A 288,346-nucleotide genomic window follows, 5' to 3' on the forward strand; every position below is an offset into this window, starting at 1 on the left:
TCCCTCCAGGAAATGCACATTATGCGGCACAGGCAGCGTAAGTGAAAGCTATTCAAGCTATGCTTTTGATGCATGTATGTTGCTCAGCTCTCACTACCATAAAGAAGAGTGCTCATAACACAGGCATTGTATATTTTGGTTGCAGCAGAAGCCTTTCCTATTTTTTTTTGTCAGTTCAGTGTCTAGATCTAGGTTGATGACGATTGTTGTTCCCAAGTAGGGGAATTGCTGCATCACAGTAAGCGTGTGATTTCCAATATGCATCGCTGGTAATCCTGTGCCAGGATATTGGTCTTGGAAAGACTTATTTTAAGGCTAAATTTTTGACAAGCAGTTGCCAAAGCATTCACATGCATTTGTAATCCTTCTTGTGAATGAGATGTGAGTGCCGCGTCATCGACGAATAGCTGTTCCCTAATCAAGATACGCCGTCCATTCTTTTTGTCTTTAAGGTGTACCAGGTTAAAAAGCTTTCCATCGGATCTGCTGTGGATATGTACTTTCGGGGATTTAAAAGGGCTGGTGAGTACAACTGAAAAGAAGATGCTGAATAGTGTTGGAGCCAGAATACACCCTTGTTTTACTCCGTTCTTGATGCAGAATGGCATAGAGGCGAAACTGTCAAACTGTACGGCAGAGGCGTCTCTAGGGTCGGAGTCACCCGGTGCGGTAAGCTCGGGGTGTCCCTCCCCCCCCCAGGAAAAATAATCTTCCCCTCAAAAACAAACAACTTTCTTTATTTTGAACACTAAAACTGTCAGCTAATTAATAAATTGTTTACACCCAGAAAATGGTTTTCGATTCTATTTTAAAATGTCGTTGTTTTTCACATTTTATCAAATGTTATTGTATAAATTAGAAATGTACTATCATAGAATTGACAAACCTTGAGTTGAACATATTTTTACTAGAGATTATTTAAGAGCTCCTTATGGAAAAGGTCTTAAATTATACCAGTCTTTCTCAAATCATGCACTGAACAGGTTTACGTCCTGCGAAACTTCGTCAAAAAAAAAAAAAAGCCTAGAATACCAACGAAGGACCGAAATTTAGTTTAGTAGATTTGTAAAAAAAAAAGTTTTATAGCGTCCATTGGAATCACTCTGGAAAATAGCAAGAGAGTAAGGCATCTTGCAACAATGTGTCCAGATTCAGTGAGATGTCTAAAGCAAATCAAGCTTTTGTCTCACAACAGACGGTGGAATTCTTCAACATCGATACGGACATGAGATTAGGGTGTATCTTATCCCCATTTCTCTTTCTTGTAGCCATTGACGATTTCATTAAACAGGCTACATTCGGATTCCCATGGCGTAAACCAAACCGAGTTGAATTTTGCAGGCGACATAGCATTACTTTGAAATACAATTAAATGTATACACGAGATGCCCAATAAAGACGTCCTCAAAGTTATACATATAGGGTGCAGGTTATCCAGTTCCCGATCAACATTGGTCATACAGATCTTGAACAAATAGTAGAGTTAACCTATTTAGGCAGTGTTATCTCAAGTGATGGAGAATAATGGAGATATATATCATGGTGTTGCATGTCGGAGTGGAAAGCAGGGGCCGTCTTTCAATAAGTACGGCCTATCTGAACAAACAAATCAGTTAGCCTAAAGATTAAAATCCACTTACTCCATACAATGATTGTCCCAACGGCAATCTACAATTCAAGGCGTGGAAGTTTGAAAAGAGGCTGATTAGTCAAGGCTGAGAAGGATCCTACGAATCCTTCCGAGATAATTTTACCAATAGAGAAATCTTTTCGCACACAGGCATTCGCTGTCTAAGGGAAGAGGCGACTGAAAGTCAATTGACATTTGTGAGACATATAAGACAAGACAAAACACGTTTACCAAAGTCAGCCTTAACATGAAAGCCGAAAAGAGGAAATAAAAAACATGGCCGTCCAATGGTCCACGTCTAACCTGGCGTCCTGAATTTCTTGGTTACCTGCTGAGAAGTGGCTGTGAAAGTCACCTTAGACTGATTTCAGTGGAGAAAGCTTGCAGCCTTATGCGTCAAATGTTTTTCAACACATTGCAACAAAAAATGTTACGTTCACCACTCAATTGGTCAGATAAGATGTTTGGGGGCTTACCTTAAATTCACTCAAATTTGTCCGGGGTAAAGCCCCCTGCGCCAAGCGTTTTTCTACATTTCTGAGCTTCAGAAACTCTTTCTCCTGGGGTCTACAACACATAACAAAGTCAAATAGAATGAAATTAAAAAGTGTTGGGACATGTTGATACTAAATTGTGAGAGAAATTCGAGGCAGTAATTTTTTTTTTTAAAGTTGCATTTTGGAAAAGTGCATTTTTTCTACTTGCGTATCACCCCTTGGTGGGTGTCGCCGGTGCGGCCCGCACCCCCTCCCCCCGTACCTGCCTAGTGACGACACTGCTGTACGGTACCATGCATATTTTTATGAAAAGCTGATACTTGTTTCCATAGCTTGTTTGTACAGCCGATCTTTTTTTATACGACAAACAGACCGGCTCTGCTGCCATTGTCAAAAGCCTTGGTCAAGTCAATAAAAGCTATAAAGGGTGACTGCTTTTGTTCTCAGCTCTTCCTGTAATTGCCGCAGGGAGAAAATCATATCTTTTGTGGATCTACCCGCCCTAAAGCCACATTACGATTGTGAGTAAACTCGTTGCGCCAAGATCTGCAGTCGGTTCAGTATTGGATAAGCATTTCCAATTATGCTAAGAAGTGAAATACCTCTTTAGCTGTTACAAATATACAGAGTTTATGTTTGTAATATATAAGATCACTTGGACGGGGGGGTAGTGAGCAACAATGGCTCTCCTTTTTATTCGATTGCCTCCTTTAGTATTCATTCCAACCAACTCAATGGGATCTTAAAATATGAAGCAAAATTGTATTAATTGCATAATAAAACATTCAAACATTCCCGGCTATACAGAACATGAATATTTACCAACTTCTTTAAACTGAACTCAAGCAATCATTCACTGCATTCTTTGTTTTATAAGTTTTATTTTCTAGCTTCTGCACCATTTCTTTGTGTTTGCTAATCTATAATCAAATCACCGCTAAGTCACTGCTGGCATTTCAGTTGACAAACGACCTTAGTGTCTAAAAGTAATGATTTTACTTGGGCGCTATTCAGTGAAGAAATAGGCTATAGTCTTGTAGGCCTGTAACCTGAATTCTTTCAAGGGCTTAACTTATATAATAGCAGCACGCGTTCGATGTGATATCAGTGTTCATAAATAGAGTGGATTTTTTTTTGTTGAGAATACCTATTTAGGAATCGCATTCTTAAATACAAAAAAAAAACAAAAAAAAAAAAAAACAGCCCAATAACATGTATCTTCCATAAATAAAGTTTTCTGTAATGAATGACAGCAATTAATCAGATTATTTGGTAGATTATGAGCTGGATTTTATTTTACGAAAGGAATAGTAATTGAAATAAGTATAATAATTGCGTGAAGGAGACACAGAACTAATTCTTTAAGTTTCTTTCGGACGTTGGGAGTCAGAGCAATGGAAGTATTGATCGTTGTATTGACACTAATTGCACTCTCCAATGCACAAGGTAATAATGATGGAGCATCTTTATTTCTTAATCATTCATGATAAAACTCTAAAGACAATCCTATTTCTTTATCACTTTATATTAAAATTATTATATTTTAAATTATTATTGTAATAAAATTCTAAGTCTCGTTTTTATGTAATGTTCTCATAGCAGTCATAACGCCCTAGCTTATATAATTTTAACATCGCTATATATAATTCCATTATTATTAAGCTATTAATTATTTAGTGCCTAAAGTGAACTATTCTTTTGGAGTGAGTTAGAATTGTGGTAATTGGTAGCTTGTAGTTCGTAGATTCTGAAATTCGTATTGAAAATGTTGAAGCCTCTCTGTAGACCTGTATTTCGGACCCGTCGGGGGTCTCATGAGTTTTGAGACTATCTAATAAGCCAATTCTAAGCTTAGACAATTACCCCTCTTTAAAGAAGACTTTTTTTTTAAAAAAAAGGGGGGATATAATCTGAAATAAAAACAATGTTCGTTAGAAATTAGACTTTTAAAAATGCTTCAGTAAAAAGAAAATATATTTCAAACTTAAAACAAAATTGACATGCTGGCATATTTCAACTTTGAAAGAGAAGAGTTTAACATAAAATCATTATCAATGTAATCAAAGCCCTTCACCAAAAAAGGCGAAAGGCCTGGTACTTCTGAACAACCATATTGGAGAAAGTTTTAGCACATGCATATGAGTGCAGCTAAGATGCTTTCTCTCATCCGCTTATTGTAACATATTTCTGCAGCACATTATAATGAAAACTCTTTATGTTTGACCCTAGGTATTTTAATGTCAACTACTTCAAATGTTTGGCCATTCAATCGTATACAAAATCTTGCATTATCTCCACCACAAACTAGTACTTTGCTCTTTTCAGAACTAATTCCCATGCCAATTGGTCTAGCTATACCACTTAGTTTTAAAGTAAGATATTGTACATAATCTACATTTTCTTCAATGATATCACGCTAGAAGTAAATCCTTCTAGAGTTTTCATCATAATATGATCTTCTCTAAAAAAATAAGATGAATGCAAGGGCATTAGCTATGCTCGGAAAGATGTTGCCTCCACTCAGCTGATGTATCCAAAAGAACAGCAAGTGCCAATACAGTTTGGGATTGCTGCAAGGCAGCAAAGATTTGAATTTAGTTTTCCTTCTTCTATTTGGGTAGCCAGCCAATGTAAACGAGCCTCTTCTGCCCGAACCTTACTGCAAAATCCATTCTCTTGTTAGTAAAAATAGCTCCACCGGACCCAATATCTGAGTCACAAGTGAAGGCCACTAATATGTTGGAGAGAAAATGCATCCTTACCACACTCCTAAAACTTTCTCTAATTTAGTTGTTCAGAAGTACTGAGCTGTTTTTATCTATGTTTACTCCCTCATAACTTGCAACATGTCATAATGCCACACACAGTCAAAAGCTTTCTTGAAATCTATGAAGTTTTGTACCAGTTTCTTTTGGTGTTAAGGGCATTTTCCATTTAACAGTCGGATGTTAAATATTTGTTCAAAATTGCGTCTGCCTGCAATGAAGCTTGCCTGTCTCTTCGGAAAAAAGCTTCCTAGGCTTTTCTCTTGAGTCTAGAACTATTCTAGGCCTTATCTTGCTCGGACGACTCAACAGCATATAGTTTGGCATTGTCTCAACTTTTCTTTTTTGGATCCATTCATTTTGTCTTTTTTTTTTGTAACATATTTTATGGCAGATTGTCTTAAGACATCTATTTATACGTGAGCCTTCTTGTTTTTGGTTTATTTCGTCTAAAAATGAAAAACAAAAGATATTATTAAAAATGGGCCTGCTTCTAGTTTAATTTTTTTTTATGACCACAGTTATATATGTCTGTGAATAAGGGGTAATTAATATCAGCAGGGAAAAAAGGATAAGTACCTTCGCCTATTTAGACCAGTGATGTGCACATTTTTTTTTTTTTTTTTTTTTGCGAACAGGCCAAAAACCTAAAGAAAAAGTTTGGGCGGGCCATAATATTCATCACCATCAGTAGAGGTGCTGTGATAGTTCGCGTAAACATATTCCTCCACTTTTCCCTGTCAGCAGCTTTTCATAGCAGGATATTGAGAGAGAGGCCGGTCCATTTTTTATGTTTTCCAGCCAGCTTTTCTTTGGACGTCCCTTTCTTCGTGCTCCCTCCACTGGACCTTGAAAAATGTCTTTTGACAGTGACTCATGTCTTACAACATGACCAAACCAGCTCAGCTCTCGTCTCTTCACAGTATTGAGGAGCTCTTTCTTTTTGACAGCCAAAACATGGGGATGGCCGGATTAAATCACTCAGCGGGCCGTAGTTTGCCCATCACTTATTTAAATCTAAATGTTTATTTCATAGATTTCTAAGTGTATCTTCAGTATACGCCACAGTCTTGTGCATAACAGCAGAAGACAAAAGTCATAATATTTCGACTTTGGGACGACATTCCAAAAGGCATACTATCCAACCAGGCAACCGAGTCGACCACGCAGCCAACCGTCTTGAGTCCTTTAAAAAGTCATAGGTAGGCCCATGTTTATGTTCCTTGTTAAACTTCCTGCTTCCATATGTGCGTTATGACTGATACTCTTAACGTTAAATCTTTTGCATGCTTTACGACTCCTTTTATCACTATGAAAATATACTGCCATGAATTGAGTAATAAAATAAAATGAAGTTTGATGTTTTGGCGGGTCACATAAATAGCACAGCAGAAATGCTCGTGAGTAGCTATAGTGTTGTCAGTGCGCTAAGGGTTAACTATATTGTCTAATATTACAGAAATTGGCATGCTTCCAAAAATTAGTTTTTTTATTTTTACATTTAAACTTAATGCTACAAATACAGTGGTGATCTGGTAACTAAGCTTTACATTTTTATTGTACTGTTTTGCATTTCTGTTTTGCCAAGAAGGCCTGTTTCTAGTCTGTAAACCTTCACGCTACGCTAGCAGTGGAATGGTCTATTTTGTTTTCCATCTCTATAATGCAAAAATCGATTTTGTTTTTTGTGTTTCCGGAGCACAGATTATGGAATGATTGTTTTCAAAACAGTAGTCTGTTTGCACATTTATATTGCTAATATTAGCTTACACTTTCAAAAGAAGTTGGTCAAAAGACACAAGTCAAAACTCAAGTAAAAACTTAAACGATAGGACTATATTTCAAAATTGTACTGAAGCATTCATTCTCTCTGTAGCAGGCAACTATTTAACAAACAAAACATCATATGTACTCATTTTTAGCGGCCGTCGAAAGGGGAAAAGACGCTATTAGTTTTGTGTGGAATGTCTGTCTGTCCGTCCGTCCCGTTTAGATCTCGTAAACTAGAAAATCCGACATCATAATATTTTAGTCCATTCAATGTTCTGATGCAACGGCTACTTTTTTTCTTTCCTGAAAGTGAAAAATCTAATTTTTTAAATCAATTATGCAAGCAGTTTTTTTTTTCAAAAAAAATACACTACTTTTACAACTATTCACTATTAATAGTAACAAACAAGAGAGGCTCTTTAGTAGGTGTGATAGCCATTTACCATATTTTTAACACATTTATGAAAATGGTTTTAGATTTTTTGTCAAAAAATATTTTTTTTACATTTGTATTGTTATTTTCTTTTTGTCTTACTAACTACTACATTTACGCACACACACACACACAAGTTTATTTTTTTAAGTGAAAAAATCTTTTTAGTATGCATATAAGTTGGACTTCATTTAAAACAACAATTAATAAGTAGTTTTTCATATTATCGCGTGAACTGTAGTATTATCATGTACCTATAGAACAATGAACTAAAGAAAAAAATTCTTTTTTTCGGAAATGTTTTTTTCTTGAGGATTTGAATAAGAGATTGACCCTTAACAAAACAATTAGATCAATCAGATATTCATTATAAGACATCGGTTAGGCCAGGTTCACATCTAACTTCACATTCACTTTCACCTATCCTTTGATCTGCTGGGACACCACACAAGATCTGTCAACCTTCTTTCTTCATTCTTCTCTGTCATTTGCCTTTGATAGAATTTCATTCTGATGTTCTTTCTGAAGATACTGAAACCTGCCTTTTTACCTACCTGGGTTGACCATTTCGGGGTTGATTTTGAGTTTGTGTTTCCACACAAACTGTCTTTGTAACCTTGTTTTTTTTTAGTGTTTTACATTTATTCGGTCGTTCGGGTGATCGTGCAACGGCGGCGCGAGGGTGGCCATGTTATAATTGCATGACTAAAGAGGGACTTTTGAAAGTATTATCACTAAAAGAACAAATGTTATAATTGTTATTTGTTTTATAATAGAAAATGTTATACTTGATTGATTCGAAAAACATTCAACTCCATTAGAAAAATTGTCTTGATTTGAACAGATAAAATCTAAAGTCAGACATGTGCAAGTAATGAGTTTGTCGTTATATTGAAAGAAAACATTAATATCGAGAAACTCTCCAACAATTGTATTTGTCACCTGGAAGCAGACATTTTCTGAGCTAATTTGCAAAGTAATGGAAGATTATAAATTCCGATGTAGTTACAGTTCTTTGCCATCGCTAGTTTAAAGAATGTCTAATTTAAGTATTTTCAATTCCTGGATATTTAGGGCGACCATGAATCCACTTAACTCAAATGGATACCTGACTTTAGTTGAGGAAAGTAAAGACGGTTGGTTGTTGGCAGTATCTTCTTACTTTTTACATTCTATTAACTATTAGTGACTTTTTTTGTCTGGATGACTCCTATTGACCTCTGTTGTGAATGACTTTTCAATGTTCTGATCTATGAGAATGACCAATGTGTAATTTGTAAGTATAGGGCAAGTAGACCTGTTGCTTCTAACAGAGGGTCATGTTGTAGAGGATATTGATATTGTTTAATCGTTCAAAATTAGTCAATACCAAGTTGACCCAAGTATTGAAGTGCCAGTACTAGAAGCTGTTGATGGGTTGATATTTGTGTAGCTGTAGCCAATGTTGATAAAAGACTCTTTGAGTTGCTTCACCACTAAAGACAAGTTTTTGATTGTAACCTCTGAGTAAAGCCTGAATTAACACTAGACTCTATATTTATTTCGTTCCATCTCAATTTGAATTTGTTCATGGTTCATATTGTAATAAAAATTACATTTAGTTTTGTTCACAAAGAAGTTCTTCAAGTTTTATAAGGTAAAATATAATACGCTCTACATCGGTTTAGGATGACCTGACAAAATAGCGCCGACAAAGTAGCGCGAATTTTCGACAAAGTCATGGGCCTCCTTCAGTCGTGAAACGACTATGATTCATCTCGAACACTTTATCACATTGCTGTGAAGTCCTATTTCGGAGACACACTCCCGTCCAAATATATTGCATGTCAAGGTAACTTTCGCTTAGGTGGTAGAGGAGCTGGCCATTTTCCGTCTGGCACGCTTTTCTTCAAGAGTCGAGGCCCATGTTTTCTCGTTGTCTATAGCCTTCTTGGTCACCGTCTCTCTCCCACTAGTGCGGTCTAAGGCTATGTCTTCCCAATGGTCAGTATCAATGTTTACTGATTTAAAGTCACTTTTTATCACATCAACATAACGGAGGTGGGGGCGACCAGTTTTTCTTGAGCGAGACGCAAGTTGCCCTTACAGAATGATTTTCGGGATGCGATTGTCCTCAATTCGGCGAACATGTCCGAGCCAGAGCAGGCGGCGTTGCCTGAGGACCGTAAAGATGCTGGGAAGGCCTGTTCTCGTGAGGATCTCAGTATTACACTCTTTCTTTCCATGTTATTTTCAAGATCCTTCGAAGGTAGCGCAAATGGAATGAGTTTAGTTTTCTCTCTTGTTTTGTGCAAGTTGTCCATGACTCGCTGTCGTATAGTAGCGTGCTAAGAACGCATGCTTTGTAGACCACCATTTTGGTCGCTGTGGTGAGCTTCTGGTTTTCCCAAACTCTTGGTCGGAGTCAGCGAAGGTTGATGCGGCCTTCCCTATGCGTTTTTTTTATCTCCTCTTCTAGTGACAGTTCACCTTGAATTGTAGATCCGAGGTAGCAGAATTCGTTTACGGCATCTAGCTTGTTATCGTCAATGAGGATGGAGGGTGGTGCTGTAGCAGGTGGTCCCATAACATTAGTTTTCTTTGTGCTAATGGTTAGGCCATACTCTTTGCAAGCCTTAGAGAAGCAGGACATTAGTGACTGAAGCTCCTCTTGTGAGTGTGCCACTACCGCTGCGTCGTCCGCGAAGAGCATATCTCTTATGAGGGTGGTTCTGGTTTTAGTTTTGGCCCTCAGTCTAGAAGTTTGCCATCGAATCTGGAATGCAGATATATGCCTTCGGTGGATTTGTCAAACGCGTGGTGAATTAGCATTGAAAAGAGTATTCCAAAGAGGGTTGGGGTCAGGACACATCCTTGTTTGACTCCGCTGTTTATATTGAAACTTTCGGAGCAGGCGCCGTTGAACTGCACTGTACCCATCATATTTTGGTGGAAAGAGACAATAATATTTAGCAGCTTGGGTGGACAGCCTATTAACTGTAATATTTTAAAGAGACCTTCTCTGCTGACTAGATCGAAGGCCTTTGTCAGGTCGATGAATGCAATGTACAAAGGCATTCTTTGCTCTCTGCACTTTTCCTGAAGTTGACGGATAGAGAAAATCATGTCAATTGTGGATCTCCCTGAGCGAAAGCCGCATTGTTCTGGATAGACTCGATCAGCAAGTTTTTGTAGCCTGGGAAGTATCACTCGAGCAAAGACTTTGCCTACAATGCTTAGGAGAAAGATTCCCCTGTAGTTGTTGCAGTCGCTTTTGTCACCTTTGTTCTTATACAGGGTGATGATCTTTGCATCTCGCAGATCCTGTGGCAGAGCAGTTCATGTAAAGGTTGGCTTAGTGTAGTTTTGCATTGTTTCAGAAGATGTAAAAAAATGTTTGTAAAATGTTTTACATGTTTCGGATGTTCCTTCAGAGTTGAAGATAATTACTTCCTAGTCCAAACCTCCCGCAGGACGACGGGGGATGGGAGCGGGCATGGTTTGAACCCTGGACCATCGATAAATCTGAACGACAGTCCAGCGCGCAAACCGCACGACCAGGTAGCCATCCTATCTGGGGAATTACAGTCACATCCAGGCGCTTTGCCGGCAGCCATGCTGTCTATGGCTTAGTTGGGTTCTAATAGGGTGGGTACTTCGTCTAGTTCATTCATTGTGGGTAATTGGTTAATAGCGTTAAGTGCTGAGGCAGAGACTGAGCTTGTTGTGGCTTAGAGTTCGGAGTAATGTTTGACCCATCTGTGCATTTGTTCGCTCTTGTCTGTGATAGTTTCCCCAGTGATTGATTTGAGAAGTGCTGACTTGTTTTGGGAGGGTCCGAAAGCCTCTTTGATTCCTTTATACATGTTGCCTGCTTGAGCAGCGAGCTGAATATTTTCACTGAGGTCTATCCAGTATTCATTGGCACAGATCCCGACATAGAAACGCAAGACAAAGTAGCGCGGACTAATATACGATGTCTATACAGGTACCGGATTTTAGTAAGTGAAGGTTCTGGGCAGCATTTTTCGTTGAGGCCTCTATCTTCTTCTTTATTAATAGATAAAAAGTATGCCACATTTGCTGAGAAAGAGAGTACTTAAATTTTTTTAATCTCATTTTCATTTTTCACCAATGTTTAAAATACATAACTTGCTAAAAATTATTTTGAAATGTGGTAAACCCATTTGAGGGTTAGGTATATAATGATGTGTGTGTAACACATGTGTGTTATAGTATAATAAAAAAAATCTTGATTATCTGCGGCATCTCTCTTTGATCAAACCATGGCGTCTCTTGCCGCATATTTAGGTGTGTCACGATTAGTTAAGCTAGCCATCACATTTTTCATCTGTAAATACTGCCTTTGAAGATCTAAATAAAGTTCGGCTAGATGTTGTATATAATTAGTATGATAATTGGGAAGATAACTACATTGGTCGCCACATACGAAACCGTAGAGTGACTCCAAGATTTCCGATAGCATTATGGAATGTTAGGGATCGAGTACAGGACAATCTACCACGAGCAAATAATTCAGTGGAGGGATGGCACCAGCTGTCTATTGACCGTCATTGCAAAATGTCTACAAGTTAATCTCTCACCTCCTCTGAGAACAGGAGAATATTGAGAACAAGTTTTATAGGTACAATGCTGGAGAACGAAGTACAGCTCCAACTTAACAGACATCTTGCAACTATATTGCCGATGTATGGAAACAAGCCACTGAATGAGTTTCTATGTGACATTGCTTAAAATTTAACTTTGTGAAAAGTGTGTGTGTGTGTGTGTGTGTGTGTGTGTGTGTATACGTCTGACAAGTATGAAAGTATCTTTACGTGTCTTTGAAGTGCACTTTTGAAAAGTAAATCAATGATATATTTAGAAATTATTTATTTTAGCTTATTATAATTCGTGCATAATGTTTGCGTATTTATATTTTAAAATATCTAATGTGTTTCCTGCAACATAGAAGTGTGTTTGTGTTTGCGTTACAATAAAAAAAAATATTGACTCTATTAATATTTTACGATATCTAAATTAGTTCTTGCAAAATGACTGAAAATATTTTTCCGCACTATTTTGTCGGCGCTATTTTGTTCGCGCTATTTTGTCGTGAAACCGCGGTCTAGTTGTCTACCAGCAGCTTTACAAGACTTCTTTGACAAAACTTATATTCACTCACTCTGTCTGGGTAGATATTGTACACGTTATTTCACCCACTTTATTTTCTCGGATCAAGCGGAAACATTGCACTATTATTCATTCTTGATGACAACACATGAATGAATAAAAAAAATTGTTTAATCAAAGCATCGTCTCATCATCTGTCCCCTGACTTTCGTCTGTGAGAGTTTGCGTGACCAAATCCTCTCCACTTTTCTCGGTCAGCAGCTGTTTTTAACACAATCTAGAGAGAGGTCGGCCCATTCTTTTAAGTTATCATGCCAGCTTTTCGTTGAACAACCCTTTTTGAAAGTGAGTTATGTCATACAATATGACCGAACCAGCTCAGCTTTCGTTTCTTCACAGTACTGTGGACTTTTTCCTCTTTGCCAGACAGAGTGTTGACTTGTAACAAACTCATTCGTCTTCTTTTCCCATCAGGCTCTCTGATACTCAACAATTTTCTGTAGCATTTCCTCTCAGAGACGAATTCTTCTTTCAGCCTCAGCGTTCAGTGTCCAACTTTCACAACCAAATAGAAGTGCAGAGACCACTAGCGAAGAATACAAGCTGAGCTGATGTTACTCTTCCAGATTTCTTACAGTTAGCTCCTGACCCTAAGTATTTAAACGAGTCAACTTCTTCTAATGTTTGACCATTCAACTGTATGAGACATATCGTATCTCATATACAAACTATATAGTAATTTGGTGGGTTTTTTTCAGCACTAATTTCCATTTTAACTGCTCTAGCTGCAGCATGCAGTTTTGAAGTAAGATCTTGTACCTTGTCCGAATATTTTCCAATGAGGTTTAGATCATCTGAGATAGGAAATAGGACACCCATTTATGGTCAAGCTCGAGTAAATCCTTCTAGAGTTTTCATCATAATATACTCCAGAAAAAATGTTAAAACGAGCTGAAGAGAGAATCAGTTAGTCGTAATGAATATTTTTTTTGTGTGAAATGTACTAACCAAAGGGAGACAAGTCTAAAATGTTATGTAAAATGTTTAACATGTTTCGGATGTTCCTTCAGAGTTAAAGATAATTTATTTCCTAGTCCAAACCTCCCGCAGGACGACGGGGGATGGGAGCGGGCAGGGTTTGAACACGGAATAAGTCCGAAGACAGTCCAGTGCAAACCTAATAGGCAGCCATCCAGTCAGTTGAGAGAGAGAGAGAGAGAGAGAATAGAGAATAATAATAATAATCTTTATTGTTCGTAAGGAAATTTGTCTTTTAATTTGTGCATTACATCATTTGTTATACTGTAACTATAAAAAAAAATATATATTCACACCACACTCACTCATAATTTACATGTGAAAAGTTTATATCAGATTGTTTCTATTTAACGATTTGATTGCCATGGGAACAAAAGATAGATAGATAGATATGTAATAGTAGGCTAGTAGAGACTAACAAACACTTTCTTGTCTGTGTAAATGCTAACTTTATTCATGTTAGATCGTCTATATTCTATGTATATAGGCCTAAAAGGAATTTAATTATACCCCTTATCACATTCTTCCGACATGCCAGCAATGTGGGTTACTGGGTTACAATAACGAGACGGGCCTGACAAAACAATAACATTTTTTATCTAGATCTAGCCTAAACTACACACATTTCTCTATTCTCCTCAGCTAAATTCTCCAACGTAAATGACAGCTCTGTGTTCAATGTGAAAGAAGATGAGCCCGTTGGATTCGTGATTGTACAACTGGAGTACACCAACCCAGACAATAAATCTGTAACTCTGAAACTAGAAAACAACGGCGGTGGGCCATTTGTAATATCAAGTAACAATTTACAATTGTCGGGATCGTTGGATTATGAGACTTCCAAAGGCTATAGGTTAACAATCTCCCTAAAGTAAGTTCAAATTTTAAGTTTGTTTTTTTGTTGTTTTTTTTTTTGGGCTATGTTTGTATTGATTCATTTCAAATACTACCATACACACATGATGCCGAATCCCAGAAACATTTTGTAATATTGACATTTATTTACTGGTTAAAAACTCTTTATTTTCATACAGTGATGGTGCAAGTATTAAGGACCTTGTAACTTTAAACGTTAACGTATTAAATTTTGTTGACATCACTGTCTACAACGGAAATGCCACTTTGAATGAAGAGAGTCCAGTTGGGACTATTGTACCTTTCAATTACACTTTAGAGAACATGACTAACCGGACAGCTGTTTATACTTTAGTAGGTGAGTAAACTATACAGTAGACATACGATTTGGGGAATTCCTTTTCTCATTTATATACATATATATATAAAGAAAAGAATTTCTCGGAGCATAGGATAATTCTCCTTCTCCTTTGCCAACGCACGCGAAAAGAAAAGTAAAAGGCAAATTTAAGCATTTAAGAGGCTGGGAATTTGAAATGTTGAGAACCTGATCAAATTGTCAATGAAGGTCTTTTTATTACGAGTAAAGAGGGCCTTACCCATTAACGTATCGCAATAGACCTTGCAGGCACTATAGACATGCATTACTTCATTATCAGGCAGAAGAGTGTCCAAACAGGTATTCTGACGGGCAAGTTTAACTGGCGTCTGGTTGCATCTTTATACCCAATAAAAATTAATATGTATGTATAAACAAGCGAAATATAAAAAAGCTAAAGCTTATCTAATGGGAATAACTGAACATTTACAATCATACATCTAAATACTGTAAGATTTATATCCACTTTTCGATATCAAACAAACTAATTAATTGCCTGTGTTGCTGCACATAAAAATTATATATATATATATATATATATATATATATATATATATATATATATATATATATATATATATATATATGTCAGACGCGAATAGCTACGTCAGGTCGTCGCGAAGTGGGCGAATGCTGTCAATCAAAACAAGAACAGAGCGGTACAAAAACTCGTTCGTACCTCACTCGGCCAGACTATATCAACGCCACTCGTTGACCAAGAAACATGAAAAGGACCAAGATGCCTATGTGAAATCGATGAATGAACTTTTTATGTTGTGTCTGTTGTATTTATGTATATGTTTCTGTTGTGTTGTTTTTATATGAGAAAAGAGTCTTTGTAATCACAACAAATTTCCATAAAGATCAATAAAGCAGTCTTAGTCTTAGTCTTGGCCATAGACATAAATAAATATAGACTGGCCGATAAAAGAGTTTTATGAAACGAAAATGTGTGACTTGCAATTTTGTGTACTTTATTATACAGCAGTGTAGTTTTGTTTAATCTCTAAGACTGAAGATCATGCAACTTTTCAGAATTCGGAAATCCGACAACAATAGATTATATTATTCGTGCTATATTAGATACAATGAATAGTTATGCGAAGTTTCATATTGATCCGAGAATGAGATGTGAGAGAAATATCATGTACAAATATTGTACCAGACAGAAGGAATTGATATAGTCTTTGTAACAAAAAAATATTTAAATTCTAGAATGTAATTGACCCTAACTTATTGTTGTAACCCTGCCTTGCACCAGTGCTTGAGGTGCGCACTAGCGCACTAGTGAACGTAAACAGGAAGACACTAGGAGAGAGAGAAGCACAGTGCATCAGGGATTGTGAAGAGTCTGAATGCTTGGAAACTAAGAAGCCAGCTTTTGTGCTGCCTGAAGGTTGTAGAAGGGACCTGGAGTGAAGCGGGGAAGGCTGTCGTTGGTCCACATTCGGGTTGCTGTCTAAAGGACTGGTAAATTAGTAGAAAGACTCTGAGGAAGCTGAAAGATGCTATGTGTTTGTCCTAGTGAATAAACACCTATCTTTATTTCCTGTTACACTGTGTTAAATTGCCTGCCTTTACGTTGAGTGCCTACCCAAGAGTTACAACATTATTGTTTAAATTTCAGATGATTATACCGTAAAACATGTTTAATGTATTTATATGTTTTCTTAAACAATTGTATGATTTTAAATATATCTAGATCCCACGTCAGTTTTCACAATAGACCACCAAACCGGGAAGATAACTCTCAACAGAAAAATCGATGCAGATGCCACACCAACACCGAAACTCATGTACACGACTGTGTTAGAAGGTATGATACGAAAAAAAGAATATTTGCCGGCAATTGTTGAACCGAGATAGCCTACATTGAGCTGATTATCTACCTTCAATGATGGTTAGACAGCTATAAAATGATTGTCCATTTTATTTTAGAAGTTCCTTGTAATGAAAATATATCAATAATTATGACATGAAATCAAATGTAAGCTAATAACTTAAAAACATTTTTTACATCCACTGCACCGCATGGGTTCTTTATTAGATGTTAAAAGGCTTCTGATGGAAACTGTATTACTCATGTTTATATCGAGGAATGAGACTATTCAAACTTTGCAAAAATACAACAAAAGGTGCCAAAACTATATATGTCTATTATTTCGCTTTCAATAGATTGCATTGCGACATATGAAATTCGTATTTGTCACTTTGTCGATCTCAAATAGTTGTTAATGAGATTCAATTTTTAAAAACGCATTTTTCACATGACGTCACAGAGACGCAGATGGTAAAAAACAGTTGAAGACGTGTGAAAAGATTAGTAGAGATTCTTTGAAGTCCTAACGGCATTAATTGGAAAATAAACTTTTGCTGACTAAAGATGTCTTCTCAGTCTTGGTATTTCTTTTCAAATATCAAACTTTGGTAAGTCATCATATGCAGCTACTAATTTTGAAACATAAACAATATTTGATCAGTCGCTGAATACCACTTTTTTATACTTGAATTTGTTCAAATGTTTCTCCTATTTCAATCATATATTTTAGTTTAAGTTGAAGCTCAGCATAAAAAAAAACTATCTAGTTAGGCCTATGCACTTAAGTATCGACATCTGTTTTTTAATAGGAGTTCCACGTTCTTCATTTAATTTTTTTTTTTTGAAATATGTTTTTTTTAGCGGCCACCAAAAGGGGGAAAGACACTATTAGTTTTGTGTGGAATGTCTGTCTGTCAGTCCGTCCGTCCCATTTAGATCTCGTAAACTAAAAAAGATAGTGAAAATCTGACACCATACTATTTTAGACCATTCAAAGTTCTGATGCAGCGGCTACTTTTTTCTTTTCTGAAACTATTCAGTATTAATAGTAACAAACGCGGGTGTCTCTTTAGAAGGTGGATACTTCCACATAACATATTTATGCAAATGGGTTTAGATTTTTTTGCCAAACATTCTTTTATTACATTTGTATTGCTAAGTTATGTAAGTTATGTCATACTAACTACTACATTTACACACAAAAAAAGTTTTCTTTTTTTTTTAAAGAGCAAAAATCTATTTAGTATGCATATAAGTTGGCCATAATTTAAAACAATAATTAATAAGTAGTTTTTCATACTATCGCGTGAACTGTACACCAAACATACTTTTTTTTTTTTTTTTTTTTTTTACAGAAATGTTCTTTTTCTTGAGGATTTCAATAAGAGATTGGCCCTTGACAAAACAATTAGATCAATAAGATATTCTGCCTGGGTGGACCACTTCGGGGACCGATTTAGAGTATGTGTTTCACACACAAACTGTCTTTGTAACCTTGTTTTATTTGAGAATAACCCTCTAAATAACATTTTGCGTTAACGTGTCATGTTTTGGTAGTTTGATGGTTTTCTTGTTTATCGTTGTACTTCCAGTATATCTACTCAAAAGAAAGTAAAAAAAAAATCACAGACAACTGGCAATAGTTCTTGAACTGCACCTGTAGAAGATTTTTTTTTTTTCATAGCGAAAAAAAATAATCTTTAGTTGTACCAAAAAATACAATGTTATTCTGAAAATAATGTTAACCACATAGATTAAGTGAAAGATCTACACATCAATTAAAAAAAGATTTTTCTGATGTTTCAAAAATTACATGTACTTAGATAGGCATATTTCTGAGCTCGTCAAACCCTTAAGTCAAGCACATTACTATCAAGTCATTTTAAGATGTTAAAACTGATCTTATCAACTTGTTTTGCCTTTTAAAATCTATTCATTTATAAATTCGGACATCAGATCATTGTGTAATATGTCAGATATGCTGTGAAACAAGATACCAAAGTACCTTGCAGCCATTAAGTCTGATAAGTACATCGATTAGGTGGTTTGCTTAACATTTATAGTTATAAAATCTTTTTGAGTTTTTTGTGTGCATCGCTGCTACTCAACTTTATAGATTTGATTTCATCACTGGATCATCTTAAGTCAACATTTCCATTATCACAAGTAAATTTCTTTTTTTTTTCTATTAAGACTCTGTGTCAATATCGCCAGGAAATGCGAAATTCAGCATTGCTAGAAACAATCGAGAAACCTGTTCAAGGTGTTCCTCTTTTTTTTTTTCTTACGTCTCTCTTTATCCTAAGTGCTACATCCAATGTTTTCCATTTTTCAAAGGTTAATGAATATTCTTCATATGCCTCGTGATATTTTGGGACTGAAGACTGTCGTCATTTGATAAACACTCTCCTGATAAAATGGCAATGTGTTCGATTATGAAGACAAATCCGTGCGACGAAGTTTTTTTTTTAAAGTTTTCTTTACGTCTTCTACAATAGCTTTTATCTGGGCCTCAAATGTGTGCCTCGCGGCCTTTGTGAGAGCTCTTCGACTGATATAAAGGTGCTTTTTTAAAAAGTTGAGATGAAACTGTTTTTTAAAAATCAAAGCAGTGTTAATTTACATGAAGTTGTACATACAGTTTTTCTGATGATGGAAAGTATAGTGTGATATTTTGGACATTTTGATGGAGCTTCAACCAAAATTATTTCAAGCAGAAAACAGTTTAAGGTTTAAGTAATATATATCTATTCATCTATTGTGCATAATCACTTTCGGGTATCTCGCTACTGAAAAAACAACAAATGTCTACTATTGCAAAAGTGCAGTTTTTCTCACTTGGGTGTCACCCCCTTTTTTGGTGTCAAGAGTTCGGCCCGCACCCCTAGTGACGCCACTGATCTAGATGTCTACTGCTTTTAGATAACGTGTGCTGCAACTTTGTCACCTTATTTCATTTCGCACTTTTACTTTTGTATTTTTTTCTCTATGTGTTTTATGTTTGTAAAATTGTAGCCTTCATTGTATGGGTTAGTAGTGTTTTAAGTATAGCACTTTTAAATATCCACATTAACAAAGCCTATGATTGCGTTTCTCTTGCCTCATCACAACATCATTAAGACGCTTTAGTTTTATGAATACAAAAAAAACAAACATAAAAAAGCAAGAAAATAAACAATAATAATAATTAAAATAAATCAAAGCATATATTAAGCGTAGTTGTATCATTTAGTTTGGATCAGTGATGTAATTAAATTTTTAATAGATCTAGGGGTACTAAATCTGCGGTTAGAAATATTTTTACCAATTGTTTTTGTTTAGCGCAATCTCATACTTTCAGTTTTCTCAATACGCTATGATCCTATCACGTGTCTGGACCAGCTGGGAAAGGGAGCAGATAGAATTGGTCAGTGTTACCGTGATCGTTTTTTTTTTAAATATAGTTGGCACCCTTCAACGACTAGGGATCATCTCGTAGAACAATTTTTTTTATATGACTCTGGAGCCCGACTTTGGAGAGACACTCCCATCCACATATAGGCAGGTTATAGTGGCTTTCGCTCTGGTTTTAAGGAGCCAGCCATTTTTTATTTGCACGCATTCTTCCAGAGCTGGCTGAGGCCATGTTTTTTCACTGTCAATAGCTTTTTAACAGACAGACAGAGTTGATATAAGCTTTGTAAAAAAAAAAGTAACGTTGAATTGACCTGAAATGAACAATTTATAAATTTTTATGAACAAGAACTCCCTAGGCAAGTTGTCTCCATAAAGATCTTTCAGTCATGATAGTCATATACTTAGGTCGAATTAATGTGTTTTGTTTCTGTAAAGATGATCTGTATAGATGTCTTTGTCAATATAGATGATGTGTCCTTCTCTCTCTCTCTCTCTTTCTCTCTCTCTGCCCTTCTATATATTTTCTTAACATTTAATTTAAGTTAACACCAGTGATACGAGATCGTCGTCTGTGACCTTCACCTTAACTGTATTAGACATCAATGACAACCCGCCTGAATGTAAAGAACAGGTCCACTACACTAGTATTACAGAAAAGACAACAGGTAATTAGTGTACTTAGAGTCTCCAATTCCTTCAACTAACTCACACTTTTGCCATTTTTCGCACTTTGCAGGTAAAGCACACACATATAAACATATATATATATATATATAAAGGGCGTAGTCAGGGGGGTGTCGGAATTAAGGGACCGATTATTTTGCTTGATTCTGTTTATTTTAGGTGAGATTTTAATACTAAACCATCATTTGTCCCAGCACAGCCAAGGGGGTTTTGATTTAAAAACCCCCCTACCAGGGGGTTTCGCAGTTAAATCCACCTCTTCTATAAAACAATACAAACGACAATCCCCAAATTCCAAGAACACAGCTAAGGAAGATTTTGATTTTGAAACCCCCTCCATAATTTACGATAAACCTCCTCTTCAATATAAAAAATGGCTGCCTGGTCTTGCGGTTTGCGCGCTGGACTGTCGTTTTGATTTATCGATGGTCCCGGGTTCAAACCCTGCCCGCTTCCATCCCCCGTCGTCCTGAGGCAGGTTTGGACTAGGAAATAAACTATCTTCAACTCTGAAGGAACATCCGAAACATGTAAAATATTTTAAAAAACAAAAAAGTAAATTACAAACTCAAAAATTCTATCAGCGTAGCCAAAGGGGGTTTGAGTTTAAACCCTCATTCAGCGGGGTTTGAAGCTAAAAAATACCTCTTCAATATAAAAAAAGCAAATTACACACTTTAAAATTTATGAGCGTAGCCAAAGGGGTTTGAAGCGAAAAAATACCTCTTCAATATAAAAAAAAGCAAATTACGCACTAAAAATGCTATGAGAGTTTAATCTCCTCTTCTGAGGGGTTTGATGCTAAAAAAACAACTCTTCAAAATAAAAAAAAAAAAGCAAATTACACACTAAAATTCTTTGAGCGCAGCCAAGCCAATGATGGGTTTTGAGTTTAAACCCCCCACCTCCAGATGGCTTTTTTAAAAGTTTAAAACCCCTTCAGATGGTTTTGAGTTTTAAATACCCCTACCGAGAGTTTTGAGGTTGAAAACCTCTCTCTTCATTATTATTCTAAAGCAAACTACAGTTACCAAATTCTATGACCGTAGAATTTAAAGAGATTATTTAGTTTAAACCCCCCCAACAGATGATTTTGACGATAAAACTTCCCTTTTCGATATAAAATCTAAAGCAAACTACAGTCACCTAATTCCAAGAGCGTAGTCAAGAGAGGTTACACCTTTCTACCAGTGGCTGGGCTCCATTAATAAAGTGCAGTGAATAGTCATCTGCTGAAATTGAAAAACACTAAATATGGCTCATCAAAGATGGCTAAGACAGATTTTAGGAGTCAGTTATAGAGATCGGGTCTAAATCAAGGAAATCCTTTGCCGAACTGGGAATCGACCCCTTAGTAAGATTGTGACACTGCGTCGCATGAGATTTGCGGACATGTTCTCCAACAAAATGAATTACACTTAAGAAGAGTTGCGATGACATCCTAGTACAACTTGACTCCACACATTCATGGAGGTCCTCAGGGCATGTGGGAAGAGGCTTCAGACATTGCCAGTGGCAGATTTTTGTGGAAGCCGCTTGCCGCCAAATACGCCGAACAGTGCGGGAGGGTCTAAGTCAGTACGAATAGCAGATTAGTTTTTTAAAATAAAACTTTTTAATAGCAGGATAATGCACTGTAGATACCCCAGAATATGCATTGTGTTGGCTTTCAATGCCGGAAATAGTGCTTGGCGGCGGGGCTCCGCTTCGCGCTGGGGATCTCCCAGTGCTCCCCCAGACCCCCTTGCTGGCAAGAACGAGGAGTCTACAATTTTTCCACTAACTGCAAGAAGAACCTATTCTAGAGTACAATAAACGTCTTCCGAAAGAATGAAGGGTCAGAATGTAATAAAGATTAATTATGTATATATATGGATGGCTGGATGTGACTGTAATTCCCCAGATAGGATGGCTACCTGGTCGTGCGGTTTGCGCGCTGGACTGTCGTTCAGATTTATCGATGGTCCAGGGTTCAAACCATGCCCGCTCCCATCCCCCGTCGTCCTGCGGGAGGTTTGGACTAGGAAGTAATTATCTTCAACTCTGAAGGAACATCCGAAACATGTAAAACATTTTACAAACATTTTACAATATATATATATACACACATACACATATATATATATATTACCGAGGGAGGGGGGATGAGCGGGGTGGGTAGAAAAAAATCCCCCCCCCCAAAAAAAATTCTTGCTACGCCCATATATATATATAATGGAGTCTAATGTCTGTTTCACTCTGAAAACAGCTCTGACTCAGGTCTACAGCCTGAACTGTACTGATGCTGACTACAGCCCAAGCTTTCGCAATATCTCTTACACAATAGTACAAGGGAACACAACTCTTTTCAGGTAAGAACAAGCAACCTATTTAATCACCTTACCTTTCCTCCCCCATTCATACAAAATATCATAGTGGATGATTCTATGCATAAGCTAAGCTAGAGTGGGAGAGTTTAGACGTTAAAAATCACGTATGAATCCTCTCTATTCATTTTGTAAACAATTATTCTTTAATCTTGAACTGATCTGCTCGAAGACAAGCGTTATTTATTCTCATTATTCTCATTCATTTACTTTTCAGTGTGAACAGCTCAGGAGCAATAGAAACGCTCGATGTCTTAGATTACAAACTCATTGAAAAAGAGACATTGTTTATCAAAGTTTCAGATGATGGACCGCATGCTGTGCCTACAGTGACTGTCATTATAGAGGTCAGTATTACAGTTATGATAATGAGGATAATGTTATATTGGACTATGGCTCTAAAACAACGAAATTACATGTTATCAATCTAAGCCTCATCCGATTATTAACCTCACTCTTTTTTGTGGGGTTGAAAATCGGAAAAAAACAAAGAAGTGTAGTCCAAGGCGCGGCTATCGCGGCTATCGTGAAATGAAACGAAGGCCAATGACGCAACACCAGGGAAGAGAGGACGACTAGGACATATTAAAACAAGCAGTTTCCTTTCAAACATTCTCACGGTATCCTTTCCTTTCAAACATTCTCACGGTATCCTTCCTTTCAAACATTCTCACGGTATCCTTTCCTTTCAAACATTCTCACGGTATCCTTTCCTTTCAAACATTCTCACGGTATCCTTTCCTTTCAAACATTCTCACGGTATCCTTTCCTTTCAAACATTCTCACGGTATCCTTTCCTTTCAAACATTCTTACGGTATCCTTTCCTTTCAAACATTCTCACGGTATCCTTTCCTTTCAAACATTCTTGTCAGGTTCTTGTATTCTTGTATTTATCAAATTATTATTATATATTTCCAATGCAAATATTTATTAATATTAAATATTATTTCAATTTGTATTATTGTTATTATTTTCTGAACTTATAATATTTTGGCTCAAGTTCAGCCTGACAAGCACATCATACACATATAGTTGTAGATAAACTAATAAACTAAGTGTATGATGTAAATAACAATAAAATTTATTCTTGTGATATATTTACAAATGACTGATTCATGATGACTAATAATAATAGTATGAAATATCAATATGTAATAATATGTAATCTACAATGATCCAGTTAGTCTCCTTAGATATAGAACATTCATATAATTATGAAACACATAGTATATTACCTTAACTATAATAAGTAGTTCAATGGATCACATAGTCCTTCAATCTCAAAAACAACAACTGGTAATATATGTAGATCTAGCCTCTAGATCAGGTACTGTCCACTGACGACAATTCCAAAAAGTAGAAGTTCATAGTTGACACTACACCATCAGGTCTGACCACTGCAACCCGCAGTCTGGAATCTTGAACCTCAGACTCATGTACAAATCAACGTGCACACCAGACGACCAACTGAGAGAAAGACCTCAGTCCTGTAGACTGTAGACCTAAAGTTGTACTCTCAATATAGAACTGAGACTGAATAAACAAGTCTTGACACTGAGACTTGACACAGAGTCTAACATATAGACTTGACACTAATACTTGAAATAGAGTCTTCAACTGAGACTACGACTAAAACTTAGTCTTGACGCTAAAACCCTATAGAAGATAAAAGAAAGGATTCTTCTAATCATCTATATCTAGTCTAATTATAGACTTACAAATACGAACGAATTCAAATAGAAAAACTATACAATGAAAAATAAAACTCACCCTAAACAGGGGTCAAGATAATCCAACAAGAAAATGTCCAAGGCAAATGCTAAGGCTATCCAATAACAAAAACCAAGGAGAAATTCCAGAGCTCTCAAAACACGTCTATCTGTACCAACGTACAAAACAATGGAGAGACTGTACTAGACGATAAATGACGCAAATCACACACACACTAAATTTACGTCACTAGAAGTTGTGACAAGCAACAAAAGCTCAGTCCTCTAGTCTACACAGAAAATATTAATAATGTAATGACGTCATCAATATAGTGATCAACGCCGCACTATCAATTAGAGAACTAATTCTACTATACAGTTACATAGATAACTGCGACAATTCTCACGGTATCCTTTCCTTTCAAACATTCTCACGGTATCCTTTCCTTTCAAACATTCTCACTGTATCCTTTCCTTTCAAACATTCTCACGGTATCCTTTCCTTTCAAACATTCTCACTGTATCCTTTCCTTTCAAACATTCTCACGGTATCCTTTCCTTTCAAACATTCTCACGGTATCCTTTCCTTTCAAACATTCTCACGGTATCCTTTCCTTTCAAACATTCTCACGGTATCCTTTCCTTTCAAACATTCTCACTGTATCCTTTCCTTTCAAACATTCTCACGGTATCCTTTCCTTTCAAACATTCCCACGGTATCCTTTCCTTTCAAACATTCTCACGGTATCCTTTCCTTTCAAACATTCTCACGGTATCCTTTTCTTTCAAAAAATTCTCACGGTATCCTTTCCTTTCAAAACATTCTCACGGTATCCTTTCCTTTCAAACATTCTCACGGTATCCTTTCCTTTCAAACATTCTCACGGTATCCTTTCCTTTCAAACATTCTCACGGTATCCTTTCCTTTCAAACATTCTCACGGTATCCTTTCCTTTCAAACATTCTCACGGTATCCTTTCCTTTCAAATATTCTCACGGTATCCTTTCCTTTCAAACATTCTCACGGTATCCTTTCCTTTCAAACATTCTCACGATATCCTTTCCTTTCAAACATTCTCACGGTATCCTTTCCTTTCAAACTTTCTCACGGTATCCTTTCCTTTCAAACATTCTCACGGTATCCTTTCCTTTTAAACATTCTTACGGTATCCTTTCCTTACGTAACTATTAAACTAATGGTCACAAGATGTCACTGTTACTGGCAACATGGAATAAGGTTAACGACATGGAAACCACACTACAAAATTCAAAAGGTAAGGAATATTGCCGACCAAAAAAGGAAGGTAACAGAAAAGCAAACAATGTCATTTAGTTGTTGATGACTCCTGTATCGGACTGTCTTGGAAATACAAGACAGTTTTATTTCTGTTAGCTTCTCAATTACACACAACTTATGTTGGGCTACGTTATCTTATAGTTATAATTATTACATATCTCAAACCAATGGCTCTTGAGTAGAGGTAAGAAAGCCCCCAGCAAAACCCTCATTATGTAAGGGTGGAGGTAGAACTGTGATTGTTGGCCTGCTGTTGTTCAAAACGTCTGATATAAGTGCTGAAAATATCGGATCCATGGACGGACCAGTTTTAGGCCTTTAGCTGAGATTGTGTTAGATACAAACTCTAATTTCTTCATCTAATTTCTTCATTATTTGAAAAAAACAAACTTATGCTTATGTTGAACATTTTATTTGTATCTGAAATTATGCTAAATTCGTTCCTTCAGTAGAGACATATTGATGGCTGCCTAGTCGTGTGGTATGCACTCTGGACTGTCGTTTGGTGGACTCGATGGTCACGGACTCAAACCATGCCCATCGCCATCCCCCGCCGTACTGCGGGAGGCTTGGGTTTAGACTTAGACTTAGATCCTCCCGCGCCGTACAGAGCATTGGACGGCAAGCTATCTACACAAAGATCTGTCTAAAGCCTCTTCTAACTAGTGTCTACTGCTCTGAAGTCCTCTATGAATGTGCAGCGCCAGCCTGTACTAGGACGTCCCTGTTTGCGCTTTCCTCGTATTGGCCTCCCTGTCAGGTTCTAATAACAGCAAATGAGAGGCACAAAAGACGTATGGTTATTGACTATAGTCAGACGATCAACAGATTTACGCTGCTAGACGCCTATCCCATGCCAAGAATGGATGAATTAGCAGAGAAGAGAGCACAATTTTCTGTCTTTAGCACTCTGGACCTCAAGTATGCCTATCATCAGATCTCGATTGAAGAAGAAGAAAGGACATTTACAGCTTTCGAGGCTGGGGGTAGACGTTACTAGTTTAAAGTTACAAATGGAGTGGCTTGTTTCCAACGAACTGTAGATAAAATAATCGAAGACGAGCAACTAGAAAATACGCTTATGTGGACAATGTGGACATGATGCCGAGTCTCATGATAGAAACCTGCAGAGGTTCTTCAAAGTAGCTCAGAAGTATGGTATTATTTTTAACGAAGCTAAAAGTGAGATCGGAACACATAGTGTCACACTGCTGGGGTACGAAATATCTAAAGGTCATCTCAAGCCTGACCCAGAAAGATTCAGAGCCTTAAATGCTCCGTCAAACCTGCGAGAACAGAAACGAATAGTTGGCCTGCTGGCTTTTTATTCTCTATGGATTCCTAACTTCTCAGACAAAATCAGCTTGTTAACTAGAAATAAACGATTTCCTGTCCCTGAGGAGGTCAAACAAGCATTCCAGAACCTAAAGGACGAGCTTGAGGAATCGGCTGTTTACACTATAGATTACAATCGCCCGCTAACAGTGGAGACAGATGCTTCTGACACTTAACCAAGATGGCCGGCCTGTGGCCTACTGTATTTCGTGTTGTGATTTCTACTATGTGTGAATTTGTTTGTCATTCAAAGTAATAAAGCTTTGAATGTAACATGGTTTTAATTGTTGAAGCTACTTTATTGACTAGTCCAGTTAGAAATAAATATAAATATACTGATAGGGCCTATTAAACTAGGATACGTTTATTATTAACGTTAGTTTTCAATTTGATTAAAAGTTTATTCCTCATCTTCACATTATCATAAACGCATTAAAAGATCTTAGGAAAAAATGAAAGTGTGATTTTTGGATACTTTGCTTATCTACAATTTACATGTTATCAGTTTTTAGCGCCCCCTTAAAAAGGAAAAGCCACTTTTAGTTTTGCTTTGCTCTCTGTCCGCCCGCTTGTTCGAGCGTCACATTTAGACCTCAAAAACTACTACAGCTAGCCAACTTAAAAAAAAATAATATATATTTTTTTTTCACCATTTACTATTTATTATTAATAGTGAAAAAAAAAGAGGTTATATTTTATGAAAAGGAGGGGTGAAACACAAGCTCTCTATGTAATATTGTATTAATTTTTTTTACTTGTCTTAACAAATTTCTTTGACTGGAATTAGATTTAACTATGTATTAAATACTAATTTAGGGCATTTAAAAACTGGAAATGCTTGCTTGTTGTAAGATATTGCCTTTCTGATGACCTATTCATAAAGACTTATGCTATTTTAGATTAGCGATTTTAATACATGGGTCACTTTCCTAGGTGACTGGAATAAATGACAAGTCTTCATCCTCTCCTCGGCAACCTGCAATCCCGACTGACAGTAGGCCTACATACTATTTGGCTGAGAACAGCAGTGTGGGGATCACTTTGTTCACAGTGAACGCCAATGACAACGATAAGAGGAATGGCACTACTAGTAAGTCAATGGAACGGCTATTCTGAGTACATAACTGTTTGGGAATGAAACATAGATCATATACGCGATACAAAAAAAAAGTGTAAATTAGTCAGAAGTAACAATCTACGCTGAGATACTTGCTCGTACGGGTCTCCCCACCCAACTCATCTCCCTGGAACTGCTTTGGCTTGGTCAGATCCATTGTATAGAGAACGAAGGAATCCTCAAAGTCATCCTCAATGAATACTTGCCAATTGCACAATTAGTCGCCCTCAGGTGCATTATGTGAATAGACATCTCTCTGAGTCTAGGCCTCACAAGGTTTCAAGAAATGATCGAAAGACATTCCATTAAAAACGAACCGAACGAAAAAAAAAAAAAACTGGCTCCTCCAACAAACTGTCGGGTTCTACATTCACGTGTAGTATGCAGTATGCGGACGAAAATTCCTCTCCGAAATAGGTCATTATAGCAAAAACAAGAAATGCTCCTCGAAATGAACCATAGTATAATTACTACTGAAAACTGCCAATTCACCTTCACTTATCCCTTAGTCTGTTATACCGTTGGGGCACCATACAAGAACTGTTAACCGTCTTTCTCCATTCCTCACTGTCCTTTTACTTGGATAGAATTTCATTAACTGACAGGCCTGTCTATTCTTTTATATTTTCTTCCCATGGTCTAATACAATATTCTATTAATGAATATTGATTAAAGTTTAGGTGGGCATAAGACGAAATAAAAATGTACTATGGACCACGAGAAGGGAAAGAATACCGGGAGAGGGAGGGAAGAATTTGAAAAGATGAAGAAAGGTAATCTATAATAAAAAATTGCGTTTCACTCACCATAATAGTGTCGCAAATAGAAAAAAAAACAACACTTATATAGACAAAGGGCTAAAAGTGAACTGAGTATATATATATATATCTAACTTATCTTATAAATCATAGACGTTCCTTCCAGAAAAATTTGTCATTTGTGCTAAATAATAATAATAATTTTAACTTTTATATAGTGCTACTTTTATGCCTATACCATGCCTAGAGCTCTATGGTTCAATCTCATTTGTGGACCAGTGGGGGGAGAGGGTATCTGGGAGAAGGTTTTCCGTGCTGCCTGTAGGCGCTCAGTAAACTCTGCTCGAGTCGGGTGTCGAACCTTGAGCCCCCTTCATGCCAAGCCAAGTTTAAACGTCTTTAGCCACGCTTCCCACTAAGCTTAAACTCTAGTATCACATTGGATTTGGTGACTAATTCAGGCAGCCCGTTCTACACTGTTAGAGCATTTTAAAAGGAAGAGTTTATAGAAGAATTAGTTCTGACACATAGAGTTAAAAACAGTGCGTCCATCTGTGTGTTTTTCAAAGTATTTTCTTAGGGTATGTTTTTTTTTTATTTCATAAATTATAATTAAGTTTTATAGATCATTATCTTCAGTGCTAGAATATTTATTTTTATAAATATACTAATGTTTTTATTATTGTTAAATGTGTGTGTATTTACTTGTGATTGTGACAAATTTTACACGCTTGCTTACAATGTCTCAGCTGAGTTATATCTTACCCGTCATTTCTTTTTTATTAACATCGGCCGCAATCCCTCTCTAGGAACGCCCATACTGACTATACAAACAGGGTCCGATTTAAGGGAGAATCCCCCGCCCTGCGGGACCCACAAGAAAGGGGCCTCCACAAGAAAGGGGCCTCCACAAGAAAGGGGCCTCCACAAGAAAGGGGCCTCCACAAGAAAGGGGCCTCCACAAGAAAGGGGCCTCCACAAGAAAGGGGCCTCCACAAGAAAGGGGCCTCCACAAGAAATACTTTTACGTTGTTGTTTTTTTCTCTAACATTTTTTTCGGAAAATATACACTTTCTAAAAACTTAAATATACACTTTCTAAAAACTTAAATATACACTTTCTAAAAACTTAAATATACACTTTCTAAAAACTTAAATATACACTTTCTAAAAACTTAAATATGCACTTTCTAAAAACTTAAATATACACTTTCTAAAAACTTAAATATGCACTTTCTAAAAACTTAAATATACACTTTCTAAAAACTTAAATATGCACTTTCTAAAAACTTAAATATACACTTTCTAAAAACTTAAATATGCACTTTCTAAAAACTTAAATATACACTTTCTAAAAACTAAAATATACACTTTCTAAAAACTTAAATATACACTTTCTAAAAACTTAAATATACATTTTCTAAAAACTTAAATATGCACTTTCTAAAAACTTAAATATACACTTTCTAAAAACTTAAATATACACTTTCTAAAAACTTAAATATACACTTTCTAAAAACTTAAATATGCACTTTCTAAAAACTTAAATATACACTTTCTAAAAACTTAAATATGCACTTTCTAAAAACTTAAATATACACTTTCTAAAAACTTAAATATACACTTTCTAAAAACTTAAATATACACTTTCTAAAAACTTAAATATACACTTTCTAAAAACTTAAATATACACTTTCTAAAAACTTAAATATACACTTTCTAAAAACTTATATATACACTTTCTAAAAACTTAAATATACACTTTCTAAAAACTTAAATATACACTTTCTAAAAACTTAAATATGCACTTTCTAAAAACTTAAATATACACTTTCTAAAAACTTAAATATGCACTTTCTAAAAACTTAAATATACACTTTCTAAAAACTTAAATATGCACTTTCTAAAAACTTAAATATACACTTTCTAAAAACTTAAATATGCACTTTCTAAAAACTTAAATATACACTTTCTAAAAACTTAAATATACACTTTCTAAAAACTTAAATATACACTTTCTAAAAACTTAAATATACATTTTCTAAAAACTTAAATATGCACTTTCTAAAAACTTAAATATACACTTTCTAAAAACTTAAATATACACTTTCTAAAAACTTAAATATACACTTTCTAAAAACTTAAATATGCACTTTCTAAAAACTTAAATATACACTTTCTAAAAACTTAAATATGCACTTTCTAAAAACTTAAATATACACTTTCTAAAAACTTAAATATACACTTTCTAAAAACTTAAATATACACTTTCTAAAAACTTAAATATACACTTTCTAAAAACTTAAATATACACTTTCTAAAAACTTAAATATACACTTTCTAAAAACTTAAATATACACTTTCTAAAAACTTAAATATACACTTTCTAAAAACTTAAATATACACTTTCTAAAAACTTAAATATACACTTTCTAAAAACTTAAATATACACTTTCTAAAAACTTAAATATACACTTTCTAAAAACTTAAATATACACTTTCTAAAAACTTAAATATGCACTTTCTAAAAATTTAAATATACACTTTCTAAAAACTTAAATATACACTTTCTAAAAACTTAAATATACACTTTCTAAAAACTTAAATATACACTTTCTAAAAACTTAAATATACACTTTCTAAAAACTTAAATATACACTTTCTAAAAACTTAAATATACACTTTCTAAAAACTTAAATATACACTTTCTAAAAACTTAAATATACACTTTCTAAAAACTAAAATATACACTTTCTAAAAACTAAAATATACACTTTCTAAAAACTTAAATATACACTTTCTAAAAACTTAAATATGCACTTTCTAAAAACTTAAATATACACTTTCTAAAAACTTAAATATACACTTTCTAAAAACTTAAATATACACTTTCTAAAAACTTAAATATGCACTTTCTAAAAACTTAAATATACACTTTCTAAAAACTTAAATATGCACTTTCTAAAAACTTAAATATGCACTTTCTAAAAACTTAAATATACACTTTCTAAAAACTTAAATATGCACTTTCTAAAAACTTAAATATACACTTTCTAAAAACTTAAATATGCACTTTCTAAAAACTTAAATATACACTTTCTAAAAACTTAAATATACACTTTCTAAAAACTTAAATATACACTTTCTAAAAACTTAAATATACACTTTCTAAAAACTTAAATATACACTTTCTAAAAACTTAAAAATACACTTTCTAAAAACTTAAATATACACTTTCTAAAAACTTAAATATACACTTTCTAAAAACTTAAATATACACTTTCTAAAAACTTAAATATACACTTTCTAAAAACTTAAATATACACTTTCTAAAAACTTAAATATACACTTTCTAAAAACTTAAATATACACTTTCTAAAAACTTAAATATACACTTTCTAAAAACTTAAATATGCACTTTCTAAAAATTTAAATATACACTTTCTAAAAACTTAAATATACACTTTCTAAAAACTTAAATATACACTTTCAAAAAACTTAAATATACACTTTCCTAAAACTTAAATATGCACTTTCTAAAAACTTAAATATACACTTTCTAAAAACTTAAATATACACTTTCTAAAAACTAAAATATACACTTTCTAAAAACTTAAATATACACTTTCTAAAAACTTAAATATGCACTTTCTAAAAACTTAAATATACACTTTCTAAAAACTAAAATATACACTTTCTAAAAACTTAAATATACACTTTCTAAAAACTTAAATATACACTTTCTAAAAACTTAAATATACACTTTCTAAAAACTTAAATATACACTTTCTAAAAACTTAAATATACACTTTCTAAAAACTTAAATATACACTTTCTAAAAACCTAAATATACACTTTCTAAAAACTTAAATATACACTTTCTAAAAACTTAAATATGCACTTTCTAAAAACTTAAATATACACTTTCTAAAAACTTAAATATACACTTTCTAAAAACTTAAATATACACTTTCTAAAAACTTAAATATACACTTTCTAAAAATTTAAATATGCACTTTCTAAAAACTTAAATATACACTTTCTAAAAACTTAAATATACACTTTCTAAAAACTTAAATATGCACTTTCTAAAAACTTAAATATACACTTTCTAAAAACTTAAATATGCACTTTCTAAAAATTTAAATATGCACTTTCTAAAAACTTAAATATACACTTTCTAAAAACTTAAATATGCACTTTCTAAAAACTTAAATATACACTTTCTAAAAACTTAAATATGCACTTTCTAAAAACTTAAATATACACTTTCTAAAAACTTAAATATACACTTTCTAAAAACTTAAATATACACTTTCTAAAAACTTAAATATACACTTTCTAAAAACTTAAATATACACTTTCTAAAAACTTAAAAATACACTTTCTAAAAACTTAAATATACACTTTCTAAAAACTTAAATATACACTTTCTAAAAACTTAAATATACACTTTCTAAAAACTTAAATATACACTTTCTAAAAACTTAAATATACACTTTCTAAAAACTTAAATATACACTTTCTAAAAACTTAAATATACACTTTCTAAAAACTTAAATATACACTTTCTAAAAACTTAAATATACACTTTCTAAAAACTTAAATATGCACTTTCTAAAAATTTAAATATACACTTTCTAAAAACTTAAATATACACTTTCTAAAAACTTAAATATACACTTTCAAAAAACTTAAATATACACTTTCCTAAAACTTAAATATGCACTTTCTAAAAACTTAAATATACACTTTCTAAAAACTAAAATATTCACTTTCTAAAAACTTAAATATACACTTTCTAAAAACTTAAATATGCACTTTCTAAAAACTTAAATATACACTTTCTAAAAACTAAAATATACACTTTCTAAAAACTTAAATATACACTTTCTAAAAACTTAAATATACACTTTCTAAAAACTTAAATATACACTTTCTAAAAACTTAAATATACACTTTCTAAAAACTTAAATATACACTTTCTAAAAACTTAAATATACACTTTCTAAAAACCTAAATATACACTTTCTAAAAACTTAAATATACACTTTCTAAAAACTTAAATATGCACTTTCTAAAAACTTAAATATACACTTTCTAAAAACTTAAATATACACTTTCTAAAAACTTAAATATACACTTTCTAAAAACTTAAATATACACTTTCTAAAAATTTAAATATGCACTTTCTAAAAATTTAAATATACACTTTCTAAAAACTTAAATATGCACTTTCTAAAAACTTAAATATACACTTTCTAAAAACTTAAATATACACTTTCTAAAAACTTAAATATACACTTTCTAAAAACTTAAATATACACTTTCTAAAAACTTAAATATACACTTTCTAAAAACTTAAATATACACTTTCTAAAAACTTAAATATACACTTTCTAAAAACTTAAATATACACTTTCTAAAAACTTAAATATACACTTTCTAAAAACTTAAATATACACTTTCTAAAAACTTAAATATACACTTTCTAAAAACTTAAATATACACTTTCTAAAAACTTAAATATACACTTTCTAAAAACTTAAATATGCACTTTCTAAAAATTTAAATATACACTTTCTAAAAACTTAAATATACACTTTCTAAAAACTTAAATATACACTTTCTAAAAACTTAAATATACACTTTCTAAAAACTTAAATATACACTTTCTAAAAACTTAAATATACACTTTCTAAAAACTTAAATATACACTTTCTAAAAACTTAAATATACACTTTCTAAAAACTTAAATATACACTTTCTAAAAACTAAAATATACACTTTCTAAAAACTAAAATATACACTTTCTAAAAACTTAAATATACACTTTCTAAAAACTTAAATATGCACTTTCTAAAAACTTAAATATACACTTTCTAAAAACTTAAATATACACTTTCTAAAAACTTAAATATACACTTTCTAAAAACTTAAATATGCACTTTCTAAAAACTTAAATATACACTTTCTAAAAACTTAAATATGCACTTTCTAAAAACTTAAATATGCACTTTCTAAAAACTTAAATATACACTTTCTAAAAACTTAAATATGCACTTTCTAAAAACTTAAATATACACTTTCTAAAAACTTAAATATGCACTTTCTAAAAACTTAAATATACACTTTCTAAAAACTTAAATATACACTTTCTAAAAACTTAAATATACACTTTCTAAAAACTTAAATATACACTTTCTAAAAACTTAAATATACACTTTCTAAAAACTTAAATATACACTTTCTAAAAACTTAAATATACACTTTCTAAAAACTTAAATATACACTTTCTAAAAACTTAAATATACACTTTCTAAAAACCTAAATATACACTTTCTAAAAACTTAAATATACACTTTCTAAAAACTTAAATATGCACTTTCTAAAAACTTAAATATACACTTTCTAAAAACTTAAATATACACTTTCTAAAAACTTAAATATACACTTTCTAAAAACTTAAATATACACTTTCTAAAAATTTAAATATGCACTTTCTAAAAATTTAAATATACACTTTCTAAAAACTTAAATATGCACTTTCTAAAACTTAAATATACACTTTCTAAAAACTTAAATATACACTTTCTAAAAACTTAAATATACACTTTCTAAAAACTTAAATATATACTTTCTAAAAACTTAAATATACACTTTCTAAAAACTTAAATATACACTTTCTAAAAACTTAAATATACACTTTCTAAAAACTTAAATATACACTTTCTAAAAACTTAAATATACACTTTCTAAAAACTTAAATATACACTTTCTAAAAACTTAAATATACACTTTCTAAAAACTTAAATATACACTTTCTAAAAACTTAAATATACACTTTCTAAAAACTTAAATATACACTTTCTAAAAACTTAAATATGCACTTTCTAAAAATTTAAATATACACTTTCTAAAAACTTAAATATACACTTTCTAAAAACTTAAATATACACTTTCTAAAAACTTAAATATACACTTTCTAAAAACTTAAATATACACTTTCTAAAAACTTAAATATACACTTTCTAAAAACTTAAATATACACTTTCTAAAAACTTAAATATACACTTTCTAAAAACTTAAATATACACTTTCTAAAAACTAAAATATACACTTTCTAAAAACTAAAATATACACTTTCTAAAAACTTAAATATACACTTTCTAAAAACTTAAATATGCACTTTCTAAAAACTTAAATATACACTTTCTAAAAACTTAAATATACACTTTCTAAAAACTTAAATATACACTTTCTAAAAACTTAAATATGCACTTTCTAAAAACTTAAATATACACTTTCTAAAAACTTAAATATGCACTTTCTAAAAACTTAAATATGCACTTTCTAAAAACTTAAATATACACTTTCTAAAAACTTAAATATGCACTTTCTAAAAACTTAAATATACACTTTCTAAAAACTTAAATATGCACTTTCTAAAAACTTAAATATACACTTTCTAAAAACTTAAATATACACTTTCTAAAAACTTAAATATACACTTTCTAAAAACTTAAATATACACTTTCTAAAAACTTAAATATACACTTTCTAAAAACTTAAAAATACACTTTCTAAAAACTTAAATATACACTTTCTAAAAACTTAAATATACACTTTCTAAAAACTTAAATATACACTTTCTAAAAACTTAAATATACACTTTCTAAAAACTTAAATATACACTTTCTAAAAACTTAAATATACACTTTCTAAAAACTTAAATATACACTTTCTAAAAACTTAAATATACACTTTCTAAAAACTTAAATATGCACTTTCTAAAAATTTAAATATACACTTTCTAAAAACTTAAATATACACTTTCTAAAAACTTAAATATACACTTTCTAAAAACTTAAATATACACTTTCTAAAAACTTAAATATGCACTTTCTAAAAACTTAAATATACACTTTCTAAAAACTTAAATATACACTTTCTAAAAACTAAAATATACACTTTCTAAAAACTTAAATATACACTTTCTAAAAACTTAAATATGCACTTTCTAAAAACTTAAATATACACTTTCTAAAAACTAAAATATACACTTTCTAAAAACTTAAATATACACTTTCTAAAAACTTAAATATACACTTTCTAAAAACTTAAATATACACTTTCTAAAAACTTAAATATACACTTTCTAAAAACTTAAATATACACTTTCTAAAAACTTAAATATACACTTTCTAAAAACCTAAATATACACTTTCTAAAAACTTAAATATACACTTTCTAAAAACTTAAATATGCACTTTCTAAAAACTTAAATATACACTTTCTAAAAACTTAAATATACACTTTCTAAAAACTTAAATATACACTTTCTAAAAACTTAAATATACACTTTCTAAAAACTTAAATATGCACTTTCTAAAAATTTAAATATACACTTTCTAAAAACTTAAATATGCACTTTCTAAAAACTTAAATATACACTTTCTAAAAACTTAAATATACACTTTCTAAAAACTTAAATATACACTTTCTAAAAACTTAAATATACACTTTCTAAAAACTTAAATATGCACTTTCTAAAAACTTAAATATACACTTTCTAAAAACTTAAATATACACTTTCTAAAAACTTAAATATACACTTTCTAAAAACTTAAATATGCACTTTCTAAAAACTTAAATATACACTTTCTAAAAACTTAAATATGCACTTTCTAAAAACTTAAATATACACTTTCTAAAAACTTAAATATACACTTTCTAAAAACTTAAATATACACTTTCTAAAAACTTAAATATACACTTTCTAAAAACTTAAATATACACTTTCTAAAAACTTAAATATACACTTTCTAAAAACTTAAATATACACTTTCTAAAAACTTAAATATACACTTTCTAAAAACTTAAATATACACTTTCTAAAAACTTAAATATACACTTTCTAAAAACTTAAATATACACTTTCTAAAAACTTAAATATACACTTTCTAAAAACTTAAATATACACTTTCTAAAAACTTAAATATGCACTTTCTAAAAACTTAAATATGCACTTTCTAAAAATTTAAATATAAACTTTCTAAAAACTTAAATATACACTTTCTAAAAACTTAAATATACACTTTCTAAAAACTTAAATATACACTTTCTAAAAACTTAAATATACACTTTCTAAAAACTAAAATATACACTTTCTAAAAACTTAAATATACACTTTCTAAAAACTTAAATATACACTTTCTAAAAACTTAAATATACACTTTCTAAAAACTTAAATATACACTTTCTAAAAACTAAAATATACACTTTCTAAAAACTAAAATATACACTTTCTAAAAACTTAAATATACACTTTCTAAAAACTTAAATATGCACTTTCTAAAAACTTAAATATACACTTTCTAAAAACTAAAATATACACTTTCTAAAAACTTAAATATACACCTTCTAAAAACTTAAATATGCACTTTCTAAAAACTTAAATATGCACTTTCTAAAAACTTAAATATACACTTTCTAAAAACTTAAATATACACTTTCTAAAAACTTAAATATACACTTTCTAAAAACTTAAATATACACTTTCTAAAAACTAAAATATACACTTTCTAAAAACTTAAATATACACTTTCTAAAAACTTAAATATACACTTTCTAAAAACTTAAATATGCAGATTGATATTCATAATACCGGTATTCATTTCGTTATTATTAAAACTTAGCAAAAAGTGTAGGTGTAGAGGCATCAACAAAAATCCTGTCCCGGGGCCTCCACTTGCTTAAATCGGGCCCTGAATACTCATCAAGGAAATCGTTTTCTTTGAGGGAAATCTTTGATCTCATTATCTCGGTCGAATCTATTTTCAATTAGTGAACATAAGCGAACCATTTGCACTAGTGAAGTGAAAAGAGACAAGTTGCTGGCGCCCTACTTATATCGCCCATATGTTTGTTGGCTAGGGAACAATTCCAGCATCAATGTTAACACTTCCTGTCTTTTACAAAGCTTATATTAACTCAGCTTATATTAACTCATTCTGTCTAGGTAGAATATATTTGCACGCCACTTCTCCCACTACCCATTCTCGGACCAAGTTGAAACTTAACACAATTCTTCATTGTCGATGACATCACACGAACTAAAAAAAAAAATAAGCTCTTAGTTAATCAATTAGTTGTAATTAATTAATTTTGTTTTATTTCGAAAATGCATTAAGATAAGGGGAAATTAGCCTTGCTTAGAAAATAAGGTCATTCGCCGAAAAGTTTAAACTAACAATAGATTATAAAACCTTCTATTGTATAAGTACTTAAATAGCTCAATTGCTAACACGACACACGTCGGCCTTCCATCGTTGAGGCCACAGACCTCGAGTTAGAATTCTGACTAGCTTTCGAAACCTTGTCCCAGTCCTAGACACCTCTACGCCCAAACTGGTCCACAAAAGTGATAGCACCATAGCGCACTGAACAAACTAAAAGCATGAAAGTTGGTTGTGCAAAACAAAAACAATTAATAAAAATATTCCCAGTCGAAAAATGTATTATTTTTAGTCTAGATGTATTAAAAAGGAATTACATGGTTGATTCAAAATAACTGATGCAATTTCAGTAAACATAAGCGAGGTTGTTTTTTTTAAGTATATTTTTCAATATATTGTAATAACTTAAGTGAGGCAACTCAACGAGAACATAGACGTTTATTTACATAGAGACATGACAAACACAAAGGGCATCTGCCTTGAGCACAGCATCTCCATATTGACTCTCTCTCTTGGGCGGAAATCGTTTGTCTACTCTGTCAACATCCGACTTGTCTGGTCACTGATAGTGCGCACCTTCTTTCTGCACTATCTTGGATGGCGGTGCGCATGGCAAAGTCATAACATTGCCCCCGTCTTAGCACTTTTCGTCCCGAAAAGAAACACTGCAGCCGAGGTTTGACAGTTCAGGTGGAGGTCGATCAGTGGGAGCCACAGGCGGCAGGGAGCGTGTTCCCCACGAGGCCATCAGCATTGTTTTCCTCCAGTGCCGCTTTCTCTTTCTCCAGTTGACCAGGCTGTTGTTGCGATAATGACGTGGCCGTTTGCCACACAAAGAGATAGGGTCGAGCACTGTTTTCTTCAGCACAGCCGTTGATCGGACACGCTGTCTCAGCAGACCTTCCCGACAGACGCCTCTCAAGAGAGCTGCAGGTTCGCTTGCAGCCACGTTGCAAGCAAAGTCCAATGCACCGCAGTCATCCTCAGACAACAGCCTTACGTCCAGAAGATAGGTCTCTTCAGGTTCAAGTGGAAAATGTCTTCCTCTTGACAGCTCAGATTTAGAGTGGTTTGATTGACATTCATCTATGCCAATGTCGATGATGATGGTAGAAGTACATATGCCCTGTTGGTGGTTTTCTTGGCATCTAAATTCTATGTGTGATGCGCCGCACTTACAGTTCATGCTAAACTTCTGGATGCAGTTGTCAAGCTTCGAATTTCCCTCGTGAGCACTGTCAGATAGGCAGAGGTCTTTAAGGTCCATAGCAACAGGCTTGAACGCAGACCCAACGTTGTCTTGCTCCGTCAGGCTCATTGAGGTACTGGTAACAGGTACAACAGGAACAAACGCTTCAGGCACATAACAGACTTCAGTTAAGGTACTGGTAACAGGTACAACAGGAACAAACGCTTCAGGCACGTAACAGTCTTCAGTTTCTTCATTTGTCTCTTTCCGTTCGATTCGGTACATCTCGTTGAGATCATCACAGCAATCATTGTCACGTTTCTCGTCTTGAAAGTCACAACCACAAGACTTGCCCACAACACAGACACAGACGGCGCTCCAATTCCCAGCGTCTCTGTCACCACTGTTTGTGCAGCCACAGTCTTGACCATGCAACTTCTTTACCAACGAGTCTACAGGCAACTGCTCCTTTACCAACGAGTCTACTCGAGACACCATTTTATCTACCTTTTTCCCCATACTGTTAATTTGTTCACACATTGCATCAATACCTTCATTTATCTTGCCAATAAGCTCATGAATCTCCGATTTAATTTCAAATAAGTAGGTATCTGGATCTTCGTCTTCATCTATCAAGGCTGTCAACATCCGACTTGTCTGGTCACTGGTCTGGTCACTGATAGTGTGCACCTTCTTTCTGCACTATCTTGGATGGCGGTGCGCATGGCAAAGTCATAACAATATTTTACTTTTTCATCTATCTTATCGCTTGGGCGCGTATCTCGTGAAAAACTTTTCTAATTAAAGAAAAAAAAACAAGAAAAACATTTTTAAAAAATAGTTTAAAAAATCAAAGCTTATACGAAGTGTAATTATATCAATTAGTTTGGATCAGTCACGTAATTAAATTAGTAATAGATCTTGACCAACAACATTTCAATCTGTGCGTTTATAAATATTATTACCAATTGTTTTTGTCTAGCACTATTTCATGTTTTTAGCTTTCTCAATACACTATGATTCTATCACTTGTCTGCACCAGTTGGAAAGAGGTAGGGGAAGAAATAGGGGGTATCCAGGTGATCGCTTTTAAAAGTATTTATTTTAAAAAAAAAATAGAAGCGACCTAAATTCGAACCAATAGTTAATCAACTAAGTGGTTAATTTTTTAATTGAACCTTGTTTTGTCAGGTAAAAATTGTGCAAAATTTCAGCTTGATCTTAGAATGGGTGACGGAGAAATAACGTTTACAAACTTTTTACCAGACAGTTAGAGTGAGTTCATGTAAGCTTTGTAAAAACGTCGTCTCTTTTCGTCCTTGAACTTCTTACTTCCCGAGTTTTCAAAGTGCCGCCATCCGTCTCCTTCACATTATAGGGCTTTTATTTCTCGTTAGTTTCGAAAGGCTTGTCAATCACAGAATTTATATTTCTTTATTACTTCTTTTTATGGACTTAATGGTAAGTGTGACATAAGTTGGATCACCGCAAGTTCTCCGAGTGTTTATATTTGTCATGTGCATTATATTTCTCGTGTATGTAAGTATGTTATTTTATTTTATTTATAAAATTTACATTATTATAATGCATATAATATAATATAATTCCTCAATCATATTAAAGCAACATTTTACTACATTCATTATATTATCTCGTATCTCGGTTGAATGCCACTTAAGGCATTTGTTTTGAATATATTGACACTAAATTCAAATTGCACATAAATTTACATATTCATCTGCCACTTTGTACATAATATTGCATCTCTTCCATCTATACTATGTAGGCCTAATTTTATTATGAGAAGTATCACCGCATTTGTTTTTTTATGCCAGATAATAATAATAATGATAATATTAATTATAGCTTTTATATAGCGCTACTTTCATGCTTATAGCATGCTTAGAGCGCTATGGTCCAATGTCATTTGGAGTTGTGGACCATTTGGGGGTGGGGGGGGGAGAGGGTAAAGGTTTTCCGTGAACAGAAAACACAAGCCCCCTTGGTAGCCAAGCCAAGCCAAGTTCAAGCGCACTTAGCCTTTCGACCACGCTTCCCACACACTTAAGGGTTAACACTTATATACAGTAACTTTCCCTTCGCATTGTGTTACATAATGTAAACAATAATGTTTCGCTAGACTTTAGTTTAACTATTTTTGTATTGCACGACTACCTCCGTTGTTACATTGTTATAACCCCGTGTAACTTTATTAGTAATCTCATGTACACCCTTAGCTGTAGTTAATAATATATTGTTAATGAATAATTGTGCAAAGTTTCAACTTGATCGTAGAATGGTGTGTGAGAAATAACGTGTACAAACAGAGTGAGTTGATAATAAAATAATAAAAAATAAATCGTTGTATATAACGAATACCCAGCTGCCGTTGTAATTTAATAGATTTCCTAGATTGGTAATCACATGAGTGATTGGAATTAGGTCATACGATTTCGTAGGGAGATGGCGAGAGATGGTGGCGGGCAAGATTCGATGTCCAGTCCAGAGCGCATACCATACGCTATAGTAATCACTTGCCTCTGTTCCTGTTGCCCACAGTTAACAAGGGTGGCATATGGCCAGCACAACTACCAACTACCTTTACTTTTCAGGTACCCATTAGAGCTGTGTGGAGGCGCCTTAAAGATCCCGAAATAAAAAAAAAACAGTATTCACCAGGATTCAAACCCAGGACACACTGTTTCGAAGCCAAGCGCAATACCACTCAGCTAACGAGCTTTCCTTTAAAGAAAAAAAAATTAAATTGTCGTCAAGTTGTAAGAAAAAAAAATTAAAATAGACAACAATCAGTCAATTAATTACTAGTAATTCATTCAGTAATTGATATCAAGAGGGGAAATTAATCCTTCAGTGTTCACAGCTTTGGATAAATTTCTAAGGGTTTTGTCCCCTTAAATAATTTTTAACGCTAATTCTCCCTCATCATAATCGGATTATGATTATACTTTAAGCAATTATTTATTGTACCAAAGAAAACATGAATAAATTAACTAATTAATTATAGGTAATTAAATATTTTGTTTGATATTGAATAAGGGAAACAACTTTTTAAAAATTAATTATTGAGAGATATAGTTGTAAGAGAGGAGTCCTTTCTCTTAGATAAGTTTTTTTTTAGTATTTTTTTATACTGCTTGTTTAGGAATGCTAAAAAATGATTTTAAAAAAATAACAAATTTATATACAAAATAACAAAGCCCACCAACATTTTACACTTGGAAAGATGTTTATGGAACTTATTCTAGTTAGTAGACAGTTATTCATGTAATTATTTTGTTCAAATGAAAAAAAAAAAAAAAAAATTTTTCTTATTTCTGACATTCTTTTTTCTTAGTCATTCATATTCTTAAAAACCAACTCTAGAAAAAGTGTGGGTTACTGTTAACAGCAATACTGTACTAGAGGATTAAGCCTTATCCCATTGGTAGACAAGGAACAATAGTTTAATAATAATAATAATAATAATAATAATCTTTATTATCCGTAAGGAAATTTGTCTTACAATTTGTGCATTACACCAAACAAAAAACATTATAACTATAAGAAACCAAAGTGTACATTCACACCAGACTCACTCATAATTTACATGTGACAAAGTTTATACCAGATTGTTCTTATTTAATGATTTGATTGCCAGGGGAACAAAAGAGTGTTTGTGTCTGTTTGTCTTTGCTATCGGTGTCTTCTATCTCTTTTGTGATGGTAAAATCACAAAATCCTGACACAAAGGGTGATTCTTTATTTCGAGGATCTTGTTAGCTTTTTTATAGATGTTTGTCTCAAACAACTGCCCAAATGGGGTTTGTTTTTTGCCAATGATTTTGCCAGCAGCATTTAGGATTCTATTAAGTTTATTTTTATTTTTAATGCTCAGATTGCCATACCAGGCAGTGATATTGAAACTTAAAATATTGCAGATGTGAGCGTGATAAAACATAGCCAAGGCCTTTTCGCTAACATTAAACGAGGACAGTTTTCTTAGTAGTCGTAATCTTTGCTGCCCTTTTTTGCTGATATAATCAGTATTTGCAGTAAAATTTAGTTTATTGTCTAGGATAGTACCAAGGTATTTAAAGGTTTGCACAATTTCAATAGTCTCTCCAGCTACAGAAACAATATCATTTTCCTTCTTGTCCCTACGAAAATCGATTATCATTTCTTTGGTTTTTTTTACATTTAAAAATAAAAAATTATCTTTACAGTATTCCTCAATGTGTTCTAATTCTTTGAAATACTCATTTACGTCTGAGCTCTCTGAGAGCAGGGCAAGAAGAGCCGCATCATCAGCGAATTTTGTGAAGGAGCAACAAGAACTATCGGATTGAAAATCATTGGTGTACAAAATGAACCACAATGGCGATGTCACAGCCCCCTGGGGCGCCCATGTGTTAACTATGCGTTCATTAGATATAACATTGTTTACCCTAACCCTCTGAGCTCTCTGGGTCAAAAAGTCATTAGCCCATAGTATTATGTATGGACTAATCTGCAACGCTTTCATCTTTTCAATGAGTAAATGAAGTTGTATAGTGTTAAAAGCTGATGAGAAATCCATAAAGAGCAATCTTACATAAGTGTTCGGTAAGTCCAAATAGTTCATTTAATTTTATTTTTTTTTTTACTTTAATATAGGTCTTGTTAAAACAAATGGTTAAAAATAAATTATACATCATCATTGTTTTGCTATTGGGAAGTACATAAAAACACTTTATTTTCTATTTTCTTTCTGCATTACAGGTGAAAATAATAGTGGTGCATTTGACATTGATTCTATTGGATAAGGCGCATCTAGAGCTTTACAACCTAACAATTGAAGTGAGAGACTCAGCGGTAGATCAAAAGTGAGTCTGTCTGACTGAAATTCATTCGTTTTAGTGTTAGTGTTGACTTGTTTTGGGTTTTACCAATAACTCCTAAAACAGTGAAGAATCATGGCCAACCATCCCTGGCTACCTTTATTTATTTAATGTCGTGCTTTACTGAAAATTAAAAAAAAAAAAACTTTTGCTCTACGCTATTGCTCTTTTATTTTGCAGATGGAGTTCTGAGCTCATTTTACTACTGGGATGTTTAAGAAAGGAGTCTTTGTTATTAGCTCATTTTTAGCGAAAAGAGTCATTATTTTAACATCATTAAACTATTTTTTTTTCTTTAACTGTAACAGTTTTTGTTTTAAATGCCAGGAGAGATGTCCCGAATTATAGTCACCGTAGAACAGGTGGTGTCAGAGTAAGTGGAGGGATTGGACTAGGCAAAGTGTCACAGCAACCATTCGACAAAAGTCAAGGAACATATGAAAGTTGAGAGAGTAGCTCATGTTAATGTAACTCCTAGTATGTTCAGCATTTTGTTTTACTTTTTCCAATAACTTTTAGTAGTTAGAATATAAATTAACTGGAAACACAACAGTATTGAAATAAGAACTATATAAATCATGAACAACTAAAAGCATAAATCTAAAATATAGTATTGAACAATTTTTTTTTTTATAGTTGATAATTCTAATGTTAGATTTCAATGCTGTATTATAACAGTTAAGTTCATGTGTGAGCTCTTGGAGGAAGAAGAATTACTAACTTGCGCTTCGCAGATGACATTGACGGCCTAGCAGGGACAGAAGAAGAACTAGCTGACCTGGTGATGCGCATTGACAAGACTTCCGCAGCATATGACATGCAAATAAATGCCGAAAAAACTCAAATTATGACCAATAGCCATCAGGGCTTTAAAAGAGGCATCAGTATTGGAGGTGAAAAGCTAACTAGTGTTAACAGCTTCAAATACCTCGGAGCTATTGTCTCAGATGAGGGAACAAAACCCGAATTATTGGCCCGAATAGCACAGTCCACAGCAGCCCTTTCAAAACTTAAAATAATATGGAAAGATAAGGGCTTAGCCCTCGGCACCAAAATCAGACTGATGCGCTCTCTGTTCATGGCATCATTTTTATATGCTTGCGAGTCGTGGACGTTGAATGCAGAGCTTGAGAGGAGGATCCTAGCAATGGAATTGAGATGCTACAGAAGGATTCTAGATATTACGTTCAAAGACCGCATCACAAACCAAAACAGGGTTACTGTAGCGATCGGAGCCCATGACGACCTGCTAACTATTGTGAAAAGACGAAAGCTTAAAACCTTTGGCCACATTACAAGATCTACGGGGCTCGCAAAGACCTTCCTTCAGGGAACAGTGCCAGGAAAAGAAGAAGAGGCAGACAGAAAAAGCGATGGGAGGACAACATTAAAGAATGGACAGGCCTGCCACTGAGAGAGGTTCTAAACAAGGCAAAAAAAAAGAGAGGAATGGAGAAAGACGGTCGACAAATCTTGCCTGGTGCCCCAACGGTCCAACAGACTAAGGGATAGGTAAAGGTAAAAGGTAATTCTAACAGATTGTTCTCATTGCTTGTTTCTTACAAGCAAATTCTGTGAGGTTTTGTTAGGCAAGACATATCTTAACTGTTTGACTTTGTCATTTTTGTTTAGTTTCACTTCTTATCATTTCATGTTTTTAGCTGGAAGTGGCCCCTATGACTTGATATCATCTCTGGACTGTAAAGATGTTGAAGATGGGAACCATGTGAATTTTTCAGTGGTTCAAACACCAGGATCACACTTTAGTCTAAATAATCAAACACTCCAACTCATAAACAGTAAGCTGCCATAATCTAGGATTATATAATGTGCTAATATTGATTTCACCAAAAAAAAACATGAAGAAAATTATTGAGTCTGACGTTTTGGAACAATTGAAGAGTGGCGTTCTTTGACCTGCCTGGTTACTGTTAGGAGGCGTGGGCCTGAAACACTATGAAGTGTGAAGTTGGTGCTGAACGGCGGGGAGTGTATGCAAAGTGGATAAATAGAAGGGACAAGTGAACCTAGCAACTCGATTCTATGTTTGTTGACCTTATCTAAAAACCATGCATCTAACTTGCTCCTTTGTTGAGTTTATTTATTATTCATTTCAATATGTCTAAAAGTCAGTATTCTGTATGTGAATGTAATATTTAGTTAATTACAGAAAGTCATACACAAATAGGGATTATAATTAAGCCTTTGCTTTAACCTTCCAGATATATTATATGCACACATTTGCACATAATGCTTACTTGGAAGATATTTAAAATTTATATATATATAATAAATTTAAGACGATTACGAATATACAAAATAATGAAGAATAAAAAAAAGATATAGATGTCTAATTGTAGTAAATCTCAAATGATCACTCATCTATTGTGACTAGTATCTATAAATTTTCATAACAATTGAATACTATTAATGTGATTAAAGAAAGCTAATAAAAGGAAAGAGAGGAGGGATTTTGGTAACGTGACCTGTCACAGTAGGTGTTTCATCAAGAGTGGTTTGTAGTTGATTATAGAAATGATCTTTGATGGTATCTTCTGCATCCTCTATAGGGGCATAAGCTTGGATGGTAGTGATTTTGATTTGCTTTGTTTGGAGTCGAGCTGTAATGATGCGGTCACTGACCGGCTTCCAAGCAATTAGCGCTGAAGCTGCTATTTTAGACATGATGATTCCTACACCACCAATGTGCTCCTTGTCATGTCCTGAATATATTATAGTCTTGCCATCATTGATTATTTGTCCACTTGATGTCCACCGCATCTCGCAGATCCCAAGGATGTCCAGCCGGTAAGAGTCAAACTCTCTTAAAAGTTGGGCCAGTTTACCGCATTGATTCAGGGTTCTTACATTCCACGTGCCTATAAGAGTCGTTTCCTTGCGTTGAAAGGCTTGCCATGTATCGGGTATTGGACTTCCAGTTGGCTTTGATCCAACACCGTCATCAGGGTTTGGCCGCCCTCGCCGCATGTATAGTTTTCATTATGTGTCGAGTTTGCTGTTTCTGTAGCAATATTGGTTTTACAGGGTGGGGTCGCTAGCCCCACGCCAAACCCTCCTCCTTTCTCACCCGGGCTTGGGACCGGCATATGGCGGAGTTAACAGCTATCGGCTCAGACCACTACCTTGTCAGTGGCAAATGTAAGCTCCGATTGAAACGCCAACCAAAACGAGCCACACGACCCCGCCCATTTAATGTAGAGAAGCTTAAAGACGGCAATACTGCAGCACAGTTCCGATTGAAACTAACGAACCGCTTTGAGGCTCTTGCAGATATATTGACCCTTGAAGAAGAGTGGGCCAACTTCAAAGATACCACTATTGGGTGCGCGGAAGAAGTTATCGGAAGGAGGCGAGGTTCATACAAGGAACGGTGGATACAAGACAGAACATGGAAATTGATAGATGAGAGGAAAGAGGCCAAACGTAGACGAGATCAGAAAAATGAAACACAGGATCGCAGCCTAGCGGAAGAAGCCTATAGGGAAGCAGATCTGAAAGTAAAGAGAAGCTGTCGGCGAGATAAACGGGACTGGATTGAGCAGAAGGGACAAGAGGCACAAGCAGCTGCAAGCAGAAATGACACAAAAACCCTCCATCGTATTGTCCGAGATCTCACTGGAGCAAAGAGTGGACATGGGGCACCAATAAAAGACAAGCAAGGCAAAACTTTGTTAACGAAAGAAGAACAGGATGCAAGATGGGTAGAGCACTTTAAAGAGACCCTTAACCAACTGTCACCAGACCTAACTTACATATTCAAGGACCCCTCTCCAGACAATGATCTCAAGGTCAAGACAGACCCAATAACTGCTGAGGAGGTTACCATGGCCATTGCAGTTCTAAAGAATAACAAAGCACCAGGACTAGACATGATATCAGCAGAAATGCTAAAATATGGGGGACAGTGCATTGTTAACAGAATGTCTGATCTCTTAAATCTCTGTTGGCGAACTTCAAAAGTCCCAGAGGACTGGCAAAAGGGAGTTATTGTAAAGCTTCCAAAAAAGGGCAACTTGGCAGACTGCAAAAACTGGAGGGGCATTACTCTCCTCTCTGTCCCAGGCAAAGTTTTCAGCACTGTTTTGTTGAGACGGCTTCAACAATCTGTAGATGAAAGGCTCAGAGAAGAACAAGCAGGTTTCCGAAGAGGCAGATCATGTACAGAGCAGATTTTCGTTTTACGAAATATCATAGAACAAAGTCTTGAGTACCAACAACGGCTAACAATCAGTTTTGTGGACTTCAAAAAAGCGTTTGATAGTGTCCACCGAGAATCACTATGGAAAATAGTTAGAGAATACGGTATCCCAGAAAAATTCGTCCAGATCCTACGACACCTTTACAGTCAGTCTAGTTGCTGCATTAAAACAGAAGAGGGAACAACAGAGTTTTTTACAATCGAGACAGGTGTGAGACAGGGGTGCATCTTATCTCCCTTCCTTTTCGTCCTAGCCATCGACTACATAATGAGGAGAGCAATGAACCAGACTGCCTTTGGTATTCCATGGCATGAACAACTCCGATTGACGGACTTGGACTTTGCTGATGATGTTGCACTACTCGGGGCTACAAATAAATGCATTCAAGAAATGACGGAGAGCCTAGACAGAGAGGCACCCAAAATTGGCCTCCGCATTAACTTGGATAAGACTAAAATTATGCGAGTGGGATATAAGGCAAAGGGTGTCCCCGTCAGACTTGGCGAGTTAAAGCTTGAAGAGCTGGACAAGTTCACGTACCTTGGCAGCATCATAACAAATGATGGAGATGCTTACCATGATGTAGCGTGCCGAATAGGAAAGGCAGGGAGCATTTTCCAAAGGCTGCAGCCTATTTGGACTAGCCAAGCCATTGGACTCGAGACAAAAATACATCTTCTCAACACAATCGTAATTCCAACTGCTACATATGCATGTGAGACGTGGAAGTCATCTGTCAAAATTGAGAAAAGACTAAATGTGGCTCAACAGAGATGGCTGAGACGGATTTTGGGAGTCAGTTACACAGACCGGATCTCAAACAAGGAAATCATATGCCGAACTGGAAGTCGAACACTTAGTGAGGTTGTGACTGAGCGTCGCATGAGGTTTGCGGGACATGTTCTACGTCAAAATGAATTACGCACACCAAGAGTTGCGATAACATGGAAGCCAAAACGAGGAAAGCGCAAACAGGGACGTCCTCGTATTACCTGGCGACACACCTTCATGGAGGACCTCAGAACAGTGGACACCAGGTGGGAGGAGGCTTCAGACATTGCCAGTGACAGATCATTCTGGAGACAGCTTGCCGCCCAATGCGCCGAACGGCGCGGGAGGACCTAAGTCTAAGTCTAAGTAAGAACTGTCACAGCACTCCTTCGACGAAAGTCAAGGGGCAGAAGATGAGCTGATGAATTGTCTTGAAGTCGTCTCAATACAGCGTCCACTTCATCGTCAGTTACCTTTTTTTTTCTTCATTGTACAAGCGAAGTTGGTCAGCATCTAAAAATTACACCAGTCTTTAATTTAGAGAGCAATCTAGCGCAAATGATTCTCATCAGAACATCAACTGAGCTACAATTCCACAATACCGGCTTCAATACAATCACGTTATCTTCTATACTAAAACGTCAAACACATCACTAACAATTACATGTCATCCGCTGTACAAGCAATAGCAACAACACTAGAACCTTATGAAAAAAACACAAATTAAGATAATATATTTAAATTAGTAAGTAGGAATCAACCCAAAACACAGTGGGACTTATAAATAAACTGTTCTAACCTTGCAAGCATTCCCAAAGTAAGGATAGATGCCCAGCGCGTCATTTGCCAAGTACTATTCAAGGTGAGAGTTTTCACGCGTAAATAGGATTTGCCAAAAAAAAATCAGCAAGGGCATGATGCTAATATTAATTATCAAAATGACGTAATGTGTCTAGAATAGGCTTCTCAAACAAATACGTCATGAAGAACATACATTTACGAATTCTCTCGAAAGACCTGCGAATAAGGTTTGATTGCAGCTTTTGGTGCGATTAATTTTGGTGCTAAATTGTTTACACACAATAATAGCCTATATGTTCATTTTATTATGTCTTTAAAAAGAATGATTCGTGTGTACAGATTATACCTCAGTATAGACAAAAAAAAAAGTTTATTATACAAAATTCTTTGGGGGGAGGGTAATTATCGCCAGAACATCTAGCGACAAAATAGCTTGCGTCAGAACCGTCCGCGGCGAAACATTGAGAAAAGGCTCGCTTAATGTTTGGTCCTCTATTGCTGCTAGATGTTGGAGTGTTTGTGGTTCGCGTCTTGGTCTAGACTGTACATTATGACGCTACATATCATTCATCTTTTTCTCATTAGTATAACTATAATTAGTGCTGTTATTATATATATATTACGGAAAATGGCCAGCTCCTCTACCACCAAAGTGAAAGCCACCTTGACATGCAATATATGTAGATGGGAGTGTCTCTCCAAAATAGGACTCCACAGCCATATGAAAATAGCAGTTTCACGACTGAAGGAGGCCAATCAAGGAATATATATATATATATATATATATATATATATATATATATATATATATATATATATATATATATATATATATCTTATACTATAAAGTAGAAAGTAAGGCGTATGTATGTTTGTATGTATTGTTAGACACCTTATTTATAGTTTAGTTATTTAGCGACGCACCATAGAAGACGCATATTGAACGGGACTAGTGACGTTTGGGATATGTTGGGTTAGAGACCGGAAAATCAGTTAGCGATAGAACATTCCAGGGTAACGACGTGTTTAGTGACAGAGACTTTTACTGTGGCCTTTTCTTAGAATAAATACATGGTACATTGTTCTTCAGCGTTGACTACATCTCTTTACTAGTTAAAACCGATGTGTTTGTTTTGTCTGGATTGTTGATCAACTACACGGAATACACCCGAACAATAACACCCAAACGCTTGCAGAGTAATTGGTTGAATTCAACAGTCATCCATAGTTGACCTCAAGACAGCCTGAACAAGCAACATCACAGTATGTAAGTCTGGAATAGAAATAAAAACCGCTTGACCAATCTTGATAAAACTTAGGAGAAATGTTCCTTGGGTACTAAATTAGACCGTAGTGTATGTATTGTAGCCCTAAAACAAACTTAAGACCCTCAAAAAAAAAAAAAGTTGTCCGACTCTATTAAAGCTAAAGTATTTATGGATCTAGGCTTTGTTTACAATGTTGACATAAGAAAAGATCGTAATAAGAAAAGATCGAAAAGATTTAGATCTAGATATAATTTTAAGAAATACAATTTGCGCAGATAGTTTTTTACTTTGACACATGAAAATACAAAAGAAGGTCCATTGATTTCATTATATAATAAAATTAACCTTCAAATTTGTGTTTCAAAACCATTTTTTACCTAAATTAGTTCCTTATATATGTGATTACAAATTTCCTGACGAACATTCTTTCATTAGACAATACCGTAATGTTACACATCTTTCCATTTCTAGATCTAAAACTCTAATTCAACTCTAAGATGATATAACTTCTCTTCGCACAGATAGTTTTATACTTTAACACATGAAAATACTAATTATAGTCCATTCATTTAATATTTTGATCAAATAAACATTCAAATTTGGTTTTTTAAAGCATTTTTAATACATTTGTTTACGAAAGCTGCGAAGCCGTGATTAGATAGGCCTATATTCATTCATGAATCGCATTTTAAAAATTATTTTGTTTAATTGTTTACAAAACACTCTCAATGACTATATCGTCAGTGATATGCAAATAAAGACCCGCGGATCGCGGGTAAAATATGTCTAGTATACTATAAGATTAGGGTAGAAAGTAAGGCGTTTGTATGTATTTGTGTATGAATATATGTGACGAATATAAATCAAAACCGTTTGACCAATCTTTGATAAAACTTGGCAGAAATGTTTCTTGGGTACTAACTTAGACCGTAGTGTATGTATTGTGGCCCTAAAACAAACTTAAGACCCTCAAAAAAAAAGGTTGCCAAACTCTATTAAACTATTAGTATTTAATTATATCTAGGCCATGTTTATCATGGTTACATGAGAGAAGATCGAAAGGATCTAGATCTAGATCTAATTTTTAAAACTACACTTTGCACAGATAGTTTTTTGTTTTACACACAAAAATTACAAAATATAATATATTGATTTCATTATTTAATAAACTTAAGATTCAAATTTGTCTTTCAAAAGCATTTCCACATAAATTTGTTCCTTATATCTGCTAAGTTAGGGGTTCTTTCTATTGGTGAGCTCCCGGCCACATTTTAAAATATTGTGATTTGATAAATTATTACAAATTGTTTTAAATTATGTTCCACTTATATGCATATTAAATAGATTTTTTCTCTTTAAAAAAAAAGTTAATTTTTTTTTAAAATGTAGTACTTAGTACTTAGTATCACAGAACTTACTTAACTTACCAATGCGTTTGTATAAAAATTTTTAACAAAAATCTAAAACCGTTTACATGAATGTGTTAAAAATATGGTAAATAGTCATCTCCCTTTCTAAATAGCCTCTCGTGTTTGTTAGCCTACTATTAATAGTGAATGCTTGTAAAAATGGTATTTTTTTAATGAAAAAAAAAACTGATTGCATAGTTGATTTTAAAAATTAAAATTTTCGCTTTCAGAAAAGAAAAAAAAATAGCCGTTGCATCAGAACTTTGAAAGGTCTAAAATATCATGATGTCGAATTTTCAATATCGTTTCTAGTTTACGAGATCTATACAGGACGGACGGACAGACAGACCACACCGCTAAAAATAAGAATGATTAAGATATCAAATAAAGCATTCGGGTTTACAAAACAATTTTACAAATCAGACAAAAGCATATGCAAATGATATTTATCCCTGGTTAGACCAATATTTGATAATACGTTCTCTATTTTAGACCCCTCAACTCAAAGATAATAAAGTAAAAGGAGTAGATGCAAAATAGAGCCGTAGGACTTATAACTAATGAATATTGACATGTAACTAGATTAACACCGCTAGTAAAATCACTAAATTTAGAGACACCAGAAAACTAAATAGTAAAGTAGCAATAATGCAGAGAATATACCATAACTTACAAACACAGACAGTACTTAATAAAATAGGCCTACTTAGAAAAACATACACATGCTGGAATAAATGTCGGGACGATTTCGTATAAGTGTCATTTCTTTCCATTAAAGTATGGAATGGGTTGTCTTAATCAGCCAAGAAAATCAATGACCTAGTAGAGTTTAAGTCTATAATTAACACGCACGGTTATATTAGCACTTGGATAATCATAGGACTTTTTTTGTGAAGAAACACCTGTAATAGAAAAGGTTTATAATTTATAAGAATTTTATTTAACTTATTTCCTGTTCGCGGTTTAGAATAGGCAGAGGGGTCCAGGGGATACGCTTTAAAAAAAAGCACCTCCTTTCTCCAAATCCATTTTGTTTTGAATCTACTTTTGATTTCTAGTCTTATGTTGACTTGTTCCATACACTGACATGCTAAACTAGGGGAACGGGGTGCAACACAATATTATGGTATTAAAATAGCAATCAGTAGGAAATAGTATTTATACATATGATTGTTTTCTTTTATACTAACTATGTATTTAGCCACAAAATCGCCAGAGGAATAGAAGAATGTCAGTCAAGTTGGAGGGAGGGGGGTTAAGTCGCCTTTACTGCTCCCATCCCCTGTATCCACTACTGGAGAGGGAATTAGTGTGACACTAAGATTAAGTGAAGTTGATCTGTTTCATGGACAGCTCCATCAGAAAAAAGCGTGTTCTGTTTACCTTGTAGAGTGAAGCGTCATTATAAAAAAAAAAGCAAAGCGTTTCTTATTATATCTTATTAAATCGAAAGCAGGAAGTGCGTGCATTCTGAAAAATATAAAGTAAAAAATAGGACTTTAAGAATAATTCACTATAGAAAAAAAATCTACATACAAAGAAAAATTCTTTCAAACAGAAATAGCCTAAAGGGGAAGAACGTTCCGGAACGAACGACACAAGTCATTCATTCAATGGCGTCCTTGTCACTGTTTGGTTCACGCACCAAATACTTAAGCACTGAACCATATAAAAATATTCTGCAAGCGTGACCAAAAGGGCGTGATCTAGATATTTAAGATGCCACCAATTGTATTAATAAAGTTCTTGCATTGCTTTCTCTCTTTCTCTCTCTCTCTTCCTTCCTCTCTCTCTCGCTATCTCTTTCTCTCTCTGCTATTTACTTCACCCGCCCAAGTTTAGGAGGTTGTGGGCTACGACTTGATAGTCATCATTTGTCTAGGATCATTTAAAAAAATTGATGTAAAAAAAATTATTTTAATTAATAAGATCAAGTCCTCGCGATTAGTATCATCAGGTTCCTGAAAACTTGACTGCAAAATTGCTTGCTCCTAAAACAGAGGCGAATCCAAAGTATATCAAGCCTTTTGGTGCATACTGTGTACAGAATACGTGAATGGATAAATTATATATTTTTTAAATTGTATAATAATTTATGTGCACTTTTTAAAATTAAATTAATTATCAAAATGAAACAAAGTGTAGATTACTGTGAATAAATTAAAAAAAAGTGAATTAGTTTGGCAACATCCAACTTCTTTACTTCAGCGATCACGTGACAACAATTGTATGTATTCGTCTGATTCTGTCTGATCTTTTTCGAAAGATTGTCGGCGTAAACCCCCCCCCCCCCCCGAAAACGTACTTAAGACAAGCTTATGCGTCTACTTGCTTTAACCCACATAGAACAGAGCGCCTGGCAGCAGGCGGCTTCCGAACGAGACAGCTGGAGATTTCTATTTTTCAACAAAGGCCGCGGGATACACATTTATACCAAAAAGAAATATACTGCGGATGGCAGGCTTAGTCGGAGAAATCTAAAACGACCACCGGCAGGCAAGAAGTTTGTCTGCGCTGGTTGTGGCAAAATATGTAGGTCACAGGACAGCGTATCTACATGATCTACTGCATTCCTTCTGAAGACAAGCCATATTTGTACTAACATCTGTATTCACGTTGAAAGCTGTATATATATATATTGTTAATAAAAGTTACGTTCATTGTTGTTTAAATCGAAGTTTTAATCAAGTTGGAGAGCTCACGCAAAGGCTGCTGGACAGCCATTATCGAAGACAGGGGCAGAAGACGGACAGAAAACTCATTAGACCGCCAGCGAACAGCGGTTTTGTATGGGGGAAAATATGCAGGTCGCAACTGGGTTAACGTAGTCAAGTGAAACACTACACTCATTCTTAATCTTCCGAATCGAAAATATTGCCATTATAATCAAGTTCTGTATTACGAAGATAATATACCTACAACGGTTTAGTTTGACTAGTTGATTGGAGCTACAACCCAACGACCGTACATCCACGCCTCAGAGTGAAAATTATCGAGTTAATAGTAATTACTGTAACCATATCCTTCTAGATAAAATAATGAAGAGCTTTATAAATGCCAAGAGGCTTCGATCCACTGATTTGATTGATTTGTTATGATACCATTAGTGTCAAGAGTTTATAGCATGTGGTTCAGCATTCCTGAATAACTGACCTAATTGTCCTAATTGATCACAAACATTAAGAACATATAAATCGGTAAATGTGGAATTCTTCATGTATGACGTCCGTGCGAAAATTTAAAATAAAAGGTTGAAACTTGAATCGGATCACATTAGATAGTCTACATTTGTTTGGTCAAAGGCCTCTACAGCTTGTTGATTTATCAATTATCTTATTTACAAAGCTTATATCAAACTCATTCTGTCTGGAGCAAATTTGAACACGTTATTTCTCCAACGTCCGATTCTCGGATTCCATTTGAATTTTTGCATTGTTGTGTACTGTTAAGAACAAAATATGTAAAAAAACAAGCAAAAAACAAACACCAGCAAGTTGGATTGGATTGAATGATTTGATTGCTAGGGGACTTCTTGGTACAAGTTGTGACTTAAAGAATGTATTTTCGTTTATGTTTTATGTTTAAAATCTTTAAAATGTTTGAATTGTTGTCCAATTAGTACAGGGGTGGGCAAATTACGGACGGGGGCCACATGCCGCCCGCTGAAGTGTTTTATGCGGCCCGCGAATACCTACAGAAATCATGTGTACCCACAGTATATACATATAAAAATGCTAATCTATTAAAAATAATTCTAAATTTCCCTACAAATTATCGAAACTCTCTCATTATATAAAGTCAAAGACACAATCTCAGGCCAGTTTTTCTTCAATGCTTTGAAGAACTGTGTTGAGTGTTGGGTATGATTGGAACAAGATGGCAAGTGTAACAACTGATGGAGCTCGATCTTTGACTGAGAAAAACTTTTTTTTAAAGAATATCCCAACCATAAACTCTAAACAGAAAAGTTAGCACAAAGCTGCATGAATTCTCATCATATTTTGATAAAGTAAAAAGGATAATGAAAACATCAAACTTACGGTCATAACCACAGGCAGTATAGAAAAGTACTTGTAAATATATAAACTAAATATTCCGATGCATCCGCTGGCTTAGCATGGGCAAGGTAATGAGAAGAATATACATTCTCAAAGAAGAAATGTCCATATTCTTAGAAGAATATTGACTGTGACTTTGAAACTAATATTTCTAATGAAGAGTGGAAGACATTTTATGTTTTTCATGGTAGTTATTGCAATGGACTGCTTGCTTATGTAATGCATGTTAAATTTTTCAAACAAGGCTTTCCAATTTCTCCAGGCCAGCAGGGGAAAATAGGTTTTGTCATTTTCCTTTGTTGAAAGGTGAAAATATTTCTAGTGAAATGGTTAATATTACCAGACTTATTTTGGATTCCTTAATTATGAAATTTATGAAGGCAAATTTTAAGACGTCAAGAACCAGTTTTCAATACCATCAGCTCACCATTAAGTGCAGAAGCTGATTCAGCTCCAGAGAACATAACGCCATGCAAATTATAACCTGTAAGAGAAGTTCAAGTCAGTACTTCCACGGTAGCCTAATGGGTGCCAGAAGCTGTATTTCCACACTTAAAAAAAACTTTGCAGCTAAGTTTTAACATTATTTTGGTACACATACATATGTGAACAAGTATTTTTCTTGTGGAAAATAAACAAGTGTAATCACAGGTCGATGGTGAATGACTATAATTTGACAGCAGTCACAAGTATAACAACTAGGAAGCTAGTTCCACAATTCAGGAACATTACGCACGAGTGTAATTAGTTAAATTCCTCACATTAAGTACAACTGTACATTTGTGGTGAAATGTAATATGAAAAGACAATAGCAAATTAAAAAAGAAATTGTTAAATTGGTTTCAGAAATTGCTAACTCTAGTAATTCCTCAATTTGGAAAGTGAAAAAAAGGAAAAGTGAATGTATGATACAGAATAAATATGAATTAAAAGACATTATACAGTTAACTAGCGTATTTTTCTAAGTTGTAAGTACACACACACACACACACACACACACACACACACATATATATATATATATATATATATATATATATATATATATATATATATATATATATATATATATATATATATATATATATATATATATATATACATATATGCGGCCCCCCATTCCCAAAATTTTGTTAATGCGGCCTTCGATACAAAAAGGTTGCCCACCCCTGAATTAGTACTTTGTAAAGTTTATTATTTTTATTTTTTAATATCCATAGTGCCTTACAGGAAATGGTGTTGAAGCTTAAAATACGATAGATGTGAGCATACAAGGTTTTTTTTTTATTACTCAAAAGGAGGACATTTTTCTTAGTTATCTAAATCGTTGTTGTCCTTTCTGTTTTGGTAATACTATGTGCAGATTTGTTCGCTCAACAGACTAGAATGTTATTACAGTTTCCTTAAAAACAAAAAGCATGTTGGAGTTAGGAAATGCAAATAGTACCATTAACCTAGACTGTGCTGTTTGTGCTTATCTTGTGAACTATACTAGACAGAGGTATAGTTAAGGTTTACCTCACGGAATTGCAATTAAGATGAACTCAGGCGCCATTTTACCCACACTGGTATAGAGAAAAATAGCTTGCAGACTCTGAAAGAATCAGCTAGAAAGCTTTTAAGAAGGCCGCCGGGCACACATTTGATTCCCAAAGAAGAGCCCGTTTCAAAGACAAGCTTAGAAGACGAAAATAAAAAATAAAATAAAAATTAGGCCCCTGCGAACAATGTGATAAAATATGAAAGTCACAATTCTTAGAACTATGGAAATGCCCTTTGATGTCGTGACGTAATGTATTGAAATTAATTTCGCACTGATGCCACAATTACCATCTGTTATCAATAATGCCAATAGGCTAGGAAAATTGTTTCAACTTTTTAAAAGTTTCAGTATTCTGGCACTGTTTGTGATGAGAGGAAGGGTAGAGTGAGGAAGACAAATATTCCAGTACTTCTGCTGTCTAAAGGTTCATTGTAATAAGCACGCTATCGAGAGAATAAATTGTCTTATCTTACTTGGACACGCTTGGAAAGGTTACAAGTGGGAAATACAAACGTTAAAATATGGAAGTATTTGTAAAATAAAATCTGGCTTTGTGGAAGTTATGGCTTTTGGAAGTTATGGATGAATGCTCACAAGATCTATATTCTATATTTCTATAAGGCTTAAAAAAAATCGCAGGTCAGATCGTTACGACAAGTGACCATACTGAAGTAGGTCACCCAGGAATCGATTGTTTTGATATCAATACCCTTGCGTACCAATTACTGCCATGAAAAATGACACAAACTTGGGAAAGGGGGGAATGGTTAAAGTTGCTTGCTTTGGCAAACTGTGCCTTTTTTGTGTATCATAGTTAGGAAATGAGTAAGAACTATGCACACCGTCTTCCAAGCTAGTGCAGATGGTGCGCACTGTTAGAGACCAGACTGAGAAGGATGTTGACATTGAAGAAGAAGATAACGTCAAAGTCTTGAGCTATGAAGAGACTGTGCTCAAGGCAGACCTTGTTCTATGTATTTGTGATGTCCCCATGTAAATAAAAATCTATAGTTATTACACTGTTCTTAGCGTCTGTAATGTAAACGAGTCAATGACATTGCTAACATGTGATTCCCAGAAACTTATATAATTGAAGCATTTTTTGGGATGATCATATAACAGTAGGGTTTCCGACTTGGCTTGTTAGCGGACGATTTTAGGTTCAGGTCCAGCGTTATTTAAGCCAATGTAATCCTAGGAGGTGTTGACATGTATTGGGGTGGAGAGGACCAAAACACTATAACAATTTGATTTTAGTCGGCGACATTTTTTCTACGATTTTGAATGTCTAAAGCTGCACCATTATTGCTTAGTGTATTCTGGCAAAAAAAAATATGTTTATTTTTGTGGCAGAAGTTTTCGATAGAAAGCAAGATTGGTGGTGCATGTGGAATTAAAAACAAAACAACTTTTAACGTCATTTGACTCTCAGACATTGTTGCAGTTAAAATCATCATTGTTTCCCGTTGGTATCTTTTATACGCTACATATTTATTCTACTAGCTTTCATAAAAGGTAAAAAAAAACTTTAATTGTCACAATTTTTATTTTTTTTTAAATATCATAATATTTTAAAAGGCATCCACTTGAATACAAATGAAATTTAAAAAAAAAAAGAAACAACACGAGGAAGAAAAAAACTGAAAACTTGACCAATAAATCTTACATACAAAATATCCTCAGATGAATTATATTCATCAATAAGACGATATTCTACATTTGATAAATATTTATTATATCCATGCATAACGGCATCACAGTTATATTTAATTTTATGTATCAGTCGTTCGTTCTATCAAGTCTCACTTGGTTTTAAAAAAAAGAAAGAAAGATGTTAGGCAGCAGCAAGATAGAAACCGAAGCCAAGAAAGAAACAAGTGCTTATAACCAACGCAATAGATCTTTCGACCAGGCCTTTATTACGATGATGAACTAAATGAATTTTTTAAAACTTGTATGTTAGAAGCAGGCTGTTTCAAGAAGAATCTTTTGTCTACTATTTTAAGGTGTGCAGTATCAAAACGAAGCACGTATATGTATAAACTGCTGTAAAGAAGAACTGGACTGCAGCAATGTCACTAAAAAGAAGACACACACACGACATCGCTCTTCTTAAATTTCTATTCTAACCACTAAACAATCTATTCCGAACTCTGCTTTTAAAAAAAATACTACTTTTATTTATTGTGGTAAATCGAAGGCAAGCACTCAACGAGAGGAGGTAATTATATTTTATTTATTTATTTACAAATTTACAGTTATAAAATACACAGTGAGACATGGACTTCAGCTCTCAAGTCACAGGGAGTCTTGTCTTAAGTTGTACAGGTCTTTTTCTACCTTTCCAGTGTCGCTCCAGGTCCTCAATCCAGTTCACTCCTAGGACGAAGGACGGCTATAAGTCTCAGACTCCTACGGCCTGCAGATCACTTCAGCCGGATCTAAAACAGTCCTTCCTCTAGAATCAATATGTCGTGTATTCCTCGAGTTGAACGGTGTGCTGGTGCGCACCATCAGTGTCGACGCGGGAGCAGGGTTATAACAATATACTATTAATAAAAAAAAATAACTCTTTTGTTTGAGTGTACTCAGGTTGAAGTGTGTTTTGTGTGTGTGTGATTGTGTTTTTTTTAATATCACCCAACGGCCTGGCTGACCTACTGATTCATTCTTTAATAGTTCTCCCAATGAAGTACCCAAAAGAGATATGTTAATGCTATAACTCCGACGTACTTGAAACAACCAAGCTGTTTTCACTTTCTAAAAGACCAGTGGTCAATTTTCAGATAATCATTTTTTCTTTCTTCATTCTTCCCAATATTCTGTGGTCTGTGCACATACAAAGGATACTTTTAAAAAATATTGAATTGCATTTTTCTTAGGCTCATAAATAAACACGAATGCAGATATTTAAACAAAACATTGAAATTTCTTTTTTTTTTTTTTCAAAATACATAAAATCTGTGTAACCACGTGTGTATGTGTGTGTTTAATAACGTGGGAAAGAAAATGTTACAAATGTTACAATTTAGGTGTAGAATTGAGAAGGACTATTTGTATAGGGGAGGGGAATGCAATGAACGGTTAAAGATGCTAGAATTCACGGGCCAAAAGTGTGACTGGCGTTATAATGCTGGCTGTTCCTATGAAAGATGAAAAAAAGGAGGGAGGGAGAGGGCTTTTAGACAAACAAATAACATGTAGCTTTTTTTAAAACTCTTTCAATGTAGCGAAGCACAAGGACCAGGGAAACTGGTATTCGCCTACCAAAAGTATGTATGTGAAGCATTAAAAGTAGGATTTAGGTATCCATTTTGTTTTCGCTTTACCTTCTTTTAAGTGATTTTAATGTGATTTTTTTTTTAATTAAAAGATATAAATGTAAAGATCAGGCTTTCCCGCAGACACAACTGACATGACATGAGAGATGGGGCAGGCTAGAGAGAGGTGGCAGGCTAGAGCGATGGGGCAGGCTAGAGAGATGGGGCAGGCTAGAGAGAGATGGGGCAGGCTAGAGCGATGGGGCAGGCTAGAGAGATGGGGCAGGCTAGAGAGAGGTGGCAGGCTAGAGAGATGGGTCAGGCTAGAGAGATGGGGCAGGCTAGAGAGATGAGGCAGGCTAGAGAGAGGTGGCAGGCTAGAGAGATGGGGCAGGCTAGAGAGATGGGGCAGGCTAGAGAGATGGGGCAGGCTAGAGAGATGAGGCAGGCTAGAGAGATGGGGCAGGCTAGAACGATGGGGCAGGCTAGAGAGATGGGGCAGGCTAGAGAGATGGGGCAGGCTAGAGAGATGGGGCAGGCTAGAGAGATGAGGCAGGCTAGAGAGATGGGGCAGGCTAGAGAGATGGGGCAGGCTATAGAGATGGGGCAGGCTAGAGAGATGGGGCAGGCTAGAGAGATGGGGCTAGAGAGATGGGGCAGGCTAGAGAGATGGTGCAGGCTAGAGAGATGGGGCAGGCTAGAGAGATGGGGCAGGCTAGAGCGATGGTGCAGGCTAGAGCGATGGGGCAGGCTAGAGAGATGGGGCAGGCTAGAGAGATGGGGCAGGCTAGAGAGATGGGGCAGGCTAGAGAGATGGGGCAGGCTAGAGAGAGGTGGCAGGCTAGAGCGATGGGGCAGGCTAGAGAGATGGGGCAGGCTAGAGAGATGGGGCAGGCTAGAGAGAGGTGGCAGGCTAGAGAGAGGTGGCAGGCTAGAGAGATGGGGCAGGCTAGAGAGAGATGGGGCAGGCTAGAGAGATGGGGCAGGCTAGAGAGAGATGGGGCAGGCTAGAGAGATGGGGCAGGCTAGAGAGATGGGGCAGGCTAGAGAGATGGGGCAGGCTAGAACGATGGGGCAGACTAGAGAGATGGGGCAGGCTAGAGAGATGAGGCAGGCTAGAGAGATGGGGCAGGCTAGAGAGAGGTGGCAGGCTAGAGCGATGGGGCAGGCTAGAGAGATGGGGCAGGCTAGAGAGATGGGGCAGGCTAGAGAGAGGTGGCAGGCTAGAGAGATGGGGCAGGCTAAAGAGATGGGGCAGGCTAGAGAGATGGGGCAGGCTAGAGAGATGGGGCAGGCTAGAGAGATGGGGCAGGCTAGAGAGATGGGGCAGGCTAGAGAGATGGGGCAGGCTAGAGCGATGGGGCAGGCTAGAGAGATGGGGCAGGCTAGAGAGAGGTGGCAGGCTAGAGAGATGGGGCAGGCTAGAGAGATGGGGCAGGCTAGAGAGATGGGGCAGGCTAGAGAGATGAGGCAGGCTAGAGAGATGGGGCAGGCTAGAACGATGGGGCAGGCTAGAGAGATGGGGCAGGCTAGAGAGATGGGGCAGGCTAGAGAGATGGGGCAGGCTAGAGAGATGGGGCAGGCTAGAGAGATGGGGCAGTCTATAGAGATGGGGCAGGCTAGAGAGATGGGGCAGGCTAGAGAGATGGGGCTAGAGAGATGGGGCAGGCTAGAGAGATGGTGCAGGCTAGAGAGATGGGGCAGGCTAGAGAGATGGGGCAGGCTAGAGCGATGGTGCAGGCTAGAGCGATGGGGCAGGCTAGAGAGATGGGGCAGGCTAGAGAGATGGGGCAGGCTAGAGAGATGGGGCAGGCTAGAGAGATGGGGCAGGCTAGAGAGAGGTGGCAGGCTAGAGCGATGGGGCAGGCTAGAGAGATGGGGCAGGCTAGAGAGATGGGGCAGGCTAGAGAGAGGTGGCAGGCTAGAGAGAGGTGGCAGGCTAGAGAGATGGGGCAGGCTAGAGAGAGATGGGGCAGGCTAGAGAGATGGGGCAGGCTAGAGAGAGATGGGGCAGGCTAGAGAGATGGGGCAGGCTAGAGAGATGGGGCAGGCTAGAGAGATGGGGCAGGCTAGAACGATGGGGCAGACTAGAGAGATGGGGCAGGCTAGAGAGATGAGGCAGGCTAGAGAGATGGGGCAGGCTAGAGAGAGGTGGCAGGCTAGAGCGATGGGGCAGGCTAGAGAGATGGGGCAGGCTAGAGAGATGGGGCAGGCTAGAGAGAGGTGGCAGGCTAGAGAGATGGGGCAGGCTAAAGAGATGGGGCAGGCTAGAGAGATGGGGCAGGCTAGAGAGATGGGGCAGGCTAGAGAGATGGGGCAGGCTAGAGAGATGGGGCAGGCTAGAGAGATGGGGCAGGCTAGAGCGATGGGGCAGGCTAGAGAGATGGGGCAGGCTAGAGAGAGGTGGCAGGCTAGAGAGATGGGGCAGGCTAAAGAGATGGGGCAGGCTAGAGAGATGGGGCAGGCTAGAGAGATGGGGCAGGCTAGAGAGATGGGGCAGGCTAGAGAGATGGGGCAGGCTAGAGAGATGGGGCAGGCTAGAGCGATGGGGCAGGCTAGAGAGATGGGGCAGGCTAGAGAGATGGGGCAGGCTAGAGAGAGGTGGCAGGCTAGAGAGATGGGGCAGGCTAGAGAGATGGGGCAGGCTAGAGAGATGGGGCAGGCTAGAGAGATGGGGCAGGCTAGAGAGATGGGGCAGGCTAGAGCGATGGGGCAGGCTAGAGAGATGGGGCAGGCTAGAGAGATGGGGCAGGCTAGAGAGATGGGGCAGGCTAGAGAGATGGGGCAGGCTAGAGAGAGGTGGCAGGCTAGAGAGATGGGGCAGGCTAGAGAGATGGGGCAGGCTAGAGAGATGGGGCAGGCTAGAGAGATGGGGCAGGCTAGAGAGAGATGGGGCAGGCTAGAGAGATGGGGCAGGCTAGAGAGATGAGGCAGGCTAGAGAGATGGGGTGTGGTAATAGTATCTTTTAATTTTTTTTTATTGAAAAGCTGACAGAAAACGATTACATCTCGATTTTTTTTCACCACTAGCTTTAGGTTATTATACAGCATTGTTTCATTGTCCACACCTCCCAGAAAACTCGCGGAACTCGATTTTTTTAAATGAATGTTCACTCATGCAAAAAGAAGTGCACTTTGTGCAAAGAAAAAAGGTTTTAATCTCTCTCCTTGTTTCCCCTTTCATCCTTTAAAACTTAAGGGGGGGGGGACATTGTATATCTCTGTAGCCAGGGCAGTTCGTTGCAGTGGTTCTAATAATGTAAGTGGAATGTTTTCACCCATTTGTTGATAAACTAGATAGACATACAGATGTGATGGCACTTGCCGTAGGTGAAGTTTTGTTTAGTCACAGCATATTTCAAGAATGCAAATAAAAAGAGCAACAGGAGAAAGTAGATCTTGATATTTATAAAATAAGTCTACTGTGGGAATCTAATAGTAATCTAATTGAAAAATTTACAAATTTAGGAAACTTCTATGCTAGAATAGAGATGATTTTTCTTTAAATAAGTTATCAAAACAAAGTTTTAGTGATGTAGGAAATAAGAAACAGGCCATAATAGAAAAATACTAACACATGTCAATTGTAGTTTCAGTGAGAGTATATTATCTTCTAATAAGAAATTGTAATGTATTGAATATTTATGCTGCAGTATTTTACTTTATCATACAATCTCAACTCATCTGTCCCTTGACTTTCGTCATAGGGGTGCTGTGACATTCACCTAACCAAATCCCTCCACTTTTCTAATCAGCAGTTTTTACCAAAACAAGTTCCAATAATTTATTTACTGTAATAGTCAGTGGAATGTAAATTTAGATCTAAATCTATCTCGATCTCTTAAAACAATCAAAAGCGATATTCTGCTAGTCGATAGTGAATCTAAAAGGCAGATCTGAATGTTTATCAGCTTATTGTAGATGGCTCGTAATTTACTTTGACCGTGATTTTGTACTGAGTAAAGTTTGAACAAAATGCAATGACGTATTTATTTTCAAACCAAAAAAAAAATGTCTTACAATATGATTGAACCAACTCAGCTTTTGTCTCCTCACAGTATTGAGGAGTTCTTCCTTTTTTGTCAACCAGTGTTAACTTGTAACAGTTCCAACTCATTCGTCTTCTTTTCTCGGTAGGCTATCTGATACTCAACAATTTCCTGTAGCATTTCCTCTCAAAGGCTTGAATTTTTCTTTCAGCCTCAGCGTTCAGTGTCTATAGAATACTGAGATATCTACTAAGTACTATCGCCAGATGGATATAATGCATACAATGAATGAAATATATACAACATTTTTTGTTTATCTGACACTTGTTGGGGGTAGTCTGATGACGTGTCTCGCCTCCCTTATTACAAGCTCAATAACAAAGTCTTGATGGTAATCTATTTTTTTTTTAAATTAACATGTTCGAGCGAGTGTGTATGGAAGGTGGTTGTGAATAGCAACCAGCGCCACTATTAAGTAATAGATTGGTTTATGTAGGCGAGACATGGGTGATACATCAATTTCAATTAAAGGGAACATATACTATAATACACTTTCCAAAATGGGGGCAGGTTTGAAATGCGGGCAGTTTTATTCTTTTTTTGTGAGCATTTGCAGGGTATAATAAGAAAAAAGGGCCCACACCAAAAAATATCATAGATCCTATCAAATATCAAATATTTCGATTAAGAACTGAAAAGCAGAGGAGATGGTGTAAGTATTCATTACAAAGGAGGGAGGGGGAGGTGAAATTTAAATGTAAGGGCTGGTCTAAATCAACGTAATAAATCTATCATTAGCTGGACAAAGGAATGTATGGTGGGCGCGTTTAACTTTAACGTAGGCCCTATAAGGTAAGGGGGAAGAAAAGGGAGGGGATGCAATTTAAAAAAAAAAATATATATAATTAAAAATAAACAATGTATAGCCTGGGTACAAATCAACGGGCATAGCCGGTGGGTAATGCTTGTTTATAATATGATTTACCTCATTCGCTTCTATTGCTAGAAATAAAAAGTCATCAGAGTAAAGATAGACATTTTTTAAAATTAAAGGGTTTTACAGGATTAGGGCAGGGGGAGCGGCTCGGGTGACACGCGACTATCACTTTCTCCCCTTTCCATTCACCCTCCCAGCCCCCTAGTCATATCTTTCACAATTCATCCCCCACCTATTCAAAAGGATTTCAACGGATGAAAGTTCAACTCAAAAAGGAATCCACCTATGCACACAATGAATATTTTAAAACTACTTTATTCGTTAAACTGAACTTCTTTTCTTACAATCTCTGCTTCCTGCATTCTCTTTTCTAACATTCGCACAGATTCCTCATGTTCCGCTAATCGGTATTCAAATCACCGCTAAGTCACTGCTGGCGTTTCAGCTGACAAACGACGCGATTGTCGATAAATAATAATTTTACTTGGGCGCTATTCTGTGAAGCCAGGAAATGGCGGGAACAAAAAGAGGTACTGTACTAGGTGGGAGACAGAGAAGCGGAAAGAATATTCAGTCGTAGATCCAGATCTACAAATAAAATGAGATTTTAGTTTTTTGGGGCGTTGGCTTTAAAAATAGTTTACAAATAGTCAATCTTTAACATAAAAACTGGAAAAGAATCCGGAACACTCGCGTAAGAATAATTTATACCGAAAGAGCCCGCGTTCGAGGAGATAACTCCGTGTGTTTAAAAGATAACGTTCATCAATGGTGTTGATTTTTTTATTATAAATTTTTTTTAACCCATTTAGGAATCGCATTTTACAAAATAAATCAAACAGTTTTCTTTGAAAGCGCATACTGATAAAAGTAAACTTTCTGTAAACAAACTAGTTTGATTTACTTGACGACAGCAATTAATCAGATTATTTGAAAAGTGAACGTTTATGCCAGATTTTAAAAAGATTGCGAGCCAAATTTTATTTCTAAAAAAAAGTATTATAATTAACATATGAAGAATAATTTCGAGATTGAATCCACTATGTTGACAATACAGTGCATGAAGGAGACCCAGGACTAATTCTTTCTTAAAGATTATTTCGGACGTTGGGAGTCAGAGCAATGGAAGTATTAATCGTTGTATTGACACTAATTGCACTCTCCAATGCACAAGGTAATATTGATTGATTGTTCTCACTTTGCGATACTCTACTTATCTATCCACCTGACTCGTCTATCTTTTAATGGACACCAATGAGAGAATACAATTATAAGGAGCCATAGAGTGTCTCAAGGAGTAGGCAGATTACATCTCCATGCAATAGACTAGAGTAACACCTTTAGTAAAATCACTAAATTTAGAAAGCCTTCAGACTCAAAAGTAAAGTAGCAATTATACATAAAACACTGAACCATAATCTTCAAATACAAAAAGAAAATTTAATAAAATACTCTGAAAGACACAAAGATAAAGGCACATTCCTCGTCCCATATGCTAGGACAAATTTGTACAAATACTCCTTCTTCCCTAGTGCTATTAGAGCATGGAATGGGTTGCCTGGGCTAGCCAGGAAAACCAGTGACTTGGCAGAATATTGGTTAATATGCATGACTAAATGCATGGCGCGTAGGACGTAATCATCTTCTTTTTGAAGTAACGTCTGTATTATATAAGATAAGATAATAGTAGAGGTAGAATAAAAGATGTTTCTTTTGAAAGTTCTGTCGAAAACATATTAATGTAACCCCCCCCCCAAACAAAATGTGTGTAACGCAATTCCATTAATTAATGCCAAAGTTGTCACGCATTCAGTGTTCACACTTTTATTGAATGCAACGATCTCTAAATAATCTACTCATAAACTTCTCTTTCTAAGAAGAAGATATTACGTTCTGCGTTAACTCAGTAGCTCATGTTTTAGTCGAGATTTAATGTCTCCATAGTTTATCATACAAATAATAAAACTAACAATAATTAATATAGTAGTAAAATAATTTAATTCAATGACTCTTACTCTGAATGTCATGTTAACCTTGCACTTTGTATTTCATATTTGTATCTCATTAATCTTCGAACGCGAAGACAAGCTTGATTCATAATTTCATATAGAAATGAATTTAAGTTCAGCGTTTCTCAAATGGTATAAAGGGGATCAATTTTTTTTTATAAAGTAACCATTAGTAGTCTAATTACATTTGTCATCACCTGCTGGTATGGTGATACTTATATAGCACAAATACATCGACTAAAATGACATTAAAAAAGCATCTAATATCACTCAAACTCAGCTACCATCTCTTAAAGAACTGTTTCATGAGAGATGCCTTTCCAAAACATTTAAAATCCTAAGAGCAATGATGAACCCATTTAACCACAGCTACATCATTATCTTAGCGAAGTGGTCGGCTCCTCTTCATTGAGGCGGAAAAAGAAAGATTTAAAATATCCTTTAGTCCACTTTTGGTCACATTGTTTCAAGGTCAAGTGGCATCACTGAGAAGTACATAAAGGCTAATTCATAAAGTCCTAATTGTGTGTGTGTGTTTTGTACCTGCATCTCTGTACTATTGTTATTGTTATAGTAGTCAGGCCGAGATGGACTATTGCAATCAAAGTGAAATTCTAATTGTTTGGACCAATAACCTATTTTTTTCACCTAATCTTATTAAGACATTCTGAAAAAGGCATTGCTGCAGCTCTGAATGCAGAAAAACGTTTGACGCTGGGACCCGAACCTAGATCTCTAGTTTGTGGGGGATGAGCAAACACTGGTCTAGTTAATATTGAACAAGGCCAGATTATTTCATTACATTGTGGCCATCCTGTTATGTTCGTTTCTTTTTTTTTTCCCCTCAAGAAAGAAGAAATAATCTCTTTGAAGACGAACACTCGGCGTTTAATCCGTTGTCTTTCTGAGTACATTTTTAAAAAGTTTTTTTTAGTGATTAAAAAAAACCACACATTGGGTGTGTCTCTAAACCTCATTTTAAGTGTCACAAAGCTTCTTTTTTTTATTTCAAACTAGGATTTACTACGAGGTAAAAATGAATTCTAACTCCAAGTAGAAGGAAATACAAATCACGCCACGTTTTCATGTCCAACATCTCGGTGTAATAGGAAGTTCTAGTCAAACAGTATAACGTCTTCATTGAGACTGTTCTATGGAGCATGGACTGCCATTATGTTAGGAGAATGTTTCCCATTGATACAATTCTTAAATCACCTCACAAGCGTGAATAATCTTTCGCTTGATCTGCATTGAAACCGAGTGCGTTAATGTCTGGCTACAAGCTATAAAAGAAAAAATATAGGCTCATCCATTTAAGACGCGCGCATACAATTTAAAAGGACTTACAGTTTCGCCTCTTTGTGTCCACGTCGTACCCCCCCCCCCCTTTCAGTGTAATGTCTACTACTCTGCATAAATGCGCTTCAGTCATAAAACTTGTGCATATTTTAACTGACTTTGTTGAAACTAATATAAATAAGCATTTTGAGAACCTAAGGCGTAGATCTAACTATTTTCTATCAAACATAACATTTTTGTACATGCACCATTTTTTCGTGTGGCCCCGTCTGGCGGTATAGGCCATCAACCAACTACTTCCACGAGTTTCAGTTCTGTCTGGGTCTTTAGTCCACCAACCAGCTACCTCCAGGTGTCTCGGTTCTGTCTGGGTCTTTAGTCCACCAAGCAGCTACCTCCAGGTGTCTCGGTTCTGTCTGGGTCTTTAGTACACCAACCAGCTACCTCCAGGTGTCTCGGTTCTGTCTGGGTCTATAGTACACCAACCAGCTACCTCCAGGTGTCTCGGTTCTGTCTGGGTCTTTAGTCCACCAACCAGCTACCTCCAGGTGTCTCGGTTCTGTCTGGGTCTATAGTACACCGACCAGCTACCTCCAGGTGTCTCGGTTCTGTCTGGGTCTATAGTACACCAACCAGCTACCTCCAGGTGTCTCGGTTCTGTCTGGGTCTTTAGTCCACCAACCAGCTACCTCAAGGTGTCTCGGTTCTGTCTGGGTCTATAGTACACCGACCAGCTACCTCCAGGTGTCTCGGTTCTGTCTGAGTCTATAGTACACCAAGCAGCTACCTCCAGGTGTCTCGGTTCTGTCTGGGTCTATAGTACACCAACCAGCTACCTCCAGGAGTCTCGGTTCTGTCTGGGTCTTTAATACACCAAGCAGCTACCTCCAGGTGTCTCGGTTCTGTCTGAGTCTATAGTCCACCAAGCAGCTACCTCCAGGTGTCTCGGTTCTGTCTGCGTCTATAGTCCACCAAGCAGCTACCTCCAGGTGTCTCGGTTCTGTCTGAGTCTATAGTCCACCAAGCAGCTACCTCCAGGTGTCTCGGTTCTGTCTGAGTCTATAGTCCACCAAGCAGCTACCTCCAGGTGTCTCGGTTCTGTCTGAGTCTATAGTCCACCAAGCAGCTACCTCCAGGTGTCTCGGTTCTGTCTGAGTCTATAGTCCACCAACCAGCTACCTCCAGGTGTTTCGGTTCTGTCTGAGTCTATAGTCCACCAAGCAGCTACCTCCAGGTGTCTCGGTTCTGTCTGGGTCTATAGTACACCAACCAGCTACCTCCAGGTGTCTTGGTTCTGTCTGGGTCTTTAGTCCACCAAGCAGCTACCTCCAGGTGTCTCGGTTCTGTCTGGGTCTTTAGTACACCAACCAGCTACCTCCAGGTGTCTCGGTTCTGTCTGGGTCTATAGTACACCAACCAGCTACCTCCAGGTGTCTCGGTTCTGTCTGGGTCTTTAGTCCACCAACCAGCTACCTCCAGGTGTCTCGGTTCTGTCTGGGTCTATAGTACACCGACCAGCTACCTCCAGGTGTCTCGGTTCTGTCTGGGTCTATAGTACACCAACCAGCTACCTCCAGGTGTCTCGGTTCTGTCTGGGTCTTTAGTCCACCAACCAGCTACCTCAAGGTGTCTCGGTTCTGTCTGGGTCTATAGTACACCGACCAGCTACCTCCAGGTGTCTCGGTTCTGTCTGAGTCTATAGTACACCAAGCAGCTACCTCCAGGTGTCTCGGTTCTGTCTGGGTCTATAGTACACCAACCAGCTACCTCCAGGAGTCTCGGTTCTGTCTGGGTCTTTAATACACCAAGCAGCTACCTCCAGGTGTCTCGGTTCTGTCTGGGTCTATAGTCCACCAAGCAGCTACCTCCAGGTGTCTCGGTTCTGTCTGCGTCTATAGTCCACCAAGCAGCTACCTCCAGGTGTCTCGGTTCTGTCTGAGTCTATAGTCCACCAAGCAGCTACCTCCAGGTGTCTCGGTTCTGTCTGAGTCTATAGTCCACCAAGCAGCTACCTCCAGGTGTCTCGGTTCTGTCTGAGTCTATAGTCCACCAAGCAGCTACCTCCAGGTGTCTCGGTTCTGTCTGGGTCTATAGTACACCAACCAGCTACCTCCAGGAGTCTCGGTTCTGTCTGGGTCTTTAATACACCAAGCAGCTACCTCCAGGTGTCTCGGTTCTGTCTGAGTCTATAGTCCACCAAGCAGCTACCTCCAGGTGTCTCGGTTCTGTCTGCGTCTATAGTCCACCAAGCAGCTACCTCCAGGTGTCTCGGTTCTGTCTGAGTCTATAGTCCACCAAGCAGCTACCTCCAGGTGTCTCGGTTCTGTCTGAGTCTATAGTCCACCAAGCAGCTACCTCCAGGTGTCTCGGTTCTGTCTGAGTCTATAGTCCACCAAGCAGCTACCTCCAGGTGTCTCGGTTCTGTCTGAGTCTATAGTCCACCAACCAGCTACCTCCAGGTGTTTCGGTTCTGTCTGAGTCTATAGTCCACCAAGCAGCTACCTCCAGGTGTCTCGGTTCTGTCTGGGTCTATAGTACACCAACCAGCTACCTCCAGGTGTCTTGGTTCTGTCTGAGTCTATAGTCCACCAAGCAGCTACCTCCAGGTGTCTCGGTTCTGTCTGGGTCTATAGTCCACCAAGCAGCTACCTCCAGGTGTCTCGGTTCTGTCTGAGTCTATAGTCCACCAAGCAGCTACCTCCAGGTGTCTCGGTTCTGTCTGGGTCTATAGTCCACCAAGCAGCTACCTCCAGGTGTCTCGGTTCTGTCTGAGTCTATAGTCCACCAAGCAGCTACCTCCAGGTGTCTCGGTTCTGTCTGAGTCTATAGTCCACCAAGCAGCTACCTCCAGGTGTCTCGGTTCTGTCTGAGTCTATAGTACACCAAGCAGCTACCTCCAGGTGTCTCGGTTCTGTCTGAGTCTATAGTACACCAAGCAGCTACCTCCAGGTGTCTCGGTTCTGTCTGAGTCTATAGTACACCAAGCAGCTACCTCCAGGTGTCTCGGTTCTGTCTGAGTCTATAGTACACCAAGCAGCTACCTCCAGGTGTCTCGGTTCTGTCTGAGTCTATAGTCCACCAAGCAGCTAGCTCCAGGTGTCTCGGTTCTGTCTGGGTCTATAGTCCACCAACCAGCTACCTCCAGGTGTCTCGGTTCTGTCTGGGTCTATAGTCCATCAAGCAGCTACCTCCAGGTGTCTCGGTTCTGTCTGGGTTTATAGTCCATCAAGCAGCTAGCTCCAGGTGTCTCGGTTCTGTCTGAGTCTATAGTCCACCAAGCAGCTACCTCCAGGTGTCTCGGTTCTGTCTGGGTCTATAGTACACCGACCAGCTACCTCCAGGTGTCTCGGTTCTGTCTGGGTCTATAGTACACCGACCAGCTATCTCCAGGTGTCTCGGTTCTGTCTGGGTCTATAGTACACCCAGCAGCTACCTCCAGGTGTCTCGGTTCTGTCTGGGTCTATAGTACACCGACCAGCTACCTCAAGGTGTCTCGGTTCTGTCTGAGTCTATAGTACACCAAGCAGCTACCTCCAGGTGTCTCGGTTCTGTCTGAGTCTATAGTACACCAAGCAGCTACCTCCAGGTGTCTCGGTTCTGTCTGAGTCTATAGTACACCAAGCAGCTACCTCCAGGTGTCTCGGTTCTGTCTGGGTCTATAGTCCATCAAGCAGCTACCTCCAGGTGTCTCGGTTCTGTCTGGGTCTATAGTCCACCAAGCAGCTACCTCCAGGTGTCTCGGTTCTGTCCGAGTCTATAGTACACCAAGCAGCTACCTCCAGGTGTCTCGGTTCTGTCTGGGTCTATAGTCCACCAAGCAGGTACCTCCAGGTGTCTCGGTTCTGTCTGAGTCTATAGTCCACCAACCAGCTACCTCCAGGTGTCTCGGTTCTGTCTGAGTCTATAGTCCACCAACCAGCTACCTCCAGGTGTCTCGGTTCTGTCTGAGTCTATAGTACACCAAGCAGCTACCTCCAGGTGTCTCGGTTCTGTCTGAGTCTATAGTCCACCAACCAGCTACCTCCAGGTGTCTCGGTTCTGTCTGAGTCTATAGTTCACCAAGCAGCTACCTCCAGGTGTCTCGGTTCTGTCTGGGCGAGTCTCTCCAACTGTCCTCACGTCTTGAGATGAGATGCTAGAGATTAGAGAGAAGGAATGTGTTAGAGATTAGAAAGAAGGGATGTGTTAGAGATTAGAAAGAAGATATGTTAGAGATTAGAAAGAAGGGATGTTAGAGATTAGAAAGAAGAGACGTGTTAGAGATTAGAAAGAAGGGATGTCAGAAATTAGAAAGAAGGGATTTGTTAGAGATTAGAAAGAAGGGATGTGTTAGAGATTAGAAAGAAGGGATGTGTTAGAGATTAGAAAGAAGGGATGTGTTAGAGATTAGAAAGAAGGGATGTGTTAGAGATTAGAAAGAAGGGATGTGTTAGAGATTAGAAAGAAGGGATGTGTTAGAGATTAGAAAGAGGAGATGTGTTAGAGATTAGAAAGAAGGGATGTGTTAGAGATTAGAAAGAAGGGATGTGTTAGAGATTAGAAAGAAGGGATGTGTTAGAGATTAGAAAGAGGAGATGTGTTAGAGATTAGAAAGAAGAGAGGTGTTAGAGATTAGAAAGAAGGGATGTGTTAGAGATTAGAAAGAAGGGATGTGTTAGAGATTAGAAAGAAGGGATGTGTTAGAGATTAGAAAGAGGAGATGTGTTAGAGATTAGAAAGAAGAGAGGTGTTAGAGATTAGAAAGAAGGGATGTGTTAGAGATTAGAAAGAAGGGATGTGTTAGAGATTAGAAAGAAGAAATGTATTAGAGATTAGAAAGAAGAGAGGTGTTAGAGATTAGAAAGAGGAGATTTGTTAGAGATTAGAAAGAAGGGATGTGTTAGAGATTAGAAAGAAGATATGTGCTAGAGATTAGAAAGAATAGATGTGTTAGGGATTAGAAAGAAGAGATGTGTTAGAGATCAGAAAGAGGAGATGTGTTAAAGATTAGAAAGAACGGATGTATGTTAGATGTTTTCAATGCTAAGCAAGAGCAAAATCTGTTTTAGCAAAATATCTAATATAATATTACATACAGACTGGAGCTGACACCCCCTTAACCAAGTGGTTTCTGCCACAACTACCTATCCAAATGCATATGTTCCTTACTGTTAACTTTGGCCTTGGCTAAATTGCGTTGGACTCCTTCAGTTGTAGGAAGACTATAGTTCATCTTGTGGAGCACTTTTGCATGTGATTGTAAAGCCTTAATGAGAAGAGCCTTCCCACCCGCATACAACGCTAGTAAATGTGGCATTGGTTTTGGTGGTAGAGGCCCACAACATAAAAATATATTGCTCGGTACTGTAAATAATTATTTCTTTGAATCGTCAGATCAAAACATATATTTGTCAGCCTTTTTGAAAGGCTTTAGGTTTAGCTTTTATTTTTTTTTATTTGGTCATGAAATTTTTCTCTTTTTTTATACCGCCGCGCCCTGTTATCTCAATATGACTGTTATGACATCTATAGTTAAGAAAAAAAAAGGGAAGAGCTCCACTTGTGCACGTATTGGTATTTGTTTAGACCTGATTAGGTCAGTGACCTCTTTTTTTCTTTGTGCGCTGCATAAGCCAGTGGTGCCAATCTTTTTTTTGGCGAGGGGTCATATGTATTTAAACACGTGTCACAGGCCACGTCACGTCCAAAAATGACCGAGTCCAATGGAGCCGATACTCAATGACTAATTGTGTATCTGGGAACAAAGGTCCAATGGAGCCAATGCTCAATGACTTATGTGTATCTGGGAACAAAGGTCCAATTGAGCCGATACTCAATGACTAATTGTGTATCTGGGAACAACGGTCCAAATAGAGCCGATACTCAATGACTTAGGCCTAATTGTGTATCTGGGAAAAAAATTGCACCTCGTCACTGGTCGAATATGACCCGCGGGCAATAGTTTGGGCATGACTAGTCAAAGATGTTTAAAGCACGAATAACAAGGTCACCTAAAGCTAAATATTTTTGTCCCTCTTTAGTAACTATAGTAGAAAAGAAACTCATAAAAAATTATAACCACAAGCAGGAGTCTCTCTACATCAGCAAGGTTCCCGTTGGCCCAGGTTGAAGGATAAAAAATATTGGGCCCTGCCCCGAAGTTAGACTGTAAGAAATCGATAGCTCCAATTTGTATCAGTACATTGAACAAAAGCATTCCAGATTTGATCTTAAAAATTAAAAATTACAGACGTTACTTTAAATAGGTCTTATTAGATTTTACAAGTATTATAATGCCATTATACTCAATCTAGTAACGACTTCATACAAGTAATAGCCTCCTGATACATTAAAATTAGGATAAGCACTTTTTTTTTCTTTTTCATAATTTCTAAGGCACGTTTGGGCCCACAGCGGTCAGAGACCTAGGAGCAACAAACTCCTTCAAGCCATTGTTTGTACGCCACTGTCTCCTCAGAGCAGAGGTGCATTTTATTTGTTATCCACACTATCTAATGACTGCGTAGATCATATTTAAAATAGTTGTTTCTTACAAATATATTTACCCTAGATAACAGTTTTTTAGGTCGATTATTCCTATTTAAACTCCTTTATAAGTAGGGCATTAATAGCGATGCACTTAAAAGTCTGATGTGTGTTTAACCCACACCAGGGATTACTTTGTAGCAGTATTTACTTTAGCCATGGAACTTTATGAATTTAGGAAATTTAGGCACCGGATATTTAGGCACCGCGTATTTACGGATATTTAGGCACCGGATATTTAGGCACCCGGAAATTTAGGCACCCGGATATTTAGGCACCCGGAAATTTAGGCACCGGATAATTAGGCACCCGGAAATTTAGGCACCGGATAATTAGGCACTTTTTGACAAGGCGGAAAATTAGGCACCGGATAATTAGGCACTCTTTAATTAGCGACCTTAATTTTGAAAGTAGTTTTAAAATGTTAACGTATATGTTATCCTTAGGCTATGGGCTATCGGTGACGTTATCAAAAAATAGCAACCATAACGATTCTAACTAAAGAAAAGCTGACAAAATGGGGCAAATGACAATCATGAGAATGTGTGGAAAAAAAATGACTCCTGAGTCATTATATAATATAGACATCACAGCATTCAGGGAAGGGGAGGTAGAGAGGATTCATTGCTTCCGTCCATCACCAACCCCTAAGGTTGACTGGTGAGTTTTTTTTAATTGATGATTATGCAAATTGTGTAAATATTTAGTTACTAATGTAAATACTTAGGATTAAAAAGTATTATAAAATATTTTTATTATGTCGGGGAGTGTTGGTGATAAATATATAATCGCAATCGCCCTCTTCTTGTGGAAAAGGGAGGGGTCGTACTCTTAAAATGGGATGGGCGGGGCAGGGGGGGGGCGCACACACTCTCACTTAAATGACTGGATTTTTCGCAGGTAGATGTAAACTTAGTCGTAAAAGTTACGTAGTGAATCTGAAGGCTACACACTGGACTAAAGGGTATGGAAACACAAAGGTGTTCAAATGGAAGTCTGGGGATTATATTTTAGAGGCCTTTCAAAAACTTTGCTAGACACATTTCTGTTAAAACCATCATAATAATAAGAACAGTAATCAAAATAATAATATATATAAGGGAAATGAACATAGTTAAATTTCATCGGCAGTTTTGAAAGTTAGGGAAACGAGTGTTTTTTTTTTTTTTTTTGTTGTTTTTTTTAATAGTGTGTGTGTGTGTGTTTAATAATGTGTGTGTGTGTGTGTTTAATAATGTGTGTATGAAACCTTTTTTGTCGTTATTTTTTTTTTTCATTCTGACGAAAAAATTAATTGTATAAGGTAGGCCTACTGAACACAAAAGGAATGGAGGAATCATACCTTCTCGAAAATTGTAGTAAATATATTTGGTTTATGATAGAGAAGGTGGGGTTAAATTGGAACATCAACAATCTTCTATAAGCAGAGTAAGTATTAATAAGAGACCAATATTAAAAAAAAATGATATTTAAATTTTTAACTCATCTGTCTTCTCCATAAACTTTTTTTTTAATTTTCAAAACATATTTTATCGTAATTTCTAGCCGTTTTGCGATTTCCATTGCTATTTATATAAATATTATATTACATAAATCTACATATTAATTCAATAAAAGTTAATAACCACATTTGAAGGACGTAACACACCTATACACTCCCACAATAGATCTTGTTAAAGGGGTTACCCATTAACAATATAAAAGAAGGAGTGTTGATAATAGATATTAATGCTATTATAAAATATGTATAGGGCCTACTACTTTAGTTTATCAACATATTTAATTCCTATAAGCAAATCCACCGTGCTCATTTCCATTCCCACTATAAGAAGACAATTTCTCCAGACTTCCATTTTAGCAGTTATGTTCAATGCTGTACCCTGCCCTGTACTCCAGTGTGTAGCCTTGAGACTCATTGCGTCATTTTCACGACCTAGCTCAACATCTACCCGCGACAAATCCTCTCCCTTTAGTGGGAGTGCGTAGAGGGGGAAGTGCTAAGGAGTTGAAGCAATGAGAAGAGAATCAACTCTACCTTCCCTTCCCTGAATCCTGTGAGGTCTATATTTTATAATGACTATTTATCCGGAGTAATTTTGTCCACACATTCTCACGATTGTCATTTTTTTCCTCGTTTTGTCTGTTTTTCTTTTATATCATGAAAATTCAGTTAGAATCGTTATAGTTGCTATTTTTTTTGATAACGTCACCAATAGCCCATAGCCTAAGGATAACATATACGTTAACATTTTAAAACTACTTTCAAAATTAAGGTCGCTAATTAAAGAGTGCCTAATTATCCGGTGCCTAATTTTCCGCCTTGTCAAAAAGTACCTAATTATCCGGTGCCTAAATTTCCGGGTGCCTAATTATCCGGGTGCCTAAATTTCCGGGTGCCTAAATATCCGGGTGCCTAAATTTCCGGGTGCCTAAATTTCCGGTGCCTAAATATCCGGTGCCTAACTATCCGGGTGCCTAAATTTCCGGGTGCCTAAATATCCGGGTGCCTAAATTTCCGGGTGCCTAAATTTCCGGTGCCTAAATATCCGGTGCCTAATTATCCGGTGCCTAAATTTCCAGATACCGAACTTTATATAGTTCCATGCTTTACCCAATGCAGCCTATTCCAGTTTGAAAAAAAAACCAAACCTTGTTTTTTTAGACAATGTTTTAGATCATAGACATAAATTAGAAGGAGATAACTCTGAATTAAAAAAAAAACCACTAAAAAATGATCGCAAATTTTTTTTAAAGAGATTGTAAACAAAAATAATTAATAAACAACTTAGAAAAAATATGTAAATTTTCAAATAATAGACACATTTAATACTTGACGTGTCTTCCACTTCGAAGATTAATGATGGGTGCGGTGTTTCACATGACTACGCAAACCCAGTTGCGACCTGCATAGTTTTCCTCATCTCGTGCAGACAAAGCCGTTGTCCGCCGGTGGTCTATCTGTTTGTCTTTATTCGTCTTCTGGGCCTGTCTTCAATAAGGGTTTTCCTTTGGGTCTGAAACATTTGACCCACAGCCTTTGTGAGAGCTATCCAACTGTCTCTTTTAGTCTCTGCCAGCCAGGGCCGGCCTTAGACCACTGCGACCTATGCAGCCGCAGTGGGCCCCGCACTTTCATAGGACCGTGCTAATTCTAGATGAAAATTATTAAATAAAACCATTTTAAAACTTATAACAGATTTCCCGCGGCCTCCTGATTTTCCAGGGCCTCCAGTAAATTGCAAAAACGAATGTATTTTCTAATAAAGAATCTTTATTTTGACATTATGACCCAGACTTAGCCCCGCGCAATCAGTTTCGCGTAGGGCCCCGCAATAGTTAGGGCCGGCGCTGCTGCCAGCTACTTTCCCCTATGCGAGTGAGGGTAAAATGGGGCCTGAGTTGATCTATATAGCACTTACGAGGGGGGGGGGGGCACCTCTGTTACAGAACTTTTAAAATAAAGTCAGGCAGTGTGTAGTAACCTCGAAGTAAACACTAGTGTTGATCAGAACCTAACATCTGTATATATAATTATCTACGTCGCCCAATCATGCGGGACACGCACGCAAGCCGACTCTTTAACCTTGATGAAAAAGTCATAGAAAGATAACTCTTTTATTTCTGCAAGTCTGACTAGAGTTATCCCACGTAACTTTCGCGGCGACAGAGAGCGCGGCTCAGAAAAAAAGAGGGGGGGGGATAAAACAAGTAATCTTCATCTGTATATATAATCTCTACGTCGCCCAACCATGCGGGACACCACGCACGCATGCGACTCTCTAACCCTCTTCCCGCCACTCCCGCCCGCACCCGCGCCTTTATTTCTCTCCAGGCATACGCACACAGTCATTTGCCCAAAGCCACCCCATTTGGACAACTGTGTCTTTCAGGAAGTGTCCACCCGTCACTAAATAGCGGCGTATGCTACGCCGAGGGTCGGCTCGTTTTAAATAATGCGTCAATGCAAATATGGTAAATCTAAACAACGACACAGACTCACTACCATCTTAAATGATCAAATTGCAAATGAAAGTAATTAACTGTACTATCCCTTTTATAAACTTAGTATTCTTTTCTCTATTGCTTGTTATGTTTACACCCGCCGTCATGCCCAGGCATCTTCAGCTAAGTCGTCGAACAAGTAACAATTTTACAGCGGGCCAATAGTAACACCACAGTGACATACTGCACTACACACGCAGAGCTCGGCTTTGTGTGGGACGAATAGAAATCAAAACGTATTCCTTCTCCATCTCGTGTGGAGTTTTTGATCTCCCATCGAGCGCCTCCCCAGGTGGCGGATAGGGGAATGCCCTCCAGATATGGTGGGTACCGGGGAAATAAAATACCCGGGGTGGACCAAAATCAAACCTGCTGCCTTGCAGGAAGTGGAGGGATCCACAAAGGCTAGGGCACCTTACCCGAAAATAAAGGCAGCTATCCAGAGAGCTGAAAGGGGCAGCCCCCCAGATGGTTATGCACAGGGCTAACAACTCTGTCATATAAAAAAATACTGTTACGAAAGCTAATACACACAAGAAAACCCGGACAGATCTCAACGGAAAACGACCTAGGCCTGGAAAAGGACATGATTTTTGTTTTGCGACATGGAACGTGCTAAGCCTTTATAGAGCAGGTGCGCTAGCCCAACTTACTGAAATGTTAAAGAAATATAGGATACCCCTTGCAGCCCTACAGGAAATCAGGTGGAAAGACTCGGACATTCTCAGAACCAAGGAGTATACTATATTTTATAGTGGTAGAAGCACTAACAACTTAGGTACAGGTTTTGCTGTTAAAAAGGAAATGGTAGGCAATGTCATTGGATTTAAACCTGTAAGTGATAGACTCTGCTCACTACGTTTGAAAGGAAAATTCTTCAACATATCATTTATCAATGTTCATGCCCCTACTGAAGATGCAGATGATAACACAAAAGAAGCCTTCTATGATGGACTGGAAAGAATTTATGATGAAGCGCCAAAGCATGACATCAAAATAGTCCTAGGAGATTTCAATGCAAAAATTGGAAAGGAACCAGCATTCAGACCAATAATTGGCAAAGAAAGTTTACATGAAGAGACCAACAATAATGGCATAAGATTAGTGGATTTTGCATCAGGAAAAGGAATGTCTATCAGCAGCACAAAATTCCAACATAAGAATATTCACAAGGTAACCTGGATCTCACCTGATGGCAACACCCAGAATCAAATAGATCATATACTCATAGATAAGAGACATGGATCAGACATACTAGATGTAAGAAGTTTCAGAGGAGCTAATGCTGACTCAGACCACCTACTAGTAAAAGCTAAACTTAGACAAAGAATAAGTACCATACACAATTACCAAAGAAAGAGAGCACAGAAATATGATAGTCAAAAACTCACAAAGGATCCACTTGTTGCAGAAACTTATAGAATGGCACTCCAAACACAACTGACAACATTAGAAAAGGACTGCGAAAATAACATAAATGAGCATTGGGAAATAATAAAGCATGCTATCAAAAGAACAGCAGAAGAGGTAGTTGGATTTAAACAAAAGAACGAGAAAATAGGGTGGTATGATGATGAATGCAGACAAACTATAGAAGAGAAGAACAATGCCCGAATGATAATGCTACAGAGAGAAACCAGGAACACTAGACAGCAATACAATGAAGCAAGAAGAAGGGCCACAAAAGTTGTAAGAAAGAAAAAACGGGAATGGGAAAAGTCCAAGATCACTAAAATTGAGGAACTAGCAAAGGAGGGAGACATGAGAGGAATGTATATGAAAATTAAAGATGAAAAGAACGGATTTCAAGCTAGATCACACATGTGTGAGAACAAAGATGGTCAGCTTATTACAGAAAACAGCAGGGTCATTGAGAGATGGGCTGAATACTTTGAGGAGATCCTAAATACCACTGAAGATGGAGACAATGGAGAATATGAACTGCCGCATGGGGGACCAGATCCCTTAGTGAACCCTCCAACACTCATTGAAACATCAGAAATAATTAGGACCATGAAGAATCACAAAGCACCAGGAGAGGACCAAATCACAGCAGAACTAATTAAATATGGAGGGAAAGACTTACATTCCCAAATACACAGACTAATATCAAGAATTTGGGAAGAAGAAGTAATGCCAACAGAATGGGAAACGGCTCTTATAACCCCAATACACAAAAAAGGATCCAAGTTAAAGTGCTGTAATTACAGAGGAATCTCTCTACTAAATGTGACTTATAAGATACTGTCTAGGCTTATAACTAAGAGACTTGGAAAATATTCAGAAGAAATCTTAGGTGACTACCAATGTGGTTTCAGACCCAACAAATCCACAACCGACCACATCTTCACACTAAGATGTATACTAGAAAAATGCCATGAATACAACATACCAATCCACCAACTCTTTATAGACTATAAAATGGCTTATGACAGTATCAGAAGGAAATACCTATATGACACACTACAGGATTTTGGAATACCCAATAAGCTGACAAGACTTATACATATGACATTAAACAACTCAAAAAGCAAAGTCATAATACAAGGAGAACACTCACGGGAATTTAGGATTAAACGAGGATTAAGACAAGGAGACGCACTTTCCTGCATGCTTTTCAACTTAACACTGGAGAGGGTTATAAGAAATATACACATAAACACAAGGGGAACTATTACTAACTACTTCAGGAGAGAAAACATGGGTCCACAACCAACAGGGACGATATACAGCCAACCTCTACAATACCTTGCTTATGTCGATGACATTGCCTTATTGGGTAAAGAAACCTCTGACATCGCTAGAGCCTTCATACAACTAGAAGAAGCATCTCGACCAGCAGGACTTGAGGTCAATGACAGTAAAACCAAGTACATCACAATGACAAGAGACAATCAAACAGAGGGACAAAATATCAAAATCAAAGACCACGAATTTGAAAACGTCCAAACTTTCAAATATCTAGGAAGTACTATTAATTTCAAAAATGACCTAGTAACAGAAATAAAGGAAAGAATAGCAGCAGGCAACAGGGCATTTTATAGCACCCACCATCTACTTAAGAGCAAAATGATTTCAAGTAAAACCAAGAAAATAATATACAAAACTATAATAAGACCAGCAGCAATGTATGGAAGTGAGACCTGGACACTGACAAAGACATCTGAAAATTTACTTAACACTTGGGAAAGAAAAATCCTTAGGAAAATCTATGGTGCCATACAGGATGAAACAGGGTGGAGGACACGCACTAACCATGAGTTATATCATTTATATGAAGACCCACCAATAGTGAACGAAATAAAAAAGAACAGACTACGTTGGGCAGGTCACCTTGAAAGAATGTCAGACAACAGAGGGGCGAAAATCGTATACAGGCAAAAACCAAAAGGCAGGCGACTCAAAGGCAGACCCCGAATGCGATGGATAGATGACGTGGAAGCAGATCTGAAGCAGCTTGGGGTTAGGGCGTGGAGACGAAAGGCCCAGGAGAGATCTGAATGGAAGGATGTGTTAATGCAGGCCAGAGCCCTCCATGGGCTGTAGCGCCACTGGGATGGATGGATTCCTTCTCCATCAACTGGGTGTTTACATTTCTAAAAGCAATACCTTACAACATCACTCTCCACGGGATATCATTGGGTTAGCATAATGAAAGACAAACTTTTTTTTGTAGGGCGAGATATCACTGAGGGTTAAGGGCGTCAGTTACACGAGAGATTTTTTTTTTGTTTACTTAGAATAGAATACAAAGGTTTTGGGATGCTTTGTATGTGAAAAAAAATAGTAGAGCGTGACGGGTAGTCAATGTTGAATGACGAAAAGTTGACTGATGTACTACATTTTGTTTTACAAAGCTTATATCAACTTTGTCTTTTTATGTGTCTGTCTGTCTGTTAAAATGCTTAGAACTTGTTTTCTCTCTCATTTCAAATTCTCGGATCAAGTTGAAACTTTGCACAATTATTCATTGTACACAAATTGTACCTGGCAAGACATGAATCAGTAAAAAAAAAAAAAAGTAACCTATTAGTTAATTAATTACTGATTATTAGTCATTAATTATTTTGTTTGATATCGAATTAAGGGGAATAAATGCTACTTAATGAGAAATGTGAATGTATAAATGGATTTAATTATTTTTTTTTGTAAGTAACTAGGTATATTATTTATTTTGATTTAAATGGAAATCAAAACGCATTACGGGTCAAATTAGTGAACTGTTTTGCTTAATGCAATCTAGTTGAGGCAGATGGAGATCAAGTACCCATCTTCTCTCTCTCTCCTCTCTCTATCTCACCATCTCTCTCTATATATATATTCCTCGGATACACTCACTCATTTAATCCATCCCATCCCAGTGGCGCTACAGCCCATGGAGGGCTATGGCCTGCTTTAACACATCCTTCCATTCAGATCTCTCCTGGGCCTTTCGTCTCCACGCCCTAACCCCAAGCTGCTTCAGATCTGCTTCCACGTCATCTATCCATCGCATTCGGGGTCTGCCTTTGGGTCGCCTGCCTTTTGGTTTTTGCCTGTATACGATTTTCGCCCCTCTGTTGTCTGACATTCTTTCAAGGTAACCTGCCCAACGTAGTCATTTAATAGCCAAAGTTAAAAATTTTTGCCAATTATTTTGTTCAGTTTTCGCGGCTCCGCACTTCTTAGCCACTCAATCGAACATTATAAACGCGCCCCAATAGCTTCGCAAACAAGTTCATGTAGGAAACTAAAAGCACGTGAAAGGCTCAGCGTATCAGAACAAACTTTAAGCTAAAGCAACAAGAATTCCTCCTGGGTTCAAGGGATGTATTTTGTAGTAAATATGTTGAGTTTTGACTGCATTACGGAATTCAAGTATCAAGTTATTTGTCACAGCTGTAATGTCAACAGTTGAAAATACGCTGGGTGAATGTTAGTGTGTTTGGAAGCTAGAACAAATGGTTATGGAAACCGCATGGTCGATCGAATCGGCTGTGATCATTTGATGGCATTCTTGTGTAGTCAACTGAAGTTCAATAACTAAATAAGCTATCTACAGCTCACGCTTTGTTCTTTTAAGGCTGTGTGCATACAGAAGACCTCACGTCTCAATCAAATTGTCCCGTTCTCTCCAGCTGAACTCAACGCGAACTTCAATATTATAGAAAAATGAAATAAGCAGGAAATTTACTCTGACTGAAAGGATACGTTAATATATTTTTAGATAGAATGGTAAAGAAAAACAAATGAAACGGTGGTCTATTAAATTGTCAAATGCAAAATACAAAAGTAAAGAAATAAATTTAGAAATACGTCTGAAGAAAAGGTATCTAAGGGGAAGAACTACAAAATTACTGCCTTGTCTTTCAATACTTACCGTTTTCTATATAAAACAAAATTAATTAACTACCACTAATTTATTAATTAATTTGGTTAGTTTTTTTGGTTGTTTTTTTTTAATTGATTCATGTATTGTCATCGACTATGAATAATTGTGCGAAATGTCTCACCTTGATCCGAGAATGGGAAATAAGAGAAAAAACGTGTAAACAATGTTTACTAGACAGACAGACAAACAGACAGATGTATTTTCTAATAAATACAGTTAAAATAAGCTATGTATAAAAAAGGATTTTTGACAACAATAGTTAAAGAAACCCATAGATCTTTAAGATCAATATATTTTTATACCATCGCTGGAGCTCAAATTACAACGCAGAGCGCTGACTTTTAAGTGGTGACGCGTGAGCTGGGGCTGGGGAAGCTGGGAAAATTTCGGTAAGCCTTTCGTTATATGTACAGCTCTGATCGATATGTGATGCTATACAGTTTCAATTAATTTGCAAATCGATAAATCAATAATCCGACCGATTATGATTTCTGACTATCACGCTACATTATTCCGTTCAGTGGGAGTAATAGACCTAAAATGTAGGTTACTTGAGTTTATAGTCAAATAATTAGCATTGCTAGTAGAACTTAAATACTTTGAACTTGTAGTGGGACTACAAGATTAAATTATGATAAATTAAACGCCAGCTATCAACAGTTTCCATCGAACTTTAAGTTATGTGTTTGTATGTTTATGTGTTTTCAGCTTATCGTCTTTCTAGCGCATGAAACATACAAAGGGCTAAGGTTCAATTCAATAGTTTAGCCTGCATTTTGACTCTCCTGGTTCTCCCCCTCTCTCTCTCACACACACACGCACGCACCTATCCCTCGTTACTTCTTGCTTAGAATTCGTGGAATTTTGAAATAAAATGACATACAATCCTATGGGGAATAGTTGACATATTTATCTCAAGTCAATAGACCTACTACTAATCTAAATCTAAAGTTATACTTTATGACTTCTAACCTTAACTCTATGACTAGCCTTGATGTTTGCTAAGTTACTAGTCTAGATCTAAATAAGTAGAATTAACTTTGCTTGCTGTATATTTTAGACGTATCACATTCGTCTTGATCTCGTGCAGAAAATAGTTAATATTGTTTTGATATTGGAACGACATTCTGAAACCTATAAGCTACTAGCCAACCGGACAGCCAGCCTTTCCCGGAGACCATCAGTGTCCTTTCAAAAAGCGATAGGTTAAACTGATCCATGTTGCATTACAAAAAATATCTTAATACGTTTGTACATATTGCTTTATTATTTACATTATAAGAGGCAATTATCACGCAGGAAATTGTCATTTTTTGTTGTATGACGACTGTAAATAATGACCTATCTTTCAAAAACTTATACTGTGAATAATGATAGGCCTATATATTTTGATATTTTGGGTTTTTGGCACATCGGCACAATTTAGGCCATGTCGTTCCCATAATCCCCCGAGGGTCATTCTCCCTTCATATCTCAAGAGCTAAATTGTATACAGTTAAGTTATTAAAAAAAAAAGGTCCATTCACAGTTCATATGGTAGAAATAGTAAAATTTTATTAATTTAATAAAAATCTGTTGAAAATATTATATATTCACAATTTCTTTGACCTATAACAAATCAAATTTTATTTAGTTAACCCCACCTCCCGGATAAATCCCAGTCAAATGACTAATGTACACCCTTAAAAAACAATTTCTGTGAATAATGAACTAGGTTACATTTTTACAACTTTTTTGAAACATTAAAGAAAATTTTTACTCAGATGAATTCTCTAAAGTCTTCAAAATAGTTTAGCAGAACACAAAAACAGAACCACGGCTGTATGTAAGACTCGCGAGCTGTTTACCTAAGAGTCAAATTCTAAAAGTGCTTCACTTAATGGGTTATCTAATATTGAATAGACTTATTTACTCGACCCTTAGGATTTATTTTCTTTTACATTTTATAGAAGTCACAGCGGTGACCTGATCACTATGTTATACTTTTTGCTGTTCTGTATTTTTTGTGTATTTCCTAGTAGGCCTATATTTAGCCTCCCAGGCTTCCCGCTACGCCAGAATTTTTATTTCAATTTCGTTTTCCAGCTCTGCACGTTGTTTTCGCCTCTAACGCGTTTTAAAATGACAATATACGCTTTTTTTCCCCGTGAAAACTGTATCAATGGCGAAGTCAATCGAGGAAGGAGTGATAAGGACGGGTAAACAATAGATAAATAAACAAACAAGGAACAAACAAACGTATCAAACACATTCAGCAAAAAAGGAAGAAGAAAGATAGGCCTACACTAATCAGTGGTTCTCATTATTTGGAAATACTGTCACTCGTTAAGGAAAATTGAAAGTTGTTTCATTTTAAAACTCAAATGCATCAAAATTGTCCGTGCACTATGAAGTATTATAAATAAATTGGAAGGATGTACACCGCAACATTTGATTCTAGTAGCTATATAACCAAAATAATTTTTTTTCTCACATTTTCTAATCTATTAAGTGTTGACTAAATGTCAAATTTGATTATTTTTATCAGTTGCAATTGTTTAAAATAATATTTTCTGTGTTTGTAAAAATGTTCCTTCAGAGTTGAAGATAATTACTTCCTAGTCCAAACCTCCCGCAGGAAGACGGGGGATATGAGCGGGCAGGGTTTGAACCCAGGACCATCGATAAACCTGAACCACAGTCCCGAGCGCAAACCGCACGACCAGGCAGCCATCCTGTTAGATATATGGATACGTGTAGGACGTAATCGTCATCTATTTTGAAGTAACATCTTAAATTTATAAGAAAGGATATGATTGGGGATTTTCGCAGTAAATCTTAGACACAGTAGTCTGATCTTTATTGACATCTTCCTTTTTTATGATCAAATGTTCATTCTTAAAGCACTAAAATACATGTTTGTTTCACAAACTTTGTTCCGCAAGGCATGAATAGATGTTCCTGGAAGTATTAAAGAAATTAAATACCAAGATTACAGGTGAATTATTAAAGAAATTAAATACCAAGATTTCAGGTGAATTAACTCCTAAGTAAATGCAGAAATGAAAATTTGAGTTTATTAGTTCTTCTCGTTCACGGTAAAAAATCCATAATGACATCACTGTGTATTCTATAGGTAGAACATCAGTATGTATTCTATAGGTAGAACATCACTATGTATTCTATAGGTATCACGACATCACTATGTATTCTGTAGATATAACGACATCACTATGTATTCTATAGGTAGAACATCACTATGTATTTTATAGGTATAACGACATTAGTATGTATTCTATATGTATAGCGACATCACTATGTATTCTATAGGTATAACGACATCACTATGTATTCTATAGGTATAACGACATCACTATGTATTCTATAGGTAGAACATCACTGTGTAATCCATAGGTATCACGACATCATTGTGTATTCTATAGGTATAACGACATCACTATGTATTCTATAGGTATAACAACATCACTATGTATTCTATAGGTATAACGACATCACTATGTATTCTATAGGTATAACAACATCACTATGTATTTTATAGGTATAACGACATCACTATGTATTCTATAGGTATAACGACATCCCTATGTATTCTATAGGTATAACGACATCACTATGTATTCTATAGGTATAACGACATCACTATGTATTCTATAGGTATAACGACATCACTATGTATTCTATAGGTATAACGACATCACTATGTATTTTATAGGTATAACGACATCACTATGTATTCTATAGGTATAACGACATCACTATGTATTCTTTAGGTATAACGACATCACTATGTATTTTATAGGTATAACGACATCACTATGTATTCTATAGGTATAACGACATCACTATGTATTCTTTAGGTATAACGACATCACTATGTATTCTTTAGGTATAACGACATCACTATGTATTCTTTAGGTATAACGACATCACTATGTATTCTATAGGTATAACGACATCACTATGTATTCTATAGGTATAACGACATCACTATGTATTCTATAGGTATAACGACATCACTATGTATTCTATAGGTATAACGACATCACTATGTATTCTATAGGTATAACGACATCACTATGTATTCTTTAGGTATAACGACATCACTATGTATTCTATAGGTATAACGACATCACTATGTATTCTATAGGTATAACGACATCACTATGTATTCTATAGGTATAACATCACTATGTATTCTATGGGTATCACGACATCGCTATATATTTTAAAACTTCTGACTTCTGACGCTCAAACTTCTGACTCTAATTTGAAACAAAGAGACAAAAAAAACAACCATTAAATGATCTCTGGTTCAGTACTTTTTTAAAGAGTAGCCTACCGCAAGATTTCAAAACAAGCTGCCCGTTATTTTACTACAGTTTCCTAAGACCTAATTGTGCGCTGAAATATTTTCTTATTATGTTACAAAGTATAGAACAGGTTGGACTCCATACCAGATATTTGAATTTAATTTACTAATAGTGCTCCTGATAGCAATAATTTATGCTCTTCAATGACTCTATATCATCAAAGTCATTAAACCGGTATTTTTAATTAACAAAGCTTTTATATCAACTCACTCCGTTAGTCTGACGTAACATTAGTACGTTATTTCTCTCACTTACCATTCTTAGGTCAAGTGAAACTTTGCGTGACTTTTGATCGTCCGTGGCAAAATCAGTAAAAAAAAATAATAACCATTTAATTAACTAACTAGTGGTAATTGGTAATTAATTAATTTTATTTCATATCGAAAAAAGAAAAACAAATCTTACAGTATTGAGAGAATTGGTGTAAACGTTTATCTCTTTCCCCTATATAAGTTTTATTTGTTTGTTTTTTTAAGAATTTTTTTTCCTTCATATACTTATGACTGTATTTTATTATAGTTTACATTTCAATATAAATATTAATGCCACAATTAGGACCATGGTTTAATTATTATTATTTATTTAAACAAATCTAGTACTGGGAAAGGAATTCAATTGGGCCTTCGAAAAATGCATTTTTTTCCATCTAGGCCTGGAACTGATGGTTCGTATTATCTAATATCATCAATTGGTTGCCTTATGATTAAAGGATGAAAAAAAAAGGAGAAAATAATTAAAGTTGCTATATCTAGAATTCAGAAGCTAAAAAGTGAGTGATGAAGGGTCGATCAGTAAAGATCATCTGCAAAGCAACAGTTGTTTAATTTCGGAGTTGTCACTCCTAGATGGATCTCTCCCTAGTTAACGAGCTTCATCAACCCGGGTTTAGAGTTTAAACGCACAATACTCGATTTTTGCAATCATTTCCCTGGAGTTTTGAGATGGTTTAATTGAATATCCTAACCACAGGAATACCCTATCTCAACCTCCATGACTGTAAACCAGTTGGTCGCGGCTGTTTATTTGATATTCTCAACTAACCCTTATATCTAAGTTTTTTCCCCTTATCCGCCAAATGGGGACGCGCTTGATAGAAGATGATAGCTCCCCTAAATCACAACATTCTAACAAAGACATACACCCATTCTAGAATACGATGCCACAGCTTGGGGCTCAGCAGCCAAAACCAACTTACATAAAATAGATAAGATACAAGATATAGGACTAAGGATAATGACAGGAGATATAAAAACAACACCCATTAGAGCTCTGAAGGATAGCGCTGCCATTATTTCTTTGGATGAAAGAAAAGAAAAAGAAATGCCACAATTCAACAAAATGGAAACCTTAGAGAGGCACCCACTCAAATCCAAAATCCACATGACTGGCACCCAAAATCAGCTAAGAAGAACTCATTTCGTTCAGGAATCACTGAACCTTAAAAAGAAAGACCAAATTAGAAAATATCACTATTGAGTCAACAAAGCAGCATAATGCTTCCGTAGTAGGACTAAAGCTTCTCATTCCTTCTATAAGAGACAGCATCAAAAACGTAACAAAAAATCCGACCACACCCAAACAAAACTCAAGGATAAGTGAACATTTTTCGAAAAAAACAACAACATTACCCTAACAACCAATGGTTCAGAGTTTACACGGACGAATCATCTAAAATATGTAATACAAACTGAGGAGCTGGCATACTAATCGAATAACCCAATGGAGAGAGACTAGAAACGCCAATTGCAACTGGCGGTCTCTCAAACAGCCACAGAGCTAAAAGGCGAGCACTTGAACTAGCAGCTACCACACTAGTAAGCTACCTATGTACACCAAATAGCCAGATTGCCTTACTCGCCGATACCAAAACAGTCTTTCAAAGCCAGAAAACTCGGATACTTCGTATAAAGCAACTCAGTAAAACTCTTGTAAGCCGTAACATCAACAGCAAAGAATCTGTTCTTCGATGAATTACAGCACACATTGAATTAGAAGGCAATGAAAAAACAGACATACTGGCCAAAGTTGGAAGAATGAACAGACAAATGAAAATTCCTCTCTACCCAAAAGAAATAAAGAGAATGATAAAGAGTAGAATAAATGAGAATCGGACCAGCTCACATCCCAATTACAAGAAAAAGGACGCCTATAATAAGCTTTTCCGACATGACAAACCTATAATTTTTCGCCTAAAATCCGGACACAGCATATGTTCCGGAAGCTAAAAGTGTCGAAACTTGCCCCTGTGGAACATCACCAGAGAATGCTGACCATGTCCTTCAAAACTGCATACTTTGTCAAGAGGCCCGAACAAGACTCTGACCCCGAAACCCTCTTATAGAAGAGAAACTATACGGTGAACTGCCTGATCTAGAAAACCACTGCGCGGTTCATCTCAGGATTACTGATCTGAACTCTCCAACATGAGAAATGAGAACGAAGAAGCAGAAGAAATTCAATCCAGAGATACTGTATTATAGACACTTTCGTCGTCTGCTTTCTTTGTTGAATAAAACCTTTTTTTTTTCTTTAAAATCTTCTCTCTTTTCCGTTCTTACCCCACACAAAAAAAATTGATTTAGGACTTCATAGTGTTAATAAAAAAAAATTCTTCGCCTTCTTTTTTCTTTTCTCCACCATAAAATCCAGTCCAGAATCTTTCCAATTGTTTGTTTTATTCTCGAGAAACTCGCAAGACAGGAAAGTCTAGAGTACAATGAAATCCAATAAAATGCATTCCACGCATAAGTAAAGACTTTAAAATAATGTACTATTCTGTGGAGGTTTATTTATTTAGTGACTTATATCCTATGTATCGTCATTTTTTTTACACCTGAAACTTTTGCTGAAATTATTGTGTAATGTAAATAAGATTTATCAACCAAATGCATTCCCCCTCCTTCCCACCACTACATTATCATACTCGACATGGTCCTTGGTTATGGATAAAAGAGTTAAGATACTCCTGGTGAATACGCATTTAATAGGTAGATGGTAACAGATAGACAAGAAATAAAAAATGTAAAGTACATTTGTATGGCGGTGTCGCTTGATACAAATATGCATTTCCTGTTTCTTATGGTGAAAGTTTGAAATGACAGTGTGAAGTCTGCAATTACAGAATGTGTAGTAAATTCTTTTCATGGAATCCTCAAGCTAAGTATTAATTCAATCTCTACGTTTCAATCTTATTATGTCGAATAGTATTAGTTAAGCATAGAAGCCTGATTATGTTAGGCCTATATAGAAGTACGTTTACATCTAATACTGAACTTCAGTCTTAGAGAGTTATCATATAAGCCTAGTTTAACAGCGTTAAAGAGAGAGAGAGATAGAGGGGGGGGGGGAATACATTTAAACTTTGACATATAACGTCAAGTAATTGGGGTAGGGGTGCGGGGGTAGTTTCTAGACCATTGGTTTTCTGTCTTTAAAAACTATAGGACAAAGAAGCTGGTTGTGTGTGTGAGTGTGTGCGCGCACCCATGCGTTGTAGTAAAGATAATCGTATAAAAAATGAATTGAGACATGCGATCATTTTAATTACCGAAACAATGCTGTGTGTATATCTTCAGTTTTGATGATAGTGTTGTTGAAGATATATTGTTATATAGGTTATTGCAATGATAGTCGTTTTTTAAAACTCCATTCACTGACCATTAGGTCTATATCCCCTTATTAATTAAGACCAGTTTAGCTGAAGGATCCCTCGTGCAGTTTCTTTTTTTGCTGGCCGCCTTTTTATTGAAGTGATGATTTTGTTTGCTGTTTTTGTAAAAAGGCAACTTTTGTTTGTAAAGTGTGACGAGATTTAGCTGAACCAATTTATATCGACCATTTTTCGAGCGTTATCATTACGTTTCACCTCCTGAAAAGATAAACATATTTTTTTTAATGCGTTTTAATATTTTTTATTTGATATTTTTATTTCATGACGTTTTTACTCAAGCTACCAATCATAGTGCTTTAACCCTAGACACTAACATTGCTGGTAGTAGCTTCTGTATCTAATTGTTTGTGAAGTGCTATTTATTCTTTTAAAGTGACCATTTTAACCTTCTCACTGATGACTATAAATATTAGAACATATTTTGAGATATTGATAGTCCCTAGAATACATGGCCTAGTCTTAAAATAGAATGCGCCATAGTTTTGTTCAATAATTTTTACTTTCAGACTTCAACGATCTAACAATTTGCATCGTTTTAATTTCATATGGTTTATCTCATAGTCTATGGTTTATCTATTAGCATTTTATGTAATTTGAGGAAATGCTATTAAAAATGGGCACTTAAGTTCATTACCAGAATAGGTTTGAACAAAACAAATCTAAAGATTTTAAACTATGCCAGTTAATTTTTTTTTCTGAGACTGCTAAGCAGTTCTCTATGAGAACTTGAATTGTACTGAATGAAGCTGTGACTATTCTGGACCGATTTTAGGATAAAAAGAAAAGTTGTATTTATTTTAAACTGCTGGATGCTTTCTATTTGACAGTGGTAGGGGAAAAATGGGAGAGAAACGGTATTTCACAGCGTCTAAGAATTTCTATGGAATCCCCAGAGCGTGTTAGAATGTGTACAAAAATTGAACTGTCCCATACCCACATACCTATATAACCACATACATATAGTTCTAAAGCTCTATACATTTTTTTTGAAGTCACGAATGACTTGCTGTTTACAAAGCTACTAAATTTCACCTGGGGAAAATATAAAATTACTTATTAAGAGATTTGAAGATAAGAGAAGAATTATATATAATGCACACAATGAATGTTATGTTCATGTAAGCCTAGTTGTCTGTAGTAGAATAAAAAAAAAGTACCTTGTGCTCAAAAGGGCAGATGATGTCAAGGTTATTTGTTTCTATGCCCGGCGGTTAACGAGGGTGTCACGTGGCCAACACAACGTCTAACTACCTTAACTTTCGCCAAATATTGTAAGGTTGTCTGATGTCTGCAGTATTTCAGCAGAAACTAAGCAACATGTCCTTCAATTATTTTATTTTTCCTCTTATAAGAAAGCTAGTCTCCGCACACTAATTTCTGTGAAGTAAATCCAAGTTATCATCTATACAAGCTCTTAATAAACTTCTTTTTTTTTAACTGAGAGTCTTTAAAACTCATGTTATGTAGATTCAGGGATCATCACTTGTCCTTTAAGTCCTTCTAGGGATCGTGTTACAATTATTTTCTTATTAGATAACATTTACATTATCTGCCCTATAGATTTCAAGGTCTGAAAGGGGAACTTTACTTTTAGGCGCGGTGGCTGATTAGTAAATTGCTTGGCTTCCGAACCGAGGGTTCCGGGTTCGAATCCCGGCGATGACTACGATTATAAATTTCGGGATTTTAGGGTACCTCTGAGTCCACCCAGCTCTAATGGGTACCTGATATTAGTTGGGGAAAAGTAAAGGCGGTTGGTCGTTGTGCTGGCCACATGACACCCTCGTTAACGAAGGCCACAGAAGCATATGACCTTTACATCATCTTTCCTATAGATCGCAATGTCTGAAAGGGGTACTTCCATTTTTTTTTACAAGTTACTAATTGTAGTTGATCAAACGAATTCATTTTCAAAAGAAATTCAAACCTCACATTCTATTTCATCCCTTCTTTTATTTAAATTACGATACTCTAAGATTGGAATTTTTTTGAACTAGCCGTTAAGAGACGGGCCCTTCGCCAAACAAAGGTAGAGTTAGACACTTCCTTTATTCTGTGCACCGGATACAACAAAAAGCTAGCTATTTCAAGTTCTATAATAGTCACTTCCGCTGGGAAATAGTTTTGGAAGATAAAATATACAGGAATGAAAATTACTAGTCTAGCTACAGTGCAAAGCAAACACCGAGGTTTACACTTCTAGCTATACTTTGTTGTATTTGTGAAATAATTAAAATAATAATAAAAAAATTAAACAGGCGGCGGTAAGACAGAAATAAATAAACCTACATACATACATTCAAACGAAAAAGACATAGATAGATAGATAGATAGATAGATAGATAGATAGATAGATAGATAGATAGATAGATAGATAGATAGATAGATAGACAGATAGATAGATAGATAGATAGATAGATAGATAGATAGATAGATAGATAGATAGATAGATAGATAGATAGATAGATAGATAGATAGATAGATAGATAGATAGATAGATAGATAGATAGATAGATAGATAGACAGATAGATAGACATACAGACAGACAGACAGACAGATAGATAGATAGATAGATAGATAGATAGATAGATAGATAGATAGATAGATAGATAGATAGATAGATAGATAGATAGATAGATAGATAGATAGATCTAGCCTGAACTACACACATTTCCCTATTTTCCTCAGCTGAATTCTCCAACGTAAATGATAGCTCTGTGTTCTATGTGAAAGAAGATGAGCCCGTTGGATTCGTGATCGTACAACTGGAGTACACCAACCCAGACAATAAGTCTTTAACTCTGAAACTAGAAAACAACGGCGGTGGGCCATTTGTAATATCAAGTAACAATTTACAATTGTCGGGATCGTTGGATTATGAGACTTCAAAAACCTATAAGTTATCAATCACCCTAAAGTAAGTTCAAGTTGTAAATTTTGTGTTGTTATATGGCAATGAAAATATATGATTTTATATATCTAACTTATCATTATATATATATATTGTTGTGTGTGTGTGTTACGGCCAAAGCTCGAAATCGGCCAAATCGACAACGTTTGAACATTTCTGGCCGTTTCACGATTTGGTCATCAAGTTCGATAAATGGCTGAGAACAATCCGCAAAAGTCGGCAAGAAATGGTCATAACCAGATTTTAAAAAATATCTTACATAACATACGTTAACGAAATCTGTCATAATGCTTCAATCATTTTCTATCATTGTTAGTTACTACGAGATGAATTTTAAGAATATCTCGAATTAAGCAGCATTCGCCGGTCAGTGATCGTGAAGACGCGACTGTTTAAAGTATGTATAAGAACTGTTATTTACCATTGTTTAGCCTATTTATGTCAGCTTTATTGAACAGTCTCTAACGTGACTTTATTTTTTTTGGTAATATGACCTACCTTCTAACCGAAAACATGCATATAGAAATCTATACAAACACGAGCGATGGTTCTGAATGTTTTGGTGCAGATCGTTTTTTATTGGAGCCGTTTTGGTGCGAGTTGTTTTTTTGGGGGCCGTTTTGGTGCCAGTCGTTTTGCCGCTAGAAGCTCTGATTAAAAAAGAAAAACAAATAGTTTTGCAATAAGCTTTTTTTTTTATACATTCTACTCCTTCAAGTTTTAACTATTTATGAATACATATTGTATACTGTGATAGGTCAGATTTCTACATGTGAACATGATATTGACATGCTTCCCTTCCCCCATTTCCAAACTCAATGATAGGTGAGGTGTAAGAAACGCAAACAATTTGTTTTTTTATATTTTACTTGGAGATACCATAAATTACAAACATCTTTGTGTGTGTAAAATTATTGCTCAAATGTCATCAAAAACGACCTTAACGACAAAACGTCTTGCTTCAAAAGTAAAAAAAATAATAATATTAATACCCAAAAAAGAAACCTCTGTCAAAATAATAAAAAGAAGTGGCAGAGGCAGTTCCATGGCCGTACCGTCTCTAAAACATAGAGCAGACAAACTAAAAATTATCGTCACAGCTAGCCAACCGTCGTTTCACAGGAATCTACAGCTGTGCTACATGCCGGCAAGTCTTAAACTAGCACGTCGGACATTGGCCAAGGATTCCCCAGCACTTTGCGAAGTGGCTGGCCAAAGTAGAATAAACACTTTTAATTTCAAGTTCACCTGGTATTGGTCAGATGACACGGCCATTTAGTGGCTAATTCACGAAATGATCACTCTTGGAGCTTTGTCCGTAACATATACATACATTTATAAATAGTAAATCAAACAACTTTGTGACTAATATGTTCTGTATGATTTATTTTGATATTTCCACAGAGATGGTGCTAGTATTAATAATCTTGTAACTTTTGACGTTCACGTTGTCAATGTTATCAACGAAGATAATCTCCCGAACATTACTGTCTACAACGGAAGTGTCACTTTGAATGAAGAGAGTCCAGTTGGGACCATTGTACCTTTTAATTACACGGTACCAAATCTGGTGAACAGGACTGCTGTGTATACTCTACAAAGTGAGTAAACATTGCTTATACTCAGAGATAGAGAGTCAATAGTAAACAAAGTTTTAATAATGTCATTATTTACGTCTGTGCCGGCGCCCTTTGGCCTAACCTACTAGGAAGTCTTCAGGCATAAACTATATAAATGTACCTTTTTATAAAAAAAAATATCTGCTTACATAAATAAAGGAAGTACAATGATACTAAATTTACAAGTACTTTTATGTGACTGTACTGTCGCAAACAAGTTTTCAAAACGTTGACAAAAACAAAAAAAAAGTAACATCAATTTTTTTTCAAATTCTTCTTTTAAAAATAAATGTAGCCACCATATACATTACATGTCTAGTACACCCATCTACAAAGAAAACATTAAATATAATTGTATTTAAATATTTCTTTTTAAAAATATTTTTATTTGTTAGTTGATCTTTCACTTTCAATGAATTCGATTTTAATCTTATTATTCAATTGGCAAATTATTATTTTGTAATTTCAAAAACTTCAAAACAATAGAAAACTCTTTGTTGTTTTTTTAATGGTTCATATGTAATTAGATTGAATTAATTGGATCTAGATTCTAGTAAGTAATAGACTCATGCTAACGTTCAACAACAAGCGATTCTCAAACTGTGGGGCACACAACCCCCACCCCCCTCGACTTCCTGCTTAGCTGAGGGGGGGGGGCGTGGCCGGTCAATTCACTTCATAAGTGGAAAATTTATTTTCATTGTATTCATAAATCCATGTTTTAATATCCCTTCCATCCCCCCCTCCCGGTTAAACTTTGCATTGTTTCAGCTTCACTATGTATATTTATATATATATATATATATATATATATATATATATATATATATATATAAGTGTGTGTATATATATATATATATACATATTATCATGGGCGTAGCCAGGATTTTTTTCGGGGGGGGGGTTTGGGGGGTGTGTGTGGATCTTTTCTCCCCCCCCCCCCCCCCCCGCGAAAAAAAATTATATGTATTTATATGTATTTAAGTATTTACATTCTACCCTTCATTCTTTCGGAAGACGTTTATTGTGCCCTAGATCCTGGAGTTAGTGGAAAAATTGTAGATTCCCCGCCATTTCTAGCAAGGGGGTCTGAGGGAGCGATAGGAGCTCCCCCAGCACGGGGCGAAGGCCCCGCCGCCAAGCATTATTTCTGATATTGAAAACCAACAAAATGCATATTCTGAGGTATCTAGAGTGCATTTTCCTGCTATTAAAAAGTTCTATTTCAAAAACCTAATGTGCTATTCTTATGACTTAGACCCTCCCGAGCCGTTCGGAGCATTTGACATCAAGCTGTTTCCATAAAAATCTGTCACTGGTATTGTCTGAAGCCTCTTCCCACCTGCCATGAGGACCTCCATGAATGAGTGGCGTCAAGTTGTACTAGGATATCATGCAACTCTTCTTATGCGTAATTCAATTTGTCGGAGAACATGTCCCGCAAACCTCATGCGTCGCTCTCTCACAATCTTACTAAGGGGTCGACTCCCAGTTCGGCATAGGATTTCCTTGATTTAGACCCTATCTCTATAACTGACTCCTAAAATCTGTCTTAGCCATCTTTGTTGAGCCACATTTAGTGTTTTTCAATTTCAGCAGATGACTATTCACTGCAGTTTATTAATGGAACCCTGCCACTGGTAAAAATGTGTAACCTCTCAAGAATACGCTCTTGGAATTAAGTGACTGTAGTTTGCTTTAGATTTTATATCGTAAAGAGAAGTGTCATCTGTTGGGGGTTTTCCAACTCAAAATGCTCTGTAGGGGGATCTTAAACTCAAAACCATCTGGAGGGGTTTTAAACTTTAAAAAAAAAGCCATCTGTAGAAGAGGGGGTTTAAACTCAAAACCCCCGATTGGATTGGCTACGCTCAAATAATTTTAGTATGTAATTTGCTTTTTTTTATATTGAAGAGGTATTTTTAGCATCAAACCCCTCTGAATGGGGGTTTAAACTCAAAACCCCTTTTGGCAACGCTAATAGCATTTTGAGTGCGTAATTTGCTTTTTTTCTTATACTGAAGATGTATTCTTTATCCTCAAACCCCCCTGGCGGGGGGTTTAAACTCAAAACCCCTTTGGCTTCGCTCATAGATTATAGAGTGAGTAATTTGCTTTTATTTATATTGAAGAGGTACTTTTTAGCTTCAAACTCCACTGGAGGGGAGTTTAAACTCAAAACCCCTTTGACTACACTCATTACATGTTGAGTGTATAATTTGCTTTGTTTTTATTATTAAAAAGGTATTTTTTACCTTCAAACCCCGCTGAACTGGTAGGGGGTTTTAAACTCAAAACCCCTTTGGTTGTGCTGGGGCAAGTGATGGTTTAGTATTAAAAACTCACCTAAAATAAACAAAATTAAAGCAAAAAATCAGTCACTAAATTCCGACTCCCTGGGGGGGGGGGGGAATTCATTTGGGGGGGGGAGGTTTGAACCCCAACCCCCCCCCCCCTGGCTACGCCCAAGCATATTATACATATATAGAGAGAGATAGATAGATAGATACATAGATAGATACATAGATAGATACATAGATAGATATCGTCAATTTAAGTCAAAAGTGTAAGTCCATAGATCTATATATGTCTTAACCCACGTCGTAAGACATGATTAATGCAAATATTTAAACTTTAGTTTGCTTTTACTATTTTTTTTCTTTTAGATACATCCTCAATATTCACAATAGACCACCAAACCGGGGTGATCACTCTAAACACAAAAATTGATGCAGATTCTCTACCATCAGCCAAGCTAGTTTACACCATAATCCTGGAAGGTATGAGTTCAAAGCTTAAATAATGTATTGCTACCGGGTTATGCGATATTGGCGTCTCACAACCTGTTTGAATTTCAAATTTATATGTGTGTGCGTGTGTATGTGCGTGTGCGAATTAGTGTGAAATGTTTTTTTTTTGTCAAAAAGGCAGGAAAAAATAGGATGAAGAAATCTTTAGTGTCTCCCTTCTTGTGAAAGCATCAATGCTTGATTTGTTTTTTTCATGAGCAAAAGTCGAATTCATACTTTTGTAGATTTTCTGTATGATCAGTGTGGGTGGATATATATGTGTATTGGAGGCGCGGTGGCTGAGCGGAGACCGGGGTTCGAATCCTGGTGAAGACTGGGATTTTAAATTTAGGGATCTTTGGGCGCCTCTGAGTCCACCCAGCTCTAATGGGTACCTGACATTTGTTGGGGAGAGGTAAATGCAGTTGGTCGTTGTGCTCGCCACATGACACCCTCGTTAACCGTAGGCCACCGAAGCAGATGACCTTTACATCATATGCCCTATAGACCACAAGGTCTGAAAGGGGAACTTTACTATATATGTGTGTTGTGTTTGTTTTGGTTGTGGTGCCTGCGCTCTGGACTGTCGTCTCGATATCCACCGATATTTCGTCTTGCCGAAGGTCTGGGCTAGGATTCAATTCTGAAGGTACAATCGAAACGGGTTAAAAACAAAACAGTACGCTTTTAGACTTATGTATACATGTGAATTTGTTTTTCTCTTTCTTTGTCCTAAATGACAACGTAAATTGATTTAATCTTGGTTTTGTATATAACATGATGTGTCAATCCAGAAGTGACAGGTTCGAATTATTTGGCCGGATAAAGTTTACATTGTTAGGAATTTGATTGATCTTTAAAAAATAATGTTTAGACATTAAAAGGGGTATTTTTTTAAAAAAGATCCATTCCGCCGCTGATGTATTTTGAAGACAAGGTTCAGTTCATAGACCAATGATGGTTGCATTACTGTTTGGGATGCGGTCCGGACTGTCGTCTTGATGGTCAATGACGTGATAATCTTCACTCCTGAAGTAATGTCCAAAACTTAAAAGCTAAACAATCTTTGATTGACTCGTGATTTCTTGTTGTTTTTGCATTTTACTTTTATTAATAGGAATTTATTCTACGTTGATGGTATTGGTGGAAGTTTTTAAAAGATACTTCAACTGAATGTTGACATTTCCCTCGTTTTTTTTTTACTCACTCGTCTCCCTCCCTCCTGTTTCTCTTACTCCGCCTCCTCTTTCAATCTAATTCTGCTTCCTATATTTTTTTTCTCTCTTTCTCATCATCTTTTTATTTTTCATGCTTTTCGTTTCTCCTCTCTTCTCTCTCTCTCCCTCTTTTATCATTGTAGCCTTGACTTTGCTTACTTTTAATTCCAGTGAATACTAGTGATGCCAGATCGTCGTCTGTGACCCTCACCCTAACAATACAAGACATCAATGACAACCCGCCCAGGTGTAATGAGCTGGTCCACTACAGTAGCGTTGCAGAAAACACTACAGGTAATTAATACAGTTAACTTTCGCACCGAGATATTATTATGGTGATTCGAGCACAATACGAGTGGTATTAACATTGAATGTGTGGCTGAGTGGTATAAACCGTTTTGCTATTTATCAAGGGGGCTTGAGTTCAAATTCCAACTTGAGCTGAGCTGTGTTTGCCGAGCCATTCCCCTCCCCTCTTATGTCCCAAAAGAGATCTAGCCCTCTAAAGTTGGCAAATATTGAAATAGCCTTCTATTTATCTTTGTCTTTGTTGACACAGGTAAAAACAATAAACACCTTTCAATAAAAATGTATTATTAAATACAATCTCCTTCAATATGCCAACGAGCAATGTTAATCAAACCGTATGCTTCAAAATATAAAAACTCAATCCAATAGTAAGATTTCTCATATCTTGAGCCATCAGAACGGTGTATTCAGTGAAAACTGCAATTTTACCGGATTTATATCAAGTCTGTCTGGACAAAATCTTGTAGGCTACACTTTCCATTCTCTGAACATGAAACTTAGCACACTTATTCATTGTCGATGACAATACATGAATCAATAAAAAAAAAACAATTGTTTAATCGATTCATCTAAATAATCTTTTTTTTGTATGGAAAATGAACTAAATCAACGACGGGCTACCGGTGACAATTATCACAATAATGTAGAGAATTATATCGTTCAGTAGAAATGTTAAATTGACAATTAAATATAATTACTAGAATGTAAAGTGTATGTATGTATGTCATAGAAATTTACACCGTTTGAGCAATCTTAATAAAACTTTACATGATCATGGCCCAGACCGTAGTATGTTAAATATCCCTCCCAAAACCGGATGACCCTAAAAAAAAAAAAAATGAAGAAAGAGACTTTACTAGATTAAGGTCATTGAGCCAAATTGATTTGCAAGCATTTTGTATAAGTTTTTAATAATTATTTCTCGGCAGCTAATTTCCTTTTGGTCTAAAATGGTATTGTAAGTGATCTCCAGTTGTCTCGTTCTGAAGTCGCCTGCAACCAGGTGCTCTCTTCTATGTCAGTTAAAAGCAAATTGGCACCTAAGCTGATATTTAAAGCGTTTCCGTGGGGCACCTCTGTTACGTCGACTACCTTTCAGCATACGTTCGTCCCCCATACGGGATACGCGCCCTTTCCACTGTAATTGTCGGACCATAAGAAGTCCCTCTATTCAGTCCATACCGGCGTTCGCAGGGACATCGCTGTTTGTAGTGCGGTCTTGCCACCGTATGTCCATGATGGATAGAGGGAGACAGACAGATAGACAGAGAAAAAAAAGGAAGCTATTACATTACAGTGTAATCTCATGGAGTTTAATGTATTTTCACTCTGAAAACAGCTCTGACTCAGGTCTACAGCCTGAACTGTACTGATGCTGACTACAGCCCAAGCTTTCGTAACCTCTCTTACACAATAGTACAAGGGAACACAACTCTCTTCAGGTAACAATTATATTTTCACCTTCCTTTCTCTCATCAATCATACAAATAGACATATTGGGTCGTTTTGTGTACAAAGTGGGATGGAGGGGGGGGGGGGGTAGAAGTGAGACTTAAAACATTACGTATAATTGCCCTTGATTCTTTTCTATTCATTTTGTCTACAAGAAATACAATTATTCTGATGTCAGACTTAAAGACCAGCCTTGGATGTTTTCATTCATTTACTTTTCAGTGTGAACAGCTCAGGAGCAATAGAAACGCTCGGTGTCTTAGATTACGAATTAATTGAAAAAGAGACATTGTTGATCAAAGTGTCAGATGATGGACCACATGTTGTACCTACAGTGACAGTCATAATAGTGGTCAGTATTAAATAGTAATAAAATAACGACCTGTTTCTGTCAGCGCTATAAAATAACTATTGGCTTATGATTTTAACTAATAATAATAATAATAATAATAATGGATGATCTAAAACTATATGCAGAAACCGAGCAAAAATTACACACCTTAATCAAAACGGTAAAATGCTTTAGTGACGATATCTGTATGTCTTTTGGCCTGGATAAGTGTGGCATCATAAGCATTAAAAAGGGCAAGGCAACGAACACAAACATTGAATTTGAAGGCATCGAGGAATTGAACTCCGCCTCTATTTATAAATATCTTGGAATAAACCAGAATGCCAAGATAAACCATAAGAAATTAAAAGAGGACTTTCTTGGCAAATATAGGCAAAGAGTTAATAAAATCCTCAACACCAAACTGTCTGGCAGTAATCTCATCACTGCAATAAACAGCTGGGCCGTCCCTGTGCTCCTTTACACGTTCGGTGTGATCAAATGGACTGACACCGACCTACATGACATTGACAGACTCACTAGAAAATTACTAACCAAGTTTCGATGCCTACACCCCAAGTCCTCCACCATAAGGTTATACCTGCCCAGGAAGGATGGGGGTCGTGGATTGCAGAACATCTTCAAATTGTGTAAGATGCAAGTTTTAAAAATACGATCAAAACTGCTCGCCTCCAGCAACAAATTAGTTTCCTTCCTACGGAAATACGACTCCGATGCAACCCCTCTGAACCTACACAATGCTGATGTCAATATCGGTTTGGACGACGCAGGCCATGAGATTCGCCAATGGGAAGAAAAAACACTCCACGGAAAATTTCCGGCTTCATTACATGGGGACAACATCGACAAGGCTGCTTCCTTAACATGGCTCAAAGCAGGTCATCTCTACCCTGAAACAGAAGGCTTTGTTACAGCAATACAGGACAGAGTAATCAGGACAAAAAATTACGAGAAGCATATCCTGAAACTCAATGTTGTCGACAAATGCCGAAAATGTGGAAATGTGGGCGAGTCGATTGAACACATTATGGCAGGATGTCCAGCCCTATCAGAATCAGCCTACCTAGGTCGCCATAACCAAGTTGCAAAGTTAATACACCAACACCTGGCTTTGACGTACAAATTGATCGGTAAGGACACTCCCCCTTATTATAAATACTCTCCGCAAGAGGTTCTCGAGTCTACTGAACATCTGCTGTACTGGGACAGGCCTATTCTGACCGACAAAACGGTAGATTTCAATCGCCCGGATCTGCTGTTCATTGATAAAAAAAGAAAAAACCGCTACCATTATCGATATCGCCGTACCACTGTCTCATAATTTGAGAAAAACTGAGATAGAAAAACAAAGAAAATATGGGAACCTAGGCTTGGAGATTAAGCGTCTATGGAAATTGTCCAAAATAACAATATACCCCATTGTTATATCAACCGAGGGGATAATAACAACTGACCTCACAGACACCTTCAAGGCCCTTAACATTCCTAGGAATATCTTCGTTGCCTGTCAGAGGGCGGTACTGCTGCAGACCTGCCACATCACCAGAAAATTCCTCAGTGGAAACTGTTAAAGGGACTACGATGAATTTTGTTTCTCTTTAGCGAAACTCGACCCTGGCAGTGCCAGAGAATGACTACTTGTTCATTTCTAACATAATAATAATAATTATATCAACCGAGGGGATAATAACAACTGACCTCACAGACACCTTCAAGGCCCTTAACATTCCTAGGAACATCTTCGTTGCCTGTCAGAGGGCGGTACTGCTGCAGACCTGCCACATCACCAGAAAATTCCTCAGTGGAAACTGTTAAAGGGACTACGATGAATTTTGTTTCTCTTTAGCGAAACTCGACCCTGGCAGCGCCAGAGAATGACTACTCGTTCATTTCTAACATAATAATAATAGCAGTCAGAGGGTGATGCTGCTGCTGACTGATCACATCGTCTGAAAATTACTTTGTTGACATTTTTAAGGGTACAACACTGAAGTGTGTTTCCCTTTAAGGAATCTCAATCCTAACAGTATTATTATTACGTACTCATAGTTACATTAATATTAATTATTTCTATATTATGATTGATATTAACGATAACTGCAAATATAAATTGAATGTTGTAAAGTAATGAAGTTGATATTCAGCCTATCAAAAAGAAACCAAAAAAAAAAAACACCTGTGGCATTAGAAATGTGAAAGAGATGTGGGGGGAGGGGGGTGTTATGTTATGAAAGTGAGAGAGCAAGTAAGAGTATTTAGTAAGTTACATAATTGTTTGTTTTGAATGTTTATATTTACTTCTGATGTACTCTTCATATAGTTTCAATGCAGCATATCGCTATACTGTTGTACATTGCCACAAATGAGGCCAAAATTAATGCTCAGGAAGATTCAGGGGAATGAAAGCGTTTTATCTTTGACGTTTCTGTCTTGATGCTATTTACTGTCGTAATCAATAGTTCTTAGAGTGTCTCTGTCTATTTGCTATAGAACAAAGACGCTGAATATATAGGTCATTGTCAAAGTGGTCAAATATATCCAGCTACACTGCTACATCAAAATAAGGAGAACGCCTTTCCGACATCTTTTTTTTTCCTATTATAATTTCCTATTCTAACCTCCTAAGGGTTGTCAGAAGATTACGTTCACATCAATCACAGCATCCCGAAACACATACATGGTCTGCTGTAATTTTTGAAAGAGCTTATCTAGGCAAACGAGAGGTGTCCAAACTTCTGAATATTTCATTGGCACCTCTCTCTCTCTCTCCATCTCCCTCTATCCATCTCTCTCTCTCTCTCTTTCACACACACTCTGTCACGTTTCCTAGTGAATGTATGCCTAATGCTAGCTGCATTACATATGTCTTACATTTAATAGACGAATGCGCTCAGTGTTCAGAGACAAATGGAAGTTTTGAGAAAACAATGAGATTAGAGGCACTGTTTCTACTGCACATGTTTACAAGTTCTGGCATGTTTGTAATCTCAGTTATAACCTTTAATAGTACTAGGAACGTTAATAGAAATTTTTGAAAAGGATTTTACACTTGCACTTGTTTTTAACATTTTGATCTAAATCTATATTATTATAATGTTTTTTTAATATTAATGCTATTTCTTAAATATTAAAATAGTCAATATTTTGCAGTAGTTCTTAAAAATGTATTGTATAAATAATTAAAATGAATTTATCCTATGGACGAACAACAATACTTATTGAAAACTGTACATTATGTAGTACACTCTCCAGTTGTGTTAAAGGTCTATATACCGCAAACCGGAGACATAAAATAAATCTATTCTCGATCTCTGAAACACGAGAACTAAAAATTCGAAGATCCAGAAATTTATTAACTTTTTAAATTGAATGAAAAATCCTTATTCTGGGGATATAGTAGATGGAATAGTCAATAGATCTATTCTAGAACTCTAATATACGAGAACTAAAAATTCGAAGATCCAGGAATTTATTAACGTTTTTAAATGTAATTCAGTTACCAACAGCAATATGTTACATATTTTCCTGATTGGAAATTTTTAATACGTGGGTTGCTTTCCTAGGTGACTGGGATAAATGACAACATTCCATCATTCTCTTCCTGGCAACCTGTAATCCCTGCTGATAGTACATACTATTTGGCTGAGAACAGCAGTGTGGGGACCACTTTGTTCATAGTGAACGCCACTGATAACGATAAGGGAATTGGCAGTGACATCACATATTCCATATCGGCCACTTCTGGTAAGTCTATACCTCGACTTTGTCTGCGTTAGATGTAACAAAAAAACAAGTAGGTCACACCTGGGTCTGCTTAGCCACTTGAAGTACTTTACTCTTCTTGAATTTCGAACACTATGCTTTTACCTTGATAGATGAACTCAGTAACTCGGGACAGGTCCTCGCCAATGCACCACTAGTAAAGTGCAAAGACCAAGTAGCTTTAAAATTGCTAACATATAGATCTACATTACGCCCAACGCATACTTTAAAAAAAAAAACCATCTACCATGGATCATGAGCAAACTCTGCGGCCGCATTAAGCCCCGCATTAAGCCCCGCACTTTCATAGGACCCACGCTAATTCTAGGTGTAATAATTATTAAAATATTACAATTTTATAACTTATAACAGATTTCCCGCGGCTTCCTGTCGATTTACCAGGAGCTTATGGAAATCTCCTGAAATTGCAAAATATGAAGAAGTAAGAGTTTTTACATGAATTAGTCCCATCCTAAGGAATTTATTAATAGTATTCAGTTTTTTAAAAATGTATATATATATATATATATATATATATATATATATATATATATATATATATATATATATATATATATATGTTAAAGTAAGTAAAAGATAAGTTCCACTTTTAGACTTTGAGATCTATGGCTCAGATGATGTTATGGTCGTCTGTTTCTATGGCCAACGGTTAAAGATCAGTGTGTCATAACTACTAATGGCCTTTACTTTCCCCTACTAATGTCAGGTACCCATTAGAGTTGGGTGGACTCAGCGCCCTTAAAATCCCAAAAATCAAAATTCCAGTCTTCAGCGAGACTCGAACCCACTAGGACCCTAGGTTCGGATGCCAAGCACTTATTATAACCACTCAACCACCATGTCCCCTTTGCGTATCTTACTAGGTAATAAATGAGGACTCCTTTATTCGTAATTTATGGTTTAGCGTTTATGTAATACTGATACCTTACTTTTCCAGTCTCTCCTGAAGTGTCTCGACGTTTAGTGATGTTTACTATTATAAAGTATGCTATTAAATAGCGATACACCTCATGACTCTTTTTTTTTTGGTAGGTTCCAGTTTATGTTTTTTTTTTAACCAAATGAATATTGTGCACCTGCTGTCCGTGACTTCCTTAGTTCAAGGGAACGATCACAATACATGGAGAGAACACTTAATTCACATTGTAGCCTACAAAGGAAACACCCTCAAATATTTGAGACTTGTGCTACAGAAGAAAAACTAGGCATAGCACTAGATTAAAGTCAGGTGTATTCTGTGTATTCTTGAAATCCTAAAGACAAGCTTTGTTTGAAATGTAAATAACTAAAGACACGTGACAGAGCAAACATGAACAGTACTTTAACAAAATGAACTAGTCTTGTCAAAAAAAATGTATGTATACCCGAACAAAAGAACTCTTCAGACAGAAAGATGAGATACGGACCCACCGTTTGTTGGAAGGGAAGAAAAGAAAACAAAAGTTGAATCAAAACGAAAAATCTTTACAACTTTAAGAGTTATTTTTCTATGCGGATGCTAAACCGAAATACGTCTTACTAAATGAAAAATAATAGTACAGCCCCTTGAACACTATACGGCTTTGACCTTACGGCGAAAATACCTGTTTTTGACGTGTGATTGTAGCTTTCATATTGGACGAGATTTTGTCGCGCCTTATCACATTTTTTTTTTTTGTATTTCATTACACAAATTACTTGTATGTGTGGGGTTCATCTCTTGGCGGTGCGACTTTAAGTTTATTGTGGATTTTTGCAGAGAGCGTGGAGCTCAGTGGAAAGACGTGGTTGTTTCAATTAATAAATCTTACAGTATTGAGAAATATGGCCGTAAATGTTGAGCTCTTCCCCATTAGATAAGCTTTTTTGTTACGTATTTTAATTTTATATTTTGCTTGTTTTCCATTATGGTCAAACCGTGTAGTTTGGCAGCTACCCAAGGACTTAAGAAAAACTCATTCATGCTGTCTAAACAACAAAAACAAAACTAACAAAAAAACATTTAGAACACCCCCATCCCCCTTTTCTTTTCCTCGTCAACACATACGCATCCACCTGACAACAGGGGCGTCTCCATTTTACTCCGCGATAACATTAAACAAGACAATAGGCCTATCATATTTTTATAAAGAAATCGTAAACAAAGACATCAACTCAAAATGTGCGTCCTCGTCTCCTGTGAACTTTACAATAAATCTGATAGCCTTCATGTCATTATAACCAGCGCGCTTCGAGGCATAAGGAAAGATGGAAAGGATCCAGTTTCAGTAAACACAATCTCACATTACATTCTTAGAAGCTAGTGCTGAAAATTAATTTGAAATCTGTGTATCTATTTAAATCTGTATTTAATATATTTGTTTTAATAATGAAAATGCATCAGGCATTTTGTATAATTTTAGCATTACCCACCGGCTACGCCCGTTGATTTTTATCCAAGGCTATATTTTTTTATTTAGTCATGAACGCCCTTCTTTTTTTTTCTACTTATGCCTTTGGCCAGTAAATTTGAGTATCACTTCTCTCCTCAACCAAAACGCTCCGCCAAAACAAATAGTCTTACTTAAACTATCTGACTATTCTTTTAAACTATTAAAATTTTTTGACTCCTCCCCCCCCCACCTCTTATTTGTTTTTTGTTTTTTTTACACTTTCTATATAACTGCCCGCATATCACTGTTTCAGCTATTTCTTTTTCTTTTGGTCAGTATATTCTAGTAAATGATACGCTTCATTGAAACGGCCATTCAAACACATTTACATCTGACCTGTCCATTTGATATCATTTTTCTCTCCCATCCTTTTCGCTACGCCCCTTACACACTTGAGTTTTATTATCTGTTACCTTTCATTGGCACGGCCACAGCTTTATTACACTACCCATCAAACCATATACTTTTTGCCCGTGAATTCGAGGACCGGTATCTCCCCTTCCCCCATCAACGCCTTAGAAAGTAGTCTTACATATAAACTTGGGGATTCCTCGACTTTTCAGCTGTTTATCGAAATATTTTTAAAGCTTTTCAAGCCTTGTTTATATTTGTATCCTGCGCATTGAGACCTCACACACTATTTTTGGCGAACTCCTACCCCCTTTAACACATTTCCTCTAACATAGTGCCATGATTTATAGTTTGTTACGTTGAAGTAAAGCAGCCCGCATATATCGACCACCCACACAACACATAGACTGCCTCTGGTCTGAGAAGTTTCACAATCAAGTGGTATGAGCTGGCAACACGATTGTGATGATTTGGGACCCTGCCAGCTTCCATCCCCTGCCAGCTTTCATCCCTTTTTAGCTTCCATCCCTTGCCAGCTTCCATCCCTTGCCAGCTTCCATCCCCTGCCAGCTTCCATCCCTTGCCAGCTTCCATCCCCTGCCAGCTTCCATCCCCTGCCAGCTACCATCCCTTGCCAGCTTCCATCCCTTTTTAGCTTCCATCTCTTGCCAGCTTCCATCCCTATTTAGCTTCTATCCCCTGCCAGCTTCTATCCCCTGCCAGCTTCCATCCCTTGCCACCTTCAAGCCCTTTTTAGCTTCCATCCCTTTTTAGCTTCTGTCCCCTGCCAGCTTCTATCCCCTGCCAGCTTCCATCCCTTGCCAGCTTCCATCCCCTGCCAGCTTCCATCCCTTGCCAGCTTCCATCCCTTTTTAGCTTCTATCCCCTGCCAGCTTCTATCCCCTGCCAGCTTCCATCCCTTTTTAGCTTCTATCCCCTGCCAGCTTCTATCCCCTGCCAGCTTCCATCTCTTGCCAGCTTCCATCCCTTTTTAGCTTCAATCCCCTGCCAGCTTCCATCCCCTGCCAGCTTCCATCCCTTGCCAGCTTCCATCCCCTGCCAGCTTCCATCCCTTTTTAGCTTCCATCTCTTGCTAGCTTCCATCCCTTTTTAGCTTCCATCCCCTGCCAGCTTCCATCCCTTGCCAGCTTTCATCCCTTTTTAGCTTCCATCTCTTGCCAGCTTCTATCCCTTTTTAGCTTCTATCACTTGCCAGCTTCCATACCCTGCCAGCTTCCATCCCTTGCCAGCTTCTATCCCTTGCCAGCTTCTATCCCTTTTTAGCTTCTATCCCTTGCCAGCTTCATCCCCTGCAAGCTTCCATCCCTTGCCAGCTTCCATCCCCTGCCAGCTTTTATTCCTTTTTAGCTTCTATCCCTTTTTAGCTTTTCCATCCTCTGCCAGCTTCCATCCTCTGCCAGCTTCCATCCTATGCCAGTTTCTATCTCTTTTTAGCTTCTATCCTTTGCCAGCTTCCATCCCCTTCCAACTTCTATTCCCTTCCAGCTTCAATTGCCTTCCAGCTTCCCTAACCATTCCATCTCCTGCCAGCTTCCATCCCTTGTCAATTTCAATCCCCTGCCAGCTTCCATCTCTTGCCAGCTTCCATCCCTTTTTAGCTTCTATCCCTTGCCAGCTTCTATCATTTTTTTAGCTTCTATTTCTTGCCAGCTTTCATCTCCTGCCAGCTTCCATCCCCTGACAGCTTCTATCCCTTGCCAGCTTCTATCCCCTTCCAGCTTCTATTCCAGCTTTCATCCCTTGCCAGCTTCCATCCCCTGCCAGCTTCCATCTCTTGCCAGCTTCCATCCCTTTTTAGCTTCTATACCTTGCCAGCTTATATCCTTTTTTAGCTTCTATTCCTTGCCAGCTTTCATTCCCTGCCAGCTTCCATCCCCTGCCAGCTTCCATCCCTTGCCAGCTTTCATCCCTTTTTAGCTTCCATCTCTTGCCAGCTTCTATCCCTTTTTAGCTTCTATCACTTGCCAGCTTCCATACCCTGCCAGCTTCCATCCCTTGCCAGCTTCTATCCCTTGCCAGCTTCTATCCCTTTTTAGCTTCTATCACTTGCCAGCTTCCATACCCTGCCAGCTTCCATCCCTTGCCAGCTTCTATCCCTTGCCAGCTTCTATCCCTTTTTAGCTTCTATCCCTTGCCAGCTTCATCCCCTGCAAGCTTCCATCCCTTGCCAGCTTCCATCCCCTGCCAGCTTTTATTCCTTTTTAGCTTCTATCCCTTTTTAGCTTTTCCATCCTCTGCCAGCTTCCATCCTCTGCCAGCTTCCATCCTATGCCAGTTTCTATCTCTTTTTAGCTTCTATCCTTTGCCAGCTTCCATCCCCTTCCAACTTCTATTCCCTTCCAGCTTCAATTGCCTTCCAGCTTCCCTAACCATTCCATCTCCTGCCAGCTTCCATCCCTTGTCAATTTCAATCCCCTGCCAGCTTCCATCTCTTGCCAGCTTCCATCCCTTTTTAGCTTCTATCCCTTGCCAGCTTCTATCATTTTTTTAGCTTCTATTTCTTGCCAGCTTTCATCTCCTGCCAGCTTCCATCCCCTGACAGCTTCTATCCCTTGCCAGCTTCTATCCCCTTCCAGCTTCTATTCCAGCTTTCATCCCTTGCCAGCTTCCATCCCCTGCCAGCTTCCATCTCTTGCCAGCTTCCATCCCTTTTTAGCTTCTATACCTTGCCAGCTTATATCCTTTTTTAGCTTCTATTCCTTGCCAGCTTTCATTCCCTGCCAGCTTCCATCCCCTGCCAGCTTCTATCCCTTGCCAGCTTCTACCCCTTCCATCTTCTATCCCCTTCCAGCTTCTATTCCCTTCCAGCTTCCATCCCTTGCCAGCTTCCAACCCTTGCCAATTTCCATCTCTTGCCAGCTTCCATCCCTTTTTAGCTTCCATCTCTTGCCAGCTTCCATCCCCTGCCAGCTTCCATCCCTTGCCAACTTCCATCCCTTGCCAATTTCCATCCCCTGCCAGCTTCCATCCCTTGCCAGCTTCCATCCCCTGCCAGCTTCCATCCCTTGCCAGCTTCCATCCCTTTTTAGCTTCTATCCCCTGCCAGCTTCTATCCCCTGCCAGCTTCCATCCCTTTTTAGCTTCTATCCCCTGCCAGCTTCTATCCCCTGCCAGCTTCCATCTCTTGCCAGCTTCCATCCCTTTTTAGCTTCAATCCCCTGCCAGCTTCCATCCCCTGCCAGCTTCCATCCCTTGCCAGCTTCCATCCCCTGCCAGCTTCCATCCCTTTTTAGCTTCCATCTCTTGCTAGCTTCCATCCCTTTTTAGCTTCCATCCCCTGCCAGCTTCCATCCCTTGCCAGCTTTCATCCCTTTTTAGCTTCCATCTCTTGCCAGCTTCTATCCCTTTTTAGCTTCTATCACTTGCCAGCTTCCATACCCTGCCAGCTTCCATCCCTTGCCAGCTTCTATCCCTTGCCAGCTTCTATCCCTTTTTAGCTTCTATCCCTTGCCAGCTTCATCCCCTGCCAGCTTCCATCCCTTGCCAGCTTCCATCCCCTGCCAGCTTTTATTCCTTTTTAGCTTCTATCCCTTTTTAGCTTTTCCATCCTCTGCCAGCTTCCATCCTCTGCCAGCTTCCATCCTATGTCAGTTTCTATCTCTTTTTAGCTTCTATCCTTTGCCAGCTTCCATCCCCTTCCAACTTCTATTCCCTTCCAGCTTCAATTCCCTTCCAGCTTCCCTAACCATTCCATCTCCTGCCAGCTTCCATCCCTTGTCAATTTCAATCCCCTGCCAGCTTCCATCTCTTGCCAGCTTCCATCCCTTTTTAGCTTCTATCCCTTGCCAGCTTCTATCATTTTTTTAGCTTCTATTTCTTGCCAGCTTTCATCTCCTGCCAGCTTCCATCCCCTGACAGCTTCTATCCCTTGCCAGCTTATATCCCCTTCCAGCTTCTATTCCAGCTTTCATCCCTTGCCAGCTTCCATCCCCTGCCAGCTTCCATCTCTTGCCAGCTTCCATCCCTTTTTAGCTTCTATACCTTGCCAGCTTATATCCTTTTTTAGCTTCTATTCCTTGCCAGCTTTCATTCCCTGCCAGCTTCCATCCCCTGCCAGCTTCTATCCCTTTCCAGCTTCTACCCCTTCCATCTTCTATCCCCTTCCAGCTTCTATTCCCTTCCAGCTTCCATCCCTTGCCAGCTTCCAACCCTTGCCAATTTCCATCTCTTGCCAGCTTCCATCCCTTTTTAGCTTCCATCTCTTGCCAGCTTCCATCCCCTGCCAGCTTCCATCCCTTGCCAACTTCCATCCCTTGCCAATTTCCATCCCCTGCCAGCTTCCATCCCTTGCCAGCTTCCATCCCCTGCCAGCTTCCATCCCTTGCCAGCTTCCATCCCTTTTTAGCTTCTATCCCCTGCCAGCTTCTATCCCCTGCCAGCTTCCATCCCTTTTTAGCTTCTATCCCCTGCCAGCTTCTATCCCCTGCCAGCTTCCATCTCTTGCCAGCTTCCATCCCTTTTTAGCTTCAATCCCCTGCCAGCTTCCATCCCCTGCCAGCTTCCATCCCTTGCCAGCTTCCATCCCCTGCCAGCTTCCATCCCTTTTTAGCTTCCATCCCCTGCCAGCTTTCATCCCTTTTTAGCTTCCATCTCTTGCCAGCTTCTATCTCTTTTTAGCTTCTATCACTTGCCAGCTTCCATACCCTGCCAGCTTCCATCCCTTGCCAGCTTCTATTCCCTTCCAGCTTCCATCCCTTGCCAGCTTCCAACCCTTGCCAATTTCCATCTCTTGCCAGCTTCCATCCCTTGCCAGCTTCCATCCCCTGCCAGCTTCCATCCCTTGCCAGCTTCCATCCCTTTTTAGCTTCTATCCCCTGCCAGCTTCTATCCCCTGCCAGCTTCCATCCCTTGCCAACTTCCATCCCTTGCCAATTTCCATCCCCTGCCAGCTTCCATCCCTTGCCAGCTTCCATCCCCTGCCAGCTTCCATCCCTTGCCAGCTTCCATCCCTTTTTAGCTTCTATCCCCTGCCAGCTTCTATCCCCTGCCAGCTTCCATCCCTTTTTAGCTTCTATCCCATGCCAGCTTCTATCCCCTGCCAGCTTCCATCTCTTGCCAGCTTCCATCCCTTTTTAGCTTCAATCCCCTGCCAGCTTCCATCCCCTGCCAGCTTCCATCCCTTGCCAGCTTCCATCCCCTGCCAGCTTCCATCCCTTTTTAGCTTCCATCTCTTGCTAGCTTCCATCCCTTTTTAGCTTCCATCCCCTGCCAGCTTCCATCCCTTGCCAGCTTTCATCCCTTTTTAGCTTCCATCTCTTGCCAGCTTCTATCCCTTTTTAGCTTCTATCACTTGCCAGCTTCCATACCCTGCCAGCTTCCATCCCTTGCCAGCTTCTATCCCTTGCCAGCTTCTATCCCTTTTTAGCTTCTATCCCTTGCCAGCTTCATCCCCTGCCAGCTTCCATCCCTTGCCAGCTTCCATCCCCTGCCAGCTTTTATTCCTTTTTAGCTTCTATCCCTTTTTAGCTTTTCCATCCTCTGCCAGCTTCCATCCTCTGCCAGCTTCCATCCTATGCCAGTTTCTATCTCTTTTTAGCTTCTATCCTTTGCCAGCTTCCATCCCCTTCCAACTTCTATTCCCTTCCAGCTTCAATTCCCTTCCAGCTTCCCTAACCATTCCATCTCTTGCCAGCTTCCATCCCTTTTTAGCTTCTATCCCTTGCCAGCTTCTATCATTTTTTAGCTTCTATTTCTTGCCAGCTTTCATCTCCTGCCAGCTTCCATCCCCTGACAGCTTCTATCCCTTGCCAGCTTATATCCCCTTCCAGCTTCTATTCCAGCTTTCATCCCTTGCCAGCTTCCATCCCCTGCCAGCTTCCATCTCTTGCCAGCTTCCATCCCTTTTTAGCTTCTATACCTTGCCAGCTTATATCCTTTTTTAGCTTCTATTCCTTGCCAGCTTTCATTCCCTGCCAGCTTCCATCCCCTGCCAGCTTCTATCCCTTGCCAGCTTCTACCCCTTCCATCTTCTATCCCCTTCCAGCTTCTATTCCCTTCCAGCTTCCATCCCTTGCCAGCTTCCAACCCTTGCCAATTTCCATCTCTTGCCAGCTTCCATCCCTTTTTAGCTTCCATCCCTTGCCAGCTTCCATCCCCTGCCAGCTTCCATCCCTTGCCAACTTCCATCCCTTGCCAATTTCCATTCCTTGCCAGCTTCCATCCCCTGCCGTCTTTCAAGGGATTTGGGCTGGGATAAAAATAATTTTCATTCCTAAACAATCGTCTGAAACTCCACCTTTGCCGACTTTACAAATGGATATGGTTTTTAAATATTGGCTAGTACTTTTACTTTTTATGCGAAATACATTGATTAGAATCCATTTCTGATCATCATTCCGAATGTTAAACTTAGACAAAATCATTGGTTGTACTTTTCAGGTTCATTAAGTATTCAGAATATTTTCACAATCGACCCCAAATTTGGTGCCGTCACTCTTGTGGGACAAGTCGATGCTGACAAAGGTCCGTCTATCTACAATATAACAGTAAAGGTGAGTAACGATCACATTTTGGATGCTTAGTTTATGTACTTTGTCATTTTCTGGTTGAATTCTTAGAGACCAAAGATTTTCTTCCAGTGCTGAGACATTTGCAAAGGGGTACAACATAGGCTTTAATAGTAAAACAACATTTCTCACCTAGTTGCTTTCACCTACCCCTTACTTCAATATTTGCCCCTTTTTTTACAATACCCAGTGGCGTAGCATCCAAGGCGCGAAGGGGTTCAATGAACTTGGGCCCACAAGCAATAGGGACCCACAGCTGTGGCGTAGCAACCATGGCGCGAAGGAGCTCATTACGCTTGGGCCCATGCATCAAGGCCAGTTGGAGCCCACATTAGAACTTAGGAAGAAAATTTGTTTGTTCATTTGAAACACTTTTAAGTGGTTTAACTCTGTTAAGAAGTTGTAAAAACATTGACTTTTAAGACACTATTACTTATATGCAGTCCTAACTGAATCAAACGTTATGACATAATTACTTTTTTAAAGGAAAAGATACGATCTTTACATTGGAATGTCTTTACATTTAGTTTACTCATTTTTCTTTGTCACACACTAAATTTGTCTTATTGGCTGGAGAGGAGCCCACCAAGATGTTATTGAACCCGGAGTACTAGTGTGATATTTACTTGTGTAGCAGGCATTGGTTACGTCCTATAGTCCTCGCAGTACTGGTGTAATATTTACTTGTGTAGCAGGCAATGGTTACGTCCTTTAGTTCTCGCAGTACTGGTGTGATATTTACTTGTGTAGCAGGCAGTGGTTACGTCCTTTAGTTCTCGCAGTACTGTTGTGATATTTACTTGTGTAGCAGGCAGTGGTTACGTCCAATAGTCCTCGCAATACTGGAGTGATATTTACTTGTGTAGCAGGCAGTGGTTACGTCCTATAGTCATCGCAGTAATGGTGTGACATTTACTTGTGTAGCAGGCAGTGGTTACGTTGTAAACACCTACAGTCTCTGGCCATCACCTAAATTAAAATTTGACTAACACTAATAGTCCAATATTTAAACTACATGCTTACATATTACTTCCTAATGTGTCTTAAAACGAATAGATATTAATTAATAATATCGTTTTATCGCGTGCTTTTAAGAATGTGCGCTTATAATAATGCCTCTAATTCAGTCACAAGAAGCACTGGCACTTGATTTACAACATCAATTCGGTCCAACACCAAGCCGTGTTTATGCCATCTCCCATTTAGCTCGAGCCTGTCGCACAAGTCCTGGGTTGAGAAGTTTTACAATCAAGTGGTATACTAAATACTAAATTGAATATAGATGTTAAATGTTTTCTTGGAGGTTCAGCGAGTGCCTATTTAAATTATTCTGATAGCGGTGGTTGATTTTGAAACCAATACGATGCCAATGCCCAAACATTCTCATCGTATGACATCAAAACCATCCATTCGAAGTTTGTTTGTTTCTTTGTTTTCTTGCTGCGGTTGATTTTAAAACCAATGCGGTGCAATGGTCACACAAAACCATCCATTCGAAGTTTTTCGTTTGTTTGCTTTTTTCTTTTCTAGCTGTGGTTGATTTTGAAACCAATACGATGCAATGCCCACTCATTCACATCGTATGACCTCAAAACCATCCATTCGAATAACTTATTTTTTTAAAAAAGGTACGATCTTTACTTTGGAATGTCTTTTCATTTAGATTACTCATTTTTGTCACACACTAAATTTGTCTTATTGGCTGGAGGGGGGCCCACCAAGATGTTCTTGAACCGGGGCCCACGGGTACCTTGCTACGCCACTGACAATACCTGAGGAAAAATCAGGAGCTGGTGACCCTAAGCCAGTTTGCAGCACCCAGTGCTACACCCTGAAAGAACCTGTGATGCCTCTGACCCCAAACTGTATCGGCACTGCCGTTCCTTTGGATACATCAGCTGCGTGGAGAGGGGGGAACTGATGTGTGGGCCACAGCCAAAGCCCCAGGCATTCATCCCCTTTCCATGAGATGATCCTTTGTCGCTTTGCGACTGAAGGAGGCCATTCAAGTCAGAATTTCATGGAACCTGGAAACATGGTTGAGGGTGAATTGGCGGAGGAACCTAGATGATCATCTCTAAAACTGCTCTAACAAGTTACCTTGAAATATAAAAGTCGATGCATGTATATCGCTGAGAAAAGAATCACTAACTCATTGGCCACATGGGAAAAAATCAATTATGACCTTTTTTTTTTTTTTTTTAAATTTAAAAAAAAAAAATTAATTTGGCTAAAGAACTAGATCTAGACTTAGATCCAACATCGATTTTGAAAGGACTATCGGGTTTTTGAAAGGACTATTGCTTTAGGGAATTTCCGAATGCAAGCGTCTATTTATTCAAGAATTCATTGGAATATTATAAATTATAAAGTGTAATAGCCTATATAGATCTATACATACGCCTAATCTAGATTCTTTCCCGGGGGATGAAAGGGGAGAAATGGGGTGGAGTAAAAAATGTTCCATTGTTTTTAAATCCAACCATCGTTAGTTACTTAGAGAAGAACATTTTTTTTAATGGTGTTGCCAGGCATAGTGTATCGATAACAGAATTAAGTATTACTTGCTTTAAGTTTTGCTTTTATATGCTTATTATTATATAAGATAATTACTTACATCTAATATATTTAATCTAATATAGAATGCATTAAGATTTTAAATCAGCATTCTAAATCTTGATGTAGATAACGAAAGTGCCAATAAATAATAAAACAATGACAATGATACAAATTGTTTCTCCTCTGGCCCAATGGATAGAGTCCTATAAGTTCATCGAGCTGACGGTGTCAAAGTACACGTTCAATTTCCGACTTCACCTACTATTTTTTTTTTATAATTTTTTTCTTATATTTCATTTTATTTTAAGTTGTATAATGGTGGTATTGTATTTGAAGACATTATTTTTAAAATGTTTTTCTTGTTTAGACTTCATTTTTACAAATATTCAAAACCTTCGTCCTGGTTTTGTTTCTAACTCTTTCCTTCATCTGAAATAGTTTTAAATAAAAAAGAATAAAGCTCAAATGGAACTTAATTAAACAAATGGGAATCGTGCCAGTGGTCATCGGTATAGATTTAATTCGGGTCATACAATCACTACACATTTTTTTCTATCCGAACAAGATCTATTAGCAGAAAGAATCATTCTCTTTGAGTTTGACTATAGTTCCATGGTTTGACTTATTGAGTTACGAGTGTCGTAAATAAAACACATAAAGAATCATAGGTAGCATTGACATTGTCTTTCTCTTTCTTATTAGTTTCTTTTCTCACTGTTGTCATTATATATCGAGATGAACGTCTCTGGTATAAACTATAAATTTAAAGTATTAGAGTCTACATTGCTGTCAGATTTTCATTACACCTATGGTCATCTATCTATTGCAGGATCCAGACACTGCAGTTCATTAAGTTTCTTTTTATATACAAAAAAAAATTTGCAAGTGCAATGCATTCTCACTAAAATATGTAGCAGTAATTGGACAACACATCAAAATACAACGATAATTAACTAGCAAAGCTGCAGGCCTAAATACATGTACCCATTTTAATAAGAACATAAGAAAAGATCACAATACATATGAAAGAAATAATCGTAGGCTGACTTATTGTACAATAACATTTTAGACGTATCCCGTTTATGACACTTATTTTTCTTGATGTTTAAATATTCATTGTTTTTATAAAATTACTGGCTAGTTCTGAATATACAACAAATGAAGTAAGGACATTTAATGATAAGATACTAGAAGAATGGGTCTAGAGTCTAGAATGAACAGTTTAGATGAAAAGCTTTGAAAACTCTTTATACAATTTTAATTTAACGTTTCTTGTTCATTGCTTGAAGTCTTCAACACACAGATAGAAGGATACATACAAAAATGTAAAAAAAAACTTTAAAAGAAATATCTAGCTTCGTAAAATGACTGCTTTGTTATGGTCGTGTATCCTTGATCTAGCTGAGCTAGTCGTGTCTCATAGTCTTAGACTGTCACACGAAGTCGTGTTTGTCACCCTCTATTCAGAAACTAGACGGATAAAAAAGAAAATAATTATATGTCATCTAAAGGGGGATTAGCCCAACGCTACGCCTATATATGTGATGATAATAATGATGATGTGTGCTTTGTATTTGCTTGTAGGGTGATTTAGTTCAAAGATTAGAGAAGGTTTTTTTTTTAGAGTTTTTTTTTTTTCGTTTAGAAAACCTATTTGATAAATGTAGAATACTATAATATGAAAATGCCAAATGTGCATTACTAATAGAATAATATGTATACATATAAAGGTCTGCCTCTTATTGCAAAGAATATATTCTTACATTGTTGTTGTTTTTTATATTATTTTTGAAGACATACATAGGTGTGCCTCTTAATGCAAAGAATTTTTTTTTATATTATTCTTTTTTTTTCTTATTAAAAAACAAACCCTATTCCTGTAGTTTTCAATTGTCGAGTTATTTAGTGTTTTAAATTGAGGTTAGAATAGGAATGCTTTAAAAAAATGAATTTTGAGGTATTTGCGGTGGGGTGTTTGGAGTGGCTCAACTAATGGGCATCAGGAAACACAGGCAGAGATATATACAAAGAAATGATCATGCCAAACAAACTGGAAAGTATTAACTTCCTCCCCAACAAAGAGAATTCTGCAATCTTTCACCGAAGAACAGGACATACATCTCCGTTAAATTACTATCTTATCGAAATAAATCCCACACAACTACCCCTTTGTAGACACTCCGCCCACCCTTATGAGTCCATAAACCATATCCTCTTTGAATGCCCCTTCCTAATCCACCTTAAGCAAACCCTTCTATCACTACAGCCCAACATAACCAACACCCTGCAGTACTAAACAACTAAAGAGAACAGCCCACTATTTTTACAAAGGTTATATCAACACACTCTGTCTGTCTGTCCGGTAAAAAGTTTGGACATGTTTTTCTCGGTTCAAGTTAATACTTACCTATATTATTCATTAAAACTGACAGGGTTCCTTCCTTTAGATTAACTTTTTTAAAAAGGTATTCTTTTTCTATTGCTTGTTACAAAGCTTATATCAACTCACTATGTCTGTCTGGTAAAAAGTTTGTACACGTTATTTCTCCGACACACAAACTTGGATCAAGCTAAAATTTTGCACAATTATTTCTTTTACATGCCAACACAAGAATCAATTTAAAAAATAGCCAATTAGTTAATTAAATATTGGTAATTATTTATTTTTTTTAGTATCTCCAACAAGGGAAAGAAATAATTGGGGGTATAAGCTGAATTAGTCGCCTTTATAGGTGTTGGTCTAATGCCGTTACAAATTTAATTACATGACTGATCCAAGCTAATTGATGCTATAACACTTTGTATAAGCTTTTTTTTTTTTTAAGTATTTATATGTTTTTCTTGTTTTTGTATTTTGCGTGTTCCTTGGCAAAGTCTGCAAAAGAGCTTATACAGTTAACCAGCAAAAAAAAAGCTGGCTAGAAGAAGAAACATTTACTATGGAGCGGTTGAACAACGAGATTAGAAATGCCGTGATTGAAAACGATTTTCAATTCATTGATTAAAAACGAGATTTGCAATGGAGTGGTTGAAAACGAGATATGCTGAAAACTATCACTTGGCAAACTCGTGAATAATACAAACGAATCAAACTTTGAAGAAAAGAAAGTTTGTGATGCAAATTAATGAGGAACATTTTAAACAATTGTTTTGGATTGAACCATCTTTCATTAAAAAAAAACAAAAAAACACAACAATAAATGTTTTTCGCAATATCATCTCGCTATTTCGAGCCCTTTAGTATCCTTAGGTCAGTGACACAACGATCAGCTGGCAATGGGAAGGAGGAAAATATTATTTTTTACATGTTTAAAGATTAAATTCTTAGAATGTATTGGAATTTTCTAACCAGTCTTTTCAGAGTTTTTATCCCATTATCCAATAACATTAAGAAAATTTAAGATTTATGTTTTTCTTTCCAGGCAAGTGATGGCAATTATGAAGACACAAGAGATGTATTCATTCACGTGACAGATGTCAACGACAATGTTCCTAGATTTGTTGGTCTCCCTTACAATGTGACTCTGTGGGAACAAAACTGCACTGCCAATTTTATAATAGCTAATGTAAGCCCGTCTTTGTTTGAAATAGCTTTTTTTTTTTTTTTTTTGCAATTTGTTTTTTATGAAGTCTGATACTTACAAAATATTAACAATTCACTATAACTATCATACTCATACTGGTTTACTAGTTTCGAAGCATCCTTCAAAATAGAGGCCCTATTATATAGAAAATATGTAAAACATTTTATATCTCGATCTATATATATATATATATATATATATATAGGCCTATAGGTCTCGTGGTCGTAACCTGGGGGGGGGGGCTGAATTTAGTGACTGATTTTTGTTTTGATTCTGTTTATTTTAGGTGAGATTTTAATATTAAACCCTCACTTGCCCCAGCGCAGCCAAGGGGGTTTTGAGTTTAAACACCCCTTCCAGTGGGGTTTAGAGCTAAAAACCACCTCTTGAATATAAAAAAAAAGCAAATTACACACTCAAAAATCTATGAGCGTAGCCAAAGGGGTTTTGAGTTAAACCCTCCTTCAGCGGGGTTCGAAGATAGAAAATACCTCTTGAATATAAAAAGAGCAAATTACACATTCAAAATGCTATGATCGTAGCCATAGGGGAATTTGAGTTTAAGCCTCCTCCAGCGGGGTTTGAAGCTAAAAAATACCTCTTTAATATAAAAAAAGGAAATTATACACGCAAAAGGCTATGATCGTAGCCATGGGGGGGGGGGGGTGAGTTTAACCTCCCTTCAGCGTGTTTGAAGCTAAAAAATACATATTCAATATAAAAAAAAGTAAATTACACACTCATAATTCTATGAGGGCTTTTGTTTTTAAAGTTTAAAACCCTTCCTGGTGGTTTTGAGCTAAAATATCCCCATACAGCAAAATGCTATGATCGTAGCCATAGGGGAATTTTAAACCTCCTCCAGCGGTGTTTGAAGCTAAAGAATACCTCTTCAATATAAAAAAGCAAATTGTACACTCAAAATGCTATGATCGTAGCCATGGGGGGGGGGGGTGAGTTTAAACCTCCCTTCAGCGTGTTTGAAGCTAAAAAATACATATTCAATATAAAAAAAGCAAATTACACACTCATAATTCTATGAGGGCTTATTTTTTTTTAGAGTTTAAAACCATTCCTTGTGGTTTTGAGCTTAAATATCCCCATACAGAGAGTTTTGAGGTTGAAAACCTCTCTCTTCAAGTCACCAAATTCTATGAGCGTAGCTAAAGGGGGTTGAATAAAAAAAAAAAAAAAACTCCGCAGATTTTTTAGTTTAAAACCACCTAGAAAATGATTTTGACGATAAAACTCCCTTTTTTTAAATATAAATTTAAAGCAAACTACAGTCACCTAATTCCAAGAGCGTAGCCAAGAATGGTTACAAATTTCTACCAGTGGCTGAGCTCCATTAATAAAGTGCAGTGAATAGTCATCTGCGAAATTAAAAAAGACTAAATGTCGCTCAACAAAGATGGCTAAGATGGATTTTAGGAGTCAGTTATATAGATCGTGTCTAAATCAAGGAAATCCTATACCAAACTGGGAGTCAACCCCTTAGTGAGATTGTGACAGAGCATCACATGACGTTTGCGGGACATGTTATTCGACAAAATGTTACGCATAATTAGAGTTGCGATGACATGGAGGCCATTATGAGGAAAGCGCAAACAGGGACATCCAAGTAGAACACGGCGCCACACTTTCATGGAGGTCTTCAGAGCAGGTGGTAATAGGCTTCAGACATTGCCATTGACAGATTTTTGTGGAAGCAGCTTATGGCGCCAATGCGCCGAACGACGCGGGAGGATCTAAGTATAAGGTTTTTGAAATAAAACCTTTTTAATAGCAGGACAATGCACTGTAGACGGTCTGTAGATACCTCAGAATATGCATTTTGTTGGCTTTCAATACCTGAAATAGTGCTTGGTGGCTGGGCTCCGCCCCGCGCTCACGCACTCCCCCAGACCCGCTTGCTGGCAATGGCGGGGAGTCTACAATTTTCCCACTAATTCCAGGAAGAACCTATTCTATGGTACAATAAACGTCTTCCGAAAGAATGTGAGGGTCAGAATGTAATAAACATTAATTATGTAAACACACATACACGCACACATATTTTTCTTCCTGGAGGGGGGGGAAATCCCCCCCCTCGAAAAAAAATCCTGGCTACGCCCATGGACTAATATATATAGGTCTGTGATCTATATAGCTTAGTGAATCTCATTTTTAATCACATTTTACATGAGAGTTCCACTCCTGCTGCTCGAAATCAAATTTTTTTTTCTTAATCTTATAAACAGCTTACCACTAGCGATGCAGATGTTTCCTCCGGGAATTTGACAATAAATGTTGACAGTATTGTTTATGGCTTTGGTACAAGTAAGTAGACTACTTGGACACTTAAATCTAATTATTAGCTAGAACAATATTATATCAATTGGTCCCAGGTCCAGGTCATCCTTTCTAAAATAAAAATTTGATATCTGATTCTGAATCTGGACTGATGTCAATTTTTTTCAGTGACTTTCACTGTCACTGACTTCAAAACTGACAGTGACACAATCACAAGTCAGTGGGTAGATCTAGGCCTTTCCCACATGAGACTGAGACATGCATGTTTAATGTTCACAATCTGACATCTAAAGTAGATATTAACTGAATTAACAGACAAATGATATACCAGATACCTAAGTCTAAGACTAAGAAGACTTAGAAGTCTATACTCATTATATTTATACTGTTTTAATTGATCTTAAAGCTTTTAAGCTTTACTTTAGTGTTTGATAAAAAAATATTAATACTTAATAATATTAGTTAATAGTGTTTAAATATAATCCACATTAGATTATTTATAGAAACTGTGGGCACCTACGGACATGCAGTAATAGAGATACAGAAATCGATGTAGAAGGAGAGATAGAGACTAGAGAGATCTAAGAGCAAATGAGTTCCTCTTCTGTATTATATTGATTAAAGCGGTAATAGTTTAGATGCCCAGATACCTTTACTGACCACCATGTTGTTTTCAAGCATATTTATCTCACTTATCTATATTAAACTTTCAATAACTTTTTTTAAAGAGATTTTTGTTCTTATGCTGTCAACTTATGAGTTTTTAAGTGTATTTACTGAAATGAAGGTCTAAAAATGTTAATAATAAATTGGTGAAGTTGTTTCTTCTTTTTTCAATAACTTTTTTTTAAAGAGAGTTTTTTGTTCTATGCTATCATTTTAATATTAGATCTAATAGCTGCTAGAAAGAAAGACAAAACAGCAACAGAAAAATGTTGGCAATTAATTCAAGGGAGATAGTCTAGTATTAAGCCTTAAAACCAAAATGGCGTATTTCCAATGACAATATATGGTAATAAGAAATAAAACTTAAAAATATATATTTTAAAAACTATTTATCTCCAAGGAAATTAAATTACATATTTGTAATCTGCATATTTTTCTGCATATTCTTAAAATATAAGAGAAACCTGATTTAGCGTTTCTAGTCACGTAAACTAATACCATTAAAGCTTATCTTGGCCATCCTTCATAGTTCTATTTCTAGACATATAGGTCTACTCAATGATATATAAGTTTACTATAATTTTTAATTGCTTGTATTTGTTTTCTGCATTGAGTTATGCTTGAAACTATTTGTGTATATTTTCAGCTGAGAAACAGTTTTAGGTCCACTACTGTTTCTAATTTATCTTATCTTATATAACACAGACGTTACTTCAAAAAAGAAGATCATTACGTCCTACGCGACATGCATTTAGTCATGCATATTAACCAATGACTTAAATTCTGCCAAGTCACTGGTTTTCCTGGCTAGCTCAGGCAACCCATTCCATGCTCTAATAGCACTAGGGAAGAAGGAGCATTTGTACAAATTTGTCTTAGCATATGGGAGGAGGAATGTGCCTTTATCTTTGTGTCTTTCAGAGTACTTTATTCAAATTTGTTTTTGTATTTGAAGATTATGGTTTAGTGTTTTATGTATATTTGCTACTTTACTTTTGAGTCTTCTGTCCTGAAGGCTTTCTAAATTTAGTGATTTTACTAAAGGTGTTACTCTAGTCAAATGTGAATATTCGTTTGTTATGAATTTCACTGCTCTATTTTGCGTCTGTTCCAGTTTCTTAATGTTTTCTTGAGTTGAGGGGTCCCAAATGGAGGATTCATATTCTAAATGACCTACCCCTAATTGCATTAGACCTGGAAAATACAGTAGACTATTTGCAGATTATTGTATAGTATTTAGAACAATAACTACATACTGAAATTAAAAAAAAAAAGAAAAATAAATGAATTACATAAAAGCAAATCTTAATGGAGCATGACTGCATGCCTTTCCTCTTTGAAAATGCCATTTATATTAACAGTGACAAAAAACAACAACTATATTTCATTATCCTATACATGCAATGTCTATAATTTATAAGATAGGAAGCTGCAGTGACAGATTTAGTGGATTCTTTGTCCTTAAACACAACACACCCCTTTAAAAAAAAGTACAGAAAATAATCCTATTGTTGAAATTAAAAACACTTAAATAAGACAAATCCAACAAGAATACTGATATATTGGAATCACAATATTTAATTTACATAAATCAGATTTATTAAGTCAATGAAATGAACAGACAAATGAACCTTGCCACTTTTGCTCACATTTCTTGTTTATTCAATAACATGAGTCTCATTTCTCCTAAATATTTCCAGAAGGCACATTGTGACATCACAGCTGTCTGCTTAATATTTCCATAAGGCACTTAATGACATCAGTGCTGTCTCCTCAATATTTCTGCAAGGCACATTGTGACATCACAATTAGTTTCTGACCTAATTCCTTCTTCACCAATCACTTCTAGAGCACAGACATTTTTTCCCCTTCTTAGCATTGGCATAATACACTAGTGCATGATATTGAAATTTATTATGTTAAAAGGTTCAGGTTTAGGACATTTATTCAATACTAAGCTTGTGACATTTATTAATTTATTGCATCATCATTGTACTTTTGCTATTTGATGTGAACTATCCTAAGACCTCTAATAATACATTTGAAATTTTACTTCTCTTGTTATGGATACTAGAGTACATGTATGACAAAGCATACTTTTAACAGTTACATATTCTAAACTTAAAGTTGTCAGAATATTTAACTATTTAAACTATTTACATTAACTTGAAATAAAATTTAACTTTATTATTATTCTGCCATTTTTCTAATCTAGAAACTGACTGGGAAATAATCTCAACTAGTCCAACCACAGGGCAACTAATTTTGAAACGCACTCTTGATCTTGATAAAAATGATACAAGTGTATATTTACTCAAGGTAATATATCTTTTTTTATTTTATTTACTAGGAGTTTATCCTTGTAATACAAACTATCATATGGACTAAAAAAAAATACAACACTCCATATGTTTCAGATCACAGTGAGAGATGGTGGCAGTCCTGAGCTAACTGGTACCACTAGTTTAACTTTATATATTCTTCCTGACAATGAATTCAAGCCTGAAATAATCCACATCTCAGATCTAACAGTAAGAATCAGTTTTATACCTCTTTTATTTACTAGCTTGCATTCTGTTTTTTTTTTGTTTTTTTTTTAACTTAACTTTTTTTTTTTAGGTATGCTTATAATTTTCAACACTGGCTATCATTACAATGTCGCTGAAATCACTTTATGTTCACTATACTGATTCTAAGTTTTCAGAGATGTTAAATTTATTTTGTAAAACAACCAAATCTAACTACTTTGAAACACAGCCGTTGTGTTTGTTATACACTCTAGTAGCTTTATTGTTATGATGGAATTCATTCTTGTTAGTTTAAACGTCAAATTCATTTTTATTTTTATGCAATTCAAAATTTTTTAAAATCTTGGCTTTTGTATTTTTTGAGATTTTTTTTTATTTATTCAGATTTTTGAAAACGAAACAATAGGAACAGTTCTAGAGACTTTGACAGCCAGTGATAATGACAAAGGACTAGAAGGACAGCTTGTTTACTCTATTAAAGGTAAAATACTTTGTATTGTATTTGTATATTCCATTTAAAGTCTTTCTCTTTCTTTTCTTTAGAACTTATTAAGACAAAGTTGTAAGAAAAAAAAATCATTTAAATACCATTATGTCACAGTGGCTTAAATCTGTTTTTAGAAAACTTGTATATTAATTATCACAGCTGAATAATGTTAACATTATATCACTGTTGTGAAGTAGTAACAAAAACCCACATCATTTTTAACTAATTTATGGTTGATTTGTTTGGTTTATAAAATAAATATTAGCTAACATTTTGACTATTTATTCATTAAATGTTAAAACTGACTTGGGTCATTGTGATGTAATATTCTCTTTCCTGCAGGTGGAAATAATAATAGTGCATTTGACATTGATTCTATTGGAAACCTGAGATTAGTACAAAGACTTGATAAGGAGCATCTAGAGTTTTACAACCTAACAATTGAAGTGAGAGACTCAGGGGTTGATCAAAAGTGAGTCTGTCTGACTGAAATGCATTCATTTTAGTGTTAGTGTTGACTTGTTTTGGATTTTTCTAATAACTCCTAAAACAAAGAAGAATCATGGCCAACCATCCCTAGCTAGCCTCATTTATTTAATCCCATGTTTACTTGTGAACAGTGGCGTAGCTAGGGTGAGGGGGGAGAATGTGAAGATCCCCTCAGGAGGGCCCCCAATTGAGTGTACGAATTTTGTTTTTAAATAAATTAAATATTACATGACTGTCATGTAATCATGCTGTTCATGTTGATATATAAGTTAGTGACCATATTATATGTATTCCACACTGAGAATTAACTCTTTCCGTGCGGGGTTACTCTCAATTTTAAGCAGTAACTTCCATAGCGCTGACTAGTGCCGTGTTACTCTCAGGAAGTAACTTGGTATATAGGGTAGTTTATTTTATCATCCTGATCATTTAAGAAGAAACCTGATAAGAGCACTTAAAACAAAGGAGACATGAAACTGTTGAAGAAAAGTATCACTATTCATATGATTCATACAAAGATACAACAGTTGAAGTAAAAAAGATCTCTTGATGAGAGAAGTAGTGCCGAAGAAACTCCAGGAGAATACCCTTTTACCACAGTCAGAGAAAACATCTGAAGTAAGTGATACAGATGATGAGTCAAGTGATTGTCTTCCAAAATCACTTTCTCCAGTAGTGGAAGAAGTTGTAATTAAGTGCAAAGACTTCCGATATATCCAGCCTGGAATTTTATCTGAGGAACTGCAAGGAAAATTCTGTTTAAGGGTAGCTTATTTTTCCAAAACAAAAATTAACAGTATTGTTGCCAGTAGAGTTTACCCAAAATAAATCACGAAGGTTGACATCATGGTTTACTAGAAAGCTTCCAACAGGAGAAATTTGCAACCGATCTTAGCTCCTCTTGTCTCCACACTTGGGATGTCTGTTTTGTTTTGCATTGTACTGTTTTCTGAGGCACCAGAAAAGACATATAGTGCATTGAGCAAACCAGGAGTTGGTTTCACCAAATGGAAGAAACTCGAGAGACTGAAAGAATTTGAAGAAGGAGTCCACCACAAACGCTTTTTTTGAAGTGAAAGCTAGAAGAAGAAAAGCTTAAGCCAGAATCAGATGAACTGTCACATAGGTTTCATGCACAAATTTTGAAAAATCAGCACAACATTATGAAGAACTTGTTCTGAAAACTCTTATAGACATTGGATCTGTTGAGAGGTCTAACCTATGTTAATGCAGCCACAATGAGTGGCTATTTGTCTCTTAGACATAAATCCAAAGGCAACATTTCTGAACTGTGATAATCACTCTTTGAACCTGACAGCTCTTCATTCTGCTGAGATTCAGCAATTTTCACCTTTTTTTTTGGAACTGTACATAAATAGTTCAACTTTTTTTCCAATTCATCCCAAAGATGAGCCAAACTGAAGGAAGCTGGAGCCTGGAGTTTAAAAAAAGGAGAGTAATACAAGGTGGTCTACAAGAGAAGAAGCTACATTGGCAGTTTCCTTGCATCTCGACAAAATCATCAAGCTGTTGGAGAAACTTTCTGAATCAACAACTGAAAGAATGGACACAAGAAGCAATGTAAAGAATCTTCTTCATGCCGTGGAAAATTATGAATTTTCTGCTTATTTGGAATTCTAGTCAAATCTCCTGCACCAAATCAATATAGTTTAAAAGAAACTACAAAATTCTGGACTGCACATATGGGAAGCTGATGAAGAAATTAAAAGCCTTTCATGCTTTCTGCAAAATGATGAGAAACTGACGAAACTGATCACCCAATCCATCGAAAGAGCAAAAGAAGGTTGTGAATGCTATGGATTTTCTGTTATCAAAACAACCAGAAGAAAGAAAAGACTTGATATGGAGTTAAGTTCTGATGTAGTACTGTCAGTAGAACTGCAATTAAAACTTGTTGCGACAGAAGTGCTGGATGGACTTCATATGGAGATGAGGGACAGATTCCAAAGGCTGGAAAACCATGTGGACACCTTTGAACGAAGACACCCTTTGGAGTCAATGGATGATGACACACTGATGAAAAACTTGTGTTACTTTTTCCTGTGTGATGAAATACAGGCAAATCTCTTGTTCAATGATGTCATCGATGCACGAGCACTTTTCATCAACAAACCAGTGCCACAATCACCAATTGAGGAAACCAGCTTCATATGGCAATGATGTGTGCTCAAACCTTGCAACATCCATTTCAATACTGATAACTCAGGCCACTTCCATTGCGTCACGTGAGAGATCATTCTCAAAGCTCAATTTAATCAAACACTATCTCAGGGACACAATGACGCAAGAAAGGCTTAGCATGGCTTTAATGTCAGTGGAGTCACAAATACTAGACAGTATTGATGTAGATAATGTTATATGTGCCTTTGCTGCACAGAAAGCACGATGTGAGGCGATATGAATTGATATTTGTTACTTGTGCACTATTTCGCCAATAAACAACAGTATTATTCATTAAAAGAGTCTAAATGATTATTTTTTGTTAATGTTACTGATATACTGTACAAATTTGAATGTAGGTTATATATTTATTAAGTACATTATCTCAAGATAAGATAATTTTATTGATCCAATCAAATGGAAATTCAGTTTGACTTGACTACAATTGACAACATCAGCGTAACTACTGTAAAATAACAGTATAGATGAAAAATTCTAACAACATTCACACACGAAACACATACACATTCACAACCAGCGCTTTATGAATTTTACTTCTATGTACTTCTCGATGAGACAGCTGATCTTGTAACACTCTGACTGAAAGTGGGATAAAGGAGTTTTCAAATCTTTCTGTTTTAGTCCTAATGGAAAGGAGACGACCACTTCGTTCAGATCTTATGTAACAGTGGTTTAATGGGTGCAGGTTGTCCTTAAGAATCAAGAGTGTTTTGGAAAGGCATCTTTCATGAAAAAGCTCTTCAAGAGATGGTAGCTGTATTCGAGTGATATGTGATGCTTTTTTAATTAGTCTATTTAGTCTAAGTCTTTGTGCCAGTGAAGTATTACCATACCAGCAGATGATGGCAAAGTTAATTAGACTGCTGATGGTTACTGTATAAAAAAGTTTAATAATTGTTTTGTCAATGTTAAATGTCAAAATGCAAAGAGGTCAATCCCCCTGGGCCCCCAAATCCCTAGCTACGCCCCTGCTTGTGAATTAGATAAAAAAATTCAAGAAGGGAGCCTGCAGTTTGATCTCTGTGCTCATTTTATTGGGATGTTTGAGAAGGGAGTCTTCAGATTGAGTTCTGTGCTCATTTTATTGGGATGTTTGAGAAGGGAGTCTTCAGATTGAGTTCTGTGCTCATTTTATTGGAATGTTTTAGAAGGGAGTCTTCAGATTGAGCTCTGCTCATTTTATTAGGATGTTTATGAAAGGAGCTTTGTCTTTGTTATCAGTTCATTTTTAGTGAAATGAATATTGTTTACAAAAATGTTTCAAGAATTTCAACATCTATGTCAGTATTTTTTTTTTGTCTCAAACAAAAATAATAGTTGTGTTAAACACTGTAGCTTATTTTTTATAATAAGCCCATAATGTTTAATTGGTGTTGGCATAAACATCTGGTCATATTATATTCTAATTTTATATCAAACCACAGTTAACAGTTGAATTCATTTTTAACTTTTGATTTGAATTTAAATGTTAACTTTCATAATAGTTCTAGCTAAAAGGAAGTATTATATTTACTATAGACATTGCTCAACTATGCCAGTATAATCAACATTTTTAAAATTTAATTTTAGGACTGCAACTGCACTAATTAACATAACAGTAACAGATGTGAATGAATTTATGCCAGAGTGTCCTTCATTACTATACATTACATATTTGGATGAAAATGCAACAGTCAATACTTCAGTGAGTATATGCCTTTTTTTTAACTCAGTAATTTTAATTCAGATCTTTAGTTAAGCTGAATTTTTTTTTCTTCTCCCCAAATGAGAGTTTCAGGTTTGAATGTCACACTTCAGTTTTGACTCTTCCAAATTTTTAGTATTTATCATCCTTCACATGTTTTGTTTTTCAGGTCGATCAATTCAATTGCTCTGACAGAGATGGTGACTTACTCACCTACACTGTTCAGTGGCCAGAAAATACAACATTTAGCTACTCAACTGCATTGCAAGGTTTAAAGCTTAGCAAAGGTAAATTAGAAATGAATTTGTTGTAGGATAAAAAAACAACAACAATGTGCTTAAATCGATTGTTGTATGCCTACAGAAATGGCCAAGGTAAATTTATATGTCTGTTTTTTTATACTGGTGTTATAAGGTTGAAATAAAAAAAAGCACTTTATGAAGCAATGATTTCTCATGGTGATCAAAGGCTCTTCCTTCTTAAAGCATTGCTAATAACAGAATAAATCAGAATATATTTTCTGTAAAACGTTACATTTATTAGTTTTGAAAAAGCTTATTTTCAGAACAAAGCTAATGCCTTATTTTAAGATCTATGTTTGGGGTAGGAAAAAACAACATTTTACTAAACAAGAGTAGAAGAATTAGTTTAACACATTAACTGATCCATGTGTTTTCTACTGTATACCTGTCGACTGCACTGCTACCTTCAAAATGGTGAATGATAAAAGCCTGTTTAAATGAAACATTGGTTTTTAATTTTCTAGTTGTTGTTTTTTTTCTGTTTTCATAGTTAGTATTACATAATAGAATTAGGAAACTGGTCTTTCTAGATCATTAGATAAATAATTTTGTGTTAGTCTATAGATAAAAAAAAATAAATTTAAATATTTGGTAACTAGAACTTATGTAGGCTTCTGGCCATTTAGTCTCTTTTACAGGCTCAGTACAGTAATGTTTTTTATCTTTGTCCTTATGATTATGTACCCTTATTATTAAGATGTCTATAATAATATATTTTTACCAACATAATATCAATAATTTTTCAGTTTGTCATTTTGTATTTTATCTCAAATCACTTTGCTTGTTATTGACTATATCTCTATTTCTTTTTGACTTCCAGAGGTTGATTATGATTCCTCAACCCAACAGTATACTGTCAAGGTGGATGTCAGTGATGGTAAATTTACAACAGTTGTTTCTCTCAGGATATTGTTGAACCCCATAAATGAATTTCTACCAGAGTTCTGGTCAAATGTAACCATTAACATTACTGAAAACAGCAAGCCAAACAACCCCATCTTGAACTACACAGCTACTGATAGAGATTACAGCCCACACAATATTGTTAAATATAGTCTAAAGCCAGGTTTGTTACATATTTATTTTACACATTAACTATTCATATTGTGGAACATTAATTACTGTTTCTTCTATTATTATTATCTTTAATTTCTCCAAATATAGCTCCCTAATTTTGCTTATCGAGTGTAAAATTACTTATATATTTGAAATGTATCATTTTCTGACCTACAGATGCGAGCATCAACTCCTTATTTAGCATAGAGCCCAGCTCAGGTGATATTAGTTTAATCAAAGCATTAGACTATGAAAGCCTTCCAGATGGTCATAAGTTTTACCTCCTAGAAGTTACTGCTGAAGATGGTGGAGGTTTACAGGTTAGATTGAGGTTTAGTCTCACATACAGTTCAGTTTTGAATAGATCTAAGAAACTTTTAGATGTTGTCCATCGTTTGTCAAAATTAAATAAAAATAGTGCATTGGTATTGTTTTAGTTTTACATTTTTCAATAGCTGTTTAATGATCAGAATCATTTCTGTTTTTTAGCGGCCTCCGAAAGGGGAAAAGACACTATTAGTTTTGTGCGAAATGTCTGTCCGTCCGTCCTGTTTAGATCTCGTAAACTAGAAAAGATATTGATCCGACATCACAATATTTTAGACCATTCAAAGTTCTGATGCAACGGCTACTTTTTTTTTTCTGAAAGCGAAAAAATCTAATTTTTAAAATCAGTTATGCAAACATTTTTTTAAAGAGAAAAAGCTAATTAGTATGCATTAAAAGTTAGACCTACATTAAAACGAATAGTAATCTTGTAAACATCATTTTTGTGTACATTTTTTTATAATGAGGAAATAATTTCTTTTTTTTTTGTTGAGCATTCGAAAAAGAGATCCTTTTCAAAACAATTACATCTATTATAAGACTTCAGTTAGGCCAGTAGAGGTGCGGTAGCTGATCGGTAAAGCGCTTGGCTTCCGAACCGGGGTCCCCGGGTTCGAATCCTGATGAAGACTGGGATTTTCAACTTCGGAATCCTTAGGCGCCTCTGAGTCCACCCAGCTCCAATGGGTACCTGATATTAGTTGGGGAAAATTAAAGGCAGTTGGTCGTTGTGCTGGCTACATGACACCCTCGTTAACTGTAGGCCACAATAACAGATGAACTTTACATCATCTGCCCTATAGACCACAAGGTCTGAAAGGGGAACTATTTAGGCCAGGTTAACATCTAACTTTGCATTCACTTGCACCTATCCTTTGATCTGCTGTACCGTTGGGGCACTACACAAGATCTGTCAACCTTCTTTCTCCATTCTTATCTCTCATTTGTCTTTGATATAATTTCATTTGGATGTTCTTTCTGAAAATATTGAAGCCTGCCTGGGTGGATCACTTCAGGGGCCGATTTTGAGTTTGTGTTTCCACACAAACTGTCTTTGTAATTGTTACGTGCGCATCTTAGTGTGAATGTGAAATGGTGCGATTGCGTGTTGAAAGAAGAAGAACCGAAATGGAGGACTATGAACAAGAAAGTGTTTTCAGTGTTAATAAAGATTAAAGTATTTATAGAGATTAGCAATGGAAAGAGAAAAAGAAAAGGAGAGATTAGCGATGGAAAGAGAAAAAGAAAAGGAGAGATTAGCGATGGAGGACAAAAGAGAAAGAGAAAAAGAAAAGGAAAGATTAGACAAGGAGGACAAAAGAGAAAGAGAAAAGATAGCCATTGAAAAGGAGAAGAAAAACGAATTAGTCGCCATTGAAAGAGAAAGATTAGCGTTTGAAAAAGAGACAGCAGAGAAAAAGTTAAATACAGACCAAGGAAAAGAGAATGATAAAAGAAAGAGTGACTCTACAGGGAATAAACTGGCAAAATATAAAGGTTTGATATTCAACGAAGACAAAATGGACATAGACATTTTTTTGAAGAAGTTCGAAATAGAAATGAGAGAATTGGAATACCCTGAAGACAAATGGACATTCTTATTGTCAAGATCATTTACAGCGGAGGTGCCTTCAAAAATATGTATGAACCAGGGTAACTACAGCATTGTGAAAGAACAACTACTTCGAACTTTCGGGAAAACAGAAGCTTTCTATCGCCAACAGTTTGTTAATTGTGAGATAGAACCAGAGGATGACCCGCAGACCTTCCTGGACAAAATGAGCAGCCATTTCGATAACTGGATAGAAACTGCTGTGGTAGAAAAAACCTATGACAGTCTTAAGACATTTCTCATGCTGGACAAAGTGATGTACGAGTGTCAGGAGGAATTAAAAATATTTCTGTTGGAGAGGAAACCGAAATCCATAGAAGACATAGTAAGACTGATAAGGGCTTATAAAGTGGCTCATCCCGAGAAGAAATTATCTAGAGGCAGTGATATAGAAGAAATAGTTGCCTTTAACAGAACATGTGAGACACAGAATAACTCTCACAGAACAAGGGAGACACAGGATAGACAGTATAGAAGTGGTACATATGAAAGACAAAATGATAGCCGCAACGGAAGATATCAAGGAAACAGACAGGAAAGAAAGGACTGGGAGAAAGGTAGAATAGAGCAAGGCTTATCATTGTCATCTGATACTGGAACATTGGAGATTTTTCAGACATTCGTAGGTAACAAGGCAGCCAAGACCATCAGGGATACAGGGAGCACTATTATTGGAGTGAATAAGGATTTAGTGGAAGACCATGAATATACAGGCGAATCTAGGAAGTGTGTTATGTTTAATGGGAATATTGTACAATTACAGATTGCTAAAGTTAGTATAGACACACCGTATTTTAAGGGGACTGTGGAAGCTTGTGTTGTAGATCAGGGTGAGATAGATTTAATTATTGGGAATATTCATGGGGTGAAAATATGTTCAGTAAGGGAGATTGAGAATTGGAAGAAATATTATGGGATAAAGTTTATGCGAGGTAGAAATGGGGATGTGGAAGAAGACATAAGATCTCATACATCAGATGACATGGGTAGCAGAGAACATGAGAAGAAAGAATTAACAGATAAGGTAGAAAGCAATGCAATAGGAATGGGTCCAAATCAAAGTTAAGTAAGGCAATCAGTGGTACAGGGAAAGCGATTTAAACCCACATATAGACGTACAAGTCCATACATCTTATGCTTTAATTGTGGGAGAAGGGGGCATATTAGAAGACAGTGTCAACAGTTAATTAGAATTAAGGAATCAAGGTACAATAGTGGAGAGGCGTATACGAGAAAAGAGAGGGATATTAGCAGCCTAGAAAACAGTACAGCTAGATCATTCGGTAGTAGGATCACAATGGGACATCATTGCAAAGGAGGGAAGCGGAAAGGATGGCATGTCAATAATGTTAGAATTATATAGATATGATTAGAAAAGGTAGGACTGATGGACACTAATTATTGTTCTATTCTACAATGAATAAATATATGTGTAATGAAGTAAATATTGTTGTTACATATACATATAGGTTAAGGATACTACATTATAGAAGTTTGTAAAGGCTACATAGGAAATGTAAAAGAGTATAAATACTGGAAAGTAGATGCGTAGATGTTGCACAATGTATTTAATTATGTGTGGTTCTGTTGGATTATAATTATTCTATTAAAATTACATTTGTAAGAAAATTATCGAAATGATGTGGTAGAAATACATAAAAAGAAACGTCAAGACTGGAATTATTATATAGACCTGATGATACTAAGACGTAAATAGCATTGGATTAAATGATTAAATCTATGGTAGCCTATGAGGAGTGTTGTTAGTTATAAACTGGGTCATGTTGTTGAGGCTACAATATACATGGAGCAAGATAGACCTTGTTTGTTAACTATGTGATTGTGACTGGAATGATGGTGTTTGTACAGGCATAAAATTATGAGTGGGGAATTGTATTAATAGAAATATGATTACTTAAAGATATATGTTAACAGAAGTAGTTTCAATTGCTCATAATAACAGTTATTATTGTGATGAATATAATTGTTATTCCATGTTGGAATTGTATTGGTATTAACATGACATTGTGTTTGAGTTTGTTTAGTTATTACATTATGGTTTTATATGTTACCGATTTTTTTTTTAACTTGGAATAGTCTGATAATATATTCAGTGATTTGTATTTTGGACGTTCGATGTACATCGAACTTGTTAAACAAAGGGGGTGTTACGTGCGCATCTTAGTGTGAATGTGAAATGGTGCGATTGCGTGTTGAAAGAAGAAGAACCGAAATGGAGGACTATGAACAAGAAAGTGTTTTCAGTGTTAATAAAGATTAAAGTATTTATAAACTGTGATTTGTCGTTTACATGTCTAAAGAGTCTCATCCAATATGAAAACGTAACAGTAATCTTGTTTCTTTTAGACTTAATTAGTTAATGACCTCCACCTTTGATTGTAATAATTCATAATTCTTAATATTTGGGGAATTCAGTAGTTAATAGAATTATTAAAGTCATGGTTAATTTTACTATGGTTTATTTGTTTAAAACTGCTCAGTTATCACTCTCAGAGGCACAAAACTTTCTTTATATTTCATTTCTAACTTACTGAAAGTTTCTAGCAGCTTTCATTTTTAGTGCAATGGTGTGATAATAAACAGAGTAAAGTAGACACAAATTTACCCCTTTCAGACCTACGATCTATAGGGCAGATGATGTAAATGTCAATTTGGCTGACTGCGAAAGTGTCACTTGGCTAGCCCAATGACCAACAATTACTTTCCCCAACTAATGTCAGGTACCCACTAGAGTTAGGTGGACTCAGGGTGACATAAAAATCCAGAGATTCAAAATCCCAGTCTTCACCTAGATTTGTCGGTTTGGAGGCCAAGCACTTTACCACTCATCAGGTGTCCTTGTTTCACAAAATGTAACTCTGCCAAATTTAGCCCTGATAATACCCTATTTCTAGCTTTGTTTAAGAAGAGTACAGTTTGAGAATCCTAGGTTTTCCTTTATGTTTTCTCAGGCTGTAATCTGAGAAGTAAGTCTGGCTTGAAGTTCAACAAACATGTACACAATAAAACATTTTTTTCTTGAATGTAGGGATCTGGCACTGTAACAGTCTCTGTTCTTGATGTCAATGACAATGCACCAAAATGTAGTCATGAATTTTTTACAGTCTGTGTTAATGAAACTCAAAGTAAGTTTATTTTCCTTCAGCTGGAACCATTTAACTTGACAGCTACTTTACCATTTTGATAGCACAGTTTACACATTTGATACCATGTAGCAGCTAGAGGGTTTAAGTGAAACTTGTACTGGAAACACAAACATTGTTGCAATAAAAACTTGACAGTATTGACAAAATTTTCTTACACTTCATGAGTCTTAATTATATCAGGATTTTTTTTTTTACTGGTTTCTAATAGATGTTTCTCATTGCTTTGTTTATTACATGCAAAGTATGTGAGGGCTTGTTAGGTGTCGCAGTTATCTATGTAACTGTATAGTAGAATTATTTCTCTAATTGATAGTGCGGCGTTGATCACTATATTGATGACGTCATTACATTATTAATATTTTCTGTGTAGACTAGAGGACTGAGCTTTTGTTGCTTGTCACAACTTCTAGTGACGTAAATTTAGTGTGTGTGTGATTTGCGTCATTTATCGTCTAGTACAGTCTCTCCATTGTTTTGTACGTTGGTACAGATAGACGTGTTTTGAGAGCTCTGGAATTTCTCCTTGGTTTTTGTTATTGGATAGCCTTAGCATTTGCCTTGGACATTTTCTTGTTGGATTATCTTGACCCCTGTTTAGGGTGAGTTTTATTTTTCATTGTATAGTTTTTCTATTTGAATTCGTTCGTATTTGTAAGTCTATAATTAGACTAGATATAGATGATTAGAAGAATCCTTTCTTTTATCTTCTATAGGGTTTTAGCGTCAAGACTAAGTTTTAGTCGTAGTCTCAGTTGAAGACTCTATTTCAAGTATTAGTGTCAAGTCTATATGTTAGACTCTGTGTCAAGTCTCAGTGTCAAGACTTGTTTATTCAGTCTCAGTTCTATATTGAGAGTACAACTTTAGGGCTACAGTCTACAGGACTGAGGTCTTTCTCTCAGTTGGTCGTCTGGTGTGCACGTTGATTTGTACATGAGTCTGAGGTTCAAGATTCCAGACTGCGGGTTGCAGTGGTCAGACCTGATGGTGTAGTGTCAACTATGAACTTCTACTTTTTGGAATTGTCGTCAGTGGACAGTACCTGATCTAGAGGCTAGATCTACATATATTACCAGTTGTTGTTTTTGAGATTGAAGGACTAGGTGATCCATTGAACTACTTATTATAGTTAAGGTAATATACTATGTGTTTCATAATTATATGAATGTTCTGTATCTAAGGAGACTAACTGGATCATTGTAGATTACATAATTTTACATATTGATATTTCATACTATTATTATCAGTCATCATGAATCAGTCATTTGTAAATATATCACAAGAATAAATTTTATTGTTATTTACATCATACACTTAGTTTATTAGTTTATCTACAACTATATGTGTATGATGTGCTTGTCAGGCTGAACTTGAGCCAAAATATTATAAGTTCAGAAAATAATAACAATAATACAAATTGAAATAATATTTAATATTAATAAATATTTGCATTGGAAATATATAATAATAATTTGATAAATACAAGAATACAAGAACCTGACAAGTATTTTGGGGGCTCGTCTAAACTGTTAAAGGAGTTATTTGAGGGATTATCTCAGTCATAATTTGTTATATTATTGACAGTTGAATATTTGCTAAATAAATTTCTGTACTTGTAAGAGTATATTTTCAGATTCTAGACACTTGTTTGTGTCACATTACTATTCATAACGGTACTATGTGATTGTACCTTATTACTCAGGAAAGGCATCGTATACATTTTTTGTGTGAGACTTTATTGGTGCCAGTGTATCATATTGTTATTGCTAACATTGTATCTTATATATAATATTTTTTTTTAAATTTATACTAATAAGATATAATTTTGTTACATGCTAAACTGATTGGTGGACCTAAATTGGAGCTGTGATCTGTTTGTTGGGATTCTCAAGTTGTCCTGGTGTATCTGGCTGTACCTTGTCATCAATACTCTATCTTCCTGGTGCTGAGGCAGATTCTATCTTCGCAGGAGAAAGCACAGCTAAGTGTATTTTTTTTTGGTTGCTAATAGTATATCTTGTGCTCTAATTAGTTTTTCCGATTTGACCTGTTAAACTTATATTGTTTGGAAATTCTAAGGATGGAGACTAGGTTTTCTATAAATTCACAATTTATAGCGGATGGGCAGGCATTGGGTTTTACAGGAGCTGACTTGCAGAACTATGTGAAGGAACAAAGGGCGGAGGAGGAACGCATAAAGAAGGAGGAGCATGAACGATGGAAAGAAAGGGAAGTAGTGGAAGCTAAAAAGAGGCAGGAAGAATTGGAATTGGCTAGACTTCAGGAGAAAATTGTGGAGAAGGAGTTGCAGAAAGAAAGTAAATCTGAAAACAAAGAAGGAGAACCTAAGATCCAGGATAAACATAGACATATAATTGATAAGTTGGACAAGAGTTTTCAGAATATGAAGGAAGATGAGGATTTGATTGGTTTCTTGACTCTATTTGAGGCGGTGGCAACAAGATGTTGTATTGATAAGAAAAGTTGGGCTATGTTGTTATCGTACAAATTGACGTCGAAACTCAAGAATTTTATGCTGCAAGATGATCTGTTTAAGAAGGAAAATTATGATGAAGTAAAGGTTATGCTAATGAGACAGGCTGATATAAATGGAGAAACGTGTAGGAAGAAATTTCACCAAATTAGACCTAAAGAAAATGATTTCAGGGGATATGTAGCCGATTTGAAAAGGGCACTAGACAATTGGATGAAGATGGCGGAGGTAAAGGAGACCATAGAAGGCATGAAAAATATGATTGTGACAGACAGATTATTAGAGAGTGTTTCAGGCGAAGTGTATCGTCAACTTATCTTAAATAAAAGTGATAATGTAGAAGACATGCTACAAGTAATTGAAAGTTTTAAGACTGCAAGTTCAACAAAATCATTATGTAAAGAGGAAAATGTGTATGTAATGGGAGCTGCTGAAGCCACAAGTCAGAATTATGCTAGTGACAGGAAAGTCATAACTTGTTTTAGGTGCGGAAAAGTAGGTCACAGGTCAACGGAATGTTATGTGGGTGGAGCCGGAGTGAAACCAAAGCAGGTGACATATAATAAGGATGGACCAAGACATGTGTCAGGCACAAGGAATGTGTCATATGGAACTTACAGGAGGCAGTTTGATACTAGAGGAAGGAGAATGGATGGAGGGAATTGGAGAGGAGCTTACAATGATGTGAACCATGGTGGAGGAAATAACAAAGGGAATTATTCAGGTTTTGATTATACTAAGGAGAAAAACACAGACAAGTCAAAGAAAGTGCAAAACACAGGTACGCAGAGATGACTAAATTGTTCACGTAAAATTCAAAGTTGTTGTCATTCTAATCTGGCTGATGAAATAGAATATTTTACTCCATGTAGAAAAGAAACTATGTCTATTGTTGATCAGAAATTGAGGAAAAAGTCTGTAGGGAAATTACGTTTTGAAGAAGGATTATTAAATAATAAAATAGTGTCTATATTGCGTGATTCAGGATCTAGTGTTATTGGGGTAAGAAGTTCTTTAATTGAATGCAAAGACAAAATTCCAGGTAGCTACAAATTAAAATTGATTGATGGTACTATTAAGGAATATCCACTGGCATGTGTTGACATCAATTCAGACTATATCACAGGGAAATATATTGTAGCTTGTTTTGAAAATCCAGTAGCTGATCTAATAATAGGGAATGTACAAGATGAACAACATAATGAACATATTGGTGCTGCTGTTACAAGAGCAATGAAACAAAAAGAGAATGAGGCTGATATTATGAAACATTCAGAAGTTATTCAAGATTGTTATAAGTTATTTGGATCATGTGAAGATTTCTTGAGAGAACAAGTGAGTGATCCTACATTACAAGAATTATGGAATCGACAGAAGGAGAAGAGTGTGGATAATAAGACAAATGGAAGTGTTCGATTCAAGGTATTCGATAGATTATTGTATCGTGTATTCAAAGGTCAATTAGGTCAGGAAGAGAAACAACTCGTGGTTCCAGTGTCAAAAAGGGAAGTAATTTTGAAAACAGCACATGAAAGTATATTTGCAGGTCATTTGTCAGTTAGGAAAACAAAGTCAAGAATATACCAATATTTCTTTTGGCAAGGAGTTGATAAAGATGTTAAAGACTTTATTAGGAGTTGTGATATTTGTCAACGGTGTAGAATGCCACGAAGATGTGACAGAGTTGAACTTGGAAATATGAATATAGTAACAACACCATTTTACAAAGTGGCAATAGATATTGTTGGTCCGTTGGAGGTTACCGAGAACAAGAACAGATTTATTTTAACACTTGTTGACATTGCTACGAGATGGCCAGAGGCAATACCTTTAAGAAATATTACTACAGAAACTGTGATTGAGACATTAAACACAATCTTCAGTAGAATTGGTATACCGCACGAGGTACTAGGTACTAAGTGATAACGGAAGTCAGTTCTTTTTTTTTTTTTTTTTAATAATAATAATAATCTTTATTATCCGTAAGGAAATTTGTCTTCTACAATATTAAAATAGTGCACTCAACTATTTTTCACCCTTCGTCGAATGGGATGAATGAACGTTTCAATTCTTCATTGAAAAGTTTTCTAAGGAAAGTTACACAAGAGAGTCCAAAGGATTGGGATAGAAAGGTTAGCGCTGCACTTTTTGCTTATAGAGAGGTCCCAAATGAAACTACAGGAATATCGCCATTTCAAATGGTATATGGAAGACAGATGAGAGGACCATTGGCTATTCTGAAACAAGTATTTGTAAACAAAGAGGAGGAAGATGAATACAGGAATGTTTACTCATACTTAATGGATTTGAAGGAGAGGTTATTTCATGTGACATCAATTGCCAACAGAAATAGTGAGGTTAAAAAGCAAAAGTACAAAATTCAGTATGATAGATACTCTACATTGCGCAAGATTGATGAAGGTGATTGTGTATTGATACTTAAACCTCAAAGAGAAAACAAATTATCTGTATATTGGCAAGGACCATTTAAAGTTATAAGGAAGGTATCAAGATTCAATTTTCTGGTAAAGAAGGGAGATAAGTTGAAACTTTACCATATCAATAGATTGATGAAATATCATAGCAGAAGTAAAGATGATACAAGTGAAACTGTTATTAATATTGAACATGAGAACAGTATTTTGTCTGCTAATATGGTGTCTGTTGTGGATGATGAGGAGGAATTTGATGAAGACTTGACAAATGAAGATATTTTACCAAGCATTCCGACATTAGAAATCAACAATAAGAAGCAGACGAATGAAGACATTTTATCACAATTGAAGGTCAACCCAGATTTAAACTGTAATCAGAGATGTAAAATAATGAAGGTGCTGGATGAATTCAAAGATATTATATCAGACATACCGGGTAAAGCAGATGTGGAAGAATTTAGGATTAAGTTGCTGGACACTAAGCCTATAGCATTAAAGCCATATACGGTACCAATAAATATGAAGGAGAAATTAAAAGAGGAAATTGATAGTATGTTGAAGTTGGGTATCATAGGACCCACAGATTCATCATATGCCGCTCCTGTTGTGGTTATTAAGAAACGTGATGGTACACTACGTCCATGCATTGACTACCGTAAGTTAAACAGTGTTACACAAATACCAGCTGAATTAATACCAGATCAAGAAGAGCTATTCAATAAACTCTACAGGGCTAAGTATTTTACTTTAGTTGATTTAACTAAAGGGTATTGGCAAATACCTATAAGTGAAGAATGTAAGGAGTACACAGCTTTTAGAGTTCTGGGGGAACACTACATGTTTCATTACTTACCATTTATTTAAGTGGTGCCCCTAACCATTTTAATAGAGTTTTAAAGAGTATTTTAAGAGATATTGAGAATGTATTGTTTTATTTTGATGACATCTGTATATTTAGCGAAAGTTGGGAGACTCATGTTAGAGATGTACAGAATGTTTTCGGTGTATTGAAAAGTCATGGATTTACTCTAAAACCATCTAAATTAGAGGTTGGCTTTACTAACATTAAATTTCTGGGACATAATGTAGGTCGGGGAGAAGTGAAACCAGATAGTAGAAATGTTCAGAAGATCCTGGAGTTTAAACCGCCCAGTACTAAGAAGGAAGTAAGGTCATTAATTGGGTTGGTTAACTATTACTCTAAATTTATACCTTGTTATTCAGACTTGGTGTTTCCATTCACAGAGTTATTGAAGAAAGGGAAATCTGTGAGAATTGATTGGAGTAATGAGTGTATTGTGGCACTGAAAAGAATACAAACTTATTTGTGTGATTATCCTATTCTAAGATTGCCTGATCCTTCTCTTCCATTCTTTTTGCAGACAGATGCATCAGATAAAGGCATTTCAGGTATATTTAGTCAGATGAGAGATGGTGTGTTACATCCAGTGAAGTTTGTCAGTCGCAAGTTGTTGCCACGTGAACAGAAATACTCTATCCTTGAGCGGGAAGGACTGGCCATTGTATGGTCGATCAAAAAGCTAGATCGTTATTTGGCAGGAGTGAAGTTTCATCTCCAGACCGATAACAAGGCATTGTCATTCATAACAAATAGTAATTATTGTAACAAAAGAATAACTAGATGGTGTTTAGCACTTCAGGATTATTGTTTTGATTCTGTCCATTTAAAGGGAGAATTAAATGTTTTTGCTGATGTATGCTCAAGACTTGTATAATTTTTTTGATTCATTTGAGCAATCATGTACTTATGTTATATTAATTTTGATATTGATCAAATTTGATAATGTAACTATGTAACATGCAAACAGTTGTAACTTTAACTGTAAATTTTTGAGACAAACATTATTTTGTCTATTGAAGTGTATAATGAAGATTTTTTATTGTTGAGGTATTCATTGATGATTATTGGTTGTTGAGGATTTCTCAGTTGTTTTTTCTCAGTGAGATTTTGAGGTCTCTTTCTGTAATTCTTGGAAACGTATTTGCAGTATTGATCTTGGTGAAGTTGATTTTCTGGAGAATTTTCTTGCAGTTTTTATGATAACTGGAATTTTTTTCAAAATTGCCAGTTCGTTGAGGAGGGGGAATGTCGCAGTTATCTATGTAACTGTATAGTAGAATTATTTCTCTAATTGATAGTGCGGCGTTGATCACTATATTGATGACGTCATTACATTATTAATATTTTCTGTGTAGACTAGAGGACTGAGCTTTTGTTGCTTGTCACAACTTCTAGTGACGTAAATTTAGTGTGTGTGTGATTTGCGTCATTTATCGTCTAGTACAGTCTCTCCATTGTTTTGTACGTTGGTACAGATAGACGTGTTTTGAGAGCTCTGGAATTTCTCCTTGGTTTTTGTTATTGGATAGCCTTAGCATTTGCCTTGGACATTTTCTTGTTGGATTATCTTGACCCTGTTTAGGGTGAGTTTTATTTTTCATTGTATAGTTTTTCTATTTGAATTCGTTCGTATTTGTAAGTCTATAATTAGACTAGATATAGATGATTAGAAGAATCCTTTCTTTTATCTTCTATAGGGTTTTAGCGTCAAGACTAAGTTTTAGTCGTAGTCTCAGTTGAAGACTCTATTTCAAGTATTAGTGTCAAGTCTATATGTTAGACTCTGTGTCAAGTCTCAGTGTCAAGACTTGTTTATTCAGTCTCAGTTCTATATTGAGAGTACAACTTTAGGGCTACAGTCTACAGGACTGAGGTCTTTCTCTCAGTTGGTCGTCTGGTGTGCACGTTGATTTGTACATGAGTCTGAGGTTCAAGATTCCAGACTGCGGGTTGCAGTGGTCAGACCTGATGGTGTAGTGTCAACTATGAACTTCTACTTTTTGGAATTGTCGTCAGTGGACAGTACCTGATCTAGAGGCTAGATCTACATATATTACCAGTTGTTGTTTTTGAGATTGAAGGACTAGGTGATCCATTGAACTACTTATTATAGTTAAGGTAATATACTATGTGTTTCATAATTATATGAATGTTCTGTATCTAAGGAGACTAACTGGATCATTGTAGATTACATAATTTTACATATTGATATTTCATACTATTATTATCAGTCATCATGAATCAGTCATTTGTAAATATATCACAAGAATAAATTTTATTGTTATTTACATCATACACTTAGTTTATTAGTTTATCTACAACTATATGTGTATGATGTGCTTGTCAGGCTGAACTTGAGCCAAAATATTATAAGTTCAGAAAATAATAACAATAATACAAATTGAAATAATATTTAATATTAATAAATATTTGCATTGGAAATATATAATAATAATTTGATAAATACAAGAATACAAGAACCTGACATTAGGCAAGACTTATCTGTTTGACTTTGTCATTTTTGTTTAGTTTCACTTCTTATCATTTCATGTTTATAGCTGGAAGTGGCCCTTATGACTTGATATCATCTCTGGACTGTAAAGATGTTGAAGATGGGAACCATGTGAATTTTTCACTGGTTCAAACACCAGGATCACACTTTAGTCTAAATAATCAAACACTCCAACTCATAAACAGTAAGCTGCCATAATCTAGAAATATAGTTGTAGTTTCTATTCATTTTCTGATGCAAGAAATGTTTTTCATAAAATCTTTTTTTTTTCAACTTGAAATAATTTGTAAAAATATATTTTATGTTGAAGTTGACTAGAAATTAATTTTGATTGCATTGCTCTTTAATAATTAGCTTTAATGGTGTGAGCAATCCTACATTTTATTCTTCCAGACACACTGGACTATGAGATAGCAACAACACACATATTGACCATCACAGTATCTGATAATGGATTGCGTTCTCTGAATAGCACAGTCATGATCTATGTCAAGGTTCTGAACATGAATGATGGACCTCCTATATTTCAAGTGACCTCTCCAATACATATATCTGAGAGCTCTGATATTGGGACAAATGTTACAGGTAACATTTAGATCTGTAAATAATGTGTAACTGTTACTGTGAATATTTTTCATCATACGCTGATTTGATGTGAAATATTTAAAGTACTGACATTTTCAAAAGGAAAATCTTATTTTCTGCTTCCACAACTGATATGATAGTAATAAAAGTTTATGGTGCCTGATGAAATTTTAAGTAGTCATTGTTTTTGTTTTTTTAAGTCATTTCATTTATAATCACAGTGAACATTTTTCATTTAAAATCTGTATAGTTGAGAAGGCTACAGATCCAGATGGAAATGATTTGGTCTTTGGAGATCCTCAGTACTCAATAATCAGCGGTGATCCCACCAATCAATTTAGCATTGGATTAACCAGTGGAGAAATAGTTTTGAGAAAAGCTTTGGACTATGAAACTGTACCATCATATGAGATAGTCATTAAGGTATTTATGAATGGTATTTCCCAAAGCTTCAATAATTCTCCAATTAAATGTCACTCAACTGGACACAATTTGTTTGCTTTTGAAGAGGATTAGAAAAGTTAAGAACATTTTTTTTACAAGCTCCTGTGATCAAAATAGCATTGTCAAAATAGTGTTGTAACTCTCTAAGGCAGGCACTCAACGAAAGACAGGTCGGCAACAGTAAACGATGTATTTATTTAGTATAACTAGTATAAGCATCAACAAATAGTAATAGTTACTAGTTAGACTTGGACGTCTGCTATAAAGTCACAGGGAGTAATATGTCTTAAGTTCTAAGAGTCCTACTTCATACCAGAACACAGAACAGACCACCGACACACTTCCCAGTGTCGCTCCAGGTCTCCAAAAGAGTTTCCTTTTATCACACAGGACAGCACTCAGCACCAAACTGTTCAGACTCCCATGACTTTTAGCCCGCTCACAACAGTCCTTCTTCCTGTCTCTATATGTCTTTCACTAGTCGTGTTCAGTAGTGCTCAGATGCGCACCATTAGTGTAGCGCGGAAGCGGGGTTACAACAATAGTTTAATAATCCTTCTTACCTTTTTATCTAAGCAGATTTAATACTAAAATTTTTAAAAAATTATTACACCTTTTAATTACGTTTAAGTAAATTGGTACTTATGTAGGTGCAATTGGTAATTGAAGGTGCACTTGATGTTGATAAAGATTGTTATAATCACTGATTTGCAATCAGTATTGTAGGCATTACAAAGCTTAGACCATGGCCACCTTTTGTTGATACTATCATCATGACCTCTAAAACTTAAAAACTCTGATACCTCCTATATGACAGGACAGGCCTTGTGAAGCTCATTAACAACAGCAAGAGAACTGTTCTCCGATAGATACCAACACATATTGAACTAGAAGGAAATGAGAAGGCTGATACACTTGCTAAGTGTGGGAGAACAATACACAATTGAAAATTTTACTTTTTCTGGAAGAAATGAAGAAATTAATAGTGAATAGAATAAATGAGAAATGGACAAACTCTCATGCAAAAAACAAGCCTATTTATTATAAGCTAAGCTACACAATAAATGTCTAATTTTTGTATCAGAACCTATTACCATCTACTGAGTTACCTCAGAGCTTTCATTGGGGCAATGAACAATGAGAGCTGATCTTGGGAGCTAATGAAGTGCACTGATCAGGCTACCTCTTGATGGAGACTACCCAAGGATTATTATAGCCAGTTCAGGATAAGACATGTTCAGTAAATTTAATTTTTTTTTTATTTGCATGATTTTTGCTAAACTTCAACTCATGGTCGCTCCACTGCTGGGAAGAAAACTGTCTTATATTCTAGACTTGCCATATTTTAATTAATAAATTTGATAGGGAAGTCACTTGCTGTTGGCAACCATAGTGTTTCTACCCATGGCTTTTAAAAGTTAGGATTTCAGCCTCTCAGCCCTCACTCTAATTGAGTTTTAATATTGATAATAAGAAAAATGATAATGCTCTTGTTTGTGTTTGTTTTTTGTATTATAACAATGCAAATAGAATGAGAAAATGAAAATGAATCTTGTTGCATCATGTATTGAGTTTTAACACAGAAATTGTTTCAGTATATTTTTAGATAAGATTGTTCTACAAAATGTGTTCATGTCTTGCAGGCTATTGAGAGAGGTGGTGAGCTGAGCACCATGGCAAATATTACCTTCATAGTTGATGATGTTAATGATGAAGTGCCTGTTTGTTCACCCAACTCCATCTTTAAAACTGTGTCAGAGAATGAGACAGTCAACTATACCATTGCTTCTCTCAGCTGTACGGACAAAGATGCTGGCACTGTCTTGACATACACGATTGCAGATACCAACAATACACTATTTCAGGTCAGTACTTGGTTTAACATTTATTTTTGTTTTTATTTCAACCATTGGTCATCATGTTAACATATTCTGTCTTATTATCTAAAAGATAAAAGTAATATTTTTCAGCTGTATAAATCTTTCATTGCTATATGTGTGTGTGCATTGGACAGTTTGATGCATAAGTTTAAATTTAGGTTGAACTTCTTTAACTTTAGTTTGGCTCTCTATGTTTCTCAACCTACAGTTCATGTTTTGGTTAATGGGCATAAAATTTTTAATTTAATGGCATAACTTTAATGAGCACATTCTATTACTGAGACACAATTTAATGCACAAGAGATCAAAAAGTCTTTTAGGTTGAAAATTGCAGTTAGTTCATCAATCTTCGAACTCAAAGACAAGCCTTATTATTTTTATTATTATTGGCATTGACCTGAATAGAATTGAATGATGGAATCCATTGTTCTGTGATTAGAAATCATGTTTTCATTTATGAAGTAACAAAAATAATTTTTTCTATACATTTACTTTTCTTTGGAAGGTATTTTATACATCAAAATTTTACTGAGTCGCTCTAAAACTTCCATGATATTTATTGTTGTAAATTGTTTTCTTTGTACAGCTGGATAGCAACACTTTGCGTCTGAAATCTCAGCTAGACTTTGAAACAGCCACCTACCATCAGTTCCGAGTCAATGTCTCAGATGGTATCCACACAGTTCAGGTTGATGTGAGGATCATTGTTGGCAGTATCAATGAGTTTCCACCTGTATTTGACAAAGGTAATCCTGCCATGGAACCAAGATACCATTTGTTGATAATATGCTGTATTTTCATAAATTTTTTTGTTTGTTTACAAATTTGAAAGGAGAGTCGTGTTCATTTTTGAAATACACTTCTTCATGCCACATTTCATATTTTTGTGTACAGCCTCAATGCACAAAACATTGTTAATATAAATGTAGATATTTAATTTTTCTCCAAGGGATCTAAAAGGTTCTAAAATTAGTTTAATAAGTCAGTATTAAAGTACTTTAGGTCATTGGAGTTGGAGCTTAGTACTTAATTGTTTTAATGGTGTGTTAATATTCTTGATTGGTTGTAATTCTAGTTTTATTTTACTTAAAATGTACTCATCCATTGGTACGATGTCATCTTGTTGGAGGTTTGAGTTAGGATATAATTATCTTCAAATCTGAAGTAACATTTAAAACATGTAAAATATTTTACAAACTAAAGCTTATTCTGCTTGATAAGAATGATTCCTATAATCCCTAATCCCTAATGTTTATAGGATTTCCATTAATGTTAATTTTACCAGAGTATATATTCTGAAAAGGACTTCACATGATAAGATTGAGCACTATTGGACAGAAATAAATGTTTTTTTAAGATTTTTTGGGAAAAAGAATAAAGTATTTTGTTTTTGTGTAGATAAAATGCAAACATCTATTGTTTCAACTTTTATTAACAGCTATTTACATGTTAAATGTAAGTGAAGCAGCCAATGTGTCCTCCCTGATCGGCACTGTGCATGCCAATGATTCTGATTCTCCTTTAGATGAAAATGGTATTGTCAGGTACATGATGGCTAACAACCCTGACTTTGTCATAGACTACATTTCAGGGGAGGTAGGTTTACTGTATGAAAACATTAAATTAAGATTCCTTGCTTGCTCAAATCAGATCAAGAAAGATAACTTCTGAACATGAATATTTTATCTTTTTTAAAAAAAATATGTTTTTTATAGGGAAAACAAATTGTTTTCCTATTTGTTACCTTTTTAATTAAAATCAGATATTACTGTAAACACACACAAAAAACAGCTAATGAAGAGGAGTTCTATTCTGAACTTTTTCAGATGTTTAAAACAGTCTCTACACAACATATGGGCATGTGGCACAATTAAAATGGCCTGTTAAATAATCTTACAATTCATTCACATCATATAAAGAAAGCGAGGAAGACATGAGAATATAGGTGGAAAAAAAGAAATCAGTATATATAAATTTAAAAAATAAGACAGATGTTTAAATTATGTTTCATCCAGCAAACAGCAGTTTTTCATTTTGAAGTTTTTATATTTCTTCAGATTCTTGTGGCCAGAGGTCTTGATAGGGAAATAGCTCCCAATTACACTATCATGGTAACTGCCCTTGATGCAGACTATGTTGTCAATGCCAGTATTCATATAACAGTCTTAGACATCAATGACAACCCTCCTGTGTTCACCTCAGCATTGTACAGGTATAGGAGTTGTAGTAGTCATATAAGTTAGGATGACTTTACTAAGTCTTTCTCTTGCCATTAAGCTCTGAAATTTCCAACCAATTCAATTTTTGTTAAATTACTTGATTACAAATGTTTTATCCATAATTAACTATTTCCATCCTCCAATTTAGCTTTTTCAGTAGGAATCATGCATCATAGAACCCCATTTAGCTTTAAGTTATTCAAAATTAAGGTGTTTATCAAACATTAAATGCTATTATAAAAGTGTATTGACCTACTACTAAAGAAAACCAACTATTCAAGCATTTTCATTTATCTTGATATCTTTTGACTCCATTCATTTTTTTTTATTATGCTATTTTTTTTTTTAAATGTCAAAACTTGAAAATAAAAAATAAATTAATTATAAAATATTGAGAAATGATTGAAAATGATACAATCACTAATTTAGTTCACTAGCTAGAGATTTAAAATAGTTAAAAGATTTTAGCTGACAATGTTTATTTTTTTAAAAAGTGCCAACTTGTTTATATTTTATGTGTTTGTTAAAGTGTATTTTAATTATTATTATTTAAACTAAAACTAGTATTTTCTAATGTAAAGTCATTATTATTTGTTCCTGTCACAGTGGAAAAATAGCAGAAAACAGCACAGCTGGCACTATTATACTTAGAATAACTGCCACAGATAAAGATGACCCTTTAACCAATGGATATGGAGCAGTCACATATGCTATAGGTAAAGTATATTTTCTGTCATATTTTGCCATATTATCAAAAATAGGTTGAACAAATTGTACATTTCAAACAATACTATTTACATCAATAAATTCTCTTGTTGAGTCCACAATTTAAGTTTTCTAAACTGATACAGTTTTACAATAAAATAGTTATTTCTGGTCATTTAAAATATATTTCTTTAGTGTAGCCTATGTAATAGATAGCTTTCATTTTCTTGTTGGCTTTCATATATATGTAATAGATAGCTTACATTTTCTTGTTGGCTTTCATATATATGGGTTACGCGCTCTTGGCAAGATGGCTGCTCCCTGTTTACTGTAATCAGAGATGAGTTAAATTTTTCGTTTTGTTGTATTAAATCAAACCAAATTCATTAAAAAAGCTATTTAACTAATAAACTAATATCTTTTATTATATATTTAACTTAATTCAGCATTTTTTCTACTAATTAATTCAAATTAACAATTCTTAGCTTAGGACTATTTTGTCTCACTAATCCTTATAATTTATTAGATCCTAGATCTAGTCTATATTTATTATTATATCCTTAGATTTTAGATCTAGTCTGTCTAGTGTTAGACTTAGACTTTAATTAAGGCTTTAGATCTACTAATCATCTACCAATACTACTAATAATAACTAATAGTAATATTCTATGTAGTTAGTTATACACGTAAATATATTGATCTAGAATTAGATCTAGAATCTAGATCTAGTCTAGGTCCACATTTTGAATTTAATAAACCATTTGATTTGATTTAATTGTCATTGTAAACTAGCTTTCACTTTAGATTTAGACTTAACTTAGGCATTGTAAACCTTAAACTAGATTTAGACTAGACTCCTTTAAAAACTAAAATCAAGAACAGTCATCATGAAATTGCTCTGGCTATTTATCCTAATAATCACCAAATGCACACTAGCTGAACACAGAACTAGATCTACCTTTGTCAACACTAAACTTAAAAAGGAAACAACAGTCATAATCAATCATCACACTTTAGAACAATGCAACTTCAAAAATAACCTAACATACACATCTATAACATTAAAGAAGATTACCCATCACAAATGGAAGTTCTCAATCAGACACAGCAGAAATAAATACCTATCACTGTTAATATTAATGGCAGGAGATGTAGAGTCAAATCCAGGGCCTAGATCTAAAGATAGATGCAACATCTGCAAAAAAATATGCACCCTGAAACAGAAAGCCATTCAATGTGACACCTGCGATGAATGGTACCATGCATCATGTCTCCATATGAATACACCTGTGTATTATGCCTTAGGCAACAAAGACGCATCATGGCACTGTGTACCGTGTGGGTTACCTCAGTTTACATCAGGACTGTTTGATTCCTTTGATGCGGACACTTCTAACCCATACAACATCCTAAACACCATCCCGAACCAAACTCACCAACCACTAGCCAGATCCACTCCTGTTAAACCTAAATCTACTAAAATTAATACAACAGCCTCACTAAACAAACCTACTAAAGAAGTAATACCAAAATACCTTAAAACCTTAGTTATAAATTTTCAAAGCATTAGGAACAAAACAGCAGACTTAGAAATTTTATTAGAATGTGAGAAACCAGACATAATTGCAGGAACAGAAACTTGGCTGCATCCTGAAATTTATAATGCAGAAATTTTCAATAGTAATTATGAAATTTTTAGAAAAGATAGGGCTGATAATCATGGAGGAGTTCTTTTAGCAATAAAAAACACTCTTATAGCAGAAGAAATTACCTTACCTAACTCAAAAAATGTAGAATCAACATTTTGTAAAATTAATACCACCTCAACATCCCTAATAATAGGCAGCATTTACAGACCACCAAATTCTAGTTTAGAATACATGCAGGAACTATGTAATCAGATTACTACACTTAAAGAGACAAATAAAAATGCAGTTTTTTGGATTATGGGTGATTTCAACCTACCTGATATAAATTGGAAAACACTAACCATAGATAAACACCAAAACCTTAAGGACATAAATGAGCTTTTCATAGAAACTTTACACAACCTAAGTTTAGATCAAATCATTAAAAAGCCAACTAGATTAAACAACACATTAGATCTCTTCTTAACCAACAGACCTGGATTAGTAGTTGATTATGAAATTATCCCTGGTCTATCAGACCATGAGATCATAAAAATACACAGTCAGATAAAAGCAGTAGCCAATACAAAACCCAAAAGAAAAATCTTACTCTGGAATAAATGTAACCTAACACAACTACACCAAGCTGCACTAAACTTTCAACAAACATTCTTATTAGAAAAAGACATTAACCAACCAGTCGATGACCTCTGGAATTTCATTAAAAACCATCTTAAAAGCATAATAGAAAATCATATACCAACTAAATACACATCAAACAAAATAAATAAATGCTGGTTTAATAATAGACTAAAGAAGCTTTGTAAACAGAAGGAAAACCTCTATAGAAAATTTAAAGAAACTAATGCAGAAAGAGTTTACAAAAAGTATATAAAAATTAGACACTTAACCCAAAAAGTAAGCAGACAGCTGCAGAGTGAATACATAAACAATGTAATATCTAAAGATAACAACAAAAACCTATGGTCATACATTAAGTCTAAGAAAATGGAAACAACAGGCGTAGCGCCATTAAAAGGTGAACATAACATAATACATAATGATAATGAAACTAAAGCAAACATTCTAAACAAATACTTTGCATCAGCATTCTCAGCCCCAGGAGACAAAGACATATTACTGAATTTGAACCAAGTAGACAACATAGAAGATATAGTAGTACAAGAAAATGGAATTCAAAAACTATTAGCCAACACCAAACCAAATAAAGCTTCTGGACCTGATGGTATTCCAGCTAGATTACTCAAAGAACTAAGTAATGAGCTAGCCCCAGTGTTCAAAATACTCTTTCAGGCTTCACTTAACCTGGGCAGAGTACCAAAGGACTGGAAAGAAGCTAATGTCACCCCCCTATTTAAAAAAGGAGAAAAATCTGACCCAGGGAACTACAGACCAGTATCACTTACCAGCATCACATGTAAAATCCTAGAACACATAATATGTAGCAACATCATAAACCACTTAGACAAACATAATGTCCTCACACCATACCAACATGGCTTTAGGAAATATAGATCATGTGAAACACAACTAATAGGACTAATTGATGATTTTTCAAAAGGTTTAGATAATAGTGAACAAATAGATGCTATCTTACTAGATTTTTCTAAGGCTTTTGACAAAGTTCACCACCATAGTTTGCTTAAAAAATTAATATTTCGGCATTAATGGTCCACTGCATCAGTGGATTAAAGACTTTCTGATAAGGAGAGAACAAACTGTAATAATAAATGGCTCTAAATCAACACCGATAACAGTAAACTCAGGTGTACCTCAAGGTACAGTCTTGGGTCCACTACTATTTTTAATTTACATAAATGATTTACCAAATTGCATTAGTTCAGGAACAAAAGTCAGATTATTTGCAGACGATTGCATAATATATAGAACAATAAAAACAACACAAGACACAGATATTTTACAAAGAGAATTAGATGAATTACAGAAATGGGAATCAAATTGGAGCATGTCTTTCCACCCAGAAAAATGTCAGTTGTTAAGAGTAACAAAAAAACTAAAACAAATTAATTCCACTTATCTTATTCATGGCAAACCAGTATCACAGACTAAAAACGCAAAATACCTAGGTGTTATAATAAATGAAAAACTATCATGGAATCCACATATTGATGAAACTACAAAAAAATCAAACAAAGCATTAGGATTTATTAAAAGAAATTTCTATAAATCAAATAAGAACATAAAACTAAAATGTTACTTAACCTTGGTTAGGCCAATAATAGAATATGCATCCTCCGTTTGGGACCCCTCAACTCAAGAAAACATTAAGAAACTGGAACAGACACAAAATAGAGCAGTGAGATTCATAACAAACGAATATTCACATTTGACTAGAGTAACACCTTTAGTAAAATCACTAAATTTAGAAAGCCTTCAGGACAGAAGGCTCAAAAGTAAAGTAGCAATCATACATAAAACACTGAACCATAATCTTCAAATACAAAAACAAAATTTAATAAAATACTCTGAAAGACACAAAGATAAAGGCACATTCCTCGTCCCATATGCTAGGACAAATTTGTACAAATGCTCCTTCTTCCCTAGTGCTATTAGAGCATGGAATGGGTTGCCTGAGCTAGCCAGGAAAACCAGTGACTTGGCAGAATTTAAGTCATTGGTTAATATGCATGACTAAATGCATGACGCGTAGGACGTAATCATCTTCTTTTTTGAAGTAACGTCTGTATTATATAAGATAAGATAAGATAAGATATGTAATAGATAGCTTTCATTTTCTTGTTGGCTTTCATATATATGTACCTAATAGATAGCTTTCATTTTCTTGTTGGCTTTCATATATATGTAATAGATATCTTTCATTTTCTTGTTGACTTTCATATATATATGTAATAGATAGCTTTCATTTTCTTGTTGACTTTCATATATATGTAATAGATAGCTTTCATTTTCTTGTTGACTTTCATATAATTAATTTTTTTTTTACCATAAACAGTTGGCAATAATTCCTATTTCAAGATCAATGAATCCACTGGAGAAATACAAAATACTAGAGAACTTGATACTGATGTTACAGGCATTATCTTGTACACATTCAATGTGTCAGCGACAGGTATAAAATTTCTTCTGTGTTTCTTGTGGTCGTTGTGTGTGCATTGGCGTCCTTTCAGTCCTAGAAGGTTTATGGTTCATCTTGTAAAGAGAAAAACAAGATGAAAGCAAGAACATTAGTTAAGGTACAATGATGTTGTCCACATAGCTGTGCCCCCCCCCCCTTTTCCATGCAGCTGATGTGTACATAGGAATAGCAAATATCCAATAGAGTTTGTTGTATCTTATCTTATATAATACAGACACTACTTCAAAAAAGAAGATGATTACATCCTAAGCGTCATGCATCTAGTCATGCATGTTAACCAATAACCTAATTTGTGCCTAGTCATTGGTTTTAACTGACTTGCTCAGGCAACTCATTCCATGCTCTAATAGCACTAGGGAAGAGGAGCATTTGTACAAATTTGTCCTTGCATATAGAACAAGAAATGTGCCTTTATCTTTGTGTATTTCTAAGTATTTTATTAGGTTTTGTTTTTGTATTTGAAGATTATGATTTCAGTGTTTTATGTATAATTGCTACTTTACTTTTAAGTCTTCTATCCTGGAGGCTTTCTAAATTTAGTGATGTTACTCTAGTCAAATGTGAATATTTTTTAGTTATGTATCTCACTGCTCTATTTTGTGTTTGCTCCAGTTTCTTAATATTTTCTTGAGTTGAGGGGTCTAATGTCTGTGTCTAATGATGTAGAAAATTCTGCATTATTCATCAAACTAAGGCAATTATTTATAAAGTGCATCCAAACTCTTTTTTTTAACTTATTGCTGATTTAATTTTTTTAAGGCATTTCATTATAATTATGCTAATAGGAGCAACCGATAAAGAGAAATGAGAGTCTAGAAATAATACTGAAAAATGATTGATAAAACATATATCATGAGAGGATAAATTTTTTATAGTCACATGTTTTGCTTATAATTGTAGGTAAGAGATAGATAGGCCTGTGGATATGAAATTATAACAACAAATGTTATTTCCTATTTTATTATTTACAAATGTTGTTGTTTTAACAGAAGATATTCACAGTTACTTGACTATTAATATGACTTCTTTTAATCTGCTGCTTTAAAATTCAGATGTTTGGCTGCGTGTTTAAAGATTTAAAAGTAACTATCAGACAATCTTGAAACATAGAATGGAGGGAGTCTCATCATTTCTTACTTTCTCTACATTTTTAAAAAAAGTAATCATATATTTTTATTAATTTTACTTTTCCCACCTTCTCACCTACCTGGTCAAGTATGTACTTCAGACTACCATCACGATGGTCCAGAGTTCAAACCCTGGCCACTGCCATCCCCTGTAGGTTTGGTTAAGACAGAATAATGTTCATTTCTAAAAAAACGTGTGAAACAAACTGAAAGAACACTAACAATAACATCCTCTTACTTTGTAAAGTTACTTGATCTGTACTGACTGTGTTGTCTTCAAATGAGCCAATGCAATGTTTTGACTGGTATTCCAGATAGTTTTGGCCTGATAGGAGCTCTGTCAGATACAACCCTAGTGAATATCCTAGTCACTACTGTCAACCAACACCAGCCTGTGTTCAGCTCCAGCACATACAATGTTACCATCAAGGAGAATCAGTTTTCATTTGGGGATGTCATACTTAGTGTAAGTATGACTACAAACTGCACTACATTAAAGTATGTTAAAGTATTAAACTGTTTTTGTGGACATAAAGTATAGTAAAATTACTTTCTGTGTTAACCAGGTGACTGCAAGTGACAATGACACTGGAAGAGATGGAGAATTTTATTTTGATTTCATTAGTTCACAAGCTAAATTTTCTCTCACTCAAAATGGATCGTTTGGGGAAATTCGTCTTAAAGACACTCTTGATTTTGATAAGTCAGATCAACTTTTTGTAATTGAAATTAAAGTTACAGGTAAGTTTAGACATTAGGAAACTAAACAAAAGGTTCTCTAGAAACATTCATTTTTGTGGGATTTAGTCATTTTTGTTTAAGATAGGAGAAAAAAAAACATAATTGCATTTATTTTCCACAAGAACCAGAAACTTTTTAATACTTTTATCATTTAATATTTCAGTTGCTTTTTCACCATTCATACTTTTTATTATAAAAACTAGATTTATTTTGGGCTGAGCTAAGTATCCAACAATTTACCAACATTTTTTTTAGCATGTCAAGGATGCTAAATTATGAATAATCACATAATAGAATTATTTAAAGATATAATAAAAATGCTAAGCTAAAATATTGATAAATTTCTGGCTTATTACAAGCCTAGTCCTACCTTATATGTGCCTTGTTTTATGGTTATTGCAAATTTTCTAAAGATTTTCATGTGAAATCACAACAATTCAATGTAAACACATGGGTGCAGCCATTTGCAAAGCTATACATATATTTTATTATGATTGGTCAGTTTTAGATTCTGACTCTGTTTTTTTTATGAAATTGGCAAGTACTGAAAAAACGGTCCACCTGCATAGCGGCCAATGTGGAAATAATAGAAAAAGTGGTCCACTGGTCTGGTAGTGTTAAGGCTGTATGCTATGCAGATAGCATTGTAGAACTTCAGCAATAATATGTAAAAAAAACAACAACAAAGTATCTTATGATTTCTATGTAGCTTAAAGGTAGGTGAAAATGGTTGGTGCAGCTGGGTTATTCGCACTACAATTTAAAATGGCTAAAAGACTGATCTTACTGACATTGCAATTCTATGAAACAATGCTAATGATAACACAAACTGATGAATGTTGCTCTTTCCAAAGACAAAGGGAACCCCCCGAGGTCCAGTACCACCACAGTATCTATTCATGTGGATGATGTCAATGACAACCCCCCAGTCTGTACAAGTGTCTTCTACCTGGCCAGAGCAGAGGGGACCAACGACACCAGCATTGTAAACTTACATTGTTCTGATGCAGACAAAAGTAATAACCTGACTTACACTGTGCTCAGGCAAGTTTTTCAATCAACTTTTAATCAACATTTTTCTTTCAGAACCTCTGACTGCATCATGATGATGTGAAAACAAGACTTTCCCTCCCCCTGGTGACGTATCATGTACCAGTTTTTCTTAATACATCTTTAAAAGAGAATCTTAGACAAAGATTCATATTTTGTATCTCACAATTAATGCCTAAGCTACTGCCACTTTAAACAGCCCAATATAACCTATTCAATTATACATTTTCACTAAGAAGTGTAAACCATCATAGTCGTTATTCTAATAATTTGTTAGAGACACTTGATTAAGAAATAAATGCCAGATACATACTTCAATGCCAAAGAAAATGCTGAAACTATTGATGGGGATTGTAAAATCAATTTAGTACATATATAAAATTGAAATAACCATCAGCCCTTTGGCTGGGTATAAGACCATAAGCTCTCATCCTCAGAAAACTTTTAAAGGTTGTTGCTGCTTACCCAGAACTTGAAAGACTATTAACCCTGCCCCTCTTTTTGCTTATTAGTTTCATTGACCACTCAGTTTGAAAATATGGCCTGTTGAACTTCTGTTTGTTCATATTTTTTTTTCTCTTGTTATTTAGATTAAAGCTTTTTGTTTTACACAGAGTTACACCAGACGAAATCTTAGTCAATATAAGCAGTACAGGAGTGGTCAGTACCTCTGCACCTCTAGACTATGAAATCTCTGACTTTTATGAGATAGTCATTCTAGTAAGTCTCCAATAACCTCATTAATGGAAATTCTTGTTTTGTCTTCTTTTGAAAATGTTCACATTTGTTTTGAATATTTTGACTATGATACCGTTGTTGTTATTTAACTCAACTGGTTCTTGTTTTTCTAATTTATTTCTTTTTTTTTTTAATACATGGAAAAAGTTTTTATATAATATTTTAATGTAATTTTAATTGTACAAATGTATTATTACCTTTTTTGAAACCAATTTAGTATTTATTTGAACTGAAAACACCAACTTTACATACACCATTGTCTAATTAAAACAATCTTAATTCTTATTCGTTTTCTTCCCAGGTTCAGGATGACAGGCCTCCTGTCCATAATTCAACTGTGACTATCAATCTTAAAGTCATAGACATCAATGATAATGATCCATCATTTTTCGATCAAATGACATTCTCTGTCTATGAAAATGATACAGTGGATGGCAAGGTGCTGTACAGAGTCAATGCAAGTGGTAACGATGGCCCAACAGATGTTGTAACTTACTCACTACAGGACAGGACTTTCTTTGAAATCTCACCCAGTAAGATAATAATATATCTTTAATTATCCATGAGGATTTATCTTACAGTTGCTCATCACATATATAACAAAAAATCAAAATAATATATAATCTATATCAGTGTTTCCCAAAGTGGGGTACGCGTATCCCCAAGGGTACAGGAAGAGTTTGAAGGGGTATGCGTTGCACATGGTTAACTATGCTGATTTTTTAAAAATACCCACTTATTTTAAAATATCATAAGTTTTTTTATTTTTTTTATTCTTTTTATTTATTTTAAGTTTTTACTAACTCAAATACGGTGTTTTTTTTACATTTTAAGACTAATTTCTACAAAGGTCAGGAAATGGATAGCGATGTTACAACCTCTGTCGGCAGGCCCACTTTTTCAATGTAGAAATTATGTTTCCATATTTTTGGAATGTATTTGATGTGTCTTTAAAGCATGCAAAAAATAAAATCACTAATTGAATACTTAATTGTGATAGAGTAATTGTTATTTTGTGTATGTAGGCCTACAGAAAAAAATAAAATAATACTGATTGTTATTAAAATAAATGCCTTATGGGTGGGTACTCATTGTTACACAAATTTTAGAAGGGGTACACATAAGTCAAAAGTTTGGGAAACACTGATTTAAATGAAATGAACATTCATACCACAGCTGCTTTTATGTTCCTGCTCACTCTTGAGAAACCTTGAAAACTTAAGGCAATACCATTAGTTGTTGGGAACATGTGTTCATTTGATTGCATGCCGAATAGAATCTCTCAAGCTAACATTTTAGGGAAGTTCAAATTTTAGGATGTTACTCTTGTCTACCAAGCTGTGATGGGTACAAGATAGCTTACTGGGAAAGTGAAGATTTTCAAGTTGTACAGCTAAGCAACAGATGTAGACCTTAATATCTGATCTTTTATTTACTTACTTACATTTTTAGACAAGTATTGATCTTATATATAAAGGAGAACTCTTGGAAAACATATTAGAAATTACAAGCATAACTGTTTAATTTATTTAGAAATAAATAATTTTATTCAGTATAGCCTGTTTGTAATTATTATCTATACAAGCTAATTGATATAAATCAGAATTGCTCTGCTGAAGCACATTTCCAAATGTTGCCTTCCTCTTGCTCCTAAAAAGTCCTATTGTAATTATTTAGTTCTATTTGGATTCACAGCAACTGGAGAGATATCAATCAGAACAGCAGCACCTGATTATGAAAAGTTCAGGGACCATTACAACTTGACAGTTTGTGCTGTAGACACTCCAAACCCAGTCAGACGAACAGCCTGTCAGAATATTATGGTGACAATCTATGATGTGAATGACAACATGTAAGTTTGTTGTCAACTCTAGTGGAGGTGAACAAGTCCAATGATTATCGAGGGTAGCGGTTAGGGTTAGAAAAAATTATGAATTGCTTTTTCCCAATATGTCTTCTTATAAAATTAGACTTCTTTAGCTTTATCCTTACATCAGCTTCTCCTTTACACAATAATGGCTGTGGAGTCTCACCTTCATGAGAAGATAGTGCCTAAGTTGGATTCACTTTTTGTTTGTATTCCTGTACCTATCATTCTGACTTGATTTATTTCAAATTTCAAAGCCAAAATCACCAGCACAAGGAAAAAAAAAAAAAAGATCCAAATTAAGACAAAGGATTTTTTACAAATAAAATTGTATGGAACCTATAGAGCTACAGTAGAGGGATTTACAATTGAACCTCATTTCCTTTAACTCATCAGGAATAAGTTCTACAATTCTGACTCTTTAATGATCTAGTATTGTTGGCCTTTTTCAGTCATAAAGCGACTATGGTTCATTTCGAACACTTTTTCATGTGACTGTGGAGCCCTATTTCAGAGAGACACTCTCATCCACAAATATCATAGGTTAAGTTGGCTTTCACTTTGGTGGTAGAGGAGCTGGCCATTTTTCATATGGCACGCTTTTCTTCCAGAGCTGAGGTCCATGTTTTTTCACTGTCCATAGCTTTCTTGGTCACTGTCTCTCTCCATCTTGTGCAGTCTAGGGATATATTCTATGATCTAGTACATTCATGCCCTAAACGCAATGTAATGAAAGTTGTTTTGTTTTTTATTTCAGTCCAGTATTTGATCCATCAGTTTACTCAAAATCAGTTAAAGAAAATGTTCCAATTGGAACTATCTTAGGTACAGTCACTGCTACAGACAAAGACATCTCACCAACATTTAACACTGTTCATTACTCCATTATTGGTGACAGTGAGGGAAAATTTAGGTCTGTATCAAACATTTTTGACATCTCTTAATTCTTATCTCATACACCAAATCTCTATTTAATTTTAATACTGAATTTTTTGTTCATATCACTGAACAGTATTGACAACAATGGATCCATCACTGTCAACACATCATTGGACTACGAGACCAAGAAGAACTACAGCTTGTTGATACTGGCCTCAGACTCTCTGAACAATGCCACAGTGTACTTCAACATTTTAGTTCTACCAGTGAATGAATATGCCCCAGAGTTCATAGCCCTTAACCTTACACTCACTGTGCCAGAGAACACTCAGTTTGACTCTAACTACACTCTGAATGTAAGTAGACATTGAGTTTCTTAATCTCTCTTAGCTGAAGAGTATCCTATTATCTCTGGAGATGTCTTACTATCTTATGATCACATAATATCTTGGTCATTCTATCATATTGCTACATAGATACAACTGTATATGAAAGAGGAAGTTAAGAGATGCAGACTGGATTTGAAGGATCTAGAAAGTTTGAAATACTACACACAAAAAATATATATATAATTTAAGACACTTTGTTTTTCTAATAGTCATTGTAAATCTTTTTATGTTTAATTTTGCATTGTTCATGAATGCCCTAATATAATTGAACAGATCTCAGCTACAGATAAAGATGCTGGTCTCGATGGTCAGATTTATTACACTATAGAACCAGGTAAACAATAAGAATTTGTTTGCATGAGTTACGTTGTATGTTTTGGTGGATATAAGTATGTGCATATGAATTAATGAGAACCAGCTGATTGCTAATCAATGTGTCAGGGTTGTGTGTTAGAAAGTCTGGCACCTACACAGGGTGCTCCAAGGCTGCTTTTAGATTTTACTGTGGACTTCCCCATTTTGCCACTGCATGGGAACTTAAGGGTACTCCAGGAAGAGGCAAAGGTTTTGTACAGCCAGTGTTACATAGTAGCCAATTGTACAGTATTGGCTGTAATTTATTTGACATTAAAGTGTTACGTTACTTTGGAGCCCTGAGTTATCAAGTTCTTTTACTTGGTTGTGTCGTGTGTTGCAGTTTGCAGAGAGCCTAAATAGTGTGAAACGTTACAATAAACTTGATTTTATTTCCAGTCTCTTTAGCTATAGGCTATTCATACATTGTCATACATTTCTTTCAACATAATTCCATTTAAAATTCTTCTACATTCTTGAATATAAAAACTTGAATGATTACTTATTTTCACTTCAGGGCCATTTAACATCAACCCCTACTCTGGTGTTCTCAAAGTTGTTGGAAATCTAGACAGAGAAACACAACAGAAATATGTATTACTGGTCAAAGCCATAGACTATGGGACACCACCCAAGACAGGGACAGCAACTCTTACTGGTATTTTACATTATGTATTCAGTAAAAACATAGTTCTGTATTCCATCAAAAGAAAATCTCTATTCTTTTTAGTTGCTGTCTCATTCTAGATGTCTAAGAAAGCTTTGTTTATAAAACTCAGACCCTTAAGTTAAAAATAACAATGAAATATTATTAGGGAAACACAGTAGAATATCATTTAACATTCTCCATGAGAAAACAAAATATCTACTTTAAAAATGTTGCTCAGCCTTAAAACAAAATAAATTGTTTATTCAATGCTGCCTTGATAGTTTCAGAAATACATTTTACAATTCTGAAATATTTTGATTCAAGTGTATTAATATAAAAGTCTCAAATTTCTCATGCTAGTTGAGGTCACTGATGTCAATGACAACATCCCAACATGCACATCTGATGTGTTCACTGGACTAATCCCAGAGGGAATCAGAGCTCAGAACCAATTGATTACTAAATTGACATGTCAGGACGATGATCAAGATCCCAACAACTTAAACGATAAAATTAACTACACCATTGGTATGTACTTGGTCTTAACATATCTCTTTTGTTGCTTCAAAGCCTTTAGTCTATAAATCTTTTGTTACCAGTGCTCCTCTATTTTATATAGATCTATTTGAGCCCAGGACTTTATTCTGTATTTTTTCCCACATGAAAATCATTTTGACTAATTGTTTAAACTACATAGATTAGATATTGATTGATTTGGTTAAGTAACTGACAACAAGGCTGTGAAGAAGACATCATTTAAGTATAAGGGAATATTTTATTTGGCTTGTTTCTAGGACAATATTTTCTAAATGCTATCCAGTTCTATTCAGCTCAAATTGGTACAGTTCTAATCAGCTCAAAAAAGAACTAGATGAGAATTTGGGAAAATTTCAGATTTTGATCAATACCCTACCCCAAATACTTAGCCTTAAAAACTAGTTTACACTTCTTCAACTTGGTCTTGCTGTTTTAAAAAAGCCTAATTAACTAGATACATTTAAATTTGTTGCACAAATTTTATTCCAATTAAACAATGTGATGCAAAAGTAATTATTTTAAACATACAACTTGCCATCATTGTTGTCTTTCTAGTCTTAAGAGATCATTAGATAACAGAAATACTTGTTAACTGCAATGCCTGATGTGTCTATAGAGTCCCACCTATGAAAGGGATGCCTTAAAAGTTGTATTCACTGACCTGGACTTTATTTTATTTTTAATTTTGTTTTAATTGTGTGTAATTTTTACCTCTTTAACTATTTAGTAAAATTTCCCTTTAGACCTTGCGATCTATGGGGTAGATGATGTTAAGTTCATCTGTTTCTTTGGCTAATGAGCAGGGTGTCATGTGGCCAGCACAATGATCAACCACCTTTACTTTCCCCAACTAAAGTCAGTCAGGTACCCATTAGAGTTGGGTGGACTCTTGGGTGCCCTAAAAATCAGAAATTCAAAATCCCAGTCTTCAGATAGAGCTATCTGTATAAAGGTCATTGTTTTTCCAAATCTGTGCACTTACAAGTTGGTCCTTAAACCTTTGTAGTAGGTTTATAAATAAATACATTTTGAAACTGTTCAAATGAAATTTGATACTTTTTCTCATGTGTTTAAGTATCTGGTGAGACAACCAAATTTGAAATGGACCAGTCTGGTAACCTAATGTTGAAGGCTAATGTCACTCTGGACTATGAATCAGATAAAAGCTTTGAGGTTGTTGTGAAGGTTGCTGACAATGGTGTCCCTACTCAGTTGAGTTCCACTGTCATAGTTCAAGTCTTAGTCACAGGTACAGTTCCAGGATACAATATTTAGTATTGTTGGTTTAGAAATCTTTTAACCATTCACTCTATTATTATATTTTTTTTATCAAATAAAAATATCTTAAATTGTTTAAAATTATTTTAAAAGTAAAACTAGCATTTCATTCTTGTTAGGCTTTGTAAAACTATTTAATGTAACAAATATAGTGAGGTCTTATGATTATTTGCTAACAAGTGGAACTTCACAAGCTCCTATAGGCCAGTATTACTTAAAAACACTATTTTGTTTAGCTGTTTAACATCCTGTGTTTGATGCTAATGTATTTGAAAAGAAGTTTTAACTATTTTATATCCTTAAGAAATTACTTCTAAATTGTGTCATCTAGGACATTTGCTTTTGTTTTTTACATTTATTGTAAAGGATTTTTAAGTTTTAAGCTGAGAATCTTATGTACCATTTTAAAGTTTTTTTGTCACTTTATGTTTAGATGTGAATGACAATTCGCCATTGTTTAAAACACTGCCTAAACTCAATGTTTCTGAAGATACTAGTGTGGGCAATAAACTTACAACAGTGCATGCCATAGATGCTGACAGTGGAAATAATGGTAAGACATATAGGCCATACAAATCACAAATAGGAATTATAGACAGTTCATGAAATAGAAAAATATATGTGTATAAATATTTTCGTTCTTCAGCTTCAATGCTTTTATTGTTTCTTGTGATAGCACAACTTTGAGAAATATATTCTTTCTTGTTTGTAACACTTCCTATGTGTATCTCCATCAGGACTTGTAAAGTATAGTATCACTAAAGGCAATGACAAAGTCAACAATGAAAGTTATTTCACCATCAACCCATGGAGTGGTGAAGTATATCTGACAAAACAGCTGGACTTTGAACAAAAAACTCTCTATGAACTGGAGATTACTGCAACAGTAATACATGTTTACTTTGTTTTTCTTTACTATAAATTTTTTTTTTAAATGTATATAAATACTCTATGTTTACACTTAAGTATGAACATTATTTTTATTCTTATAATAATGTAATGTTCTTCAAATTTTAAGTGCATTATTTTTATGATGTTAATTTTCACCCCTTCTTTGTTTGTCTTTTAGGATCAAGGCACTAACCCTCTATCTGCGACTGGCACTTTGACAATATACATTTTGGATGTGAATGACAATAGACCTGTGTGTGACCTTGTTATTGTACTACTCAACTTACCTGAAAATTCCAAAGGTGTAGATGTTGCCTATTTAAACTGTTCTGATGTGGACACCGTTGGAAGTCTGACTTATACAATCATTTCTGGTAAAAGATCATTTAATGTGAATGTGAAAATGTAATGCGCAGGCATAAAATTTTTAAATAACTTCTGGAATAAATGAGCATTACAAGTGAAACTTTTTAAAGATCTTCAAAAAAGAAACAACAACTAAATGTAATATAAATATAATATAAATATATCTTGGACAAGATATAAATTCAGAACATGTAAATCAAGAAATATAATTTTTTTTAAACTGGTTGTTATATCAGAATCACTGTTTAATTTCTAACAATGTCCGATTCAAGACTAATCATTTATTTTGTTCTAGATGAAAGAAAAGCTTGCTGCTTAAAAGCATACAAAATCACCCTTTAACATTTGACTGGTAGTCACAAAGAAGATACAAGACACCAATCACAAAAACAAATAGACACAAAAACTCTTTTGTTATTACATAGTTGAACAATATGTTATTTACTGTTGTAAATTTTGCATGCAATGTTAAAGAGAAAGTGGGGTATGAATGTATATCATGTGTGCTATTGTACAAATGTTTGCTCTAACCATGTATTGTTTTTTTGTAATGCATAATTGTAAAACAAATTTCCTCACAGATATTTGAGATTATTATTATTATTATTATTATAATTTGTTTAGAGATTGTTCACTAGTATGATGAAAAACAGGTCAATATTTATTAAAGCAATGAAAGTCACTACTATTAGGGGTTGTAAAAAACAAAACTGGGTTACAAGAATTCTGTTAAGTATTTTACCATTTTATTCTGTTTGTTATTTTTGTTGCATTATTATGTTGTTAGTTAACCCTTTGTTGTTTTTTTTTATTTATTTCAGGAAGTGACAGTGCATTGTTCACAATCAATCAAACTGGTGTCATCAGGGTTACATCTAGTGCTCAAATAGATTTTGAAACTACTCAACAGCTCAGTCTAGAGGTCAAGATATCTGATGGGGTCCATGATGTGACTTCTTTTGTCAAGGTTTAAAAAATTTTTATTAGATATTATTGTCTAAGTTTCACAATATTATGTCTGAGTTTCACAATGTCATGTTTAAGTTTCCAGATTTCATGTCTTAGTTTCACAATTTCTTGTGCCTTGTTCAACAATCTCAAGTCAGGACTTCTCATTGCTATTTTGTATGCAAATTTTAAAGCATACATAAGCCTGGCTGATTGTTACATCTCTTAACCCATTTTTACAAAGCTTATATCTACTCTGTCTGTCTGGTAAAAAGTTAAAACATGTTTTTTTTAATCCCATTTCCCATTCTCAGATCAAGCTAAAACTTTTCACATTTATTTATTGAACCTGGCAAGACATGAATCGATAAAAAAAAAATACTAATTAGTTAATTAATTATTGGTGATTAATTATTTTATATGATATTAAAATAAGGGTAATAAATGCTACTTAATGAGAGATGTGAATGTATATATTGATTTAATCCCCTTATTACATTTGGACAAGTTTTTTCTCCAACTTCACATTCTCTGATCAAGTTGAAATTTTGCATAATTATTTATAGTTGATGACAATATGAGCATAAATCCAAAAGTTAACCAATTAGTTAATCACTATTACTAATTAATTAATTTTGTTATATATAGCAGAAAGGGAGTTAAACCCTGTAATATTTATATAAATTGCAGTAATTAGTGGTTCTTTCCCTTAGATAAGCTTTGATTTTTAAAAGTTTTTTTTCTATTGCTTTTAATCTTGTAAGACCAAAAAAAAAAGTGTCATATGATTTTTTTACTATATGAATATTTTAGATTCCTTTTTTATGTTACTTTACCTTTTTCAAAATATACAATTATACAAACTAAGCTTTATGTAATTTTTACTTTTAAATTGTAAAAATATACTAGTATGAATTTTCAATTTCATATGCATTTTTGTCAACTATTTGCCATAAAAATCTCATATCTTTTATTCATTGTTAAGCCTACCCATAATCTCTTGAGTGGATGACAATATATTTACCATTTGTCTATCTTTTAAGCGCATTACATAGTTAATTTTGATTAATTGTTACTGAAGTAGAATACAGTTACACAATCTTATTATGTCTTACAAACAGAGAAATAGAGAATACTTCTCAAGCCTTTTGAAACACCCTACACATTTCTTTCTAGATATAATTTCTGTAATGTTTGTGTGTCCTAACAGATTACTGTCACAGATCTTGATGAGTTTGATCCCAAGTTCTCTCCCCCTGGTCCATATAGCCTCAGTGTCCAGGAAAATGTCAGTCTCAACAGTCTCTTAATAACAGTGAATGCCACTGACAATGATACCTTTGACAACATCAGAGATTTTAGTATTGTGGGCGGCAATAGTGAGAACAAGTTCTTGATTGATCCAATCACTGGCAGTGTCAGAGTAAGTTTATACCTGTGTGGTAAAACATGATATGTTTACCTAGAGAAATGTTTTTTGTACTATCCCATTCACAAGGAGCTAAAGGGATAGTAAGAAAAAAAAATCCCATTAGCTCTTATTGAATTAGAATTTGTTTATTTGACATGTTTTGGATGTCCCTTCAGAATTGAAGATTATTACATCCTAGCCTAAAATTATGCACAGGACAGTGGGCAGAGTTTGAATCTGGAACCATCGAGACAACAGTGCAACACATCCCACTCTACCAGGCAGCTATATTTTCTTTTTTTTTTATTTATTTCTCCATAAGATGCCCTCAGGTTATGTACAGAGCAAATCAATCAAGCAATTAGCTAGTTATTCATGTGTTTAGTGATTGTTGCATTCTTTGCCACCTTTCAAAAGTAATACCTGTAGTTTAACATTAGTGTCAAAACAATATTTTTGTCATCAAAACTTCTACAAGTTCTATTTTGTTTTAATCTGTACTTTAAATGCTGGACACTTCATTTGTTTTGATGGACTCTTTTTTTCTTGACTTTTTTTTCTTTATAGATTTTGAACTCTCTTGATTATGAGAAAACAAAATTCTACTCATTGACACTGCAAGTGAAAGATTCAGGCAACCGCACCAGTACATCTGTATTAAACATAACTGTTTTAGATGTGAATGACAACCATCCATTCTGTAACACAACCTGGTTTGTGGTCAGTGTGTTTGAGAATGAGTCTGGCAAAGTGCTGTTTACTCCGGACTGTTATGATCTTGTAAGTTGTCTTTGCTGTTTTTGTAACTTTGTGCATAATGATGACAGGCAGATTCTTGGAGCTTGCACTCCATCTGTTGTCTTCTGTGTCCAGGGTTCAACATAAGTGGATGATTTTTTATCTGCTACCATGTTTATATTAGATCTGGAAATAATAATGTTGGAAAAGAAATTTAATGAAAAACTTTCCCATTTCTGGTAGAAAATCTAATTCTTATGAGATCTTGAAGAACAAAAGAAATGTCTAATATCATTAAGGTCTTATATTTTATGCTTTCAAACATTCTGGGTCATGCTAAAGTAAACATCTTGCTAAAGAAAATCAGATATGTGAGGCTTATATTTGTTGTATTGGTCAATTACTATTATGTACATAATTTTTGGTCAGTAAAAATATATTCCTTTTTCAGGACACCAATTTAAATCCTAATGATGCCTACAAACTTATGTCTGGTAATATTTCCTCACTAGATCTCAACAAAACAACTGGTGATTACTTTTTCTCTTGTTTGATCATTTTATTATCATTTGCTAGATTTCTTATTTCCCATTTATACTTAAATATTCTTGTGCACCTTAGCTCACAATCTTTAAGCAAAATGACTTATTGCAGATATTCTTTGCCTAACAAATTAAAATTAACACTTTTTGCTTTAATTATTTATATGGCAGAATTCATTTTTCTCCAAATTAATTAATCTTTGTAGGTGCTGTATATCTGATGGCACCTTTGGATTTTGAGACCATGACATCCCACACCATGATCATCAAAGCATTTGATAATGGTCCTCCAGATGTTGGAATTGACATTACTCTGACCATCATCATCAACCCAGTCAATGAATATAACCCTGTCTTCAACCCTACCAGCCAGTATAATGTATCTGTTCCTGAGGATGCTCCCATTGGTTAAGTATTTATATCAGATTTATAGTTCAAAAGAATAGATTAAAAAAGACTTGTGATGTTTTAACCTTTACTCTTGTTATAGCTGTGTATCTATTGTTTGATGCTGCTAATGAAGTAGATATAGATGTGTTGTTGTTAATGTTGTTTACACATTGTAGATGTTTTTATTGCTCTGTCAGGTTTAGAAGTGGCAACATTAAATGCCACTGACCTAGACAAGGGATATCTTCAGGGTACAGTCCGGTACTACCTAGTTGCCAACACTGAGTATTTTGAGATGGATGAGAGGACTGGGGAGATCAAAACTGTGAGGCAGTTGGACAGGGAACTCATTAGCAGCTACAATCTTAGTGTGGAAGCTGTTGATGACTATCCAGGATCACCAGATAGCAGATCATGTATGTAGCTCTCATTCATCATATATTCAGTTTAAATTTATAACATCCATTTTATAAGGTGCTTTAAAAAAAGTTGATTCTTATGCGAATAACCTTAAAGATTTAGCTTAAGTTAATGTATTAAAATGTTATACACTGTACAATTAGATATATATTAAATACTTACTTATATTAGATGGAAAGGGAACTATCCATATGACTCACTATGGTGTAAAGTACTTCCATATGGTATTTACTTGTGACATTTAACAGCTTGAGAAACAATCTTTTCCCTTCGCAACTTTTCATGCCTATTGTGGCTATTCCTTGATACACATTCACACATACACATTTGTAATGACCAGAAGCTGCAGCTTTTTCATCCTTTTGCCTACTTCTGGTGTGCAGTATTATTAAAAGATATTTTTTTAAAAAGCTTATCAATTTGTTTATTTCTTTTCCTGGTGAAGACTGGGATTTTTAGTTTTGGGATCTTTGGGCGCCTCTGAATCCATCCAGCTCTAAGTAAAGGCGGTTGGTCGTTTTGCTGGCCACATGACACTCTTGTTAACCGTAGGCCACAGAAACAGATGACTTTTACATCATCTGCCCTATAGACCACAAAGTCTGAATAGGGAACTTTACTTTTTTTTACTTTTTTAAAGTAATGATCTTTGGCTTAAATTATTATGTTTTTAATTATTTTTAATAGCATACGCCAGTGTAATAATCTCCATACTTGATGTCAATGACAACACACCAGTCTTCTCTAAGCCACTCTATGTGTGAGTATATCTTTTTACTTTGAAACATATATATATATATATATATATATATATATATATATATATATATATATATATATATATGTAGCTCCTTCTGCCTCTGAAGACAATGACATAGGACACTAATGACTAGTTGTAAAGAGCTTATAATTATAATTTCCTTTTTCTTTTAAAAAAACATTGTTAGCATTGATCTTCGTGGGAGTTTTTTTAGCCACTGTCAGTATAAAGAACATGTAGTTGATTTTTTTTTTAGCCACTGTCAGTATAAAGAACATGTAGTTTATTTTTTTTTAGCCACTGTCAGTATAAAGAACATGTAGTTTATTTTTTTTTAGCCACTGTCAGTATAAAGAACATGTAGTTTATTTTTTTTTTAGCCACTGTCAGTATAAAGAACATGTAGTTTATTTTTTTTTAGCCACTGTCAGTATAAAGAACATGTAGTTTATTTTTTTTTAGCCACTGTCAGTATAAAGAACATGTAGTTTATTTTTTTTTAGCCACTGTCAGTATAAAGAACATGTAGTTTATTTTTTTTTAGCCACTGTCAGTATAAAGAACATGTAGTTTATTTTTTTTTAGCCACTGTCAGTATAAAGAACATGTAGTTTATTTTTTTTTAGCCACTGTCAGTATAAAGAACATGTAGTTTATTTTTTTTTAGCCACTGTCAGTATAAAGAACATGTAGTTTATTTTTTTTTAGCCACTGTCAGTATAAAGAACATGTAGTTTATTTTTTTTTAGCCACTGTCAGTATAAAGAACATGCCTAGCCTGTGGACTACATCTGTGTTTTTGTTTTCCTGTCTTATCTCTGCTCCGCACTTATTTCTCACTGATTTACTTACTTATCTTTTTACATTTAGGAAAGAGTTTCATCCAAGCTTTTCCATCCACTCCAGCTGATTTGTTAGTATTGTTTCTCTTTCTATTATTTCTTAGTGCCACTTTATCTGAAATGGATGAAAACCATGAGATAACAACTGTCAGAGCCACTGATAAAGATGATCCCCAAACAAGAAATTTTGGAACTGTCACTTATGCAATAGGTGATAATTTTTTATATATAACTTTCAAAATATCTAATTATACAAACTTTAAAATGTAAAATAATAATATATAAATTAAGTTTACTTCATTTTTTAAATTGAAATTTGATTTCTGTTCTAGTGAAAGGAGGATCAGATTTTACCATCAATAATATAACTGGACAAATAAACAACAGTCATGTTCTGGATGCTGACCTAACTGGAAAAACAGTTTACACAATAATGGTAACAGCAACAGGTAAGTTGTACTGTTGAACAGGTATTTATATAATTTAATGAAACATATTTTTTCAAACTTAAATGCAAAAAAAAGGAAAAATTATTATTATGTTGAAGTAATTTATTTGATAAATTCATTCTTGCTAAGCTGCTGTTTTAAGCTATTAATAGGTTGCTGAAAAATCATGATAAATATAAAGTATTACTAAAATATAGCAAGGTTTAGCGTAATTTAAAGTTATATTTATTAACTTTCAGTTTATATTAACTAAGAATGAATGTCTCTGTAATAGACAGTTTAGGGGCAGCAGGAGCTTTGACATCAACAGCTTTAGTGGTTGTCACAGTTAGCACAGTCAATGAGTATACACCAGAGTTCTCTTCCCCATCCTATAGCATCACACTAAATGAGACACAGGTCAAGTTTGGAAATGAGATCTTAAGTGTAAGCTTTGGTTTCTTTTTCTTAAAGATCTAAATAATGAGTTTCAATTCTAAAGGAATGTCTGTAATGTATAAATTAATCAATGTTTATGGGCCAATTTTGTATTTATATTTATTATATTTATTCGCTTTTTTTGTAATATTATGTCTACTTAATGCCAAAATATCACTTGTAATAATTTCAACTAAAAACTGTTTATAGTTTAGCCCCAATATTTTTTTAATTACATATGGTTCATTTTTATGTGATAGCATGCATGCTAAGTGTGCTATGATACAATCTCTTTATATGATAGCATGCTAAGTTTACTATGGTAAATCTCTTTATGTGAACCTGTAGGAGAGTGGCTATCTGGAAGAAAGTTTCCATGCTTCATTAAGGTTCATAGCAAACAAAACTCAGCTTGAGTCAGGATTTTAACTTGAGCCCACTTGATAGGGTGCCAAACAGTTTGTCACACTCATCCTACATTATGAAGCTTACAGCAAGTTCATTTTATATTTTAAATTCCTTGACTGAGTTGTTTGGACATTTGAGAAAGGATCCCTTGAGATTTCATTATTTTACTACCTACAGTGGTGGTGATGTTATTGATAATTGCTACATAAATTATTCAGTTTTTAGATAATCTAACATTAATTTTAATCAGTACTATGCTTTCTTTTATTTCAGTTTTTTGCTCGAGACAACGATACAGGTTTGGATGGGGAGTTCACATTTGACTTTGCTGTACCACAAACTAAGTTTGCAATTGTGCAGTCTGACAAAGCAGGAAAGCTTATTCTAAATGACAATCTGGATTATGAAAAAAATGACACACTATTTCAATTTCAAATCTTAGCTAAAGGTGAATGAAAATAAAACTTTAAATATTCTATATTACCATTGAACAAATAAATTTATCTTTTTTTAAAATCTTTTTTTAAATTTCTGTGGATGCTAAAAGATCCAGATAGTGTCAACAACCTGTGGGTTATGAGAGTTATATAATGCTCTTGGCTCCCTAATGTGTAATCTCAAATGGCGACTTTATTAATGCTTTGTCTGAACCACACTCTGAGCCACACTAAGTGGTTATATTTAATGAACAAAGAAACATGCATTACAGTTCTGACATAAATAATCTTGACCTCAGACAAGAGCCACTTCAAATTACAAAGTTTGCTCAGTGTGGTGCTTTTAGAATATAAATAGTCACATGTCACTTATTGTGCATATCTTTTAGGCTGTAACAAAAATTACAAAACAAAGGCTTAGCTAATCACAGTGGAATTGTATACCAAATGAAACAACCCAAAAGGCTATCATAAAGTGTGAAAATCATTATTCAACTTTTAAATAATAAGGGATTGTCTTTGAGTTTTAGGAAGATAGAAATACTTATTTCCCCTTTACAGAAATAATCAAATAACTAACTTAAGTTAGTGTCAACTGTGAATGCTTGATGCATTTTCCTTAGATAATTTCCTTAATTAAAGTAAGGCCAAAATTAAACTCTTTTTGTGCTGCAAGATAAAAATATTTAAAAAAAAAGAGTTCTTTGCAATGAGAGCTTGGTTTTAGACACAAAAAATAAATACAAAATAAACTAGCATGGAGGGAATAAAAATAAAATTGAATACAACTCTAAAATACTATTTCATATTCTTAATGTTCTGTTCTGCTAAGAGAACAACTCTACTATTTCTTGTTCAACAGATAAAGGCTCTTCATCTCGCACTGGCACAACTGAGGTCACTGTGATTCTAAATGACATGAATGACAACTTCCCAAGTTGTGTGAGTGTGGTGAATGTTGATCTGCCAGAGAACACAAACCAAATAGCTAATGTGACATGCACAGATCAAGATGCCAAGACAACTTTCAACTACACTGTTTTCAGGTGAGTCACATAGTTTTTGTGTGGTTGGGTAGACAGACATTGCATGTTTTAACTCCTTTATCAAAATAATATATATTTTTTTTAAGATAAGATAAAATAATTTTTATTGATCCAATCAAATGGAAATTCAGTTTGACTACAATTGACAACCTCGGCGTAACTACTGTACAATAACAATATAGATGCAAATACGAACAACATTCACACAAGAAACACATACACACTCACAACCAGCACTTTATGAATTAGACATGTATGTACTTCTTGATGAAGACAGATGATCTTGTAACACTCTGATCGAAAATGGGATAAAGAAGTTTTTAAATCTTTCTGTTTTAGTTCTTATAGAAAGGAGATGACCACTTCATTCAGATCTTATGTAACAGTGGTTTAATGGGTGCAGGTTGTCTTTAAGAATCGTGAGTGTTTTGGAAAGCCATCGTTCATGAAAAAGATATTCAAGAGATGGTAGCTGTGTTCGAGTGATATACAATGCTTTTTTAATTCGTTTCCAATTTTGAAGATTTTTTTGGTCAAGCTATAGTAGAGTGGAAGATGAGAGGCCAACTCCAACTTTTCTTTTTTTTCCAACTTGTTTCAAGATGCCATGATGTATTGACCTGGAGGGTTGGAACTTAGAGAACAAAGTCCAAAGCACACATCTTTACGATGCAACTCATCTTGAAAGATTGTAAAGAAATTTCAACAGCTTATTGAAAATCTGTGAATATGCTTGATTGATTTTCCATATTGTTGCTGCAAGTTGTCAATCCTTCTTTTGAATTGTTTATTGTCCTGTAAATAATTCTTATTTCCAGCTTTAACCATTTCTTCCATTACAAACACTTGTTCATTTTGAGCTGTAGAGTAAAAAATTATTAGGGGATATAGATCAAGATTTGCAACCTTCCTTTTTTAGAGATATGTGAACAAAAAAAAATTGATTTTGCTCCAATGTCAAAAGGAAATGCTGGTTTAGCTTATTTAAAATGCTTTACTAGCATAATGCATGTGAAATTTGTACTACTCATTATCTTTGGACTCAAAACAAAAGCCTTATTGTTATTATTATTATTAGCTTGTATGAATGGTATCTTCTGTTTGACAGTATCACACCAGCCACTATTAATGTCTCTGTGTCTCTAAATGGAGTCGTGACTGTATCACCTGCCTTGGATTATGAGACTCAAACTTTCTACCAGATCATTATTCAGGTCAGTCTGAGCATGTTTCCATCATATAAATATTGTGCTCTAATATCTAAAGTATAAAGCAATGTACTATGTATGTATGTATGTATGCTTATAGAAATCAACATTATTTAACCAATTTAGATTAATTTTGGCAGAATATTCCCTAGATAATTACCACTAATTCTACCTTCTACCACCTTCTGATGGGAGGGGCTTTTAAAAAAAAAATTAGTTTTATTGTATGTTTTTTTAAAAAATAAACATGTATTTCTGCTTTCAATATAAGGTAACACAATAGTGTTATAGCTTTAAAGCTGATATGTTATAATTGAACCAGGTGGTTGACACACAGTTGGGTAATCCAGTCCACACAGCTAGTATTGTCATCAATGTTCGTGTCAGCGACCTGAATGACAATAAGCCCTCCTTCAACAGACCCTTCAACTTTACAATCAAGGAAGACTATCCAGTCAGCAGCAACATTCTCTACAGAGTGAATGCCACTGGCAATGATGGGCCCTTTGACTATCTGACCTATTCTGTTTACCCAACAACTTATTTCACAGTCACACCATGTAAGCTTTTATGTATTTTTGTCTTCTTTGTCTTTAGTGTTAGTAGTTCAGAAATATGAAGATTAATTGAATAGTAAGGCTGAAAATATTTTCCTAAATGTTGGTGGCTTTGTAGAAAAACACAAATTTAAAATTAAAAATGTGTCATCTGCTTTAATAAAAGAAATTTTTACATCAAAGTGTTTGCACTCTTGAATTTCAGTGTCTGGGGAGATAACATTGAAGTCAACTGCTCCAGATTTTGAGACTGTTGGATCATTGTACATTTTAACAGTATGTGTCATGGACACCCCCAACCCAGTGTCGTTTACAGTCTGTCAGAACATCAGTGTTACTATTGAGGATGTCAATGACAATAAGTAGGCTGTCTTCTTTCTTACACATTTGTATGAGAATTAAAAATTATGTAGAGACTGTTTGAGAAATAATTTTAAAGCTAATTTGATTGTCTTTTACTTGAAAGAAATGACTATCTGTAGTTTATGAGGGTAACATGTTTTTTTTTAGGGCTAAGAGGCAATCTGAAAGATAACTATAGAGGCAACTGTCTACCTCAAAAATGGATGGACTAAAAAAAATGTTTTTTAAAGAAAGATAAATAAACTTTTCACTGAAAGAAAACTCCCATTAACACCTTATAGAGCAAACTTCAGTTTTAATAATTGGCTCTGATTTATATGACTGGCTGTTAGTTCAGTTCACAATCTCCTTCAAAAGACGTGACTTGAGGACTCGGCTTTAAATCTGACTGTCTTGGATTTAATTTTTTTAGCCACGTTTTAGGACACACCAGTTTGAAAAAACAAAATGGTGGTGGGGGCAATAAAAGGGCTTTTGTTCAACAAGCTAGAGAAACATGAACTTTCTCCCTATACAAAGTAAGAGTTGTGTTTTGTAAAACATCAGGGACATAAAAAATATTTATTTTGTTGAACCTTGTGTGCACAGGCCAGTGTTTAGTCCAGCTATGTATACCAGCTCTGTGTCAGAGTCAGATCCCAAAGATACAAGACTTGGCGCAGTTGTCACTGCCAAAGATAGAGACAGTTCAGCTCAATTTAATACTATCACTTATAGTATTCTTGATGGCAATTCAGCACAAAAGTTCAGGTAAGAATATCAAACAGTATGACTGAAATGGATTTGTGCAATTTGTTGTTTGTTTATTTTTTCTATTGCTTTTTATCTGTTCTCCCAAAATGTTGTAGTTTAATGTTTTTTCAAATATTTTTCAAGCCTACTGTCACCACCTCAAAGTTGGTGCCATAGAGTAGAAACCCTAATTCTGTATTGTGTATGTTAATTCCATATTGTGAATCTTATTCACAACCCATGTTGCACTAAGGTGAACACTTTTGACCTTAGGTGAACCAGAGAGTTAAAGGCAGTCAGTCCACATAGAGATCTTGTAGCAAGCACTTGTATTGAGTCACTTAAGATATAAGCAGTAGAGTTAGATGTTTAAAGTAGTTGGTTATAGAATAAGTACTAAGTTGTGATATTCGTATATTACTGTTGGATTAATACTGACCATTCCTGGGTCGAATGGTATGGTGTATTCACTATGTGGTGTTATATTAAACTTATTGTCTGCTACACCCAGCGTCATTTCATTATTCAGTGATTTGTAACAAGAACCCAATGTCACCACCACGCCTACATTGATAACCACAGCCACATTCATAACATATAAAATAACGCAGTGACATTTTTAAAACAACACAGTGACATTTTTGGTGTCAGAAGTGTCAGCAAACAGCATTTCTTGGTGTCAGAAGCGGCCGAAAACGACATTTATGACAGCATTGTTCAAAGTCACTTTAACATGATATGCTGAGACAACCTGCGTGGACGAAACTAGACAACCCTGATCTTACAACCTGTGTGGGTGAAACTAGACAACGTGATACTACAACCGGTGTGGGTGAAAATCTAGTACTACAAGTCATTCAAGTCACCGTTTGAAGACAGCTGATATATGGTCAGTCGAAGTAGCTGACATATTCAAGAATCATCTACATCGAGTGCTCGTCATAATTCTAATGACACACTCCTATTGTCGCTGTCTAACAGCACATTTAATAAGAGAGCGCTCTCACTCTTAGACCTCCCTCACTCTTAGACCTCCCTCACTCTTAGACCTCTCTTGTCGTCACTACCTAAGGTCATTTTTAGTTATTTATATTTGTTTCAGCAACTGTACGAAACAGTGGATTACCTATCAAGCACATGAATTATTTATTGGATTACTTGTCAACTATATGAATTGTTTAATGGATTATCTGTCAAACATATGAAGTATCTATTGGATTACTATTGTTCAAGAACTTGAGTACCGTACCATTTAACATTGTACTGTGGATTTAACAAGTGGATTACTTATGAACTGTACTATTCTACTGTGGATTTAACTAGTGGATTACTTATGAACTGTACCATTGTGCTGTGGATTTAGCAAGTGAATTACTTATGAACTGTACCATTGTACTGTGAATTTAACAAGTGGATTACTTATGAACTGTACCATTGTACTGTGGATTTAACAAGTGGATTACTTATGAACTGTAACATTGTACTGTGGATTTAACAAGTGGATTACTTATGAACTGTACCGTTGTGCTGCGGATTTAGCAAGTGGATTACTTATGAACTGTACTGTGGACATATTTTATGTGGAGCATCACCGGAACTTTATGTACAAGTGAATATTTAAGGGAAGTAACTTTAATTACCCTTAGTATTATCAGTATTGATTAGTTCTCTTGAACTACACCACAATTTTTTTCATTGTTTACATTTGTATTTATATATATACATTTGACTTTAGGGAATAAATTTAATTATCTATTGAGTCTGAGCATTTATATTTTTTTTTCAAGTAAGCATCCAGGTATTGGTAGGGACTCTTTAGATAAAGTAAATACTTGATCGTATAGCTGTATTAGTTAAGTTTGTATTTCGTCAAGTATCTATCATATTGTTAAACTCTTGTATTGATATTGTCTTGTTTACATCTGTTGAATTTTCTTTTGCGTCATAGTTATTTCTCATTGTAATTCTTTTGTCTACTATTTCTACTATCTTGTAATGTCTCTTTAAAGCAGACTGTTTAGTATCTATAGTGTATTTATGTTTGTCTAATTAATTACTTATTAATATATATATTTATTTTACTTCTTATTTCAACCTATTTTTTATTATTATCAACACTACACTACACACTTGATAAACTATGGGATATATTTTGATTTGAGATTGACAAGATTTATATTGTGTATACTCTTCAAACACATTGAACTATTTTGATACTATTGATACATTGATCACTATTTATCAGACTAATAAGGCTCACATAATTGTGAATTACTTGTTGCAATAAACTTTTACATTGCAAGTGGAGATACTAGAAATACATAATCACATAATTGATCAGTAAAGTATTACATTACGAACTAGACAAAATACCAAGAATAACTTAAGATAACTCATAACCTCAATTGTTTCGCACAAAATATATATCTACTATTACCTGCAATTACTATTTGAGCTATAATAATTATTTATCGTACAATATTCATTTACAACTACCTAGTGTACACATATCTATTACTAAACTATATTACTAATTTGAATCTTTGAAAATGGCTGAGTATGAAAAACTAATAGAGATAGTGGATAAACTAAAGTTAAAAGAAGATGATAGAGCTGCATTCATTAAAATTGAAATAGATAGAATTAGAGTAGAAAAAGACAAGCAACGGGAAGAAAGGCTACATGAAAGAAGACTGAGAGAGAAAGAACAAGAAAACTTAGAGAAAGAAAAAGAACGCCAGCATGAAATAAAATTAAAAGAACATGAAGAAAAAATGGCCAAGCTAGCAAAAGAAAATAAAGACAATTCAGCAAGTCAAACTTCATCTCATCATCAGTATCATAGCAAATTTAGGAACTTTGACCCAAAAGAAGACACATTGGAAAATTTCATAATTCAATTTGAATACATCTGTCAAACAGCAAATATGAATAGTGCACAAATGGCTCAACAACTTCTAGCTAACCTAAGAGGTGAACCACTAAACATCATCGACACACTAACTATGGAGCAAAGAAAAGACTACAACACAGTAAAACAAAGACTAATTGAACATTTTGGCAAAACGGAGGAGCACTATCGAAAACTTTTTAGGGAAATAAAACTAGCCAAGAATGCAGATTTAAAAAGAACAATACATGACATGCGCCAGAACATGACAAAGTGGCTACAACTCGCAAACTGTAACTTAGATGACCCCAAACAGATCTTAGATTTCTTTCTCATTGAGAATGTGTTAATAAATGTTACAGATGCAGCATTCTCATTCCTGAAGGAGAGAAAAATAAAAAATGAAGCTGAATTGATATCAAACTTAACAACATACAAAGACTCACACCCAAACATCACCATTGACAAAAGGGAATTGTACAATGTAGCTGCAACAGTGACAGAAAACCATCCAAGAACTACATATAAATTTAAATATGCCAAGAGCATACAATGTTTTTTCTGTGGCATATTGGGTCACACCAAAGCAGAGTGCAGAAAGAGAATGGCATCAGAAAAACAGCAATATGTAAATAGAAACCATAAATATGGAAGAGATAACAGAACTTTCCAGAGCTTCAGTCCTAACTACAATAGATCCTATCAACAACAATATAACAGAAGAACATGGCAAAGCTACAGTCCAACTAACAGTAGATCACATCAAACAAACAGAAGATGGCAAAACAACAGAATGTCTAGAAGAGATCAATTTCAAGATAGACAACATACTTACCACAATAACAATCATACCAGACAAAACATAGCAGCTGTAGCAACTGAAACACCAATAGAATATGAAACAGTAGCATATATACAGACAAAGGTAGCCAAATTAAAAGTGTATCCTGCCTATGTGGATGGCATTAAGGTATATGCATTACGTGACAGCGGCTGCACCTCAATCATTGTGAAGAAATCACTAGTAAAACCTGAACAGATACTTGAAGACAAGGTCACACTGACTTATGCGAATAAAGACTTATGGGAAGTATGTGAAACAGCATTAGTTTTCATTGAATCACCATGGTTCACTGGTCAATACAAAGCCATAGTAATGAACAACCCAGCTGAAGAACTAATTATAGGGAACATAGAGAATATAGTTGAACTATCAGAAGAAGCCTTAGTAAAATGGGCTAATAGTGTAAATCAAGAAAATATAGAAGTAGCTGCAGTAACAACAAGAGCTCAAGCTAAATTAGATAAGGAAAGCAGAAACACTGACACAAGTGAAGTGACCAGTGAAAGAAATAAAGGCAAACAGTATATTTCAAACAAAGATACTGTACATATAGAGTGTCAAACGGAGAACACATCAAAAATAAAAAATGACAAGAAAGACAAATCTTTTATGGCCATAATTCCAAACATGAATGTCAACAAAGATGAATTAATTGAGATGCAGCAAAATGATCCAACAATTTCGAACATATGCAAGAATTTATGCAACAGAACTGAAGGACCATACAGCAAAATAAATGGAGTAGCTATAAAGCATAAGAAAATAAGAAATGGAAATGAAGTGCTACAAATAGTAATACCTCAGCAATTGAGAAAAAGCATCATTGAAACATGTCATGACAGTCCCTTGGCTGGACATATGGCTTACACAAGAACACTAGAAAAAATAAGACACAACTGTTTCTGGCCTAAGATGGAGCAAGAAGTGAAGGCATATACTAAGAGTTGTGTACAGTGCATAAGAAGAAATCCAATCACAGGGAAACACAAAGCACCTCTACAAGAAACAGATACAGTAGAGACACCATTCGAAAAACTAGCCATGGATATAGCTGAACTTCCAACTGTAACAGCTAAAGGAAATAGATACATATTATCATTCATGGATTTTGCCACACGCTGGCCTGAAGCTTTCCCATTAAAACACATTGATGCAAGTACGATATGTCAGACGTTATTACTATTATTTACCATGATAGGCTTTCCTAGAACCATTGTCAGTGATAACGGAACTCAGTTTAAAGCGGCCCTAACAGCTGCATTCACAAAGTTAACAGAAGTCAATCAAGTCTTTAGTACAGTTTACCATGCACAAGCGAACAGTATTGTAGAACGTTGGAATAAATCTATGAAGATTATGTTGGACAAAGTATGTATGGAAAACCCAAACAACTGGGATGAGATGCTACCATATATATTGTTTGCGTACCGTGAAGCCAAGAACGAATCAACAGGTTTCTCTCCATATGAATTAGTACATAACAGAAAAATGAGAGGACCATTACATTTATGGAAACAAAACATGCTTGAGATTAAAGAAGAAGATTTCCCACTTATAGTGAAGAACAAAAATCAGTTAACATATGCGGTCAAAACGGCACAAGAGAATATTAAAAGAAGCACAAAGAAACACAGAGACATTAAAAACAAAAATAGAGTGTTAAGAGAATTTGAAGAAGGAGATACAGTTTACGTAAAAATGCGAGATGAGGAAGAATTTTATGATGGTCCATATACTATTGAAAAGAAAGTAGGAAACGTAACATATGAAGTTGAGATGAATGGAATAGTGAGGAAATTACATGTCAACAAACTGAAAGGTAGCCCCAGAAGAGAACATGCTATGGTAGTACAAAGCAATGATGCGGAAGAATGTGAGATATTTGAAGATGAGACAGATAGCGAACTAAATTTTTTTCTTCATGCCTGTGCTGTATCACAACATATTGAAACACCAGCAGCAAATGAAGAGCAAGTAGAAAATGTATTGAGAGAGTACAAGGATGTGATTACAAATCAACTAGGGAGGACAAGCATAATTCAGCATAAAATCAGATTGAAAGACTATTCTGCAATAAAGAAAAAAAACTATACAATACCAACAGCATACTGTGACAAAGTTAAAGAAGAATTAAATAAGTTACTGAAGGATGGAACAATCAGAAGGGTAGATGAACAAAGTGAATATGTGTCCCCAATAGTAATAGTCAAAAAGAAAGATAACACTCTACGTGTGTGCTGTGATTTTAGAGAATTGAATAGCAAAACAGTGATTGATGCAGAACCACTACCTCTACCAGAACAGTTGATAGAAAAAATAGGAACCTCAGAAATATTTACCACTTGTGATTTGAACCGTGGGTTCTGGCAAATAGAGATGGAGGAGAGATCCAAAAAGTTTGCCGCGTTCAGCTGCAATTTGCCAGGTCTAGTAGGAGTGTACCAATGGAATGTGATGCCATTTGGCTTGGTGAACAGTACGGCAACATTCCAAAAATGTATGGCCAAGTTGCTGGAGGGAATAGAAGATGTAGTTTTCTACGTGGATGATATCTGCATATTTTCAAAAACTTGGGAAAATCACATTAAAACTCTCAAACAAGTATTAAATAGGCTGAGGGAGAACAAGTTGACTATAGCCCCGGATAAACTACATATAGGGAAAACTAAAATAGAATTTTTAGGCTATGAAATAGGAAACAAACAAATAAGGCCTACTAGAAGCAACCTAAATAAAATAATGCAAGTTAAACCACCAGAAACTAAAAAAGACATTCAAGCCATTATAGGATTGTTTAATTTTTACAAGAAATTTATTAGTAACTATACACAATTAATATCTCCTCTTTATGACTTATTAAAAGTAAAGAACAGCAACAAGGACACATATAAGAAAATAATTGCAGCTTCTAAAGAATGTAGAGAAGCAGTAGATAAACTCAAAGAAATATTTAATGATGATAAGAGATTACATATACCCAGTAAAGATAAAGTATTTGAATTATACACAGACGCATCTGACACTGCCATAGGAGCATGTCTTATGCAGAGAGATGATAAGAATAATCTGGTCCCCATAGAATATCTTAGTAGAAGATTATCCAGGGCAGAAACAAGATACAGCACCATAGAAAAAGAATGTTTAGCCATAGTGTGGTGTACACTGCGACTAAAAAGACATCTGTTAGGCAGATTTTTCCTAATATTTACAGATCATAAACCATTAACCACTCTAAATGTTAAAGCAAATACTAATAGTAGAATTACAAGATGGACCATGATCCTAGCTGATTTCCATTTTGAAATAAAACAAATAAAAGGGAAAGATAATGTTATTGCTGATTTTATGTCCAGATATATTCAAGATAATCAGAATGACTTAGATAATGATCTATGTCATGTTAGTCAAAACTTGTATTGCTAAATGTCAAAGATTTAAGATTCACACCTTAAAGTAAAAAAAATTATTTTTACAACCAGCTATGATGTCATGTTGTAAACACTGAGCATTATTTTGTAAACATTGAGTACTATTTGTAAACAAACTTTGGAATTTGATTACTTCATTGTAACCTACATTTTTTCACATTCTTTTGTCAACAAGAATAACATTTTTGTACTCAACAATGTAAACAAACATTGAATTTTTTTTCCCAACTTATTCAGTACCTAGCTTAATTTTTTCCATGCAATGTAAACATTATTTTTTCTCATTGTATTGAGAACAACTTGGACAAAAATTTTTTTTTCTACAGCTATTGTAAACTAGATTGCAATTTTTTTTTACTATGTCATTTATCACAATTATATAACTTAGTCACATTTTTCAATACTATTGAAAAAGGAGATTGATTCATAATGTAACTTATTTATTCAATGTCAATTAGTGTAATTAAATATTGACATACACTTGTATTTTTTTGAAAACATTTTTGTCAAACTATTCGTATGGACTATAGTTTTTGTAACAATCATTGATGTAAACAAGAAGATTGTTATACAAACTTTTTGATATTTCAAGTACTGAAAGAGACACTTGATATTATTCTTTTAAATTGGACTTACACATTTTCACAACAGATTAAAATAAATACAACTAAACCATTATGATGTTATGCTTGTATATATATGCTTGAACAAATTAATGTAAACTCAAAGATTGTATCACAACTGACACATTTTCTCAGTTGAATCTTTTTTGACAAAAGAGTTTTTTGAACTTTGTACACAATAATCATTTGATAAACAATGTAACATTAAACTTTTGCCATTACTAGCTACAAATTATTTGAACTGTCATATGGAGAAATACTTAATTGAAACATAAGGTGCATGCAACAAGCACCATGAAAGATATTTATTTTGATTTCATGTTGATACTTTTGATCCAATATTTTGATACTTGAATTATACATATTTACTTGTGTAATATTAATGCACAACAATTTTTTATGGAGATGTCAAACCTCATATTGAAGTAAACAGATACATTGAATTTGTAACAATGATCATTAATCAATTTGATCTTGAATTTTGACACATATTTTGAATTTTTCTATACTTATCACTTACATATTGAGACTTACTTGTAACATTTTCTACATGATTTGTACATATTGTACTATTGGTGTCAAAAAAACCCAGACTTCTAACATTTCTATAGTGTCAAAGATTTTTTTTATAAATAGATATTGTGAATAAAAAACTTGTATTAATTTTTCACATTGTGACATAGGAGATTGTCATTGAAATTTTCATCACACTTTGCACATATTATTATGAAAAAGACTTGTAAATATTGAACACATTTGAATATTGATGTATATATTAGAACTACATGTAAAGAATTATTTGAGAGGTTAAGTATTTGACTCAGACAATTATTTGAATTGCCTTACAAGAATATGATGAATTAGAGAATTTTGCCCTTGTATGAATTTTTTTTGATTCAGCAAATATTTTGTGTAACACTGTCATATTATATATTTTATTTGAAGTTTGTAGTTCTATTTGAACTCTGCAATTGTACATTTGATAGACCCCAAGAATTCCAATTGATCCTACTTATGATAATTATGTCGTCAAGCTGAAAAAAATTTCTTCAAAATTTTTTTCAAAAGGGGGGTGATAGGTAATGTCACCACCTCAAAGTTGGTGCCATAGAGTAGAAACCCTAATTCTGTATTGTGTATGTTAATTCCATATTGTGAATCTTATTCACAACCCATGTTGCACTAAGGTGAACACTTTTGACCTTAGGTGAACCAGAGAGTTAAAGGCAGTCAGTCCACATAGAGATCTTGTAGCAAGCACTTGTATTGAGTCACTTAAGATATAAGCAGTAGAGTTAGATGTTTAAAGTAGTTGGTTATAGAATAAGTACTAAGTTGTGATATTCGTATATTACTGTTGGATTAATACTGACCATTCCTGGGTCGAATGGTATGGTGTATTCACTATGTGGTGTTATATTAAACTTATTGTCTGCTACACCCAGCGTCATTTCATTATTCAGTGATTTGTAACAAGAACCCAATGTCACCACCACGCCTACATTGATAACCACAGCCACATCCATAATATATAAAAACAACACAGTGACACCTACCTTGTTGTCCAATATATGCCAGAAAAGAGATAAAAATGTGCCTTTTAAAAAGAGATTAAAATGTACCTCTTAAGTTGACTTTGAAAAAGTTTATAATTATTTTTTGTTTAAATTTCAGCTTTTATTTTTGTCTTGTATATTTATTTAAAAATCTTGATTTTCTTTCTATATTGAGTAGATAGTTTTTGGGTTGTTTGTTTGTAAAAGTGCTGTTTCAATTAATGCAGAGAAAATGCTTTTATTTGTGAGTTACATCACCAAAAACTATTTGACATATATTCTTGTTGAGAATTTTGTCTTTAAAAAAATCTTTAAAATGGATTTTTATCTTACACGATGACAAAGAACCATGGCTCAGGTGAGGTACATGTGTTAAGTGTGGAAATAGTCAAAGCATTTCTGGTAAGAGGAAGTATGTTACAACCTTTTCTTTTTGCTTTAAATCACAGAATCAACGGCACTACTGGAGTGATATCTGTGGCCCAGGAACTGGATTATGAAACTGTGACCAGCTACTTTCTAATCATCCAGGCCACAGATGGAATGTTTACAGCTAATGCCAGTTACACTATCCAAGTTTTGCCTGTAAATGACTTTACACCAACCTTCAATGTCTCAACATTACACTACAATATCACCGAGAACACTCTCACAAACTTCACATTCAATCTTGATGTAAGTCTTCTTACTATTGACATGTTAGGGAATTAAGAACTGGATTATGTTTCTCTAGGGAGATTTTTAAAAAATATTTTAAATACATTTCTAAACAATATATACATGAATTCCTATTTTTGTACCGGCTTTATATTATGATAAATTATATATATAGAAATGTCTATTTTAGAGGTTACTCTATATCAAGAATTATAATGAACATTGTATTTTGCAAGTTCTAATTATGTCAGCTGAGAAAGTATTGGATAGTATTGAAAAATAAGATGCCACATTTGCATCTTAATTTTTTTATCTGAAGTGTTAAGTCTAAAAAAAAAAAGACATTTTAATCGGAAAAAAAGGAAATTACTTTTCTAATGCATCTTTCACTCTGGTAGTCTTGGGTTTGAATCAGTTTATAAATGAGTATTTATTTATTTAATTTGGTACTAAATCAGCCACAGTTTAAATGATATTGAAAAATGTGATTGACTTTTTAAAAACTAGTGTGACACAATTATTTGAACTAATCTAATTTCTTTTTATTTTGCTGTATTTTGCATTGGTTGGCCAGAGCACCTTATAATTATTTAACTGTCAACAATCTCATGTTTCCCCAATCAATAGTTAGTAATTCTTGCACTTGTCACCCTATGGGTTTTCATTTTTTTTTTTTATTCTTTTATTAGATCTTTAGGGGAATAATAAGCATATTTTTGTCTGAAAAAATTGTTTTGTATAAATCCAATTTTCATGTTTCTTCTAGTTTAATGTAACAGATGGAGATAGTGGATTGGATGGACAGTTCACTTACAGCATTGATCCAGGTAACTATTTTTTTTTAAACTGCCTCTGTGCATGGACTGCATGTTCAATCTGCTATAGCTTTTAAAAATGGCTCACAATTTTCTTTCTGCATAAGATTTCAGTGGTTTTGTCATGAAGCTTTTTACTCTATGAATTTTTATATTTTTTGTTTCTATAATAGTTCTTATTATTTCAATAATAGTTCTTATAAATTCATTAATAGTTCTTATAAATTCATTAATAGTTCTTATAAAAATTAATTAATAGTTCTTATAAATTCATCATAGTTCTTATGAATTATTTATGAAATCATTAATAGACATTTATAAATAAATTAAGTAATAGTTTGTTAAATGTATTTAAATTTGAACTTCCTACTATGTAGGTCCACTTGAAATTGACCCAGTCTCAGGTCTATTGAATGTGGTTGCTAACATTGACAGAGAGACCAATCAGGAGTACACCTTACACATCAGAGCCACTGACAAAGGATCTCCTCCAAAAACTGGAACCTTAACGCTGATAGGTAAACCTAAAAACTGAAGAAAAAAATTGTAAACCACTAATCTAATGAAAACGTTATTCCTTTTGTTAAGAGTTTGAAAACATTTTTAATGTAAGGCATCATCATCGATCTCCATTTGAGTGAGGGCTTGAGAGGCCCAAATCCTCTCTTGCAAAAGCCCTGGATAGAAACCCTGCTTTTTTGCATTGTGCATACGTCACCATACAGGTCGAGAATTTTTTGTTTCCCAGACCTGTCGAGACGGAGATCAGCAAGTCTGGGGCAGTCAAAAAGAATATGAGACACAGTTTCCTCTTCTTCACTGCAGTGGGAGCAACATGAGTCCAAATTTGGCCATAGCCGTGAGAAATATGAGCTAACAGGACAGTGGCCTGTCCTGCACTGTGCTATAATAGCTTTCTAAGGCCTGGACAGCCTTCACCACAGGGCAGTGCGGTCAGGGCACCTCATGCGCTCCCAGACTCCCAGCAATACAAACGAATTAAAAAAATATATGGTGTAGAGTGAAAAAGTTCTTTGATAATAAAAGCATGTGTGCCTCTTTACATTAAAAATTACATTGTTTGATAACACAAAATGATTTCAAAACATCATATATAGATTGCATACGATGTAGAGCTTTATGCCTGTATTTCTAGTGACTGTACTGGATGTCAATGACAATGCACCTACATGCACCCAGACTTTCTACACAGCGTTGATTGTTGAAAGCATCATGACCCCATCCATCATTGCTTCACTGAACTGCCTTGATCGTGACCTTGACCCATTACAGCACAACAATGCCATTAGTTATACCATGAGTAAGATTTTGACTATAAATTTAAATCCATTCATCTCATTCTCAGTTTTCCTTGTGATAATATTTCTAAGTTCTCTTTTTTGTTGGATACAAATTAAACAGGAAAATCATGCTAGTAGCTAAAAATGCTATATTTACTATATGTTTGTATATAGGCTACTTAAGTAGATGTGTTCATTTTTTTTTTAAGTTTATATCAACTCATTCTGTCTGTCTCAAACAAATCTTATACAGGTTTTTGTTTAGCTTATCCTTCATGCTATAGCATTCTCAGTGCACTTTAGTCTTGTTGACCTCTTCCCCTAATTGAAAATTTGCTGCTAGAAGTATTTAACAATGATTTCTAAAATCAACACTTTGTAAACAGCTTCCAATACAACCAATTGGTTTGAAGTGACAAGTCTTGGTGTCATCAAGGTGAAAAATGGTGTCAGCTTTGATAGAGAGGTGGAAGATTTCTATCCCATAGTTGTTGAAGTTTCTGACCAGTCTTTGACCAATAAACTGACCACAACAGTCATTGCTGAAGTAACAATTGCAGGTAATGGAAGTTTTTTGTTTTCATTTCAAAGCTTTATGCTTTAACTATTGTGTGCATGTGTTGTTTTGTTTCTCTGTGCTTTGTGTTCATGAAATAGTTATATATTAATTAACATAATGGAAGCAAATGACTGAAAAAAGGCTGAAATAAATTGGGGATATTTTAATTTTTAATTAGCATAGCAATACCTTTAATAACAGTTTTTAAAAAGAGATATCAATATCTCACCAGGATCTGAACTTGAGAGCTTCAGATTTATGTTAAGATTATGTTAATATTTTTACTCATCTGATAAACCATTTACATGGTGCCCAGTAACATAAGCTACTACATTATGCTGTAGTTCTTTTATTCCTTCAGTTGTCTGGATAAGTTTGACTATCTCCCATTTGTTAGCCATCTGGTATTTGGGTGGGAGCTTTCTTTGTGAGAAGTATAGGCCTAAAAGTTATTCACAAATTTACCTTTTGTTTCCAATTTTGATTTGATTTGATTTGGTTCTAAAAATGTAAAAGTTTATCAATACTTCCAGACACCAGATACACAAAAACTTGCCAGTTATAGATTTGCCTCCATTTTATGAAAATCTCCAATAGTGAAACAAAAAGCATCCTAATGAGGTGCCATGTGGAACCAAGTTCATTGCATTTGGTAGGGGGGAGAATACCTCAGCTTTTCTGTCATATTTCATCAAACTATTTCTGAAAGGAGATTTTCCCCAAATAATGGACCCCACCTCCTTTAGTCTCAAGTGTCCCACGATTAAAGCCCTGGGGAAAAATTTTGAGGTGAATTTTCAACTGCCAGTAACCAGCTCAAACAGAAAGATTGTGTTCATCCCCATTTTTTAAGTTGAGAGGATTGATCTAGAGTCCTAAAGAGACTCTCATGTGTTGTGATCTATTCAACAGCAAGTTTGAGCAGTTGCTTGTTTAGTAACATAAAAGAATATACTAGGTGGCTCTTACTTGTATAGTAAATGCTATTTCTCAATGTAACGAAAGTGGCATCTTGTTAATAGTTCTGAACTGCATTTCCCTTATTTACAAACAAAACCATTTAGTCACTTCCATAAAGCTTCAGTTTCTCTCCTATTCACAACTATGTTTGCTTTTTTAATCTATTAGTATTGTATCGTTACATATGGTGATCACAAATCTGCTTTCTGGATATAGATACTAGAAAGGCCATCTCTCAGTTCATGTAGTTCATCTCTTATGCATGTTTCTTTTCTTCAGCCAATAATTGTGACTTGCATTTTAAGGAGGCTTTTAAGTATATGTCTTCTATTTCAGACCTAAATGATAATTTTCCAGTGTTCAATCAATTGCCATCTGTTTATGAACTAGAAAATATTACTGTGGGTACTTCCATCATAACTGCTCAGGCTAATGACAGTGATATTGGACCTAATGGTAGGTAACAGACTTATTCATAGAGGAAGAAATTAGAATTAAATAAAGAACATGATGTATCCAACTGTATTACTTAAGCTCTTAAACTGTTACAATCAAATTAGTTTGTCTTTTAATATTGTTTACACCTTAGACTTGTTTTATGTAGACATAAAAATCACTGTAAGAAAACAGAAACTCAAATTAAACTTTGAAATCAAATCATAATAAATATGTGTATTATTGAAGATAAATTCTTGCATAAAGCATGCACATATAAAAAACAAATGTGAAGCTAAGTGCTAAAACAATGTTGTGTACCGGTATATAGATGTTACATATATGGCTTCATACCCTGGTCTGGACTGTCCATTATTTTGTCATATTAAATTCACCAATTTTCTCTAATCTCACAAATTTGGTCCCTAGTTCTGCTCATAGTATACATGCATTCATGTAAAACATGTTAAATTAAAGCTAAGTATTTTTTACCTAAAATCTTGATTAATGGGTTTTAATGAGACATATTATAATTTGCATCAATGTTATACAGTCACATTAAAACTTGCATTGATATGACATGATATATTAAAACTTGCATTAAATTGGCATTAAAGAAACATGCTATCAGTGTTACTATTTTAACCTGTACTAATGTAATTAAGACATGCATTAATGTGCAAATTTGAAAAAACTATGTTATGGGGATATATTAAATTCTACTTTTATGTTTTTGTATTCACAGCTGAACTAGTGTACAGTATACTAAGTGGTAACATTGGAAATAAATTTAGAATTGACAAAACTGATGGTACTGTGTATTTAGAAAGTTCTCTTGACTATGAAACAGTATCAGAGTATCAACTTATCATAACAGCTAGTGTGAGTAATTTATTTTTACAATACATACTTAATTATGTGATGCTATCTGTAAATTATTTTTTTTTATGATTTTACCATTTTATACCAAATTTTTTTGTTTTTTTGGGAAATAGTTTTTATTAATGAAATAGAATTTATTGCTTACAGAGGGCTTATGAAATTAATTGAATTATATATTTAATTAATGCCTAGGTTTCTTTTTTTTTTTCTTCCATTAATTCATTTAGTTGATCCCATGGTTCTTTTAAAACACACACACACTCAATTGTAATGGACTCTCCTCCCCTCCCCCTCTTTTTTTCGTCCATCATTCATACCTTGTTCAATCCTAGGGGGATGACTGGTTGACTTACACAAATACAGTTTAATGAACAAGAAACATTTCTTAAGTTCTATTCCATTGGGATTTTGATAGAGAATAATAGTTTTGAGAGTAGCAACATTGCTTTATGGAGATCAGCATTGAGAAAAGGAAAATTTTGATGCTGTTACCTCAAAGCTATGATTGGTACAGGTAATCGGGCACAAACTTAGGGGTGTCCTCTCTTTCAATTAACAAGCAAAGCACCCCCCCCCCTCCCAATCAAGCTTCTGTTGTTGGCCAAGACTGTTTTCCTCTATGGATGCAAAGCTTGGACACTCTCTGCACATGTCCAGAGATGATCTGGAAATGAGATTTTTCATAAACGTTTAAAACATCTCTTTTACAAAGTACTACATCTGCTTATCCCCTTTGAGAATTAAGTCAAAATGGTGACAGCTAAAAATGACAATAATAATTCATCCCATAGAATTGCATGATAGTTCAAAAAAATGTTTTTATAATGCCTTTCAAACTTGTATATGTAATGTATTTAATGTGTGTTTTAATTATATTTTTTTAAATGTACAACAGATTTGTAAGATAAATCTTGTTTTAATTGTTAACTCTTTCTCTCCTAATTGACAATGCCAACGTTGATTTGACACACATAAAACTAAATTGATTTTTGGATTTATAAACTTTAATTTGTGATTTGTAAAAAAGCATGCTTACTCCTAGAGTTCAATACCTAATATAAAATTTCTTATAACAAACAAAAAGGTTTTTGAAGTTTAATCATAACAGGATAGTGAAATACAAATGAGCAAAAGGAATAATACTATCGAAAGGAAAAAATAATTATGGAGAGAAAGAGTTAAATATCCTATGTAAAGGTAATTACTTAGATTATATTTTAATCCTAACCAATATTGTCAGAAATAAATTTAATTGTTTTATATTCACCCAAAAAAGGATAAAGGTTCTCCACCACTGACAGGGACAGTCACTCTAACTATCTTTGTGAAAGATGTCAATGATAATCCGCCCAACTGTGCATTCTCTACACCTGTTGCTCTCCCTGAAAACAGCCAAAATGTTTCCATCCAATTCTTGTCTTGTTCAGACAGAGATACTGTTGGCACTCTAAAATACAGCATTGTAGCAGGTTAGTGACCTACTTTCTCCACCATCAGCACATAATTACAAATCACATTATCTGTCATTATGTTTGTCTTTTGAGTCTTCATTCTAAATGAGCTATGAATTTTGCTTTACAAAAAATAAAACATCTACTTCTAGGTAATGAGGAGAATAACTTTGTTGTTGATGCCAATGGGAATGTATTTGCTGTAACTAATGCGACACTGGACTATGAAATAAAGCAAGCATATGTGCTGCAGATTCTAGTTACTGATGGAGTGAACAATGTCAATGTAACACTGAAGGTTAGAAGATTGTTCTATTCTGTATCTTGTGGTGTGGTGTCCATGTTCTAGGAAAATGTTTGTTTGACATGTTCAAGATGCTCTTTCAGAATTGAAGATTATTACATCCTAGCCCACATGTCCCAGAGGACAGGCAGGGACAGTAAAGGCAGGGTTAGAGGCTGGGGACCATCAAGACCACAGTCTAGAATTCATTCAGAGGACAGGCAGGGACAGTGGAAGACAGGGTTAGAGGCTGGGGACCATCAAAACAATAGTCTAGAGAGGTTATTCAGAATCGTTTGTTTTTGCTATATTTTGTTTTTGTATAGAGTACTCTCTAGTCCATCGACAGTTTAATGAAGTCCATAATGGTGGACTTTAATGTTGGCCACATAACTGCACTTGTTATTAATGAAAGTGTATAATGTATAATCTAATTTTCCTTGTTTATGTTAGTTGGAATGAATAGGTAGAAAATGGCCTAAATAATTCTGATGTGTAATTGATTATATATTTGTAAAATAACACTCATTCATTGATCATGAGATCTCTTAAACTGTTGTACAGATCCGCAAGAAATTTCGTACCTCCTAGTTGCCTGTTTTGACAGATCGCAAACTGAGGCCAGCTATTCACAAAAAAACAGCAAGCTTTCTATCAGACATTTTGTATTTTTATTTCGGTATTTCCCCAAAAGGCCTCACTATGTGTTTAAAGTATTTAAAAGATTAGGGATTTTTAAAAGTCATTTCCACTTCCTTTTCAAAATAGACTCAAAAACACTGCATGAATTTTTTTTTTACAATTCTTACAAAAAACTAGATGTACTGTCATTTTGCTACATTCAAATAAACGATTACAATAAATAAAACCAAATTGATATTTCTTTTTATTTAGAGAACAAAATACCAAGGAAAATGTAGAAAAGGGAACACAAATGTTTACGAAGGACTAACTTTTTGTTGTTAACAGGGGTGGGGTGGGAGCAGATAAATAAATGTGCTACTAAAATAAACGGGGCCAAATATGAGAGCTTGTATGTATTGGGGACGTATTATGAAGCAGGTCTCTCCAAATCAAGTCAAAAGTTTATGTGGGAGAAATTAGGATGTGTAGATAAAAAAAAAATGAGGGGGATCCAGAGAGTGAAAGAGAGAGAAAGAGGAGATAGAGAGCAGGACATGAAATTTCATTGTAACAGTTACACTAAGTCATGAGCTAAAAAAGTATGTTAGATTAATCATTTAAACATGGCCAATTAATTAAAAAAATATAAAAAAAAAAGAAGGGGGTGTTCCAGTCATAATAAACAATATAAAGCCTGTCTGTACTGCTTATCTAATCTTCTTATCTTATATAATACAGACGTTACTTTAAAAAAGAAGATGAATACGTCCTACACATCATGCTTTTAGTTATGCATATTAACCAATGATCTAAATTCTGCCAAGTCACTGGCTTCCTGGCTAGTTCAGGAAACCCATTCCATGCTCTAATAGCACTAGGGAAGAAGGAGTATTTGTACAAATTTGTCATAGCATATGGAATGAGGAATGTACCTTTATCTTTGTGTCTTTCTAAGTATTTTATTAAATTTTTTTTTTTATTTGAAGATTATGGTTCAGTGTTTTATTTATAATTGCTACTTTACTTACTTTTAAGTCTTCTATCCTGAAGGCTTTCTAAATTTAGTGATTTTACTAAAGGTGTTACTCTAGTCAAATGTGAATATTCGTTTGTTATGAATCTCACTGCTCTATTTTGTGTCTGTTCCAGTTTCTTAATGTTTTCTTGAGTTGAGGGGTCCCAAACAGAGGATGCTAGCAAAGTATACACTATTAGACCCATGACTTTAAGTATTCAATTGAAATTTCACCTACATAGTACTCATCTGTTAGTACTCATTTAGCTAGAGTTAGAGATTTAGCACAGATACTTTCTGAACAAGTGGGTCTATGAAGTGATTAAATAGAGTAAATGAGGAAATTAGAATGTGAACTTTTTTTTAATGAATATAAAAAAAAATAGAAAAATAATAAACTAGAGCTATTGATAGATGAGTGCAGACTTTGTTTAGTTAATTTCTTACTTTACAGCTATCAGAAAACTTGGTTCAATATCCCACCTTCTCCATTTGTTTCCTAATTAAAAAATCTTTGTGCTTTTGCTTAAAAACTTGTTCATTTTTTTTTTTACTTTATATAGGTGACATTAACAGATGTGAATGAGTTCAAGCCTCAGTTTAGCCCAGTTGGTCCCTACAGTACGACAGTAAAAGAAAATGCTAGTGTTGGCAGTGTTGTGTTTGTACTCAATGCCACAGATGGTGATATTTATGATCATATGAAGGTCTTCACTATCACTGGTGGCAACTCCAATCAGAAATTTACTCTGGACGTCAACAAAATCAAAGTTAGTGAATTCAAAATTATTTAGATAAAAATTCTTATAATTATATATATATTGGCAGACCTTATAATAGAAAGAGGCAAAGTATACAGATAATTTTTATAGCTTCAGTTTTTATTAAACATTTTGGCCACAGTCTATATTTTAATTTAACAACTTGGCCAATCAATCAAGAACTTTCTTTTTTTTTCCCTCTTCTGTATCCATAGACACAAATGTTTTTGTTTATCTCATTGAGAATTTTCTTCCAGATATTTTCCTCACTTGACTATGAGCTGGAGAAATCCTACACTTTGAGTCTGATGGTACAAGACTCTACTGGTCTGAACAATTCAACCACCTTAACTATTTTAGTGGAAGATATCAATGACAACAGTCCTGTCTGTAATGAATCATTTGTTGTTGTCAGCGTGGATGAAAATGTCAGTAGCAAAGTTTTATATTCACCATCTTGCACTGACGCAGTAAGTTTTTCTTTTAATTCATTGCCGTTTTTTATACCTTAGTTCTGCAAAAAATAGATTCTTAGTTTTTATACAAATTTTAAGTGACAGTATTAGATCTTTAGACGCTATAGAGGTATTGAATGAAAAAAAAGTTATTAATAAATAATAATTGTTTTACGTTTACACTATTTTTGTATCCAGTTAAAGATTTTAGCAACATCTATTTAGTCTTTTATAATAATCCCATTTCTATGCTAGCTGCATTATTCATTTAAAAGTGGTGGCTACAATTAACTTTTACTTTTTGCCATGTTACTAAGTCAAAAGTTGTCAATTTTTAAAGTAATTTTTAATTTTAGTTAGCAGGTATTGACACAAAAAAAAGTAAAAAGTACAAAAACATTTTAATTTCATTGGTCATTGGTTTAATTATTTAAAGACAGAATTGGATAAAAATATTTTTTTGTTTGGTTTTGTTATTTGTGCTTTTTTCCTCATAGGACAAAGTGGCTTCACCTTCACTTGGGTACACAATTTCATCAGCTGTCAATGCAGCACTTTCACTGAATAATGACACAGGTAGGTAAACACTAATATGCTTCTAACATTAATATTATATATTTATATTAATTCAAAAATGAAGCGTGGTGTCAGTAGGTACAATTTAGCAATGCTTTGCTTCATTGTAAATAATAATAGAAAACTATCTTGAATCTGGCCTAACTTAGGATCACATGTAACCTCAATGTCGATATGATTCTTGTTTGCTTCTTAAATGTATTGGATATTGAATAAAGAAATAGATGGGGACTGAGATGTAATAGTTCCTATCTGTTTATGTATGGGACAGGACGTGTCCTACTAATATTGTGAACAAGATTGAGGGATTATTCGAATACTAAACCCAATTTAAAATGTACTACAAGTTATGCATCATTTAAGATAAGGGCAATGTCCAATTTATAATATTTCTTTTTCCAGGTGTTCTGTCACTCATCAGTGGACTGGACTATGAAACGATTACCTCCCTTGATGTAGTTATCAGAGTTTCAGACAATGGTTCTCCTGCGCTATCTACATCTATAAACATTAAGGTCAATGTTAATCCAGTGAATGAGTTCAACCCAAGGTTTACGTCATATTTCTATGGACCATTCTCACTTCCAGAAAATGTCACCATAGGTAATTTGACAGTTACATCCTTTCAAGGCTATACCTATACATTAGATGAATAACTGGATTTTCTGTAATTTTTTATTTCAACTCTAAATATACATTCAGCTATGGATTAGCCCATGTTTAGCCTATCATGCCTGAATGTAAAGCAACCCAGATTGGGCATATCAATGTTGAGTAGGTCTCATTGATTGCTAAGTGGCTAGAGAAGGAGTTTTGTTTCTTAATTTCCTATCATTTCAGCTTGTTTTTTTTTTATAGTTGAGATATACCCTTTAAAAAAAAATATTTGTGTTACATACAGAGTCTGCATCTTCTTTTCTTTCTTCTTAACTATTTCAATTTTTTTTTTAAGTCACATTTAGTTAACATGTTTGTATTAGAGATGAACATTGCATAGTCATCAACTTTTCAAAAGATCAGTTTTAAATGTCCAGCTCTCTAGGCTAATTAGATGAGTGACACTTAAAGAATATGAGATAACTAAATCTAGCAGAGAATACCCAATATTGTTTTTTTTAATTAACTTTATACTAAGACACAAGAATTGTTTCATAAATTATTTTCATCCATTTTAGTCTTATTTATTTTCTCTCAATAACCAAAAAGCTCTCTAGAAATAACATTTTAAACACTTTTCACTAACAGCCTATGTTGTGCTGAGTTTATATTGTTGTAACTCGCAGGTACTCAGGTAGCAGCTCTGACTGCATCAGATGATGACAAAGGCTTGTTGCAAGGCACAGTCAGGTATCAGATAATAGCTGGTGATGACCAGCAAGTGTTTTATATTGAAGAGCTAACTGGAGTCTTGAAAGTGATCAAGAACTTGGACAGAGAAAGCAAGGATAATTACAACCTGACTGTGAAAGCTAGTGATGATATGCCTGGATCCGTCAATCAAAAAACAGGTTGTTATACATTTAAATAGTATTTTATTCATGTGGAGAAGTTTTTATGGAGATCAAAAATTCTGTGATATTAGCTCAGTTATATCACACATTGGGGGGATACATTCCATTGTTTTCTTTGTAACTCCTACTTATAGAACATGATGGAATTATTAAAGTTTCTAATAGATTATTAAATTGAGAATATGTGACAAACCCAAGATATATACAAGCAGATACTAATTATTGCAGATAACTATTCTGTATGGGCATATATTAGTAGGTACATGTTGGATAGAGTAAAACCATAGCAATACAACAATAGTAATTAATAAACAAAACTGACACCCCCACCTGAAACAACACTCCATCCAACACATCTTATGATGACCATGAGCCTACACACTTGGATACCACAATCTCTAGGCAGGCCTCCTAGAAAAGTCAAAGAACAAACCCCTAAGATTGACTAATCTTACAAAAAGAAAGCTGCATAGAAGGCATAACCACCCCACCAAAACATAACATGTAAAGACCATCAGAGCCACCAAATGATAATGGTTTGCCACACATTTGTTGATATAGAAAAGAATCTTTCTCTACAACATGCATAAATAATCAACCCATGACACAGCTTGTGCACTATGCTTTACTTAGACACATGAATTTAGTACATCAAAAAGTCTTGGATTTCTTTTTTTTTTTTAACATACCTTTGAGACATATAAAATTGTTGCCTTCTTGTCATAATTTCTCTTGGCTTAATAATTATTAGCTCTTTTATTTAGACAACTTTATTTTTAAAAAAATAGATTTGGTGTGTATATATTAAAAGAATGATTACAAAGTAACATTATACATATTCTGTATTCAATTGATTTGATAGTCTTAATATCATAATTTCTTTTATCTGATAACAGGCATTACCACTGTTGGCATTCTTGTGACAGATGTCAATGACAACATACCAACTTTCACACAGACCTTGTACTTCTTGAATATCTCTGAGAGTGCCAAAGCTGGCCCAGCAGTGGAGTTGTTAAAGTTTGTTGTTCAAGATGCTGACATAGAAGTCAACAGCCAGACCACTATTGCAATCACATCTGGAAACAGTGAAAATAAGTTTTCTATTAATGGTAAACTTGAACATCTTTTAAATTAACATAGATCATGCAAATTTCTCTAAACCAAAGTCTTGTTTTTAATAAGTGTGTTACATATTTATAAAAATAAATATTTTTTCAAATCTGTGCATGTCATTGTTTTTTTTTCATTTAGTTTTTAATGTATGCTTTTATAAATATTTTTAAATATTGTATACTTTTTAGCTTTTTTTTTTCAATAACTGCTTTCTTTATTGCACAGTGCTAAGAAGTCACCAACTTTGCATTCTGTCAGTCATAGCCAATAATAATAATATCTTTAAAATCCTGAATGAATTTTTTCTTACAGTTGATGCATTAGATATAACAAATTATTATAATGAAAAATATGTTCATACCACTTTCATTCCAACATTACATGTTAAGTTTACAAGTGTTATCAGCAGGGAGCAATTAATTAACTTATTTTTTAGTTCATGATTCACTCAACAATTGCACACAAAGTTCATCAAAGAAATGCTCATTTGTCTCAGGTGCTTCACTTATACTCCAGTCTGAGCTCGACTATGAAACTACCAGTCGCTATGATCTCATTCTTTCTGTCACTGACAATGGCTCTCCAAAGCTGAGCTCTACTTGTTGGGTCATTATTGAGGTTCTTCCGTCTAATGACAACAGTCCCCTCTTGAATGTGACATCTTTGACTAAGACAATTCCAGAAGATACAGCAGTTGGTACTTTAATTTTTGATGCTGATGCTTCAGGTTGGTCAATTTTCTTTTGTTTCCACATTTTCAAATTATTTTTGGAAGAATTCTTCAATTAGGGTGTAAAGATAGATAAAATATCAAAAGTGTTACTACCCCCCTCTAAATCTCTGCAGTTCCTTATGCCTGTAACATGTTTGAAGGGCTAGGGTACCATTCATTTGCATCATAAAAAGAACTATTCTAAAATTTGTTCTGTGACAGATACAGTTTAGAGATTCACAGTTTTACTTCTAGAGAGCTTTCTTATTATTATGACTTTTTGAAAAAGGGGATATAATGGTAACTGTTTCTGTATTATATTTTTTTTTTAAGTTATACTTGCATTCAACTGTCTGGAAATAGATTTAGTTTAAGGTACTCTTTATTACGGTGGTGTGCTGGCTGAGCAGTAAAGCGCTTGGCTTCCGAACTGGGGGTTCTAGGATCAAATTCTGGTATAGACTAGGATTTTTCATTTCTGGATCTTTGGGCCCCTCTGAGTACACCAAGCTCTAATGGGTACCTTACATTAGTTGGTCATTGTGCTGGTCACTTGACACCCTCATTAACTGTAGGCCACAGAAACAGATGACCTTTATATCATCTGCCCTATAGACCACAAGGTCTGAAAGGGGAACTTCTTTTACTTACCTTTATTACACTGATTTTTAAACTTAGTGTTACAAGCAAATGAGACTATAACAGTGAATACATGTAACTGCTAACTAGTAGGTTTATAAACATTTTGATCTTGAGATGATAGATAACTATTGTCAATGGTATTGATGTACATTGCTCCATTGTTCATCCCCTTTTTCTCTTTTCTGTAAACACACAATGGCACCATTCTAATTTCACACTTGGATGCAAACATAACAATTTTTCTATTATTGCCAATTGAATACCGGTACAAAGTAAAAGTAAATCTGATAATGATTTTTTGGGACTGTAAATATTAATGAAATATTGATTACCAAAATCAATGTGATGTCTTTATAATTGTTACAGACCTTGATAAAGGAATGCAAGGAAAGATTACCTATGACATAGTCAGTGGTGTCACTTCCAATGAGTTTGTCATAAACTCTGCCACTGGTCAACTGTACATTGGCTCTGCCTTGGATTTTGATGCTGGTCCAAGAAGCTACTCCATTATTGTGAGAGCTACAGATGGGGACATCTTGGTTATTAGGACTGCTACTGCCTCCCTGAGTATCATCCTAACTGATGTGAATGACAATGCCCCATTGTTCACAACAAACAATTTTCTATTCAATCTCAATGAAAATTCTGCTGCTGGATTGATAGTTGGACAAATTCTAGTTAGTGATGCAGGTAACATTATTTTTATATGTCCAATAATAGACTCTTTAGCTTCCCTAATCCATAAGAGGAGTTAACTAGAATTTCTAATTTTTTTTGTCCTATTTTCTGATTTGTTTTGTTTGAATGGCCAGAGCAAGGATCTCTAGTTTTTTAAGATGTGCTGTAAAGTAGTTTAAGCATAGTTTTGCTTGGCAAGTTTGGAGCAAATCTGGCTGCTAATACCTGAATTTTTTGTCTCAGCAGCATTCATGTAGAAAATTTAAAGAACTGGTTGAACATTAGAACACTCTCATACCTGTTTTTACGGATATTTGTAGGGAAAATAAATTCTAGTGCTCTTATATAGGTTCTGTTATTGTAACTTTGTTCTATTACATAAGAGAATTTTTCAGGATACATTGGCTAAGAAGGACTATTGTTTGAATACAATTGATACATTGACTAAGAATGACTTTTGATTAAATGCAGTTAAATATTCTGGCCAGGAATGGGAATAGATTGAAAGCATCCAAATAGTTGGTGTTTGATAGAAATCCCCCAGATGTATAGGGTATTAAAAGGAAATTTACTTTGATTCCTATCTCATTGTGGTGAATAATAATTAGAACAAGACAGCTAAACAAATGTTTTACTTTAATATGGTTATATGTTCTCAGAGAATAGGAACATTTGAACCAAAATTAGTTTTGTGAAAATTTAACAAAGAGAGAATTTGATCCACATTTCTCAAATTGACACCTTTATTTTTCCAGATTCAGGGAGCAATGGGCTAATTACACTCAATTTGATAGGTGGAAATGGTTTGCCATATTTCACAGTCAATGCCAATAAACAATTAGTAACGACTTCAAAAAATATAGATTATGAAATGAATAAGGTAAGTGGTTGAGCACAAAACTGAAGCTCTATAATGTATTTTCCTTGGTTTTTTGTTTTTTTTTACATTTTTTTTTTACTCAAATACAATGAGTACTTTGTGTATGAATCTTTTTAAAAATGTTTGGATAGTGCATTAAATTTATTTAAATTAATATGCATGGTAATTTCATAACTCAAAATATAGTAAATATTTTAGTTCATCTTATGATCATTAGTTGTATTCTTACAGGAATTGATGAAACTATAGGCTCAAAGAGCACCAAATGAAAGAGTATTGGGCTAAAGAACATAACCCACCCACTAAATGACAAAACAACTTCCCATCACATTTATACTGTCACTAAATATTGTCTGTGTATAGTTAAGTTTTTGTGTCTGTATTCTAAGAATCTGTGTGGTAAGATTAGGTAAATTTTTTTTTTATTAACACTCAATTATTTGATTACTCTATTTGAAGGCACTGTTTCTAACTATGACTGCAACTGATGGAGGATCTCCTTCTTACACCTCCAATGGTCTTGTCAGAGTTGACATTAACAATCTCAATGACAACGTTCCAACCATCAGCCCATCAGACTTTACTGTCCATGTCATTGAGAACTCAGGTGTAGGCACATTAGTGCAGAGCTACACAGCCAGTGACCTTGACACACCAGTCAGTGTCTTCATGATGTCTGCAGTGAATCCATACTTTGATGTAAGAAAAAATAAAGTGACTTGGTTGTTTCTGTGAAAATTTACTTGATGTTATAAAACCACAATATATTTATAATAACTAATTTATCAAAGTCTAAGATATGATTAATTTACAGAATTAGTCCAAGATACTACTTTTCAATGGTATCAGCATTCTTTACTAAAACTTTAAAATCTAAAAAATGTATATAAATATAATTATTGATTTATTAAAGCACATTTTTTACAAACAATTGATAGGATCTTTTTATGTACATGTAATTAAATATAGATTGTTAATATAAATTTATGGGGAATAAAAAGATTCATTATTTTTTTCTTTATTCTAGTTGAATAGTACTACTGGAGTCCTCACTGTGAAAACAACTCTAGATAGAGAAAAAGTTAGCAAGTGAGTTGGTTAGATTTTAGGCTAAAAAAGAAAATATATTCAGTAACATGTTTTTGTAATTATTTTTAGTTGAGTAATGGAGTCTAAATTTGTTATATTTTATCAAAGCATGAGATTTTTTTCTCATGTTTCAGTTTATTATAGAGAGCATAGGATTTTTCTATTCAGTTTATCATAGTTGACTGAAATTTGTAATATATAATAATTTTTACAGCTAAAAAAAAATAATTAAACTTACTTGCTAAAAACAATAATACTTGAATTTTGTAAACCCTAAATACTTTGGTTTTATTTACAGTCACACATTAAATGTGGTTGTTGTTGATAGCACTACATATTCTGACAACACCACCCTTAATTCAGCGACCGCAACCCTTACAGTGATTGTGGATGATGTGAATGACAATGCCCCTGTCATTACAGGCACATACAGCAAGGTTATCAATGAGACAGCTGCTGTGAATGAGCTTGTGTTCACCATTGCAGCCACGGATGCTGATGCCGGTATCAATAGTGCATTGGTGTATGCAATCACTGATGGAAACATCGGCGACTCTTTCAAAATAGATTTCATGGGCAATATACTGGTGAATTTTTTTTCAGAATTGTTAGTGCTAACAGTTAAAGAAAATAAAATAAGAAATTCAAGGACTTTATATTTTCTGATACAATTTTTGAATTCAATAGTTTATCTTCTAGCTATAGGCTATGTTTTTTATATTTGTATTATGGTTCAGCATTTTAAGTATTACTTCTACTTAGTCTTCTGACTGTTATTGGTGTTGATTTGGTCTACTCTTACAGTTGTCTCCCTGTTTGGAATATATTTAAAATATTTAAATTTAAGTAAGCTGTGCATTAATAGTAGGTTTCTGATTTGTTTTAATTTAAATGTTAAGTAACAGAATCCAGTCTAAAACATGTAAAAAAAAACTTTCAAATGGAACTTTTCAATGACATTATTTATAAATTCAATTCATGGTAAATGCAATTTTTCAATGTATTATCTTCTCTATTTAGTATTTTTGTTAGACGCAAAGGACCATTCTTTTACACCCTTTTTGTTTTCTTTTAGTATATTTCTTCATTTCATATTAAGTTAGATTTTAAAAACTTAATTTGATTTAGACATAATATATTTGAACTTATATATAAAGAGATAGAGAAATTAAATATTTGCTAATTAAAATTTTTGTCTGCTTCAAGGTGGCCAGACCCTTAAATCCAGATGTCACTAACAGCTATTCACTGACTGTTACTGTTACAGACAGAGGCACACCTCCACTGTCATCTAGCATTGTTGTATATATCTATGTCAATGCTGTCAACCATCCACCAGTCTTTGATCTTTCTTCTTATGTCTTTGACATTGATGAGAACAGTCCTGTGGGTAGAATAGTTGGCACTGTGACAGCCTATTCTGCAAGCACTCAACTGACCTACAGTCTCCCTCTAGCTAGTTTTCCACTTTTCAATATTAACAGCACATCAGGAGTGATCTCAGTATCATCCGCCAACTTAGATAGAGAGAAAGTGTCTCAGTACAGAGGAGTTGTTCAGGTTAGATAAATAGAACTTATAGCAGAAACACAATCATATGATAATTTTTACAAAGCTTATATCAACTCACTCTATCTGGTATAAAGTTTGAACTTATTATTTCTCAAAACCCAATCTTGGATCAAGCTGAAATTTTTTTGATAGTGTATTGAGAAAGCTGAAAGCATGAAACACCATTAAACAAAAACAATTTTTTGGGGGGGGGGGGGGGGGGGGGGGGGAGGAATATTTCTAAATCACACAGAATTACTGTTGTTGGTCTAGATCTATTACAAATTTAATTACTTGACTGATCCTAACAAATTGATACAATTACACTTTTTTTTCTTGTTTTATTGTATTTATATATAGTTTGCTGTCTGTACCTAGTGCCTGAGGTATTCAACACGTGTAAAGAACCAGTTAGGCTCAATTTGTTAAAAAAAAAGTTAAACAGGGTTATCATGTAGCCCAGATTGGGATTTATAGACACCTGATTACTTTTATTACTATGGTGTGTTTTGGACAAAATACTTTGCAGTACAGCTTGTCCCCAAGTAAATGATTGTTAGATGTTACCCCTGCATCACATGAAATACATTCTCACTTCTTTTAGGAATTTCAACTCAGGATGACTCCATTGAAAGCCCAACACATTACCTCTTAGCTACCATCTCCTTCATACTCTTGAGATTTATTTGGCAAGCAATACAAGCAAAACTGGTTCCAAGGTGTATTCCTCTTGTAGACAACTTAATGTAGAGCCACCAAAATGTCTTTTTATGATGTCAGTCAGTCCTTAGAGAAATAAAAGGATTCAGTGATTTGTACTCTTGACCATATTTAAAACATTTTTTCTACTAGTAATCAAAATTCAGAGGTTTGTTCACTGCTACTCACAATTCTCAGTTTTATCCCTAAGTTCCTTTTCTGTTTCATGATGTGCTTCAACTTTGTAGTTATAAGATAAATACTAAATCTTTTGATTCACACCTAGGTTGTAGATGGAGGAGTACCTTCACTCCTGGCCACTGCTTCTGTAATTATCAATGTTAATGACCTAGATGATAATGGACCTGTTTTCAACCCAGACAGCTATAGAGGTGTGGTCATAGAGACAGCAACAGTTGGCACCAGCTTAGTTCAACTCACCACAACTGATGCAGACACTCCTGTCAATTCTGGTGTTGTTTATAACATCAGCATTAATATGTTAAATGGAAACATAGCTGCAAGTCTCTTCCAGGTATATTTTTTTTTATCTGGATATTTATCAAAAGGGAAACTTAGATGAACTATACAAACTAAAGTAATTTTTTTAAAATGCCATTTTAAAAAAAAAAATTTATATTTAAATGAAGGATATTTTTGTCACAAGTTTTAAAGAGGACCTCGATGTAATATTTATGAAACAAAATGTGGGTGCTTATTATGAAGCTTAATATTCTTATTCTTAATTTTTGTTTAGTTCAATTGCCCAAATAAAAATAGTAGGTACTGAAAAAAAATGTTAATGTTTTAGTGGGAGTTTTTTTAGACCTGGAGGCATGTACAGTCCACTAACTTCTTTAGCCAGTGGCTTCTAAGTGGTGTTGTGATGCCAGCACAACAATCTATTTCTTTTACTTTAACCAGCTAATGCAAATAAAAGTAAAGTCCACTGTAGTTGAAAAAGAAGTTTGTTCAGATTTTATTCAAGTTTGGCAATAAGAAAGTAATATGCCTAAAAGGGTTCAGTTGGCCTACCTGTCTCAAGCTATAACCCAACAATTGTGTAACCATAAACTTGCTTTAAACCTGAGTAAAAATTGTAAGTAATGGTCATATTAACATTTAAGGGGGCATGGTGGCTGAGTGGTTAAGCGCTTGGATTCAGAACCTCTCCTGGGTTCGAATCTTGGTGAAGATTGGAAATTTGAGCTTTAGGATTCTTAAGGCGCTCCTGAGTATATAGTTGGGAAAGTAAAGGCAGTTGGTCATTGTGCTCATCACATGACACCCTGCTCAGAAACTGTCTGCCCTATAGATCAAAAAGTCTATTAACATTCTGACAATCAGAGCAGCATTAAAAAGTGCATTTAAATTAAATTTCTAAAAGTAATCAATTGAAAGTTTGAAATATTACCAGAGCAAGTAATTAATGTGACCCTTATTTCTACTTTTGTATTAGGTCAATGCTGCTGGCCTTGTGACTATGAAATCCGCACTTGACTATGAAACATACAAGAATGTCAGCTTCATCATCATGGCTTCCAAACCCAACTCACAGCCATCAGTTTCTGCATCTATACTGATAGTTATAACTGATGCAAATGACAACATTCCTGTTATGAAGTTAGTGCTTATCAACAAAATATTATGTAACTTTAAAATATCCTTTCGTTATGTGACCATCTGCATCTTAATTTTATTCTAAAGAAGAACATGTCAAATTATGGTGTATCATTTAGAACTGGATGGCTTTCTTAGATATCATTTTGTGCTTTGAAAATGATTGCTCAAGTCTAAGTTAGCAATAGGGTTAATTTTAGGTTAGTAATGTAGGAACTTTAATGAGAGGCCTGAGCAACATAATGATCTCCCAAACATCCATATAGAAGAAAAATTGTATGGCATTACCTGATCTGAATTTAATCCACATGTCATGTAGGGTAAGTTATCTGAACCCTACACCATGATAAAGAGAATGCAGAAGATGTTAAATTTACATTTAATGATAGAGTGAATATTAGAGTGAAGATTAATTGAGATCATGAATAGCAATTAATAAAACTTGGGTTAGGTGTTACAGTAATCTTAGTATTATTTCTTTTATAATAAATTTGTTATTAATTATGAGAAGATCTCAAATCAATTTGTTTTATTACCTTTTATTAGAGGATCAAAAAAATAAATAAATACAGGATTTTTTTAGTTAATCATATTATTTTTTTGTTGATAGGCTTTTGGCTTCAGTAAATTATTACAGGCATTAGACATTTCCTTTTGTCTCACTATTTTTTTTAAGATGATTCTCATTTCTGTTCACTTAGGTCATCATTTCTAAACACTGAGGTGGACTACACAAAGTCTTGTGGTGACATTGTCAGCCAGGTCTTGGCAACTGATGCAGACAGCGGGGATAACAGCCGCATTGTGTATTCCATAGACACTACAGCATATGGCACTTTGTTCACGGTGGACACAGTTACAGGTATGTCAACGGAAAATAAATCTTAAGATAAGAGGCTCTTTCTGTCTAATTATATATGATTATATTTTAGATTATTTCAATGTAAAATAGTGAAGTAAACCTTTTCAGAAGTGCAATCTATAGACCTATGCTTGACAGTTAAGAGGGTGTCATGTGGCCAGCACAATTTTCAACCACATTTACTCACCTCAACTAATGTTACCGTTGGTGGGCTCAGGAGCATCCTTCAAAACTCTAAATTCAAAATCCCAGATTGTACCAAGATTGAAAAACCCCTAGGTTCAAAATTCAAGCGCTTTGCAACTCAGCCACCATGCCACCCATTTCTGAGAACAGTTCTCTGAATTTCTGGTTTATTATTTTCAAGAGAAATCAGGGTATTTGTAAATATTTATGAAATTTATTTGGTAATGCTTCTCTTCAACCAAGTGTAACGCATACTTTCTTCTTTTACAAAAATGTCTGAAACAATGCTGTTTTTCTTTGTAATGCCATAGGTGAAATCAAGATGACTACAGCTGCAACATCCAATACTAAATATACTCTAGTTGTTCGTGCCAGTGATCTAGGAGTGCCACAGCTATCATCTACTGCAACAGTCAGAATTGATACCTTTAACCCTGTGAACACCATTTTGTCATTTGATCTTGCCATCAGCAAGTATGTTTTAAGTTGAAACTTTCATGTTGTTCTTCACTGGCAACACTACTTATTAGTGGGGTATTCTTGGACATTAAAATGTCACTGTTACGTTATACATAACGTAACATAACTTAACGTTAAAATTGTTATTTATTTTAATAACTTTTTTGCTTAAAAAAATCTCTTTAACAATCATATTAAAAGAAAGCCTGGTGGAGTAGTATGCTTTTAGAATTGTTGTTTGATTTACCCTCTAGTTTACTCTCACTAAAGATTCTAAAGTAAAGGAGATTTAATTTTACAAATATTTCTTTCACTATTCCTCAGGACAAACTTTTTGTCCCAGGAACAAGTCTTTTTAAACAATTTAGAGAATCAGCTGAAGCTGAAGTTTCCCAATGCACTGCTAAAGTTGTGGTGTATCACTGAGAGACTTGGTGTGGCCCAGGAACCAGGCACTGCCTCTAACAGACGTAAACGCCAAACCACAAGGTAAGTGATTTCTGAAAATTGAAGTCTAGGATCTATGAATCCCAACTTAGTTTGTGGTGACTGATCAAAATCTGTGTCTTGTGCCCCATTGAAACAAGTATTGGGTAACACATGTATTGATAGTATACCAATATCAAGATCAAAATTGACACTCTAAAAATAGCACAGTTTCTTGTCAAAATGCAAAATCGGGAATATGAATTAGTTTTTTTAGTGATAAAGGTTAAAGAATGGAGTTTAAAGATTTGGTTTAGTTTATACTTTAGTATTTATTTGTGCTGTTGTTTTTTTTTTGTTTTTTTTTGTGTTTTGTAAGTAGAATGAGATTGGTTAATGGTTTGTCTTGCAACATGCTAATTTTAAAACATGTATTCAGGTTTTTTTTAACTTAATAGAGAAAAAAGCATCACTGAAAATTATGAGATGTAAGCCCACTGAATGGTCTAAAGCCACAATAGCTAGGTTTTCAACAAATTAAAGGAAATTAAAATCCCTGAAAAAAAGAAAAGCAAATATCAGCATCTAATTTTTCAGACTTTCATTTTGTTTCATTCAATCAGATTAAAAGGGTTGAGTGTTAAATGTATCCCTGATTTTTAAAGCTTAATGTCTCCATAACTTTTCTCCCAAAAAAATATAATATAATATCAAATATTTTTTTACTTTTCAGTCAACCTGTAACTGTTGGAGTCTATGCTTTACAAGACGGCTCCACTGATTCTCTTAATAATCTAGGTCAGAGCAAACAGTTTTTGTCACAAGGAGATCTCTTGGCTGCATTTTCTGACATAGCCACCGGAAAAGGAGGTTAACTCTAATATTTTGTTTTTAAATAAGGATCATTTAGAATAGTTTGGTGTATCTCTGTGCATTTATTATGATGAGGTAAAGTTTGTCTTATAGAATTTTTGATTTATCAGATGGAGATGAAGTAATCTAAAAGCATTCTAAATAAGAAACAATATAAATAATGTTTATGATAATTATGTATGTTAGTAATATGTATACTACAGTACTAGGTACTAAGAAAATTCTTGTCTTTGTAAAATCACTTTTACTTCTACTGGGTATACATTTACATGTTCAGCATAATTTTCTTGATGGAAAAATATGAACAGCATTGAATAGGCATTCAATTTTATTGTGAAACAAATTTACCTATATTGTTTTACAAGGTTTAAAAAAATGCCAACTAACAAACTGTCTTTTGTCTAGGACCACAGTACAGCTACTATAGCATCCAGAGTGTCAAGCCTTACAGTGGCACTGACAGTGGCACAGATTGGTGGCATACTATCTATGGCCCAATAATAACAGCCATACTTATTGCCCTGGGGATTATCTTGTTAGCTGTTTTGATTTTTTGCTGCTGTCGACGTCATCGTAAGAAAAAGTAGGAACCAAGTTCTTTTAAGTTAAGAAGATAAATGCTTTCAACTGGCAATGGGCCTTCTCTAAAAGAATCTTAATAAAAGTCAATAAATATTTTTTTAGAAAGAAATGGAAACTTGACTTGATATATATATATTGATATTTGATAATTATTATTTTCAGGAAATCTGAAAGGACATCTTCCAGTGAAGAGCCAGAAATACCGGCTGAAGATTATTCTCACAGATATTTTAAAGGTTAGCTTGATGTTTGTCTTCACAAAAAAAACTGATGTGCACTGATAGTGATAGTGCACTTTTTCAAAAAATTGTGTACAACATCCTTAAAATTATTGTAGTGAAATATTGACTTCCAAATATTTGAACTCTCTTACTATAAATGACCTGGCATCAAGCTGTTAATAATTATTTTGAAATAAAGGAAAGTGGTTTGAAGTTGATTGTTATTTCAAAATCTTTTATTGGTAATTGATTTAGATATTGAGTCTGTGGCTCAATAAGATTTTTATTTATTAGTACTCTTAGTAAGTGCCAAAGAAAGGATAAGCATTCAAAATGGAAAAGTCAAGACAAAATATTTTTATTTATTCACCTTTTATATTTTGTATCCTTTTGTTATTGTGTATACAAAAATTTTATTTTTAGATGTGATTTAATCATTCTGTGAAGTCTACTAAATGTCATAATTAATTTCACCAGGAAAATAGACATTATAGCTATTATAGTAATATATTTAACATTTATTATGGTTTCATACTGTATCATAGTAATTTGGATTTATTTTTGGTTTATTTTCTCGTTGATGTGTATTACACAGGTTATCAAGGTGTAGATTTTTATCCATTCTATCCAAGACCTTTTCCAGTCAGACTAGTGAATGGAGATCCTGAGGTTAGTAGCAAGTCAAACATTAGAAAACAACAAGATCTAATGAAAAAAATTCTCAAAACTCTTTTGTCATATCACTGAAAATGCAATATTTCTGGTGACGCAGTTTACAATTACATTAAAACGCAATATTTCTGGTGACATTTAGTTTACAATTACATTAAAATGCAATATTTCTGGTGACATTTAGTTTACAATTACATTAAAACGCAATATTTCTGGTGACATTTAGTTTACAATTACATTAAAACGCAATATTTCTGGTGACATTTAGTTTACAATTACATTAAAATGCAATATTTCTGGTGACATTTAGTTTACAATTACATTAAAATGCAATATTTCTGGTGACATTTTGTTTACAATTACATTAATTTTTTAAAATTGCTTACCAGTTTAGAGAATAAATTTTTTTTTTTTCACTTTTGTTACATTTTTCACATGATACAGACATTATTTTATGGAAAAACAAACAATAAACTTAAATTTATCTTACACTCGAGCTGAAAGAAATATCAAGTACTGAAGAGCTTTTAAGAAGAAAAATGACATATATTTTGTTGTTAAATAATATTTTTCAATTTTTATTATTGATTTTGTACAATATGAAAAGATGTCCAACTTTTTTTTTCAGCAATTTTCAAATCCATATTTTTCAAAAAAGCATTATTCCCATTTGTAAGGTAATGTCTTTTTTTTTCCAGCATTTGTATTGTTAAATAAAATCTTATTGTAACTTGTTTTTCTTAACACTCTAGATAGACTTTAAATTATCCTGTTTAAAATGTGTGAATGGGCTAAAGATATACAACATAGTATAAAAGCTTTACAATTAATTTTGTCTTTTTAAACTAAGGGAAACTATAGTTTGTCTACATTACTTCATAACATTAACATCAAACAAAATAAAGAAAAGCAAAGAGTATAATAAGATCCTTTTATTTGTCATTGACTCCACCTTTCATTTTAATTCCAATTGCAAGCGTGTGAAACTTGCCATTTATAGAGTTTTAAAATGTTGGTGTAAGATCGAATTAACCTTTTTTTGAGTTTGTTTTGTTATCTTAATTAATAAAGCAGTTATTAAAGATTATGTTTTGAAGTTTAATCAGAGGTTAATGTTTGGTAGTTGAATTATATCTTAATCACTTAATGTAGATTAAAAAGTACTCCTTAACACAATCATTTAAGCAGACAGTGGTTTTGAGTTTATTGTTAATCATGATGTATGAGAGCATTCTAACATTTTTGACAGTTTTACTGAAGTTACATGCATTCATTACTACCATCTTCTTAGTATCAACAGGGTGGCCATTAGTTGGATCAGCGATTTGTTCGATTTGTTACACAGGTGAAAGTGTGTGTGAATGTAAAGATTAATATGGAGGATAGGTTGATTGAAAGTGTGTAAGAATAGATATTCAAAGTGTTATTGTTGCGATATTGTGGTGAGAAAGTTTAATCAGTTTGGTCGACAGTTACAGCAAAACCTGGACCTAACAGTGAGATTATAGACAATAGAATATATCATGAGATAAAATGCAACATTATATAGAGGCTCATCTTAATATTTGGAAAAAAAGAAGGGGTTATTCAGCTATTGAGATTAGGTTGCTAAAAAAGTAGTAGTAATGTAGTGATATCTGTAAACATTGAAATAATTATATATAATTGAGTCTTGATAGTTTGACACTTTTAAATGGACACACTTAGTAATCTGATGTGGCGCTGATAATGTATGCTTCAGCTGCACATACTAGTTTTGACATGCAAGTCTCACCTTTTCTCATGTTTTTCTTGCTGTGTTAAGTGATGCTACATCCTTAATTGTCTTTCAATGACTACAATTAGACAGTGAACCTGTCATATATTTTAATGTGGAAATTTTTGTAATGTCTTCTACAACCTCGAGCAAAGTGGGCAAACGTGAGCATAAAACATTATCTCTTCCTGATAAAATGGAAAATTATATTAGAAGGTCTGACTGTGGCTAAATTCTTTGAAGTGCAGCTTGTCACGTGTTTCTTATGTTTATTTGACTTGAAGATCCTGATGCTATAAACTTGTGACATATGTGGGTTCGGAGGTGCCTTGATTTATAGTTCAAACACTTTAATAAGTAATGAAGTAACAAAATGCTGATATGTTTTCTTGAGTTTTAATTATTTAAAACTTCAACTTGAAACTATAAATGTATGTACAAAGATATATAAAACAGATACAGGATTCAGTGAAAATGAGTAAATATTTACTTTAAAAACTAGCGACTTCTAACTTTCTAGCTCTCTCTCCCGTCTCAAGCTAACACTCCGCCTTTTATATCTTTCTTTAGAATAAAGAACCGTGACATCTCAATACCCATCCTTGACTCCTTGACCCGTTTACATTTAATTTTCCTTTTAATTTTTTTGTAATTTAACCTACGTTAATTATGTTTCCCTGCTGTAGTCTTGAACTAAGTTTTAATCGGCGTCTTTCTGGCATTTAAGCGTGGGTACACTGACCTGATTTGAGATAGGTACAATGTTCTCAACAATGAGGTGTCACTAGGGACGTGACACAGCTAACGTTTTCAATAATACCACATCACACATATCAAGGGTAAACAATCTTTTAATGCTTTGGCCCATTGACATATAAAGTGTATTTTCTTTTCAACAGCCTCAATGTCTTATTTATATATAATATCATATACCAATTGGTGTAGCTGATATAATTTTAGTTCATCCTATTTTGTATATTTTGTACAGGTGCTGATTGATTCATGCTTGTCATTATGTAGAGCACAAGTTTTGAATGGTCTTAAGTTGCTGCGTTACACACATCAGTGGAGAGATTGGTTTTCAATTATTTTTTTTATTAATAGTTGTTTTTATGGAAGTTTATTTATTCTTTATTGACATTCTATTCACTTTCAATGTGATTACCTTCTTCTGGCTGTTTAGATTTTATAAGACAATTAGTAAACACTATCTTAACTGTGATGCTATATACTTGATAGATTCATGGGTTTGAAATTATCTTTTTTTTTAAATGTAATACATTTATATGAAATTTATCAGGACAATTTTCACTATAGCCATACAAAAACATTTATATTTAAATGCTAAGAAGCTTTGGCTTCCCACTACTTTCCTGAGACTGTAACATTTTGATAATCTATGGCTACTATTTGTGGTTTTAGATCTAATATTCTTGCTAATGCATTGTTGTCTATCTGAATGTTATAAGATTTTGTTACACTCTGACAATGTGCCTTTATCCTTTACTCTATTTATTTCTATACAACTTAAAAAAAAATACTACTTTAATTCTTTACACTATTATTGAATGTGATAATGTGCTAGAATACAAGATGAAAGTTTGCCAAATAAATACATTTGTTCAAGTAGTTTCTCAACATTAATAATTGAACCAATGCTCACTCTTTGCTATATTGCATTTAAGAAATTAGTTTCTGAAAAAATATTTACATTGAAAGAATGGACCATAGCTTTTTGTTATTTATACCCACATAACTTAATACATTCCATACCTCCCCAGTAGAAATATAAACTACTGCGAATATTAGTTATAGCATTTTTTTTTCAGTAGTTTGCTTCAACTTTTAGTAAAATTTCACATTTCTGTAGCTATTTATGTGCCTAAAAAATGTTTTAAGCTCTATAAAAAAAAAGCTAGGTACTCAATAATTTTTAAAGACAAATATTTAAAGTGAAATGCCAGTTTAAATTTCTGAATTGTAAGGCATGCAAGTAAATGTTTGATTTTTATTTTTTTGTTACAAAGTATGTTTAGGTGTTCATGACAATTGATGTAAGCAAAGTTGGACTATTTATAGTTACTGTAATCAAAATATTTATATATTTCTTTTTTATTTCTCACATGTGAAATTTATTTTATTTATAAATTTTGATGAAGTTGTTTATTTCAAACTAACATTTAAAATTCAAAATTGTTATCATTTTGTATATTTCAAATAAATTTCAAATCAGAATGTAATAAAACATTTCTGCTGGCAGGAACATGTTATAACTTGTTCAGATAAAGTTCTTTTGATTTTATATGTTATATATATACCACATTCACAAGTGATGTTGTTTTGTATAGACAAGTTTTAAAAAACTAACGGAGTATTTCTATACTCGAGCATATCGAGATATGAATCTTTCCAATTATTGACTAGAAGTAACCCTTTAATGATAGCTCATATATATGTGAATGATCAGTTTCAAGAAGTAAAGATCCTTGCAACCAGGTTCATCAAATGTCATGCTCATCTGTTTCTTTGGCCTAGGGTTAATGAGCAGAGTGTCATGTGGCCAACACAACGACTAACCACCTTTACTTTTCCCAACTAAAGTCAGGTACCCATTAGAGTTTGGTGGACTCTGGGGCTTCCTAAAAATTTAGAAATTCTTTTCAACCCAGTCTTCACCGAGATTCAAGACCTCAGGTTCAGAAGCCAAGTGCTTCACCACTCAACAACCCCTCCCCCCCCCCACATACTTTATATAGCTCTCTCTCTCTCTTTTTTAGTCTCTCTCTCTCTATTTATATATTATCCAAGCCTTTGAGAATAATTGCTATTTTAAAAATGCTGGGTATCTGATACCAGGAAAGGAAGACAACACTCTATCAGGTAAAAAGGAAGAACTCAATACTGTGAAGAGACAAAAGGGTTTGGTCAATTGTAGGACACGACTCATTATAAATTCTCCAAGATACAGTGGAGGGAGCATCAAGTAAGGGTCATCCAAAGAAAAGCTGGCTAGATAACAAAAAAGAATGAACCGGCCTCTCTTGATATCCTACTAAGAACATCTGCTGATCGGGAAAAGTGGCGGGATTTGTTACGCGAACTGTCTCAACACCCCTACGACGAAAGTCAAGGGACAGATGATGATGATTATATGTATGCGTGACATTTTACGACTCAAAGTACAATCTTTTTGTTAAACTTATCGCGTCTGACTAAAGAGTTCAATCCTAGATAGACCTACACATCTGCAGTTACAGATTAGGCATTTGTAATCAATAGATGCCGCAGCGTTTTCAGCCTTCTTATTTGCTCTGTTGTCACAGATAAGTAAATAACATTACTGTAGACATTCATTAATAATAACAGAGACTTTGTGTTTATACAAGTAGACATAGAATACAAGTAGACATAAAAGACTCTCTTTTTTTATTACGTCATATCCTTTCTTTTAAAGTTCTTAAGACTGATATCTACAAGGAACCTTAACAATTCGACCACTTCTGGTTGTCTTGACCGGCACAACAAGTTCTCCAGACATTGGTCTATAACTGTCTGTTTCGTTTGATCCAACAGTTTGCTGTTCGTTGTCTTCATCGGTATCATAGTACCCAGAGATGTCTTCATCGAAACTCTTGTTCAAAAAGCGTTGATTTTGTGTGTAGGTTTTTCCATCGTTTGTCTTTATGGTGTAACATCTGGGTGCTGAATGATTTTTAATGACGAATGCTTTCTGCCATGTTTGTCCTAGGCGAACTCGCACTTACTCTCCGACAGAGTAATCTTTAGGTAGTTTTGCTTTTATATCGTATTTCACGTTGCTTCTCATCTGACTTTCTTTTAGTAATGTCTCTGCATTTTAAATACCGATGGTTTCAATAGTCTGAGTCTTCTACTCATCAGCAGTTGTGATGGTGAATACAGCAGTCCACTTATCGGAGTATTTCTATAGGCCTACTCGAGCATATCGAGATATGAATCTTTCCCACTTTTGAATGCTTTGTTGAATATCTGCTGTACGACCTCGCTTTGACCATTTGATTGAGGCTACCTAGGGTCAGAAGCAAACTCTCTATATTGTTAGCTGCTGAATGGCATATTGTCGCTCACTATTTCTTCTGGTATGCCATGTCTAGCAAAAATACCTTTCAGTGTCCTGATAACACATTCTGCTGTTTTGTTCTCCAGTCGTTTATTTCAGGGTATTTTGGAGAAATAGTCCACAATTAGCGAGTAGTCATTGTTCCGCCATTCAAACAAATCTGTCACAAACTTTTTCAATGGTCTGTCTGGTACAGCATGAGGTAGCAATTTTTCCTTCACATTATTTCTTTTGAACGTTGCACACGTCGAAAAAACATCTTTGGACAAACCTGGCCAAAACACACTATGCATGTTTTGTCTTCGACCTGGTTTTTCAATGACCTGTGTGCAACTTGTCGAGAATTTAATTTCTCATACTTGAAAGAATTATAATTCTGTTCTCAAAAAACAATATTCCATTCTCTTCATGAATACTTTATTTTAATGACCATTACACTTTTACTATCTTATGAACTTGAGTTTTTAACTTTGGCCATCCTTTTCTGACATAATTGCTCCATAACTTCAAATTAACATCAGATTCAGCTCAGCAAAGATGGCTGACGGATTTTAGGAGCCAGTTAGGCCTATAGATATCGGGTCTCAATAAGGGAAATCCTATGCCGAACTGGGAGTCGACCCCTTAGTATGTGACAGAGCGTCGCGCGAGGTTTGCCGGTCATGTTCTCCGACAAAATGAATTACGCGTAATAAGATTTGCGATGACATGGAGGCCATTACGAGGAAAGAGCAAATAGGGACTTCCTAGAACAACTTGGAGCCACACTTTCATGGAGATCCTCAGAGCAGTTGGGAAGAGGCTTCAGACATTGCCAATGACAGATTTTTGTGGAAGCAGCTTGCCGCCCAATGCGCCGATCGACGCGGGAGGATCTAAGATAAAGTAAGAATAGCAGATTAGGTTTTTTAAATAAATCTTTTTAATAACAGGATAATGCTTTGTAGATACATCAGAATATGCATTTTGTTGGCTTTCAATTCCGGAAATAATATTGGCGCGGGGAGCTCACATCGCTCCCCAAGATCCCCTTGCTGGCAAGGGCGGGGAGTCTACAATTTTTCCACTAACTCCGGGGTGAACATATTCTAGGGTACAATAAAAGTCTTCCGAAGGAATGAAGTGTCAGAATGTAATAAAGATTAATTATGTACACACACACACACATATATATATATAAATATATATATATATATATAAATATATATATATATATATATATATATATATATATATATATATATATATATATATTTAAATATATAGTCGGGGGGGGGGGCCCCGAAAAAGAATCGTGGCTACGCCCATGCCCCCGCCTTTTGAATTTCAATTGTTGTTGTTTTTCCATTAGCCTTAGACCTTTACAGGGACACACTAGGCAGAGCGGCTCTTAACCTATAGCTATAAATATGGGGCCAGGGGTTCGGTTCATAGGCAGTAGGGCGTGTAACGTAAGAACACCGACTACGGGCCGTGGCATCCTCCTAGACCCTTGCAGATTAGCCCAATGGCTTAGCTAGCAATGTGCGAGTGGTTAGGGCCGCAATGGGCGTCAAGTGGTGGGGGGCATCTAATGAGGACAAACTTTCTCAGTAAAACTACACATTGAAATTACATAAATAAAAACAAACACGTCTATTTGTTGTGGTAATTTGTTATGTCATATATTCTTTGTTAAATTTAATTAAATGTAAGCTGTAGACCAGCTTGAATTACATTTTACCAGATTTGTTTAAATCTTTGAAAGCAACCACTGTTACACTTATTTTTTTTTTTTTTTTTGAAGCCTCACATGATATGTTACTTTATAGTTCACTGCACTGGTAATAGACAAGTTTATAATGTTTTTTTTCCCCACAGCACATCTTACATCTAATAACTAGATCAAAATTTTATGGTATATTAGGCCTATCACGCAGAGCCTCAAAGATGTGTTGGTCACCCAAAAAAAAATAAAAAAATTGCGAGGCGAAAAAAAAAGAGGAAGATAGATTTTCTATCAACACACAAGAAAGAGCAACTGATGGAAATAGGCTACCTTCCTTGGACCCTATTGGTCATGAAATAATAACCCCATATGAATTTTAGTCGCCTTTCTATTGAATCCTCAGATGGGAATCAATCTCGATGGTTCTTCCAGCGACATAGAAAAAAAAAACGAATTTTGTCTGGGGGCTTCGGATAATTGTCGCAGTTTCTTCAGAAATCTCCGAACTTTCAAAACAAGAATCTATTGAGCTTTAGAGTTTTATATTTAAAAAAAAAATATCTCAGCCCCCGAATATTGCCATCTTGATTCGAATATTTTTTTTTTTTTTTTTTACTATTGTGGTACGTCACGTAGGCCTACGTGTGGCTACTTCTTCTTCTTCTTCTTCTTCTTCTTCTTCTTCTTCTAACCAGCTTTATATTTATTGCTGCTGAGCTGTGAGCTCTTTAGCAGACTGTGCCAAGGAAAAAAAGTGTGCTGTTTTTTTCAGTTGTTCAGCACTGCAATGCATACAGGGTGTTGGTTATGTTGGGCTGTAGTGGAAGTAGGGTCTGCCTAAGGTGGATTAGGGGGGAGGGCATTCAAAGAGGATATGGTTTACGTGTGGCTACATACATATGCAAGCGAAATTTTTCAAAATTACTTTGATGAAGAAATACTTACAATCAACGTTGACGAATTTACGACTCACAAATTAGGCAATTTTGTTTATTGAACAATATTTAGTGCAAAAAAACACAACAAAAAAAAAAAACTGATTTCGACAAAATTATCGATAGTTGGCCGGCGAGAAAGCACGTGAGATTCACTTGTATTATTTGTTTTTTTTTTAAATCGATACTTTGCGAAGGGGATAGATTCCCTTATGTGTATGTAAAATTAAGGGAAATGTATCTAGACTCTTTTAAATAATAAAAAAGGCCTTTCTTCATAATTGGCTTAATTAATATCACATAAAGATAGATATATCAAACTATATGGCTGCCTGAACTCTGAACTGTATTTCTCTGTAATTACGGCTCGAACACCCCCACCCTCGTTATCCCCCGTCGTCCTAGGGGAAGTTTATGAGCTGGGTCTGGTCTGCTAATAGGGTGTAATAAACTTAGAATCTGAAGGAACATCCGAAACATGTAAACAAAAAATTAGTTTTATAATCTGCGCAAATTCTGAAAATTCATCACATTATATTTATATCATAGCATAATAAACTTCAAAACATAATGATTTAGAACCTAGACTAGATCTATATAGATAGATTCTAGATCTACGTCTATGATCTAATCTAAGGCTAGATTAAAAAAAAACGATATATAATAATAAAAAAATATTAGTTTAGAATAAATATAATTTGCGAAACTAGACAAATCAAACTTAATTTAGGGACATGCGCAGTGAAGAGACATTTGATGTGGTTTACCTTTCCGTCGCAGTTGACTCCCATGTGTTTATGTTTACACATGGAAGTGAACCAAGATTAAGTCTAGACGTCTATACTAGATTCTCGACTAGATATTAAGATATACGTAATGCAGTATAGACCTGAATGAGAGAAATCTGTTAAGGATTTGAAATTTAAGAACGAAAAATGGTAAGGCATGATTAATAAAAATTTAAAAAATACTGACAGTACAGTGCAGTCACTTAAGTTAAATTTAAAATTTTAAATAGAACCGTTTTTGAACTTTTTCTAGTTCTCAAATCTCTCTTCTTAGACTTTGAAGACTCTTACACTACTTACAGTTGGTAACAGTTACTTTACAAAAAATGAACACGTTCATAATCATCTTAACTTATATTATTAACTACTCTTACTCTTAACTGAGAACTCTTATTTATGACTTATCATTATGTCTAGACTAGTGACTACTCTAGGCTAGTGATATATACTAGTGACATTCACTGACATTAGATTATCATGATTAGAGTTCACTAGACCTCACTACTCACTCACTCAACTCACAGTCTCAGAACCACTGGTGGGGCGGTACGGGCGATTACACAATTTATACGACGTTATTACTTAAAAATATATAATATACTAATTATTTATATTTCAACCTATTTTTTAGATTATCCCCCCCCCCCTCTAATATGTTGGCCGATTTGGTGGGGTCGGGAGGGGGTGATGGTATCATTGCCGCCCCCCATACACTTTCGAGTGGAGGGGGGGGTCCAATTTATTTGTAGAAATCACAGCTTGCTAACAGAATCAATTAAATATCCATATGATTAAAATCTGTTATATTTTAACGATCTTTATATTATGTCGTTCCCTGTTTGCCGATTGATGGGGGGGGGAGGAGAATACCTCTACTGCCCTTCCCACTTAAACCCTTTGAGTGGGGGGGGGGGGCAGTCCTTTTTTATGGAGAAATCATAGTTTGTGAACAAAATTAGTTGAATCAATATATAAATTTTATATTATGTCGCTCCCTTTCTGGTATTTCGGTGGGGTTGGGGGGAGGGCGATTGCATGTACTGCCCCCCCCCCCCACACACACACACTCTAGCTCTCTGAGTGCTGGGGGGGGGGCGGTCCTATTTTTGTGGAGAATCATAGTTTGTGAACAAAATTAGTTAAATATATATATAATATAAACTACGTATTGATATGTGACCCATTGTATATTATATTATGTCATACCATACTCTAATCTCAAATTGTATCATTAGTAAATTTAAATGAAAAAGGGTTGTACCAGGTGGGAGGGGCGATACATGCAATCGCATTTCCCCCATCAGACTAATCAATACTTTTTGTTTTTGTATTATAGTTAAGAAATTACAAAATTTAAAAAATCTGTCACTAATATAATTTATATATATACTATATAAATTAAATTCTTATTTTTACTTCCATGATGTGGCCTTTCTGTTCTCCCTTCCATCAATCTTGAAATCTTTGAATTCATTTTTTTAATGTGTTAATGTTTTACATCACTAACATCATGTATATATACTGTTTTATCTTTATAATAAGTGTGTGTTATTTTTTTTTTTTTATAGATTAGACGGCAGGCTCGCCTTCGAAGAGAATATATTTATAGAAAAACTATTGAAGAACGGGAAAAGTCAATTCAAGAAAAGAAACAAAGGTTAAAAAATGCAGTGGAAGGTAAGCTGTGCTATGCTTGTCTGAAAGTATTAACTGCTACTAAGTCAGACTTTATAATACTTTATGCAATGAAATATAGATCTCTTAATAATACAGAATCTTGGGGTTTTTTTTTAATTGCATGTCATACATGTAGTTTATTTTGAAAACATTGACTTTGAATTCATGTTTTGATTTCAGAAAATAAGTCCATTCCAACAGACCTCAGAGAAGATGCTATTATGCTGCACAAAACATTAAACTGGGAGGATGAAGGAGCAGATGGTATATTCATTTTTATATATATCCATAATCTTTTATTTGTTTGTGTTTATTTTTATTTTTTTATACTTTGTTTACAAAGAAAAATATAGACAGGATTATAAAACAATTAACTCTTACAGCAATGCTTCTTGAATATTGTAGACATTTAGTTTTTCTTATGTCAAACTATTAGTCTCCCTAGATAAAGATGAGACACATGCTAGAAAACATTCACTTCTTTAACCAAACAATAAGGAAACTGATCTTGCCAGCACAATGAACATCTGTCTACTTTTGACATTCTCTAATACGCATTAGAGTTGGGTAGGCTCTGAGACACTAGAGGCTCAACAGTCAAGAAATTTATCACTCTCTCAGTGTATTTTACTTTTATTTATATGTTTTTAATTGTAAAAATGTTTTGTTTCTTGATGTATTAATTTCTTTTTTTTATTTAAAGATGTTGATATACATTCCATAACAACACTCTTTGACTGCATGTGTGTTGCAGGCATAACAACAAATGTTGATGATGAATATAGGTGGGCTGGTGTAGAGGATCCAAAAATAATGATAACAACATCCAGAGATCCCAGCTCAAAACTCAAACAGTTTGCCAAGGTAAGGAGCCCTGGTTAAATATTTTAAGTTCTTCTTTTGAAGGTTTTATTCTAGAGTAATGAAAACATTTTTTTTTTTCAAAATAGATATACAGTGATGGGCATTTTTCGAAAATGTGTGCAATGGAATTACACAAGTTTTTTTTGGTTCATTTTTTCTTCAATCAGAAAACAAAAATTGTGACAAAAGAAACTCTTTCTTCCTCATTTATGGATACAATCTGAAATAGGTTTTATTTGTTGAATCAGTGCTAGTTCATAATTTTTTTTTATTATTTACATTAGTATATATTCAGTTATACCTAAATCCCATCCTATATACATAGAATTAAACAAAAACAATGTTGGCTCATTTTTTGAATGAAACAACTATATTATAAAATAAGAATCAGCTTTTTTTTAATTGTCCTGGAATTTTGAACTAGATTACAGTGCTATATTAGGATGAAATTCATGATCCTTTTGTTGGGTAAAGAAGAGTTCAATTTAATTTCAACTATGCTCAATAATCTATAATTACAGACCTGCCTACCGTTACGCAAAATGCATATTTGTTACGCAAAATCTCCCAAAAATGACAGTCGGTACGCATTTAACCCGTCGCGTTACGCATTTCGTATGCTTTTTTCCCCCCCTCTCTTGACTAGCTTACGAGCGGTTATGGAGGTCACACTAAGCCGTCCTGTTGAGGGGGGGGGGGTAGAAAAGGTGGGGGAACACATTGTGTCCAGATCTATATGTTGATTGGTTCTTAAAAGCAATTAGATTTAGTCTAGAAATGAAGAGCGCGAGAGTGAGGGAGTGGCGGGTTGGTACCGCCAGTTAGCTGATACACCAACGTGACTTTTTTTTTTTTGTGTAAGTTTATTAGTAGAAATTATGTTGAATCCCTGATTCCCTTATTCATTTGTATAGAAAAAATATTGAAGTGCTATCGATTCAAAACACATTGAGTGACATTGTAGATATCTAGTCTAGATTCTAGATAACTTGTTATACAGGAATAGATCTAGTTCTACAATCTCTAGATCCATTTAGTTGTAGTATGATTTAGATTGACTAGATCTAGATCGATAACATCTACTACCATCTAGTCTAGATCTAGACTAGATTCTTAGTCTTAGTATAGAATAGATCAAGGATGAAGGTAGGCCTACGAAAGTTTGGAGTAGACCTACGTTTGAAGCGGATCCACGGCATCGGAACACTCTTAAGCCCAGATCTAGAGTAGATTATATTCATTATATAGACATAGATCCAGATCTAGTCTAGATATCATCTCTATTGTCGTATTGATCTAGATTTAGATTGTAGATCTAATCATGACATCTAGATCTAATATTATATATATATATATTATTAATTAGGACTGGGCTAAATTAGTCATAACTATTATTATGCTGTTTGTAATATAAAAAATAAATAGCCTACAATATTTTTGACTCTTTTTATTATTGTCATTCTTTTAAAAATTGATTGAATAGTTAACTATTTTATAAAGTTAGTTGAAGCTAATTAGAATTTCTTTCTACAGTGTCAAAATTCTTTCCCTTGATTGGAATTTGTCACTTTCAGACTGTTCAGTCTTGTAAACTTACCTGAGCTTGTCTGTATACATAAGCCTTTCAAGTATGCTGGACTATTGTTGATGTTATTTTATTTTGCAAGGTTCTGAATACAAATGTTCAATTTTCATGGTTTCAGGAGATGAAGCTAATATTCCCCAACTCTCAAAGAATCAACAGAGGTAATTACAGGATAGAACAACTGATAGATGCCTGCAGGGCTAATGATATAACTGATGTGGTTGTCGTACAGGAGCATAGGGGTGTTCCTGGTAAGGCTTGCTACATGTAATGCATAATTAGCTAATTTTTTTTTTAAATATTGCTACATCAACAAAAATATTGACCAGATCCCTGTAAAAGCATTCAGAATCATTAATGAGTCTATTTAAGTTTCCCTTTGAGACTCTTTATGAAAGGATTATCTGACTAGGAAATTCACTTAAACTGTTTTCAATAAGGTAAGGTGACTTCCAAAACATTATCAAATTCCTGGTAAACATCCTGTTTTTACTGAACTTTAATCAAAGACCATATCATTTTACTACAGAGGTAGCACATCCTTTACAGATCAGCTAAAGAATGTTATTTCTACCATTTTTTTCAATTACAGATGGCCTAGTTATTTGCCATCTTCCATTTGGACCTACAGCATTTTTTAATTTGACCAATGTGGTCATGAGACACGACATCCCAGATGTGGGGACCATGTCAGAAGCGTTTCCACATCTGATCTTTAGAAACTTTACTTCCAAGCTTGGCAGTCGCGTGAGAGATATATTGAAGTACTTGTTTCCTGTTCCCAAGGACGAATCTAGAAGGGTGATGACCTTTGCCAATGAGGATGATTATATATCTTATAGGTGTGTTTGATTTCTAGATTTGAAGGCCACATTGTTTTCTGTGATGTCTCATTTAAAGGAAACATTTTTACTATTTAACTTTATCTAAACATTTATTTTTAATATATAGCTAATTCTAATTAGTTTCATTATGGATTGTATGTTTAATACGCTATCAAAGGCTAACTTGTTGTTTCTTTCATTCAGGCATCATGTTTACAAATTTGAAGACAGAGAGTTAATTTTAAAAGAAGTTGGCCCTAGGTTTGAAATGAAAGGTTTGACTTATAGCTTAATTTCTTGATACATGATGTCAAAGTTGAGAACTAATTTAGAATGCTATTAAAAGTTCAGCTTAAATTTTATATTAATTGTTTTAAAAAATAAATAAGTATTCAGTGCAAGCCCAGACATTGTCAACATCAGAATCTGTTGACTTTTTTTTGTTCTATTTATCAAGTTAAAATATCTAGTTTAGTCAGTCTGTGACATTAAAATCGAAGCATAGATGTCTGTGAAAGCAAAAAATCCAAGTAAATACGGTATTTGATTTTGAGTGTTCAATGCAATACTGTTATAGTAAGTACTGTTCCTTTCAGACTTTTTTGTAATCTTGTAGGTTTTTATACACATTTTGAAAGGAAAAGTAACTGGCATAATTTTTTATTAGAATTTAACATCTATGTATGCAACCATACATTTAAAATTTGCATTTGCTATTATAATGTTAAGTGAAATTCATTTAAGCATTATTTCCTATGACTTCTGTATCATTACAAGGGCCATCATCAACGAAACCTAAGTTACAGGACTTGTGCTTTCAAATATTTTTTCTTCAAAATTGCAAAGATGGTTGATCAAAACAATTCTTATATAAACTGATTAGATTAAAACTTTGTAACAGAATAGTAAGTTAGGCCATAGTCTTATTTAAGAACTTATTAAAGACAAGTTATTTAGGGTCTGCAAAAATTATTAAACCCTGGTTTAACCTTTGATTTTACATTGAAAACCATATATTCACAATCCTAAATAAATTCCCTTTATACATTATTTAGCTTCTAGCTATAACTTTTCAATTTTGTATCCCCAGTCTATAAGATTGTCCGAGGAACAGTAGACAAGTTAGACACAGCAGACACAGAGTGGGTGCACCGGCCATACATGAACACAAGTCGCAAGAGAAAATTTTTGTCTGATGACTTGTAGAATATGAACATCTTTTTTTTTAACTGCCACAGCATTGACTGATCCATGTTAGTCATTTCAACATTAGTTTGTATATAGACTAAAGAAAGTGTGACTGGTAAAGCTTAACTTGACATGTACATACTGAAGAAATGTAAGAAATCAATAAAGTCTTGAATTGTGTTACACTGATCACACATTTCTGGAAGGATTTCTATTTTTGTATTCAAATTCACATTTAGACTGTTTTACTCATGTAATTTCTCCAACTCTCTTCTTTAAAAAAAAAAAGCTTTAATCTGCAACTCTCTTTACTTAACTCATCATTTTGCTTTTACTCAACTGTTACTTGTGTGTACAAATATGATTGACATAGAATTGCATTTGAGCACATAAGTATGTATATATTTATATATCTTTTAACTCTTAAAGTGCTGAGCAAAATGGAATTACAATTCTGATGTTTAGAGTCTAAAGTGCCTCTCGCGTTTTAAGGGTTAAATAACAAAAAAAAAATGACATCCTACACATTCCCATATGTTAATCTAGTGCATCTTAATTAGAGAATTAAACTGAGTAAAGTCTGGTTTTCCCATTCCATCCAAACATTGCACTAGGAAAGAAAAAGGAGGAGGAGAACTTGTATGAATGTCTCTTTTGTTTGCAGCATATAAAGATGAGCACTTCTGGAACAAGATAATGGGAGTCCAAAGTTTATATTTCTCTATTAAAAGTTGTGTCCTGCAATTTGAATGTCAAGGAATGACACACAAAAACATGTAATTCAGAAACGTTAATTATTTAATGTGTTCAAAGCACCTAAATGTTTTGAACAAATTACTCTGTATTCGTTAGAGGAAAACTTTGACACCATGAGACAGTTCTACCCATGGAACCTTTAAAACATATCTATAATATATAATTCTCTTCTTCCTTCAAGAGTTTGGATGAGAAGTAAAGGAAAGATCACTCTCTTATTTCTGCGGATAGTCCACAAAAAAACAAGAGTAGTATTCACACTACGGATGACTGACTGCGCGCTTGATTGTCATTTAAATTTATCAAACCCTGCCAGCTCCCATCCCCCTTTGTCCTGCGGGACGTTTGGACTAGGAACTAATCTAAGTAATCTATATATATATGTAAATAGCAGGGCCGGACTTAACCATTGTGTGGCCTATGCGAGGCCAAGTTTGGGTAGGGAAGCGAATAATAAGTGACATTTAAGAGTTTGTATTAGAAAATAAATTTGTCTATGCATTTTATTCATTATTTACTATGTACATAATTACTTTACGAGCCTTGTGTGTAGCAAAGTCATACAGTATATCATAATATTTCTGTTTCATACATAGATCCCGCTCAATAGCAAGAATTACCAGATGTTTCAATCTATCTTTGAGAATTGTTGACCTCAAGTAATTCTTCATTAGTTTGAGGTGCGGGAAGCTTCTTTCACCTGATTGCACAATTACTGCTAATGCATAATGCTGTTTTCATTTATCGCGCGTAGGATTGGCATTTTCCATATTGAATGACACCCCAAAATGAAATTTTTTTAAATATATATTTATTTCCATATATTTTAAGGACTTTTTGGTGTATTTTGCAATTTTGGGAGATTTCCAGGAGCTCCTGGTAAATCGACAGAGGGGGGCGGGAAATCTGTTTTAAGTTATAAAATCGTTTAATTTAATAACTTATACACCTTGAATTAGCGCGGGTCCCATGAAATTGCGGATTCTTCGGTCGCCTAGGTTGCAGTGGCCTAAGACCGGCCCTGCATAATAGCGGCATATGCTCCGCCGCTGGTCGACTAGTAAAAATATATTTCTATCATTCTGATTATTGATTAGTGTAAAAGTGAAATCAACATTTAGTCTAAAATGTTGGAATCCCACATCAAGATCAAAATAATTCTCAGAATCCATATTGATGAAATTATTTTTTTAAAAATCAAACAAGAAGTTAAAAACTAAAATTCTATTTAACCTTGGTTAGATCAATATTAGAATATGTGTGCTCTGTTTGGGACCCCTCAACTGCCTCGTCAAGTGGTATGCGCTCTTAGCTAGAAAAGATGCAGAATATAGCAGTGCGATTTATAAACTGATTTATAATTATGAGTAAGGTATGGATTATTCACATTTGACTAGAGTAACACCATTAATAAAGTCACTAAATTTAGAGACTTATAAGACAGAAGACTGGAAAGTAAAGCAGCAATAATACGTAACAGACTGAACCATAATTTACAAATACAAAAACACAACCTAATAAAAAATACCCAGACACAGATTATTGTTCAGTTTATTTCAAACAACAAACATACCTGGTTAGATATACATAGAGACTTCTCAAGTAAACATCTAAAGCATCAGTTTGACTCTATCAATTTACTCTTGTCGTTTGACAAGATGAAATCAACAAGTAAAATATTTTTTAAAAATACTTAAAAAAAAAAATTACATAGACTGAAATTGCATCAATTATTTTGAATCAATCGTAATTAATTTTTTAATTGATCTATAACAAGAATAAATGTGTGCGAAAGGCAATATTTTAAATTGTTTGACTTTAGGCGCAATGTTCATGCCTGTAGCAGCCTTCTTCTCCGGTGTCACTTGATAATATTTTGGTTCAGAGAGTAATCTTATATCTGAGATGAACCGTATTTTGGTTCAGAGAGTAATCTTATATCTGAGATGAACCGTATTTTGGTTCAGAGAGTAATCTTATATCTGAGATGAACCGTATTTTGGTTCAGAGAGTAATCTTATATCTGAGATGAACCGTATTTTGGTTCAAAGAGTAATCTTATATCTGAGATGAACCGTATTTTGTTTCAGAGAGTAATCTTATATCTGAGATGAACCGCGCTATGGTTTCCAGATCAGGCAGTTCTCCATAGTTTTTATTCTTTAGGAAGCTTTCATGGCAAGAGTAAGGGCCTCTTGATAGAGTGAAGGACATGGTCGGCATTCTGGTATTCTCGGATGATACTTCACAAGGGCAAGTTTCGCTAGTTCCGACTTTTAGCATACTTGGTGCGTTAAGGTCCATTCACATTTGGGGAACAAAGAGGGAGGGTAGGTTATTTGCCCTTTCAAACGTTATCGAGCCTCCTTGATGGTAAGCCAACGTCCTAGCCTCTGAGCTATTCAAGTAGTCTTACAGACTTTTGTTAGTTTAATAGAGAACGATCTAATTCTCTACAGTAAGCTTATCACCCTTAAGCTTAGTAGGCTACATTTTCTATATAATTATGCGACTAATTGATTAGGCCTAATTAATTGGTTAATTTTTAGCGGTTCCCAAAGGGGGAAAAGACGCTATTAATTTTGTGTGGAATGTCTGTCCGTCCGTCCCGTTTAGATCTCGTAAACTAGAAAAGATAGCGAAAATCTGACACCATACTATTTTAGACCATTCAAAGTTCTGATGCAATGGCTACTTTTTTCTTTTCTGAAAGCGAAAATTTCAATTTTTAATATCAACTATGCAAGCAGTTGTTGTTTTTTCATAAAAATACACCACTTGTAGGCCCTACAACTATTCACTATTAATAGTAACAAACACTTGAGGGGAGAAGGCTATATACCATATTTTTGACACATTTGTGCAAATGGTTTTAGATTGTTTGTCAGTTGTTGTTTTTTTTACATTTGTATTGCTAAGTTAAGTAAGTTCTGTCATGCAAACTACTATATTTACACATATTTTTTAAAAACATTTTGAAAGAGAAAAAATCTATTTAATATGCATATAACTAGGACATAATTTAAAACAACAATTAATAAGTATTTTTTCATATCATCGCGTGAACTGCATTGCTCTTATATCACTGTAGAACACCTAACTAAAATAATTTTTTTTTTAATGGAAATGTTTTTTTTTTCTTGAAGATTTGAATAAGAGATTGACCCTTTACAAAACAATTATATTCATTATAAGACATCAGTTAGGCCATTTTACTTCACATTCACTTTTACCTATCCTTTGGTCTGCTAGACCCCTGGGGCACCACACAAGATCTGTCAACCTTCTTTCTCCATTCTTCTCTGTCATTTTTCTTTGATAGAATTTAATACTGATGTTCTTTCTGAAAATATTGATAACTGCCTTTTTACCTGCCTGGGTGGACCACTTCGGGGGCTGATTTTGAGTTTGTGTTGCCACACAAACTGTCTTCGTAACCTTGTTTATTACGGCTTTCATATTTAATATATATATAATTAAGGCTCGATTTTAGAAGATAAAATGTAGTCTTTGCACCTAAATTTTGCCAGCTGAAAATCATCATGAAATCGAATTCTCACTATCTTTTCCCGTTTTTTTTAAAAATCTAAATGTGACGGACGGACAGACAAATAATTCTAAAAGCGACTTACCCACTTTTTGGGGTCACTATAAATAGTTTGATAACTCAAAAGAGTCCTTCATCCTGACTCACTCATCCCATTGAGTGCATTTATTTTATTTCATGCCGATATATTTTACATTCAAAGAAGAAAGTGTCTTCACCAGGATGTTAGGAGGACTCTCACACGTGCCTCAACGAGCGTGGTCAAGCGAGAGTACCAATCCTGGCGCCATGCTTAAAACAAGAGAGTTAATTATCTGTTCTCAAACCTTTCAAATCAAAAGTCCACTACGGCTAGGTTCTCATTTCAATACATCAATAACATTTCGTACGTCCGGTAGTTATAGGATTTTTTTTTCATTTTTTTTTATTTATCAGAGATATTTTTTTTTTTGTACAAAACTTTATATAACATTCAAAACATTAACACTTTATGGTAAAGTGGTAAAAAGAAAAAAAAAATATAATCTCCGTGTTGTTTCTTTAAAAAACAAAATTCTAAGCCTTGTGTATATTCTATTCATGATATAAAAGGTCATGTAGTCTGCGGATATAAAGATGTCTATTCGATGTTGTTTTCATGTAGCAAGTAGAAGGAAAAAAATGTGCCACTTTCAAAGTCATTATTCGTGTCTTAAGTAAAAAAAAATAATTAGGTAAGTACATTATGGATATTCCTTAATTAAATAGTTAGGCCCTAAATATAACATTCGATTCATAACATAAAACTATTAATAAACACTATTTGTTAAAAGATGATCAAACTGAGATTTGTCTGAGATCTTACCGTATATTTGGGCCCCAGACACCTCAGCCCTGTTGGCCCTTCTCTCCCCCCCCCCCTCCGCATGCCAATAACCTTTAAAGACGTACACGAGGTGCCTATAAACAAAGCGTGTAGTTGCCCACCTTCAATTCGACCCCTCACGGCGTCGGGCCTGCTATGAGATGATGCTATAAGCGGCCAACACCATCAGCCTTTCCAAGAATATATCTCTATCAGTGTGGCCCAAAAGTAGGTCTACAGTTAGCACGTGAACTATTTAGTTGACTATTCAACACCAGAACAGCGGCAGAACTTCGTTGTACCTGTGAACATAAAACAATGGAATCTCTCAGATGCTCCATATTTTTTCTCCTTCAATATTGCAACATTCTTCCAATCTCCCCAGGACAATCTGACACACGGTGTGTCACAAAGTCCAATCTTCATTCATTCACACAGAATGTCACAAAGTCCAATCTTCATTCATTTCTCTGTCTACGAGATGAATGTTATCTTTGAAATCATTTCTCGTTTTGGGTATCGATTCATAAACCTTGTTCTTAACAACAAGCCAAAAAAAAAAAATCCATCGGTGTCAAGATTTATAGGCCTACTCTGAGGAATTTTCTAAGCTGGTATTGCTAAGCAAATAACTTCAACAATATAAAAGGTAATTTGATAACTGTAAACCTACTTTTGGTCACCTCTCTATATAGATATATAGGCCTACACATTTATAAAAGTACTGATTCTAGTCGATAATTAGAACTATCAGTTGTAAAAAGTCTCAGTTCACAGCTGATTATGTCTTTTTTTTTTTGTTGTACTTTGTGATGTTGCTTGTTCAGGCTGTCTTGAGGTCAACTATGGATGACTGTTGAATTTCAACCAATTACTCTGCAGGCGTTTGGGTGTAATTGTTCGGGTGTATTCCGTGTAGTTGATCAACAATCCAGACAAAACAAACACATCGGTTTTAACTAGTAAAGAGATGTAGTCAACGCTGATGAACAACTTCACATATATTTATTCTAATAAAAGGCCACAGTAAAAGTCTCTGTCACTAAACACGTCGTTACCCTGGAAGATTATATCGCTAACTGATTTTCCGGTCTCTAACCCAACATATCCCAAACGTCACTAGTCCCGTTCAATATGCGTCTTCTATGGTGCGTCGCTAAATAACTAAACTATAAATAAGGTGTCTAACAACTTGTACATTAGGCTCATGTTAATTATTATCCAATATATAAAGCAAATTGTAAGGTGTATGTGTGCCCTGAACAGAAACCAAAACCAGCAGAACTATCTTGATAAAACTTGGCATAAAAGTTCATTAAATACTAGCGGTGAACCTAAGATATGTAAAGTAGCCCTACCACAAGTCGAAGTTGCAAACATTGTTGTCTTCCACACACTCCACTTAGAAATAAAACCTACTTATTGAGATGTTGCTGTATATGTAGAGTTATTTTCCTTATTGCACGTTTTGTTCTCCTTCTTACCATTTTCGGATGAATGATCGCCTAATTATGCATAGTTGATGGCAATACATGAAACAATTTTAAAAATCCAATTCCTGCAGTATTGAGATATATGGTCGTGATTTTGCGGTTCTTCCACTTAGATAAGCATTGTTTAAAAAAAAACGATTTAAAAAAAAAATTCACTTCAACGTTTTCTTACGTTTATTACCTTCTTCTGTGGTGGCCATCTACTTCTTCTTCTTCTGGCTTCTTCTGTGGTGGCCATCTACTTCTTCTTCTGGCTTCTTCTGTGGTGGCCATCTACTTCTTCTTCTTCTGGCTTTTTCTGTGGTGGCCATCTACTTCTTCTTCTTCTGGCTTCTTCTGTGGTGGCCATCTACTTCTTCTTCTTCTGGCTTCTTCTGTGGTGGCCATCTACTTCTTCTTCTTCTGGCTTCTTCTGTGGTGGCCATCTACTTCTTCTTCAGGCTTCTTCTGTGGTGGCCATCTACTTCTTCTTCTTCTGGCTTTTTCTGTGGTGGCCATCTACTTCTTCTTCTTCTGGCTTCTTCTGTGGTGGCCATCTACTTCTTCTTCTTCTGGCTTCTTCTGTGGTGGCCATCTACTTCTTCTTCTGGCTTCTTCTGTGGTGGCCATCTACTTCTTCTTCTTCTGGCTTTTTCTGTGGTGGCCATCTACTTCTTCTTCTTCTGGCTTTTTCTGTGGTGGCCATCTACTTCTTCTTCTTCTGGCTTCTTCTGTGGTGGCCATCTACTTCTTCTTCTTCTGGCTTCTTCTGTGGTGGCCATCTACTTCTTCTTTTTCTGGCTTCTTCTGTGGTGGCCATCTACTTCTTCTGTTGTGGCCATCTACTTCTTCTGTGGTGGCCATCTGATTCTTCTTCTTCTGTGGTGGCCATCTATCTCTTCTGTGGTGGCCATCTACTTCTTCTGTGGTGGCCATCTACTTCTTCTGTGGTGGCCATCTACTTCTTCTTCCGGCTTCTTCTGTGGTGGCCATCTACTTCTTCTTCATCTGGCTTCTTCTGTGGTGGCCATCTACTTCTTCTTCTTCTGGCTTCTTCTGTCTCGAAAGACTATTACTAGAGGACTTACTGGTGTCGGTTCTACTTAGTTCGGAACAGAATCTGCAGAATAAACGAGCCGATTGCGGAGCGGAAAACATCGTCAAAGTTCCGTGCATGAGAATGCATCTGATTTGAGGCTATTAGATAAGACAGCTTTCTGCTGTTTCTACAGCCTAAAGCCGCGTTAATAATTTTGCTCTCGGCAAGTGTTTTACCAGCTCGAACATTGTGTTTCCTTACTGTCAGATCTTGGTCAATGTCCTCCAACGTAGTTGCATTAATATCTGTAGTCCCGAGATTCCACTTGCAGATATCTTTATAGGTTAGACGTCCGTGGGACTGAATCCCTTTGCAAGCGTGGCATAAAGGATAGGCCTATCTTTGGGCATTCTTCCAACTAGCGAGTGGGTGACATGTCTGAGCCAATTTGCGCTTGAATTTACTTTTGACAGTTTTGTTAGGTATGTAATTCCATATCTTGACAAAACGACTTCGCCTAGTAAAGTGCACTGACATAATGCTTTGAAGGTCTATGTGCAAAACCCGCATACGATCGCACTAAAGATCTTGCAATACCTGAGTTAACTATTTTAGATGATTTTTAAAAACACATTATCATGAATAATTCTACTCAGAGACAACATTGGAGACGTAAAGTTTCCAGTCCATTAGAAATGAAGCTAGCCTATATATTCTTGTAGATTTCTGTGGGGGATAACTTTAAAATAGCTAGCCTTTTGGGTATATCCGGTTAAGAGAATAGAGAAAGTGTAAAATCTATGAATTTGAAAAGATTTACGATATTTTTTGTGTGCACTTGTTACCACTTTAAAATCAAATTTCTGTCTTATAATATAAGAAAAACTGAAATGGAAAAACAAAGTAACCATAGGAACCTAGGCTTGGAGATTAAGCGTTTATGGAAGTTATCAAAAATAACAATATATCTCATTGTTATATCAACCGAGGGGATAATAACAGCTGACCTCACAGATACCTTCAAGGCCTGCAGACCTGCCGCTTCACCAGAAAATTCCTCAGTGGAAAATGATAAAGAGAGTACAATGAATTTTGTTTTCCTTTAACGAAACTCGACCCTGGCAGTGCTAGAGAATGAATACCCATTCGTTTCTAACAAAATAATAATAATAATAATAATCTTTATTATCCATAAGGATATTTGTCTTACAATGTGTGCATTACATCAAACACAACATAACCCAAGAGAGCAAAACATTCCCACCAGATTGTGAACAGATTCACTGGGTTTCACATTTATTGTATGACTCTCCAAATAGTTTGAATGGCTGTTTTTAAGTTTCACAAGGGCATGAACTTTTCAAACTGTTTGGAAGGATTTGATTGAAATTTGAGAAGAAAAACAAAACAACCTTGACCTGAGATCTTAAATTACGTTTTTATGTTCTCAGAACTATCCCATTTAGCAAAGCTTTCAATAAATCCCACACCCACACACACACACAGCCTTTTCCCACATATTCACTCGTAACGTGTCACTAACACAAACCCATCCCTTTTTATTACCGAGACTACTGGAACAACATTAGGTTTTCTTTCCGAACTTTGACTTGAAACAAACAACAAACTCTATGCGAGACTCAGCTAGACCTTTGTTAACAAAACAAAAACTTTGTCCAGACAAACTAGACGAGAACGAAACAATGTTTGCCAGGGAATTTCAGCTCAATTTCAAGGTTTTGATTTCAGTGTCTGTCTTGAAGGTGGAGTTAAAAAAAAAAGTTTAATGAACTACTTTGGATGGTATCTTATAAGTTACAAACGTTCATTCTTAACGGAAGATAATTACGTCCTAAGCGTATCCATTTGTCGGTCTTGTCGTGCATGTTAGTTACAGACTTAAACTCTGTAAGGTATTGGTTTTCCTGGCTGATTCAGGCAACGCGTAATTTCACAAGGGAAGAAAAAGCGCTTTCACTATCCTCTATCATTTATACTTTTGATTGTCAGTTGTTTCTTATTTTGTTTCCTTAAAGGCGCTGGACATTTATCTCATTTCTACGAGATGACCCATTGCTGCTTTGCGACTGAAATAAACTATAGATAGATAATGTACCTATGTCCATCTAAACTCCAACGAAGATTACATCAAAATGTTTAAGATCTAGTAACGCGCTATAAGGGGCATTGGGCAATCAACACTCTCTTGTTCTCTTTGCAAGCCTAACCTCCTCCAAAACCCCACCTTCCATTCCGGCTCTGGTAAACAATATAGTTTTGTGTGTGCGCGTGTGTTGAAATAAAATTGGATCTAGTAATGTTCGTCCAGATCATGGAGACAATTGATTGACCCTGCTGTTTGTTGACACGGCTATCACGTATATTTAGTTTTCTTTCGCTTAGCAACAAACTTCACAAAAGTTGAGTCTGTTTTAATAGTACAATTTAGATGTAAGTAGCCTTTTGAGATAACATTTTTTTAAAAAGATTTAAACAGATCAAAAGGTAATAAATTTAACAAGCAAGATATAAAAAAAATGATTATTTAAAAAAAAAATAAAACTAATCGTAAAAGGAAGCACTCTACATCTACTACTATATACCTCAATAATAGAGATTTTATTTCCTTTTTTGATATCAAACAAAATAATAAAATATCAATAATTAATTGACTAATAAGTTAATTTTTTTATTGATTCATAGGTACAATAAATGATTGTGTAAAGCTTGATCCGAGAAGGATTGTGGGAGAAATCACGAGCTCAAAATTTGTTACCAGACACACACACAGACAGAGTGAGTTGATATAAGTTTTGTACAAATGAATTAAAATATCATGTAAGAACGGCTTTGTTTTTGCCTACTAATAGCGGATAGAAATACTTTTTTGTGTTTGTTTTTCTATAGTGCTCTTGCAACGAAAGTATTTAGTATACTTTTTACTCATGCTGCTGTGTGTTCCTGGTAGAATGGGTTATGGGTTAACCTCGTTCAATGTTTATATTTCAATACTATAGAATCTTGTTCATAGTTGACCAGAATATTTGTGGATATTGTCTTGAATCTGATAACCTGCTATCTAGCATCATCAGACCCCGTTTGAGGAAAGACGCGAGAGGTTCAATTTCTGAAAGTCCAACTGACAAATCCTTCGATTGCGCGTAGGGCGCCTGTTACCATTCACGTGTAAAGCAGGTAGCTTGCTAGACATGTTGAATTCGCCATCGGCAAGTCTAGAATAGACACCGTAAGTCACCTGAGTTCAAATCTCGCTGAAGACTGGGATTTTGTATTATTTTTATTTAGGGCGTCCATGAGTCCACCTAACTCCAATGGGTACCTGACTTTAGATGGCAAAAGTAAAGGCGGTTGGTCATTGTGCTGGCCACATGACACCATGCTCTTTAACCATTGGCCAAAGAAACAGATGATCTTAATATTATCTGCCCCATAGATCGCAAGGTCTGAAAGGGGAACTTTACTTTTTAACTATGATTAGAGAATGAGTAATGAAGAAATAACAAGATCGCATTAAACATTTGAAAGCGATGCACTAATACTATACATTACAAATTATATCCCCTGAAGTAAATGTTATTACTAGATCTACATGAAGGGATCAAATCGCGAAAGAGGCCAAAACAATCATAAGAGACTTGATCAACTGGCGGTCTGTTGGAAACATTACATTTAACATAAGACAAAGCGAAGAAGTTTCAGAATACTAAAGACTTGATAGACATCCGTCTCTTTCCAGATCATCTTTGTTTATTAGCACATCCACAGACTTGTCCAAAGTTTTTATCTATGCAAAAAATAAGGTAGATTATTCAAGTTGAAATAACTTTAGAGAGCAAAGTTGTTTTTTCTTCCCTAGTAAGTTCAATGAAAAGAGTCATAAAAATGCAACTTTACATTATAAGCAACACTTTTAACTCAGTTTAACTCACTTTCAACACTGAATAACTATCTTATTATGCTTTTTGGCGGCATTTATAACAGCTTTTTGATTTTACTGATTTCAGACATGGAGTTTATCCAGAAAGACATCGATAAGACCAGACGTAATGAACCTTGGCCTATCTTATAGTTCTACAATTCAAGTACTAAGAGATCTACCAACGAGAAAGTAGGTCAGCTTGCTGCCTTTTAAACTAAGAAACAAAATGCCGTTCAACGAAACTGTCTTGGCGCCGGGAGTTTTCCAAGGCGAGCCCTTGCCAAGGCTGGATAGAGACGTCTTCCTGGTGTTGGGCTGGCCCTTGGTTATCAACGGCGTCTTCGGGAACATCGTCATTATAGCGACGCTCTTCACCTGCAAGGACCTCAGGTCCGTGCACAACTTGTTCATTGGCAATCTGGCGGTGGCTGACCTGGTCATCGAAAGCTACTTCGCTACGTTTTTCTTGCTTGATATTAGCATAGGGTGAGTATATTCAACTTAAGCTATGGGTAGGTTGGACTTTGGTTTTGAGAAGTGTAACCGTTACCATTGGATGAAAATCTTGAACGTTAGTGTCACAAATTGGGCCTGGACCTGACAAGTGTATATATATATATATTGGTCTCCTTCAGTCGTAGAACGACTATGGTTCATCTCGAACACTTTTTATATGGCTGTGGAGCCCTATTTTTGGAGATATACTCCCGTCCACATGCATGTCTATATTGCAGGTCAATATGGCTTTCGCTTTGGTGGTAGAGGAGCTGGTCATTTTCTGTGTGGCACGCTTTTTTCAAGAGCTGAGGCCCATGTTTTCTCGCTGTCCATAGATTTCTTGGTCACCGTCTCTCTCCAACTAGTGCTATCTAAGGCTATGTCTTCCCAATGGTCACTATCAATGTTTACTGATTTTAAATCCCGTTTTATCACATCAACGTAATGGAGGTGGGGGCGACCAGTTTTTCTTGAGCCCAACCCGAGTTGCCCGTAAAGAATGATTTCGGGATGCGATTGTCCTCCACCCGGCGAACATGTCCGAGCCAGCGCAGGCGTTGCCTGAGGATGCTGGGAAGGCCCTCTCTCGCGAGGAACTCAGTATTACACACTTTTTCTTTCCATGTTATTTTTAAGATCGTTCGAAGGCAGCGCAAATGGAATGAGTTTAGTTTCCTCTCTTGTTTTGTGTAGGTTGTCCACGACTAACTGCTAAGAACGCATGCCTTGTAGACCTCCATTTTGGTCGCTGTGGTGAGGTTCTGGTTTTCCCAAACTCTTGGTCGGAGTCTATTGAAGGTTGATGCGGCCTTCCCTATGCGTTTTTTTTATCTCCTCTTCTAGTGACAGGTCATCTTGAATTGTAGATCCGAGGTAGCAGAATTCGTTTACGGCATCAAGCTTGTTATCGTCAATGAGGATGGATGGTGGTGCTGTAGCAGGTGGTCCCATAACATTAGTTTTCTTTGTGCTAATGGTTAGCCATACTCTTTGCAAGCTTTAGAGAAGCGGGACATTAGTGACTGAAGCTCCTCTTGTGAGTGTGCCACTACCGCTACGTCGTCCGCGAAGAGCATATCACTTATGAGGGTGGTTCTGATTTTAGTTTTGGTCCTCAGTCTAGCAATATTTAGAAGCTTGCCACCGAATCTGGAATTAAGATATATACCTTCGGTGGATTTGTAGAACGCGTAGTGGATTATCATTAAAAGAGTATTCCAAAGAGGGTTGGGGCCAGGACATATCCTTGTTTGACTCCGCTGTTTATTGTCTGTAGGATTTCAAAGAGGCCTTCTCTGCTGACCAGGTTAAAGGCCTTTGTCAGGTCAATGAATGCAATGCACAAGGCATCCTTTGCTCTCTGCACATTTCCTGAAGTTGAAGGATGGAGAAAAAAATCATGTCAATTGTGATTCTCCTTGAGCGAAAGCCGCACTGTGATTCTGGATAGACTCTCTCAGCGAGTTTTTGTAGTTGGGAAGTATCACGCGAGCAAAGACTTTGCCTACAATGCTTAGAAGAGAGATTCCCCTGTAGTTGTTGCAGTCGCTTCTGTCACCTTTGTTCTTGTACAGGCTGATGATCTTTGCATCCCACAGATCCTGTGGCACAGCACCTTCTTGTCAACATTTGCAGAGCAGTTCATATAGAGGTTGGCTTAGTGTAGTTTTGCATTGTTTCAGAAGATCTAGGGGGATACCGCCACATCCAGGGGCTTTGCAGGCAACCATGTGGTCTATGGCTTTGTTGAGTTCCAATAACGTGGGTGCTTCGTCTAGTTCATTCATTGTGGGTAATTAGTTGATAGCGTTAAGAGCTGAGACTGACAAGTAAATAGAAGTTATAATATACAGTCTAGGGTAGGACTATAATTACACTTATTGTATATTAATAACAACTCAACAAGTATAGTGAGTGAAAGTATTTATTTACAATAAAATCTCTCCATTGTATGGGAAGCTACTCTGTGTGCACTTAATCAGACATTTAAAGCAAACCATTTTATCTTCATTAGTTTTCAGAATATAAAGTTGTGATAAATGCTCTATTTTGACCGTTAGAAGTTTTTAAAAATATAAAAAGAAAATAATTTAAATTTGTCTAGAGAACTAGAAAATGTTTATTTTGAATAGACTCTACGTCTGTGGCCATTGAGCTATATACATCATTGGCTAAATTTCTAATAAAATTTTTTGAGCTGTTTTCGAGACTTGCATCGACCAACCCTTTGTCCAGGTTCCACTCTGAAAGTGAAAGTGTGACTTGAATAGAGATACTGTTTAAATACTTTTAAAAAATACAACAATGGTTATATGAAGTGTAATTGTCATGTTATCAATTTGCAATAATTTCAAGATAGCAATACTAAATTTGTACGATTGGTATCCTGGAGAAGGTTTTCACGCCGGCTTTATAAAAGCATTTTTTTAAAAAGTTGCCTGTCTTGAAAACTCAAGGGCTCGAGAAGCTTCCTATCTATTGTTAGTTTAACATTTTTAGGCGACGATCTAATTCTCTACACAAGGCTTATCTCCCCTTATCTAGGACTCTCTCTTTATAAAACAAAATTAATTAATTACGACTAATTGATTAAATAATAATTTTTTTAAATATTGATTTCTGTGTTGCTAGAGACAATCAATTGACCCGAGAATAGATCCGATATGTGATGAGTGGAAGAAACAACGTGAACACAATTTGTACCAGACACAGTTGATATAAACTTTGTAAACAAAACTGCCCCATAAAGTAAGATTTCGTCGTCAAATGGTTAAGGAAAGTCCTGGGACTCCTTACATTAAATTTATTCTCTATAACCAACAAATTCAGAGAGCTACGCCTCTGCTATTGGAATTTGAAAACAAAACAAAACAAAAAAATACTGAAGTGACACTAGTCATCAAAACTTTTACCGGGCTGCTTTAAAGCAAACACTGATATAAAATATATTTCATGTGTGTTAGTGTGTTACTGTCTAAACAATGTTATCGATCGGTTTTGTTAAGCAACCCTAGATTCATATATTCTGTCGTTAGAACTGTTTCTCAATCAGACGACGTCTACAAAGAACTTTATCACATTCGCCAGAAGGTGAAATCCATCCCATTTCTTATAAATGAATTCTTGCAAGTTATCAAGCCTTTCTCTTTGTTTCAAAACGTATCAATAGTTTCACACATATCAATATACTCATAGGACAGAACTTGGAATTATAACATTGATGTGGGATTTTATAAACGGAGTCTCATTATAGATAAGCTATGTATTTAAAAAAAGCATGTAGATCTAATACTTTTTAGAACACTTTTCCTATGCAGGGTAAAGTTCATTAGCTGTTGCCACAGATCTATATATATATGTACTTTTTACACTGCACTAATCCTTAATCTTCGAAATCGAAGACATCGCCATTATTATTATCATTATAATATGATTTTACCACCTATTCGTTTAAATGGCTGGCTGCCTGGTCGTGCTGTATGCGCGCTGGGCTGTCGTTCTGTTGTCTCTATGGTCCCGGGTTCATACTCCAGCCCGTTGCCATCCGCCATCCCCAGTCGTCCTGCGGGAGGTTAAGACTAGGAAGTAGATTGTGTTCAACTCCGAAGAAACATTCGAAACATGTAAAAAAAAAAAAGGGATTTCTGGGCGGATTTCACCTTAATTGGATTTTAAAATAATTTACAAAATTAATAAAATAAATAAATGGGAACGAGCTGAATACGAACTCTTTGCTCACGCGCCTCGTCGGGCAGACCACTTTTGACCAGAGAAGATTGTATAGTTATATATTGTTCATTACAATTTAGAGCGGTGGACTAACTCAGCTTATAGGCACATTCCTCGTCCCATATGCTAGGACAAATTTCTACAAATACTCCTTCTTCCCTAGTGCTATTAGAGCATGGAATTGGTTGCCTGAGCTAGCCAGGAAAACCAGTGACTTGGCAGAATTTAAGTCATTGGTTAAAATGCATGACTAAATGCATGACGCGTAGGACGTAATCATCTTCTTTTTTGAAGTAACGTCTGTATTATATAAGATATCACCACTTCAGTTAATTAACTAATTGGTAATTTTTGTTTTTGACTCTTGTATTGTCAGGTAAAAGAAATAGTTGTGCAAAATTTTATCTTGATCCAAGATTTGGTGTTGGAGAAATAACGTGTGCAAACTTTTTACCAGACAAACAGACAGACAGACAGAGCGAGTTGACAATACGCTTTGTAAAAAGAAACTTTTATATTTGCTTTTGTTCGGCCTTTTCACACCAAAAGTTAAATCCAATTAATCTGCTATTTGTTTACACTTTGCCTTTTAAGATTCTGTCTATGTTCTTAAAGCAACATAGAATTTAATAAAGTGGATAAAGAAGAAAATCGATAGGACAAAATGTGGAAGCGATAAAATGAAGCCTTACAAAAAAAAAAAAAAGAGTAAAAAGAAAATGAAAAGAGGATTACACATTTTGAAATACAGTGAGTCACGGAAAACCACACGGGGGGTTAGGGACCAGAAAGTCCGTCGTTAACTGTGTTTCGTCCTTAAGTGTGATCCTAGATTAGGGTTAGGTTACTTAAGTATTCATATTTTTTAAATAGTAGAGTGTGTAGTAACTTTTTTTTTCTTTTGATATAGTACTGTATACATTTGAAATTACATACACTATTTTCACCAGGTTACATATGAAGAATAAAGAAAACACAGCTGAAATTTTATCTTTGTACTTCTATTATCTTCGTCTTCGTGTCTAGGTTTTTCTGGGTTTCTTAGCGGAACATCCTGTTGGAGTTGTACTCTTCCTTTAGTCAGCCATGTTGATGGGATACGATTTGATCGTAAAATTGTAAAAAACAAACCAATAAACAAACAAACAAACAAAGTTCTCGTGCGCACGTATGGTGTGAAAAAGAGCGATAGCGTTGCTGAGGTGAACTGTCTCCGCCCAGGTCATCCTACACAACACACCACTGGGCTGCTACTGCTCCGCGAACTTCAAAAGTGTCACTCGGCCATCCGTTATGTCTTTGAAATTTGGTCGTATATCTTGAACGGAATTAGTGGTTATTCGTGAAAGTCCGTCGTAACCTCGAGTCGCCGTTAAACATACCCGTCGTTAAGGGAGGACTCTCAGTAATCAAAATAAACAATGTCAATAACGACACAGTGAGTTGCCAACTAAGTATATGGTAATCACTTTGTTCTACAAGCGAAAGATTTTACACTACTGAAACGTAGACAGAAATTATGATATGGGTTAGTAAAATACTTCGCTTAGCAACACTTCTGTACACCGGCTACACAGAGAGCTTGCTAGTGATGAATTGGCCTCGATGTAATTGCGAAGTGTTACTGTTCATTTTGACAATGTAATTCTAGAATCTACTACGCCTTGAAGAGAAAAACATCAGGATAAGGGAAAAAAACACGAACTAGACTAGCGCCTAATATGTCATTTAACATCTTCATGACTTGAAACGTTAACACAACAAGCTCAATAAAACAAAATGTTTAAAAAAAAACAAAGCTTATATTAAGTGCATCAATTAGTTTGGATCGTCATGTAATTAAATTTGTAATAGGTCTAAACTGACAATAATTGTAATCTGTGCGATTAGAAATATGTTTACCAAATGTTTTTGTTTAGCTCTATTTCACGATTTTAACTTTTTCAATACGCTGTGATTCTATCACTTATCTGGACCACTTGGGAAAATGAGGGGTGGGGGAGGTAGAAGGAATGGGATATCTGGGTGGATTTTACCACAATTGTTTTTTAAAAGCATTTACGAAAAAACAAAAAAACTCGTGGCTCATGCCTTCTAGGGCCGACGTGCTAACCATTCTGCTTAAATTTGTAATAGTTCTAGACTAACAATAAAAAAGCATTTATAAAAAGCGAAAAAAAAAAGGGGGAACGATCTGAATTCGAACTCATGGCTCAAGCCAACACGGTAACCACTCTGCTAGTGGAGAGCCTATTAATATGGACGATTGTATAGTTCTCTATTGTTTCTATAGTCTCGTCCTATTTTTCATGTTCACTAAGACTCAGACGACGATATATAAAAGGGACTAATTATGCTTATACCACCACTTCAGTCAAGTACAAATTCTTTCCCTTGTTTGAGATAACAAACAAAATAATTAATTACCAATAATTAATTAAATAAAAGGCTAATTTTAAAAAAAAATGGATTCTTGTGTTGTCACATAAAGAAATAATTGTTCTGAATTTCAACTTGATCCGAGATTGGGTTTGGAAGAAATAACCTGCACAAACCACACAAACAGACATAAGCTTTGTAAAAAAAAACCATTGATCTGTGAAAGTTACTGCTGACAACTACGTACAGGGCTATTTTAGTTTCATTTTTTTTCTATTCCCCTCAAAGTTGGAGAATTAGCGTTGGGTGAGTGAGTGAGAGAAGTCATTAGATAGTAATACAACTGTAGGCCTTAACAGAAAGAAGCTGACCGCCTGACTGGTCGTGGTAGAGTGAATTAACAGGACTTCAAGGCATTACTTTAGGTATGGCAATAATGGATCTGATTGAAGAATTAAGCAGCAGTGGATTAATCAACTAATGCCCTTGCTACTAATAATGCCTTAATTATAGAAAAAAAAATCTATAGAGTTCAAGTGTTGATCAGTGGTCAATGGAATTGTGATGAATTCCGTGGACAATAAATGAAATAAAGACATCATTAGTTGAAATGTGATGTTTGGTTAAATAAGAGCATAGAAATAGACACTAGGAAAATACTTTCATCCGTCCCTTAGATCTGTCCAGGGTCTCTCTTTACATTTCTCTGACTTTGGCCAGGATAAGAATCCTTTCCATTGACAGGCCCATTCATTCCTTTATTTGGCACTTTTCCCTGGTATGAAAACAATAAGAACTAATACTATCGAGGTCACTATGACGTTGGTTTCCAGATTTATATTTTTAAAAAGTTCATTTTGTATTGATTTAATCAGTAATTCCAGTTATTTTTCTTGGTGGCCTGGTGGATGTCTAACCGAAGTTCCAGCCCCCTAAAAATGTATTGTGATTCCTGCTTCCTCTCATCGCTCAATGGCTTCTAAGAAAAAATAATTTCCACGATGATCGCTTTAGAACTTGGGATGAAAGTTAACGAAATGATAATAATAATAACTCTCATTATCCTAAAGTTAAAGACACTTAAGCGTGTAGAATAAGCTATATCATGACCAATATCTGTCTGATTTAGCCTACATATACAAATTTCCACTACTACCCAAAGTACTTTACCCTCATTGAGGCACACCAGAAGAGCGCAGTCTAAGATCTTCTTATCTTATATAATACTGTTATAAACCTGGTGGTGGCACAAATGGGGGTAGTGGTGTGTGTGTAGTCAGCCGACGCAAATCGCCCCAGGCCAGCGCTAGACGAGCGGTCAACCGTGACGAGTTACGACTGTCAGCCGAGACGAGTGTCAACACGGCGGTTCGGGAAGGATCGACGGCGGTCCGGGAAGGATCGACGTCGTGAACAGAGCTCAGGAGCGTCACGAGAGTTGTAGTCATCTGACCACCTAGAAACGTCGAGCGGCGTTCTGTCCGGTTTGAGAAGGCCAGTAGGGACCCTATATAAGAGCGGAGGTGTCGCAGTCAAGACGGTTCACGGCAGGGGTTCAGAGCCCGGTTCACTACAGTCCGGTCGACTACAGCACAGTTCAGCGGTGTGGTTCTGTACGGAGCATTACGACGGTTCAGTGCGGAGTACTGTCAAGTACAGTTGAGACGGCTGGCGTCTTAATCTTGGTCTGCGATCGAGTCCGACACAACGAGCCTAGTGTGTGAAGTCAGTCCTGAACTGTTGAACCCAGTGCAAGCCCGGAACGAGACGGAGAGGCCAGTGCAAGAGTTGATACTGCGGAACGGTGTTATCGGAGAGATATTTGTACAGTGTACGTGTTGCCAATTGTACAGTATTGGCTGTTATTTATTCAACTATTAAAGTGTTACGTTACTTTGGAGCCCTGAGTTGTCAAGTTCTTTAAGTTGGTGGTGTATGGTGCAGTTTGCAGAGAGCCTGGATAGTGAGATTCGTAACAACTGGTGTCAGAAGTGGGATCGGATTGGAATCGGATTGGATCGGATCTACTATGGCTCGTCTGAAACGGCTATACGAACTTGAATTTAGAGAACTGAAGGAAGAACTCCGTGATCGAGATCTGAAAACGAGCGGAAATAAAGAAACCTTACAAGCACGCCTCCGAGAATGTATAGTTGAAGAAGAGGAAGATCCAGACACGTATCTGTTTGAAGTCGCACCAGATTTTGGAGAGTTCATTCGGGCTATGAGTGTGACACTGAAGAAGTACACCGAGGACATCTGTAGAGAGATTAAAGAGATGGGTACCTCAGTGAAAGAAGTGACGAGCCCCGTGGTCAAAACGATGGACGTGGTGGAAGAAACCCTGCAAGACCAAAGAGACTTGAAAGATAAAGGAGCTGCGCCATCGTTAAACAATGAACTACTACCCACCCAAAGCTTTGAAGAAATATGCAGTGACAACGGCAATGCTGATGAATGTGGTGCTGCCTGTCAATCTGAAAACAGGGAGTACAGACCTGTGGAGCCGAAAGAGACAGATGAAGAGACAATGGAAGCTGCCCATAGTTCGAACGAATCTTGTGCTGAAGCTTTACCTGATATGAGCACCTTAAACAGCAAAACAGACCAAGAGGACGCTGATTTTGCCTACAAGCCTGTTGCTGAGGGACGTTTACATGATGGAAGCTACCAGCGAGGCTTGGACCCTACAGACGTTCGTCCAGATGCTAAGCTCAGTGAGAGAAGCCCTGGTGGTGATAATGAGGACCCATTGAAACCTGACGAAGCCGTTGAGAGACATATCCAAGTCGAGAGATACCAGCCAGGTCTGAAACCAACAAGTGATCGGCCCGATACTGAGACAAGAGAGAGAGGTCCTGATGGTGGTGAAGAAAGCCGAATGAAGCCTGAAGCCGAAGACGAGGGACCTTTGCATGAGGAGTGTTGCCAACCTGCCCCACGAGCATGCACTCCAGACAAGGCTGAAGATGATGACCTGTTCCACAATCCCCTGTCCTGTGGATTTGAAACCCATCCCAGTCCTTCTCTGAAAAGTCCTATGAAGTCACCTTTTTGGCCAACGATCTTGGTATCCCCAGCCCTTACATCTTATACCTCTCCATGTGTCAAGTGGCTGTCCTCAGTACCGACCGACAAGAGAGCGATGCAACCACAACGTCACTGCAACAAGAAGAAGGCTAACTGGAGGAGAAGAAGGAAACGTTTTCTGAATTCAACGTGGATGGCGATGAAAGCAAGACGTCCATGCAACCAGGTGAAGGCGCCAATTGGAGGAGAAGAAGGAAGCGACCATTGCTGACTGCAACATGGATGGCTCCATCAAGCTCAAGAGGCAAGCCAACTGCCACTGATCGACCCCCGCCTGCAGCGATGAAACTTTACAGCCAATGTCATGATGTTGATTCTGTCCGGGACGGACAGATCTAAGGAGGGTGCAGTGTTATAAACCTGGTGGTGGCACAAATGGGGGTAGTGGTGTGTGTGTAGTCAGCCGACGCAAATCGCCCCAGGCCAGCGCTAGACGAGCGGTCAACCGTGACGAGTTACGACTGTCAGCCGAAACGAGTGTCAACACGGCGGTTCGGGAAGGATCGACGGCGGTCCGGGAAGGATCGACGTCGTGAACAGAGCTCAGGAGCGTCACGAGAGTTGTAGTCATCTGACCACCTAGAAACGTCGAGCGGCGTTCTGTCCGGTTCGAGAAGGCCAGTAGGGACCCTATATAAGAGCGGAGGTGTCGCAGTCAAGACGGTTCACGGCAGGGGTTCAGAGCCCGGTTCACTACAGTCCGGTCGACTACAGCACAGTTCAGCGGTGTGGTTCTGTACGGAGCATTACGACGGTTCAGTGCGGAGTACTGTCAAGTACAGTTGAGACGGCTGGCGTCTTGATCTTGGTCTGCGATCGAGTCCGACACAACGAGCCTAGTGTGTGAAGTCAGTCCTGAACTGTTGAACCCAGTGCAAGCCCGGAACGAGACGGAGAGGCCAGTGCAAGAGTTGATACTGCGGAACGGTGTTATCGGAGAGATATTTGTACAGTGTACGTGTTGCCAATTGTACAGTATTGGCTGTTATTTATTCAACTATTAAAGTGTTACGTTACTTTGGAGCCCTGAGTTCTTTAAGTTGGTGGTGTATGGTGCAGTTTGCAGAGAGCCTGGATAGTGAGATTCGTAATAATACAGACGTTACTTCAAAAAAGAAGATGATTACGTCCTACGCGTCATGCATTTAGTCATGCATATTAACCAATGACTTACATTCTGCCAAGTCACTGGTTTTCCTGGCTAGCTCAGGCAATCCATTCCATGCTCTAATAGTACCATACTAGACATTTCTGCACAAACTCTATAACTTGACTCTATAATTTAACCTTCGAAAACAGCGCCGCAGGGTTCGAACAGCTCAGTTGTCTGCAGTAATTATGCTTTTATTTAATAGAGAACCTTTGACCAGATTGAGCTGGGGAACAAAAAAACTTTACGACAAGTCATGTCACGCTGCCCTCCACCTTTCGAAAAGCAAAAAAAAAAAAAAAAAAAAAGGTCTGTAATAAATGTAGTGTGTGTTTGAAAAGAAGTGGTCCAAAGATTCTCTTTTAAAATCTTTGTGAGATTTTATTTTTTAAAATTATTTGACGAAATGTCATAATCCAATAAACAATGGAATTTTTTTCCCCTACTGTTGAATTCTAGTCATATGCTATAATCCTACGATTGTAGAGAAAGTTTGCAAGACAGAGAAAAAGATGAAGTGAAAACAAAATGGAAAGGAAAGAAAAAGGAAGAAAATATATCAAAAGAACGGATATTTCTTGCGTCAATCTTTTCCCAATTTCGCCAAGCAGCATTAACTTTATAGACATTCTGCGTCAATGACGACTAAAAATAGCGTGTTGTAAGAGAACTCTTTTGTTTCTGGCACAACGAAAGAATAATGAGGCTTATTAACAGAACCATTGCAAGCGACAACAATGAAAGAAAGAAATCGATGTCCAAACTAAATGTGACACTGTTGAAAGTTTTATTTGAGGAGGTCAGTGTGCCAGGTGAAGCGAAGTTCATCATTTTATGCGGCGAATCAAATACGAGGATGATTGGCGACCAGCATAATGACCATCACTCTTTACTAAACCCTGAAGTTACCCAATTGAAGCTCGGCCGCTATAAATTATATCATTCCAGAAAACTAATTCGAGTTCAAGGTCTCTACCGGAACTTGAACCCGATATCTTTGTATCGGCAGTCGATGATGGTCCAGGCGGCCACCTTTCTACCTAAGTATGATAAGAACAGTTTTTACGTGTTTTGGAGGATCATTCAGAATTGAAGATTATTCAATCTCGGGTCTATTGAGAAGACAGCCCAGAGCCCATGCCACACGACCAGGCCGTCCTTCAAATGTTATATTTACAGAAAAAGTAAATGAAGTATCAGAGTTACAAAATAAAAATTGTTCCGTGTGGTTCCTCTTATCCAATTGCAAATTCTTCATTGGCAAAACCAGGATCTTAAAAATGGTTTTAATGATTTTCCTTAAACTCGACAGTTTATTTATATCTTTAGGAAAAAAATTACGTGCTTATTAGCCACACAGGGAAAACTCTGGTTTGACCATAACACTTTTTCAAAATATAGCAATCTTTAAATTAAATTTGGTCTGGAGATCAATATCTTAAAAACGTCAATGAACATTTTGTGCACCCTCTCAAATAGAATTTCGTCTGGACTACTGCCTTTTATGTTTGTAAGTCTACATCTATATATCTGTACTAGAAATTTTCTATATTCTGAGCAGATTTATAAAGTTTTTTTTTGTTTTTATTTAACTTTACTAGCAGATTTATACAAGAACGTAACCAGTTGTTGTTTTTTGGTGAAGAACTGGGGCGGGTTAAAAAATGTAACTTAAACAAAATCTATCATTGATTAGTTATTAAGAACAAAGTGACGGCTGTCACAAAAATCCATCAGCTTCATAAAGAAGTTTTTGTCTTATAAAAAGTTTTTTTTTCGTTACTTGTTTGTCAACCCTTTTGTTCTTTAACACTTCATCGTCTTTGCATCACTTTGAAAACTGGTGCAGGCGCCACTACTGTATGTCAGTTTGTCCAAAGACTGTTATTTATATCAGTATAAAAATGTATTCCCTAAATACCAAAACGACAGTTCTTACTTTTGAGAGTCACGAAACAATTCCTTAGACAGAAACACTTGAACCAAAAGTCAGGACAGAAACACTTGAACCAAAAGTCAGGACAGAAACACTTGAACCAAAAGTCAGGACAGAAACACTTGAACCAAAAGTCAGGACAGAAACACTTGAACCAAAAGTCAGGACAGAAACACTTGAACCAAAAGTCAGGACAGAAACACTTGAACCAAAAGTCAGGACAGAAACACTTGAACCAAAAGTCAGGACAGAAACACTTGAACCAAAAGTCAGGACAGAAAAAGGAAAACACGATCGTCCCCGCTTGACAACAGGTTGCACCTTCTGATCTCAAACCCACTATCTGAGAAGAGGTTGCACCTTCTGATCTCAAACCCACTATCTGAGAAGAGGTTGCACCTTCTGATCTCAAACCCACTATCTGAGAACAGGTTGCACCTTCTGATCTCAAACCCACTATCTGAGAAGAGGTTGCACCTTCTGATCTCAAACCCACTATCTGAGAACAGGTTGCACCTTCTGATCTCAAACCCACTATCTGAGAACAGGTTGCACCTTCTGATCTCAAACCCACTATCTGAGAACAGGTTGCACCTTCTGATCTCAAACCCACTATCTGAGAAGAGGTTGCACCTTCTGATCTCAAACCCACTATCTGAGAAGAGGTTGCACCTTCTGATCTCAAACCCACTATCTGAGAAGAGGTTGCACCTTCTGATCTCAAACCCACTATCTGAGAAGAGGTTGCACCTTCTGATCTCAAACCCACTATCTGAGAACAGGTTGCACCTTCTGATCTCAAGCCCACTATCTGACAACAGGTTGCACCTTCTGATCTCAAACCCACTATCTGAGAAGAGGTTGCACCTTCTGATCTCAAACCCACTATCTGACAACAGGTTGCACCTTCTGATCTCAAACCCACTATCTGAGAACAGGTTGCACCTTCTGATCTCAAACCCACTATCTGACAACAGGTTGCACCTTCTGATCTCAAACCCACTATCTGAGAACAGGTTGCACCTTCTGATCTCAAACCCACTATCTGAGAAGAGGTTGCACCTTCTGATCTCAAACCCACTATCTGAGAAGAGGTTGCACCTTCTGATCTCAAACCCACTATCTGAGAAGAGGTTGCACCTTCTGATCTCAAACCCACTATCTGAGAAGAGGTTGCACCTTCTGATCTCAAACCCACTATCTGAGAACAGGTTGCACCTTCTGATCTCAAGCCCACTATCTGACAACAGGTTGCACCTTCTGATCTCAAGCCCACTATCTGAGAAGAGGTTGCACCTTCTGATCTCAAACCCACTATCTGACAACAGGTTGCACCTTCTGATCTCAAACCCACTATCTGAGAACAGGTTGCACCTTCTGATCTCAAACCCACTATCTGAGAACAGGCTGCACCTTCTGATCTCAAGCCCACTATCTGAGAAGAGGTTGCACCTTCTGATCTCAAACCCACTATCTGACAACAGGTTGCACCTTCTGATCTCAAACCCACTATCTGAGAACAGGTTGCACCTTCTGATCTCAAACCCACTATCTGAGAACAGGTTGCACCTTCTGATCTCAAACCCACTATCTGAGAAGAGGTTGCACCTTCTGATCTCAAACCCACTATCTGAGAAGAGGTTGCAACTTCTGATCTCAAGCCCACTATCTGAGAAGAGGTTGCACCTTCTGATCTCAAGCCCACTATCTGAGAAGAGGTTGCACCTTCTGATCTCAAACCCACTATCTGACAACAGGTTGCACCTTCTGATCTCAAACCCACTATCTGAGAACAGGTTGCACCTTCTGATCTCAAACCCACTATCTGAGAACAGGTTGCACCTTCTGATCTCAAACCCACTATCTGAGAACAGGTTGCACCTTCTGATCTCAAACCCACTATCTGAGAAGAGGTTGCACCTTCTGATCTCAAGCCCACTATCTGACAACAGGTTGCACCTTCTGATCTCAAACCCACTATCTGAGAAGAGGTTGCACCTTCTGATCTCAAACCCACTATCTGACAACAGGTTGCACCTTCTGATCTCAAACCCACTATCTGACAACAGGTTGCACCTTCTGATCTCAAACCCACTATCTGACAACAGGTTGCACCTTCTGATCTCAAACCCACTATCTGAGAACAGGTTGCACCTTCTGATCTCAAACCCACTATCTGAGAACAGGTTGCACCTTCTGATCTCAAGCCCACTATCTGAGAAGAGGTTGCACCTTCTGATCTCAAACCCACTATCTGACAACAGGTTGCACCTTCTGATCTCAAACCCACTATCTGAGAACAGGTTGCACCTTCTGATCTCAAACCCACTATCTGAGAAGAGGTTGCACCTTCTGATCTCAAACCCACTATCTGAGAAGAGGTTGCACCTTCTGATCTCAAACCCACTATCTGAGAAGAGGTTGCACCTTCTGATCTCAAACCCACTATCTGACAACAGGTTGCACCTTCTGATCTCAAACCCACTATCTGAGAACAGGTTGCACCTTCTGATCTCAAACCCACTATCTGAGAAGAGGTTGCACCTTCTGATCTCAAACCCACTATCTGAGAAGAGGTTGCACCTTCTGATCTCAAACCCACTATCTGAGAACAGGTTGCACCTTCTGATCTCAAACCCACTATCTGAGAAGAGGTTGCACCTTCTGATCTCAAACCCACTATCTGAGAACAGGTTGCACCTTCTGATCTCAAACCCACTATCTGAGAAGAGGTTGCACCTTCTGATCTCAAACCCACTATCTGAGAACAGGTTGCACCTTCTGATCTCAAACCCACTATCTGAAAACAGGTTGCACCTTCTGATCTCAAACCCACTATCTGAGAAGAGGTTGCACCTTCTGATCTCAAACCCACTATCTGAGAAGAGGTTGCACCTTCTGATCTCAAACCCACTATCTGAGAAGAGGTTGCACCTTCTGATCTCAAACCCACTATCTGAGAACAGGTTGCACCTTCTGATCTCAAACCCACTATCTGACAACAGGTTGCACCTTCTGATCTCAAACCCACTATCTGAGAAGAGGTTGCACCTTCTGATCTCAAACCCACTATCTGAGAAGAGGTTGCACCTTCTGATCTCAAACCCACTATCTGAGAAGAGGTTGCAGCTTCTGATCTCAAACCCACTATCTGAGAACAGGTTGCACCTTCTGATCTCAAACCCACTATCTGACAACAGGTTGCACCTTCTGATCTCAAACCCACTATCTGACAACAGGTTGCACCTTCTGATCTCAAACCCACTATCTGAGAAGAGGTTGCACCTTCTGATCTCAAACCCACTATCTGAGAAGAGGTTGCACCTTCTGATCTCAAACCCACTATCTAAGAAGAGGTTGCACCTTCTGATCTCAAACCCACTATCTGAGAAGAGGTTGCACCTTCTGATCTCAAACCCACTATCTGAGAACAGGTTGCACCTTCTGATCTCAAACCCACTATCTGAGAACAGGTTGCACCTTCTGATCTCAAACCCACTATCTGAGAAGAGGTTGCACCTTCTGATCTCAAACCTACTATCTGAGAACAGGTTGCACCTTCTGATCTCAAACCCACTATCTGACAACAGGTTGCACCTTCTGATCTCAAACCCACTATCTGAGAAGAGGTTGCACCTTCTGATCTCAAACCCACTATCTAGAAGAGGTTGCACCTTCTGATCTCAAACCCACTATCTGAGAAGAGGTTGCACCTTCTGATCTCAAACCCACTATCTGAGAAGAGGTTGCACCTTCTGATCTCAAACCCACTATCTGAGAAGAGGTTACACATGTCGTCTGTGACCGATCTCAAAGGAGAGACTAGCTTGTCTAAGAGTGTAAATAAGTAGAAGCAAGGATGAGTTGGTGTGATTGATAGGCTGAGCTAGTTAAAAAAATGATATCGATGCAGTACTAATTATCAGTTGATTGTATGAATAATTATTAAGTGTAAATACTTTAGTTCCAAGTGTTTCCATTTCCTATTTCCTATCTCTTTCAGATATCATCCAGTTGTAGATATGACCAACTGTGTTATCAATGGGTATATTGTTGTGGTGTGTTACATGTCCAGTCTTTGGACTTTGGTACGTATTCAAACAGTTACAGATACGTTTTTCAAGTAGACTGTTTGTTGCCTAGTCAGTCTGTCTAGCAAACTAAACATTCGATGTTGTGCCATACTAAATGGTTCCATTTAGTGATAAACAAAAGTTTGTTTGTATATGAAATGAAAAACGAAAAGTGAAGTATTATAAAATAATGTATATTTTGCTAATGAATTGGAAACTAATTTTCTTCGCATCAGTTACTCCCTCCAAACGGGAGATTTTTTAAAAATAAATGGCGTATTTGATGTATTCTGCCTACGAATCATGTAGTATTGTTTTAAGTTAAGCATTTTCTTAAGCAGATAATGCATATTATGCTCGTGGAATCAAAACTAATTTTTGTCGCATGTTATTTACTCCACAAGAGGGAGGATTTTTGTTTTAAATAGAGCGCCCCCCCCTAGGGTATTTGGTGTAGCAAATACGAAGTATTAATAACAAAAAAGTGGAAAGCGTGGTCGAGAGGCTAAGTACTTAAACTTGGCTTGGCTACCTATGAAGGGGGCTTGAGGTTCGACACCCAAATCGTGCAGAGTTGTGTTTACTGAGTGCCTAAAGGCAGCACGGAAAAATTTCTCCCAGATACCCCCTCCCCCCACTGTTCCAGTAATGAGATTGGACCATAGCGCTCTGAGCATGCTATAAGCATGAAAGTAGCGCTATATAAAAGCTACAATGTGTTTAAAAGTAATAGTTATCGTGCACTTTTCAGCCCTATAGAGTGAACTTATTAGCGTTGAGCTCTTCGGCTTTTAGCATAAACTACTGTTCATTGTTTAGTTGGCAACAGTGACCTTTCAGTGTAGCCTCGTTGAGAAAGTTTGCGTTGTCTAGTTCAGGGGTGGGCAACCTTTTTCTACCCAGGGCCGCATTAAAAAATTTGGAGACTGGCGGGCCACATAAATTATTTTTCTTTTTGAGGAATAACAACAACAGTTAGCAATTTCTTGAACTAATTTTACGAATAATTTTGTTAATTTTGTTATTGTCTTTTTACATCACAACATTTCACCACAAATATACAATTGTACTTAATGTGACTAATGTGAAGCATTTAACTGTTTATATCTGTGCATAATGTTCTGTAACTGTAGAACTAGCTTACTAGTTGTTTTGTTCTTGCGACTGCTGTCAAATTACAGTCAGTGAGCATCGACCTGTTCTAACAATTCATAATTTTCAAACAAACGAAATAAAGCGTGTTCACAGATGAATTAGGTTCCGAATAATGTGACAGCTTCGCAGCAAAGTGTAATTAAGCTTTTGGCAGTCATGAAACTTCTGTGAAAGAACTCACTGGAATTACTCTTTCAGGTCATAATTTGCTTGGAGGTATGTCATCTTGAGCTAAATCAGCTTCTGCATTAAATGGTGAGCTGATGGTATTGAAAACTAGTTCCAAGATCTTGACGTCTTAAAATTTGCTTTCAAATTCCACAATCAAGAAATCCAAATACGTCTTGTAATTTCATCCATTTCACTAGAAATAGTTTCACCTTTCAGCTAAAGAAAATGATAAGACCCGATTTCACTCGCTGTCTCAAGAAGTGGAATAACTTTGTTTGAAAAGATTTAAGAGATGCAGATACATTTCATTTGCAAACAAAACATTGCAATGTCTCCAATGGTAAACATGAATTATGTCTTCAACTCTTCATTAGAAATATTACTAACAAAGTCACAGTCGATGTCCTTCAATGAACCTAACTATTTCTTCCTTGAGACTCCATATTCTTCTAGGCCAGCGGATACTACTGTGTTACCGAACATCGGACTGTTTTGTTTCAAATCTTCAAGTACTTCTCGGAACTGCCAGTCATGGCCGACAGATAATTGGAGGCCCTTTGCAAAGTGAATTTGGTGGCCTCAAATAAAATAAAATAAAATAAAAAGCGACAACAGTAAATTCAATTTATTAAAAACCTATTGTACTTCAACAATAATATTGAGGACAAGCTTCGCTATTTCTTCTCTAAAATAATTGGAAAAAAGTCAGTGCAAGGCCCTGACCAATTGGTGACCCTAAGCACTTTCTCTATGCCTAACGCTGGCCCTGTGCCAATAATAAGATCATTGAGAAATCAATTCCAACAATATATTTGATATTCAATGCTTTATTTTATTAAAGAGCCTGTTTTTCTTAGTCAAAGCACGAGCTCCATTAGTTGTTACACTTGCTATTTTGTTAACGCCGACCCAACACTTTTAACACAGTATTTTGATAGAATTGAAAAATACTGGCTTGTGTTTGTCTTTCACTGAATTTTTCGAAATATTGCCATTAAAAATAATCTTTAGTTTAAACTTTTTAGAATGACGTTTAAAGACAATGTTTCTTTTGCCTCTTCATGATAAGTGATAAGAATCAGAAGTTTCAATTATTTCTAGATCTATAGATATTTACATTTATTTATATAAATATATTTGCATTTTAATATGTGTAATGTGATTTCTTTAAGCGTCGGCGGGCCGCATAAAACACTTCGGCGGGCCGCATGTGGCCCGCGGGCCGTAGTTTGCCCACCCCTGGTTTAGTTCATTCCTTTTAACCTCTTCCTATCAATTCTCTTTATATTTTCTTACATTTTTCTTCAATGTTCCAAACGCGCAAATTTTTTTTTTTGATCGCGCTTTCTATAATTTTTCTCTTTCACTGCCTTTTTTAGCTTTAACGAATCTTAGGAATGTCAACCGAATCTTGAAAATCTAAATGTAAACAAATAACAGACTACTCTGATGAGCTTTATTACGAACATCTACAATTGGAGATTTTCGTTCAATAAAAAAAGTCAAGGACGCTAAAGTGACCCTCAATGTTGCTAACTAAATAAATAAAGAAAAGTTCTAAATTTTTTTTTCTTTTATGAATACACCAACCTACAATTCTATAATACACATCCGTGTATCAACTATATTTTATAGGCTCGAAGATGTAAAACTTACCTCATATTATAATTTGTAGTAGCTTACTAATAAATCTCTGAATTAGTTTTTAAATGCAGATGTATTCTTTTCAGATAAGTCTTATGTATAAATATATTCTTGTAGCTAAACAAAATAAATTATTATTGTCGACTTTTTTTGTGTGTGTATTTTCTTGAATGAAAGACAAGTTCTACTTAGTTTAGATGTAGATCTAATTCTAATTTCTTGACAACATTATTAATCTTAACTTTACATTCCTGATAATTTTTCTTTAGAACTCGATTTTCGTATCAACTCTGCATTATTACCGCTAATTAGTTGCCCATTTGTTTTTTAAATAAGTTTTGAGTTGTGCCACGATGTCGTGAAAGTCTAATGATTCTTCCATTACGAGATTTTTTTTTGTGCTAGAAATGGAAGAGCTGGAACAATGTGATTCCGTGGGGCTAAAAACTACTCAAGAGTTACCGTGATTGTAAAAAGCAAACCTCATTAACACTTCTTTGATTTAAACTGTAAAATACATTATAAAGCTTGCTAGTTATAGCCTGTTCCGCCATACATGAAAATCTCCAATTCAAACTGAGCATGATTGCCATCAAATAACCACTGGATTACTATGTAGCACGAAAAGTGTTCACAATTGGTCATTTTCTCTATACACTTCTACAAACAAAATAAACCAGGTGTATTCGAAATGGAAGTTCGCTGATAAAGTTTCAAAGCCAGACGATAACTAAGATCAAAGGGAGCCTCATTAAAAATTAAAATGTCGACCAACGATCTCATGACAACTCGTCAACAATAATTTCTAGTTAGTTACGGGTTTAGAAATGATATTGCGTTTTATTGAAAGCAACAAAAAACTTTCGGAATGCACTTCTAGGCTGTACTTGTTAGATTTTTTTTACTTGAAGGGTTTTAATATTAGTTTGAATAGTTGCTATAATTAAAACGCGCCAAAAACGTATAGCTTTCAATCATCAGTTGATTATTAACCCAGTAAAATGGCATTATTAGAAATGCTCAAAAAGTTAAAATATTGTAAGTTAAAAACTAAGTAATTGTTCGAATCATCTTCTAATATGGACCTTTTATAGCCTAATGTCTGCCGTTTTCGTGAGAGCGTTACCAACAATATCGATTCAAAACTTTTGAAGAAGACATTTCAAAACGTCTCCGCTTAAATGATTCTTCTCGAATGGTCAGAATGCTCAAAAGTTTCTTAAATGTTTAACACCAATAAGCTGTCCAACTTTGTGTGACGAAAAACGAGTAAGTTCGCGGCAAGACTTCTGACTTAACCCGAAGATAATCTCGTCTTAAGACTTACGTGCCATATAGGCATTCCCTACATCCTTTGCTTAATAGAATTGAAAGAATAAATCTTTAGTTGTTGATATATTTAGTAAATTCAGTTGAAATTGCTTTCAGGTCAGCATTAGCCTCAACCGTTATCTTCACATCTGTCATCATCAGATCTTCAGGCTTGTCTTCACCGACGCTCGGACCAAATGTCACCTCGTCCTGGTGTGGCTGTGGGCGGGAATCATATCTCTGCCACCTGTCCTAGGTAAGCCAAGTACATGACTACAATGCTCCTAAAAAAAGAATTTGGGGGCGGGGAGGGGGGAATCATGTTTAGTTTCTAGTTTTAATCCATACATTGAATTACAAGTACATAAAGAGTACCCGTTTTTTTTTTAAAGTCATTTCTTTGAATTTTTTTTATAAGGCATTTAGTGTAGCACGACTTCTCATCGGTCCCTTGACTTTCGTGATAGGAGTGCTGTGACAGTTCGCATAAAAAAAAATCCCGCCACTTTTTCCGGTCAGCAGCTGTTCTCAGCAGGATATCCAGAGAGAGGCCGGTCTATTCTGTTATGTTATCCAGACAGATGTTCTCAGCAGGATATCCAGAGAGAGGCCAGTCTATTCTGTTATGTTATCCAGACAGATGTTCTCAGCAGGATATCCAGAGAGAGGCCAGTCTATTCTGTTATGTTATCCAGACAGATGTTCTCAGCAGGATATCCAGAGAGAGGCCGGTCTATTCTGTTATGTTATCCAGACAGATGTTCTCAGCAGGATATCCAGAGAGAGGCCAGTCTATTCTGTTATGTTATCCAGACAGATGTTCTCTGCACGACCGTTTCATCGTGCTCTCTCCACTATACCTTGAAGACTTTTGACAGTGACTCATGTCTTACAGTACGACCAAACCAGCTCAGCTTTCGTCTCTTCACAGTGTTGAGGAGTTTCTCCTTGATACCAGCTAGAGTGTTGACTTGTAAAAGTACAAACTCATTTGTCTTCTTTTCCCGGTAGTCGATACTCAGCATTGTTCTGTACTAGTTACTCTCAAAGACTTGGATGCTTCTTTCGGCACGACTTAGGTCTTTGAAAAAAGGTTAAAGTACTCTAAAGTACTCTAAAGTACTCTAAATCAAATGATCAGGAAGATCTCAATGTGTTTTTACAATGTAGACATACGTGTGTGTTCTGTGTTTTTACATTGTAGACATACGTGTGTGGTCTGTGTTTTTACATTGTAGACATACGTGTGTGGTCTGTGTTTTTACAATGTAGACATACGTGTGTGGTCTGTGTATTTACAATGTAGAGACACGTGTGTGGTCTGTGTTTTTACAATGTAGAGATACGTGTGTGATCTGTGTTTTTACAATGTAGAGATACGTGTGTGGTGTGAGTTCATTGCGTGCAACAATTTGTGAGAGACAAACGTGGCGCATCTTGAAGAGTCCAAGGAGCACAGGGATCTCCGAGGAACTTTTTGGAGAGATGAGTCCAATTAGCACAGGGATCTCCGAGGAACTTCTGGGAGAGATGAGTCCAATTAGCACAGGGATCTCCGAGGAACTTCTGGGAGAGATGGGTCCAATTAGCACAGGGATCTCCGAGGAACTTCTGGGAGAGATGGGTCCAATTAGCACAGGGATCTCCGAGGAACTTTTTGGAGAGATGAGTCCAATTAGCACAGGGATCTCCGAGGAACTTCTGGGAGAGATGAGTCCAATTAGCACAGGAATCTTCTAGGAACTTCTTGGAGAGATGAGTCCAATTAGCACAGGGATCTCCGAGGAACTTCTGGGAGAGATGGGTCCAATTAGCACAGGAATCTCCTAGGAACTTCTGGGAGAGATGAGTCCAATTAGCACAGGGATCTCCGAGGAACTTCTGGGAGAGATGAGTCCAATTGGCACAGGGATCTCCGAGGAACTTCTGGGAGAGATGAGTCCAATTAGCACAGGAATCTCCTAGGAACTTCTGGGAGAGATGAGTCCAATTAGCACAGAGATCTCCTAGGAAATTCTGTAGAAATCAATTCACTGAGCGTCTTTTGCATTATGCCATCATACACGCACTGATGATAAGATAGATAAAAAAAATGAATGAGACATCTATGAGGTTCGACACACATAATGTCAACACCCAAGCCGGATATTTGTTGAGTTTTTAAAATGTTGAGCGACTTTAAGTGAACTTCTACCCGTCTTTATTTCCTCATCGCAAAATCAATGAAGTTACGAAAAATAAAATTTCAGACTAACAAGGAAAACTTGAGAGACATTTCCTTTGTGGCCAATTTGTCGTTTCCTAGTTGGCACGTATGTGTCTGTTTAGTTCGTATTTAGTAACACTTGTATATATACATTAACCATACTTTAACATACAGATCTAAGTGAACTGGCACAAATACGCACTCTGCCTAAAACCTTCAATCTCGGTGCAATATCACTAAACTATATATCTACTGCATTACGGTTTTTTGTTTCATTCTAGGTGCTGGGATGCCTGGTGAGGACAGCGTTTCGTAGCGGCACACATATTGTTTGAGACGCGCTGGGTATAGAATACAGTCCATATATATCGTGTGCGAAAAACAAAGTGTTTTAATGGCGAGCTTAAAACTGGCAATAAATAGCTTCCAACATGGCTGGAGAACGCATGCTACTGGCGGTATATAGCTTCTAACATGGCTGAAGAACACATGCAACTGGCAGTAAATATCTTCCAACATAGCTGGAGATCACATGCAAACTGGCAGTCAATAGCTTCCAACATGGCTGGAGATCAAATGCAAACTGGCAGTCAATAGCTTCCAACATGGCTGGAGATCAAATGCAAACTGGCAGTCAATAGCTTCCAACATGGCTGCAGATCAAATGCAAACTACGTGGACATACATTTGAGACCCAAGTAAAGCTACCGGCTGAGTCAGAGAACTTAAATCGATCGATGGCTTGCATTACTTTGCCTGCGTTAGGTTTGGTAAAATAAACATAGATGTCACTGCTGGGTCTGCGTATTCACGTGAAATACTTCCCTTATTATAGACTCCAAGAGAAGCCTTTACATTTTATCATTGTTTCTTTCTATTCTCACAAACAGCAACAACAAACACAAGTTCATAAAAAGAGAGGGTGCTTTACGAAAGACCCGGAAATGTTCTGTGTCTGATCTTTAGATCTTAAGATCAATGCTCGTCAAAACACAGTTCCAAATCCATGACATTTTTTACTATACACAATTTTCACCGAAAGACGTTTTTGACCGAAAAATCTATAAACAAAAAAAAAAATGTTGTACACAAAAAAGATATTTGTGAAAAAAAATTATCAAAGAAGAGAGTTTGCTAAACAAAAAGTTTGACTTGAGCTTTAGACACAGGCAGCTCATTAGTGAAATGAGATGTAGCCAATTTTCTGATTCACTGATTTACGCAAGACGTAAAATGTAAAAAAACAAACTCGAAGACAAAAAAATAATGTAAAAAAATTGGAAACTGACACAAATAATGGAGTTAGGGAACGCAATAAAAAACGACAGAGACAGACAGACAGACAGACAATTAGACCGAGACAGACTGAGAGAGAAATGGGCGAAAAAAAATAGTATTTGAAAAGTCCATAGTATTTGAAGGCTAGATTTGGTTTGTATATTTTCTGTATGTCAGAAGTCAGCTAAACGTATTTAATAGTTGAGGGTGGAATGGGGAGCGGGTTGTTAGCCTCACTATATGTGTAGAGAGCGGGTTGTTGGCCTCACTATATGTGTAGAGAGCGGGTTGTTAGCCTCACTATATGTGTAGAGAGCGGGTTGTTAGCCTCACTATATGTGTAGAGAGCGGGTTGTTAGCCTCACTATACTACATGTGTAGAGCTGAGCGCAGTGAACTTATTGTCACTTGCCTATATGAGCCACATGTCACTTTTGATACAACTGTGCACACAGCGAGCGACATTTCATGGATCAAATAGTTTCTTGCCATTTCATTTTTTTTAAAGAAATGAGTCTTTCGAAGGGAAACAACCTCTGAATGTTTTAAGATCAGCAAAATGATTCGTATAATTGTATCTAATGAAAAAAAATTTTAAATAAAAATGAGCAGGTATATTAAGCAACTAATATTAACCTGGTCAATCAAAATATATACAAGTCTCTAAAAAGAAATCGATAATTAGAAATTTTTTAAAAGTATAAAAATTGTGCCATGTTTTTTTTTTTTTTACCGTCATTTATTTTCAGTTCTGTTCTTGTCATACAGCTAAGACGTATATACACATAGATAATTAGAGACATAGCTAGAGCACACTTTTATATTTATTTGTTTTCTGATTCTTCTTTTTCTTTTCTGCTGACATGAAGCATAAAGTAAGACGTATGTGTCATTATGTATGTATGAATGCATGTCCCGAATAAAAATCAAACGCGATTGACCAATTCTGATAAAACTTGGCATAAATCACGATATCGACTGAACACATAGATGACAAATAAATACATAAATAGTTACCCTTTTTCACACTCTACTTTCATTTTCATGACAAAATGTAAAAAAATTGAAGGGAACATTCTCCATGTTTGACATAGATCTAACTTCAATCCGCTAGATCAGTAATACCCAAACTAAGGCCCGAAGGCAGCGGGTCATATGACTCATATCTGGCATGAATATATATATATATTCTTTGGCTCAGTTTATCTTCGTATTAATTTACCAGACTCAATGGCACACATATCACATATTTTGAGAACTGCTGGTTCTGTGCAATAAAGAACTAAGAAAATGTCACCGAGAGATCGATAACCTGGCTGTGATACAAACATGTTGAAGTGAAGGTTGAAGTGAACTGTTCAGAACGTTGTCCTGGGATAAGAAGTTTTGTTACACATTTCTCAATCTTTTGATACAACAGACTAAATTTGTCTAGACCTGACTCTGTATCTACAAGTTCTATTGTTTACTTGCCTTGTGGCATGTTTGTATTTTAATTTATACCGCTCTAAAAACAGCAAAATAAAACAGCCTGATATGAGCGCTTTAGAATAAAATGATATCTGATTTTCATTCACTTTTCTAGTTCTTCATTTCTAAATGTTACGGACGGATGGACGGACAGACAAACCACACAAAATTTTTAAAAAGGCTTTCTTTTGGGGGCCGCTAAAATGGTAACTAGATAATAACACAAGTTTGTCAAGAAAACAACGCACTTTTATATTGATAAGTGCAATGTTGATAGCCAGAGAACTAAATACAGACTATTTAGAAAAACTTTTAATTTGTACTTCTATTTTCCCCCACATCTGATTTTTTTTTTGTGGCAGAGGCTTGCTGCTGAAAAAAAAAACTTTAATAAATCTGTCATTACTAAGCTTTCTCTCTAATACTAGTAGAAATATTTTTTTTACCATCACTACGACTTAAAACAGACGGCTGGAGTTTAAGGAATAAGCTTTCCAGGAGACACTAAACACACTAAAAAGCTTTTCCTCAATTTTACCTCAGGTCAAGGGAAACAAACCACATTTGATCAACAAATAATTTTTTTTAATACATTATCGGCAAGAAAAATAAAAAGCTCCACCAAGACAAAGGTTTGGAACAAAAAAAAAAAAAAGTTGTTGAACAATGTGAATGTACTTTAAGAAAAGATCAGTTTATGCTTTTTTTTTTTCAATTATAACAATGTGTTTTGTTTGTTTTGTATGACAATCAAGCATTGTATTACGACGACTCAGGAAGCTTGAGAGTTACAGACCTACTTGGAAAGCTTATATACATTTATTCACTCCCATTGCTTATTGAATAGCATGTCTGGTACACATCGTATGTCATGTCCAGCGGGTGCACCATCCTATTATACACACTTTTTTTCGTTAAGTATTTTTGTATTTTGTTAGTTTTATGGTTGTAGATGTATGCATAAAATTACAGCGTGCAGGTATTACCCTTAATGCTAATGGTGAATGCATCTTGGAATTTTTTCACGATAAATCTGATGACCCAATAACCATAAGTATCCTTTGGATTTGTGTATTTATAAGTAACTGATTTGTTAAATGAATGGACTTATAAAGTACGCCAGGACGTCTAAATTCGCAGATATAAGGAACGAATTTATTTAAAAATGCATTTGAAACACAAATTTTAAGGTTAATTTTATGAAATAATGAAATCAATAAACTATATTTTGTATTTTCATGTGTAAAAGTAAAAAACTATCTGTGCAAAATGTAGTTTTAAAAATTAGATCTAGATCCTTTCGATCTTCTCTCTTGTAAACATGGTAAACATGGCCTAGATTAATGAAATACTAATAATTTCATAGAGTCGAGCAACTTTTTTATTGAGGGTCTTAAGTTTGTTTTAGGGCTACCATACATACGTTATGGTTCCAGTTAGTACCCAAGGAACATTTTTGCCAAGTTCTATCAAGATTGGTAAAACGGTTTTGATTTCTATGCGGGACATACATACGTACATACATACTGTCACTGCTATAATGTGACATTTTGCTTGTGTATCAATTTAATTGAAGATGTCTTGTTTTTCTTCAGTTGTTGTACTACATGATGTTGAGCAAGTCTAATCCAATTAACACAGAACAACACTTATTAAAATTCATCAAATAAGATCAGGGTTAGCAGACGAGATTTATTCATCATAAAATAAAATAACAGTTCACTGGTTATTCCAGACACAAAGAAATATATATTTTATTCCGTAAATCCAATGAAATATTCTAAGAACACAATTGATATTAAATCACTGAATTAACTACGTTAGACATCCTTCCAGCTCAAGAGCCTGACGACTACAACTTGACCATGTGATTAACAGCCCACAATTCAAATGTGAATTGTTGTCTCTCACGTGAAACACAAATATAGCATGTACTTCGTGCTTCCCACCTAATACACTCACAATATCTATAAATAATGATGGGGCATATACGCCTTACTTTCTGCTTAATAGTATAGATGAACACTATTCTCCTTTAAAGTTGACATCTTACAACGAAAGAAATAAAAGAAGTAATAATAAAACGTTATTCAATTTCAATACTAAATTCACAGCTGTAAACTTAACATGAAGCTTATAGACTGAATGTACTGAGCTGACAACTTCTTCATCTTCTTCATCGTTCTCATTGTTATGTTGGAGTGTTCATATGACTAGACCAATACATGAGATGAACTGCGCAATGGTTTCCAAATCAGGGAGCTCTCCATATAGTTTTCTTTCTATTGGGGTGATTTGGGGCCAATGTCTTATACGGGCCTCTTGGTAGAGAGAGCAGTTTTGGAGGACGTGGTCTGCATTTTCTGGTGATACTCCACATGGGCAGATTTCACTGGTTCCAATTTTGAGCTTCCGGAACATGTGTTGTCGCATTCTGTTGTGTCCGGTCCTGAGTCGAAAGATTAGACGTTGGTCTTGTCGGGATAGCTTATAGTAAGCATCATCTTTCTTGTGATTTGGATGGGAGCTCGTCCATTTCTCATTTATTTTATCTACAATTAATTTCTTCATTTCTTCTGGATAGAGTGCAGAGTTTACTTGTGAGTTTGTTCTCCCACTCTTGGCGAGTGTGTCAGCCTTCTCATTTCCTGCTAGTTGTATATGAGCTGGTATCCATTGAATAACAGCTGACTACTGAAACAAACGCCTTTCTTGTAAATATAGTTTGTCATCTAAGAAATCGAATGTTGCCAAACGCCCTGGTAACGGAAGCCAAATCCATTTTTAAAGCTTATATCAACTCACTCTGTCTATCTGTCTAGTAAAAAGTTTTAACATCGTATCGTCAGTCTTCTCTGAACCATACATTTAAATCTATACCCGGCAATCATAGTCACGTGATTATCCTGCGCTATTTTGCACTTCCTTTATTTATGTACTACTAGATATTTAAAATCTTCATTTCTTCAACTACTCTAGCTAGACTATTCGTTTTAGTAGGCCTGCACACTCCCAGGCACGCTATTCAGCCTCAACCTGGCACTTGGGTGGAAACGATCATTTGAGGAAGTGATTAGGCTAAATGAATAGCAAAACAAAACTCCTGTGGGAGTGTCCAAGGGAATGCAAGAGCTTTCCCATTTTCACGGTGCAGAGTTGAAAGAGAGCTTCCACGTTCCTGTCGATAGTCCATGCGCCGTTCCTCAAGGGACCGTTACACTAATGGCGAGTCCTGCACGGTTAGCTTGGTACAACATTGGAAAATGGCAGGGGGTTCCCGTAGTGCTCGGCCTTCGGCTATGTATTCTAGTCCATGCGTCCGCATTGCCGGATACATCGGAAATAGCAATGTTTTATATAGGCATTGACTTGGACCTCTTCCAGATAGAAAGGTTTTTTCAAGCACATAAGAGTTCGAAGAGCCTTCGGCTCAACTCTTTTGACAATGACAAGGCTTGAGAGCTGACCTACCCTGCCACGTTACAGGCCAGTGTTCGAGCCTTCTATGACAATTGGTCTCGATTGACTAAACATAGAAAAGAGAAGAACGATGAACTCCAGGTATCTTTTCTCTTTTGGATGGTCAGAGAGTAGGGGTGGACACTACATGCTTTTGTTTCAAAAATGCTAAAAGATATATTTGACGTCATAAATTTAAGATGGTTAATGTCATGGGTATCATTTTCAGTGACAATTTAGCCTTGTCCTACAAGACATTGCTTCAGCATTGACATTACATTTACAGACACTTGTTTCATATCTTAAAATGTACAAGCAATTCTTCAAAGATGATTGATCATGCCTGCATTTTGCAGTACACACGTTCTTTCAAGGTAAAGCCACTAAAATAATTAGATTGCGATTTTTTATCGACCTTGGATTCTGGAACATAATAAATTCAAAGGAAAATAATTAGTTATGAAATGTGCTTTCGTATGTGTCAACCCCAGACTTTAGAACAAGAAATATGTTGTAAATGTTTCAACAAACTTGTAGATACAAAATATCCAATATAAAGAGTTTGATTTACACTACGTGAATTTGATTTACACAGCACTCGTTTCATTGCAGGGTGGGGACGTTACACCTACGACCGTAAAGCTCACTACTGTGGCTTCGATCGTTTGTCCAGCAGGTCCTACACTATTGTGCTGGCCACATCCAGTGTCGCCTTGCCTTGCTTACTTGTCTGCTATTTCAACTTTGCTATTTACAGGTAGGTCTGACATCATTTTTTTTTTGCCTTTCTAACGTAAAACATGTATGTAGGTCAAACATAATACAGCAGGAGATATTCTTTTAAAAGATAAACTTTTGATATATAGATATACAGATGGACAGAAAGACGGATGGACAGATAGATAGATAGATAGATAGATAGATAGATAGATAGATAGATAGATAGATATATAGATATATAGATAGATAGATAGATAGATAGATAGATAGATAGATAGATAGATAGATAGATAGATAGATAGATACAATAGATAGATAGATAGATAGATAGATAATTACATATATATATATATATATATTAGGGGTGCACCGGATAGTACTTTTTGATATCCGGCCGGAGCCGGATATGACCGGATAGTAAACTTTGATATTCGGCCGGGGCCGGAGCCGGAGCCGGATACCTAAGTGTCTTGTTAATAGCTTGTGTTGCTGAACATTTTACGAAACTGTTAAATAACATGTGACCTATATTGGTTGTTTTTTTTTCCTTTTATATACCGTATTGTTTTAAACTCTGTTACTGATTGATTTATTCAAGCTTAACAGTATTTCTAAAAATCGGTATAGCATGAGTGTGTCTGTGTGTATATGTACGATGCCACCAACTGTAAAGGATGTGTGTAGAAAGGTCAAGGTAAATAATGTTAGTATATATTTAACTAGTTACTAATGTAAATCTCTCATAAGTAAATTGCAATCTGCCTTGTATAGTGGTCGGATGTATGCGTTCATGAATTTCAGACCAACAACCTGGTCAGATATACCTAGTGAGCCTACACGTGTAGTCCTAGTGTAGTGTGTATAGTTGTTTGTGTTAACCATCAAAAATTGTTTTTTCCTTGAGCATTCGCACGCAATAGAGTTGGGTGTCAGTCAAAAAAGACAACACATTGGCATGGTCAGTCAAGCATGTAGATAAATTATACCCGTCCACTAGTTAGAGGTCAAGGTTGTTTTTTTTTTATGCTCCAGCATATTGTTTCTTTGTTTGCTAGATCTAACTGCGGTACTGTTATTCAATTTATTTTGTGCGATTTTAAAATTTACTGTAAGGTTTTCCGTTAATTATTAAGCCAAAAGAATTAAACAATGAAATTAGCTTTCTTTCTAAAGGTTTTAATACAAGGCAAAATAAAATACACACACGCAAACATGCACATCTTTGTTTTATTTTATTGTGCAAAGAACGTACGTAAGAAATATTAAATGCAAAGAACGTATGTTAGAAACAGCTTCCTTAATTATTACTTATTAATTATTTTATTCGTGGTTTCAGTAACTGTTACAAAAGGGAACGATAGTAAGCCTATGGATGTCAGGTGTGTAAAAGTCGTCCTAGCCTGATACACAGTGGCTAAGTACGCATCTTAAGTAAAAAATTTTAGTAATAACAGGGAGTTAATTGACTGTCACAAATTATAAAGAATATTGATATCAAATCAAGACACTTAATTGCAGGAGTAATATTCAAGTTAACACGTTAGAAAAATATTTATTGACAGTGTAATATCCTTTGTTAGCACGTTGTGTTTTTTTCATTCTGGCTTAAAAAAATGATCAATGTCTATCAATGAATTGGGTGTCAAGGACCAAGGAAATAAAGAGTAGGGGGTGTTTAGCTCTCCATTTCAAGATATAGCTCTGGTCGTATCTTCTACAAAATAATTAGTTACTGGCTTACTGGGCTATATAATCTCGCGGTTTGTGTTCTGTGTAGCTAAAGGTCACTCGTTTAGGTGCGTGTGATCTTTAGTCCAGCTTACTAATTGAGATTTATGTTCAAGTAACTCGGCACACTTGAAAAGGTGTGGCCTCTAGCCCAACCACGTGATTAAGATTTTTCTCCAAATAAGCAAACTCTTTGTCCGGATACCCGTGTAGATGTTAGGCTTGAAGTCCAGTCCACTCCCCCACCCCCAATTAAGATTAGCTACTAAGTAAACAAACATAGTTCCCTCGTGTGACCTCTAGAGAGTGCTTACGTCCATCGTATCTTACTTGTGGTCACCTGTCAATCAATGAACTCAATGGGATGGACTAAACAAATAAAAGGGGGAGGGTGTTGTTCATCTGGAAATATACCTGGTTACCTTAGAGGTGTGGCTCTTGTAGTCCAGCCCCACCCTAATAAAGATTAACTACTAAATAAACAAACTCAGTTCCCTCGAAAGATGTGACCTCTAGAGAGTGTCAATACGCTGACATTAAACTTACGTCCATCGTATTGAACTTGTGGTCACCTGCCTATAAAAAAAAACTTAATGTGATGGACTAAACAAATAAAAGGGGTGGGAGTTGTTCATCTCTACCTCTGGAGATATACCCGCACAGCTAGACAGACGTCTGGTCAGCATGACGTAGTCAAGGAATGTAGCATTTTAACATGTTAACTAACCTACTCAAAGGTCAAGACAAATTGAAAAAAGTGTCAGCCATTGCTGCTCTGTATGTAAAGCGCATTTATGATGTAAAGTTTCATTTCTATTTATATTAAGTTATTAACACGCCTTGTCTTTATAATAAACGATGTTTGGTGCATTATTCATAATGGCTCTATTTTTAAGCACATTATTTTGTTTGAATATAAACATTAATACATTCTACAACAGACATTAATGGAACGAGGTCCACTTTATGCATATTAAATATGTGTATTTTTTACTATCCGGTTTACTATCCGGTAGTGATATCCGACCGGAGCCGAATAGCACCGGATAGTAAAAAACGCCGGATATTCGGCAGAAGCCGGAGCCGGAGCGACTATCCGGTGCACCCCTAATATATATATATATATATATATATAGATAGATAGATAGATAGATAGATAGATAGATAGATAGATAGATAGATAGATAGATAGATAGATAGATAGATAGATAGATAGATAGATAGATAGATAGATAGATAGATAGATAGATAGATAGATAGATAGAAGATGGCAAACAGACCACGAGTTCATGTAGGGCTGCCACTTTCTTCGTCTGTGACAGCTCAGTTAAGTTACTGCTTAAACACACACACAAACACTATCACTCACACACACACACAAAACACTCCTCTAGACAGTTTCAAATGCTATATAAAAATAAAAGCACATCCTTCAACATCCTCAATCAAGGCCCAAGCGATAGCACTAGATCTTCTGGAACCAACAAGACCTACTAAGGCTTCCAGATAAAGAAACGACAGTGATTTGGACAACTAACGCTAAATCTGATTATTTGACAACACTAAAAGAAAATGGTGCAAGAGTCTCAGTACGTGACCCGTATCAAACACAAACACTTTGGCTGAATTGTTGTTGTTTCTTTTATTCTGTAAATCCCTGCTTGTACTTTTTTATAATGAATAAACAAAATGTAGGCCTATTTTTTACTTAGTTCTAGATTTAAAAATTCCATTTTATTTTATCCAGGATTTGTTTGGTTGTTCTATGAAAAACAAAATTAAATTATAAAACAAATTTTCATAATGATAAAAAGCCTTTTAGTAATCTTGTGAAAATGAAATATTTTTTTTATAGAAATGCTAGTTTTATAATAGTTTACGACGTCAGTAACCTTTATTGAGACATTATTTCGAAATAAAAAAAATTGCAAATGTGTAGGCCTACTAATTCGGGTTTACTTGGTGCCGAGCAGAAGCGACCAATAAAAGGCGCGCGTCTCCTTGGGGATGAATTATGGGTATTTTGTATGTTATGTAGTATGTTTTGTATGTTTTTACATTGACAAAATAACATTAGACAAATAATAACTTTTTTAAAAAGAAATTATCTTATCTTCTTATCTTATGAAAGACATAAGTGACTGCAAAAAAGATGATTACGCCGTGTGTTTAGTCTTATGTCAATGTAGTCATGGATGATAATCAATGACTGTAATTGTTCCAAGTCACTGGTTTTCCTAGCTGACTCGGGCAACTCATTCCATGCCCTAATAGCACTAGAAAAGAATCAGCTTTTAATAATAATAATAATAATAATAATAATAATAATAATCTTTATTATCCGTAAGGTAATTTGTCTTACAATTTGTGCATTACACCAAACAAAAAACATTATAACTATAAGAAACCAAAGTGTACATTCACACCAGACTCACTCTTGTGCCTTTCTGAGTATTTTATTAGTTTTTTTTTTTTTGTATTTGTATTTTAATGTTTTATGTAAAATTGCTACTTTACTTTGAAGTCTTCTATCCTGAAGGGTAATGGATAATCGAAAGATAAGTTTCAGCTCCTTCTCAGAAGCCAGCAGAGGACTAAAGTAAAAAAAAAAAAGTAAAATTCCTCTTTCAGACCTTGCGATCTACAGGGCTGATGATGTAAAGGTCATCTGTTTCTGTGGGCCATGGTTAACGAGGGTGTCTTGTGGCTAGCACAACGACCAACCACCTTTACTTTTCCCAAACTAATGTCAGGTACCCATTAGAGCTGGGTGGACTCAGAGGCTCCCTAAGGATCCCAAAATTCAAAATCTTAGTCTTCATGATTTAAACCTGGGACCTCTGGGGTTCGGAATCCAAACGCTTTACCACTCAGCCACCGCGCCAGCGGACAACTGTTGATATAACGTTGTGAATGGATCAGTAGTAGCACCCACGGAAATAGGAGACAAGTAAATAGGCTAGAAGATAATACATTGACACATCATTCACAACATCAGACAGACATTTGAGACCGAGTTTAATACATAGATCCTTTCTGCGTTGTATTGTGTTCGCAGGTATGTCAGAGATGCAAGTCAAAGAGTCCAGACCTGGAACACTACTCCCAGTAAGTAGAATACACATCTTTTTATGAAATTCTATCAGCTTAAAAAAATAGTTTTTAAAGAAACCTTTGATTTATGTTACCTGGAAGTTTAGTTTACAAACTATTCAGTGTTTATTTTACACTCTTGAATTATTGGATCGATCAAAACGTATGACGGGAAAAAAAATCTAAACAAAAAAAAAATTAAGTGATAGGGAGTATTTAAAACGAAGGTCTAATTATGGATTGCTTTGCAGCGTAAAGTTGACAACCGCTGCTCTAAATGGATGTAGCATTTTATTCTATCTATAATGAGAATCTGGGATTTAATTCTAGTAGAAAGGTGATTTCCCTTTGTTTGTGTTGGTTAGTTTTCGCATGTTTACATGTTTCAATGTTGACATGTGAAAGAAAGACAACTCATGTGAACAAATTATGAAAACAGGAGAGAAAATGGGCATGAATCTCACTATTGAATCTAGTTATTGACAGTGTTTCAGTCCTTGATATACCGTAATCTACGTGTGTCTATAATTCTATATGTCTATAAATGTGTTGGGGGTTGGTGTTAATGCGTAAATCTACGTATTAAATGTATTTGTCCTATAATCTCTGTGTAATGTGTACATTCTTGTTAGTCATCACTATATATTCAAAAGACAAAGAACGAGAGAGAGAAATAGAGACAGGGAGATAGAGTGAGATGGAGACAGAGTGACAGATAAAGAGAAAGAGAGAATAATCTCAAAAATCAAGATTTGATTTGTGTTAGCGAACAGGTGGCATCTTGTATTAACAGAACACTGATTCGACCGTTTTGACGGAGATATATTCAAACGTCTACCGTGCAAAAAATAATTTTAAAAGACCTCTATTTGTTGAAACATTTGTAATAATTCCCATTTGAACTTATCCATTTTCAAAAATAATTTTTCTAAGACTATGCAAATACAACATATTTTGTTCCCTTTGAAACATTACTCTGTGTCCAACCCTGTTAATTTTCTTTCTACCAATTACGTCTATTTACCTTATTATGTCTCCCTCTCTCCCTTCCTCTCTCTCTGTCTCTGTCTCTCTCTCTCTCTCTCTCTCTCTCTCTGTCTGTCATTCCCTTCACTCCTAAACACACCGACATTAGTTTTCTATTGATCCAGTCCCTATAGAACCAAGACAGTGCGCACCCAAGTTTGCCTTGTAATGAAACGGATTGATATTCTTAATGAATTAAACAAGACAAAAACAGCTGAATACACACAACAGTTTGAGATGAATTTTGAGATTTCGGGACAGAAACATATCAAGGTGGAAAACCTTTGTTTGATTTAGGACAACGAACATCTTCACATAGTCTAGCGTTAAAATGAATGTATTGCAATGAGATACCCAGAACAAGAGATCGGCTCGATTGGTACAATAGGAAACAAATATATAGGAGCAATAATCGTTTTTGTTTTGTTTTACTGATCCAAGCCATAGATCTAGCTCTAGTTGAGTTGTCTGTCGGGTTTATCGTTCATTAAAATATCCAACAGGATTACAACGCTAAGATGGAAATTGGCAGACACAATCTTTACAACATCAAGGGAGCTATTTGTTTTACTAGTTAAACTTTTAAAAATTGAAATTGCCTGCGACTAGTGAGGATATATATCGGTCGTCAAAATCATGTCATATGAAAAGTTTGTTTACACTCCAAACCTAGTTGTTTCTATGGAGATGGGGTAAAGCTGCAAACACAATGTCGCTATTTACATCTTTAGAAAATAATTCCCAACTTCATACATCAAAAGCTCAGATTTCTTTTCTTATACTCTAGTTCTCTTTTTTAAAAATGTCAACTTAACAAAATGTGTGCCCTTTTAAAACAGTAACTGCTGTTGTACTACCACCAGTGGCGTAGCTTACAGTGTGCGGGTGGTGCGGGCCGCACGGGGCTTCAAGTGGTGAGTGGCATCAAACTAAGGACAAACTTTAACAAACACAAACTACTGTATTTGAAATGCAAGCTAAAAAATATTATTTTGCGTCTTTCTTAATCTCTTATATGTTCTTTTATAGATTAAATGTAAGATTAGACCAGCTGGAATCAAATGGAATAATCTGTTAACTTCTCCGATGGCAACACACTGTTAGATGCTCACTTTCTTATGAGTCACTTGGTACATTTTGTTACTTCATTATTCAGTAAACTGATATAATCTAGATTAGGGGTGGGCAACCTTTTTCTACTGTGGGCCGAATTTTTAAAAATGTGGGAATGGGGGGCCATATATATGTATCTATCTATCTATCTATCTATCTATCTATCTATCTATCTATCTATCTATCTATATATCTATCTATATAGGCTAAATATATATGCAAATTAGAAAAATACGCTTCCTAACTGTGCATAATGTCCTTTACTTCACATTTATACAGTACTATACATTTCATCATTCTGCAGTCCCAATTGAGGAATTACAGAGTTAGCAAATTCTGAAACCAATTTTACGAATATTTTTTCCAAATTTTGTTTTTGTCTATCTAGATCACAACATTACACCACAAAGACACTTGTACTTAAGGCTAAGTTATTGTAACTGTTTACACTCGAACATAATGTTCTGGAACTGTGGAATTAGCTTACTATTTGTTATCCTTGTGACTACTGTCAAATTTCAGTCAGTCAGCATCGACCTACACATGTTTAGTTTCAAACAAAAGAAATGCTTGCTCACAGATGTATGTGGACCTAAATAATATGAAAGTTGAGCAGCAAAACCTTTTTAAGTTTGGAAAGCTTTAAAGATTTTTAAGCTTCTGGCACCCATAAAACTTCTGTAGAAGAACTGACTGGAACTTCTCTTTCATGTCATAATTAACTTGGAGGTATGTCCTCCGGAACTGAAGTAGCCTTTCACAAAATGGTGAGCTGGGGATATTGAAAACTGGTTCCAAGTTCTTGACGTCTTAAAACTGGCTTTCAAAGTCCACAATCAAGGCATCTAGATAAATTGTGTACTTTCAAACCATTTCACCTTTCAGCAAAGGAAAATGCTTGCCTGGAGAAATGGGAAAGCTTTGTTTGAAAGGATTTAACATGCACATACATTTCATGTGCAAACAACCCATTGTAACGATGGTCAGTGTAAACATTAAATCTCTCTTTGACTCTTCAATAGAAATATTAGTAACAAATTCACAGTCAATAGCTTTCAATGAACGTACCATTTTCTTCATTGACATTCCTTATTCTTCTCAATACATTGTCCATGCTAAGCCATCGAATACTACTGAGTATCGAACATCGGAATGTTTAATTTCCAAATCTCCAAGTACTTATCGGAACAACCTGTGGTTAAGACCACTAGCTTCGATAAGTTTGATTACTGAGATATACTGGTGAATAATGTGTTTGATATTCAATGCAGCTTAGTGCAAACTTTCTCGTTTAGAGTTTATGGTTGGGATATTGTTCTTTAATTTATTAAGAAACTGTTTTTCTCACTCAAATGACGGGCTCCATCAGTTGTTACACTCCCCATCTTGCTCCAAGCCAACCCAACTTTTTCAACATAGTTCTGCTTAGCATTCAATAAATACTGGCATGAATTTGTGTCTATGACTTAATGTTTCGTAATATTGCCAATAAGAATAATCTTCGTTTCTTTAAACCTTGTAGAATAACGTGTAGAGACAATGTTTCTTGCCTCTTCATCAGGAGGGATACGAATCAGATGTTTCAAAAGTTCCTATAGATGTTCAAAATTATTTATTTTTAAACCTTTGCATTTCGTATGCATAATCTGTGGGCACACCTGATTTCTGTAGGTATCCGCGCGCCATTCCATGCATACATACATACATACATACCTACATACATACATACATACATACATACATACATACATACATACATACATACATACATACATACATACATACATACATACATACATACATACATACATACATACGCCTTACTTTCTACTTCATAGTATATATATATATATGATGCTTTTAAAAAGCGATCACGGTAACTATCACCCCGATAACCTCCTTCTTTCTCTCCCTCCCCCCCCCCCCAACTTTTCCAACTGGTCCAGACAAGTGGATCATAGCGCATTGAGAAAGCTAAAAGCTTAAATAGCGCTAAACAAAAGAAATCAGTAAAAAACATTTCTAATCGCACAGATTTATTATTGTTAGTCTAGATCTATTACAAATTTAATTACATGACTGATCCAAACAAATGATACAGTTACACTTAAAATAAGCTTTGCTTTCTTAAATATTTTTAATATTTTAAAATATTTTTCTTGTTATTTGTTTTATTCATGATTGTGTTGACAATTATTTTCCAAGATCACTCTGTCTGACATTTAGTTCATTCAATACTCTATTTACTACAGTGTACCATTGGAACCAGATCCATCAGAATTTAATGTATATATTATATTATATTTTATATTAAAATGGTATATAATAATAATAATAATAATAATTTTATTTATAAAGCGCTGTTAACAAACAAAATGTAGGCTCAAGGCGCTGTAACAACATTACAAACAAAAACACGGGAGCTAAAATGAAAGTTAATCTAAAAAAGTTTTAAACAGATAGGTCTTAATGTTCTTCTTAAAAGTGGTGAAGCATGTTGTCTGTCTGAGATCAATGGGGAGTGAGTTCCAAACCTTTGGTCCGTGAACTGAAAAAGCACGCAGACTGTATAACTCTATTTATTATATTTACCTAAATGACCAACAAAAAGAACAACACTCAAGTCCCTGTTCCTCGTAACAATAACATGACAGCTTTGGATTAAATAATGAATTCGTCCAAGTAATTAAGATATTTGACTAAACGTACTTTTATTCAGAACTCATAATGACAAAAATACTGGCTAGACAGATGACTCATTAACTAGATCTATATACATATCAAGATATAGAAATGTTACGTAGATAACAAATTAGATGATAAATATCAAGATAAAGACTGGTCAATTACATTAGATGACAAATTCAATAAATAAATATCTTGATTCAGACTGGTTGCATAGATGATAGTCAGTAAAAAAACAACAACACGATATCGACTGATCGCATAGATGACAAATTAAGTATATAAATTATTATTATAATATAAATAGCAAGATAAAGATTGCTTAGATAGGCAAGATAAACAGATAGATAGATAGATAGATAGATAGATAGATAGATAGATAGATAGATAGATAGATAGATAGATAGATAGATAGATAGATAGATAGATAGATAGATAAATAGATAGATAGATAGATAGATAGATAGATAGATAGATAGATAGATAGATAGATAGATAGATAGATAGATAGATAGATAGATAGATAGATAGATAGATAGATAGATACATAGATAGATAGATAGATAGATAGATAGATAGATAGATAGATAGATAGATAGATAGATAGATAGATAGATAGATAGATAGATAGATAGATAAGTCATTAAATAACAACAAAATATAAAAAGGATAAATAAATTAAAATAACAAAATACAAAATTGTAAATGTAAAAATCTTTAAGTAAAAATAGAAATGTAACAAACGATAAATTCAACAATAAAGATTTTTTTTACCTAAACGAAATTTTAATTTTCTTAATAATTTGAAAATATTTAGATCTCGAGCACACAGTACCTTGTGGTACAGTGGTACAAATACAATGTCATCAATGAAAACATAGTTTATGGCCTACAATAAACAATAAGTTTTAAAACTTAAATATTGAGATTTCAATATGAAATGCACAAATAGATCAACAAAAATGTAGTTCCTCAATCTCAATCAACAAACCTTTGGAAAGTCATTTAAAAATAATCCTATTAAAATCCATTGCAGAGGTCTGTCGACTGAAACTCTTATGTGACATAATTGTGAACACGTTACAACATTTATTGGAATGTTCTGGAATGTTTTAACGTGTATTTGAATGTTCCAGAAATAAAATACACGTGATTTAATGTTCTTTAAAAATTGGCGCGAATATCCCTGAGAGGTTTCTGCTGACGTAGTACCAACACTGTTTCCATGTTCTTGTTGGTAATTCATTCTTAAAGTTGACTGTATCCACACTAAATGCATACAATTGATTGCCTTTGTGCTAATTACAAATGTTTTTTTATTGCTGTTTTTGAAATCGCATACTAGTTTCCACTTTCTTGAAGTAAACAGCCATCGACTTGAGGTAATCAATACTTTGATTTACAAACATGTAATTGCGAAGAAGCTGATTCTTGTCGTCTGAGATTTGTTTCAAAGATGGCGGCACTAGGGATGCGTTAACATCGGTTGTCCTGGAGATATTATTGCTCCTCAGCAGATGTTCGCACAGGCAGAGTATTCGGAAGAAATACGTCTCGCACTCTCTCATTTCGGAGACCAGTTTGGAGGGGGCGTAAGCCTGCTGGTCGGCAATGAAAGCTTGCAGGAACCTTACGTAAATCACGAGATTTCTGTAGTCACGACGCAGCTCTTCCATCAATGTGACATTACCCTGTTCAGCAGGTGCGTCTTCTCTTATCGGAAGGCTAGGAAGGCGCAGCTGTTTATACTTTGTGATTTCTGACGCTACGATACCGGCACGGACGAATGCGTCTGAAACTCTTTGAAAAGTCGCACTGGCTTCGTTGATCTGCGTCAAGGTCCATAAGAGCCAGTCACGCAAGGGAACTAATTCCGCTGCTTCGGCTGGGTAAGAATTACACGGGTTGTCTACCGTAGTTTCTGTCAGCGGAGCTGATGAAATATGAGCAACCAATACTGTCAGGATACAAGCAATCAAATTTCTCATCTTTCTTGTTTGATTCGTTGACTCGTACAAAGAACTTATTTTTCAAGAAAATTATCTTTTCTGTTTTTTGCTGAAGCTTCTTTGTGCTGCGTTTTTGTTTTCTATCTGTAGACTCAAGCGATTTCTTGGCCTATATTAATCTAATGCTAGTACTATCATAATGCGGACTCTTGAGATGAAATGAAGTTTTACGGATTAATTAACTTGTTTTTATAGTCCACTGATCGCAACCAATATATCCAAAAAAAAATAATTACGGAATTTAAAATAAAAGACTTATCGACACCAAAGAAAGATTCTATTTTTAGAGAGCGGACTTTTTCTTTGAGTTGTTTTAAACGAAGTGGTGAAACTGTTGACTAAGTGTTACATTACGATATTAGATAGTACATTTTAGATTGGACATATTTACCTCCCTCCACTCTTGCCCATCCTCCGTCTACCTCACCATCTATTTTTTTTTTCTAATTCTATTTGGCTATCTCCATCTATCTTTTCTCTTAGTCTATTTGGTCATCTATCTTTTCTCTTATTTTATTGGGCCATCTATCTTTTCTCTTAGTCTATTTGGCCATCTATCTTTTCTCTTATTTTATTGGGCCATCTATCTTTTCTCTTAGTCTATTTGGCCATCTATCTTTTCTCTTATTCTATTTGACTATCTCTCTTTTCTCTTATTCCATTTGGCCATCTTTCTTTTCTCTTATTCCATTCGGCCATCTTTCTTTTCTCTTATTCCATTTGGCCATCTTTCTTTTCTCTTATTCCATTTGGCTATCTTTCTTATCTCTTATTATATTTGACTATCTTTCTTTTCTCTTATTCTATTTGGCTATCTTTCTTTTCTCTTATTCTATTTGACTATCTTTCTTTTCTCTTATTCTATTTGACTATCTATGTGGGCGTGGTGGCTAAATGGTTAAGCGCTTGGCTTTCAAACCCGGGTTTGAATTTCGGTAAAGACTGGCATTTTGAATTGCGGATTTTATGGCGCCCCTGAGTCCACCCAACTCTAATGACTTTAGTTGAGGAAAGTAAAGGCGGTTAGTCGTTGTGCTGGCCATAAAACACCCTTCTCGTTAATCGTTGGCTAAAGAAACAGATGACCTAAACCTCATCTGCCCAATAGATCGTTACGTCTGAAAAAGGAACTATTTGGGTATCTCCATCTTTTCTCTTTTCTCTTATTCTGTTTGTTGGCTATATCAAACGTTCTCTTATTCTATTTTGCTACCTCCATCTAATCCCTTATTCTATTGGACTATCTCCATCTAATCTCTTATTCTATTGGACTATCTCCATGTAATCCCTTATTCTATTTGACTATCTCCATCTAATCTCTTATTCTATTGGACTATCTCCATATAATCTCTTATTCTATTGGACTATCTCCATCTAATCTCTTATTCTATTGGACTATCTCCATCTAATCTCTTATTCTATTGGACTATCTCCATATAATCTCTTATTCTATTGGACTATCTCCATCTAATCTCTTATTCTATTGGACTATCTCCATCTAATCTCTTATTCTATTGGACTATCTCCATCTAATCCCTTATTCTATTGGACTATCTCCATCTAATCTCTTATTCTATTGGACTATCTCCATCTAATCTCTTATTCTATTGGACTATCTCCATCT

The 288,346-nt window shown here is 35.3% G+C and overlaps 3 protein-coding genes across 3 annotated transcripts; all 3 read left to right on the plus strand.

Moving 5' to 3' along the window:
• Window positions 1-14,109: 14,109 nt before the first annotated feature.
• On the plus strand, window positions 14,110-221,806 carry LOC106079389 (protocadherin Fat 4-like). Its single transcript, XM_056027674.1, has 92 exons — window positions 14,110-14,116; window positions 99,083-99,279; window positions 101,964-102,077; window positions 103,475-103,597; window positions 104,952-105,054; window positions 105,287-105,416; window positions 108,980-109,160; window positions 118,361-118,473; window positions 124,470-124,613; window positions 126,872-126,950; window positions 129,805-129,908; window positions 130,007-130,120; window positions 130,502-130,598; window positions 130,947-131,076; window positions 134,865-134,979; window positions 135,149-135,266; window positions 136,102-136,347; window positions 136,515-136,657; window positions 141,326-141,422; window positions 149,793-149,930; window positions 150,140-150,331; window positions 150,582-150,754; window positions 152,419-152,640; window positions 153,242-153,401; window positions 154,094-154,251; window positions 154,713-154,867; window positions 155,481-155,590; window positions 160,203-160,319; window positions 161,788-161,939; window positions 162,040-162,214; window positions 163,069-163,258; window positions 163,879-163,984; window positions 164,304-164,535; window positions 165,698-165,854; window positions 166,627-166,782; window positions 166,882-167,104; window positions 167,411-167,471; window positions 168,009-168,149; window positions 168,501-168,668; window positions 169,753-169,926; window positions 170,389-170,508; window positions 170,693-170,841; window positions 171,025-171,220; window positions 172,034-172,179; window positions 173,371-173,583; window positions 174,139-174,351; window positions 174,761-174,839; window positions 175,058-175,258; window positions 175,439-175,657; window positions 176,349-176,421; window positions 177,368-177,474; window positions 177,596-177,712; window positions 177,987-178,138; window positions 178,811-178,985; window positions 179,837-180,020; window positions 181,129-181,234; window positions 181,551-181,788; window positions 181,991-182,147; window positions 182,737-182,898; window positions 192,671-192,896; window positions 193,645-193,705; window positions 194,071-194,211; window positions 194,850-195,014; window positions 195,381-195,554; window positions 196,850-196,969; window positions 197,694-197,830; window positions 199,107-199,299; window positions 199,434-199,579; window positions 201,767-201,973; window positions 202,222-202,434; window positions 202,917-202,995; window positions 203,398-203,598; window positions 204,279-204,503; window positions 205,403-205,618; window positions 206,119-206,349; window positions 207,343-207,669; window positions 208,413-208,537; window positions 208,997-209,236; window positions 209,565-209,626; window positions 209,925-210,213; window positions 210,833-211,186; window positions 212,163-212,411; window positions 213,336-213,499; window positions 214,198-214,358; window positions 214,856-215,018; window positions 215,328-215,492; window positions 216,163-216,299; window positions 216,708-216,885; window positions 217,047-217,120; window positions 217,701-217,774; window positions 218,406-218,454; window positions 220,522-221,806. Exons 15-91 carry the CDS (start codon window positions 134,914-134,916, stop codon window positions 218,451-218,453), a joined length of 12,582 nt encoding a protein of 4,193 aa, XP_055883649.1. The 5' UTR covers window positions 14,110-14,116; window positions 99,083-99,279; window positions 101,964-102,077; window positions 103,475-103,597; window positions 104,952-105,054; window positions 105,287-105,416; window positions 108,980-109,160; window positions 118,361-118,473; window positions 124,470-124,613; window positions 126,872-126,950; window positions 129,805-129,908; window positions 130,007-130,120; window positions 130,502-130,598; window positions 130,947-131,076; window positions 134,865-134,913; the 3' UTR covers window position 218,454; window positions 220,522-221,806.
• Window positions 141,709-145,822, plus strand: LOC129926007 (uncharacterized). Its single transcript, XM_056027676.1, has 2 exons — window positions 141,709-142,042; window positions 142,157-145,822. Exon 2 carries the CDS (start codon window positions 143,524-143,526, stop codon window positions 144,730-144,732), a length of 1,209 nt encoding a protein of 402 aa, XP_055883651.1. The 5' UTR covers window positions 141,709-142,042; window positions 142,157-143,523; the 3' UTR covers window positions 144,733-145,822.
• Window positions 221,807-227,028: 5,222 nt separating the features above from the next.
• LOC106055758 (U3 small nucleolar ribonucleoprotein protein IMP4-like) lies at window positions 227,029-233,393 on the plus strand. Its single transcript, XM_056027864.1, has 8 exons — window positions 227,029-227,213; window positions 228,632-228,740; window positions 228,921-229,004; window positions 229,495-229,604; window positions 231,308-231,440; window positions 231,782-232,031; window positions 232,218-232,288; window positions 233,104-233,393. The coding sequence occupies exons 1-8, from the start codon at window positions 227,211-227,213 to the stop codon at window positions 233,217-233,219; spliced, it is 876 nt and encodes a 291-aa protein (XP_055883839.1). The 5' UTR covers window positions 227,029-227,210; the 3' UTR covers window positions 233,220-233,393.
• Window positions 233,394-288,346: the final 54,953 nt, after the last annotated feature.

This window comes from Biomphalaria glabrata, chromosome 4 (assembly GCF_947242115.1).
Source record: "Biomphalaria glabrata chromosome 4, xgBioGlab47.1, whole genome shotgun sequence".
NCBI classification, from domain to species: domain Eukaryota; kingdom Metazoa; phylum Mollusca; class Gastropoda; family Planorbidae; genus Biomphalaria; species Biomphalaria glabrata.

Excerpts from the sequence above, each read along its gene's own strand:
- LOC106055758 (XM_056027864.1), top strand. Across the intron at positions 228,741-228,920 it reads GTTAAAAAATGCAGTGGAAG|AAAATAAGTCCATTCCAACA; the intron begins GTAAGCTGTGCT and ends TTTTGATTTCAG. Across the intron at positions 232,032-232,217 it reads GATGATTATATATCTTATAG|GCATCATGTTTACAAATTTG; the intron begins GTGTGTTTGATT and ends TCTTTCATTCAG.
- LOC106079389 (XM_056027674.1), top strand. The coding sequence starts at position 134,914 with ATGCCAGAGTGTCCTTCATTACTATACATTACATATTTGGATGAAAAT. Across the intron at positions 182,148-182,736 it reads GAGGATGTCAATGACAATAA|GCCAGTGTTTAGTCCAGCTA; the intron begins GTAGGCTGTCTT and ends TTGTGTGCACAG. Across the intron at positions 216,300-216,707 it reads CATAGCCACCGGAAAAGGAG|GACCACAGTACAGCTACTAT; the intron begins GTTAACTCTAAT and ends TCTTTTGTCTAG.
- LOC129926007 (XM_056027676.1), top strand. The coding sequence starts at position 143,524 with ATGGAGACTAGGTTTTCTATAAATTCACAATTTATAGCGGATGGGCAG.